The 278,944-nt window shown below is 40.2% G+C and overlaps 3 protein-coding genes and 2 long non-coding RNA genes across 13 annotated transcripts; 3 read left to right on the forward strand and 2 right to left on the reverse strand.

Annotated features, from left to right (window-relative positions):
* Positions 1-37,659: 37,659 nt before the first annotated feature.
* On the reverse strand, positions 37,660-42,610 carry LOC148901276 (uncharacterized). The gene is made up of 2 exons (XM_089021791.1): positions 41,102-42,610; positions 37,660-38,924 (listed from the first exon to the last, which is right to left on the reverse strand). The coding sequence occupies exons 1-2, from the start codon at positions 42,435-42,437 to the stop codon at positions 38,077-38,079; spliced, it is 2,184 nt and encodes a 727-aa protein (XP_088877917.1). The 5' UTR covers positions 42,438-42,610; the 3' UTR covers positions 37,660-38,076.
* Positions 39,400-49,717, forward strand: LOC148901277 (uncharacterized). 2 transcript variants are annotated; one of them, XR_016118435.1, is made up of 4 exons: positions 39,400-39,504; positions 42,606-42,755; positions 43,665-43,747; positions 49,569-49,717. It is a non-coding gene; the product is annotated as an uncharacterized LOC148901277 (long non-coding RNA). The 2 variants fall into 2 exon arrangements; XR_016118436.1 differs by lacking the exon at positions 49,569-49,717 and adding an exon at positions 45,924-47,241.
* A 963-nt stretch (positions 49,718-50,680) lies between these two features.
* Positions 50,681-225,182, forward strand: enox2 (ecto-NOX disulfide-thiol exchanger 2). 7 transcript variants are annotated; one of them, XM_089021814.1, is made up of 17 exons: positions 50,685-50,823; positions 61,648-61,772; positions 74,304-74,386; positions 121,015-121,161; positions 155,041-155,172; positions 172,609-172,764; positions 183,578-183,784; positions 187,457-187,690; positions 191,738-191,950; positions 195,829-195,935; positions 201,506-201,620; positions 208,307-208,494; positions 209,537-209,668; positions 216,872-216,928; positions 219,151-219,247; positions 219,718-219,803; positions 224,619-225,182. In XM_089021814.1, the coding sequence occupies exons 2-17, from the start codon at positions 61,726-61,728 to the stop codon at positions 224,748-224,750; spliced, it is 2,133 nt and encodes a 710-aa protein (XP_088877940.1). In that variant the 5' UTR covers positions 50,685-50,823; positions 61,648-61,725; the 3' UTR covers positions 224,751-225,182. The 7 variants fall into 7 exon arrangements, with proteins under 7 accessions (XP_088877950.1, XP_088877976.1, XP_088877940.1 ...); XM_089021824.1 differs by lacking the exon at positions 61,648-61,772 and having other exon boundaries at positions 50,681-50,823; XM_089021842.1 differs by lacking the exon at positions 61,648-61,772 and having other exon boundaries at positions 50,689-50,823; positions 74,304-74,399.
* Positions 219,709-224,612, reverse strand: LOC148901279 (uncharacterized). The gene is made up of 3 exons (XR_016118438.1): positions 220,959-224,612; positions 220,829-220,884; positions 219,709-219,841 (listed from the first exon to the last, which is right to left on the reverse strand). It is a non-coding gene; the product is annotated as an uncharacterized LOC148901279 (long non-coding RNA).
* A 7,501-nt stretch (positions 225,183-232,683) lies between the features above and the next one.
* On the forward strand, positions 232,684-278,181 carry LOC148901280 (ATP-binding cassette sub-family C member 5). 2 transcript variants are annotated; one of them, XM_089021890.1, is made up of 29 exons: positions 232,686-233,027; positions 236,504-236,687; positions 240,244-240,399; positions 246,887-247,034; positions 248,529-248,762; positions 251,095-251,268; positions 251,559-251,706; positions 254,569-254,717; positions 254,910-255,017; positions 257,701-258,054; positions 258,871-258,942; positions 259,026-259,150; positions 259,222-259,294; positions 259,366-259,569; positions 259,720-259,845; positions 260,113-260,218; positions 261,159-261,343; positions 263,913-264,059; positions 265,531-265,660; positions 267,581-267,734; positions 271,364-271,492; positions 271,721-271,904; positions 272,195-272,284; positions 273,222-273,411; positions 273,481-273,640; positions 274,112-274,190; positions 274,272-274,385; positions 275,196-275,360; positions 277,244-278,181. In XM_089021890.1, exons 2-29 carry the CDS (start codon positions 236,512-236,514, stop codon positions 277,334-277,336), a joined length of 4,173 nt encoding a protein of 1,390 aa, XP_088878016.1. In that variant the 5' UTR covers positions 232,686-233,027; positions 236,504-236,511; the 3' UTR covers positions 277,337-278,181. The 2 variants fall into 2 exon arrangements, with proteins under 2 accessions (XP_088878024.1, XP_088878016.1); XM_089021898.1 differs by lacking the exon at positions 254,910-255,017 and having other exon boundaries at positions 232,684-233,027.
* Positions 278,182-278,944: the final 763 nt, after the last annotated feature.

Raw genomic sequence — 278,944 nt, forward strand, 5'->3', positions numbered from 1 at the left:
CATTGTTTTTCCTATTCCATTCGCTGGGTAAAGAGGAAGTTTGAGCAGTCTGGGTTAACCAAGGTTGGGTTAATTGCAATATTTTCTGAATTGTAAGGTGCTATATATAGAAGGCTCGCCTTCAAAATTTTTTTTTCAAACGCTGTTCATATATTGGGCATTATAAAGCGCACAGAATAAAAGCTACAATACTGGCTGTGTTTGTATTGTGCGCGAAGCTTTTGAGGAAATCTTTGCTTTTAGGTGAGACTTATACCACTGAAATGATGGTATTTTGTCCCAGTTGATTGGATTGAGGAGCTAAAGCTAGTTGGATTTTTGCTCACAATGTTGACGTTAAAGTAAATTTAACATAATATTCTTAGCAGATAGAATGGGGTGTTCATGTAACAACTTTTATTCCGGTGTAGCACGTACGGTTATATCGGTGTAGCCCATGAAAACAGCTTAAACCGGAGCAAATTTAACCCTGCTCAGGAGGTGGTTTAAAAATATACTCCAGAATAAATACTTGCTTGCGGGGCAGCACCGATATAAAATGGGACATGTGAATACTACAGGGGGAGGCTTGGTATGTGTGAGAATAGTTGATTCCGGACGGTATTTTGTGCTCTGTTGTACTCACGCCACAACATTAATTTTATAAGGGGAAAATGAAGTACATTTTATGCATGATCATGTTTTATTTCCATATTATTTCTATCGTATTGCACGGCCGCAGAAACTGCATGCGAGTGCCTGCTTGCCTTTGCGAGTGAAGATGCCGACCTTCACTGCAGTATGACTTTTGTGGTTTGCGGCAATTGTTCAAATGTGTGCTTTTGGAGTGGCTATGCAAGGTGAATCTGAAGGGATATATGAGGCACGCAATGTTGGTTCACCCTGAGCCTCCTTTGATGGCTGCTGCTTCTTTGATATGGACGAAGCATCTTGCTTTCAGCAACTCCATCTCACTTGTCTTGCTTGGTGTAATATATATATATATATATATATATATATATATATATATATATATATATATATATATATATATATATATATATATATATATATATATATCAGAATCAGAATTATCTTTATTGCCAAGTATGTAGGACACACAAGGAATTTGTTTCCGGTAGAACACGCTGCACTAGTATCGTTGTCAAAAAAACTGCTAAGTGGCACTATACAGTTCCATTTTGGCTACTGTTGAAAGAGTTCAAAGAGTTAATGGCTTGGGGGAAGAAGCTGTTTAAATGTCTGCTGGATTTGGTGCGCATGGATCGGTAGCGCCTACCTGAGGGGAGTAGCTGGAAAAGGTGGTGGGCAGGGTGCGGAGGGTCCAGTAAGATTTTCCGCGCCCTAGTTTGGATTCTTGCAGTGTGCAAGTCCTCGAGAGTGGGTAGGGCGGTGCCAATGATTTTTTCCGCCGTCCTAACTGTCCGTTGAAGTCGGATTTTGTCCATTTTTGTGGCGGCCCCGAACCAAACGGTGATGGAAGAACACAGGATGGATTCGATGATATATATATATTAGCAATCCTTAAAGGGCAACCAACGTCACTTTTTTGTTTTTTAACTGACATCAGGAAAACGTTATATAGCATCTAAAATACCCAAAACACGCAGTATGATATTTTTATTCAAATGCAAAACACCACTAAAATGACTTAAAGTGTCCAAAATCTGCAAAAAATTTAGCTGCGAATTGGCCATTTTCAGAAAGTCCCACCCCCAGTTCGTGACGTTCGAGCCAAGACGTCTTGCATTGCTGGAGAATCCAAACAATGGCTTCAGATTCGGAGAATATGCTTTCTTGTTACACATCCAGTTATGAATATGATTCAAATAGTTCTGAAGACGAAAGCATATGTTTGCAATCGATTAAAGAATTATATGTGCCATTTTGAGGCAACATTGGGGGAAAATCTGTCATCCAAAAAAAAAAAAAGGCACAATATGGCGATCTCCAGTGGCCACCTCCGCTTCCACAGGCTGATAAATTCCTTATATGGAGCTTGGATGCCCTCTTCTGGCGGCTTTTGGGTGCTACACGGTTCTCAGACCAAACATGTTCAGCAAAATACATTGACGTGAGGAAGGACTGCTACAATGTGTCTTTTTTCGGTCAGGGGGCGGTCCTTTCATGACGTCACGTACGGACTTGTCACCAACTCAAAAACAAGACTTCCTGAATATTCAGAGCGAATTAAAATACGCCCAGTATAAATCATTTGAAGCCATTTTACAAATTATGGACACAACTTGTCCGGAGACGTCGGTTGTCCTTTAAGGGTTAATTGTTTTGATTTGGCCATCACTACCGGCTGAATAAATGCTACTAAGTCCACACTACTCCACACAACTCAAAACTACCCCATAGCTCTCCCCATATCCCCCCCCACCTCAATACTTTTTCTGCAGCTTGATCCTGGCTAATCAATTACACATTCTGCCCCCTCCTGGACAGATCTTCACTGATTTATAATGTAGAAAAGCCTGATCCGGAGTCAGAGGCTGCATCACACACTCCTCTGACAAATACAAATGTAAAAGACATACAAATACATCTTGGTTTTTCAAGACGTACAGTATGTATTCGTCATGGGGAAGAAAAGAGTTAATGAGTGGATCACACGGATTGGCAGCTGATCGAGTCCACTATGTTCACACCCAAAATTGTGCAAACTGACATCTGTGTAGGCTCTCAGTTGTACAGGAGTGGTCAATCGAGGAAAAGGTTTCTTCAGTAGTCATCTGTACTTCTTTCCGACACTTTCAAAGAAGTACAGATAATGGCTGAAGAAACCTTTTCCTCGATGGTCTGTGTAAGCTCTAAGTCGTACAGGAGACATTGAAAAATTTTCTTCAGCCGTCATCTGTACTTCTTCTAAGGTGTTGGATGTTTCACTCCTCATCTGAAAAGCTTAGTCAGCGAACTAGTTCATTGACAGAGCTTTTCGGATGAGGAGCGAAACGTCCAACACCTTCAAAGAACTACAGATAACGGCTGGAGAAACATTTTCAACGACCTTTTCCTTGATGTGCAAACTGACTCATCCCTATGTGAGAAAAAGCCGGTCTAACGACTCCACGCAGATATGTAGAAAGTCGAGCTCTTCGTTGTGAAGGAAAATACTGCTTTGGTATTTTAGGGAGGACCCAGACTGAATTATTGAAATTTTGGTTCATTTCCTTGTGCAAAATAAATGTGATATGATTAAATTTAGGTATGACCATAGTCAGCTTGTAATTCAAGGGACCAGTGCACAAGTAAATCCTGTGACTTATGATGAGCAGCCGTCGAGAAATTGCTCATAGACATTTTTTGACACAGTTGACGGAAGCTTTACCAAGGTGCCCGTCAGCCAGTTATTAAGTGATCCGCTGGAGCGCGATGCTTCAGTTTTTCACTTCAGCGATGCCTTGCCTGCCGTTGTTTTGAGACGTGTGACTAAGTTCATTTCTTGCAAGACAAGCCAGGACACGCTATATGCTGACACGCTCGACAAATAACAAACATAAATATTGAACATTTTCCGAGTCTATTGTTCAAGGAATCCAGATGAAGCACCGCTCTGAAGAGCTGTTTGTCTTGAGATGCACATTGCGTGCCTTATAAAGCATCTGAAGGCCTCATCCATCACTCTTGTAAAGCCTCATGATATTTTTTTTGATTACTGCTCCCGCTCAGCGGTAAATCAGATCGGATGACTCAGTGGCATCGTGACTTCATATCAAAGAGGAATGGAAAATATAACGTTGATCCCTCTTCAATACCTGCCTCCACCTGCTTCTTCCATTATTCATGGTCATATTTAAGACTGGTATATAAAGGTGGTATTTACATTCAAGGTGACAGGGAATGGTGGCCCTCTGTGATTTACGTGCCTGACATGGATGGCCAGACCAAAAAATGGCAGTTCTTTTTAAAGAACACACTTGAGTTTCCCCTGTAGACCTTGAGAACACATATATGCCAGGGAACTTGAATAGAACTTTGAAAGAGACAACATCTTCTTTTTCTAATGCAAGACCCATGATAAATCATGTTTTTTTGGGGGGGATGGGTCTCTGACTGTCAAGTGTAAAATGATTCCATTGACTTTCTTTTCCAAGCTGGCACACACATTTTTGTTGAAGTGCATTTTAAATGGATGCTTCTCGTAATTAACTCATTCACTGCCATTCATGAATTTATTCGGGAATTGAAATTATGACTTAGAGCGCCATTTCCGAATTTTTTCAGGTTGTGTTTTTTTCTTGATTGGGTGCCGGCCAGACCTCTGGCAATGTTTTTCCCTTTCACAAGGGGGCAGCATTTCCCTTTTTTCCATGTTAGCACTTTGTTCCTGCTTCAGCTGTTGTTAAAGCACAATATAAACCAGTACGTATTTATTGCACCGTATTTTGGACAGCCGTCCTCATTTCAAGCTCATATAACTCCAGACACATGAATTCAAGAATTAACTATTTTATTTCTGATCAAAGAAGAGAGTCTAAGGTTTCTTACGCTGCATTGAATATGTATTTAGCCGTAAGACTCTATGGGTCCTGGAATTCAAGTGACAAAAACCGTGGCACTGGACTGGACACATTTTTGCATGTCTGATAGTGAATAGGTTGTGTCTGATAGTGAATAAGTAAGTGTCTAAATGGGGAGCAATTTGACTTTATTTTGTGATTATGTCTTTTTTGAGTTGATTTCAGTCATGCCAAAACCATACTTGTCAACTTATATTTTCTTCCCTGTGTTTTATGTTTTTTTTCTTTCAAATAATGTACAGCGTACTACACCTTTTATACGGTAAAAAATAATTGTGAACCAATCTTACAGAGACCATTTTGGCTCAAATCCAATTTGTCTCAACTGCAGGTAGCCAACGACAATGCTGCTGCCGATTGCTACTATTGTCACAGCAAACCAACAAAAATGATCCTCAATCATATTTTTTTTATCGCTGCGTACATGCACATGCTATCTGCATTTCCGCTTGTCTTAGCTCGTGTTGCAATCGAAGAAACAGCTAGTAAAAATCGTGGAAGCAAGCATGGAGGAGCCGCCTCGTTAGAAACAAAGTATAGGTCGGCATCAGAAAATATGGGAGTCACTTCAAGGTGAATATTCAGGGTGGATTAAATCAGAAGTGAGACCCTCCTTAGAGCAGATAAAATCTGCCAAATCATGCACATCAGAATACAATAAGCAGCACTGATGGTACCGTGTGTGTGTTTGTGCATTGGAAGAAAGAACTCAAAGAACTACTGTATTTGTATTGATGTATTGCATTGTAAACTTTGTAATTTGAATAAAAGACAAATTATCCTTGTTATTTATGTTACAGTTCTGGTTTCCACGAGTAAATGTTGTGAAGGTTTTTGTTGCTTTTTAAGGGGAATTGTAATCATTTATAAGGGCAGCTGTTAGCCAAGGTTAAAAGGTGTGCAAAACCTTGTTCTAATTTTGATTCAATATGCAACAGTTCGTACTGGAGGTCATATTGGACTCTGATTTGTTGTTGTCACATTGGGAACTTTAAACGTCTATAAAATGTATATTGAGTAGACTAGGGATGGTCAAAGCCATGGCTATGGATAACATATGGTACAGCCCACTCACTCCGTTCTTTAATGCGGCCCACTGTTCATTTATAATATAGAGATTTCTGAAATAAGAATGTGTTTTTTGTTTATCTCATTATTTCCTGGTTTTGTACAACCACCGTGATTTGTTGTAGTTTGTCGATCTTGTGCTTTTTCGTATGAATTAAACCATTTTGTTTGAAGAATCTGATTCTGTGTGGAGAACCCAAGACTACTTTGACAGGCAGGGTTCACCCTCAACTGGTTTACAGCCAATCACAGGGCACACATAGACTAGCAACCGTTTAAACTCACAATCACACCTAAGGACAATTTATCAGAAATGGAGATTCATTGTGTGTCAGTCCTGACATTTTTTTAACTGTCTGGCAAACTCACATATAGTTTGGTTCCTCCCTTTTGCAGCCTAGAGTAAAATAGATTAGAATCGATTAGAGTATTAACAACAGACACATTCCCAGTGATACTGTACCGTGTGTAGTAGTACTAGCATTTGTTCTCAGTGAGTAAGTGGATGCAATAATTGTGCCTTCATTGCGTTTGACGTTTATTTTACTCTCAGGTAATCTAAATCAGAACTCGCTTGAAGCTTTGTAATTCGCCAAGCGCAGCAAGAGATATTCAGAAATGGGATCAATACCACTATGTTTCTCCATGTATAAGAACTCAATAACGCTAATGTACATTGTATGAAATAGCCTTGGCCTTTGGGGAAATTAAGATTGGATTATAGCAAGGGAGGGATAAAAGTGCAGCAGGTGTAAAGTTGGTGATCACATACAAACTCACGTGTCCCCTCCCACAACACAACACTCATTGTCAGGGTCTGTCCGGGGACCTTATCAGTCCACAGAGCGCATGGCTCACTGTCGTTGTCTCGACAGGCGTGTTGATTGAAGGAATGCCTGGATTCTCAGATAAGGCCTTCCGCTCACCTCCCTGCAGGCTGCCAAGCTCCCATTCTGCTTCAGGATGCGTTAAAAAAAAGATACCCAACTATTCAACATTCTTACATCTACGGGTAACAAGATGGCCTCCGTGCCTCAGGTAGATAAATGAATGAGAAAAAGGGAAAATGAAAGGTAGTAGGTAGACAGGCAGGAAAGGAGACAGGTGAGGACAATTGTCCTTAAGGGTAAGGGAAATCGATGGACGCACAATGGAGAACGTGTGCATTTTTCTCGGTATAGTCAAACCCCCAGACATCAGCGCCACTGGCATTTACCTTTGCTGCGTCATATTTGCTGTCGAAATATTTTTAGGAAATAAATAAGACGACAGGTATTTCTTCCATATCTGATCCTTTTTTCTTCATATTCATATATTTGTAATTGACACATTTATACTGTATTACTTCCATAAATTTTCATACTATACATCATAGAAGGCCCCTGTTTAATTGGGGAAAAAATGAAAAAAAATCACCCGAGCCTCTGTTATTTGTGAACCACACAAAACAACTTGGATAACTCCACCACAGTCTAACGTGCTGCTTGTCGTATAGGCTAGCTTTTCCTTAAAGAACAACCGACGTCACTTTTTTGTTTTTTAACTGACATCAGAAAAACGTTTTATAGCATCTAAAATACCCAAAACACGCAGTATGATATTTTTAGTCAAATGCAAAACACCAATAAAAATGACAAAGTGTCCAAAATCTGAAAAAAAATTGAGCTGCGAATTGGGCATTTTCAGAAAGTCCCGCCCCCAGTACGTAACGTCACGCCAAGACGTCTTGCATTGCTTGTGAATCAAAACAATGACTTCAGATTCGGAGAATAAGCTTTCTTGTTACACATCCAGTTATGAATATGATTCAAATAGTTCTGAAGAGGAAAGCATACATGTTTGCAATCGATTAAAGAATTATATGTGCCATTTTGAGGCAACACTGGGAGAAAATCTCTCACCCAAAAAAAAGAGGCACAAAATGGCGAAATCCAGTAGCCACCTCCGCTTCCACAGGCTGATAAATTCCTTATATAGAGCTTGGATGCCTTCTTCTGGCAGCTTTTGAGTGCAACACGGTTCTCAGACCAAACATGTACAGCAAAATACATTGACGTGATGGAAGGACTGCTACAATGTGTCTTTTTTCGGTCAGGGGGCGGTCCTTTAGTGACGTCACGTACGGACTCGTCACCTACTCAAAAACAAGACTTCCTGAATATTCAGAGCGAGTCTTAAAACGTAAAATATAGCTATATGCGGTGGAATCTTATTGAATACGCTCAGTAGAAGTCATTTAAAGCCATTTTACAAATTATGGACACAACTTGTCCGGAGACGTCGGTTGTCCTTTAAGTTTTTAGCAATAATGGGGTTAATTCATGAACATTGTGGCGGCTGAATTTTATTGCCTGCAGTACACTCGACCAGCATTCTTGTCGCCATGTTTTGTTTTTATTATTAAATTTCAAATTAATAGACGGACGAAAAACCTCGTAAATATGGGTAATTAATTAAAGGGCTGCTACACTTCGAATCTTTAGTTCATTTTGGAACCTTAGAGATATATAACACATAGAGTATACAATGCAGTTTTATAAAAATCTATATGGGAATTGGCAGGCTTACATCATGAAAACCAATGACGCTGTAAAGAGTTACAAAGAATGAGAATACAATTGGACAAAATATGAAAACATGAAAAGCAATTGATCCACATTGTTATGAGACGAAGTTAACATTCTAAAAAGCTGGACAATCAGGCTCCTTGACCAACTTAACCAACCGCTTTTAAACACAATATTAAGAACAAAGTTGGTTTTGTACACTGACCATTTTCATTAACTGATTGGACTCTAATTGGAATAGATGAACACTGAGGACTTTGTCCTGATTTGAACCTTGCAGTCAATACGGCCAGACCGACGACGGTCAGTGGCAGCAAAAAGTTGGAAGAAGAAAAATGGGGGGGGGGGGTGCGAGTACGGTTCATCTGGCTGTTGAAGTCTCCGACCCTCTTCTGAGGTGCAATGAAAGGAGCTTTGGGTGTGCTTGAGAGGTCGACTAGTTTGTCGGGCTTGGTAGCAGTGCACAGTGTTATTGTGTATGCCTGTCTTTATCCTTCCAATGTAAACACACAGGAACAGAAATGCTGGGTGATCGGAGGTCGCAGTGCAATCATGGCGTGCTATTGTCATGATGAGAAAGCCATTCTCCCATCAAAATGATAAAATGCCTCCTATATAATCCTTCTTCGGGGGAACGTCACTAGATTTCTACATTTCCAGCCTGTGTCAATAACATCCATGATTCTTTTAGAGTCATCCTCGCTTGTTCGAAGGCACAGCTGCAATGAAAATTCAGTTGCAATAACTCTAACTGCCCCAGGTGGAGAAATTTAACATGTCTTGGAACAAGAAAAGTGGCACTGCAGTAAAACTGAATTCTGTTTTGTATTGAATTAGCTTTCGCCTGCCCGTCTTGTGGAAATATTGGCCATGTAGTTGCATTGAAGACCGCATTGAGTTGGAAGCAGAAATGCTTATTTTCAGACTGGGTTCTGGTTCAGAGCAGGCGATAACTATCAAACATCTAAGTGATGTAATATGGAAAGACAGAGAGAAATTGGATGGAGAATAGAAACTGAACTGAACTGAAGGGGAATCCTAATTATTATCTTTCATGAGACTTTTCAAAAACTTTTTCCTCTTGGGGAGAAAAAAAATGCGACCAAATAAAAATCTTAACAGTCGTGTGAATGGCAGGACTTTCCTTGGCACATGACAAACTACCTTTTTCATTAACAAAGAACCCCATGAACAGCCTCAAAAAATTCCCCAGGGGTAAAATCAGCAAGAGTTGCAGATTTTACATTGTAATATATCAGTAGGTCCAGACTCTAGATATATGTCTGTGTAAATACTGTGCGAGTATTGATGTGCAGATGTGTCACCTCGCCAGAACCTCATCCTTTCACCACATCACCCCCGTCCTCCAAGAGCTCCACTGGATCCCGGTCAAATATAGAATCAACTTTAAAATTCTTCTTTATACATTTAAAGCTATCCATAACCTTGCCCCCCGTACCTATCTGACCTTCTTCAAATTTCTATTCCCTCTCATTCCCTCAGATCCTCTTCCTTCCTCCACCTGTGTGCCCCCCCCCCCCCCCCCGTCTTAGCACGATGGGTGACAGAGCCTTCAGCTGCTCTGCCCCCAAACTTTGGAACTCACTTCCTCGCAACATTCGTAATATCGATTCTCTTCCCACCTTCGAGTCCTATCCCAAAACCCACCTATTTAAAATTGCATTTCCTGTGTAGCTCGCACGTTTCTATTTATAATTGTATTTTATTTATTGCATTGTATTTGTTATTATATTTTATTTATTAGAGTACCTATGCTTGTCTGTGACAGTAAAGTGTCCTTGAGGGCTTTGAAAGGCACTTAAAATGTAATGTATATTATGATTATTATATTATGATAAAAGATTGCAATCTTAGTAGATCACACTGAACATGCACAAGAACAGTGCTAGAAGTCCATTAGAGTGACCATGCAATTTAGTTCTGAGTTGCTGTTGTATCTATTATGCCCCAAGCTACAATGCATGCATAATTAAGTCTCCTTCTTTTTTCTGAGTTGTGAACATTTCTAAACAATACAAAATGGTGACCTTTTTGGATTAAATAAATATGGCCCGGGCTGAATTCCAATCAGCCAGGTAATCAATTAAAAGGTCAGGCAAAGAACAATCATCGACGGGAAAGAGCACAATGAATGTGGCATTCATTTAGTTGAGTTGAATAATTAATACTCCGCAAAAATTGCATCATTTTCACTGGAAAAACAACAAAAAAACACACTGAAAATGTCAACCGAGCTGCTGATTTAATTCATGACGGGTTAAAGAAAATAAACACGGGCAGCTGTTACATTGCAGGAATGTGACACGTCATTTCAGCTCTCGGGAGATCACCCGAGCGGTCACTGTGAATGTGGCGGGAAAAACAGTCACAGTGGTAGATCGGACCACCTGGCCCTGCCACGCTGTCAGCACACTTAAACCTGGGAGTGTCATTTTCAACCACCAGACCTTGGTATCACTGACAAGGAGATTCAGAGGGGAGACAGTCTGTGTGAAGCTGAGGACAACAAATGAGCAGGGGTGGGGAAAATCAGATGGAGATGCATGCAGAGCGTGAGTTGCCAACTCGAAGTCTGATTGGTTAAAGCAACAGTCTCATCGACGTATATTTTTATGCTCCAGAGCCTGCAGAACTGAGAGTGAAGGTGTCCATGTAAATTTCTGACCCTGGTAACACATGATGGCTGAAATGTGATTGGTTTAATGCTTGATTCTTGCATCTGGCAGCAGCACAACAGTGGAAAAGTAATGAAAGGAAGCTGAAAAACAATTAGGATAAAAATTCATCGACAAAATCAGTCTGTGATTCAGATATTTTAGGCCATTAAAGAAAACATTGCAGGCCTTGACAGTCCACCACTGATGAATGGCAACTACTCTTGGCAGCAGTTTCGAAAATGCAGAAAGAGTTCCTCAAACAACAATCACTTTACTTAGTGTTAATCAAGACAATTGCACACCCCTTGGTCAAAGTATTGAACTTCCTTCTATTGTCACAAAAGAGAGTGAGTGGGAGATGGAGCCGTATTTCCTGCATTTTCTCTTTGCCAGTCTTTTTAATTAATAGACATCCTGTCCTTTGGCTCTCCTTTGAAAAGAGGAAAGCGTTGCTCTGGCAGGGAGCGGGTGGGGGTTGGTTTGCTAAGGACAATGTAATTAGTCATAAAGTGGGCAGGGTGCCCGCTGCAGAGGACGGTGTCAGCCAGAACTATTTGCTTCCTGTCACCTCTCCAGTTAGTGTCAGACGTTTCGCCTTTGTGTGCCCGTCAACAACGTTGACCTTACTGTCCCAATGGTGGAGGAGAAAAAAAAAACTCGGAATACACCTTAGCCCTTCGGTGGCTGACATTTCTATGTCATTTCCTCTTGTCACTCACTTGTGTCGTCTTCCCAGTGAGTCAACGAAAAATCAAAGTCAAAGACAAATGTGTCAGACAAACGTCATGGAAAGACTTGATGACAACGTAAGAGCAGGTGATGCGCACATGCATCAATGCAATATTAAACAATGTCCCCCTCCATGTGTGCAACCTATTGAATGTGATGGAGTTTGTCCTGTTAGCAAGTGAAATAATATGGATCAATGGAGCCTCATCGAAGGCTTTAAACTGGGAACGAAAGGATAACAGATTACGGTAGTCTGAAGAAGCAAGAAACCCAAGTAGACCACTTGTCCGAGAAAATGAGCAAATGCTGATTATTACGACAGTGCGTCAACTGTATTAATGACTATGTCTGGCTTCAAATTTTGTGAGATTGTATTCAATCTCGGTAGATGCAAAAACTGGTGATGTGTTTCGATCTGCTTGTTTTGTCATTGGTTCTTTTTTTCACCATTTCCTTTGGCAACACTGTTAGCTGGAGCTTATTGTCACTTGTTTTCTGATTCGAAACAAATTGGAATTTACCCATCCCCAACGGCTGACATCAATGCGTTCGATTAGGGCTTCTCTTCTAATGATATAATTCTGCATGCTCTGGTTGGTTGCTGATGATATTGGAACCAAAGCTCTTATTTTGCTTATGATGCTGTTGTGACAATATTTTCTGTCCATGTAATAAACACTGGGATAAAATAAATTACCCAGAAATTGATGCAGATGTAGATTGCAGATTGACAGGATGCGGTATACAATGTCCTCTAAGAAATGACATGGGAGGAATAATAAATGATAACCCTGCAAAAATCACAGCCCTTGAAAAATCTCAGTCTGAACCTAGGCTGTGACCCAAAAAAAACTATTGTCTTTAATTTAGAGCATCTTTTCCTTGGGGCCTGATTTACACATTTCTTTAACGTGGCAGCCGCTGTCACACTTTACTGTACATTGTACCTTCTTGGGATCACAAACATCCCATTCTTTTGCCACGTTTCGGTTTGCGACCAACAGATGGCACTGCAAGGCCTCGCCTGCAGCTGCACAACTCGCATTAATCAATGGCAGTTCAAGGACTCCCGGCACGACCATTCAGTGCCGGGTCATTGTTACTTTCACCCTGTCAAGTTTGTTTAGTCTTGTCATGTTTTACTCGTGGTTTTGTTTGCTACTTTGGACCTTTCTGTTATGACGAGTTTGTTGTTTGAAATTTGGTTTATTTATTTAATACGATTTGTCAAATACACCCTGCTCTTCCTTCCTGCATTTTTGGGGTCCACTACAACCACTACAACCTTACAAATCATGACATATTTTGAGTTACTGGGGACATGGTACACAGGAATAACATCTTCCCCCAGAAAAGACAGACATTATCTCATCCCTTATGCCTGAATGTTAAAGACACCATTTTTTTGTTTCCTAACTGACATCATAAAAAACGTTTTATAGCATCTAAAATACCCAAAACACGCAGGCTGATATTTTTAGTCAAATGCACAAAATGAACTCGTAACTGGCGAGATTCAGAAAGTCCTACCCCCTTATTCGTGACGTCACGCTAGGATACTCCTCCACAAACTGCCTTGCTCCAGAATCAAAACAATGGCTTCAGAGAGTTCAGATTCGGAGAAGATGCTTTCTTGTTACTCATCCAGTTATGAATATGATTCAAATAGTTCTGAAGAGCAAAGCATAAATGTTTGCAATCAATTAAAGAAGTCCTTCCGTATCAATTCGAGCCATCTGGACTCCAATGTAGCGCCCGGAAAATGCACAAGATGGTGCAAAGCTCCATTGGAAATGGGCTAATTTGTCTGCTGGGAATTTGTGTTAACTTACACCTTCTTTATGTGTGTTATCGCAATTGGCTGCGACACACAACGATTCACCATTATTTATGTAGGTTTCCTACTTATCTTGTGATCAACACAGTGTTTTCAGACAAAAAAGGCCCCAAAATACATTGTGTGTCGCTTTGTTGGTCAGGGGCCTTCCCTCCGTGACATCACTTAGGGCACAGGTGTCAAAGTCAAGGCCCGCGGGCCAAATCCGGCCCGCCACATCATTTTTTTCGGCCCGCGAAAGCAAATCAAACTTGTTAAATTCCATGATGATTGCTAAAATCTGAGCCAAAATTTCATATTTTTGGATGTCAACCACGATAAAAGTCATTATTCTTGACTTCAGATTTGAAAACGAGTTATTTATTAATTTGCGGTGTGCTCTATATGTAATATTTGAAGGGATTTAAACATTCTAATGGGTTCCCCAAATTCATAACGGCCCTCGAGAGGAAACCATAACTACAATGTGGCCCGCGGCAAAAAATGACTTTGACACCCCTGACTTAGGGCATCGTCATCAACTCGAAAACAAGACTTCCTGAATATTCAGCGAGTCTTAAAACGTAAAATATAGCTATATGGCGTGGAATCTTTGTAAAATGCGCTCAGTAGAAGTCATTTCAAGTCATTTTACAAATTATGGACGCAACTTGTCCGGAGGTGTCGATTGTCCTTTAAATGTACATGACAATCCATATGCATACATAAGTCTACTTTATTTCTGTCCAATCGTCGGTACGACAAGGCTGGAAATTAAATTACTTTCTAGCGGTAGGGAGAGCCTTCGGCACAAACAAAAGCTCCGGGTCCTGCTGTTTCGACAGTTTACCTTCAAGGCATGAGATTGTGCAAGTAGCTCAAAATCCGAATAAAGAAAGGCCTCTGAGAGAAGTATAACACTATATAAACATTGAACTAACTGCCCTGTTTGACTTTTATTTCGAGCTACAACAAAAATGCAATAACACAACCAGTCTCTGCTATAAAAGACATAGCTGCTTGGATTAGTGGAGAAACTGTTCTTTTTTTCTAAATCTGGGGGTCAAACCATGTGAGTCTAATTGAAATAGAGCGAAAGATCGGGCCGGGGGGAGGGGGGTGCCATGTTATTAACTGATCTGTAGATACACTTGTTGGTGTATGAATTGAGAAAGGAAAAGGAGCAGCCCGATCCCCAGATAATCCATCATTCCCCAAGGGACACAAGCTTCATCACCAGCCAGAATGCATCCAGAAAACCGGCTTTCTTTCACCCGAATGAGGCGGATAGCAGGTGGTAAATACAAGCGGAAAATGGACCTTGAGGCAGTCTTCTTTACTCCTAAAAGCCGGATGGCCTCACTGAAATGAAAACTGCCAAAGAAGCATGTGAGGTTGTGAGGCGTAAATGTTCAATTAAAACAGCCTGTATAAAATTGGCTCTTTTATAAATGCTGGGGACTTTTTGATACAGGACCCAAAGACATTAATGGCAAACTTTTCACCTTGAATCCCTTGCGGCAACAAAACAATATCATTCACAGTGTAATCACAGCCTTGTCGATATGATATTGAAAGATATCCAGGCCAAAATTGCAGTGGGGAATTAATCACTTATGAGGCCAATATGCTGGTCCCGCAATTCTATTTTCCGTACATACGGTAACATAAATCATGCTGAAGCTCATTAAATACCCAGCAAGCTCAAGATAATTACCCCAGCTTTTCCTGGCTCAAAGCGCTCCAAATCTTCATGAGTGTTTGCAACCCCGGCAGGGCTTTGTGGTGTAGCGAAGAGGAGGAATGGAGCAAAGCTAGAGAGAGGTTCCGATCTATGGAAGTTCTATTTGCCTTCAATCATTATTTGCAACAGCTCCTAGATTTTGTTTTTCTACTTCTTCCTTTCCTTTCATCTTCCTTCCGTAACTTTGCTGCTGTGAAATGTAAATTTCTCCACTGCGAGACTAATAAAGGCTAATCCAATCCAAAGGAGAAGAAATACACTGGGCTCATGTGAAGTCATTGTGTGTCATCAAAGATCTCGGTACACTAGAGCAGAGGTCCCCAACCCCGGGCCGCGGACCGGTGTGGGTCCGTGGGTCATTTGGTACCGGGCCGCACAGAAAGAATGAATGATTTACATTAAATGAAAAATGAAAAATGACCAGATTACATCCGTCTATGATTTACTCTTGACGCATGTCAAAACGCTCGTCTAGGTCACGTCATACGTACCGCTAAAATTAGCTCACTGTAACCTAGCAAAATGAGTAAAAAACAAACGTCTTATTTTGTTGGATTTATCCGCCGGACTGTGCAAATATTGTCTGACATTAAACCGGTCCGTGGCGCAAAAGGTTGGGGACCACTGCACTAGAGGCTAAAAGTGAGAATCATTGGTATGGTACTTTGTACAGTTGAATGCATGCCCATTTAAAACACTGCATTTTCAAGTCATTAAAATAATCAATTATACATTATACAACACCTCAAATGCTGCAAATTTGATAATCCAATGAGACAGCCTCCTTGTGAGAAATTCGATGTCAATCACAAAGTCAAGTGATCTCGGGTTACCTTTTGGATCATTTAATCGTTTTGCGAAATGCAGACTAGAGTGCTTGTGTTTTGCTGTAATCTTTCTTTGAAATCCATAATCCTGTTTTCATTACTGTGCAAATCTTGATTTGTGTTCCACAGCTTCTAATCTGAAAATACTTCTGCGGTCTAAATCCTATTTGTCTTGCCTTGCAGTTGGGATGCCAAAATGGTGGGTGCTGGACTGGCAGGTGTGCACGGCTAACAAGTACGCTGATTCATAAACAGGTTTCCCGGTTCATTTACTTTTTTACTTTTTTGGTTGAGGAGGGAGCACATGAATTTGTCCAGGAGTTTGTTTCTTGTCTGTGGTACAAGCGAGTAGCAATAGAGCCTCACAGACAACATCTGGGCACTTTCCAGTCAGAACAAATGTAATTTAAAAAGCACACAAAAATGGTTGATTACAGTTTGCCAGAGATTACACCCTAATATAAACCCTAACTGCTGTTAGGAATCATCTGCAATGGGGTTTTGCTGTATTCAATCAGTCAAGCGTGACCTACTTTTGAAGAAGTGGCCAAAAACAACATACCCCCACCCACCACGCACATACATGTAAACAGGTCCAAAGAGCCTCATACCAAAATCTTTCTGTACTCCCTGAGCAACAAGTACTTGCATAATACTCACCGAGCCACTTTCTCTCTCGCTACCTTGGGGTAATGGCGACTGTAGAGCAGCTCCATTTGACTCTGCAGGGACAATAAACACTGTCCAAACTGTGCAGTATCCACGTTTAAGGCAAAGCAAGCTTTGACACAATATGAGAAATGTGAGTACACAGACTGGGAGGTCATCACGGGTGCTATGCAAAACTTCAATATGGAGGGTGAAAATGGACAAATGCCCATGGCTCACTATATTTCGGGCAAACAGTGCTGCTGGGAATGGAGTGAGCACACAGCTCTCAGTAAACCTCTGTTTGTTAAACAGGCCAGCTATACAGTAGATCTAAAAGGAATGTTTCACAACATTCAAAAAGCTCACTTACTGTATTTGATGAACTAAAAGGGTAGCACCTAAAAGCATAACATTTTCTTTTGTAGTCTTGGAGGCTATCCCAGCTGTCTGTCTTTGGGCATATATATATATATATATATATATATATATATATATATATATATATATATATATATATATATTCTGCATAGGACTGAACCCCCTCAGCCAGATAATCGCCAAGACAGGCTATGGATACCGCCTCAGAAATGGAGCTACGATCAGTCACCTCCTCTACATGGATGACATAAAGCTGTATGCTAAGAGCGAAAGGGACATAGACTCCCTGATCCACACAACCAGGATCTACAGCAGTGATATCGGAATGTCATTCGGGCTGGAGAAATGTAGTCGGATGGTGACTAAGAGGGGCGAGGTAGTCCACACTGAAGGGGTCTCACTCCCTGAAGGAACAATAGCAGACATTGAAAACAGCTACAAGTACCTCGGTATCCCACAGGCCAATGGCAACCTCGAACTAGCAACAAGGAAAGCGGCTACGACCAAATACCTCCAGCGGGTGAGGCAAGTCCTCAGAAGCCAGCTCAATGGCAAGAACAAGACCCGGGCAATAAACAGCTATGCCCTGCCAGTGATCAGATACCCTGCAGCAATAATAAGGTGGCCAAAGGAAGAGATTCAGACCACGGATGTTAAGACCCGAAAACTCCTCACCGTGCACGGAGGGTTCCATCCCAAGTCCAGCACCCTGAGACTGTAAACAAGCCGTAAGGAAGGAGGCCGGGGACTAGTGAGTGTGAGAGCCACTGTCCAGGATGAAACATCCAAGCTCAACAACATCAGATATCTCGGTCCAGAAAAGCGCAGTGCTGGGAACAGCACGGATACTGCGCAGAACCCTAAAGCTTCCTGGCCTCTGGTAGAGGACCCGAGCTGAAATGGGGGACAGACACCACCCATGGTGGGTGAGATGAGGATTTTTTTTTTTTTTAATACAGTGCGCCATATACAGTAAAGTCTCGTTATATCGATATTCAAGGGAGTCCGAAAAAATATCGATATAACCGGGACTATCGATATATCCGACCCTGTTTGCATGTAATTTTCTCAGTGCGTGCATAGAAATAGTATCGATATAACCGGGACTATCGATATATCCGATATCGATATAACGAGACTTTACTGTATATAAAAACAAAATAAAAATAGGGTGTTCATTGAAGATGCGCCTAACATCCAGTGCCTTATCCTGTGGAAATGATAGTACTTAGTTCTTTTCAGCAATGGTACTTTAATAGGCCTGCCACAGGTCAGTCGGTGTCCTCGAGTCATCCTGCAATTATTATTGTCCTGCCATGTACTAAGTTCTGAGTTGCCTGTAACTTTTTACCACTCCCTCGTTCCAAATCTGTTAAACTACCAGTGAGCAGCGTGGTCCTGGCTCAATGGCTTGTTAATTGATTGCGTGAGATCAGTCACTTTGCAGGATTAGTTGTCACTCTCACTTGGCCAGTCATGGATACGTGCCACGAGCATTGGCTTGTCAACGCTAAAATCAGTTTGTTGTGACTGACGAGCCGCACTGATCAATCGTTTTGACGCCACTCAGGTTGCCGGCTACTCCTGTGGGACGGCTTTGCCGAATGACGGCGCCGCGGTGAATGACAATACTTCATTTCCGCACCCTGCTGAGTTTGCAGAAGGCCATCCACACATATTCTCATCGCTGAGGTACCATCTCCTCTCATAAGTGCCATCATCGGAGCGTCTAAAAAAGATCATGATTCATTTTTCTGTGCTTCCATGTGTGACAGCAAGCCGTCTTCAACCGCACACCGTGGTGTCATCATGAGATGTGCTTTTGAAGCCAAGGTCAGTCAGGTATGTTATTTTGATGGGATCTTGTGAAATAAAACAGGTTCATTCGAGATTTGAGAGGGAAAAATATTTGATGACAATAATTTTTAAATACCGTATTTCCCAGACTATAAGTCGCACCGGACTATAAGGGACCCCCCAATAAATGGTGTATTTTCAAACTTTTTCCATATATAAGGAGCACCAGACTATAAGGCACACCTTCAATTAATGAATAATGTTTTTCAAATATAATATATAAATACAGAAATGTTTTCCAAATATATGGCACATCACATTACAAGGAGCTATTATAATAGAGCTTATGGTTTCGCACAACTTCTTCTACAGGGGGAAATGGAGGCTGTGGCTGCTGACAGTAGTTGCGAGACCTGTTGTGGCTCAATATTACTTCGCGTATACTGTAAGGTGCACCTGCATGTAAGGCACAGGGTCATCTTTTGAAGAAAATCAAGGCTTTTGGGAAATATGGTACACTACTCAGAAAACTTTGGGGATATTCGACTCTGGGGTTAATTTTAGAGCTGAATGGAGGTTCAAATTTTGCCCATTAGGTCCCTGTTAGAAAACATTGAACAGTTTCATGGGCAATCAATGACACCTTTGTTCTTTGTTACAGCTTCAGCTGTTGTGAAAGCGCTATATAAATCAATGTATTGTATTGTATTGTATTGTATTGTATTGTATTGTGTTGTGTTGTGTTGTGTTGTGTTGCGTTGTGTTGTATTGTATCATTTAAAAAAAAATCTGTACTGATGAATGTGTAGACGGTGGTCAACATGCGCCGAAATTGGCTTGGTAATTGTCAGGTTGTTTGGGAATCATCCAAAATTCTTGATGGTGACCACACCTGTGGTGTGATTGTTGACAAGATCAGTGGCGCTGGGCGATGACGTCAGCAGGAGGCGCCAAGGACCAGCAGAGGGAGTGACTGGGAAGAAGCACGGGATTAGAGGCTAAATAAAGAGTTACCCACGTTAACGCACAGCTGGACTCACGTGTGCCTTATTTGACAACACGACATGGTGTCAGAAGTCCTGTAGTTGACGTGGTGTGCGCGAAGAGGATATTTTGGAAACGCGGCGGAGAGAAAAAGGCAACATGAGCGACGTAGAGGATGGAACATCGGCACGGGCTAATGGAGCCATGGCGCGAGGTGCACAGCAGGCTGCGGGACCAGTCGTCACCGCGGGGCCGTGCGCCACGTTCAACATCCAGCCGCCAGAACCCTTTGACTTCTCAAAACCGCAGGAGTGGGAAAAATGGATCAGGAGATTTGAAAGATTTCGCCTGGCAAGTAACCTTAAAGCGAGTTCTGAAGAAAATCAAGTAAACACACTTATTTACTGCATGGGTGACGAGGCTGATGATATTTTACGCGGGTTGAATCTGACGGAGGTTCAACGGTGCACGTATCAAGAAGTGCGGAGGGGACTCCAAGACTTCTTCGTTGTGAAGAAAAATGTCATCTTTGAGCGTGCAATATTCAACATGCGCTATCAAAAGGAAGGGGAGAGTGTGGATTCGTTTGTCACTGCACTGTATGCCCTGGCAGAGCATTGTAGCTATGGGACGCTACGCAATGAACTGATCAGAGACAGAATTGTAGTCGGACTACGGGACAAGGGATTGTCCGAACGATTGCAGTTGGATGCGGATCTGACCCTTGAAAAAGCCATAAGAATAGCACGGCAAAGTGAGGAGGTGAAGAGGCAACAGCCTTATCTGCGGGGGGACACCAACTCAGAGGCAAGTGGCGCCGAATCTGTTGACAGAGTGTTCAAAAGCAAATTAAAGACGGCTAAAAACTCACCCAACTATGCCAATAGCCAGACAAACAAGCCCCACAGTACTCACTTTAGAAAGGAAAGGGGGGCACAGTCAGTGTGCCAGAAATGCGGCAGCTCTCCTTCTCATCCAAAATTTGATTGTCCGGCCCATGAGGTGAAATGTCATGCTTGCGGGCGGAAGGGACATTTTCAGCGCGTATGTAAATTCAAATCGACGCATGAAATTACAGGAGATGAGGAAGACGAGGGGGAGGAAGCAGTTCTCCTTGGCAGTGTTGTGACAGACCGTGATCCGTGGATGGTCAAGATCGACATAAATCAGCGCAGTGTGATGTTTAAAATCGATACTGGCGCCGACGTCACTGTTCTGCCATACAAAGCATTCAAGGTCACGTATCAAAACAATCTCCCTAAACTGAAAAAGGCAACAAAACGACTCCTGGGACCAGGGAGCAGCCCTCTTGAGGTTGTGGGCGTCGCCAAGCTGCCGCTGAGAAGAGGTGAGAAGGAGGTGATGGAGGATGTTTACATCAGTCGTCATGTGCATACTGCCTTGCTGGGGAGATCTGTGAGCTGCAGGCTGGGGCTCGTCGCACGCCTAGGCAGCGTCACTATGCAGTCATTAAAAGACAACTACCCAAAAATATGCACTGGACTCGGAAAGATGCGGCAGCCGTACAACATCAAACTGAAACCAGGGTCTGAACCTTTCTCTTTAAAAACACCAAGGAGGATTCCATTGCCATTAATGGACAAAGTCAAGAAAGAGCTATCCCGCATGGAACGACTCGGAGTAATAAAAAGAATCGAGCAGCCAACAGACTGGTGCGCTGGCATCGTGGTAGTGCCCAAGAAATCAGGTGCTGTACGAATCTGTGTCGACCTCACCAAACTCAACGAGTCAGTCTGCAGAGAAAAGTATATCCTGCCATCAGTGGAGGAAACACTCGGCATGCTGGCTGGAGCCAGGGTTTTTAGTAAGCTGGATGCAAAAATGGGGTTCTGGCAAATACCCCTAACACCTAATTCCGCAAAGCTTACAACTTTCATCACGCCATTTGGACGCTATTATTTCAAGAGGCTACCTTTTGGGATAGCCTCCGCCCCTGAACACTTTCAAAACAGAATGGTAACAGAGGTTACAGAAGGGCTGGACGGTGTTGTTTGCCTCATGGATGATGTGCTCATATGGGGCCGAACGCAGGAGGAGCACGATGCCCGCCTGCATGCTACCTTGGAGAAAATCCAGGAGGCAGGCATCACTCTCAATGTGGAAAAATGTGAACTGTCAAAGTCAGAGGTGACATTTCTAGGCCATGTGATCTCAGACAGCGGCATCAGGCCAGACCCAGCTAAAACTGAGGCAGTAAGGATGATGCCGGAACCAACAAATCTAACAGAGTTGAGAAGTTTTCTCGGAATGATGAACCAACTGGGGAGGTTTGTGCCGGGGTTGGCAGATCGAGACAAGCCTCTCCGAGACCTCCTGTCCAAACGGAACTGCTGGGTGTGGGGCGTCGACCAGGCACGAGCCTTTCAAGATTTAAAAGACGCGCTGACGTCCACACCGGTGCTGGCCATGTTTGATCCCAACAGAGAAAGTAAAGTCTCTGCAGATGCGTCGTCGTACGGGTTGGGCGGAGTTCTTCTCCAAAAGTGGGAGGAAGAATGGAGACCAATAGCTTACGTGTCACGCTCGCTCACATCTACGGAGCAGAGATATGCTCAAGTGGAGAAGGAGGCTCTGGGGCTGACCTGGGCCTGCGAGAGGTTTCGTAACTTTCTCATCGGGAAGCATTTCTTGATGGAGACGGACCACAAACCTCTCCTGAGTCTCCTGGGGTCCCAAGCCCTGGATACATTACCTCCACGGATACAACGCTTCAGAATGCGACTCATGCGCTACTCTTACTCCATCTCTCACGTCCCAGGAAAAAGCCTGTTGACAGCTGACACACTGTCTCGAGCTCCAGTGGAGAAGGGGGCGACACCAGATGACAAAGAATTGCTTGAAGATACAAACATCTACGTCGACATGGTGATGGAGAACCTCCCGGCAACCACCAATTACCTCGAAAGGCTGAGAGAGCAGCTGCAGAGGGACAGCGTGTGTGCACGTGTGATGCAGTTGTGCAAAGAAGGCTGGCCTGAACAAGGCCCCAATGAACCGGCACTCAGGCTGTACAGAGCAGAGCAGGCATTCCTCACAGTCCACGACGGAATCCTACTGAAGGGACAGAGAATTGTCATACCTTCAACCATGAGAAATGATGTTCTCGTTAAACTGCATGAAGGTCACCAGGGCGTGGTAAAGTGTAGAGAACGAGCGCGGCGGGCGGTGTGGTGGCCTGGGCTAAGCCAACAGCTGAACGAGTTGGTTCTCAACTGCCGAACATGCTGCAAGGAGAGACTGAACCACAGAGAGCCAATGATTCCATCACCGTACCCAGGAAGACCATGGGAAAAGCTAGGAGCAGATTTGTTCATGCTCGGAAACAAGACCTACTTGCTGGTTGTAGACTACATGTCAAGGGATGTGGAAATAGCTCTGTTGGCCTCCACAAAATCGAACGAGGTAATCCGCCACCTCAAATCAATATATGCACGCCATGGGATCCCGGACCTTTTGGTTTCGGATGGAGGGCCTCAGTTCTCCGGAACAGTCTTCACAGAGTTTGCGGAGTCATATGGGTTCCGCCACATTACAAGTAGCCCACGATACCCTCAAGGCAATGCCGAGGCAGAACGTGCAGTTCAGACGATCAAAAGCCTCTTGAAAAAAGCAGATGACCCCTATCTGGCCTTGCTTGCGTACAGGGCTACCCCTCTTGAAAACGGGTACAGCCCCGCTCAGCTTCTAATGGGGAGGAGACTCCGCACGAGGGTTCCCATCCTTCCTGTCCTGCTTAACCCAGCCATCCCCGACCGAGAAGCCATCATCCAGAAGGAAGATGAGAAGAGGACAAAAGATGCACAACGCTACAACACGCGACATCGTGCACAGAACCTCGTCAGACTCAACCCGGGACAGTGTGTGTGGATTAAGGACCAAGGAGCGGAAGGAGCCATCATCGAAAGACATGCTTCCCCACGATCATATCTGGTAGAGGGACCTCACGGGACCATCAGACGAAACCGGCGTCATCTCATCCCAATGAGGTCCTCGCCTGAGCAGAGTGGCTGTGATGCAGCGGAGCAGTCTTCGGGAAGCGATCCAGAAAGTCCATCAGCGGGACCACTACAGCACAATCTTCCAGAACCACCCACTCCTACTACCAAGACCAGGTTTGGGAGAGTCGTGGTGAAACCAACCAGGTTGGACTTGTGATTTTCTTTTTTTTCACCCATTTTCCCCCTACTTTCAGGCCCTGCTTGCAGGGTTGTTCGTTTAAAAAAAAAAAAAAAAAAAAAACGGGGGTGGGTGTATTCCGAATATTGAGATGTACTTGTACATGCTGTTCTGTTTGTCCATACAATGTTCAGCCCATTACAGAGCATAGAGGAGGATCAGTTAAGATGGACCATCAAGTTATTGTTCTCAAATGGATTGTCTCAAATATGTTTGTTTTTCCTATGCGATCCCTTGTCACAGTCTGAGGGACGAGCAGACCTTTCAACCACGAGGCAGAATAATCCTCAAGGTCTGTTGAATCATTGGTAGTCTATCCAATGATTCTAGAAAGGGGAGATGTGGTGTGATTGTTGACAAGATCAGTGGCGCTGGGCGATGACGTCAGCAGGAGGCGCCAAGGACCAGCAGAGGGAGTGACTGGGAAGAAGCACGGGATTAGAGGCTAAATAAAGAGTTACCCACGTTAACGCACAGCTGGACTCACGTGTGCCTTATTTGACAACACGACAACACCCATGGGGAACAATCTCAGAAAACATCATACAGAATTTGCAAATTTCCACTGAAACAAAGCTTTGGATACAGCCACTCAGTTTAATCAAAGACGTCAGTTCACACTGACAAATTCCAAATACAAATTCCTTGTGTGTCCTACATACTTGGCAATAAAGATGATTCTGATTCTGATTCTGAATCCCACACATCAGATTATTCAGCGGTCAATGATAATTTGTCTAATTTCATTGAATGAACAATACTGTTATCCAAATGGTGTCATACTTATAAAATATGATGATGGTAGTAAAACTTACTAAATCACAAAATGTCTCGTGATGCACTCCAGGGTTGAAATATGAAATTATAATTAATTTTGCCAATTTCTAACATGAAAGAGAAGAAATACACATGCTCAAATGTGCTCTTTGAACGTGAACGATTACTGAATTATTAAAGGAAAATATTAACTCATGAAGAAAAAGTCATATGATGCTTTTAACAAAATCTAAAATATGATTTTATTTTATCTTGCTATTCCCAACTATATTCTTTCCTGTCTTGAATTTCTTGAGCTTCTGCGTTGGACAAAATCGACATGGTGTAACCATGCGATATTGATTGATCTATTTGTTCTTTTGTGTGCATTTACACGTCAACTTTGTGAGTCTTAGGGGTCATCAAATGAAAACGGTCACACATGTTGTGCCCTCATCACTTCTTACGGGTCTGAAAACCCACACTAATAAAGTGCAAAATGAGTGGACCGGCCCCACAGGCTCCTTTTCAAATGAGTTTTTTTTTAAAGAGACAAAATGAGGAGGCCTTACTCCACACTTCCCCTTATTAATCATTCAATAAAATGTGAGGTGATAATTGAGCATGTTCTATGGTCTGTCTCAGTATAATAAAGGTGATGAATACATTAGTGATTTGCAGACAGATGTGATGAGTACGTATATCAGCATCTGCTTGGTCAGTCACTGAATGATTGCCTTATTGATGAGCGAGCGGCAGTCATTGTGGAAGACAGAGTGGCCCGCCGTTTGCTGCTAATAAAAGCGGGCAAGGACATCAGGGCAATATGAAAGAGAAATTAGGAAAAATAGACTCAATTTGCAATGTGCTTGAATGCAAACGGAAATAGCAAGATGGCTCATGATATTATCGATCAACATATGGAAGACGCAAAAGATAAATAAATAAATGAAAAAGAAAAAAAAACACATTTGAAACAGGGATTTAACGGTGATGTGAACATAGAGGAGATTGTTTGCCATGGCTGGCATCAGTGAGGGCACAGGGGAAATTAATAGATGCAGAGTTGCATCGAAACGGGAGTGAAAACACATTACACAGTTACCTCATCGCTTCATGTGGGCTATTTGATCAGTCAGATTTACAAACACTCATCTCATTTCAGGGCAATAATGATACACTTTTTTCATTGAAACCCATGGTTTGGTTCAATTCTTCACAGGGTTTTTGTTTTGGTGTGGTATTCGTTGACTCTGAGAAAAATTATGTGTCTAGCAGTTGAATATAAAAGGGTAAATATACAGATTTCAAAAATATTTTCTATAGTTTAATTCCTTATTGTTGTATTATGATTGAAATGATGGATTTTCTATGCCAGTGTGACCCAATAAATACTCTTAACTTGCATGTGAAGGGAATGGCAAAAGGTACAACCAACCTGTTGCCATTCACACAACACAAGTCGAGTAAATACAACAGTATAAGTATATTATGTCGACAGCATAGATTATACATGATAAATAACTCTTTTTATTGATTGTCCTGTACAATGTGACATGCTTTTCAATGTAAATTCTTCTTCTTCTTCTTCTTCTTCTTCTTCTTCTTCTTCTTCTTCTTCTTCTTCTTCTTCTTCTTCTTCTTATTATTATTATTATTATTATTATTATTATTATTATTATTATCATTCTTATTCCTCTTATTATTCATATTATTATGATTATTCTTATTATTACGATTATTACAATTATTACTATATTTACTATTATTACTATATTTACGATTATTACTATTATTACTATTACAGTATTACTATTATTACTTTTATTATTATGATTATCAGAATCATCTTTATTGCCAAGTATGTAGAAGACACATGGAATTTGTCTCCGGTAGAACTAGTATCATCATAAGAAAAATGGAGGCACGATACAGTTCTATTTGGGTTACTGTTTAATATTAATCTTAACATTAATATTAATATTAATATTAATATTAATATTAATATTAATATTAATATATGATTATGCTTGAACTGTAAATATTTCCATTTTAGGGACCTTTCACTTAAGTAAAGTAATTTCCTCCCTTTACAAATCTCCATCCTGTAACGGAAAAGAACAACACAGTAAACAAGCATCCGTCAAGCCATTCCCCTACGTACATGGCCGTCATACACAGTACATCTGTGTTCTTATTGCACCTTTGCTTCTGCGTTAAAGATGATGTTGTAATCCTCCCCTGAATGTGAAGCAAAAGAATATCATAGCACGCCACTGTGATTTATCCTCCCTGGGATCGCTGTGTGCCCTCAAAGTGATTGTGTTGCTCTCAGTCACTCTTGCGCAACAAGTCAGAGACTGAAGCCAAAGGGTGGTATATGACACAAAGTGAAACATTCATTTCATTTTCTTTCCGAGTAAAAAGTTACCCATGGGAGGATAATACTTTGAATTAAAATCTGAAAAAAGAGTTGCTCCTCATTTTTATTCCACTCTTCTATTGCTGTTCAGATCGGTTGCGCGCAATGGGAATTGAATAAGCCGTCAAATGTGCAAATCAAGATGTATTTTCTTTGTTAGTCTGAACAGGACAATGGCTGGAATGGCTTCTGGTCATCGGTGGGTACAATCCAGCAGCGTTTTTATGGTATTATGTGTGACATAATAAAAGTTGGCTAAATGTCGCCTGCAGGTTAAACTGATGCCACGAGGGGAATTGTAAGGAACTATTAATAGTTTGAACCCCCCTATTTTTTTCAGTCTCCTGTCTGTCAGACCCAAATGGCGATGGATTGATTAGGTCGGACAGGGTTGAATTTCATTCCCTAATTCACTGAGCCTATCTGCATTTTCACTCCGGCGGCTGCCAATTAGGTTGCGGTTAAGTGAGGTCAGCGCCAATCATGGCGCTCCACCGCTTTGACAGGAAACGGAAAAAAGGAAAGTGACCGTGCACAGTGTTGATCATGCAAGATGGTCCATTATGGCCATATTTCTGCAAATAGTTGCCACGGCTATTTATTTACCCAACTGCAAAGGGAGGCAGGGATCTATTTGGTTGGGGCCTTCATACAAGCACACTTTCATATTGAATAACGTAATCAACAAACTACAATTGATTTCAGGTTATGCCTAGAATTAGACTAAGGCAAAGGCAAACTTTGCAGAAGAATGAAGTCTCACAGGTCAGGGAGTAACATTCTGAATTAACAGTATTTTATCAGAATCAGCAAGGAATTTTATTGATTGGGAAATTAAATAGGCATGTAACATACATTTTAGCACAATGTCAAAAACATATGGAAGTAAAATGGGTTGGGGTATATTCCTCTCTATAAATCTATCCATTTGTCAATCTATCAATATATAAATCTATCAATCCATCTATCCATGCATCCACCCACCCACCTACCTACCTCTATATCTCTACCTCTATCTAATAATTTTTGGCATGGTTCTCATGGGTTGCTATTATTTGGCAAAACCCCAGACCAGCATTCATATAGCTACAAATTGGTGAGGTATGTTTATATTTATTAGCTCAGTGTAACGAGAGAAAATGCTTTATTGTCTCAAAACCAATATTATTAATTTATGTGGCAAGATAATTGCTGTAGTTTGAGCTAAGGGAAGGCACGTTTATTTGTCTAGCTCCAATTATACACAACAAAAATCCATTGCGCTGTACAGAACCGAAGAAATAATGATTCAAAACGAAATGAAATGAAATGAGGAAAATCGAAATAAAAATCCCAATTTAAAAGCTGGATAAAAGAAAGTGAAAAAACACAGAAACGGCCAAGAAATCAAACGCAAGTTGGCGAAAACAATCAATACCATATATGTATGAAAATTCAGCCGTGAATAGTCTTTAGGCCGGATAGAAATACACTTCCACTGTGAGCAGTCTTTTCAGGCAGTTTTTTCCATTCTCAAGGATAATCCGAGCACCATTGCTGCTTGATTTTATTTGGTTCTGATTCTGGAAACCCTAAAAAACAATACTGACATTAACACCTGCGAACAAGGACTTGTAGGGTCTGCCAGATCCCACAGACCTGGTCAGGGGGTTTCCGTGTAGAACTAAAATGTCTTGAACGTGGAGTTTTAGGTCCAAGACCATTCAAAGTTTTGGAGACCGATGTAGAGATTTTAGGACCCAAGTGAACTACTTGCTAGAAGCAGCGGTATTCTGGTTGACTTGTAGCTGTTCATCATTCTATATGTTTTTAACCTTATGTGCTTTTGTCTCCCTCATTTCTTTTTGTGTCATCCGTGTCCCTTGTGTCAACCAATCAGCTCCCTGAACCCTTCGTTAAGGTATTTTGTCTAAGGGTTCCTTGTTGCCTCATCAATTTGCTTGTATTTAGTTTGGTAGGATTGTTGTGTTCCGGTCATGTTGTTTTTTAGTTAGTACGTTCGTTAGTTCTTCAGGTCGGTAGTCTGGTACTTTGTTTGTTGGTTCGTTCGTTAGTTACTTCCTGTATTTATTTACTCAATGAACTGACAATGACTGTTTCAACCATGCAGCTGTGTTTTCTTGTCTGAACATAAAATCTTTTATTCTGGAGATTCCTTTTGAGGCAATAAGGCATCTTTTGGGTGGGTTTTCAAAATTCAGGTAACATGAGTAGAAACGACAACTGCGTCATTATTGATCATTACGTTTTCACAGTTGTTTAGGTACTGTTTGTGCAGCCTCATCGAGAACAACCATGGAATTAAAGTGATACCATTTCATGAGATAAATGTTAGAATTTAAGTCTGTGCAGCTTATTGCATCGATGCCAGCAGAGACAACCTGTCAAAGTAACATTGGCATCTCATGCAAGCAAGCTTCACCTTCAAAATCCTGTGAATCCCCTGCTTTCCACCAGCCTTGTAATTATCCTGGGCAGGAGGTCTTCTTCCGTACCATGTGACGCAACCTGGAAGAACGTCCAGCTGGATCAAATCTGCTGCTGGTCAGTATTGATGTTTACTAAGAGGGGAATGGTACAAATGACCTGCCGGTCACGCTGGGGAGCTACTTTGCCCCTTTCACAAAGTCATATTGTGAGTCTTGAGACATGCTTGCACAAACGATGACCGCAGCAAAAGGCTTGTTGATCAGTTTAGTGAGAGAAGAGAGGGGCTCTGTGGGATACCCCATTTTTCCAACACCAACTAAACCTCCACATTGCTTGAACACTGATCTTTGAAGACCAAATCACTGATGCAAATGACGGCCATTTCAAATGGCTGTGCAACCCTTCTTCTTTTCCTTTTGGCTTTTCCCCTTAGGGGTCACCACAACAAATCAGTGCCCTCCATCTAACCCGGTTTTGTGCATGCTTTTCTCTCACATCTGCGACCTACATGTCCTCTTTGACAACATCCATAAACCTCCTCTTCAGTCTTCATCTCGGTCTCCTGCATGGCAGTTTTAGCTCAGCATCCTTCTCCCGATATAGTCACTCACTCTCCTTTGGACATGTCCAAACCATCTCAGTCTGGCCTCTCTGACTTTCTCTCCGAAGCCTCTAATATGAGTTGTCCCTGTAATATACTCATTCCTGATCCTATCCAACCTGGTCACTCCCAAAGAAAACCTCAACATCTTCAGCTCTGCTACCTCCAGCTCTGCTTCCTGTCTTTTCTTCAGTGGCACTGTCTCCAGTCCAAACATCATGGTCTCACCACCGTTTTATACATCTTTCCTTTCATCCTAGCTGAAACCCTTGTACCACACATTACACCTGACATTTTTCTACAGCCGTTCCACCCTGCCTGGCAGTGCAACCCGAATGTCAAATAAATAGCCAATTTAGAACACAGGCGCACTTTGTCTTTGTTCAGATTACTGAGCTCACCTACTGGAGAATATCTTCATTTTCAACACTATATCATATTCTCACTATAGCTAGAGCTGATTGCTAACTGACTTTGGGTCCATCGAATAGAGGAACTGGAGATGCTCTGAATGAGCTGAAAAATGGTATCTCATCTTACCGTATGTGACATTGTTGAACTTCTAGAGACAATGTTTAATGACCTTCTTGTTAAAATAGTCCAATAATTTTGCTGTAATTCTGCCCGCCATGGTGGCCGTCATCTTCTGACTTATTGCATAGGATAACCAATGACTTTCACAACATGAATGGAATATAGACACATCACAGACCTTGATTGGATATTGGTTCTACTCTTCTTTTTGATTTTATCGGAACTGTGGGAGCTCTCATTAGCGGTCCAATTTGTCAGCGCAGCTTCTCTGACATCTCTGCCTGGTTCAGCCTTCAACCTGATTAGACATCTAATTAGCCAGAATTTGAATGGGGGAACCTGAGAGTAATTACTGGTTAGATGTCATTTAGCACAAATCCAGCAAATGACTTAATTGGTTAATGTGCATATTCACAAACGTTGCGAGATATTTTGCCTCGTACCAAGTAACTCCAGTTAGACACCTGGCAGTGATATTGCTCATGTAAACTTCTGAGACAATGCAATGCTTTATTATATTTGGAAAGTCTGCATTTTTTGTTCACAAGATTATAATTTTCAGATGTTAAGCGGAATGCGTGCATCAGTTTTTTTTCTCTCTTTAAGTGAAGCAACACGCCCTACACACAATGAGGTCTGTTCGCGGTTGTGGTGAGTGTATGCATTCAAAATGACTAACACATCACAGCACACATACATCACGATTTACACTGACAATCATGAGTCTTCTGCACAAACTATGATTCTGTCTTAGTGGAATGACTGACCAACACAAGGCAGCAAGGACCCACAGCAGATCCAGACTATCGGGGAAATACACAGAAGTAACATCAGATGTTATGAGCTAAACGTGTGTGGGAACTACAATTCATTTTTTTGGGGTGGTTATAGAAATATTCAACACACCACCATTGTTCCCTCTGTGTGGTTCAGGTTATGTCTGAATTGGCTAACAATTGGTGTCATGTCACAGTCACGGAGTCCGTGGCTTGGACGACCTCAGTGTTGACCACACGCATATGGATCTCATTGCTGCTGACACACCCCATGTAATTGCTCAGACACATCTTTCACATACAACTAGGCTTTAGCTGACTTTGAGTGGAGAAAAAAAATATTACCCTTCATTACCCCGAGCTGAAAGGACACTCTTTTAGCTTATTTACGACCAGAAGATCGAGGAAGGCAAGAAACTGAAATGGTCATCATTTCAGTGTCTTGCCTGGTTGCCTCCATATTCTAGTTTGTAACATACAAATTATATAGCTTCACCTCTGCTTGATTTGGTTCATGTCCACCATCACAAACATTGAGCAGCGCCAGAGTCAAAGTGATTAGCCCTTATTTGAACGTACTATTCAGCCCAACTCATAATCTTTACGGAGTTTCGAATGCATGTCTTCATTCTAAAACATTTTTGTACAATGAGATCAGACTTATACACACATGGAGGTATAGAGGTTCATGCTGAGTTATGGGGTGTCCTCATGTGAAATTAATTTACTTCAAAACGTGGCCCACTTTGATGAAGGAGCTTGTGGAATGTGGCTGCCTGCAGCTAATTTGAAGAAGAGCTGTGTGAAGGAAATGTTCGGGATGGATTCTGTAGAATCAAAGCACGCCAAGCACCAGAACAGATGGTGGATGCCATACATGATTGCCTAAGAATGTGGTATTAATTTAAATAACATGAATGCATACGGCAACTCCAGCTGCAAGAGATTTGTACTAGTGGTCTATTGCTGAAATATATATGTGGGATATAGAGGCCATATCATTGTTTTAAACCGTTGTTAAAATGGATTTTTATTCAATCATTACATTTGCCCAAATCCTCAGATCATCAGAATTTCAGCCTCTCAACAGTAATTTGTTTTTAACTCGCACACTGATTTTATATTGTGTTGAATCAAAACAACGCGTGCAAACATCAGATTTTACTCTAAAACAATCATCAGCATTTTAACCTATGCTTTGATATTTTACGCACTCTTAGTTTCTGCACTGTCAATTAGCAATAATGCCGTGATTTTAAATAAATAGACATTGAAATATGATTATTTTTTTGTCCATTGATTAATAGCCAAAATGAAAAATAAATCAGCCAAAACCAATTGTAAACATAGTAAAACACTTTAATATTACAATAATTAGTTGTACAGAGCTTGGGTGTACTGTAGCTCTTGCTTGAGGTCCAAAAAACGTGCATGGCAGGGTGTTAGAACACTAAATTATGCCGAGGTGTCAGTGTGAACGTGGATGGTTGTTCGTCTCTGTGTGCCAGGTGATTGACTGGCAAACAGTTCAGGGTGTCCCTACGGCCCGAAGAGAGTGAATTATAAAATGGATGGCTAGATAAAAATATTGGTTTCGTCTTGAGAATGACATGATCTCAACCAGGTTTGATTTAATGACCTGATAAGCACCATTATTCTGCACATCTTATCTGTGATTCCAGCTTCTTCATAATATTGGACCAGATTGCTTGATGGTATCCATGATCGCTTAAGGAAGACAAAATAAAAATGTATTGTTTCTAATCTCACTGTGACTCTTTTATTCCCCCTTTATGCTTCTACCACATATGTATAGACGCGCCAATGCAATCATTTTTAGCCCTTGTTTGCCAAAGAACAGCTGATATGATTTAACTATGTTGACAAACTGCTTATACTTTTGTTACAACAGCAAATACTCGCTACCACGCAGACAGTGAGGAGATTACACATCTGTGTGAAATGACTTTTCTCAGCTTTATCTTGATTTGCCACTCTGTTGAAAACCACATTGTTTTGTGCGTATGACTCTGTGTGGTTGTATTAATGTGGGACAAATAAAATAAAACTACAGCCTGATGATTCGTTGCATATGAGGTGAATAATTTATTGCAAATGTTTAGCACATCAATATTTATCTGACCTGCGCTCCCTAACCCCTGCAAATGGTGGCAGTCAACAGTACTGCATTACAAATCATCTTTCCCCATTGAAATAAATACAAATTAACACATTCCACCCCCTACCCTAAATCCACGTTGTTCTCTTTCGTGTTTAGTTTGCCAGTAAAGGTCAGATAATGTGTCAATAAACAGCATGAATATTTTTGTATTTATTGGTAATTGCCACTACAGAGTGCAAAGTAAACATTATTTTCGCAACAGTCAAAGGAAAAACTGTCTGAATGAGGCACCACTGTTGAAATGAACTTTTCACCTCATCCTTAAGGTGTACATGCCAATTTTACCGTTGATTTGCACGTTCTGCTGTTTTGATGAGCAACTGGGTTCAAACCTTAATTGTTTAGATGGCCTGTCCATCCATTTGCTAATATTGTGAACTGACTTATAAAAATGCAAAAATTTGCTTTTGATAAAAACTGGGGGGGGGGGGGGGGGGGTTAACCTTCAATATGTTCTTTTTTCAACGCTAAATGTTTGTTTTATTAAGGCGGCCACAAGATACCAAACATTTGCCTAGTATCTCCCTTGAAGCAAAAAAAACACCTTAAATGTGACCACAAATGGAGAATATCTTTTACATTGCTTCTCTAAATCTATTGCCGTACATCAGACTTGTGCCCGCTGGTTGAGGTTCTAGTTTCCTGGATCCCAAAATATCTATCAGTCAAGAACTTAATTAACTGTGTCATTTTCATGCCATGCTGTCAACCAAGGAGGTTGACAAAACTACTAATTTGGACAAAGGCTTATACGTCTGTTTTACATGTAGAGAGTAAATAGAAAATAAAATAAATATGTTCTGACACATGAAAAATCCACTTAAGTACTAGCATGAAGTATTTGCTCTTTGTAGAAAAGAGTTAGGTTTGTGAATATTAAATGAGGTAATCAATTACAATCTGCTTTCTTCCCATTCAGTGTGTAGAACTTATCCATAGTGACAGGGCATGTCTGTCTGTCTGTCTGTCTATCTATCTATCTATCTATCTATCTATCTATCTGATACCGATGCTCCTACCATATATTCGCCATTGTTAATCAAGAGTAGGAAGCATTATGTAAAGGTATGTGAATTAAACCTTTAAGATTGATGGTGTACAAGCACACAAACTTTGATTAAAGTTAAAAGCCAGAGGATGATTTTGTGTTTGCTCCGGTTTACCTGTTTCCAGCATTACATTGCTTCATTTACATTCACCGCAATCAACAAAAATGTCATCTCCACCAAATCGTGTTTTCTGCTATCTTTCACCAAGCGACAGCAATTTTTTTAGCGTCGCTGGCAGGGGTGTTTGTTGCCATTGGATAAGAACATTACCTGCATAGCATGAAAGAGGCAGGTGTTATGGGCTGAATAGAACCACTGTGAGATGATAGAAAGTGTTTTCAGTAGCATGAATGTAAGTAAACACCAGGCGATAGGAATGCCTTCCTTCTTAACTGAGTGTGTCAAATCTTGGCACACTGAAAATTGCTGTGAAACATGCTGCTCATTGTGTATGCAATCTATCAAATTCCATGTGTTTCTCCCCAAGAAGGAATGCATTCAGATGAAAAAAAAGATTGCATCCATATTGTCTAAATGATCTTTTATTAGAATAAACAAGTCAATATGGTACATTTTAGTATGGCTACTAGACTCGTGCAGCAGTGGTACAAACCAGTTCATTTGTTTTTTTAAAACATCAATTGTACAGCACCAACAACACCCTGCTAACACATTTCCGTACATATCATACTATGTGAAATACACAAAATACAATTTTAAAAATATATAAATTACACAAAGCGCAGTAATAAAATAAAGATCTTGTCAAAAGGTGAATTCTTGAATTTCGCTGAGTGCAACCTTGTTAGAAGTCAAACCAGAGCACTGAACTGCACTTCGAAGAGGTAGCTTCACATTCACTCAAATTAGGGCAGAGGAAAAGCCAACTCGTATAGTATTGAAATGAACACGATGAATTTGGCTCCACGCAAAACAATATTTACAAATACAATTACAAGACATGGTTACATAATTTTTTACAAACTACAGGCATTATTGCTATAATGACCTGAAATTTGTCATCTGCTGCTAAACTGTCATTTACTCCAGCTGCTTCCTGTCCATGTAACACTAAGTATAGCGGTTGTTTTGACAGTCATTGGGTAATTTAGTCTGGTGTCGCTGAGAACCTAACCGACGCAAACATAGAATTAGAAAAACTCAAAATAACACACGGTCTCATTTTTATGGTTCATTCATGCCCTTCAGATAGGCTTATTAATAATACATTTCATTGATAAGCGCCTTTCAAAAATCTCACTTTATAGTCACTTTATAGTCACAGTGTAAGTTTTTCTGTGGGTGAGCAGCAACAGCCACACGCGCCATCGATCACGCAACTCTGCAGCAACTCAAATAGATAGAAAGCTAGCTAATAGATAGCCAATAGCTATCAAGCTAATAGATAGCTCATGGATAGCTAGCTAGATAGCTAATAGCCAATAGACAACAACAGACAGCAAACAGAGATTAAACAAGTTAAAGCTTGAATAAACCAACATTTTTGGTCAATCCCAGCTCTCATGTAAATATTTTTGTTTCTGTCCATTGTCTGCTTCATTTAACCACAACACGAAATCTTACATGATGCAATTTACAACTCAGTTGTTGTTTTTCCAAATATTTATATATATCCCGATAAATAAATTCTTTTTTGTCTCCATTTATCTACAAAAATTTTGAATAGAAAAAAATACACAATGAATAGAACAAATATTGAGTGGAAAAATAATAAAGGCTCTGGATGAGTGAGGTTAAATGAATGTGCTTTTGTACATTGCCTTTTTGACACATCATCGACCCTGCCTCACACTTCAGGTATGACTAATGGATTTACATTCAAATCAACTGTTACACAGATGCAGCTGTTGAATTTATCTTCTGGCAATTAGTGATGCCTGCTGAAGAATAATGACAAAATGGAAAAGTGACTGTTGTTCCTGAATTAGTGGAGCAACCAAACCCCAGATGTCAAAATAACAATAAAAAAAATTGCGAGATCATACAGCGTATGTTAAGATTACACTTCAATATATGTTCTATTGCATAGCTTCATTTGCTACCTTTATAAATTACGAAATCAGATATTGAAATTACTGTACGTACGTCATTGGGACAACGTTGTCAATGTAATTTTCACTGTGGCTCCAGTTATCCGCTGTGTAGAACTGGGTTGATTATAAAGACAAAATAGATTATACAAATCTTCTATTGGACGTGATCTTATGATGCGGAATGTACAGTAAAAAAGGTGAGCTCTACAGTTTTAAAATTTAAAGAAATAAATCATTTTCATTTGCCATTCGATGCTGCCGCAACCAGATGGGTTGGTGCATCTCAAGTGAGTAGCTAAAATGAATGATCCAGCTGCCGGGTCAAAAGTCACTCAATTCCAGTCAATGTTTAACTGAGCAGGAGGCTCTCAACCCCACTTTTTTTTAATCAAGCAACACCACTTTAAAAGCACCTGCGGGGCATTACAGTAAGTACACCTGGCAACATTTTCTGCCATAAAAAAATCTGTGTGAACATTGCAGAAAAAATTCTGTGTTAACATTGCAGGCGGTTTGTGTATTTGTCAGTCTTGAATAATTTCAAGGATACATGCAAAATCTTGATCTGAACATTTGATGCTTATGTATACAATTTAATTGGCACTGTCAGAAATGTTTGTGGGTGTATTCTTTGTCTATCTATCTATCTATCTATCTATCTATCTATCTATCTATCTATCTATCTATAGCACAGTAATTATGCTATCTATCTAGCGAGCTAGTTAGCTAGATAGATAGATAGCATAAATGCATTCATTTAATCATGTATTCATTTATTTATTTAACATTTAATATATATATATATATATATATATATATATATATATATATATATATATATATATATATATATATATATATATATATAAAACTATTGCATTGGAGTGCCAGAATGAGACTTGAGGGGGGATAATGAGGAGTAAGTGTATTCTTCTTTGAAGGACATAAATTGAAACTTTACTGCTCTGTAATGTGTGGTGAATAAGATGATACACCCACGTTCTTATGAGTCATATAATCTGAATATTGTTTAAAATATTTATGACTGCACTACACTGTGGTTTTGTCGAATATTTTCACCCTTAGGTTTTATCAATGATGCATTGAACCAACTCTCCATTATAGTAAATAGAAGTTTTCACCTCTGACAGTGTCAGTAAGAATTGCACATTTTCTTAAATCATAAGATAGTCCAGGTGTACCCAATGCCAATTACCTGTGAGGGTAGAGCGGAGGAGCGTAATGTCAGTTTTGAACCTGTCACGCTGGTGCAGCAAATACGCTAGGGACTTCCACATCTGGAAAAAACATCAAATGGAGCTACCCATGAAGCGGAGCATGGTCAAAGCTTTGACCACAATAGAGAAGATGTTAGCTCGCTTCGGTGGCTCTTTGAGGGCGCTGATATGATTCTTGAGGTGGCGGAAGACGGCGTCGTCAAACATGGGGTCATCCGAAAATACAGCCTCCACCAGTCTGTGCGGGGTCCCAAACTCCACCATGAGGTCCTTCACCACTGGCGTGACCACCTGGTCCATACTGGCCAAGGAACGGATGTCCTCGATGTGGCGGGGGCTGATCTCCTCCAGGGCCCGGTAGAGGAGCCGTTCGATGACCAGGACGAGGGCATCTATGCGCACTCCCGTCTTGCGCTTGCGCTGCAGCCTCTGGTCCAGCTGCGTGACCAGCGTGTAGACCAGGAGCCGCGTCAGCTTCTCCTGCAATGCCGGGATATTGTCGGATTCCGGCTCAGACAGCACCTCGTCGCTGGTGGCGCCGACGTCTGGCGTGGTGCCGGTGCGCATGTCCGGCGTGGTCCCGGTGCGCAAGTCAGGCGTGGTCGTGTGCACCTTCGGTGTGTGGGTACGGACCTCCGGCGTAGTAGTACGCAACGTCGACGCAGAGGCCTCCGAGGACTGTTCCAAGTCCAGCTTGGGGATCACGTGTTCTTCTGCAGTGGTTTGTGGCGTCATGGCTTTCTCCACCAGCTGGTTGATGTCCGTGAGAGCGCCAGACACCTCGTCCGCATACGTCTCCTCGTTGGCGGGTTCCATCTCCAGCCAGAGGAAGAGCTGCTGCAGGAACCTCCACACGGCATCCTCAGTCATGGCGTACAGCACCTCTGGAGAGAAGATTTGACCATCCCAGTGGATCTTCCCTAGGGTTGGACATGGATGGGAAAATAAATGGTCAATAAATGTCTAGGAATATTTAACATGGGGCATTTTTTAGTTGGAAACTTTCCATGGGAATAAACAGAAAATTGAGGGTTATCTAATGCTGTCATATGTAACACATTACCTTTTCTTGATACTTGCACTATGTAGTTTTTTTAATGAAACTGTTTTACACATTAACAGTATACATCTCAGTGTGCTGACATTTTTACTATGCTTAGAATATCTTTTTTTATCCCTTTGAAATTGCTGCTGTGGACTGCAAATTTCCCCATTGTGGGACAATTAAAGGTTTTCTGGTTCTGATTATAAAATGATGCAAAAAAGGGGACATCAACCTCAAAACATTATTTATGTTGTACGCAGCCCTACTAGTAAAAAAAAGAATTGTGATTAATATTGCTTTTGTGAAATATGAGTTAATTGTTAAAATCCACCATTTTTTGTTCATATCAGGGGGCAGCCATGTTGCCAGTTGCTGTAACATCACCGGTTGCTCAAGGCTCTCGTAACAACCAATCATCGCCTTACCAGTCATCATGACTTACCTTCAGAAAACAGGTGAGCCACCCATTCATAATCCACCAATGTAACTAAGAATGCCGTTTTTAGATTAGTGGCCACTACATATTACTGTCAAGAAAATTTGGGTTTATTTGCTCTTTAATCAGAAAGTCATTGAAGCACTATGTTGTAGAATATATCTGAATGTGTAAGGCGCACCCAAAAGATGTTCTTCAAAAAAATGATCCTGCACCTGATACACAGTTGCGCCTTATATGTGAAGTCATATTGAGCCACAACAGGTCTAGCAACTACTGTCAGCAGCCACCAACTCCATTTCCACCAGAAGAAGTCATGGGTTAACCCAGCCTCTACTGTATCACTGTATAATGTGGTGTGCCTAATATTTGGAAAACTTTTATATATTTCTATATTGTATTTGGAAAACTTGTGATTCATTAAAAGTGCACCTTATACTCCTTACATACGGAAAAAGTTTGAAAATACACCATTTATTGGGGGTGCGCCTTATACGTACTCCGGAAAATATGTTAATTGATGATTCTTTCAGATTTATTTAATTGCCCATATATACCCATCCCATAAATACCCAAAAACAAGTGAGTAGTTTAGTCTATTATGTTTACCGTCACGGTGACGTGTGAGTGATACTCATAACCAACTTTGATGGACAATAGAATGGCATGAAAGTGTACACAATCACATTCAAATATCAAATCAGTCATTTTACATATGCATAAGTCACATCAATGGCTCAAGTGGTTCCTGTGGCTTGAAAGTTGTTTTGGGGAAAATGAGAGAAAAACTCAAGCGACAACTAATTTGAAAAAAAAAAAAAAAAATAATAATATCATAGGTAAGAGCTTTGCTACTATGTGTTTGCCAACAAATCCCAAGAAATTTATTAAACCGCCGAATGAAATGTTTGTTTTTACCTCCGCCAAGACAAAAAAAACAGCAGGTATGCAACAGCGATCTCACAGAAAATGCCCACCACGCCATTTGTCACATGCCCACTTGTACACGTGAAATGAGCCAATTTCACTCCACTGGTTCGTACTGTTAACTGTTGATCTATCTATCTATATACTCTATTTCTATCTATTTGTGTATTAATTTATTTATGCATAGATTTATCAATCTATTTACTTAATTCATTATGTGTCTGTTATTTGTTTAGCTTATTTTTTGGTGGGGAGGCTTTGTGTGAACGAATTTTTAAACAGACCGTAAACTCAGGTGTTCAAACACCATTGTTATAATGATGGACAAAATTAAATATATTTGGGGGGCACTATACCTACAATCCTGCACTTTTAAAAGTAATCGTTTGATTAGAATATCTGAACATCTGCGCAGGAGGGTAAGGTTATAAAATATATTTTTGGGTGATAAAGTAACGAAATAAACATCGAAAAGGCATTTATTTCCCTGACAGTGAGTCAATTTGGGCTGCTTAAAAAACGAAAAGCATTATTATTATTATTATTATTATTATTATTATTAAATGGCAGGTGGCTAAACGCTCTATAAAGTTAAATTCCCTTCAACATAATTAGTCGTAGGTTCTCGCATTTTCCCATAGAAAATTTCCAACTTCGACAGCGCCCGGAATTTGCAACAATCAGCTTACCCCGCCGTCCCCAGAGGACCGTGTCCATTAAGGGTGTCCTCGGGCGGCTCGAAGGCACCTCGTACACGTCATTCTGGCAAGACATGACGTACTCATACAACTGGGACGTGAGGCCCTCGGAGAAGCTTCCGATCTTCTCGTCGATGTACCGCTTGACTTTCCCGGCCCGATCCGGAACATCCATCTGGCTGAACTCGTTGTATAATTTGTCGACGCTCTCCTGGATGGAGTCGAAGTCGAACACCGGGTGCTGAGATTGCCGGACAGCCAGCGTGCTGGTACGGTAGGCCGGCCGAAGCTCCGGACACTTGGGGCCGTCGCTGCCCACGACGCTCGGGCTGCTGCTGTCCTCGGTCCGGGACCGGCGGTCCGGCGTCAGCGACACCAGGCACGCGTCCCGGTTCTTGAATGAGCTCTTGAGTGACCCGAGCATGCGCGCGAATTGCATTCGAGCGAAACGGAAGAAACGCAGGCGCTGCATTCTCTTGCCGGCGACCCCTGATTGCCTCTCGGTGGTCTTGAAAAAGTTCTTGACTTTCTTTAAAATCAGCTTCCAGTTTAGGTTGAAACGTGTGATGCGGGCCTCGCCGCGCACGCACGCGTCTCCGGAACCGCCGTATGTGTCTTGCGTTATGGTTCTGGTGATATCGACCGCCGCTAATTGCGCGTCCTCCAACACGACCGGGTCCACCACGTCGGGCGCCTTTGCCTCCTTCGGGTTGGACCACTTGAGAAGGATCCGCCTCACGGAATCTGTCATCTCGTTGACCTTCATGTCGGAGCTCCCGCACAGCAACTGGCGTGGGGTTCGAGCCCTCGCGAACACGTGTCGGAAGTATTCCACGGCCTTGCGGAAAATGGAGGCCAGGTTGGCCACACTGGACATGGTGCCTCGGATGAGGAGTGTGGGCTCTGACGGCCATTCGCTTGTGCTTTTGGCCACCGATAACGCCGAGTTGACCCGGTGCTTTACTTCGGACTCCATAAGTGAGGTGAGCTCCATGACGCCCTCGCACTTTTGCGGCGGGCTGTCCAGTGCAGCCGAGAATGTCTCCGTGATGCATTCGCTGAGCCTCGGGCTGCACCTGTCGATCGCCATGTTGACCTGCGCCTGGGACGCGTGACCACGCAGGTGTTCGATGAAGACCGGCTGCAGGTGTTTTACCACGTCTGACGTAATCTTTTGGATCACTTCGGTGATGGTGTCGACCAGGATGGCCTTGGTTTCGGAATCGGGCGTGCCGGCTACGAGAAGGGCTCTCTGGGGGGCGGAGATCTGGCTGACGCGCGCCTTCACGGCTTCCACGATAGCTTCCGGTTTAATGAGCTCCTCCATTGTTGCCCACCCCTACATCGGCCCAACAAAAAGAAGTAAAAGCAGAAGAAGAAAAGGGTCCGATTCACGTTTAAGTGATCCGCAGAAACACCAGATGCATAGCGTACTTCTAACAGACACGTCCTCTCCACCTGACCATGCATGGTCTCTTATGTCCTTTTAACAAAGCTGCCGGGAGAGAAGCGACAAAAGGTGACGTCACAGGCGAGTGGGAAACGTGCCCCCGCGGACCTTTTCTCGTGTGGCGACCGATGACGTCACCTGGGGAAGCGTGAAATGCGGCTTCCCGAGTCTGCGCTTGCAACGCATGACGTCACGGTACCATTTTCAAAACCACTTGGTGCTTTAACCTCAATGATAAGCAATGCCGGCGTTTCTACATTTGTATCTCGATGAATCTGAATATTGTGGGAAACTTTATTTTTGTAGTTAAATTCCAATTAGCTAATCTTATCCATGTTAAGGTTCAGAAATCATAAATCGGGAGATTTCCGTACTCGCGAATCTGATGTGTGTTAAAATAATGTGAGCGTTACAAAACAGTAAATTAGAAGTAAATAAAACATAAAATGCTTTCATTGTTTATTTATACATTCTATTAGTATAAAAATGTAATTTTTTTACATTTTCTTTTGTTTCACCTTACAAATAACTGTATTGCATCAATAGTTGCTGTGTTAACTATTGTGAATATTGTGGTCAAAATAATAAGACTTAACGTGGATGGAATCTAAAAATGAACTTTATGATTCACAAAAAGTTAAAGACATTTTGTTTAATTTCTCTAACGATAAACCCTAACTGCACCACTTCGGGGATTCACAAGTTCCACGTGCCATCATCACGAGTAATATTGAGTATTTTCTGTAGTAGGCCTACATGATAATCACAAGCGAGACACATTCCATTTTAAAAAAGTGCATTTAATATTTTTGTAAGCCACTTGCACACTGTATATCACAAAAATTTTACCGTATTAAATATGGTAATTTCAAAATTGATCGCATCGTTAATATCACCAAATTTGTTTGACTCAATTGGTGGAAACAATCTTGAACAGCAAGTAGTAAGAGGAAATGTCTCAGTTATTTAGGACCTTAATCAATTAATTAGTAAATCATTGATTTAAATTAATACTGTTGTTAGTGTTTGTGTAAATTATATATATATATATATATATATATATATATATATAATTTATATAATCTCTACTCTCTCTCTTGGCAGTCCATCAAAGTCGAAGATGACGTCGCTTCCATTGCTTTGTGGGGTATTGGACAGTGGTTATCGGCGCTGGCGTCGATGCCACTGTAAGTGACTATGAAGCCCGATTCTGGAGCCACAAATCCACACACACACACACACACACACACACACACATATATATATATATATATATATATATATATATATATATATATATATATATATATATATATATATATATATATATATATATATATGTATACAGTAAAGTCTCGTTATATAGATACTCAAGGGAGTCCGAAAAATATCGATATAACCAGGACTATCGATATATCCCATCCTGCGCCGAACTGCATTAAACAAAAGCCGCCAAAAGAGGGCAGCCAAGCGCCATATAAGAAACGGAGCTGGCCATTAGCTCCCTTTTTTGTTCCCCCAATGTTGCCTCAAAATGGCACATATAATTCTTTAATGATTGTAAACATGTATGCTTTAATCTTCAGAACCACAGTGTATTTGAAACATATTCATAACTGGATGTGTAACAAGAAAGCATATTATCCGAATCTGAAGCCATTGTTTGGATTCACAAGCAATGCAAGACGTCTTGGCGTGAAGTCATTTTTATTTGCATTTGAATAAAAAGTGACATGGGCTGTCCTTTAATACACAGTATGGAATGTTAATAATTTTCAAAATCATCGCGCATCAATCTTCTTCTGCTTCCCATTTTTACCTTTTAACACAAACGCTTCAATCTCGTCTGCTACACACGAGCTAGCGTCTGAAAATGAAAATGGCTCTGCTACAGGAGTGCTGGGCACGTAACCAAGTCACCTGACCAAGTCGACCAATGGCGCGACTGATGGCGTGACACGTAACCAAGACACGTGACCAGGTTGACCAATGGCGCGACCGATGGCGTGTCACGTGACAAAGTCACACGGCCAAGTCGACCAATAGCGCGACCGATGGCGGCTCATGTGACCAAGTCGACCAATGGCGCGACCGGTGGCGGCTCACGTAACAAGACACGTGACCAAGTTGACCAATGGCGCGACGGATATATCGATATAAACAACAAAAATGGCCGGCGGGGGATGAAAAGGAGCACCGTAATAACCGGATTATCGTAACAACAGGGTATCGTACTAAACGGTACTAATTATACATAAAAAGACTAGAAATGTGCAAGGGAAACGAAAATAATATCGTAATAAGCGGTACTATCGATATAACCGATATCGATATAACGAGACTTTACTGTATATATATATATATATATATATATATATATATATATATATATATATATATATATATATATATAGTGTCAGGATTAAATATTTTTTTCTGAGGAAGTTGATTATTTGTGCATTTGCATGGCCTGGGGATTCTCTATATTTGTTTGCAGAGGACATAAATGTTCAGATAATATAGTCAACTGCCCTTGTGACATGGGTAAAGTGGACCCATCCCTAATCATCTCCCTGCCACACAAACGCACACGCACACACACACAGACACACGCACACACACACACACACACACACACACACACACACACACACACACACACACACACACACACACACACACACACACACAAATCAGCAATATGCGGTCACGGTCGTGCAGTTAATCTGATAATTATATTTTATTGCATGAATGGATTTCCATAATGATTATGGGAAATTCTTCCACGCAGGTATCATGTTTATGGATGAAATCAATGATATCCACCGCACACATCCGCAGAGCCTTGTGCCGCGATCAAATCGCGAAAAAATCTCCAGCATCAAGGATACCATATAGAACACAAACTAAAAAAAATAGTCTGAAAAATGAACTTTTTTTCAATAACCAAATTGTTAACTGAATTGGGCGGGGAATACGCTTAACCCCCACCACCAAATTCCTTTGTGGGTCGCAAAACCTATTTGTGTCTTTTAGCTCTTCCATTGGACACCCAATGCTTCCACAATAAACAAATCAACAAAACAAGCATTCACACAGGAATTAACATTAACTAATCACCCCCCCCCCATATCCTGATACCCTGCCCTGGAGTTCAAGTCCTCTCATGTTTTTCGTAGTGTCCAGTGTTGGGTATACCTGATGAGTTAGCACAAAGTTCTGTCTCGTCTACTCTGTGACCCATGTAGCCACAGTTGAGGCAAGCCCCAGTTTAGAAATTCTCATCTGCGTGTAACCAAATTTCACCAAGCAGCATAGGTTCTTCTTACAATTCATTGACTGGTACTGTGGTCTTGATTGCAGGATAAGTGGTTCTCCCTGTTATGTGATCGCCTCTTGCAGTCATTGAGTATCTCAGATGGCAGTCGCATGTCCTCCTGCTTGCGTTTCCAGATGAAGGGCCACACTCATGAGTTACCCTGTGGAGGGATGCTGGTCAAAAATCAAAGTACAATGATGAAATACAAGGCGAGAAGCTCTGAGGCAGAATGTCAAAAATGTCTTGGATAAACAGGCAACAAAGTTGAGAGCTAGAGTCAATAATCCCTCAGCAGGTTTTCAATGTAGATCAGATTTAAAAAGTAGCTCAATGATGTGTAGAGGCAGATGTGGTTCTGGAAGGAACACCCTCCAATTCCGCAAGAGACTGAATAAACAAACAGGACATGATGATGACAACACCATCTGCGCCATGCAATTGACCTCCTTTTGGTTGTCTAAAATGTTGTAATAGTTTTTGGCATGCTAGATTAGACTTGCCCTGGCACTATATAAAGTTGCACCTTTTGTGTCAGCACAGTGGCGCCAATCAACTAAACTACAGCTCCGGTACTGAAAACGAGTCCCACACTGGCCCTTAGCAGTGCTGTGGTTGTGCCAAGCCTACCTTTGGAAATTCTGTTTCAAAAGTTCATCCATCATTTAATCTATCCTTATATTTTTGGACGTTTTATATATGTGTACAACTTTGAAAGGTGCCAGCCCTCCCATGACCCCCATTAGGACAAACCTGACAGAAAGTGAATGGATGGATCTTTTTTCGTCAATTCATTATGGCTTGAAATGAATCCTGATAAGGAAAAATGTTCCCCACCCAAGATGTAAAGGCCACCAGCCGCTAATCAGACATTCTACCTTTAAAAGTTACCTTTTATTTGTGACAAGTGCAACCCAGGAAAACTTTCCCTCTGGCTTTCTATCAAACGAGCAATTATCGCCTTCTCAGCAGCCCAGTTTCTTCGTAACTTTGTCTTTCTGACAATTAGCCCGCTATCACATCAAAAGTTTCTATCCCGGGAGCACAAATGTGTTGATGGAATCATTAAGCAGCCTTTGCAGACGAACGATATTATGGTGCAAATGTATGATCCACTGGTGATCACTTTCATAATTCTACTGACATTTTTGTAGGAAGCAAGGATGTAAAAAGTGTATTTATTAAAACCACTGCATTCTTGGTGATCTTTGCAGATGCAGATTAAAGGACAACCGACACCATTTTTTGTTTCTTAACTGACATCAGAAAAATGTTTTATACAGCATCTGAAAATACCCAAAACATGCAGTATGATATTTGTAGTGAAATGCAAAACACCAATAAAAATGATTTCAAGTGTCCCAAAACTACTTCAAAATGACCTCAGAAAGTTTTCCCTGTATATATATATATATATATATATATATATATATATATATATATATATATATATATATATATATATATATATATATATATATATATATATATATATATAGCTGCGAGAGTGGTGTGATATTAATACACGTCCGCTAGAAGATGCCGTTGGCCAGGAAATAACTTAATTATATATACTTTTACTATTATGTCAACATAATTTCCAACAGCCAAAAACGTCTGTGTAAGCTCTCAGTCGTACAGGAGTGGTCCATCGATGAGAAGGTTTCTTCAGTCGTCATCTGTACAAATTTGAAGGTGTCGGACGTTTCGCCTCCTATCCAAGAGGCTTCGTCAGCGAACTAAAGTCTGACTGGTCGTGTCGGCCCTATTTATATATCCCTAATGTCCAGACATGGTGGCGCCGGACACAGCTATGATAGGTCCCTACTCTCAGGTTGAGGGGGGCAGAGGACCCCTCCCTGTGGCCCCACTGATTGTTCCTACATTCCTGACTAACGACTGGCCTATTTCCCCCACTCCCACCGGTATCACCTCATCAGCATTACGAATGTTGCCTCACCTGTGTTGCCTAAACAGGCTATTGTATGAACGATCCAAATTGAACTTCACCCCACCAGACCGGTTTAACGAAGGATTTAGTTGTTTAATGAGAATCGCTTCTTTTACTCCCCTTTCAAACCATCTGCGTTCTTTCGATTTTAACCTCATTGTCGTCAAATGAGTGGTTGCTAGCTTTTAGGTGCAAATGTACTGCTGATTGAGGCCCACTAGTATTATCCCTGCGATGTTGCTACTCCCCAATGTACTGCTCTTTACAATTTTCATTCTTACATTCTTACACTTAGGGATATATAAATAGGGCCGATACGACCAGTCAGACTTTAGTTTACTGACGAAGCCTCTTGGCCAAATAGTAATGCAGGGTTCACTGCTATGAAAAGATGGTCTTTGTTTCCTTCTTGAACATGTTCTCATTTCCACATGTAATCTTTGGAGTATGTGCAGTTACTCATTTACATATGACGAGTACGTATTTCACAACGAGATTCAACTAATCTCATTTTGTGAACAATTTAAAGATGAATAATGAATCACAAGTCAAATGAGCAAAAAACGTGCTCATCATCGTTTAACTTGGAAGATTTGCCAAAGATGAATTATGTTGTACCCACCCCCCAAAAAAAATGTACAAGTAAAGTGAAAGTTTATGAATGCAGAAAAAAAATCAAAAGTCCAATGAGAACCGAACAAACGCCAAAATGCACAGTAAAACAATCATTCCCTGCATGCTGCAGATAATCCCCTCCCTCCTTCATTTATATGAAATCCTACGATATGCTGCCACTGCACATCCAAGTGCAGTCGGTGGATGCAGCAATATGACAACTTTATATTTGTTTTTTTTATGCACACTTTCAGAGAGTGTAAATCGAATTTATAGTCTGAACCTGTTGTTGTGTCCACTTGTGTTTTCTTGTCAGACAGCAAACGTTGCATAGCACTGTGTTCCGTTACGCTGCAGGCTCATGACAAAGAATATAAGAAGACAACCTTTTGCCGGAATGCGTGTCGGCACAATCAGTATGCTGACCGCCCACACACTCGGTATAGAAATCTGCACTATACAGGATACTCACATCGCATAATGTTTGACGTTGGCGTCTTCAAAGGAAAACTTGACACATTTAATCTGATTTACAGTATATATATATATTGTGCTATTGTGTGTTTCTCCATGATGAAGTTGAACAAAGGACAAATCCGCACACATGCCGGCAAGAGGATATTGTAGAAGCCTCATTTGTTGGGAAAATATTCCAAATGTGCATACACACAAACAATAGTATGGCTAATCTACAGAATTTGCGATATTTCAATCCGAGCCATTATCTCTCACTGTCACACAGCATTGTCGTAACCCCACATAAATAACAAAAACTGTTTTGTGTTATGTGAAGCCACATTGCAAAAAAGTCTTTCATTTTGTCTCTCACGGCTGAGGTGTAGCTATGATTGAAACAGTGGCGGGCCGTTCATGTCACTCCTCGGCCTTCAGTAGTTTCCAGGTAGGCCTTCAATTTTTATAAAACAGAGAAAACATATTGTACTGTAGTTGTGTCAAATGAAAAATATAACTCTTATGGTTTTGCACCGAAAATGGGCAGGCTTTTTTTTGCAGCCGCGAGCCTGATTGTATTACAACTGTATCTTTGGCAAACAGTATCACACATTTCTCTGAAAGTGTTTGAATTCTCTCTTGTGTATTAAAGGTTCACATTTTCCTCTTACAGCCTCTAAAAGGAAATTGTCATCACATCAGAAACACAGTCCGGTCTAATCGTTTTTCCTCCCACCCGGTAACCACAAAATCCTTTCTCCAATGTCATCGGTTACATGCTGACATGCCTTGTGAAAATGCTGACAGCGCTTATACAAAATAAAGAACCATCAGCAATGTTTTGCGTGAACTGTCAAATAGAGTATTGTACGATTGTGTTTTTGTTGAAGTCTGGAAAAAGAAGCACGCAAAACATAAGCGCGTGATACAACTTGAGTCTCATGTTGCGTCAAGCATCCAATTTGGGGGAACCTGCTGTGAATCAGGTAATAGGACATTCCCCCACCAACAGACAGAGACGCACTAACTAGGATAACGGTGCATTGGAGGATATTCATTACTCATTATGTACTAGATCTGTTTATTTTTTTGTGTTTTCATTCCCATACTACATTCCATTATTCTATTATTTGATATAGCACCCCAATTACGAGCATAGGGTTTTGTGTTTGTCATAAATAGGGTGGCAGTTCAGCTGACTTTGGGTATGAGGGTACTCAATAAATTTGTCACCAGCCAATCACGCGGCACATGTGGACAACTATTTACAATTATGGACAGTTTACTGTGTACTTGATTAAATGTGAGTCAAATATAGTTAATTTAAATTTAACATATAATTAACACTTATAATAATAATAATAATAATAATAATAATAATAATAATAATAATAATAATAATAATAATAATACATTTCATTTATAAGCACCTTTAAAAACTCTCAAGGACACTTTACAGTCAGAGGATATTTTTTTTCTGCGGGTGAGCAGCGCCAGCCACACGCCTACATTAAATTGAACATATCGAAAAATAATTTATTATAATTCTAAATATATTTAAAATACCTTTAAAAATATTCGAATGCCTTGAACCACCTGTCCGTTTTAATAACCAAGTTGACTTAAAAGCCTAGGTTTGCCCAGCCGTGCAAAGAGCCGGTCAAAATTAACCAAACTCTTATTTTGACAATGGACTTATTTTGAAAGTAAACGGAAACGAAGAACATCAACAGATGCACGTGTTCACCTCTCGCTTGCCGTATTTCCTTCCGCGAATGTTGACACATGAATGATTGCTAACTGGACGCTTGCCTTACAAATAAATATTAATTAGAGACCAAGAAAAAAAAAGTTCAGCTATGGAATGGATACCTCCGAGGAGTCGTCACGGATGAGATAGCATCAAATCCGGCGCCGTTCGCCGCCAGGTAGTGAGAAACTTATTATCTTTACACATCAATCCAGTGCTACGTTATTAGCTTTTCTGACACTTGCAGTTGTCATGGAAGTTCACAAAATGTTTTAGAGTTTCATCTTTGTTTTAGGGTGCATTTATATTGCAAATAACAATGCTGGCGTCTTTGTGTTCACTTTTGTTCAAAAATAGTATTGCATTTTTTTCACTCAACAAATATTCAGGAATGACGTCTCTGAATTCAGTCAATATAAATAGATTAAAGCATCGCAATAGTTAACTTCTCCTTACCTGTAAAACTTAATTGCATTACAAAAAAAATCATTTTAAATCCTTCATAGCGTTGCGGAAGGACGTCAGATGACGTGACGGATCGCCTGCAAAATGCATGCATTGCATGAGTCGTTCAAAAATATATAAGCCGTCTTTGTTTATGATCTTTACGGTTCCCATCAATGCATCCATCCATATTGTATACGTCTTGTTCTCTTAAATCTATTACTGCTGACTTTGATTGAGAGGGAGAGTACACAGCGCAGTGGTCGCCAGTCAATAGCAACCAACATGAACAAACAACCAAACCACACGCACGTTCACTTCGATAGGTCGTTTAGAATATTGCGTGAACCGCGTTTAAAAAATGCGGGTTAAAGCCACTGTTTTATTTTCCAATCTGTACCGTACGATAGGCTTTGCTCTTTGTGTAAAATCGCCCTCAGTCATCTCGAAATCTTTAGCTTTTTGCATTATGCAAATTGCCATAGAAAATGGATGGCCTGTCATAAAAGAATGGATTTAACTGAATATTTTTGTTGTAGTTCTGTTTAACCTGACTGCACTATGAATGGTGGCAAATATTCTGGATTGTGCAAAATATAATAATTATATTATATAAAATATACAATACAGTAAAGTCTCGTTATATCGATATTCTCGGGAATCCGAAAAATATCGATATATCCAACCCTATGCGCATGTAATTTTCTCCTTGCGGTCATAGAAATAGTATTGATATAACCGGGACTATCGATATATCCGATATCGATATAACAAGACTTTACTGTAATTCATAGATAGCCATGAAACCTGATTTGTTTCTGTTTATTTTCTACTCCCCAGCATTAACCTGCATGAGATATTGTATAAATAAAAATAGCATAGAAATATTTATATATTATGTAATAATAAGTGCTTCCTATTTGAGTTAAAAATGCCTGATTAAAAAAAGAAACTACATCAACCTTTGATTAAACATTTAAAATATTCCATTCTTGACAAATATTTTCTTCGGAGCACAATGCAGGTGCCAAAAATTCCCAAAAAAATCAACTACTCAAAAATCACTACTAAAAAAAAAGTCACCGGAAATGCCCTTTAAGCTATGGAAGCCATCTATCCGACTGTCCTGAGCACACATTCAGAAGTTAATCAATAACAAATGGCCATTGTTGTCCATCCCCAGGAAATGTCTTCAATAGAGCACAGTGTCACTGATCAATATGGCCTCTTTATGTCAATTATTTTGTCAAGAGCGGGCCTGTCTTTTGCGAAATGTTAATCCTCTCATTGGCTGATTTCGCCAAAGCCCCCATTTGGCCTGCCTTTCACGTTTCATTCATTCAAACAGGCAGGTCCACTGCCACAATTACCACTGTGTAATCTGAATGTGACTCGTGCTGCTGTGGAGGTCATGGTAGATTGACACGTGTCCTTTTTGAATGGTTGCTCAAAAGCTAATTTATATGCATGCTTTCTCCAATGAGATGTTTTAGCACAAGGTTAGGACACTATTATCACATAATGTGGCACCTTCATGAGCAAACATAACCAAAATCAGTTTTGTTTGAATGTTTCTTTAGTTTTCACCCCCATATTGTACCAATGAGATAAACAGCGCAATTAATTGCATCGAATTACTTGCACATTCAGTTCCAAAGCAGATATTAATATGTAATTGTACTTAATTTAAAAGTACGCCTATCCAATATGTAGAAAATTAGATGAATGTATTGTGTTACCTCTCGTATACATGTCTGTGAGGTGGTTTGACTTTATTGTAGTTTCATTTTTTGAGTGGCTGGCAACCTATTCAGGGTGCACCCCACCTGCCGCCCAAGGATGTGGATTTGGGGTTTAAATAATATATGGTCAGTTTGCTTTCTCAGTGAACCCCACCATTTCAAGATTTACTATGATTTATTCTATTATTTTTCTTTCTGGGACACCTAATGCTACATTCATGCTGTATTAACTGCAGCCGTGGAAATTACGTTTCAGGTCCTCCGTGGATGAAACAGGATAGAACTGAGACAATGTGGGAGGATGAGAATGAGCAAACATAACAGTCTGCGAAAGCTGTGGAAGCCTGGACGAATGACATTGTCCTTTCTCGTTTTGTCACAGTTCTCTCAGCAAGTGAGGATATATGGCCTCTGTTGCAGCATGTTCAATGATGATAAATCCTGGCGTGCGATTCTATAGCCTGACATGGTGTGTGCAGTGTTTGAATAAAGTCTTGCCAGGCAGCCGAGCTTCTATCGAGAATGCCTTGAGAGAAAGTGAAACCCAGCGCATCAACCCTTGATTAGAATGTGAGAAACGTGATGTGCACCTTCAGAAATAACAGCCCACGAGAGAACGTATGGGCATATGCAGGCCGAACTTTAGTGCTGTTTGAAGGCTTCAGAGACTCAACAGACCTATGGACTGCTGCAAATACAGAAAGAACATAGTAAGAATACTGACAGAGACTTGAATGCGAATTAAAAACACCAAATCCGACAGTTCAAACTGTGTAGTTTTGCCTGCTGAGAACATCACGTCCAGCTACTACAAACCAACAAGTATTCACTGAGAAACTCAAGCTATCCACACTTCCTCAAGTTGCCGTCCAAAGTTCCGATTGCATTCGTCTGTCGGAGTTGTCTGCTGATCAGTTTTGTATGGAATACGTATTAAGTGACCATTTAAATATGTGTCTTTTGCGACATTGAGAGTCGGAAAAGAAAACAAATGTATAGCTAGATAGCTATTTAGCTCATAGAGAACTAGCTAGATTGCCAGCCAGATAGCTATATGGCTAATACATAGCCAGCAAATAGATGCTAGACGTCTTTACTGTTGCATTTTATTTTTCTTCCTTATAAATCATAGCCATTTCTTTTATAACATATAATACATGTCATTTATAAGCGCCTTTCAAAACTCTCAACACCACTTTACACTCACAGGATACGTTTCTTTATCTGGGTGAGCTGCGGCTGCCGCACGCACCAGCGTTCAGTCAACCCGAAAATTACTCAAATAGATAGAGAGCTAACAGATAGCCAGCTAGATAGCTATTTAGCTAATAGAGAACTAGCAAGATAGCCAGCCAGCTATCTATATGGCTAATACATTTGTCACATACACTTGCTAGCTAGCAAGACTAATAAATAAATAAATAAATATATTTTTCCGGCAAAATGTACAATGAGTACTAAAATAAACATAACAATAATAATGATGCGCTTTGGCGCTTGAGGCGTTTAGCTCATGTTTTTTGACACTTCAAATGTAGTTTTATTTCTGAATTATATTTATACCTGACTCTGTGTACTCACAGCAAACTAATCGAGGCAGACTGTGATGCAGAAACTCTGTTGGAGTCCATTTGGCCTCAATTGTATCAAGACATGAATCAACCATCAATTGTACACAATGATAAAATAATAAAAATCAGTAAAATACTCTTCACTGTTTTCTAAAATCCAGTAATGTAGCAAATTGCAACTACTATTAAAAAAGGCAATCTTGCCAAATCTTACCCTGTGGATAATATATATATATATATATATATATATATATATATATATATATATATATATATATATATATATATATATATATATATATATATATATATATATATACACTCTCTCACACACACACACACACACACACACACACACACACACACACACACACACACACACTTCAGTCGGCCTGAAACACTGGTGACACATCCATCCAATCCAATCCGTACACTGGGGTTGTCTTGTCTTGTCCAGTATGTGGAATTCAGTCGTAACCTTGCCACCGTATCTCAGCGGACTAATCATATGTGATAGCTCTGATAGGTGTTAACTAAATTAATTTCATAGCCTATTAATTTAGAGAACTGCAATCACAATGTGTGTGGGGGGGGGGGGGGCGACATCACTGTTAATCTCAGTTGTTTGTATGGTCTCGCATGTTAATGTTCTCGGGTAAAATAGCAATTTGAGTTACTGCTTCTACAATGATGTTGTAACAGGAACATGTGTGAGGCCTTGCTCAGTGTTGTGCGATTTGGCAAATGACTTCTCAAGGCTGTGGTTTAGTTGTTGTCGGATTTTCGCTTTTGTTTTTTCAACTGGATCATTGTCTCATTGTGTTGCAGCTATTTAACTGCCAGCCCGAACAATGTGTGGACGCCGTTTGAATGAGATCTCTGTTTAAGGAGGTTGTCCAATGTTTCCCTCGCACTCTGATCTGGTTAATATGATTCTTCTCAAAGCCGCAAAAACAATTGCACTTTACGAGCAACGACTCAAGTGAGACACATCCAGCACCCTAACCCCACCACCTCGACTGCCGAGATCCACCCTCGGTGCAGTGACTGTAACTTTTTGATGAAAGATATCTTCTGAGTTTCTGCCAAGGCATTTGAAAAGACTCCAAGCCCTAAAACCAGGATGGCTGCAGCGGGTGAGACATCTGGATAAATGTGTGAATGGATTTGACTGCTTTTCCTGCATCAGAGAAAACGCTGGAATCAGATGAAGCGCTGTTTAAACTTTAATCCATCTGCCAGGGCCCCCAAAAATGCTTCTTTTGAGTAGATTTAATATTTACTTAAGAATATTAGAATTATAAACTACATGAAATTGTAAAACGATCATGTATGATTGCTGGCTGATTAAGGTCAAAGTGTTGAGTTGAGTCTATTTTACATCACACTAACTGGCGCTAATGAGTTGGCTGTCATTGAAGGCTGTAAGTGTTTTTGATGATTATGTGCATTTTAATGAAAAACAATGTCTCTTTGACCGAGCCTTGTAAAGCGGGGCACATACATACTGATAATCTGGTTGACTTTTCCCTGTCCCTCAAAACTGTTTTGAAAACAGCCGGTGATCAACCAAGCCACTGACTCTGTGACAGTGACTTAAAATGAGACTAGATCACTGTGTTGCTGGACACGAATAGAGTAGCAACTCGCTACCATCGGGCTGAACCTCTGATAGAGAATAGACAGAATAGCAGTTATCATATTTAAAAGTCCCATGCTTAGTTGGCCGCCAAACACAAGGCCCACAATGGAAGCACAGAATACCTGGGGTCAATCTGAGGTGAACAGACACAGCCGGTTAAACTGTCATTTTTGTGCAGGAGATCTGGCCTTGGAATAATATAGGACTTGGTAATCTCCTTCACAGGACATAGTTTAGGACTCCTTGTAAAGCCCTTAACGGGAAGAGCTCATTTGCCAGGTTACAAATCTATCAGTTCATGGAAAGGACAACATATTAAAAAGTCTACGCCCTGTTGTTTTATGGATGTTGATGCTTGGGACGTCCAGGGGCATGGTTTTCAAACCAAGAAGACTATGTTTTACTAATGTAGCACTTAAATTTGCATATACTCTCAATACATAGTTTGGCAGAGCGCGGCAGAAGTTGGGCGTCTGTCATGAATGACTGCGCCCCTGGCCGACAGTAAAAGGCAATCTTTCTGTGTTAGTCTTTTTTCACAGTGTCCGACCGAACATCTCTGACAACCTCCAAACTCACCACTTTTTAAGAGCTTTCCAATATGGCATTTTTGTCAAATATCAATATTGCATCATCAAAGACAACCTACCATTTTCAACACTGATCTCTGTCATACACAGCAAACTGTGTTGCATGTTTCCTTCACGAGTCTCTATAGCTATTAACCCAAATAAAAATGACAAGGAGAAAAATGCAGTTGCTGTATAGTTAACAAATAAATGAACAGGTCAATCTTGTTATTGCGACATACATTTGGTTGATGGGCGACGATTCCAGTTTTTTGGGAGCGTTATTGTGGAATCTCCTTTTTTTTCTCCCTGACTTCGTGCATGGTCACTCACATTAAATAAATTGTGTGAGCACCTTGCAAGTGTCGAGTCCTTCACATCTAAATTAGTTCAGTGTTCAAAATGCAGTTAGACACACCCGACAAGGCAATCTTGTCAGACTCCCTTGTCACTGTCGAGTAGTGCATCCATCTATCTTTTGTCAAGAGCATTTATAATGTTCAGGGTCACTGAGAAATCTGTTGCCGATTCCAGCCGAGACAGGAAAAGTAAACCCTTGAGAGATGATCCGTCATCACTAGACAGACTCTAAAGCTGTTCCTATACCGTTTAATTTCGAAGTGTTGCAAACTGCATAACTTCTAGAGATTGAGGTACTCGCATTACATCCTAGAGGTGTCTGTAGTGTGTGTTTCATAATTTTCTGGACAATTTTGATTAGCTTTAACCTGTAATACCTCTCTTTCATGTAACTACCATTTAAATTTTGAATTGCAATAAAACCAGCAGGCAAGTCTGGACAACACATGTCAAGCAGTTGTTGCTGCCCTTTCCCCGTGCTCTAGTTTTATTACGTTCTATCACACCTGTCAATGCACAGCAACCCTTTGGAGAGGAAGGTGAAACCTTCATGTTAGTCATCAGATAACTGACCACGGCATGAGAAGAACAATTCTAATATGGCATTCTTAATTTAATACTTTCATTGAAATTATCATGTCAAATCACAATTACAATTCTTGTAAAAAATGACAAACATAAACAGCAATGTATGAAAAATTGTGTGTCCACAGGATCATTCAGTCTAAGGACTCATTCATAGCAATGCAAGGACAGACCGAATGAAATACAAAAAAATGAAATTATACGCACTTCTTGCATTGTATTACCATAATCAGCTACCAAACAACAGGAAAAAGCCAGAACTTTCTGGCTCATGCGCAGTTATATTGTCATACACATCTGAATAGTTTATATTCCCTCTCTCGAACCCTCCCCAACCTAACATTATAGTAATCATACATTTGATTTCTAAGTGCATTTCAAAACTCTCAAGGACACTTTACAAAAAATTTCCATGACTGTAAAGTCATGGAATTTTTTTTGTGCGGGTGAGCAGCGGAAGCCATTCGCGCCATCTTATAACACATTATAAGGATATAACAGATATATCAAATCGAAATGTTTTCATCCTTTGAATTCCGACGTAGCAACTGTTGTCAAGATAATGTAATTCATTGTCTTTCAAACTTAAGTGTTTGTGATGCTGGCCTTGGCCTCAGCAGAGAAAAGACGGAAAACTGTTAAGAGAATTTTGATTCACATACCGCATGAAAGGATCTGAATTGCATCTGTCCTGACCTTGTGATCAATTCATTTTCTGAATCTGCCGCCGATTTAGAGAAAGCCACACTCCTTTTCCAGGTTAATAAAAACGACACCAAACCAGCGACCGCGCTGGACCATTCATACCTTTTATGCCCTCATCAATTCTCATTTCAGTTAATAGTTTTTTTGCGGAAGAGGTTTGGGGAGGCAAATATGGTGGTTGTCGGTCTTCCAGAAATGTGGGCGGCTGGATGTTTGATCTATTGTGACACCTGATTTTTAGGGGAATCATGAGAGACAGCGGCGTTATGAAGTCCACTTATTGTATTCTTGCATAGATTTTGTCAACCTCATTCACATTAGAATGCAGCACTTGGTCTCTCTATCACGAACTGTGGACCCTGCAATTTCAAATAAAATCTTTTTTACGACACCGGTCGCAAAAATGAAATCAACCTAGTTGTAATGTAAAACCATAAAACACCACGCACAAATAACACACAGCAATTTACTAGCCAACCACTTGACAAATATATGCTCAGTACAAGTCTTGTCTACTAAATTCTTCAACTGGTCGAACATCAGATGGACTCAAACAACGTGACAGAAAATGGATGGATGATAGAATATATATTTTTTTCTATAGTATGCCTCATATATATATATATATATATATATATATATATATATATATATATATATATATATATATATATATATATATATATCCACAGTAACTGCGAGACGATACTGTATTTCAAATGATTTTTTCTGAAGTGTTGGCAGTTTATTATGGCCTGCCAAGCTTCTACTCTTGCCTACAACTGGAGGTTGCCTATAGAGCTTCATTTCTTCATTCTAATTAGTGATCGCCCCCGGGAGGCTTTTCTCTTTGGGGTTATCGGATTCTATGTGTACTCCTCTTAAGACTTGTCTCTACGGACTACTGCTTTCCTCCGCCTTTGCTGAGACATGCTCTGCAATTGCATCAACAGGATCTGCTCATCATTCCAGCAGATAGAAACAACATTTTAATGTCTTTCCTGACAAAAGTGAGATGGAAAAACAACGTCAAGGAATTCATGCGTTAGTGTGTGCTTTGTACCACGAGGTGAAACTCCAAAATGGGAAGATGACCTTGGAGATCTTTATGTGGCTCCCGGGACTTGATCATCACATTAATATTCACACTCTATCTCCATACTGGAAATATTCTGGGACTATTTCAATGCTACCGAGATAGTGGTGCAGTGTATTCATCCATCCATTCATCCATGTTCTAATCCGCTTACACTCACTTAGGTTGCGGGCCGTGCTGGACCCTATCCCATCTGTGTTCGGACAATAGGTGGGGTACACACTGACCTTGTGGCCAGTCAATCGCAGGGCACACAGAGACGAACAAGCATCCATGCTCATAATTTAGGACAATTTAAGTTAACAACAACCATCAGATGAATATCACAAAAAAATAGACGGAACAGAAAACTAAAAAGCATGTAGCAGCAGAGCACACAGGGTTATAAAAATTGGAGGATGTATGGTGTGTTTGACTAAAAGCCACAACCTAACCTGAATGGCGTAGATCATGAATATCATTTCAGTCGCCACCGTTGCCTCACACTAAGTGATTGAGCCCCACATGTCTATTGACAAAGTGAAAAATTGGGACCCTTTATGGTGTTGTGAGCCTCCACCTTCAGTATGTTGTACTGTATTTGTTTTTATTGAACCACAAAAAACAGACCTGATTGTCCAGGAATGAATGGACTGCCACAAGCAGACAATGCATGCGTGAATTGAAAGCTTTTTGGCAACGATTGAAGCTCTGTTCACCGACAGAAACCTCACACTTGACTTTTGTCGACATCGGGACAAATTATATTTTAAATATAGCACCATTGGCTACAGCAGCCCCTCAAGTTGAGTAAACATGGCTGCAAATTCTGAGATGACTTTGGGAACCCCAGGTTACCAGATTTTTGTGTGCATTGTGTGACTTCAGGGCTTGCTTCTCAGAAGTAGAGGATGAAGTATGTGATGTATGTATTCCCTACTATACCTATTCATTACCACATTTTTCAAGGTTGGATGGAGTAATGGCGACCATACATATTCAATATTCCCCCTCGGTTGCAAAGAAGAAAATTACTTAATGTCATTCTGATTGAAGGTCATTTTGTGAGGTTTGCAGTTCATTTAGTGGCTTTCTACATTCCTAATGACATCCGCCTGCCATCCAGTTAAGGCTGGATACCTTTGCGTAAAAAAAAAAAAAAAAAAAAACTTCGCAAAGCAGATCAAGTCAAAACTGTCCTTTGTTAAAGTGAAGGACAAGGGAAAAAACAACAGTTTTTAGTTGTGTGTGTATATATATTTATCTATATCCCACCTGTTCCCAGAAGCTTTGCCACTTCCCTTCCTTCCAGGTCGTTGTGGTATTCAACAGCCATGGTGTCATTTTGAATTGCCTGTTCCCTACAAACTAACCAAAGGGGGGAGGACGAAAATGTAAGCTGAATGTCAAATAGATCGCGCCAACTGGACTCAGTTCCTCCATCTGGGTGCAAGTGCAAATTGGTTGAACCCCACTCATTTGATTAGTCTGCAGGGCAAGGGGCCGATTCCATCTCTTAAAGACACAATCTTTATTAGAAAGGGGCGAAAAACAAGCAAAGTAAGCAAAATGTGTAAGTCTCTATGGAGTAGATTCTTTGGATGAAAGTCTTGAGGGTTTACTGCTTAATTGATGTTTTAATAAATTGGGGATATTGCAAGATCCTCCCAATTTCCATTTGGCAAGACATTTTGGACACATATAGCCTTTGAACTTTTGCATTATTTTGCCTATTATGGTTGTATCGGGACATCCCAATCACATTTTTTTGCCCCTAAGTCTAAGTCACTTGGTCTTCTTTTCCTTTCGGCTTTTCTAGATACTCAAAATCAATATTGTATGCGGCTGTGATTCCAAGCAAGTAAATAACACAAATTAGCTGAATTAGCTGAAAATCACACGATCTGGCCCAATTTCCAATCATGTCGATCGTTTCAGGACTACCATACACATAAGACTAGTAAGTTAGTGCCTGAATTGAGTTTTGAGAAATTGTTATTTTCCATGTTTCCGAACCTTCATAGAGGCTTCCAAAGCATTCCTTGAAGCACATCCTTAGACATACAGTATCTGTGAATGGACTCTTTATGCTTCTTCCCTTAGGCAGAAGCGAAGCTGCAGTTGGCCACCTTAGGCTATAAATGTTTTCAATGATGATTGAAAACATTTATAGCTGTTTTCACATTAGTGGTGCTAAGTTCATCTAATTTACAACAGATTCTTTTCTTACAGACGGTGTTTTTTAGGTGTTCAATTACCTGACATGAGTGTCAGAATGTTTTCACATTACTTTCTTTTTTTATTTTCAGTGGAAAAAACACAACAACACAAGCTGACAACATAAAATGGAATCAGCTGCGAGGGGCAACTAGATTCACCAGTCATGTATGTTTGGGGCCGGCCTGTCAAAACATGTGATTATAAGTTGTATGATGTGAGTACTTTGAAACTTCCATGCATCGACCCATCCATCCATTTTCTGATCTGCTTTATCTTCACAAGAGTAACGAAGCGCAATCTTCCATTGAATAGAAATTTGAGGCACAAATACAACCACTGGTACGTTTTAGATTTTATTCACACACACGGGTCATTTTATGCATAATTAACTCAATATAATTTGGCCATATGTGGATGCGCATTGTTAACTCATAAATAATTGAAAACACATTGTTTGATAAAACACCAAGTCATCTGACTTCTGAAACGCATGATAGAGCTTAAAGGACAACCAACGTCACTTTTTTGTTTCCTAACTGACATCATAACAACGTTTTATAGCATCTAAAATGCCTAAAACACGCAGTATGGTATTTTTAGTCAAATGCAAAACATCAATAAAAATGACTTATAAAGTGTCTAAGAATTACTTCAATTTGAAACCGGACGTGGCCAGTTTCAAAAGAACACAAAAAAAGGAAAATTGTCTCCTGGGAGGTTTTGTCAGCGAATGTCAAATACACTGTAGAAGTCTTGATGCAACACACAACGATTCACCATCACATTATTTACGTGTTTCCTTCTAATTTCGCCATCAACACGGATCAACACGAAGTTTTCAGACAAAACAAAGTCCCGCAAAATGCATTGAGGTGATGCAAGGTATGTCCTTTCTCAGTCAGGGGCGTTCCTTCAGTGACGTAGGGTGAGGACTCGTCACCAACTCAAAAACAAGACTTCCGGAATATTCAGCGCGAGTCTTAAAACGTAAAATATAGCTATATGCGGTGGAATCTTTGTAAAATACGCTCAGTAGAAGTCATTTGAAGCGATTTTACAAATTATGTACACAACTTGTCCGGAGACGACGGTTGTCCTTTAATTGAAGAGGATTGTGAAATATATCCATATGTTGAGCTACTTGAATGGAGCGAGGTGCGAGTTACATTCAGCTTCTCCTCAGTGGTGAATTTGGAAGCATGCGTGTCAGTTTATGGTTGAAGCGATGTAACAACTGAGTGTGCACCCTCAGTCAGAAACTGTAGGAAGTGAAACTGGTGTCTTATTTGTTGATTCAATCCAAGTGCAAATGAAGGAATGGGTTTAGAAATGTAATGTGTGCGCAAGCGTCATCGTGGCCTTGTGTTTCACAGACATGATTGATGGAGCCGCTTTGTCACACGACATTTGCTAAATACATTTTGAGATTACTTACATGAGAGGCATATGAAAATAGAAAATGTAAATAAAGCACAGGTTGAATGTTTATTTTTTATGGGTGCTGCATGCATGAGCTGTGTGCAGAAATGAAGATGGCATAGCGCAATTGCCTCCATGCATGCTTTTGAAGGGACATTGGTTTTAAATCCCATTTCATCCTTCCCAGTCGATTAATTTGCATTTTCATATGGAAGAAGGCAAACAATTCTGTCACCGCCTGGTAACTTGGTTGATGGGTGGGCAGCAGTTACTTGTGCACAAGCAATTAAAAAATCTATAACTCATATTATGTCCCCTTTGACTTGCTTAAATCCAGCATTTACCGTCGAGAACAGCTTTGACTCTCCACGACAACACACAGCAACAAAACACTTGAGATATGGAGAAGTGGAATGTTCATCAGGCTCCCAGGCTATTACTGGGAAAAGTGATCTGACAACTTGATATCGGGCCATTTATGCAATTTGTTGGGAGTGGAGAGGAGATGATCTGTTTTGTTTTTCCTCCTGTTACCATGAAGAGGTTTTGCAGTCCAAGATAAATTGACGTCCATTTCTAATTCGGCGTAATAATGGGACCATTTTCCTTCAAGTGTTCAGCGCATCATTCCGCTGCTTTTTCCACCTCCCTGTTGGTATGTACTTGCCCTTCCACTTGATTCCCATAGAAGAGGAATACAACTTCCTTGCTGTGTGCTGGGGTAATTGTATGTTTGAAATGTGTCAATCCTAGCAACTTCCTTTGAACCGTGTTTGCGTATGTGTCCACTCCTCTGAACATCGTTCAACAACTTGGAACTAAAAGCATGATCTTTTTTGACATGTCTTGAGAGCACACCACTTCAAAAGATTTTATTTGGGGGAGGGGGGGAGGAAATATCAGTTAAGGTTGACACATTCACGATAATTCAGTTAACTCATTCACTGCCAGACATGCAAAAATGTGTCCACTCCAGTGCCAGGGTTTTTGTCATTGTCACTCAAATTCTGGGACCCACAGAATATAGAGTTTTAGGACTACATAAACATTCAATACAGTGTTAGAAACTTTAGATAGTCTTCTTTCATCAGAAAAAAAGAGTTACATCCTAAATTATATGGGTCTGGGGTTATACAAGCTTGAAATGAGGGCAGCTGTCCAAAATACTATGCAATGGATACATATTGGTTTATATAGCGCTTCAACAACAGCTGAAGCTGGAACAAAGCGCTAACATGGGGAAAAAAAGGAAATACTTCCCCCTTGTGGAAAAGAAAAAAACATTGCCATAGGCCATGGCCAGCGCTTTATCGGCACCCAAGCATGAAAAAACAAAACCCGAGGGGATGGCCCTCTATATCATATTTTCAATTATCGAATACATTCATCAATGGTTGCGAATGGTGTTAATTTTACGATAAATATTACATATCACTCTTGCCCATTTTTTTCAAATAACTCCATCCATCCATCCATCTTCTGCCGCTTATCCGGGGTTGGGTCGCGGGGGCAGCAGCTTCAGTAGGGAAGCCCAGACTTCCCTCTCCCCAGCCACTTCTTCCAGCTCGTCCTGGCGGATCCCGAGGCGTTCCCATGCCAGCTGGGAGACATAGTCTCTCCAGCGTGTTCTGGGTCGTCCCCGGGGTCTCCTGCCAGTGGGGCATGCCCGGAACACCTCACGAGGGAGACGTCCCAGGGGCATCCTAATCAGATGCCCGAGCCACCTCATCTGGCTCCTCTCGATGTGGAGGAGAAGCGGCTCGACTTTGAGCCCCTCCCGGATGACCGAGCTTCTCACCTTATCTCTCAGGGAGAGCCCGGACACCTGACGGAGAAAGCTCATTTCGGCCGCTTGCATCCGGGATCTCGTTCTTTCGGACACAACCCATAGCTCGTGACCATAGATGAGGGTTGGGACGTAGATCGACCGGTAGATTGAGAGCTTTGCTTTTTGGCTCAGCTCCTTCTTCACCACGACAGATCGGTACAAAGTCCGCATCACGGCAGACGCCGCACCGATCCGCCTGTCGACCTCTCGATCCCTTTCACCCTCACTCGTGAACAAGACACCCAGATACTTAAACTCCTCCACTTGAGGCAAAATCTCCTCCCCGACCCGGAGAGGGCACTCCACCCTTTTCCGACTGAGAACCATTGTCTCAGATTTGGAGGTGCTGATTCTCATCGCAGCCGCTTCACATTCGGCTGCGAAACGCTCCAGCGAGAGTTGGAGAGCTCCACTTGAAGGCCCCAACAGTACAACATCATCTGCAAAAAGCAGAGATGCTATCAAGAGAGGCTACCAAAACGGGAACCTTCAACGCTTCGGCTGCGCCTAGAAATTCTGTCCATAAAGGTTATGAACAGAATCGGTGACAAAGGGCAGCCTTGGCGGAGCCCAACCCTCACACCAGCTCAGGCTCCTTCCCTGTAAGAGAGGTGACATTCCACGTCCCCAGAGCTAGCTTCTGCAGTCGAGGGTCGGACCGCCAGGGTCCCCGCCTTTGGCTGCTGCCCAGCTCACATTGCACCCGACCCCTCTGGCCCCTCCCATGGGTGGTGAGCCCTTGAGAAGGGGGACCCACGTTTCCTCTTCGGGCTGAGCCCGACCGGGCCCCATGTTTTCAAATAACTTTTTTTTAGAATACTGGCGGAATTAACATTGACACGATGACTGATAGGTGAGTTGAAGAACTTGTTTGGGTGCGACCTGAACGTGTTAAATCTAGTAGATAGTGAGCTTTCTTCTTCTTAAATTTGACATGTTGAAAGAAGGTAAAATTGGCAGTTTGGAAGCTAGAAGCTAAAATGGATGTAACAATAACAGCAATAGTGTGATGTTAAAACTGCCACCATTTCCTTGTCATGTTATTCTATTCAAAGTAAAACAGCGATGACATCCCTTTACAGCAGTGATACCTTGCCAATAGCAACAAATGGCAATTCAATGACTGGTCATTGCTTCTAAAAAAATATTGCAATATACTAAACGTTTTTAGATATTGTGAGATTTTTTAATTTTGCTGCCAGCCACACCACAGTATCTGTATTGTGAGAGTCATGTCATGAATGCTAATATTTTATTGTGACGATGGTAGGTGAGAGGTAAGTATGTAACAAAATATATCACAGATATATAAATAGTTACTCCAATCTTAAAACAGATTATTTCAGTCATCATTCTCTCTGGAAAAATAATTAAAACAAGATCACATCTGACCTTGGGATTTCTTCATTCTCTGCTTAACTCCGCAACATCATGCCCATTAAGACTGAGATTGACTGGAAAAAAAATGTTGGTTTAACTAGGACAGATTGCCAGGTCACTGCAGGGCTAACACGTTGGAAGCTTGAACAGAAGCTCCCATCTTCTGATGCGTGGGAAGCAAAAATTTCTCCTGACAGTATCTGAGTACCAGAACTTAAAATACAAGCGATGAAAATGTCACTTTTTTTCTTTCTGTGATGTTGGTAGATAATTACAACAGCTTTGGCTCTATCACTGCCTCCAGTCTATTGTACATTGAAAAGAAGTACTGATGATTCGATAGCGGCTTAGCTGAGAGCAGCTTCACAAACTCTCGCACTCACCGCAGCACCAACAAGTGGCGATCACATGTACAGTATTCAAGATTTTTTTTAACAGCGAGCTCATGATACATGCAAAACTATGAGAATGTTTCGTCCGTCATAAATCAAGGTCATGCCAGCAAACCCTAATTTCCTGATGTTGTTTGTGATAGCCAGTCGTCACTTCTTAAATACAACAACACATTTCCTCATTTTGATGGGAAAGTGAAGTCTCAGCCTCTTTAGACTGACTTCAACACTTGCACCATCTAACATAATAGCCCATACCAAAGTGTAGTATCTCTATTTTGAGTGGTTTTCCACTCATTCTATCTAAAACAGAAGAAAACAATCAACCTAACACTCATGTACGTGTAAATGCTCATGCGGTGAAGACTCCCTGTAACTACTCCTACCCAGACATATAAAGACTGCGGTCTCAGTCAAGATGTATCGGTTCAACAATATACCCTTGACTCCTAACTATTTTTCCTATTAGCCAATGCTTAGGCTGTTACATTGAGGAAATCAATGTAAAAGGTGAAGCCCCCCCCCCGCCAAAAAATATATATATTTTTTTTTCCTTTGGTGGAGTGGTTAATTGTCAAGCCACAGAAAATGCAAAACATACCGTCAATGCTTACCGAAATTCCCGATGGACATTCATGTTTCCAATGTACCTATACACGAAGAACGTTACACCTCATGCCCATGCTTATCCCCATTGTCTGATATTGTAAAACCACATAATGTTGACATATGACATTGAGTCATATGTCATTTACATTAGCATTTAAATATCAACTTCAAAACTCTGGCAAGCACAGGCTCAACAGCCAGTTCTGCATTGCAGTACCAAGGCCACCGTGTTATTATTGTTGGCACTCGCTTCACTAGCATTTAACAGTTCAACATTAATTTGATATGTTGCCCTTGCAAGCAGTAAATGTTCTGATGCAACGCCAGTGGAGCCTGTCATTAGTTCCTTCCAATGGGAGAGTCTGAAAAACACTTGCTGTTTACCATGGGAACGTCCCAGTCTTTTCCCAAACTCTCAGGGGCTCTGGTGCTTCTTGGTAGCCCCTGTATTATTTATTGTCCCCTGGCATTCTCGCAGAACTAGGTGGTCTAATGGGCCTGGCCTCTGTGTGGCGAGGTTCTGTGACGGCTGTTTGTCCCCACAATTAAAATTGGCCTCAGCAGATGCATGTAACCTGACAACAATGCTTGTTTATTGATGTGAAGTTTATTGATGTTTTCTTCACCCCCTCTTAACACCAATAAGAGCTCCTTCCAGCGGATGATGACAGTGCAACATATCTATCATTCCTTTTTACCTGACACCCTTTGTTCATGTGAAGTAGGAGGTCAAATTCTCATCATGTGACTTCTCAGCCTAACCAATGATGATTAATAGTATGAAGAGAGGTAGAAATGAAGGGTCAAATTTTGGTCAAAGGGGCCCCCCCTTGACCAAAATTTGACCCTTCATTTCTAACCAGACCAGCCTCATGCAGATCTGATGTTGCATTTAGAAAGAAAAAGCCTCTGAAAATGGGCATGTTGACCTGAGATCTTGACTTGCTACATGTTCATCTTTTTCGTACACTTTTAGAACCATAAAGGAAAGAATCCCAGCTATCCCTCAACCGGGGAAATTACAGCACCCCTGTTATCGAACCAGAACACCCTGAAATAGATTTGATGTAGCATTTTGGAATAAGAGGCCTCTGAAAACGGACACGATTACGTCATTTCTGACACGCTGACCTACATGATATTTTTTGTAAATTTTTAAAGCCCTTTAAAGGAATGAATGAACCCTCAACCATACATGGCCTGGGAGACACAACATCACCCCAGCTCACTTACCAGACCAGCTTCATACAGATCTGATGTTGCATTTTGCAAAAAGACGTTTGAAAAGTGACAGCACGACCTGAGATCTGAAACGTTAATCCAATCTTGTCCCCGACATGTCATGTTCACGCGACCATTTCTTGTACAAGAAAGAGAACCCACCAGAAAATCACTGGTGGAGCCCTTGGAGGTTTATCTGGGTTGGCACGCTGGGTCTCTCTCACCATGCTCATGCAGACTGCAGCTCACAGCAGATAAGACGCCCCGAGACAATGAAGCACCACACCTCGACCAACGCGCACAGCAATTGCAAAGGTCTAATAATATTTGACAGTTTGCCCAAGATTAATTTTACCTTTTGTTTCAGACTTAGGTATATTCTGTATGAGTATATCGTGGGAGAATCACACAACAATAAGGTTAGCAAACAACAGGTAAAATTTAGGTGGACAGTCCTTTTTTTGTCCTGTACAGTTCCAGTAAACCGTTTGATGCAAACTCAACTGAAAAATAATTATTATAATAATCACAAGATGTCCCCTATCCATGGTAGGCAAACTTGCATTGCACTGTTTAAAATGAGTCATCCAGGCTCCCGCCTCCAATATAAAGTTAAGATTTATTCATTTAATCTCAAGTAGGAACAGTAGTAATGTATATTTAACACAAGAAGGGACTGGAGATGCGTCCTTTTCGTAGCAAAAATGATTTACACGAGCTGGTCCCGGGCTAAATTCTTATCTGTCCAAATGGACTGGGCTCAAGTATCTTCAGTAGTTCTTACACTTTCCAATATCTGAATCGCTCAAAAGATCAGAGCATAAGCATTAAAAGAACAGGCTATTTGCAATTAGACATCATATGAAAAAAGGAGAAAAGAGAAGAGAGTCAATTGTACAATATTGTTTTTGTTTTTCTTTTATTATCATATTTTATGCTGTTGTTGTGCTTGTTTTGCAATAAATTAACTTTGTCACATTGGCCTGAGATAATAGCAAGAGGGAATTGCTGAGCATGGTGCTGTACACTGGGAGCAGTACAAGTCATTTCACTCCAGCAGACCGCTTAATAGCTTTGGCTGATGTAGACAGAGTTTGAAAATGCATGCTACAATTGTGCCAGAAGTAGGACAAGGACACTAATACAGTACAGTGCCAGTTCAATTGGCAATTCCTTTTAAAGTGAGTCAGATTTGGAGATTGACCAAAAATGTCTTCAACGATATGCTGGCAATGTCATACACATTTTGGACCTCCAACTGCCATAGTACTCAGCACCTCACTTGAACCGCATTGATGTCCGTAATGAGGGGTCGGCCAAATTGGCACTATGAGATGAATGTCAACTGCAAGATCCCATAAAGTAAATACTCCCTTTGACCCAATGAAGACTGGCAATGTCCAAGTACTTCGGCCTAAATTTTTTGAGTAAATATCCATTATGCTGAGATTTCCATGGTATTGACAATCTGTGTCATCTTGAGCAACTTTTTGAGGGCAAAAATACATTGTTTTGGAGACATGATTGGTGAGTATGACTAAGTAATGATTGTAGACAGTTAGATTTTTGATCACGCTAGCTCACAGCAAGCTTACTGCTGTACCGTAGAGCTGTTGTAAAAATATGATATACTATGTGTGGAGTTTGCATGTTCTCCCCGGGCCCGCGTGGGTTTTCTCTGGGTCCTCCGGTTTCCTCCCACACTCCAAAAACATGAATGGCAGGCAGATTGACCACTCCAAATTGTCCCTAGGTGTGAGTGTGAGAGTGACTGTTGTACGTCTTTGTGCACCCTGCGATTGGCTGGCAACCTCGTGCCCGAAGACAGCTGAGATAGGCTCCAGCAACCCCCGCAACCCTAATGAGGAATAAGCGGTATGGAAAATGGATGGATGGATGGACTGATGGAAATTGGATTAAAATAATGTCAACAGAAGTCATTCAAACAGAAAAAATACAAAGTATCAAATAAAGACCAAGAGTAAAAGTCTGCCAAGATTAAACAAACACATGCACAGCATACAACACATACAATTGCATACAACATCATACAATGCGTTCATCAATAACCCGACACCGAATGGTCGTGCCGGGGGTCTTTTGAGTGTCACTGATTGGAAACGACCAGCACCTGTGCAGGCGGGGCCGACAGCGCCACCCGTTGGTCGCCAACCAGATCATGACGGAACTATTTTTCAGGATACACACGGAGCTGCCACAATGAGTGTCGTTTGAGTATGAGCCCGTTCTCTTAACAATAAAATGGTGGGCACCGTGTTTGTCCTCTATTCCCCGCCCCCTCTACCTGACTTAAGTGCATTTGACAGCAAGAAATGAGCCAAATCTACAGCCATTTATTTTGATTTTTACGCTACAGTCAAATAGTTGCCACTAATTTCAAGGGCATTAATGGTAATTATTAGACATAATAGGTTTGACTTTTTGAGATGGAGGAGGTTGATTATAATCACCTTTCAGACTCAGACTTCTTTGTCCTACTTTGCTTAATGAACATTCTACACAATAATGGCATGAACTTGATATTAATCCAAACTATTATAACAATTAACAACTAGTCTGTACTAAAGTCATTTTTCAACATTACCCTTTCTCTCTGTCCACTTGGACTAAATATGAATTGATTCATCAATTACAGATTCAGTATGTTATCCACAATGCACTGCTGACGGCATGTGTTGGGTATCGCCATATTCCACCATGTTAAAAAGCATGTATGCAAAATAAATAAAATAAATAATACCGAATACAGTGGAAAGCACAAAACAGTTAAACTAAGATCAAGTCTCAGTCATATTGAGTTGGATAGTCGAGTTGTTAGCATGTCAACTTTACAGTTTACAGTCTCCGTGTGTTGTTCACAGCCATTAAGAAAAAGAAAATACAACTAAAAAATTCTGATAGGTGATCATCTCTAAAATCCTGTCAGTACAGGAGTTGATGGAATCCTTTTCAGTTGCATCAGCAATTCTGTGCTTTTTTTCATAGTTTTTTTTAACAAAATATTGTTATTTCAAGATAAGACATCGCATGGTATTCATCCTCTAGCTATGTAAAATTGTTTTTGTGTTCAGCATTTTTCAGCTGTGCTTACACGGTGGGGGATGCACTGTTTGCCCTCACTCTGCCCTTCTGGCCTCTGTGTCCTTAATACGATGTATTTTGAGTAGCATTGTTTGCGACATCTTGCTTTCCAGTTGCTTGATTTGTATTGTCCGCTACTCTTTTCAAGGGAGCAATGTGAGTTCTGGTCTCTCAATAAAAAAATATGCCTTTATCAGCTAATTATGTTGAATGCATGGAGGTGGGCATTTATGACAAACAATTCTTTGACCTAATCTTGAAGAAATGCATATAGCGGGCACATGACTGCGACCAATTTTAGCTAGAGTTTTCACTTAGCCCTTTTACATCAGTGCCTGGATTTCAAATAAAACTTTGGAGAGGATTTAAACAAAAATGTTGATGTTTGCTTGTCAATGAGTATTGCAACCATCTAGTTTTGGTTCTTGATCAATGTTACTTTACGGGACTTAATTGGCAGATTTCGGGAAAAAAAAAGTTGTTTTGGAAATTGTACTTGTGGGGTTAATGGTAGATTAAACACGTTTCTTCAAACTGAAACCTCCAAGCCTATTGCTTCATGAGTCCATGAATGTATGACATGTAAAAATGCATAACCACATGACAGTCAGTCTGCGTTCAACTGCATGAAAAGGAATCTGATACAGAGCAACTTAGTTGTCATACATCCATGGGAATATGACTGAGCAAGAACCACAAGCTTTCTTTTCTTTGCCTCCGTGTGGGAGATTAGACCCTTTATCACATAGATAAGTATGCAGGCTAAGGGAGCAAGCGCTTCTTTAAAGAAACAGGTAGACAAGTGCTGCCTCTTAACTCACAATGACTTCTTGTGATGTTGCTATAATTAATCCAAGGTCACAGTATTTCTGGGGTTTTGTGAATTTTGCTGAAGAGACAGAAAGATCAACACATCTACTGGGGCTACTATGCTTGGCTGTCAGAATTACTCCATTATTATAGGGGATCCTTGCCAATGATGACAAGTTTCTTTGAAACAGAGGAAGCATTTCTCTAAACACAACAAGATACGTAAAGTTGATGTGCTAACCACTCAATTACCGGACCGCCCTGTACGCAAACCATTTGTGACAAACATAGCGCAGCATCTTCGACGGCCCATCAAAGTAAGCTAAAGCAGTCTGGAGAGTAGAAGTAATCTGGCACCGAACTACTAAACGTCTAGAGGTCGGATGTGGTCTGATATTACTAGCCAAAGATGGGTAATTCATTTTTCAAATCTGCCATGTGGAAAAACTGTTGCAAAGGGCCACACCAGACTGCAAACAGAATTATATTAATTTAATGGCTTTCGTTTTTTTTCTATGTATCGAGCAGTAGATTTGGTTACCACTTTTCTAGCCCTGTTATAACTTGCAATTACAAAATTAAAATTGAAAGCTGGTGAAAAAAAAAAAACAACTTGACGTGTGACATCGTGGCCCGGCCGGATGTGAACCACAAGCCTTTGGCTTTGCAAGAAGTGCTGTAAATCTTTACTTTCGTCCATAAAAATGACCTCCATTGTACGAGAGAATGAGGTGCTCATCTCGGAACCTCACCAACATATTATGTGAACCCATTCATCACCCTTTATAATCTTTTTTTGGGAGATTTTGGTTGTTTAAAATGTCTTTTCCCTCACATTCAACGACTCTTGAATATAACTTTTGGAGTAATTATGCACTCTTCACCATACAATAAACGTAACACCCAAGTACAGGTTTTATATTTGTCCTTGGTACTGATTTCAGTGTATAACTGTATTAAGTCTAGCACACTCATGTCATATTTAGACTGTGTTAAGTTCCATTTCCAGGAGCTGTTACAATGAAACCAAAGATTGTGTTGTCGCTAGTTGAGGAGACTGATCACTGACTTTTGTCAAAAGCCAGTATGACTGTTGTTTTTGTGATATTTTAGGTGGGCAAAAAGTATAAAAACTATGGTCTTACAAATGTTTGAGTGCCTTGTAGCCCTGACCCGAAGGATTTGGAAGTCCATGAGTGATGTTGAAGGATAGTTTCCTCATTTCGCACATTTGCGAATACTGTCTCTGGGGGACTGGGGTTGACTGTCCCATTCCTTCATGAGTAGAAGCACACAGGGCTGTTAATTTGGTACCAAAGACTACAATATCAGATGAGAGAGATGAAACAGTGTACAATGTACATCCTTGCGGATGGTCTGAGATTATTTTGAAAGCAAAAGAACCTCCCAGTCAGTGTTACCAGCTGAAGGGACACTATGAACATTCTCGGGTGAGGTTTGGAGAGTGTGACCTTCTTAGTGGTCCGAGAGCTGTGTTGGCATGGTGTGACTGATGCAGATTATCATTGTTGGAGAAAGCCAATTACTGCGGTCATAATATCACCCTTCAGCGGCCCTCTCGGTGGAATCAGAATCAGAATCAGAAAACCTTTATTCGTCCCACAATGGGGAAATGGGCAGTCCACAGCAGCAATTGAAAAGGGATGGGGTTGGGGTGGGGGTGAAAGGATAGAAAAATAATGAAATTCATGACAGTATTCTTGTGCCAGCGTTTTTGTGTTTTCCCTGCTATGATCCCCTAGTTGGAGTGCTAATTGCGCCGTCACTGGAATCTCGAATGACTTACATTCTCTTTTTTTCTTCTGAAGTCAAGACAAAGCCCTTTTATTGTGACACTCGAACGTCCTTGAATGACTCCGGAGTGAGCGCACGGCATTGCGGAGTTGTGGTGTACGAGAATATATTTTCCGTCTTTTATGAAATGAATAAACGGCTGCTCATCAGAAGATTTGTTTTCTTTCAGAAACGGGGCAAAGAAGCTGGAATCACACAAAGACAACTGTGACCCAAACATGTACAAAGACTACAGAGTGAGCAGAGCCACAAGTAAGAGGCCACGGTGCGTGTTTGTTCTCAGGGTTAGTTCTGCATGAGAACTGCAGCTCTTTCATGGGCACAGGGGTTGTTGTGTTGACAGAGTGGGTATGCTCAGGTAAAACACGGTTGCGCTTTGGTTTAAAGGTTTTGTTTGCCAACTTTGCTGTTTTCCACATTGCTACAAACGTGTGCAATATCACCTCTGATATGAAAAGCATAAATTCTGGGTTCGATCGAACCCTAGGGGTTCGGTGAGTCGGTCGGTGCATCAGCCACCACAGAGGTCCACCCCTCAGTCTCGTCTGCAGTTAGTGGGTACAGTCATTGAAAGAAGGGTTCGATGAATGAGCATATGAAACTGGTGGGGTTTAGTGCCTCCAACAAGATTAAGAACCACTGCTATAAAAGGAATAAGGCATAAGACAAAGAAAGTGTCGCCTCTGTGCTTCCAATTTAAAATCATGTCATGAGATTTCATGACGTTTCCAATGTTTCTCAATTCAACAAACCCAAAATATCTTGATACATTTTTGGGGTGTTGTTGGATAGCCTGGGCTTCCTTCAGAGACGATGTTCTCATCTCCACATCCAGACACAAAAACGATGGGTCTTGTGAAAAGCCAATTTTATTAAAGGTCAGGTAGTCGAGTGTTCAATTTCATCATGTGTGGGTGGATAGGAACTCCAAAGACCTAATTAAGTATAATGTCCCTGCCAGATGCTTTTCATTGGATGCTTATTTTCTCACATCCTCTACAAAAGCAGTGTTTATAAAAGTCTTTGAAGTGATTACAAATTTACATATGAGAGTGGCTGCCTTTCCAGCAGCTCATGTATTTTGTCTTTCTACTTTCATTCCTTTCATCACTTTGCTGCTGTGAAATGTAAATTTCTCCATTGTGAGACTAATAAAGGCAAATCCAATCCAATATATATTAATTATATTTTATTACATTCCGTTGTTGTTAAATTGCATTGTTGTTCTTTGGCAAGTGTTGTAACTACTATATTTTGGTTGCTAATAACCAACGTCAAAATGTGTCGTGCCAAAGAGCTCATCATGTCTTCTTTTTATAAATATTTTTAGCTAATGTGAAAACAAATAGAGGCTACAACCAAAATGCTTGACAACACCATGTTCATCATAAGAACTGCATAATATTGGTGTGTCGTTGGGATTTATATATCGTGATTGTCCAATGGAAAGCCAGTCATAATAAATGTTTTTCAACTTAAGTTCCAAAATATTCCAATAGCCAGAGAGAAAAAAAAAACACATTTGGATATCAAGTAATCCGAAAGTGAATCGGCGACCACTGGAATGGTAAAGGGCTCTTCATGTACACTCTTTGTAATTGATGTTTTAGTGCCATAAAACTATGTTGAAGCACACTGAGGAGCTTCGTTTCACCATAAAGCATTTTGGTGCCAAAGACCTTTGTTGCAGAAGCTTTGTTCTTTGTTTGCAGGGCCCAGCGACTGTCCCTCTTGAATAGTTGGGGGGAACTGTGGGCGTTTTTTTTTGGGGGGGGGACATATTTTTTGGAGAGTTGCTAATTGGCCCAACATGGCTGTTCAAAACAAGCCGAGGACCAGATAAGATTTATTTTGGGATTGAATCACTGCTCTGCATTAAATACTAAACACTAAATACATTGAGTACAAACGGGATTTAGTGTTGTGTTAATGTGATCCTCTTCAGAGACAAAAACGCGACAATGCAGTTTTTGATGTTTTTCAAGGAAAGAGAAGAAGGTCTCAGACAGTGTGACACATTTAAAAACAATGATAAAGGTAGCTTTCAAGGCGGCCTTTTTTGTTGGTCATTGCAAGATGACTGTATCCTCTCCTATTTCTCTTACATAGTGAAATATGGTGGCGATAACGAACGCTCAGCTCAGTCTTGGCCTTTCTTCCTCTCTTCCTCCCTGCTAGCCAGCTCAGCCTGCTTTCGTGCAACATGCTGCTTTCTTCTCACTTTTATGCTGCACATTTTCTCCACTGTTTACCTTCACCGGGTCAGGTTTAATTAGCTGCCTGTCCGTTTGCTTTCCTCTGCTGCTGGAGGCTCATTTCAGGTCAGTCTGTGTAAAGCTATTGAGTATTTGTCTTTATTAATTCTTCCTTGATATTAGACATTTAATTTATTTATTTTTTTGCATTCCCCATTCCGTGATGCATTCGCCCATTCTGTGAGGATTAGGGTTTTCATTAGTGATGCTTACATTCAACATCTGACTACATGACACATGAAAATTTGAAGTGTAAGAATGTTTTAAAATGGGATAGTATCGCCATGTGAATGTTTTGAACTCTTGTTTGCATGCCAGAGTTTTACAGCATACGAGACGACAAGAACAATGAACAATCGGTACATTGATAACTGGGCATTTAAATTACTATATATTTCATGATATATTAAAATAAACAGTCCACATTTTCTTTGGTGCGAGCATGAGCATGGATGTTTCTTTGTCTCTATGTGCCCTACAATTGGCTGGCATCCAGTTCGGAGTGTCCTCTGGTAGATGCTGTTTTTTAGGCGAGTTTCAGGGACAGAGCTAATGGACACTTGGACACACACAGGAGTTATGGTACTTGTGCTGGGCGATGAAGAGCACACGGAGAGTAGGGGTGATTTGGTGCAGTGCTGGTGTGAAGACCGGCAGGTCATAGGGAGGTAGAGTCTCAGGGATAACCAGAGGAGGTAGCAGAGACGGCTTGGGGTTGCTGGTCTCATAGGGACTGGAGACGAAAGCGGAGAATGTGAGTCTACACACAGAAGAAAAAAAAAATCAGGCATTGCAAGGATACTTTTATTTGTTCTCCAGATGGATGCGACAATGAGAATGTGTCTGTCATAAGTAATTTCCAAGAGGCGACAAGAGATCAAGGTTTGTGGTAGGATGGAATGCAGCCGACAAATGTTTTTGGCCTGGCTTCAAGTCATGACCAGGAGTCTCTCATCTCATTTTCCATACCGCTTATTCCTCATTAGGGTCGCGGGGGTTGCTGGAGCCTATCTCAGCTGTCTTCGGGCACGAGGCGGGGGACACCCTGAATTGGTTGCCAGCCAATCGCAGGGCACACAAAGACGTACAACAGTCACTCTCACACTCACACCTAGGGACAATTTGGAGTGGTCAATCTGCCTGCCATGCATGTTTTTGGAGTGTGGGAGGAAACCGGAGGACCCGGAGAAAACCCATGTGGGTCCGGGGAGAACATGCAAACACCACACAGGGAGGCCGGACCGGGACGCGAACCGGCGACCTCTGCACTGTGAAGCCGGTGTGCTAACCACTCGACTACCGGGCCGCCCTGACCAGGAGTCATCCTTCACATTATTGGAGGTGCAAGAATAGCAGGCACCGGAAAAGCAGGAGCAGCAACAAGATGACAAAGTGAAGTGACAGTGGTGATTGGTGTTATTGGAATGAGCCTGGCCAAAGATGATGCTATCCATTTGTCTTCCATTTCTGGATTTCATAGTGATTCAATTTCTGTGTTTATATTTTTTCCTCCCAGTTGGGAGCATTTGATCCAGTCACATGCAGAGACAAATGGAGTCATGGTTCTATGATATGATATGATATGATATATGATATGATATGATATGATATGATATGATATGACAGCATTATTCTATGCTGTGCTACTTTATTGCTGTCATGTGCTATGCTAGAATATGGTAAAATGCTTTCTGACTGAGGGCAGTCAACTAATAATTATGCACTATGAATTAGTGGTTCATGCACTTGACTTGAGTGCAAGTTGGTGGTGTCAGTCCCAGGCCAGGATGTCATGGAAAAAACACCACTCCTTTCAATTATATGATTCAGTGTGATATCATTGTCATGCAGATGGAGATAACGAATCCAATTTTTTGACAGAAAATGCAACAGTAAAAGAAAAAAAAATGTTAATTTGCTTTGCAAGTCATGAAATAGCAGACTGACATTTGATCTTGGTTATTGTCACAAATATACTGTAATCTTCTGAATCACACATATATAAAAAGAGGCCACGTCGCGATTCAGAATGACAGAAATTAACATTCACCAGTCATTGTGATCCACTTACTGTGTCATATGTATGTATGGCCTCTTTGTAATAATAGTTGAAAGACTTTGCAAAACCCAAAAATTGCATTTAGTGATTAATCAATTGAATCATTGATTGAAATACAATATTATGGTTTTGTGTAATCTTTTGGAGAAAAAAAAATGAGTCAGAGTACCACATTTCCACACTAATTCATGCTAGAAACCCTCTTCTACATGATCGGAGTTCAAGTAATATCTGCAAAGAAGAAAGAGAACCTCTCCCAGAGTGATGTGAAAGCCTCATTTCCAATTAATGCAGAATTTCAGTTATTGCTGCAAAGAGTGGCACAACCCATAATTAGATTGTGCGGTAAAGGATAGTTAGGTTAGATATATTTTTTTTAATAATAAATTAAATGCTCATTTAGAAACTGTATTTTGTACTTTCTTGGGTTGTCTGTGTGTGATATTAAATTTGGTTGGATGAGCTGAAACATTTTTTGTGTGATAAATATACAAAGAACACAGTAATCCCAAAGAGGGAAAATACACGTAGCTATACTGTATGTGCAGGTCTGTGTGTTGAGATATGGTCATTATTGTTTTTTTTTCTCTTTTTCTCTTCCTTACATACCTCTTCTGCTGTGAATTAGGAATGTCTCCAATATGAGACAAATAAGAGACTCATCTCATTTAAGGAGAATGAAGAAATATAATGCCACACTGTAATGGTTCAGTAGAGTATTGTATTTTTTAATTGCATTTATTTTTAACTTTTCTTTTATTTAGTTGTTTTTTTCAGTTTGTTGTGCAGTTCTCCATTGTTGTCCATCTGTTGTATTTTCTCCTGTGGGACCCACAAGCAAATGAGGTGTTCCATTTGCGGGGGTTGTTCTCAGATGAATAAACAATGTCTATCAGTCAATAATTTCTTTGTTTTTAAAAACAAAAAATGTAGAGTCGACCTTGACAAAAGTCAGCGCATATTACATTGAAAAACTGTTGGGAAAGTAGTTTAAGTCATCTGACTTTTCAAACCAACTTTTTAATTTATAAAGAGCCCTGTAACTAACTGGTGACCAGTCTAGGCTATAGAATGTGTTTCACCTGCAATATGCCGTAACAGGCTTGACTCCCCTCAATCCTACATTGCATCAACAGAAAGGGATGTTCACGTGGCACACATTTGCATCGGTACTGCACCAATGTATTTTCTTGCAATATATCTTACACCAGTGAAAATTTTATGTATCTTATAAATCTGCTTCCTAAAGAGAAGCGTGTTAACCCCAGTGCAGCCTCACTTGCGTTCATACACAGTTTCTGCAGCCGTGCAATATGATAGTAATAATACGGAACACCCCTAGAGGAAAGAATTAGGTTTATAAAGGTTTTAATGCATCAATAGTTAGACTCTGTTTCCATTTTTTTCCAATCAGAAAATATGCAAAATACTTACTCCCCCCCCCTACTCATTGCCTGGATTGAACTGGGACAGCTGGTTTGTGGCATTGCCAAATCACACAGCTGCATGTGGCTTGTATGGCAAATTTTGAATGCAGCATAGTCACATGGTGTCAATAAAAGGTTTTCCACCAAGCAGCAATTGTGCGACACATTTCTATGGCTCTGACTGCTGAGATAGCATAGGTTACTGTTGTTTGGCATTCTTATCTGAGAGTCATGTGCCTCAATAGTCAGGCTGAGGGGCAGCCTTTCAAGGAAGGGAGGGCCTCCTTTTAGGATTTTGTGTAATCCTGTTTCTAGGACAGATATCCAGATGTCACCAAAGAGCCGGAGCAGCTCCCGCGTTCTTTCACATTGCAAAAAAGTGTGGCAAACACGGTTCCGCAGCTCAAAACACATTAGCTTCAGTTCTTTTTTCATGGGGCCTTGTGTTTGTGCCACAACTCATTAAAATTTACCCCGGTCGGGCTTGCGTGCCGGACACAGCAAAGCCTGTTTAATGATGTGTGACTTAAGCCAGAGAGTCACCTCAACCTTTTCCCAGTCTGGATGATCTTCTATCAATATGAGGGGGATACAACAAGGCAACGGTAGGTAATTACGTAAAGGAAAAAATTAGGATAATTGAGGTCAAACTGGGACCGTTGTCCATTTCACCATGACTCTGAGGGGAACAAATGTAATTTTTTTTACCTGAGCAACAAACACAGCAGTCATCAATCTGAAAACGGATTACAAAAACCACTGGAGTCATTTTAGAATGAGTAGAAGGTTTCCAAATTAGCCCATGCTTTCTTTCATTGGAAAGGTGATAGAGAATAGACAGAATGGAAGTTATTATATTTAAAAATTTCATGCTTAGTAGGCCCACAATGGAAGCACCGAAAATCTGGGGTCAATATGAGGTAAAGAGATTGTTAAACTGTCATCTTCATATAGGAGATCTGGCTTTGGAGTAATTTAGGACTTGGTAGCCATGTTACAAATCTATCAATTCATGGAAAGGACAACCAACTAAAATGTTTACATTCTGTTGTTTTATAGTTGTTGGTGCTTGGGACGTCCAGGGACGTGGTATTCAAATCAAGAAGACTATAGTTTACTAATTTATCACCTAAATTAGCCTATACACAGTAAATAGCTTGTCAGAGGTCTGCAGAGGTTGGGCGTCAGTAATGAATGGCTGCGTCCCCTGCCGGCTGTAAAAGACAATCTTCCTGTGTTCGAGCCTTTGTTCACAGTGTCCGACCGAACATTTCTGACAAAAGTGCATGTTGATACAGGGCTCCACACTTACCATGTTAAATGTGGACTCTGTGATTTGGCAAAGGGTTCTTCAAAATGCAGGGGAATTTCTCCACTGTGAGACTAATAAAGGCATATCCAATCCAATCCAAAATAGACATCTTGGAGGCAAGAAAATGATTAAAGTACATGCACATTAAGAAAGAGGCTTCCCTTTCACTCGTCAGCACGGCACTCACATGTAATATGCAGTAATTCTTTTTGAATTATTCATTCACTCAGCATTCCCCGTTAAGGCAACAAATGGGTAAAGCACCAGATGAGGTCCAAGTGGGCCAACTATATCTATGTTTCTGCTTTACAGTGTAAAGTACAGTGCGTCAGCCCTCTCATCTGTTCACATGCTGAAAATGGTTAAAAAAAAAGCTGTCCGCTTTATAAATCTCAAATACAATAAAACAACTTACCCTGTGATGACACATTGAAGAGGCGAGGTGAAAAAGGAGGTTGGAAAGGGTGGCTTGGTGAAAGCGATTCACCTCATGCGTCATGCTTTGTTAACTCATAAACGTGACATTGGAGTCATCATTTGAGTCCTCATCATTTTTTAAGGCATCCTCAGCAGGATTGAATGCAGAACGGCTCAAGGACGACCACATTTCGCCACAAACTTGCCCATATTTTGCAATGGTTGCTAAGCGACTAAACAAAGTCGCCAGGTGCCTTTTCCTACAAATTTGGCCAAGTACACTGGCATGTATCTGTCACTGCTAGAGCAGAAAGCCCTGACTGTGTTTATAATATGTGGATACCTGCTCAATCACCTGTGCAACTTTTCCATGGATGCTCTGTAAAAGATACTCTGCGTCTCGCTCAGTTTTACGGAGGAGCCACGACGGAGACTCATCTTCTTATCTCAGTCAAAACTTCATTTCTTCTTTTTGCGGTCACTTGTATTCTGTGCTGACATCACACAAACATGTTATATGAACAATTGTTAAAAACCACAAAGGATAAGATGGATGGTTGGGTGCATGGTTGGGTGATTGGATGGATCGGTGGGTGGTTGCATAGATAGATGATAGATAGACACTGTAGATACATGCAGATGAGATTGAAACAATAGATACTGTACATATTATAGATGAGAGAGACAGAGAGAGATTAGATGAAAAGAGAGAGGGGAGAGATGGAAAGATGCTGCTTTTCTTTTGTTGTTTATTGCTCAGCCATGATGATGTATCCCCCAACACTCAAAAAAAGTATTTTCCCAAATAAATAAATAAATGACAATAATAATAATAATCATGATAAAGGGGATACAGTGAGACCTCAACTTACGAACTTAATTGGTTCCCAGACAGAGTGTGTAAGGCGAAAAGTGTGTATCTCAAAAAAAAAATCCCATAGAAAACCATTAAAATGGGAATAATCCGTTCCCGGGTTTCCATAAAATATATTTTTCAACTAAATAAGCCTTAAAACTACACACAACATACCTTATTCTATGTATAATAAATGTGTTATTGTATTGTAATGAAAGAAATACACTGCATTGTATCATAAAGTCACTTTATTTACATTTGTGATGGACATTTATGGCTTGATGGAATGGCGTTGGAGGTCGAAGGTCAAAGGGAATTGCTGTTTGGAAAGAGAGGCGCATTACATGACGACTGTAATTAAAGAAATAAACTGTGCTGTAAAATAAAGTTTTATTTACCTTTTTGATGGTCGTTGATGGCTTATGGAAGGAGAGTCACCTTCCATAAGGACTGTTGGTAACTTAACCTCTGGTGCTGTTCGGTCGTGTGCTTCCGCCGAAGATCACTCCGCCAGCCGTGGTGGGTGTGTATTTTGAAAATAGTGCTTATTGTAAGGTTTAATTTTCATAAATTTGATGCTTGTAAGACAAAAAGTTTGTAAGTTGAGGTGTTTGTAAGTTGAGGTCTCACTGTATTACAGAGTGGGACCTGTAACCAGTTCAAGCACCCACAGACCAAGCTTTAATCTTCTGAGTCAAATTAGGGTTCTATTGGACTGCTTTTGCTCCACTTAACAGGCCGCACAGAAGCGACGTTGTCAAATGAAAATCCCCACGTCATTCCCGAGGGCCTCGGGAATTGAATGAGTGCATGCACAGGCTGTTATTCATTACTGTCGCCTGACAAGGCTAATTAAATTTTTGTTCCCCCCGCAAAAGAGTGTGTTTATTTATGACAAGTTTTTTTTCCCAGATTAAAACATGCACAGGCAATTGTCGGCTTTGTACTTTTTTTTTCACCACATCACTGTGCAGATTGGATTGGATTGGATTGGATTGGATATGCCTTTATTAGTCTCACAGTGGAGAAATTTACATTTCACAGCAGCAAAGTGATGAAAGGAATGAAAGTAGAAAAACGAAATACATGATACAGATACAGTGGAACCTCCAAAATCACCCACCCCCACGCCCTAAAACTGGTCTGAATTTGGGTAACAGCCAATATTAGAGACCAACAACACCACAACACCCTCTGTCCATTTTGGACAGCTCTTCTCAGTTAATTTCACTGCCTCGTTAACTCATTCACTGCCAGACAATGTGCAAAAATGTGTCCACTCCAGTGCCAGGGTTTTTGTCATTGTCACTCAAAATTCCAGGACCCACAGAATATTGAGTTTTAGGACTACTTAAACATTCACTGCAGCATAAGGAACCTTAGACGCTCCTCTTTCATCAGAAAAAATAGTTAATTCCTAAATTGTATGGGTCTGGAGTCTACGAGCTTGAAATGAGGGTGGCTGTCCAAAATATATTCAATAGTTATATATGTGTGGTTATTTAGTGTTTTAACAACAGCTGAAGCTGGAACAAAGCGCTAACATGGAAAAAAAGGAAATGCTTCCTCCTCATTGGAAGGGAAAAGCATTGCCAGAGGTCCGACCCTTGCGAGAAAAACCTAAACTCGAACAAATTCGGGAAAGGAGCTCTACGTCATATTTTAAATTCCCGAATAAAATCCACAATGGCAGTGAATGAGTTATGGTCACATGGAACTTTGAAATCTCGATAGCAATTGCTTCGCTCAGTTTCTTGAAGAGTAAATGTGCGAACAAATGGAAAAATCATCAACTTCCCCAATTTTTATTATGTTCAACTTGGTAGATACCACAACAATGCAGGCATGTGTGTTCCATGTTTCCTTTCCTTCCCCTCAGTTAATCCATTTAAGAGGGCACATTAAACAAAGAATGCACGCTTGCACGTCAAAAAAAACGCAAAAGCAAAACATGTCCAAATGTGTCAGATGGGGTTCCCGCGTTGTCGTAGTAGCTCAGAAGCGTTTCCAGGCATTCTCTGCATAACATTCTGCTCTCCTTTGATTCCGCCTATCTTGTAAGTGTGTCAATTTAAGAAATGTGTGGGGCTGATATGAAATATTTGTATTCAACAAGATGTCTGGCGGGCATGAGTTTAGGGATATTCTTTGCCGTCTCCGGCAATGGGGTTGGAACGCTGGTGCGTGTGGCTGCCGCTGCTCACCCGCAGAAAAAAATATCCTGTGACTGTAAAGTGTCCTTGAGAGTTTTGAAAGGCGCTCATAAATTAAATCTATTATTATTATTATTATTATTATTATTATTATTATTAATTCGGGTACAGTACATGCATTCACAACAGCATCACGTCACATTCTCTGAAGGTATGGTTGTTTCTATCTGTCTTTGTGCTATATAAGTGAACTCCCAAATATGAAACAGGCTCACATTTATCATTCAGTGCATGGTTTTCTGTTTGTCAAAACAAAGGGAAAACATTGATGCTATCATTTCTTGGAGACTTGAGGTCACTTTTTTTCCTCCTTTGTCTACATTGCAATCTTGAGCCCATATTTCTTGCCGTTTAACCGGCGATCCCTTTGGTGGAGAGAAACACATTTTTTGTTTGCCAAGCACATTTCATGATTTGTTTGTGAAACTGTACTTTTTTGTAGTGGGAGCTCTTTTCCACTTTGGAGCTAGGTGTGGAAACTGCAACAGTAGTCTGGCCTTCAGCAAGAGTGTATATTTACCTTGGAAATGAGTGCGCTATATGGCATATATGGTAGGAGACCTTTTGGTGTGGCAGAGAGCACAATAATTTGATTCTCAGTTTGTCCAAGGTTTTTGGACTTGAACCGTGGACCCCCCATTCGTACATTAATATTTATAGGGTTTGGTATTTTTCTCCTTTTGTGTGTGTGTGACTGTGTGCGTGTCTGTGGAGGCATTTTGAATAGTTCATTTGCGACTAGACGTTTTCATTCTAGTCATTATGCACAGTGCTTTCAGCGACATAGTATTTCTCTTAGCATCTACCCGCCAGACAGTAATCTAAAAAAAATGAATGCATGCACCACCGTTTCTTTGTACCTTTTGGTTGTGTTTATTTGAACTTGTGAGTATGAATACAGAGGCGGGTTAGAAGCTTGGAGCATTTTGCTAGCTTAACTCTTTGTTTGCTTGATGTCAACATTGGAGCGAAGTCTTTAAAATGAGAGCTCACTGGTCAAACATCAAATTGCAATGCTGCTTAGGCGGCACACATTGGAGCAATAGACTAGGGGGAAAATACTTTTGAAGTCAAAATGGTACTGCAACTGACTGGCGACACATTCATGGTGTTAATGTGATTGTGGATTGACCAATACATTTGAAAAATATGACATTTACCTAAATTGCGTCCGATGACATTTTGGCCCGATACCAGCGATATGTACTGTATGTGCATATTTATAATATTTGAAATTTATTATTTATTTTGTATATTAACTCATTCAATGCCAGACGTGCAAAAATCTGTCCACTTCAGTGCCAGGGTTTTTGTCATTTTCACTCAAATTGCAGGATCCACATAATATTGACATTTAGGTCTACATAAACATTTGATGCAGCGCAAGAAACGTTAGCCTCTCTTCTTTCATCAGAAAAAAAATGAGTTACCTTATTTATTCAAGTATAACGCGCAATGTTGTTCTATGTTCTATTGTCAGAACAATTAAAACCTCCCCAGTAAGATATCAGAATGTACATTGTTGAAATGTTGTTCTATTGTCAGAACAATTAAAACCTCCCCAGTAAGATATCAGAATGTACATTATTGACTCATGTATCCCCTTTTTTGATGTTTTGTTGGGTGGAGTGCAGTGAAATTGTTCTCATCACAAAATTCGCCTCGCACCATAAAGTTTGACAGCATTGAAGTGAGCATCCGCATGCTGCTGATCCCCCAGCTGGCAGCGGGAGGTACGACTGCTCCTTGAAAGCATTTTAAAAGTTTGAAAACAATGTCCTCTTTTGCTTTTTGTTTTCATTTTTTTCACCGTTTTACACATTGACGTTGTGCGAGGTTGTTATTTGTTGTTGTTTTTAGTCTTCTCAAGGCGTTGCGGGATTGATGTATGCTTATATATAGTATCTCTCTCCCTCTCTGCCTCTCTCTCTCTCTCTGTCCCACTCTCTGTCTCGACCTCTCTGTCTCTCTCGCTCTCTTTCTCTCTCGCTCTCTTTCTCTCTCTCCCCTCTTTTCCTGTCTGTCTGTCTCTCTCTCTCTTTCTCTCCTCTCTCTATTCTTGCTCTCTGTCTCTCTCCCTCTCTGCCTCTCTCTCTCTGTCCCACTCTCTCAGTCTCGACCTCTCTGTCTCTCTCGCTCTCTTTCTCTCTCTCCCCTGTCTTTTCCTCTGTCTGTCTGTCTGTCTCTTTCTCTCCTCTCTCTTTTCTTGCTCTCTGTCTCTCTCCTCTCTGCCTCTCGCTCTGTGATTTTCTCTATTTCTCTCTCTCTCTTTCTCTGTCTCTCCTTCTCTCTGTCTCTCTCGCTCTGTGATTTTCTCTCTTTCTCTCTCTCACTTTCTCTGACTGTCTCTCTCTCTGTCTCCATCCCCCACTCTCTCTCTGTCATACCCTCTGTCTCTCCCTCTTCCTCTCTGTCTCTCTCCCTTCTCTCTTATTCTCTCTCTCTCTCGCTCTCTCTTTCCCGCGCGCGTAGATAAGTAAGTACACGTCCAAGCAAACGCGCACACGCATCCTATCCAGCGAGTTCTGTCTTAGAGGAGGAATGTTTCCGTGCATCATTCTCTTCAGTCGCTCTAAGAGCCTCTGTCGCCGGCGTCTCGTCCTGCACCCGCGCACTCTTTCTCTCTCCACTCCATCCCCCCGCCCATGGATGTAGCCGAACTGGAACCGAAGCACGTCGTTGTCGTGAGGGCGGGACGTGCGTTTTAAAACGAGAGGAAGAGAAAGAGAGAGAGAGACGCGATCGAGGGATGAAAAAATAAAAAAGAAGTCTCTTTCTGTGAGCGTTGCTGCTGCTGTGCTGTCATTGCATCCCAGCCTGCCGAGCAGCGCGGACCGCAGCGAAGAGGGGACGACAGATCAATCGCGGCTCTATCCCGGGATTTATTGGCAGCAAAGAGGACAATCGCATACAAACATAGTGGTGGAAAACAAAATCGCAACTCGGAGCACTTTGGACAATGTTTCTGTTGCAGTACACAGGTACATGTTGACAACTTTTCAATGCTTTTTGTTGCGGTGTAGCCTCCGGGCGATTTACGCTGGGGTAGCCACTCCGACTGCATCGCTTTGGGGCACGTTTAGTTGCTCTGATCTGTGATCGCAATGTGGCTTCTCTTAACAGCTTTTCTTTTATTTCTTGTTTTTTTTTTTGTTGTGTTCTATGAGCTGTGTGGCAGATGCTTTATGTTACGTTCATGTTCCCCCTACTATAGTATTATCTTGATTGACATTGCAGTCTTGGCTAATGCATGAAGTGTTGATCCATGGTATGGGTTTGTTTTTCACACCCAATATTAGATGTTGCCTGGTTGCATTCTGATGCTCAAATATCTGACTCATATTTCCTATGCATGGATAGCCCCGATTTTTGTTTGTGGTGTGTGGCCTCACCGGATCTAATTAACAGCCTTACTGTTTTGAAGAGCTCCCATTAACCTGCTCAACTGTGTTCAGCTTCCTGTGTTGACACTTTAGTAGTATTCCCGCAGCGCTATCGGCCGATGAGCGTTTTTTTTTCGGGGGGGGGGGGGGGGTGTATCCAGTGGTATCTGTGCTTGGCTATGTCATTAATGAAAATGGTGGCAGTGCTTAGACCTTTTGGGGTTAATGTACATTGAACATCCAACAGCATGTTCTGATTAAATTGTCTTGCTGTCCCTCTGTAGACGTTTTTGACTTCTTACTTGGTCGAAATGCGGTTAAGTGGTTCCAGTTCTGACACTTTTTTACTTGATGCACTCAAGACTTCTCAGAAAAGTAATTGCCTTCTTGTTGTGGCACTGCAACACCACAATTAGTTGTCTTTTTTTATGAAATAATCACTGACATAACGGTTCATTTCTGTGACTCAGAAATTGCTTGATAAGTGGTTCACTGTTTATGCTTTTAGGGATGATGTATGTCAGACATTCGGTACATTAGGAGGACATTTCAGGACATTAGTGGTGTGATAAATTAAAATACAACATATCTTTTATGACTTTTTGAAGGTGTTTTCACCTTTGGCACCCATTTGCCTGAAATGTTTCACATTATTGTTGGTTGTTTGACTTATTTTTAGCAATTTTTTTCTGTCTTTTCATTGTAATCATAGTTCACTTTTAGGTTTATTATATTTTCCTGCAGTTGTAATAATCTGAAAACTGGTTCACGTGTTTAAAAATTATGGCGTTAATCTATCCCAGATCCTCCTGATTGCTGTTGGGTTGTGCCAGTGTGATGTACAACTCCTTTGTCTGTCTTTCCTTGAACTACAGCTTAAATTTCACTCAATTAGATTACAGTTTTGTTTCTCTTTTTCAGTGAACTCAAGGCGCACAATCGACTGTATTGCTGGTATTCGCAGAAATGATATAAAATGTGCTTTCCTGCAATCTTGTGCAAGTGATAAAACTCATAATCAGCCTCACATGACCCAGATCATTGTCGGCCCACAAATATGAAATGTCTTGTGGGTCTATTTGACCGTCCTTCAATGGCTATCCAGGCTCTAAGTACTGGTTTTGTTCATGTGGCAGTTTTGTGAATCAATAACTTCCTTTGCGGAGTAACTTTGCTATTTTTAGGATCAATTTATTATTAAAATCATTTTTAGGTTAATCCCAGGGACCTAAATAAATTGTTTTAGAAATAAAAATATCACAATATAACAATTAAAGAATTGCTTAGCTTTTTTATATCTTCGACTGTATCAGTAAACTGTATTTCATGTCTTAAAATGTTCATCGAGCCAATTTCAACCACTAAATTTCAGTTCATACTGTAGTGCTGTGAACCTATATTGTGCAGAAATCGAAAGTATGGGCTGTTGTGAAAAACGATATCCTTACTCATAAATATTTAATACTGTATTAATGTACATTTATTGATCACTTGTCCTGGCTGACAAACACCTTAATGGAACTTTTTTTCTGGTTCTGTTTAGCGCGTTGTGTTTTCTCTGCGGAGCCCAAATGCTTTTAAATAGTAATGCCACAAAGTGTTTAGCCATACTAGTTAACCAGCCGAGCCACTCATTGCTAATGCCGCCGAAATAGCACTGAGCTTTCCTCGAACTCCGACTGCTTACGTGTTTGTGACGTGAGCATGTCCACAGCAAAGCTTTTTGCATACCTGCCAACTACTCTGGGTTATGGTTAATAATGAAAATTCCGATTGGCACAGTGCTAGCTGTTAGCTTCCTTCAGATAAATTGTGCATGCGCGTGGTATGGGTCTTTCCTGAAATCCAGAGTGACAGCTCATTCCTGGAATCGAGACTCAAGAGTTAGCGTTGTTTTGCCGGAGAAAAATCAACAAAAAGTGTGAAAAGTAAAAGAAAACTACAGTCGTTTTGTGAGGAATCCTCCCAAGCATTTCCAGGAGTTAGACTTCGATCAAAAAAATGTGAAAATGTCGCAAGTTTGAGTTTCATACCTGTCAACCTTGGCTAATAGTTGTTCGTATCAATGATTACAATTTCCGTATAAAAGTTGTAGTACGTCGGACATTATTTGAAATGATAAAAAAACACTAACAAAGCGGAAATGCAGACAGCTGCACAGTAACCTCGACCAGGGTGTATTGATGGGGGAGAAAATGCACATTTTGACTTGCAAAAAGCAATGCAAAACTTACTTGGAGCTTTAAGATATAACCATTATTCATACCTTAAATTTGATGTGAGCATGGTTGACTGTTGTGCCTTTGGCAGCATCTGTCACTCCTTTCAAAGTAATCAAAGCTCCATGTTAAGTTTAATGCTATTTCTGCCGACAAGTCTCGCTTCTTCACAACCTCTCGAATAAGTGATTTCTCTGAGTGCCTTTGTGCGACCGACAGGAAGGGCAAAAGGCATACAACCTTGTATATGGTTAGATCGATCAGCATCTATTAGCTGGCCTTTAAAGGTACGAGGAAGCGAGTGAAATGGGGTTGTTGCTTTTTCAATGTGCTTGCTTGAGAGGCAGCACTTAAATATTTCATCTCTGGCAGAGGACGATAGCGCCACAGAACAAATGAGTGCTGAATGCAGAGCGGACGACTGGCTGTCGCCTGCAACATCGGGAGACTTGACACCTTTTGCAAAATGTACACATTTTAATAGGTTGATTCCTGACGACTTGTGTTTTCGAAAGTATAGTCTGTCAGTTGCGGCTGTCCAGAGGACTTATGAAAGCAACTGACATGGAGATATGGTTACCTCAATGAGTTGACATCGCTTGTTTTTTAGCTGTGGTGGGCAACCTAAAGCCAGTGGCTCAGCTGAATTTCTTTAAACACATCAATGGCATTTTAATTGCTTGGTAGACATCAGCAGATGATGTACCAAAATATGAAACGAATGCATGTGGTGTCCCTTCATGGACATAACAGACAGATGAAAAATGTTTCATGAATCACACGTAATTTGGCTTGACGGAGTCATTCACCATCATTAAAAGCTCTTCACGTTTTTTTCTCTTGGTGTTGAAACCAGTACTCCAAACATAAGCCTAAATGATAAATCGGCTTTTTGCTTTTACCCCAGGTTGTTGATGTTTGAGACAATTTGTGGTCAAAAAGGAGGAATGTGTTTTGAAGGACAGTACAGGTGTTGAATAGTAATCAAGCAGCTATTATTAATGTCAGCTTTCCACGAGTTTGAGGAGAACCCGGAGGATGTCTTTCTGGTGAAATAAAGCAAATATACCAGATTGGCATTTGGACAGCAACAATATGATAGTAAATAGTCTACTGTGTTGCTTTTTCTAATTAAAGCAGTTTACTTCAAGCTGAGTCATGGTCAACAGTTCACTGTTGACTCATGCAGGATCTGCAGTTTGTCTCGTTTCCTCAGGAGCATAAATAAGACGTTTGATGTGGATAAGATTCGCCAAATTGCTGGAAACATCATGACTCAGTTCAGTGTCTGTGACTTGAATTCATCAAAGGTAGACATTCATGACCTCGTGCACCTACGGAAGACTTTTTCTGTTTGCCGAAATGGCACCACCGATGCACAGACTCCCACTTTCTCATCAATCAGTTATACTTTAACAATCTATGAGAGGAAGGAAGTGGGCTAGGGATTCCACTTCCTGTCACACGCCAGCACTCAAAGGCTGTTTCGGTAATAATTTGACTGTTTTCTTTTTGCTTCATCACTCTTGAATCTCCTTAGCATCCTAATGAAAAATACTGATTGCTGTCTACTCCTGTACCTATTGCTTACTTGTATATGCCCGACAGCAAGTCTGCTGTGCAATTGTTCTCTAATGAATAACACAGGCCGTGCCCATGTCTCACAAACATCAAATGGGAAACAAAGTATACTAATAGCCAGAGTTGGCACATCCCTTTGAGGATCAGCGAGCTGGGTTGTGGCAGCTCTTTTCAACCTGCCGTATGGAATCTGAGTCGCTAAGAGAGCTTGGCAGCGCGCTGACAAGAACTGCGAAGTGTATCGGTGATACAGCTCAAGCTCTTCATGCCTTAATCGTTTTCCTGATAAGCAACCAGGCAGGGAACCTTGAAATTGGAGCTAAGGACCCCGCAAGTTGAGGAGCTCCGCAAGAAACATAGTCAGCCATCAGCCTGATTCTGTGAAGCGGTGAGGTGGGATGGCGGCCGCTTTGCTCGCCTGCTGAGTTAAACCCTTCTGACAGTCCCTTTGAGCCCAGCATAGTAAAGTGTTCTGAAGACACCGGATTATACTGTTCATTGGGTTACACGTGTCCAACATTTTATCACCAACTCCCCCGCAGAAGAGGAGTCCCAAACTCGAGGTCAAAGGGCCAGGCTAGGCCCCTCCACACCATTCATTTTTGTATGCCGCCAAAGCTCACCAGAATTTTTCAAATTCCATTAATTACATGCAGTGGTAATCATTTTGTAACATGATGTGGTTGATATTATTTTATTAATTCAGTGTGTCTTAGCTTCTCCCTTGCAGATATCCTGCCATTGCCACATAAACATAACAGCAATCAAAATCAATGTGAGATCCCTTGGGCTCTTAAAATGTCAACAAAGCCAAAATAAATGTCAATAAAACGGTCATGACAGAGCAATTCAGGCTGCTGAAATTGTTAATGTTGTAATTATCTGTTTCCAATATTTCTTAAAAAGAAGACCAGTCATGTTTTCCTTATCTGAAAAGAAAGCACTTGTTTAATATTGAATGACAGGAACATTGTGAATCTGCTTCACTTGTCCTTGAACACATTACAGGAACTATTAATTAACGTTTGGCGATGATGACATTTTTGACTATGCAGCAAGTTATTTCCAAATCAAGTTTTTCAGTGCGACAGATAAGATTTTGAGCTTTTTTTTGTTTGTGCTGTTTGAGTAAATGGCGCACTCTGGGAATATCTACATACACCATAGTGTCATCTTGTTGAAGTAGCTAAAAAGCAATCTGCGGTGGATTGTGAATGATTGTAAAGGTACCAACGTGGCTTGTTCTGAATGTGAAAATCCAGTTAAAGGCAATGCTGTTTGGGTGATGTGGCATTTATGAGGCATGGATTTACAGTAGCCACATTTTATGCAAAGCATTGTGATAATAGTCGCCACACTTAATGCAAACCACTACAATCTCGTTCGCAACAGATTGTTTTTCCAAAATCAATTCTTCCTATTTCGCTGTAAATGAATACTTTGCAGCTTGTAAATCACGACACCTCCTGCATGTTAATGGTGTGTGAATACATATGGTTTGGATTTTGCTGTATTACACTTGTCTGTAAGCAGTGTACAGTGTTGAGTGTGCGAGGGATAGAACACAGAGGATGACATTCCTCATGTTTGACTACTAATAAATCTTCCTTCTGCGCACTTGTGGGCGGCGATCAACTTTTATGGTCTGGAAACCAAAACATGAATGAATGTGGCAGGTATGTGGGAGAAGAATGGATGTACAATTATACATTTGTTTAAATTAATTAAATTAACATTTACTCTTTTTTGTAAATAGCACAGCCACCTTATGTTGACTCAGTACAGTTACATATATCAAATATGCTTTTTCATACTTGTACTATGTGCAGTTCTTTATGAAACATTTTTGCGGTTATATGTTTCATTCCTTTCTGTTTTGCTTAGAATCCTTTGTTTTTTGTCTTTTCACCCCGCCCCCCTTTCAAATTGCTGCTGTGGACTGCAAATTTCCCCATTGTGGAACTATTAAAGGCTTTCTGATTCTGATTGATTTACCTTTGTGGAATCAACTATGCCTCTCAGAAGTTGTCCTTGATGTAGAACTATGAATATTCACCTGTCAATCAATTTTCACCTTAACGTTCCCGTAAAAAAAAACAAAATCACAAGAGAACAGAGTCATAACATCTTATCAATCTTTTATCTTTTCTACTTTAATTCCTTTCATCACTTTGCTGCTGTGAAATGTAAATGTCTCCATTGTGAGACTAATAAAGCCAAATCCAATCCAATCAATGAGTCACTTTGTGCTTAAGATAGTGTTGTACTTGCTGTCCATTGTGCAGGGACGCATTTGTAGACATGCTTCCCAGTGTGTCCCGCTTTGATTGTTTTTTTTTGTCTACCCGGCAGGCTGCCATTCCCAAGAGATATTTTGTGCTGTTGCATGCTAGCAACTTTATCCAAAGCAGTTGGACAAGAAATATTAGGATGGATCCCTGCAGGAATTCAGGACTCCGCTGATGTTCAATGGGAACGTTAACGGTGCTTACTCCTGCTAGAAATTCCACCATGCACATTCCACCATGATGTCTCTGATCCACTGGTGAAAATGACGCTTTGATCCTCTCCTCTTTCTTATCGAACTGCTTCATGTAACAGAGGGTACAGAAAGTGATTAAGAAATAAAGGCTCTCTGTGTCGTTGTGTTCTCATATTTGTCATTTTTTTTTGTTCTTTTGACTTCAAGATGGTGCCGCGAGTGTGGCTGCCTTTCCAGCAGCCCCTGTATTTTGTTTTTCTACTTCTTTCTTTCCTTTTTCTCTTCCTTTCATAACTTTGCTGCTGTGAAATGTAAAATTCTCCACTGCAAGACAAATAGAGGTAAATCCAATCCAAATAATACTTGAATGCTTTCATCTTGGGTGATGAATGGACCCAATGAGTTTTTATTCACCGTTCGAGCCTGTTTTTTTTTTTTTTTCTTTACTTGAAATATCATCACTCGAGATTGCCTGCATTGTTGGCATTGTATGAATGGACATTTATTACTTTTGCTACACTCCTCATCAAGGGATATAATACCCAGATGTCTGGTGTTCACAGCACCCCACCTTTGAAATACACCAGGCTTGGCTCTGGCTTTTATACCGAGCTCACTTCTTGCGCTTTCTAATAAGGTGTTTAACAGTGGTCTCGCACCAGGCAATCTGAGCTGCGCTTCAACCCACTTGACACCTAAAGTCAGATATATTTGGCAAGTGTGAGTGTGCGGTTGAGTGATCAGGTTTGCGTTTCTTCTTCTCTGGCAGGCTTGGAAAAAGTGGGCTGTAGCCCAAATGAGATTGGTCAGCATTATTTGTATGCGACATTCCTGTGTCATCAAAATATTATGACGCGATGGTTTCTTGCAAGGTAATTGCTGTCTTCCATTTTAGCAATAAACTATTATTGGAAATACAGCAGTCATCCAATATAGGTCCATCATGCTATTACAGTATTGTAACATGCTCAATAAATAATCTGCTGAAGTTCATTATATGTTTAATCATGAACAAATTTGATGTCTCCTGTTTTCAGTCATTGTTGATATACGCCCCCCTGCACAATAGAAATAAGGAACAAACCAGGAACAAAAAAAGTCCACAGCATTGCTGCCTTGTGTGTTTGATTTGCCCTATAATTAATGTTGTTCCTCCACACATTTATTGATTTGGAGTTGTTTATTTTAGTTATGTATTTATTTGCACATACATCAGCAATATAATAACATAACCAGAAACATAGGAAGAATGTCTTCATATGAGATCATAAAATCCAAAATATAGTTTTTAAATATGAATCTGATCCATTTATTATACATCTTCATATTCACTATACAAACAATAATATATTAAAACAAATAAGTAAACTTATTTTACTACACTGAGAGCATTCAAGAAAAAGAAATGTCAACATACATTAATTAAAAGATGTGTGCGTGTGTGTATATGTTCCTTGTTCTTGATAATACTTCGTCTTTTCCTTTCGGCTTTTCCCTTCAAGGGGTCGCCACAGCAAATCAGTGTCCTCCATCTTTAGAGGTTTTATCCACATGTTTGTTTTGGCCAAGCTTTTACGTCGGATGCCCTTCCTGACACAACCCTCTGTATTTATCCGGGCTTGGGACCGGCACAAGAAGACATATGTCACTTTGTGGCTACAGAACAAGCAACTCGCTCAGTAAAAGGCTCCCAAACACAAAATGGTCATCGGCACAGCAACATTCATAAAAGCAAAAATAGCGTTAGCGTTAGAATGTTCCGAATTCGGGACACTCCTTATTTTTAATATTTCTCCTTAAATCAACAAGTTAACGTTAGTTTATGCATTTCAGTGTCAAGGTAAACCTCTTCTGAATAGCTCATAAAATAGTTACAACATATACTTACGCTGTATTGTCTTGATAATACAGTAACCACCAATTAACATAATAGAAATAAACCTGTGAAAACCACTGCCTTGAACAATAGAAATAAACAGAACAAGAATTGATCTTTTCAAATAGTCCACAACACGGTTGGCTGTGTGCTTTCATGTGCCTGCCTAAGTAATAATAATAGATGTGATAGTGCAATAATGCATCTTAATAGCTACAAGATGATAAACACCAACTTGTACAATAGAAATAAAAATAATCTGGGCTGGGTAAAGTGAAAAAAAATCCACCTTGTTTGATCACAATATATGCGGTTTGACGTTTAATGCAAATGTTCACAGAAATTTGTCGTGAAACTCTTCATTACAATTTGTAGTGGTTTAATTATGTTCTCGGAATGTAATTTCTTCTGTAAAACATACTGGATTCATTCAGGACATCCTATGGAACATGTTTGGGATACCTTGGGAAATCACTGTCATCATATCCAACTCGATCCTCCTGGCTTGAAAGACACTCCACCTCCTATCCCCCCAAAGAGTAATATACTCAACATTTCTTCCATGGACTGAATTGCGAAAGCAGGCATTGTGGTTTTGCGGGCTGGACCAGCGAACATGGGGATTCTGGAGATTTTGCTTGTTTGGAGAGCAGCCATCAGTCTGCTGCAAGTAAGACCGAGAGCAGTCAATTTTTTGTTGCTTTTACATTGGGCTACAGAAATGGATCAAGCGGAAAACAAGACATGGAAACAAAAATGGTAGAGGATTCAATGGCTGTGGCTGGAACAAAGACTGCATTCTAAACAGAGGAGAGCGGCTGTGTACTGTATGCTGTCTGATTTTTGGGTTACTTTCCGTCTAAAACAATGGCAGGAGACCATTTTCTTTTGTATCACAACCTTCGAGGCCGTCCTTGAAACACTCGGAAAGTTAATTTTCCCAAATGTCCTTCTTCCTTTTCCTTTATTGTCACTCGAACATCAAATATGTCGCTGAGATGTCTTAAAAAGGCTTCAGATGCATTAAACATTTTTTATTGAATTTTATTTTGAAAGCCTTTTGATGAAAGAGTCACAATTGTTTTGTATTTGTAACATAACCTTGATCAGAATGACTTGTATGTTTAGTGCAATGGTTCTTAATCTGGTTTCAATCTAACCCTGGAGGTTCAGTGAGTCGGGCTCAGGGGCTCGACGGAGCATATGCCATGGAGGGTACAACATGTTATGAAGCACCGACTTGTCCATCACTGGCTGGCATATGATATTACAAAAATGTTTGCCCATACCGTTGTTCATAACTCGAATTTTCATATGTCAGGGAGCGTCTGTACTTGTCTCTTACAAGTTTATTTATGTTTTTCCGTTTTTAATAAAATGTGTATGTGGCGGCGGGAAATACATATTTATTGTTCACTCATGAAGGGTTCGGTTAATGCGCATATCAACATCTGATTGGGTTCAGTACCTCTAAAAAGGTTAAGAACCACTTTAGTGTACATGTATTTTATTTCGGACACCAAAATGGGTGCTTTTGTTGTCCTTTTCAGACTGTATGGCATGCTATCACTTTTTTTTTACTTTGTGACAGAACGCTTCCTCAAATTCGACACCTATTTCAAATAGTTTGCTCCATGTTTTTGTTGTTCCACCTCAAGTTGTGTGGCATCATGGCAGCAGACGTAGAGACGTAGGGGAAATCCAATTTCAACTACAATCACGGTGATGGTAGTTGAAAGTGGCTTTACCTTACATGACCGACTTCCTTAAACCTCCCATTTCCGCAATATACTTTGGCCGTATAACATTTGGCTCGTTCAGTGTGTCCATTCAAACATATCCCTTTATATGTGAAACCATCTGTTTGACTTCGGTATGAAGGAACGTGGGCTGTAACCTTTCGCCTGACACATTCTGTGGAAACCTTTTTTTTCAGTAACTCCACAAACAAGATCAGAACACATACGGTTTGGCAATGTTCAGAAACCTTCAAAGATGTGGGCTCATATAAATAAGCTCTGTGGAAGTTTCAAGCTCAAAAGAAGCCCTGTGCCACTTGCAGGTTTATATCAATGGGGTTTTGCTCACGTAACGCTCAGCAAATCTTACAGTTAGCCAGTGTTAACCCCCCCTTACCCCCTGACCCCTCCTCACACTCCCATCCATGCGTCCTTCTTTAGAAAGTACTGAGGGAGATATGATCCATTGCCAGTTTGGAATGGGAGCGGGGGTGCAATTTAAGCGTTCTTTGAAATTTTTGCTGTACTTAGGAGCACTACAATGCCTTCTGAAGTCAACCTTTGGTTCAACTTACCAACCTGACGATGTTCTTTCTGCCTTATGGCTTTTGAAGGAACAATGTGCAATCATCTGTAATGCTCCTGCACTTTTAATTCAGATACATTTACTATACCTTTTATCATGTGTAAGATAATGCAGAGTTGTCGGAAAGCAAAGCATCCCCGGAACCGTTTACAAATTACACAACAAAAGGTACAGTTGCCCCAGATTCAGAGTTCCTTGTCTTCCTTCCTACCATTGTCTTGCCCTAGTTGAAATTGTAGAAAGTCTTTCTTTGGAGGATAGTATTGCTCATCTTGACACTGTTAGATCACTTCATTCTGTCCAGTTCCAGAACAACATGCATTTTTCTTCCTATTCAATGTTACGGACAGTATACAATTGTATACAAACTTTTATATGCTCTATGAACACATTCAAAATTCTTTCCCCACTGAAATGAATGCAAATGTCATTAATCCATTCTTGAATCCGCAAAAAAATGTTTATATTGCTTAATTAGAAAAATAGCACCATATAGTATTGTACTTTCTAAAATCATAATTACATATGAGATATTGTTCTGCTCCTGGTGTGTGGGCCTTGGCTATCTGGTCACAGAAAAGTCATCCTTAGATTTGACTTTACACAGACACGAACAGCTTGATTGGATCCCGAAAGGATTTGCACTTTATGCAAAATCCACGAACGACTTTATAATTTGCAGATGGATCAACGACATCATTGATCAAATCTGCTAACACCTCATTCATTCCAGGGATTCTCTGTGCTGCCATTCCTGGTAATACAATTTTTGTCGGAAAAAAAAATCAGCCAAATAGCTAATATGTTGAAAACCTTTTAAATTCGGGCACTCGCCTCTCAACAGACCACTGCACCTGGTTTCCTTTTCTCATCATAGTTCAAAGGAAGCATAGAGAACAAACTATGTACATACTAGATGAAAGGACATTTACTCAAGCCCAGTGCATTAGGAAGTCCATTATTGGATATGCCTTTATTAGTCTCACAGTGGAGACATTTACATTTCACAGCAGGAAAGTGATGAAAGGAATGAAAGTAGGAAAACAAAATACATGAGCTTCTGGAAAGGCAGCCACTCTTGCGGCGCCGTCTTGAAGTCAAAAGAACAACAAAAAAAAAAAAACTAAATAACAAATAATATGACAGCCCAAAGACAATGTGACAACACAAAGACTCAGAGAGTCATTCATTCTTAAGCACTTTCTGTACCCTCTATGTTACATGAAGCAGTTCTAGATGAAAGAGGAGAGAATCAAAGCATCTTTCCACCATTATTGACAACATTCATGTTATTTTTGCAACTAAATCTTTAATGTCATATGCTCTTGGCTTGCTCCTTTGAACTGGTCAGTTTAATTATAGTGCACGGGTTTAGTTCATGCTACATAATATAAGCAATAAGCAAATATTTTGCTGTAAGAGTTGAACCTCGAATATCGAAGCTAATCCAGGTTTGAATATTGTTGTGTGGAAATATTAGTAGAAGTAGTCTTTTAGCCACATTCAAACGGTCATAAACAGTTGGTGAGGTAAGGACAGTTTTGGTCGAAAAGTTTTGGTCTGTGTTGGGTTTTTTGACTTGAAGGTAACAATCTCTAAAAACATGCAATTAAAGTGAAATCATCAAAGTGATATTCCAAAAGTTTAATTGTCTGCTAAGTTTGGTTTAAAGATTCTGTTACATTCAGAACCTTTGAGTCTAAATCCGGACTACTTAATACATTTGACTGAGAAAATGCTAAATAAAAAACTAGATATAAAAATTTCATTTCACTTTCCAGGAGTCCATCAGTTTTTATTCATCCAGACCCCGACAGCACCTCTATTTCCCCTTGGCCGCCATTCACTTCAACGCAATTCTTTCAATAATCTGCCCTACAGGCTGAATGCCAGTCATCGGCGAGCTTGTGGCCTTAAGGACGCACGCTGGCAACAGCTGAATGAACATCATGGCACTGAACGCAGCCATTACAGAGAGCGAGGTAATTGGATTTACAAATCAGCTGTGGCTCCGGATTTGCAGTGGCACTGGGCTGGTTGGGTCATATTTCAGAGACTTTTGTGCATTTTGTCACCGGAGGGTTTTGTTACTAATGAGAAAGTGCCGCATGGAAGGGTCTCCCTTTGTACAGTGCCATCATCGTATGACGTGATATTTGTAAGGAATTGAGAACGTGGCAGTCCATCGTCATAACATATTACTCTTTATTGTCATTGGCAACAATGTGAGAATGACCACGTTCAGTACAACAAATAACAAAAATATAAGGATTTACAGGGCCCAAGCTCAGTCTGGCATTGCCAAGCCCATGAATAATTGATGCAAAAACGTTTTGCCGATAGATGCCCCAAGATATTGGCAAAGTATTATTTTTATCTAAATGAAGCCCTGGCGTAGTTCCTTGCTACTGATTTGACAAAGACCGACAAAGAAATAAAAGGATGATGTGTAAGTATCAAATGACTGCGTAATGTAAGGGTGCAATTGTGCAAACATACCACCCAATAACGGTCGTGTGGCTATGCTATGTGCAGACTCACCAAGCCGAGCTAAGACCTATCATAGCAGTGTCCGGCACCGCCATGTCTGGACAGTAGGAATATATATATATATATATATATATATATATATATATATATATATATATATATATATATATATATATATATATACAGTAAAGTCTCGTTATATCGATATCGGATATATCGATAGTCCCGGTTATATCGATACTATTTCTATGCACGCACGGAGAAAATTACATGCAAACAGGGTCGGATATATCGATAGTCCCGGTTATATCGATATTTTTTCGGACTCCCTTGAATATCGATATAATGAGACTTTACTGTATATATATATATATATATATATATATATATATATATATATATATATATATATATATATATATATATATATATAGGGCCTATACTACCAGCAAGACTTCAGTTTGCTGAAGAAGCATCTTGGATAAGAAGCGAAACGTTCGACACCTTCAAAGAAGTACAGATGGCGGCTGAAGAAACTTTTTAATCGAAGCTGAGATAAAGTGATCTATAGTGCAAAACAACACAATGACCATTCTGCAGTTGGTACAAATATCTGCTAACGTACAATAGAAAATACCTTGCAGCCTGCTGAAGGTTCACATGACATAAACCATACCGCATAGAAGTCTTTTGAGTATGTGTCACATGTGATTCATGTAAAAAAAAAAATACTCTGATAGTGACGGACTAGTTTATGATCGCGTGAACAAATCTTCAAGCACTAACTAAAAAACTCTAAATGAAGTTGCATACACCAAAGGTCAAAAGTGTCTACATAAATTGTAGGGTTCAATTATGCTGAAAATCATGCAAGCATATAGAGAACATCCCAATAAGAAGGTTGGAACCAAGACTCTGAATTGTGAGGGAGCTGTACTAACCAGAATGCAATCACCCTGCCTCGTATCACCAATTGGAAAAATGTGTGATGTGTCAAGCGCAGCGAGAACATTTGTTCTGGTTTTGATGTGGTGGATTGTGATTTGTTGTTGTTGGTCAAAAGACAGGAGTTAATCACTCCCAAGGCTTAGATTTAAGTGGTTTGTGTTATGTTGTGTTTGACTACATTTCCAATTCACAAGGGTGTGGTATTGACACGATAAAACAGTCATTTGATTGAGTTGAAGTTGCTCTTTTCCATGTACTGTAGTTTGTTTGTCATTGGAGTTAAAACAACAATAAATCAACATTTTGGTACATGGTATGTTGTGCATGCACAGATGTCGTCAAAACAACTTCATCCATTTACTCAACCTCATCTGTGAAATTTGAAGTCAAGCACAGGTTCTTAGTCATCCTCTGCAAGTTTATCCCAACAAGAGTCTGCCAGCTAGATCAATACAAAGATTAATTATTTGTCCAACTTAAAGGCTGCTCCACCTCACCTCCATTTTTACAAGTCTCCTGCGAATTCTTTCCCCTTTCCTGATGAGTCTTGAGCTCTGGCTTGTTAGTGCAGTCCTTGGACCGAAGCTGTGCTGTGAGAAAATTGGACGAGGGGCTCCAGAGGCTGAATGACGAGGCAGAGCAGTTTTGCAGCGCAACTCACAATCACACAAGAAATGGCCTCATTGCTCCCCAATTTAAGGTCTTTGGTTAAGTGTTCTCCAAAATATAGCAGTCCAATTTCTCTTAGCATAAACAATTGCTTTGTGTGGAGTGAACACACATGTCGCATTGGTTTTCAGTCTGTACTCGTAATTAGACACACTGCTGGTTGATTTGTTTAACTTGGCATTTTCACTGAATGATACTGCCATTTTTGTGTTGTCACTGTGACACCATGTCAAGGCCTGAGTGAGCGCATCCCCTAATAATAGCGTACCAATCAGAGCAAAAACTTGATCATGACAGTTACATTCCTCCCTCTTATTTTTGTTCAAGTGTTTCTTCTTGGCTTTAGATCTAATCCTTGTGGACATTGTCTATAGACCATTATTTCCTGCAATTTTGTGGAGTGCCACTATTGGCTGATTTCCAAGTTGCCCACATTTGAGTGTTTTTTTTCCATTCACAGAGATAATTGTACACAGTATAAACCACATTGCAAATGATGCTGCAAGTTCTGGTTTTCACTGATTTGTGGCATTTATGAACTGCCTCGCCTACTCTCATAATGATTTGCAAAGGGATGCATCAAAAGTTCTCAATTGAGTTAATCGTCCACAACATGTTGTTTTATCTTGAGGTTACTAGACTTCAGACTAAATGTGTCTTTCTGTTTGTGTTCAATGCATTTAGAATGTTATTCTCCCGTGACTGTAAAGTGTCATTTGGAGTTTTGAAAGCCGCCTAGAAATAAAGTGTATTTTTATTATTATTAATGTGATTACTTCAGTCTAAGGAACAAGGAACAAGGAACAATTGTAGTTTAGTTTAACTTTCGACCCAACTTATTTCCAACAAACCATTTTATTGGCATTTTGCTGTGAAGGTTCCAGTGAATAATCAATAAAAGAATGGAGTCTCGATCTAGAATTTGTATTAAAAGGTAACGGAATAAAAAGAACAGCACATGTCCCACTCTAATGAGCTAGGTTCATTTTAGCACTGTTGGTATTTAAGCGAGGCCCACTCTGTGGATCTCGTCTTCGGCATGGTTTCACTCCCTAATCCTCAAATAGACCACATAATTAATGGTGAAATGACTGCATAGGCCATGCTAAAGGAAAGGATGCATCTTATTTAGCCCCTGTTTTCCTATGCTGGCCTTGGTCAGAATGTCAATGTCACTCTGGGGCTTTTCGTTGTCGAGGATGTGTCAGATGTCTACCGACAGTCCAGCCAATGCAAGCATTCTCTTACGTGTGATTAATCCTTTGTCTTTACTTCTCGCTTAATCGTCGTTGAGCGATCAGACAGAAGTGCTGAAAGTTCTGGTATGAGTCACCCCCAACTTAACATATCTCGTCTGCTAAAGACAGAGTACTTCTCAAACTAAACAAATGCAGGGTTTTTTTCTGTTAATATGGTATGACCTGTCAATCACTTCCAGGTTGATAAATCCCATCCTCCATTTTTTTCCCCAAATTGCACTAATTTCTTCCAAAAAGAGCTGATTTTCCTCCTCATCGTTAGTAATGATGCATGGAAATACAAGCAACTGGAAATGCACATGTGGTGTACCGTTTGTGTTTGTCTGTGTAAGCTCTCAGTCATACAGGAGTGGTCCATCGATGAAAAGGTTTCTTCAGCTGTCATCTGTACTTCTTTGAAGGTGTCGGACGTTTCGCTTCTTATCCTAGTTCGCTGAAGAAGCATCTTGGATAAGAAGCGAAACGTCCGACACCTTCAAAGAAATACAGATGACGGCTGAATAAACCTTTTCATCCTTTTTTATTTAAATATTTGTTGATGAAAGTGTACTGTGGATGCTATTTGTTTGCCCATCTTTGAGGTCTTCCATAATGTCTTAGCATTAAGATGGCGAGACCTTCGGAAATTCACAATGTGTGTCATTCCCTTTTTTTACATTTTTATGTTGAACATTAACTGAGCAATTCAATTGAAGCTTTTATTTTTTTATATCATGGTTCCCGATTATCCAATGTTCTGCTTGTTACGAAGTGAGTTGAGTTTGCTGCCACCATACGGTTGTAGTAGCTCAATGTTTTGATCTGAAGCGGAAAAAAAGGATCCAATCGACGGCTCATGTCTCAAGGCAGTACAGATGAACCTCAATTTACGAATGATGCGATTGATGATTGATTTGGTTTTCAAGCTTCCAACTTTCAAATTCCACCCTATTTTAGGTTCATAAACACCTTAGGCCTGGCTGCGAAAGACTTGACTGTTTTTTCCTATCCTTTGAATACACCATCAGTTGTTGAAAGCTACGAAGGATAGTGTTCTTTCAAGACATTTGTTTGAACTGTCGTGCATGTTTCACGTCATTTAACACAAAAGCTACTATCTGTTGGATGGTTGGCAACAAGTGGATACATGGATTAATGTTTGCCTTCTACTTTTTGGGCAAAGCACAATTAATTGTTGCCTGTCACGCTACATCACTGGCATGGACTGAAAAAAAAATGAAACAAATTGTCCTAAAATAGCATGTTCATATTTCAAATCACTAGAAATGATTGTGACAGGTTGGACCTCAAATGAGACAAAATAACGTGTTCTTACAATGTGTTGGAGCATTGGACTGTTAAGTAAGACTTTTTATGGGCTATTCTCATCAAGGGAGTAATCCACAATTTACCTATTCTGCAAGTATTTACAACAGCAGAACATTTAATCATTACTGTGCAAGCGCATTTGCCTTTGACCATGTAAACAATACACTGTCTGTGCTATGCACACTGTACATTGCTTTGTACTGGCTGTCTGATTGTCACATACATTATTTAGATGTCCTGCGGTGCCTGCGGGTTAACAAAGCAGCGGGGAAATAACAGCCCCCCGCCCCATGGTAGAAGTACAGCCGGCTGGCCAAATCTCCCCTGGAGCAATATTTTGACAAAGGCTTTTTGAAGAGCTTTGCTGTCAGCCACCTGACCAGACACTCATTAGCCAGCCCTGCCGCACCAAAAATACGTTGGTTGCAGACACAATACACTTGTGACTTCATTCGGGGGAGGGAATGGGGGGGGGGTGTTTGTTCATTGAGAGAAAACAATGTGACACTCCTACTTAATGTAATTCCTCCATTGAGGCTGGTTACAATATACAGTGTACATTTCATACCAAATAAAAGACATGCATATTGTCCTTTTAATTGCTACATTATCTGGCTTCTGTTTATAACAGTGCCGACATACAATCTTTTTGAAATAAAAAATGCCATCTGTATTTTGTTCATGACTTTTACATCTGTGTAAGCTCTCGGTCGTACAGGAGTGGCCCATCGATGAAAAGGTTTCTTCAGCCGTCATCTGTACTTCTTTGAAGGTGTCGGACATTTAGTTCCTCATCAACAAAGCAGAAGTCTGGCACCACCAACTCTGCCCGTTAGGGGGATATATATATATATATATATATATATAGGGCCAGAGCTACCAGCACAACTTTAGTTAGCTGACGAAGCTTTTTGGATGAGGAGCGAAAAATCCGACACATTCAAAGAAGTACAGATGATGGCTGAAGAAAGTTTTTCATCGATGATTATAAGTGTTCTCATTTGAATTCTAGTGTGTGATAGTGATTGACCACGTTGCATCTTGAAATCCCAATCCAAATAAACTTGACTTTATTGTGGATCGAGGACCACCCAGTTCATTTTCCCTTGTGTAGACTAGATGTTATGACATATGTGCTCTCTTTTCACTGCAATTGTTTTTTTTATACATAAATGATGACAAAGTTTGAAGTTTTGCTGTCAAGTTTATTTAATTGGTTCATTTATAGTCCTCCGCAGTGACAGTAATGTGTTTCCATCCACTTGCAAGTGAGATAATTGGTTTAGAATGTCATGGTCTGTGTGTCTGTCCAGCACTTGCACTTGGAAGACTGCTGGTTTCATTCCCACTTCCCAAAACAAGGCTTGTGTCTCCTCGTTGCGGGGTCGTAATGCTAAAAGCAGCCACTGGTCTTGTAAGGCACTAAGACAAGCGGAGAAAAAAAAGCACAAGCGAGGTGGTTCATAAGTAGTTTATAAATAGAGACTCTTGGATGATTTATACTTGCTGGGAATTCACTGCATGTGACCCCATCAGTACATGTCTTAGAGATGAATCGAAGAAAAAGTTGCCTCAGCATGACTTCTCCAATTTTAGAAGCTATTGTTTATTTCCGTTTTTTTTTCTTTTTGGTTCCTCTCGTGTCAAAAAGCATCTATCCTAATAACCTTAAGGATTGTTGTGTTCAGCGTTCTTGTATTATTGGATTGGATTTACCTTTATTAGTCTTGCAATTGAGAAATTTAGATTTCACAGCAGCAAAGTTATGGAAGGATGCTGAAAGGATTCATATTTTTTTATGGAATTTGGAATTTTGGAATTATTATAATTCTGCAGGCTATGATAAACACAGGTTATATTTAGCTTTAAAGTGGCACCTTGAGATATGAATTTCTAAACTTATTTCTTTTTCATAACACAGGCTGTCATGTAGACAGTTGTTGCTTAAAAAATACTGATATGATTGTTTTCTGGTAGAAGTGAACTAAGACACGTAGAAAACATAAATTTGGCAGATGTTGACCAATTTGTCGGAAAAAAAGAGGCACAAAAAATGTATTGCCACTCACAGCTGGGCTTTAGTATCAAACTAAACTTCAAAAAAATAATTGCATGCTATGTGGTAAAGCTCACCGTGTAATCAGTTTAATTGAATGCTAATCGGCATTGCCAAACAAAATACACTGGCTAACAAAGACCTTCATGGCGTATTTGCCCTTGAAGCAGTAAATAGTTTGACAGATATGAGAGAGAGAGAGGGTCAGAAAGAGACAATGAGACAGAGAAGTGAATATGTAGTCTTATTTTATATTTTCAGTTGAAGCCCTAACATACACATGTATATACTAACAGTATATACATGTAACTCAAATTGTACTGTATCACAGATGAATTGTCGTGGAAAAGTCCAATAAAATAATTTGAAGAAGGGTGGGAATCCTGATATGATAATATTTAAAGCTGCACAGCTGCTCAGTTTACAAATGCTATAAGGTGCCACTTTTGTTGCCACTGTTTGTTCAATTTTCCGCAAAATTGCAAATACACCTTTTTTTCTTCAACAAGATAAACAAAGCATCTTTATTGTATTTTAGAAATTGTGCTGATATGTCATCAAATGGTGAGTATAGTTTTGCTTTTTTGATTGTTGCTGTGCTGATGACTATTTTGTGTTTGGGAGCCTTTTACTGAGCGAGTTGCTTGCTCTGTAGCCACAAAGGGACATAAGTCTTCTTGTGCCGGTCCCAAGCCCAGATAAATACAGAGGGTTGTGTCAGGAAGGGCATCCGACGTAAAAGCTTGGCCAAAACAAACATGTGTATCATACCTCTGAAGGTTACTGATTCGCTGTGGTGACCCCTTGAAGGGAAAAGCTGAAAGGAAAAGAAGAAGTGCTGATATAAAACTGCCCCCAAAGTTGAACAGTTTGGAGTTCAATGAAAAATTGCTAATAATTAAGACTCCAAATGTCATATTATAATGCCCTGGATCTAATGTTGCACTCTTCTGACAGTGAATCAATCTCAAGTGAGTCGATTGTGTCAAGTACTTCACCCAATTTTGCCAACCATCCAATGATTGAAAAAAAAATATACAAAACATATATTACATACTTGTTAGTTCAAGAAATCTTATTTTATGACAATATCTTTCTGTTTTCTTTCACGGTGACATACTCCTTTTTTTCTTTCCTACTTCTATTGATAAATGTCAAGACTTTTTTTCCATTTTGTTGCTTGAGTGAGCTTCCCTGAGCATGGGCGGCCTACACTATTGCTTTATAAGTATGATCTATGAACTGACTAATTGCCACGGTCCTCATGGCTTCAATGACCGGACCATTTACTCTGAAAGGTCATTCCCTCATCAACGTGGTCCCCAAGTACCAATAAGTGTGAGTTCCAGCTTTCGATAAGTTTCCATCCTGCACATGATGCTTTCCCCCCCCCAATATTTGCGTTACGTTTTGACTGTACATGGTAAATGGCGCTCGCTTGTCCCTTGGCATAGAGTCTGGAATGCGCAAACAGCTGGGAATGTACAATTGCTTGTAGGCGGTGGCCAGGTCAGACTGTTCACCCAAGTAGTTATAGGAAGTGACTTGAAGCGCGTTTGAGTTCTTATACTTAATTCAGATTCAAGTGGAGAAGAACTACTTGACACGTGAATACAATTGTTGGTAACCTTCTGTAAAAGATAGACCAAGCCCCCAATAGTCACTGAAATACGAAATAAGGGACATAAGTATTTAGGCCCACTTGTCATGAACAAGCTGCTTTGGCTATCTTGGGTGTGAAGCCTGCATTCACCACACTGTTTTTCTTGTTTTCGTCTATTCTACGGACGTCCACTCGGAAATAGATCTGATGTTTTCCGAATTGTCTGCTGTGTTTTATTCTGATCCATTCTTTGATGTGGTTAGCTTTGTGTTTTCTGGGTCTATATCCTGTTGGAGCACGAAATACATTGAGGTTACTGACATCGAGGAGCTCAATGCACTCAATAATAACTTGATAGACTTGAGAAGGCATTGTAGATTCAGGACACTCTGTACTGCGTGCAGTCAAGCAGCCCCTGAACATAATATCCATGTTTCATCCGAGCTATATTCAGTTTGTCAACATGTGGATGTCATTTAAACTCATGAGGGTCAAAAAAGCTGTACTCGTCACAGCATAATTTGGACCTTTTTGAATGCCACGCACATTTTCTTATAAAGACACAAGAGTATAATTTCCAGTCTTTCATAGTTCACCAAAGGGCAATGTGATCTGTCCTCGGTTGATTTATTTTTTATGACCTTCACTCCTTCACTGCCATTTCTGAATTTATTCTGGAATTGAAAATATCACATAGAGAGCCAATTTCGAATTTGTTCGGGTTTCGTTTTTTTCTTGCTTGGGTGCCGATAAAGCGTTGGCCATGGCCTCTGGCAATGTTTACCACAAGAGGGCTGCAGTTGGCGGAAAGCGCAATTTTGATTGGATGGCACTGACCTAGGTTGGCAGAAAGTGCAATTTTAATTGGATGATACTGGCCGCCAGTTGAAACAGGTATACGGCCCTTTAAATGAACCCGCCGAGTAAAAACAAAGTACACTTCAGCTTGAATGCACCGGAGATTCACCTTTGTGGAGAGAAAAGGTTCTGGTTTGAAACAATACCATCGATGAAACAGTCAAATGTCAGTGACATTTTAACGAGCCCCATGTTAACATTAGCATCAATATACTTCTGTGAGAAGTATGTTGCACAGCAAGTGTGGAAGCTAATGAGCCGTGTGCAGGCTAGCTAGCAGTAACTTCGCGTATGGACCCGGCAAGTTGACTTTCATTCCGATCGTTTTACCAATCATGAGGAACGGAAAACCATTCATGTTAGTTGTGAGTACTATCACAGTTGTTTTAAATAATACATTCTCACATTTGTTGAAAATTGGCCGTGCGTGCGTGTGTGTGTGTGTGTGTGTGTGTGTGTGTGTGTGTGTGTGTGTGTGTGTGTGTGTGCGTGTGTGCGTGTGTGCGTGTGTGCGTGTGTGTGTGTGTGTGTGTGTGTGTGTGTGTGTGTGTGTGTGTGTGTGCGCGCGCGTGTGTGTGTGTGTGTGTGTGTGTGTGTGTGTGTGTGTGTGTGTGTGTGTGTGTGTGTGTGTGTGTGTGTGTGTGTGTGTGTGTGTGTGTGTGTGTGTGTGTGTGTGTGCGCGCGCGCGCTCGCGTGTTGTGGCTCTCACTGAAAAACATTTCTAAATGTTTTTATGGGTCTCTTAGTCAAAAAGGTTCCCGACCCCTGTTATAGAGTATATATTTTATTAAATATTTATTTTTCAGTGCAAACCAATACAGGCTACATATTTATATAAACCTTAAACATACTTATATAAGCATTCAACATACATTCCATACAAAATATAGTACTGAAGCAATTTACGACTAATTTCACCTTACGAACTATCTCGTTCGTAAATTGGGGAGTATCTGTACACTTTGGACTGATCAATGACGCATAGAGACAAACAACTGTTCACATTCACATTTATTCATTCAATACGAAACCTGTTTTTGGAGTGTGGGGGAAATGAGGAATACCTGGTGAAAATCCACACAAGTGCGGGGATAACATGCACTCTCCAGACTCAAACACGAAACCTCCTATCTGTTCGTCTTATCTGCTGAGCACTTGACACAAATGCGCTCTCCAGTTATTATAATACTGTCGAAAATATTTCAAGACAACATATTCATAATTTGAACTTTTCATCACATCTTTTAACCTTTGCAAAGAACAGTAAGTAAGAAATCAGCCAAAGAAAACGGCACACGTTCAAGCGCATTCCATCAATATTTAAATATTTCCTGCCCCATTTCCACATCTAACATGTGGAGCTTTGCGTACAAAAGACAATCTTTAGTCATACATGAGTGAGCTAATTAAGCCAATGGCAAGAAAATGTCAAGCCTCATTGTTTGATGTCGCTTGTTGTTTTGTCACAGCAAAACATAGCGAAGGTGTTTGTGGCAAAGAGGCTTCTCGACTGCCAGCAGGCATTACACGCGATTCATCATGACGAGTGAGAAAGTCGGCGGAAATCTATTGCATGAACTGCCATTTCAGAATGTGCCACATATATGAGGTGAATCCCTACTGGGGCAGCGGCGTACAGCACAACATCTTTGTTTGACTTCAGGGAGGCCAGCGAGCGGTGGGGGTCACAATAGGTTATGCTCTGTCAAGTAAATACCCACTTAGGAAGAAACTAATGTGTGTGATTTATTCAAAAAAGCCCTGTTTTTTTCCACTGATGCATGCGAAGTGCAGCTCTGGCTCATCTAAGCAGTGAGAGAGTGGAGCCAAAAGGGTAACGTCAATTACAATTTTAATGTGACCTTTGATGTAAACTTTTTTCCTGTTAAAGACATTTGAAGATGTATAACCGTATGCTCAGATCTGCTTTAAATCTTTATGGAATACGCTTCCTCATTATGATTTGAGGCTAATATATGTTGCCATTTTTTTCAAATACATTCTGTTTCGCAAAGGTCAATAGAATGAGTGGATGTAAAAACTTTAAAGCAATGAGATTGGTTAAACTAAGTTGTACGTCAGCAAACTACTTTTTGGCCTTATGTTACATAATTATCAAGTTATGAATGTCTAACGTCTGTGTCAGCTCTCAGTCGTACAGGAGTGGTCCATCGATGAAAAGGTTTCTTCAGCTGTCATCTTTCATTTCAAAGAAGTACAGATGACGCTGAAGAAACCTTTTCATGAATGTCTAACGTAATTTGCCTGACAACAAAGTCTGAGAAGTAACTTTAGCCTGAATGAGAGCTTTATTTCTCTATGACACTTAAAACTTTCATTTTTGCTTTGATTTTGATTTGGAAGATTATCTGAAATTCTTCACATGGGGATTTGATGCAGGTAATGACAATGTTGTGGTTCGTTTACCTCGTTGCTGTGCCAGTTCTCTTCCCACTCATTGATGACACAAATGCAAATAATTCTGAAGAGGAAAGCAAACATGTTTGCAATCGATTAAAGAATTTATTCCGTGTCATTTTGAGGGGGGAAATGTAGCACCGAATGTGTGTCATCTGGGGCGGGAAAAATGTAGCACCGAAAAGAGGCAGAAGAGGGCGACAAAACTCAGTGGAAAGCTCCGTGGAAACGGGCTGATTAATTCCTTACAATTTTTGTCAGTGAATATCAAATAGATGCTCGGTGCCACACACAAGGATTCACCATCGCGTTATTTATGTGTTGTCCTTCTAATTTCGCCATCAACACGAAGTTTTCAGACCAAACAAAGTATAGCAAAATGTATTGAGGTGATGCAAGGTATGCCCTTTCTCGCTGAGGGGCGTTCCTTCAGTGACGTAGGGTGAGGACTCGTCACCAACTCAAAAACAAGACTTAGACGGAATATTCAGCGCGAGTCTTAAAATGTAAAATATAGCTATATGCGGTGGAATCTTTGTAAAAGTGTAGAAGTCATTTGAAGCCATTTTACAAATTATGGACACAACTTGTCCAGAGACGTCGGTTGTCCTTTAATGTATCATTGAATACAATAGCCCGTGGGTGTTGACAATATCAGATTTTTGTAAAATTGCTAGAAATGGGTTCACATTTGGGCCATATGAATCACAATCAGAAAGCCTTTAATAGTCTCACAATGGGGGCATTTGCAATCTACAGAAGTAATTTGAAAGGGGGTGGGGGCAAGGACTGAAAATATAAAAACAAAGTATTAGAAGCATGATAGCATAATAGAAATGTTAGAGGACTGAAATGTATAACTGTGCAAAAATGATATGAACATGTGTTATGTTATGAATATTTGTAAAGCAAAAACGGAATAAAACACTGCACAACCTAAGCATTAATGACATGTCTTATGACGCTGGACTCTTCCAGTAATTAAACAAATGTGTTTTTTTCCACCTAACTCCCAATATTTATTCTCCTGTTGTTGTGTTAGAGTGTGTGTGGAAGGAGGCGGGGATATCAGGTAAAATCGGTAAAAATCAAACAAGAAAATTGACGATGAACCATGAACTGAGATTTCCTATTCAAACTATTTTTAATTACGTTTTATAGTACCGGCACACGCCACCTTTTTTACAGACTGGCTCAGTTGTGATAATTTGATTGACTGATTCATGGAAAGACTCACCTTCAAAGCATTTAACATGTATTTGCATTGTTCAAACTGTTGGCAGCTCTCAGCTAATGACCTCTTCCTCTCCTCTGGCCTCCAGCAGCAACATCGCACTTTATGCTGCACACAGCCACTTCCACCCCCACACGCCGACAAATATTTGACAGGCACATTTGCATGCTAACAGTTGGCCGTTGGCGAAGTATTAAGTTCCTGCAGCGCCAAGGACTTAGGGGAAATTAAATAAAAATGCATGAATGACAAGCATGTGTTTTTACTTAAATCCCATATGGAACATGCCTTGAAAATTAAATTGTAATCTAATGATCTAATTATGTGTCAAAAGTTTGAGAAAGAAGAATAATGTCGTCGTCCAAACTAAATCTTCAGTTGCTGACATTTACATCAGTCAGGGACTCTGAGAAGTAGTCTTAAATAACCGCGTTAACAATGGAAAACGGGCAATCACATATTTGATAATGCATTGTGTGTGGCGTCAATCATCACACGTCATCGCACTTCAAAGCTTCCCGTAACACACTTCAAGTTGAAATATTGTGCTGAATGACAAATAGCCATCTGTTCATTATTTCCTCCTGATCCGTATGGGAAAACACATCCCCAAAATAGCATCAAACAAGCCGAGCCGGTGTTTTAAAGTGGGCGTCTGAAGCATTCACTTGTATTCTTACTCTGGGGGTCTGAGGCTTTTGGATACAGATCCAGACTGAATCTCATGGTGGGAAAGGAGAGAAGGCCGCAAGCATGCCACAAACAATACAGACACCAAATTACTTGTTATTTTTTATCGCATTAATTGACACACAAGGGAATACAAAATCTCATCTGCTCCCCTTGAAGCTTTCTAAGGTGTGGGTTTGCTTTTTGAAGTCGGACTACAGCTTTGCAGTTCATGGTCAGGAAAAGGCTGCCTGTAATAGATGCCCACTCAAATGGGCACCAATTAATAATAAAGACTAGAACTCCCCTTTACTTTGAAAATTTTGGATAATCAGATGGTTTTTGGACTCCCATCGCCCCTTGATTGTTCCCTGAGAAAAAAAAAAAACACGGAATGAATATAAAGCAACTGTTCCAAAATGTTTAGTGCGATACCGCAAAATGATACAGTGATATAACCATCGCCAACATAATCTTTCTGTATCCAATTGTTGGTTTTTGGATATGCCTGAATATCGTGCATGGATTGAAGCATCTTTCAAAGGCTTCTTAAGAAGAAGAGCACAGATGGTGAGGCCCGAGAACCACTCAGTTAATGACGCCTCACTTCTCTCCTGTGTGTTGTTTCGAAGAATTTATACACCCAAACTATGACAATGAGTGCGACTCTGTAAGCTGACATGACCTTATCAACCGTTGTGCCATCTCATTAACACATAGCCATTTATTCAGTCGCAGAAAGGGCACATGCCCCTGGCGGCTGAAAGCGGATTAAACTGCCACCGCAAAGATTTTGAGTAAATTTAGAGGGCTAGGGAGCATTGAAAATGAGATTTAAAAGAATTAACCTTCAGCGCATTGTCTGAGTTAATGACAGACAAGGTCTAAGGGGAAATTCTTTGTGTTTACATGTGGATATGACAGCGCTAGGAAACTAACAAACGAGTAAACATGGCAATTACTGCCACAGGTGTTGACACCGTGTTAACTGTTCGTCATTTCCTCAAATAGTTGCTGGGATGAGTCAATTTAATGCACAAATTAAAGTCCAGTGCAAGTTGAGCAAGCAGGAACGGAATGGGTTGATGAATTATGTCAACTCACCAACATTATTGTTCATATACGGATGTTATGTTTATATACAGCTGATCCACGAACAACGGTACATACAAACATTTTTGTAGTAACATATGAAGTATTCTACTCAGTTGTACATGTACATATCTTTATAGAGCATATATTTTATTCATGTTTATTTTTCAGTACAAACAAAGACAGGTTACATCCCTTAAACATACTTATACAAACCTTAAACATGCTTATACCTGTATGAGCCTTAAACATACATTCCATGCAAAATATAGCACTGAATCAACTTACAAATGAATTCAATACCCGAACGACCGTTTGGAACATACCATGTTCGGAAGTTGGGGAGCAACTTATAAATATAAATAAGATGCATGACTAAAATCAAAGCCTACACAAAGCCTGATATTTGCCTGATCGCATGTGTCGTCAGAATTGGATTGGGTGTACCTTTATTCGTCTCGCAGTGGAGAATTACAAATGTATTATTACTTATGTCAGTAGTTGTACATACTGTATATCTGGGGTTTGTGTACAGTGCAGAGAAGCATTTAAAATGACTAAACAAGATATTCGTGCTATCATGTTTTTCAAATGTCACAATATCTGGGAATGGATTAACCTTTAGACAAAAATATGACCAGCATATTTTTGACATACTTTGCCTACTATAATAATAATACGTACATTTCTCTCAAGGTCTCAAGGTCAAAACTCTCAAGGTCACTTTACAGTTACTTTTTTTTCTGTGGGTGAGCAACGGTAGCCACATGCTACAACATACAGTAAAGTCTCGTTATATCGATATTCTCGGGAGTCCGAAAAATATCGATATAACCGGGACTATCGATATATCCGACCCTGCGCGCATGTAATTTTCTCCTTGCGGTCATAGAAATAGTATCGTAATAAGCGGTACTATCGATATAACCGATATCGATATAACAAGACTTTACTGTATATTAGGTGTATAATTCCCTTACACCCAACAATTAGAATGTTCCTCTTGTGTGGTGTGGGACTATATATTTTTTTATTCCCTGATGAGAGTCAATCCACAGCATTGAGTGAGACATTCGCTTGTCTTTAGTGGTTGACCTGTCCGCTGACAAACTGGTCGCATAGCATCTTTATTTTAAGTAATATGATATGTTGTTGCATATTCGCTCTCGTAATGGTTAAAATATTTTCAGCCTCGCCATGATCTTTATTTCATCGGTAATCTTGCAGGTGACTGGAGGCTAATTTTAGAGCTGCCAGCTGTCATCCGACATGGCCTGTCACTGTCACTGACTGCACTGTGATTCGTGGCAGCCGGTCTTGTTATCAGAGGAAGTCTTGTGACCCGCATTACTAATGTATGTGAAATGGTTTGGCTTTTAAATCCCAGACCAAAAGACTCGGATTCTCTGCTGGACTACATGTAATGGATGCATGGCAGAACTTGGAACCTGGAGTGACAATTAATCACAATACATAATGTTGCCACAGTTTATTGTTCAATGCGTTTGCGTTGATACACAGTACAGGTCAATGAAGGTCAGCTGTAAGATCTTGTCAGATGAGCAAATGTACTTCAGATGGTGAATACGTTAATGGCTTTTGTTCAAACCAATGACCCCACGTGGCTTATGGTCTTTTTTATAGTTTTATGTTCATCCCCCACAGAACCACTTACACTGTTTCCATGTACGATCTGCATTATTCATGGCGTACAATTGAATTTATAGGCTCTCAAGACAAGTGTGGAAGGAAATGGGTAGGCTAAAGAATCTTAGCACCCGAAGTAAAGCTCTGAAAGGTTTCATCGACACTGTCGCCAGTGTGCCATGAAGTCATTATGATTAAAGTGTAACTTCACCCGCAGGTTGGAGCACTACATTGTTTTACAGAAAGGATGTGAGTGAGAAGGGACGGTTGTGCATGCGCTGTTAATGGATGGGGTTCCTAAGTCCTTGCCAGACACAAGAAACCTTAAAGGACAACCGACATCACTTTTTTGTTTCCTAACTGACATCAGAAAAACGTTTTATAGCATCTAAAATACCCAAAACACGCAGTGTTATATTTTTAGTCAAATGCAAAATACCAATAAAAATGACTTTGTGTCGAAAATCTGCAAAAAATTGAGCTGCGAATTGGGCATTTTAAGAAAGTCCGGCCCCCAGTTCGTGACGTCACGCCAAGACGTCTTGCATTGCTCGAGAATCAAAACAATGGCTTCAAATTTGGAGAATATGCTTTCTTGTTACACATCCAGTTGAATATGATTCAAATAGTTCTGAAGAGGAAAGCATACATGTTTGAAATCGATTAAAGAATTTATTCCGTGCCATTTTGAGGCAACATTTCTACAGGCTGATTAATTCCTTACACGGAGCTTTGTCGCCCTCTTCTGCCTCTTTTTTGGTGCTACACGGAGTTTTCAGACCAGCCAAGTACAGCCAAATGCATTGACGTGTGGAAGGACTGCTACAATGTGTCCTTTTTTCGGTCAGGAGCGTTCCTTCAGTGACGTAACGTACGGACTCGTCACCAACTCAAAAACAAGACTTCCGGAATATTCAGCGCGAGTCTTAAAACTTGAAATCCAGTTATATGCGGTGGAATCTTTGTAAAACATGCTCAGTAGAAGTCATTTGAAGCCATTTTACAAATTATGGACACAACTTGTCCGGAGACGTCGTTTGTCCTCTTACTATTTTTGTCGTATATCATTGTTGAAAGGCTACATGCTGACCTCTAATGAGTTGGACACACACACACACACACACGTACACACATTATTTTAAAAATAATTTTGTACTGTCTACAGTTCGTTTCCAACCCCCTTCCCCGCACCACTCATTTTTGCTGCTGTGGATCGCAAATTTCTCCATTGTGGGACGGTTTTATTATTCTGATTCTTAGTAAAGGTTTTCCTATCCCATCTTATTATTTGTTCTTCTATTTCTCCCTTTCATAATTTTGCTGCTGTATGTAAATTGGGATTTTCTCCATCGTGAGACAAGCAAATGTTTTCTCATCTCATTGTCCTAAATCTCTGGTGCCTGTAGCATTTTTAACATAAACCACATTAGCAAATATATTTCCAATCTTAAAATTGAAACTTATACCCACATTTTTTTCTCAAATGCCATTTTTTTAAACCCGTCTCCGGAACTTCTTACAGATTCACCCACTTGTGCATTCTGTATGTCTGTATTGACCCTAAAAGCAACCAAGAAAGTTGCAATATCTACGGTCAAACTGTGATGAGTCTTTCCAAAGTTGAGCAGGTTCTATTATACAGCTTTGTCAAACTAATCAGAGACTGTGTCAGCGCCAAGTTAACCAATAGTGGCTCTTTGGGTTGTTCCTGCCAGACCATCGAAGGTAGAACAACAAATGTGAGTGTGAAAGAAATGTCCATGAATTTTTCACCATTAATTTTTCTACTCTCTGCAGGACTTTTGTTTTTGTAAATTAAGAAGGCTTACATTGAGCTCAAACCTACTGATATATAGAACCATTCACAACGCAAAGATGCATTAGTGAAGTCGACCTCTTCATTCATTACAAAAGTCGGCCTTCTCATGTATTGCATTGCATGCATTTAGTTAGCGTAAAGGAAGGATTTAGTGAGCCAAAATGAAAAGCCTCAGAATAAATTGGGCTCATTATTTTTTCAAGGAGCACTGTCCTTTTCCATTGCACACACAATAATAAACATATAATGTATACAATTCATAACACATTCATGAGATGGCCTGGCGTTGAACACAAGACGAGGCCACCCAACGTCATGTACTTTCATGCTGATTCTTTGGATTTCACAGCTCAAGGCGGTGTGTCGTTTGTAACAGTAATGATTTTTTTTAATAAAACAAAAAATGTGTGAAAAATCATAGAACAATAATGACACTTTTTTTTTCACAATGAATCATTAAAATAGTTATTCAACAATCCAACCATGCTCCACCCACATAAATATCTCAAATAGTTCCTTTTGACTGCCCTTATTTGGATGAAGTTCCCAGTTGTGTAGTTCATCCAAGTGAGATTCATGGAATACACAATAAATGACTGGTACAAACCAAAATGGCTGCCATCCTGTTTAAATTTTGGCATACGTCCTTGAGACTTTTCTATGATCCCTGTTAAAATGGATGTCCTATAAATTTAATGCAACTTGGTTAAATTGATGCTGGGACAGACAGCTCAAACCGTCTCAGGGTAACCATTAACACAAGTTCAATATAATAAAGTGCCTATAGCTCAATTGTTGCTTGTGAAGAAATACCTGCTTACCATCATTAATACCCTCTGATAGTATTTGTAGTAAATGTAAAAACAGTCGAAGTTATTCTCAGATAACTGAGGTGTGATCATTACTAACCTGAAATTACTGCCTTCATTACGGTTTCAGAACAAGGTGCCCTGGAGTTTTGCTGTGGTGGACTTATCGTGAATCGAGGCCATGGATGGGCCATAGGTGGCCACTTGATTCATTATCATTGAATATACGTTTTCATCATATCTCATACATTTCATTTAAAAGTTGGTGTAAATATGGTGTGTGTGATGGGAGGTGGAAATCCAGGAAAAAGTCAAACTATGAGTATTGAAAAAAGAATAAATCTGCGAATATTCAGATCAATGGGTGCTGGAATGCTAAGCCAAACTGCGACAATGCAGAGGTTGACTGTTGTTTTAAAGGACAACCGACATCACTTTTTTGTTTCCTAACTGACATCAGAAAAACGTTGTATAGCGTCTAAAATACCCAAAACAAGCAGTATATTTTTAGTCAAATGCAAAACACCAATAAAAAAGACTTAGTGTCCAAAATCTGCAAAATAAAATTAACCCGGAAGTGGCCAGTTTCAGAAGGTCCCGCCCCCTTGTTCGTGGCGTCACCTCAAGAGGTCTTGCCTTGCTGGAGAATCAAAACAATGGCTTCAGATTCGGAGAATATGCTTTCTTGTTACTCATCCAGTTTTGAATATGATTCAAATAGTTCTGAAGAGGAAAGCATACATGTTTGCAATTGATTAAAGAATTTATTACGTGCCGTTTTGAGGCAATAGGGGCGGGGAAATGTAGCACTAAAAAGAGGCAGAAAATGGTGACAAAGCTCAGTGTAAGGAATTAATCAACCCGTTTCCACAAGCTGATTAATTTCTTACACGGAGCTTTGTCGCCCTCTTCTGCCTCTCTTTGGTGCAACATAAAGTTTTCAGACCAAACAAGTACAGCAAAATGCATTGACGTGATGGAAGGACTAATACAATGTGTCCTTTTTTCGGTCAGGGGCGTTCCTTCAGTGACGTAGGGTGAGGACTCGTCACCAACTCAAAAACAAGACTTCCGGAATATTCAGTGTGAGTCTTAAAACATCGTCTGAGTTAATGGCAGCTGCACTGAACAGCAAGACAGCATTAATTACATGACACATTGGTGAAAAATATCCTACAAACAGACAAAATACAATCAAAGTGGCATTGAGATATGTCAAGTTATACCTCCAGCACTTTGATTTCACCCATTTCCAATAAGTAATGCTATCTTCGAACGGTTGGAGATAGGCCAATATCAGTCTGGTGACAGAGCATAGCATTTACAGTGATAGAGAAGTACCAACACTGTACCATATTTGTATTGGTGGATCTCTAGGGAAGATTGTGTATTGTGTATTGAAAAAAAAAACATCTTGAGTGCATCTGAAATGTATTACCATCACCATTTTTGTCAATCCCGTGCTTAATCTCACCATAGCTTGTTTACTGTCGCCATCAGTATACGGAAATATCAATATTTGAGGGGTATTCCCACACTTATCCATGTCACCCTTTGTTTATTTATTAACATGGTACCTTTCTTTTGCTCTCGTAGGACTCAATGCTCTGCCCTTTGATCCGGCCGCCAACAACGACCCCCTGCACTTCAACAGCTCCAGCGGCTCACTGGTGACTGACAGTCCACCTTTAGAAAACACATCTGAAAACAGCAAGAAGAGGAAGCGAGCCAGCCTGCCCGCAGGTATTGACACTGACTCAACCACGGCGTGTTTTTACGTCAAATCTGGTGTGCTCGTTGTAATGCAAATGCAGCGTTGTTTCCTCCCCACCCCCTCAACCCTGCATATTTCGCAAATGTTAAATCACCGGAATGGGAATTGTTACCTAATCCTATTATTTGGTATCACGATGGTGGGGGAAAAAGCAGCTTCGTCTGCTCCTTGCTAGGTGTGTCTTCTGGCTCACCTTGTCTATTAATCTCTGAGCGCTCTGTGGATAATGTGCCTGACTGACTGACTTTCTGTTGCCATGCCAACCACACCTGCCAATCAGCACGGCGGTGACCGTTTTTGCTTTCCTCACACCAAGTGAACTTGTGTGTGTATATATATATATATATATATATATATATATATATATATATATATATATATATATATATATATATATATATATATATATATATATATATATATATATATATATATCTCACGAGAGCATTTTACACAAGGGAAGAAAAAAAAAACTTTTATACTTTTGTAATACATTGATACCTCCACATACGAATGCTTCAGTTCACGACCGTTTCACCTCACGAACATTACATTCGCGAGCATAGTTTTCGGCACCCCCTTTCTTTGAGTGGTTTGTTATCGAGTGTAGTACTTTTGCTATTATGAAACCGAAAAAGACCCCACCACAGGCTAGTGTTAAGCCGAAGAAGACACAGAATAAAATTATGGTCAAGCAGAAGAAGGAGATCATTGAAAAACACGAACGAGATGTGCGTTTGTGTTACTTAGCATCCCAGTACCAGTATGCTAAGTCGACAAATGTTACGTGTTGCTCAGGGGGTTTCTGTGTTGTCTAAGCAACGGTCTCAGGCAATAGAGGAGGTTGAAAAACTTCTGTTGATTTGGATTAACGAAAAGCAGCTAGCAGGGGACAGTGAGTGAGGGTATTATCACCGAGAAAGCACAGCAACTTCACTCGGATATCATCAAAAGGCAACTACATCAACGACCATCACAAAGTTAAATAAAACGACTTAATTATATAAGTACAGTTTATTTATTTGCAATCCAATAGCACATTTATTATACATAAAATAAGGTATATTTGGTGTAGTTTTAAGGCTTATTTAGTAGAAAATTATGTTTTATGGGGACCTCGAAACGGATTATTCTCATTTTAATGGTTTCTGATGGGAAATACATTTTCAGCAGACGAACTTTTCGCCTTACGCACACTTTCTGGGAACCAATTAAGTTCGTGAGCTGAGGTATCACTATACTACCAAAGAAGGATAAGTTGAATGATAACCATTGAAGAATTAAAATAGATTAGAATTAAATACAATTATTTTCCAACACATGGAAAAAGGTCTGAATGCTCAGTATAATCATTCAAAGACTCCATTTTCAGAATCACTTATCTTCATTAAATACCTCATGATATCTATCAATCTGAAACTTTTTTACAGTCATTAAACACACGCAATAATCTTACCAAGTAGATGTAAATTGCACCCGTCCATCCAGCACATCATCATTAGTAAAGCGGGTGAGCTCGAGTTTGTTCCCGCCAATTTAAAGCATAAAGCCAACCAGTCCAGACACTCTGGACTGCAGAGGCAGGCTCAAGGTATTCGAAAGAAACAGCTGTACTTCATATGGATCATTTTGAGTTTTAAACTAAATCTCACATGATTGTTTTGGGAATTTGGGAGAAAGCCAGACTCTCAAGGGAACATTTTGACACAGGAAGACCTGAGCTGAGATTTAAACCCACATTCCAACATGCTTCCCACCTGTTGATTTTTTTAAGGGGGGGGGGGGTGACCTTTTGAAGTACTCTCTACTGTACTTGGCCAACCCTGCCCTTTAAATAACAAGTTTAGTTTAAAAAATCGACCCAGCATAAAATGTAGCTGAGAACCTTTCTATGTCTCTCAGGCAGATGTCATTCTGAAGGTCTTCAACATGTTTGTTTTTGCTCTGCTGAGTGTCTGTTAAAGGTCAAGCAGTTAAGAATGTTATGAAGCATTCTTACGAAGGACACTTTCATTTTACATTCAAAGTGTTTTCACATTTGACACAATATGACATATTCAAAGCGTGGCTTGTCTACCTCGGCTGTGCTTTTCATACTTTGAATGCATATGGAAATGTCGGTGTTGTTAAACAAGCAGCGACTTCTTCAACCGTCGCTTCTCTTCTGCTCTCACACATGCCAATACAAACACTGTTGGCATAACCGCCCACATTTCTGTTACCTCTACAGCTTTTGTGAGCCGGCAAACGCTTGAATGTGTTTTATCAATCGATCTTTGATGCACTCCGTCAGTCAAGGCAGCAGTATTTGTATAGTGCGCGCCAAGCGCAAAGGCAATTCACAGCGCTCCACAGAGATAGTAAATACAAAGCATCAATATGTTGATTTACACTAAAACACTGTAGATTCAGGATATAAAAATATCAAGTTGAATAACAGATTTAATATTCCTTGAAATCTCATTACAGTACAAACATTTATTTCAAATCTCTTCTATTGTCCATCCGTCATAAAACATGAACTGTACACAGCGAGGCGCTCATTAGAAACTGTCAATCCCTTGTCCATGCACTAGCTGTCAGGTTTTACATTTCCTTTGTATTCCCCTCATTCCTTTTCTTTTGTTTCCATGGCATGTGCACACTCTGGGTCAAGTAAGGTGAACTAAAGCCTTATCACCAATATCAGTGTCTGAAATAATGTCTGCCCGGAGGCCCGGGGCATGCAACGTCTCAGCCCGGGTGGCCGACAACTTCTTCAAGAAAAAAAAAGTTTTTTTCACATGGATATGGATATGGATATGGATATGCCTTTATTAGTCTCACAGTGGAGAAATTTACATTTCACAGCAGCAAAGTGATGAAAGGAATGAAAGTAGAAAAACAAAATACATGAGCTGCTGGAAAGGCAGCCACTCTCGCGGCGCCATCTTGAAGTCAAAATAACAAAAAAAAAAAAAAAACACCAAACGTTCACATCAAACGTTTTGCTTTATTCAATAAAGCAAACGCTACAAGAAAACCGCTACTAGCCATGTGGACTCCTCTTTCAAAGTCAGTCAGCTTTATTGGCAAATATGCTAATATGCATGACACATGGCCATATACAGCACAGATGAAACAAATGTTCGTTTGGCAATTTGCATACTCAGCACAACAGCCAATCAGAAGCCTGTTTCGTGCTTTTCTGTGGGTGAGCAGCGGCAGCCACAAGCACCAGCGTCCACGCGCCCTAGAATAACCCAAATAGATAGAAAGACAGCTAGCTAATAGATAGCCAGCTAGCTAGCTAATAGATAGCCAGCTAGATAGCTAGCTAGCTATTAGATATACTGTTGGTACTTTTTTAATGTATTCATCCATTCCGAGGCATAACTGTGCTGTTAATGCACAAAACCGAATGAATATTAATTCAGGAATCAATAAAACATCGGTTTCATTTGGCCACACCTGACAATGTCATGGAACCACACAGATACATCTTTGCTCAAAAGAAAAAAACAACGGCAACAATTACCTATTACAATGTTCCTCACATTTTGTAAATCATCATCCAGGCCTTCTGTGGGACCCACGACACCTTTTGAAACTTAATTTATACAGTAGTGTACCTGTAAATATTATACTGTATGTTGATAGTGGACTGTTTACTTTATTGCATTTGTGTTATGTACTGTACTACAAACATTTTCATGTCCTGTACTGTGTTCCACTAAATTTGGCCTTATACATATTTTTGTACTCACACACATGTAAATTTACCAATCCATGTTGGGTTTGCTACATCGCGGTTTTTAGTCTGTCATGGGTGCGCATTAACTGTGATAAACGAGGGATTACTGTATATGTATATCTCGGACTGATTGTTCATGTCATGAAAACACGTGGCATACATACATGATAATAACTTGTCTGTGCTTTTACAGCAGTGTTAATCTGTTATTTGGTCACATGTGGATCGTGTTATATGTCATCCAACAAGTGTATTGCGATTGGCAGTGAAAGGATATGCCAAATTGACTTTTTGTCGACATTTGAAAGAGGCCTGCTGAGAATCTGTAGATGTCCCATTTCACGTGTTTTTTTTTCTTTCACGTTTTCACTGCCATGAAACATTTCACAATTGTGCCACTACAGAGCAGGAAAAAATAAACGTGGATGACATCACTTGAAGCACGCAGTGAAAATCCTGCCTAAGTGACTTGGACAACTTTCCTCCTCCGCTTAAATAATGCACGTTGGCCAATAGCTTTCAGGTATAATGCAATGAATCCCTCAGTCGTTTATACCTCATCCTGTCACATCATGTTCAAGTCATGGCCTTTGTATAGTCACTTTTTTACTGTCTGCTCTAGACTCTGATGAAGAGTGACATGTTGTTTCTTACGTAACAGCATTTGTCTCATGGGAGATTGTATATTCTCAGAGTCTCAGAGGAGGTTTTATACTAGTGTAGTTCCCCCTGTGGGGTATAAGGTCAGTCAGTTTTCTTTTTTTTTTACATGTCATTTCCATGATTTATCTCCATACATGAATTTTAGGTGTAGGATAACCAACCAAGGCTCACATTTGTCAATACTGCCTACTTAGTGGCTCTCCCGTGTGTCTGACACACACAAGCTGGGCCCGTCTCAGTTGCTGCTGCAGCTCATTAACATCCATGCTGATTTCGTCACCTTTAGGGACCACTAATGGATAGATTTTGCGCTTCATAATCCGTGTTGTCCGTGTGCTTATATTTGCATGCGTGCGCCCAAACATCCTTATCACCGCACACTTTTTGAAATAACATTGCTCAGCTGCAATTTCACTTCATTAAATTAGGGGTAAATTTAAGAGCGCAACAAAGCAAACGATTTGTCTGATGCAGCCCTTAAGGAATTTGCCTCATCTCAGATGTGATGTTTCCCTGCTGATAGATTATTTACAGTGTTTAGCTCGACAGCCAATACAACACAAACACAGATGTCCTCGCATCCTGCGAGCTATGACATCCAAAATTGAACGTCTTAATTTAAGCTCATAAAATTTGCCACATGCCACTAGACTAAATTTAAAACAGCATCAAAGTATGAAGACCACCCCACCCCCACGCCTAGAAAGAAGGACTGTGGTAACAAGAGAAGTAAGCCAAAGAGACTCTAGTGGTACTGCACCAGCATTTCTTTTAAATATAAGCAGGCTACTATGGTAACTCTTAAAATGTGATCGCCGACACATCGTGATGGGGGAAAAAATGGGACTATTCTTATATTATGGGCTGGACCACTTCAGATCATCAACGCGGCACACCAAAAGAATGACAATATCTCCTGTCTGCCCCGTACTGTCAATAAACATAGCCAGTGAGAGACTGTCGAGACACCTTCTGTCTCGACAGTCTCTCACTGGCTATGTTTAGTCATGCCGTGACAATTTACAAAGTAGGAATTCAAGATTTTCCAAAATATACTTTTAAGTATAGTTCTGCTGTCATGTCATACAGACACATTAACACAAATGACAAAAAAAATGTCAGCACTCCAAATTCAACCATCAAAAATTGGTTGTACGTATAAAAAGGAATTTATTGTTCTTAACTCATTCCCAGCCAGACATATCCAAAAATGTCTCCACTCCAGTGCCAGGGTTTTGTCATTAATAACAATCACGATACATTTCATTTATAAGTGCCTTTCAAAACTCCCAAAGACACTTTACAGTCAGAGGATATCTTTTCCGCGGGTGAGCAGCGGCAACAAAAAACAAAACAAAAACAAAAAACTAATTAACAATATGACAACACAAATACACAGAGAGTCATTCATTCTTCAGCACTTTCTGTACCTTCTTTGTTACATGAATGAAATGAATGAACATGAATGAAATGAATGAAAGAGGAGAGGATCAAAGCGTCCTTTTCACAGCAGTGGATCAGGGACGTCATTGTGGAATGTGCAAAATATATACTCTATAAAGATATGTACATGTACAACGTGATTCCTGGACCCACAGAATATTGGGTTTTAGGACTGCATAAACATTCAATGCAGCGAAAGAAACCTTAGACTCTCATCTTTCATCAAGAAAAAAGAGTGAATTCCTAAATTAAATGGGTCTGAAGTTGTATGAGCTTAAAATGAGGGTGGCTGTACAATATACAATGCAATACATACATACTGGTTTATATAGCGCTTTAACAACAGCTGAAGCTGGAACAAAGCACTAACATGGAAAAAGGGTTAATGCTGCCTCCTTGGGGAAGGGAAAAAAAAGAGGCCATGCCCAGCGCTTTATCGGCACCCATGAAAAAACAAAACCCAAACAAATTCGGGACTGGAACTCTTCGTCATATTTTCAATTCTCGAATAAATGTGTGAATGGCACTGAATGAGTTAATGAAAATATATTTTCTGTTCCATTTTGATTGTACATTTCCCCTAGTTAAAAATGCTCCAAGTAATTTTGGACATGGCGCATACAGTTAGCAAGCTTAAGTAAAAGGAAAATTCAAAAGCTCAAGCTCAGTTTATTTGGATATTTATCCACAGGGATTCAGTGTGTGCGTGCGTGCGCATGTTATAGTGCATACTCCCATTGCCCTTATTTACTAATACCATTAAACATACGTGAATCTTGCTGCTATTCTAAAAGTATTTTTTTTTGTTTTGTTTTTGGTTTGGAATACTGGCTCATTCTTTCTGAATGTCCACAAAGCAAGGTTCATCTTGGGGGCTCGCGGATATACAAAGAGGACCCTCCGAGTCAGATTTGATCACGCTCACGACGCAGCCAGAGATGCTCATTTTCCCTTCAGACCTGCTGAGCACTCACTGCAGGTGGTGAGCCAAGGCTGAATTTCAAACCCGCAGTAGACAGATACATACAACTGAATACAAATCAGTCAATTTTCAAGTGTTCTTATATATGTTCATGATTTGCGCTACTATCATGATCATGTGTAAGGTTAAGCAATTTCAGTCAATTCAGATATAATAGCAAAAATGTCTGTATTTATTTCTCGTACAGTCTGTTTCAAGGAATGTCCACAAATGACAAATGACCAATGTATCAAATAAATTGTGGGTATTTTTTCATTCTGAGTACTGACGTGGCTGGAAATGGTAGATCTTTGCATTCTACACAGCAAGCTTTCTTTCTTTCTCTTACTAAGGTAAAACAAGATTAATTGGATCTGAATCTGAAATATTCACAAAATCCACTGGAAACACACTATAGACCAAATTTTAAACGAATCATTGTTAAGTATTACTATAGAATATCTATAGTCTTCTTTAGCGCAAACATTGATTCATAGTATGCTACCGTTATTGAGTTTTTAGGGGGAAAAATCATACCCTCCACCCCAACAACAGCACACAATCATACAGTATTTAATATATCATGTAGAAATACAAATACATAAATCATCTACAATATGGGTGATGCATATCAAGAAAGAATTCTATTCTGACTCAGATGGCTGAGTTCTCAGCAGGTAAAAATGGAATAGTAGGCGGTCCGGTAGTCGAGTGGTTAGCACGCCGGCTTCACAGTGCAGATGTCGCCGGTTCGAGTCCCGCTCCGATCTCCCTGTGTGGAGTTTGCATGTACTCCCCACGTGGGTTTTCTCCGGGTCCTCCGGTTTCCTCCCACCTTCCAAAAAACATGCATAGCAGGCAGATTGAACACTTAGGTGTAAATGTTAGAGTGACTGTTGTTTGTCTCTGTGTGCCTTGCGATTGGCTGGCAACCAATTCAGGGTGTCCCCCGCGTCGTGCCCGCAGACAGCTGGGATAGGCTCCAGCACCTCCCGCGACCAGAATGAGGAATAAGCTGTACGGAAAATGGATGGATGGATGTCATGGACATCCATCATGTCATGGACGCCAGTTGACAGCTCAGTGTCCATTGACACTGAGATTGAGATGTTATGTGCTTATGTGTGTCCTTGTTTGTCTTTAAATTAGGGAAAAATGACTTGTACAAAAGGACTTGTGCAGTGGCATAGTGGAACACATACAAGAAAATACCCAGCAGACTGATGTTGAGAGATTAATAATGAATGTAAATCTAAATCACTGATGTTGTATTTCACTACTATTTACTGCAGTCCCTTTGTGTGACAAAATGAATACAGATTTTCACAAATAAGCCAATGTGGTCAAATACTGCACACATAAAATGTCCGCAAGGATTGGCTTATATCTCCTTATCTTGTTGCAGCATATCATATCTCCCTGGTAGTATTGTTTTTCTTTGACAGTCATCTTTAGCACACATCTTAAAGTCAAATTTCTTAAATTTCCAGCAGCATGTCATGAAATGTATTCATATGACTGACACCACTTATCTTGTCATTTGTGCTTAGCCTGGGTCAAATGTATTGGTTGTTTGACAGCAAACAGTCACTGTCCTGAATTAAGAAGTTCAAGCCCGTGGTGCTGACATCAAAGTATGACTGACTGTGCTGCTATGGAGCTTCTCATTGTTGTACATTTTGGGGCAAATGTCTTCATATTTCAGTAGGATTTTCTCATGAGCAGTCTTGATTAGAGACACATTTATTTTCATTGAGTGACAGAGGATTGTTGACTGATCTGCGATTTAACTAACACATTTCAAGTAAAAATGAATCCCAGTTTAGCAAAATCGACCATCGCTCCCTGTCCCGAACACAATCAGTCTTTTGAGCCATATACCACAACGCTAGGCATCTGCAATGGAGAGAGCCGGTGTGTTTCACGTCAAACTGTCCACTCGTTGAGGTTAATTAGGATGTCTGTCTGACTCACGCATTTTTTTTGCACTGAATCAAACAGAATCAACCATCACCATTGAATATTTTCAGAATAAACAACCACATGATTTTGTGCTTCCCTGAACCCTGACTAAAAAGAGCCCTTTAAAAAAATATACATTATAAAAGAAATCGGCCAATAAATGAATGACCTGCTTTGCTGACATCTGAGACCAGGATATCCAATATTATTGGTTGCACCTTCACAGCAACAGCATCAAGTGTTGCACCGATGATATACACGCCCAGGGACCATGAGACAACTTTGGCTGCCGGGTTCAACAGTTCATATACAGAAGAAAAACAAAGCATGAAAAGCTATCCAAAGGCTGCTTTTTTTGCCTGGTGCAAAAGGCCACAATAAAATGAAGTCGCCTCTTCGGATTTGATATATTGTATCTATAAAATGGAAGTCGGTGCTTAGTTCGCTTCTGCCGAACAAAATATATCTTCAAATTGAAATGTTTTCTTTTGGCCTCAGTGTGAAAAAGTGGTTTGTACATTTGTCTCACAGTTCTGAAGTGGAGGGTTGGAATCTGGATACTTTGATGTCTTCTTATATTATAATAGCATGCATAGAAATTGAGGCTAAGGAAAAAAAGTCGACCAGTTTAACCAAATCGTTAACAAGACCTTTTCACAGTCTATCCGTACCCTCTCTTGACACTGCAGTGAGATCTTAACTGTTGGCCACATGAGAAAAATGAATGACAGCACCATTCACCCACCATTGACACTGAAATGTCATATTTTGACCCATCTCCTCTTTCTGTCCAAAGTCATAAAACATGCCGTCGAAACTCAAATTAAAACCTACCAAGTCAATAACCAAATCTTTGAACAATTTCAATCTGCATTCCGCACACAACACAGCACTAAAACAGCCCTCCTCAAAATCACTGATGACATCTTCCTCTTCTCCGACTCCGGCCGACTCTCTATCCTCATCCTTCTTGACCGGCCGCCTTCGACACCATCAACCACTGCATCCCACTCTCTCTCCTGCAATCCCAAAATATCACAGACAAAGTCATCAGCTGGCTTCGCTCATATTTTACAGACAGGAAACAATTCATACACATTAACAACTGCTCTTCCTACACTGCCCCAAGGTGTCCTCCAATGTTCTGTGCTTGGTCCTGGGTGCAAACAAACTTCCTCACTCTTAACTGCACTAAATCTCACCCAAACTGTCTCTCACTTTAACCTCAGTATTGACAACTGCACCCTGTATAGCCTCTCTTTCGACCAACACATCATCCAAATCACCAAAACCGCATCCTTCCACCTCAAAACTATTTCTCGTCTCTGCCCTTCACTTTCTTTCAACTCCACTCAAACCCTCTTCCACACCTTCATTGCCTTCCGTCTTGACTACTGCAATAACATAATCTACGGTACTACCCCCAAACTTCTCAGTAAACTACAGTACATCCAGAATGCTGCCGCCCGTCTACTCACCCACAGCCACACCAGTGATTACATCACCCCCATCCTTAAAAACTCTACTCATTAAACTATTCAGTTTAAACTACTCCTACACACCAAAAAAGCCCTTCGCAATCAGCCCTTTGCAACCTTTCTAACCTTCTTCACCAAGGCACCCCGTACCAAAACCTCCGTTCCTCACACACAAACCTCCTTACCATCCACGTGGCCAACTCCAAACCTGGGAGGACCGATCCTTCTCTATCGCGAGCCTCATCCACTGGAACACTCTACCTCTACCACAACACGTCCGCAACTTTACTGACCTCCAATCCTTCAAACCATCGCTTAAAACCTGTTCTGCAATGCTGTTAACACATTTCAGTCTTGTTTACCCATTTTTTCCTTTTGTTCATACAGATGTGTTTTGAATTATGTATGCTTGTCTTCAAATGGACATTTTATTCTGTTTTAAGATCTTGTAAATTGTAAATTGGATTTATCAGCACTGATTGTTCTTTGTGAACATGCTATTGTTGCAAGGCAACGTCAGAAATGAACAAAATGAAATGCCAATTTAATAACACAATTTGCAACATCAACCAAGTATTATTTATAATGATAATATATAATTATGCAAATACAATTGCACACGGAAAACTAATTGCAGGCCTCATCTCTGATATCATAAATATATTTTTAGTTTTCCATTCTGACTCCCTTAAATCAAATATGAAGTATGCAAGAAACAGCCGGCGGCATTCTGAGTGCTGTCTATGTGGTGATGGAGGAGTGGAGGAATGATTTAAAATGCATAGCAGACTGCATATGGGGCTCTGCTTTTTGCCTCATTATTCATTCGGGCATTTGTGTGTTCATATTTGTGTGTGTGTGTCATGACCTAACAGTTAACTTGTCTGCACTCTTGCACTTAGAGCGATCAATTAAGACTGTACGTTGACTGACTTGCCGGTGCATGTAGTCAATCTCTTCACAGCATTCAAGCACTTGCCTTTCTTTGGATGTGTTGTCCACCCAAAAAAAGTGATAAAGTGCACTACTTATTTGGCAATCAGTATTTGATGTCTGAAGAACATTACATCAGATAGAGAAGCATACTCACCAGAGTTCTGAATGAACACATACCAAACTGCCAAAGGTGCCTTAAAATTGATTTTGGCAGATGTTGATATAAAATTACTAGCCAGTTTGGCTGGTGGTGCTTTAGGCTACCATGTCTGTTTTTTGCCTTCATTTTGTGTAGGCACTTGTCTTGGTGTTTTAGTGTTTTTTTAAACAGTTCATTTTTTATGGGTTCCAGGTTTCACAAGACTTCCAGGTGAAACCCAGCGAACCATACGGGGGAATAAACACTTATTTTGAAGCCTGACCCAAGAACTACATAAAAAACAATGAGCTCATTACTTTTTGCAGCAATGAACTTTGAAGTCGGGTACATTGAAAATGAACTTTCCCTAACCACATGAATTCACGGGTTTCACACCACAGTGTAGAGCAATGGTGGGGAGTTAATTTTGCAAGACTGTTGGGAGGTACTCGGTTCCTACTTTGCCCAGGTCTGGTCTCGAGGGCAACCAGTGAGAGAAACAGAGATGACGGGAGGGAGGGAAAAAACAGTGGAATGTTAAAGTTAAGTCAAAAAATGGCTTGTGGAAATTTTGATGGTTGGTTGCTTTAGAAAGTCATGAGCTACAGAACAGAATTGGCTGGAGAGCCGGAAAGTTAACTTAAAACTTTGGGACGCCTACATATTATTCTAGCGCAGAATGGGATATATACAGGCTAACAAATAACAGTTACATGTCTGTGTTAGAACATTTTAACATCAATTCAACTCCAATTTATTTGCAGAGCGCCGAGTCAAAATCCCCCAAAATAAAAATGTGGTTAAGATGAGTTTTAAAGATGGACAGAGTGGGGACTTGCTTGAAATTTATCAAGGTCATTCCAAACAGCGAACGGCAGCGGAAAACATTCAATCCCCTCTGAGCTTCTGATTCATCATCGGTTCCTGCGGTCGTGTCTGGTACCTTGACCTGGAGGAACCAAGCATGTGTGTTGGGGCGGAGGAAGTCACAGAGGTGAACCATGGCTGTTTGAAACCAAACAGTTCGCAAACATGTCAACCATCAATGTAAAAGGACTAACGAGTATGTATTCTTTGTCATTTGTGAAAGACGTTTCATATGACTGCAGGCTTGCTCAGGCCTACAGTAGTTTAGAAACTTGTATTTATTCCACTTAGCCCATTCGGTAGTTGAGTAACTAAACATCCCCAGACACTTGTCGCTGCAATATCTCATAAGAAACATTTGTGTTCAAATAATGTGAGCAATAGGCAAAAGCATCCCATTGTCTCATACAAGAAGCAAAAGCAAAGCAACAAAACATCAACAGTGACAATGTAGTAAATGTTGGACTTTTCTTCTTCCTTTGTCGCTTCTGTCTTTGCCGCGGTCAAAGATTTATTGTCACTTCACCCCATCTTGCAGCGCCTACAAACATGTGAGAGCTAAATAATAAATGGTGCCAGAAGGCACTGGGTGGACTCGCGCTGAAGCTAATGGCGAAGCCTGCAGACAGACTTCCGCTCTCCACGCTGTCACATTAACAAAAGTTGCATTTCACCCCAGGTTGTTTGATCACAGCAGAACATGAGGATGTTGTTGTGCTTGAATCTTATTACCTTGAAGCAGGTGCTGCTACAATGTTGAGGAGATTAGCAGAATAGAATTAAAGGACTCTGAATTTCTACATTCTGCCTTATAGACCTCCCAAAATCAACAGAAAGGAAGTTTAATCTTCACTTCCGGTCTTCATCAATGCTACTTCAAATTAACCTCATAATGGCTTTTGAAACATCAAAATGTCATCTCTCATTTTCAAACATCTCATAAGAGGAGTTGCGATGGTGGAAGTGTCAGATGTCAAAGTTCACCTGTAACCAAGTCATTATGCAAAAAAACAACAAAGCCATATTGGTGCAATTGTTATCCGAAAGCCCTCGCCGAACACTTTGCCACTATCATGCATTTGGCACAAGTTAACGTGATTGCTGTCCACTTCAGTGTTTTTAATTTAAATCACAAACAAAACGGCTTGATTAGGCTCCAGATCACCTAATAACCTAATCAGAATAAGTGGCATAAAAATACATAAAAAATCGTACTTTGTTTTTGTCAAGTCTTGCATTTTTTATGGCCTTACTGGGATTGGGAAATTGAAGTTTTACTGGAATGTATGTCAATATTCGGGTTAAGGTCAAAATGACTTTTTTTTTCTCAAACATTCAAGATAACCGAATATCAGATAGTCGGACACTGTAAACAAAGGCTCAAACACAGGAAGATTGTCTTTTACTGCTGGCAGGGGACGTAGCCATTCATGACCGACGCCCAACTTCTGCAGCCCTCTGCCAAGCAACTTATTGAGAGTATATGCAAATTTAAGTGACACATTGGTAAAACATAGTCTTCTTGATTTGAATACCACGCCCCTGGACATCCCAAGCACCAACAACTACAAACAACAGAACATAGATATTTTAATTATTTGTCTTTCCCTGAACCGATAGATTTGTTACCCGGCTAATGACCTCTTGATGTTTCCCAAGTCCTAACTTATGTCCTGGGAAGGAGTTGACCAAGTACTAAATCTGTCCAAGGCCAGATCTCTTACATGAAGATGACAGGTTAACAGGCTGTGTCTGTTTACCTCAGATTGAGCGCAGGTTTCTCTGTGCTTCCATTGTGGGCTTTGTGTTCGGCGGCTAACTAACCTTGAAACTTTTAAATATGATAACTTCTCTTCTGTCTATTTCTGTCATCCGTTTACAAGAGTTTCTCCCTTTAACATGGCAATTGGTATCAGCCAATTCACAGTGACACATCAACGATACCATGACAGAAATCCATTACATTTCATTTCTGCTTCTTTCTTTCAACCATCAACAAAAGAAATTGTATTCATGTCATTCACCATAGGAATAAAGAAGTTGCTTTCTTCCTCCCTCCAAAAGTGTGGTCCTGTGCCGCAGTTGGTTTGAAGAAAACAAACTCCCAAAAGGTGTCATGCCTACAACCCAAAATCTAAATTTCATGTTATTTAATTGATAGACTGGTGTGTGTCCCAATTGGGTTGTATTTGTCAGAGGCTCATGACAACAAAATAAAGCACTAATTGTATCACTCTCCAAAACTACTGACAGTGATTATTTTCGTACAACTGATGCCACTAAGTTCATACCCCCAAACAAGGAAATGTTGTTCAATTTAGAATTGCAGATATCTTTTGTTCACCGTATAATCATTTCAACATCAATAGGTTGCCTTTGATTGGTTGTTTGTCGCTAGCACATCCCCAGGCATGATTCAAAAGCTGGCATTTTGTCTCATCAATGGCAGATAGGAACAGAAAAAACAAAATTATAGTGACCCAGGCACAGCAGGTTCGACTGATGTGAAAGAGAAAAAGATAAAAGCCTTGAAGCGGTCTCATCTAATGCTTGTGTTTGTCAAACAGCAAGGGAAACCCTGGATTCAATAGTTTTTTTATTTATTTTTCAAAATAGTTAGTCTTAATTAAATTTTTGTCATGGTTTATTCTCAAAATAAATAAAATAAAACCTCCGTCCTTCAATTTTGGACATTAAGTGTGTTTTCTGACGAAATGATGTTTGAGAACTGCAAAAATTGCAAAATCTTTTCCCATCAAAGCCTTCCACAAAGCTACATGAGTGTAATATTATTTCCCTGAAGACAACTCACTGTCCCCCAGCGAATATTCTTGTAGGAGGAAAGTTGACTCAAATTGGACTAATTATCCACTGAAATACATAACAACTGTGTCTGATTTATTTGTAAAGAGACAGTGGCTTTTTTAGAGTTCAATGTGAAGTGATTTAGTTAAATTAATTGCTCTTATGTGTAAAGAACGTCCGCCAAGGTTGCCCCACTGACATTTTAACACACCAAATCTGGCACTCTTTGCAAAAAGTGTGGACAGTACAGAAACTGCACCCAAACCGTGCGTCGGAAAGCATGAGCAATATTCAATCAGGTCTCCCACGAAGTACATTGTGGTGATACATTAAAACTAAGAGTAGCTTGTTTAAACATAAATATGAACAAATAATGTTCTAACAGTACTTGTTTTAAAATGTGATGCCATGATCCAACTATTACATATTATCATCTAAATGCCTAATGCCTTGTGTGAGAGAACTGAGTTAAAAATAGTTACCCCATGCTTGTCTGTGCTTCGGGAATGCTATCACTTCGGTTGTATCCTCAATAATTGCAGGATGCCAAAAAGAATATGCATCCTTCACTTCATTTGACCCTGGAGAATTGAAAGCACTATGTCAAACTATCCTGCTTGGTGTGAACCTCTCTGGGGTATTTGATTGCATTTTCTGGCTTGTGTTGTTGGGCTTTTTTAAATGGTACATCGAACAATTAATTCCGTTCTGAATATGCTGTGTGATGCTGTAGTAGTAATTGTCAGAGTAGTAGTCATAATAGGTATGCTAAAGTCCCTTAGGGATGGGCCAATTTGCTATGTAGTGCCATTTCAGGATAAGCGTTAAAAATCCATACTACACACTTGTGACATGTTTCTTTCGTCAGCCCAAAAAATCGTTATACTTAGTGTGTTCTTGTCACAACATTGCTCTGCAGCAGCCTTTCGTGTGACAGCCGAAAGCGGCAGCTCCAGATCAAGTCTGTTTGGAAACTCACTGAGCTGTTGACATTTCCTCACAGCAACTGCTCCACTTCTAATTGGTTTGTGAAGATAAGATTCCGTTATTGTAATTGGCGGCTGCTGATAAGATGCTGTCAGTGGCGTGGCGAGGTGACGACAGCTCAGGCGTCATTGGGCCGACGTGTGCTAAATCCATGGACTCAACCTTGTTTGACATTGACATTGTGGCAAGGTTTTGGTGCAGCAATCTTCCCACAATCAAACCACATCTTTTTTTTCTGGCAGAGGAGGTTGAGGACCAAAAAATAGATCTGTCATCGGTACAAATCAAATGTCAGTTGTTAAAACAAATATGATGGCATTTTTATCATTTTTGAAGTACAGTGATACCTCGGCTTAGGCACGCTTTAGCTAAGGAACTTTTCGCTTTACAAACGTTAAATTCACGAGAATATAATCTTGGCATACAAACTATTTTTCGTGAAACATACAGAGCGCCACAATGAGTGATGTGTCGTTCGCGAACGAGAAGGTTCTTGAAGCTCCTGAAATGGCAGCTGGCTTTTTTCCCCTCTATTCCCCGCCCCCAGTCATCGGTTAAAGCCACACGTGATTGGTCAATAGGACACACGCAGCAGTGAGCGGGGGGAGGGGTTACAGAAACACACACACACAGCTTGAAACAAACAAAAAACAAAAGTGAAAAAAAAAACAAAAAACAAAAGTGAAATGGTGAGAAAATGGATAGAAAACACCGTGAAGTTTTGACTCGTTTCAACTTTATTGATAGTTCAAAGGCATAGTGGAGACTGCAAGGTTAAAATACCCCATCAATCAGGCTCCACAAATAACCCGCACAAGCCATCTGTACAATTTGAAGAGAACATACAAGCAAGGGAACCAGCTATTAATGAAGTTTCTAGTGTGTCTGCCTGCATCTGTTGCTGTTGCAATATCACAACAACCCAGAGCTCCTTGAGACACTATGCAAAAAGCTCTCCATTCCATCAAGCCATCAACGACCATCACAAAGGTAAATATGTGACTTTATTATACAGTACAGTTGCTATTTCTGTCATTACAATACCATAGCATATTCATTATACATAAAATAAGGTATATTGTGTGTAGTTTTAAGGATTATTTAGTTGAAAATTATGTTTTATGGGGACCTGAGAACAGATTATTCTCATTTTAATGGCTTCGTATGGGACATTAATGTTTGGAATACACACTTCTCGCCTTACACACACATTCTGGGAACCAATTAAGTTTGTAAGCCAAGGTATCACGGTACAAAGGATGGCTGTTTTTACTGTATAATACAGACCATTGTACAGTATAGACCAGTGGTTCAAACCCAACCAGTTTATATGCACATTGATTGACCAAACCCTTCTTTCGTGAACATTAAAATATATATATATATATATATATATATATATATATATATATATATATATATATATATATATATATATATATATATATATATATATATTTTACCAATTCAATACTTTTCTGAAAAACAGAAAAAGTGCCAACAGAATTAGTATAAGGAACAAATGTACATTTTTTTGTACCAGCCAGTGATGGTCAAGTAGGCATCATAACTAATTGACAGGCTTAGTCGGGGGTGTCTGAACCATAGCAGAAGCTCTGTCAAACCAAAGACAGATTCATAGACTCCAAGGGTTTGATTGAACCCAGGTTAATAACCGCCGTTATAGACTGTTCTAAGAATTTATACAGTTAAACTCCAGGCAAACCTTTTTCCCCATAGGAAATAGTCCAAATCGTCAAACCTTTAACAGTTTCAACTGTTTGAAACTGCTGTTTGAAACGATTGTAAAAAAAAAAAAAACAGTCGACCTCTGTTAAGACAATAAAACAGACTTGACCTTCATGACTAAGATTTAATGCAGACATGGCTTGTGCCTTCGCACTTGGAGCTGTACAAAATAATCCAACGTTTTTTAATGCAACTTGTAATCATCAGGAAGATTGTGGGTGAATGGGAGAGAAGCCCAACACAAAACTGAGGCAGTTCAAATAACTCGTTCACCATAGTGCTGAGATGACTTGATTCGATTTCCTCCACTTGTCTGAACTCAGTTCATGAGACCATACAGAAGGATAGAAGGCCAAGATTCACTCACTCGACAGAGTTCATCAAACACTTCAGAGGAACCCCTGAGGCATTTCTTGGCCGACAAAGGCGTTGTCTCTTCTGCATGTCTTGTAGTTGTCCTCAGTGCCTCGTCCCAGTGGGAGGTGTGCGAACTCCTCACCAGGGAGTGGTCTTGGAGTCATCCTAAATAGATGCCTGTGCCGATACCTAATTTGGCTCATTCACACGCAAAGGGGCTCTACGCTCAGCCATTGCCAGACGAACAACCTTTTCACCCTGTTTTTGAAAGAGGAAACTGAATTGAGCTGCTTTGCTTGATAATCGTGTTCTTTCAGTCACACCACTGAACAGAGATAAAACATTTTGGGGGATTTAGGAGTGTGAATGTGTGATTGGATGTGGATCAGTTCCCTGCCTGCTGTATGAAGACAGCTGGGATAGCCTTCAGCATGGCACACGTTTGTGAGAATAAGGAGATCAGACAAAGGATTGATGTTGATCGCGGAAACATTTAATGACTCTTCTTCTTCATTAAGGTTTTAAATTAATTAAGGCTGTCCACTTCCATTGTGTTTAAGTGACTGAGCCATGATGTAATGTGTTGTTTGTGCTGCAGACTAACAATTTGCCTTTAGACATTTCTTGCCTCGACCATCAAGGACACGGTATGGTATTAGTTTGCCGCCATGACAGCTATGCAAACAAGACGGATAATCCAGACTTTTTCCCCGTGTTAATATTTGGGACAGCACAAGAGATCAAATGCAGCTTTTCCTCTTTGAAAATGTCAAGCTATCCTTGAGGCATTGATCGACGCGTTGCATTGGTGTGACTTGCATAGAGTGGTAGGTTGGGCTGTGTCGTGACATCTTGTTCAACAACAACTCCTACAAAAATGAATAGGGACACAAGATGCCAACGTTCCTGAAAATAGTGACACTTTTCAATAGCTGAAGGCTTCAGGCGTTCTCTTTACTTAGTGTTTTTTTAGTCATTATTCAGACTTTTCTTACTCTTGTCATAACTTTCCATCTATGGATTTTAAAGCAGTAATATGGATGTTTTCCCTTTCATATCCTCTAGCGGGGAAGGACAATGAAGGACATTATTACTGACAGCAGCCAGGAAGAAATTAATCAGGCGCTTAGAATACTTCATACTTGGCCCCTCCAGAAAAAGAGAGCGGCAGGGATGTTTTTTTTTCCCGATGGATGACATTTCATTCCAGACTTTATTACCCAACGTTATGAACAAAAACACTTTTTTTAAAACAGTGGTTCCTTGGGTTTGATCGAACCATGGAGGTCGGTTGACACAGTCGATTTCACGGGTTTCGATGGAGCCTCTCCCACGAAGGCTCAGACATACCTGACTCAATTCATTGTGACACACCCACCTACCATCACTTGCTGCTGATGATCACATGCGGTTGCTTATCCAGTCAATACTATGGCAAATTTGGTTCGCTCAGTCGTCAACCTCTGACTGTCGTGACAGTACATTTGTTTTTTTGTGGTCGGACAAATATGTATGACATATATTCACATACATCACAGAACGGGATGAGACTCTGCATATTTTCAACTCAAGTCTCGCACCGACAGAACTGAAGGAACACATCTTGAATCGGATTTTAATTTTCAGTGATCAAGGGTTTGGTGAATTTCAATATGAACTGGTTGGGTTCTGTAACTCAAACAAGGTTAAGAACCACTGTTTTAAAATGAAACCAGCATCTGGTGGCATGTATAAAATACCACGAAACCATGAAGGCTTTCCATTCGCTCTACTTTCAATTGTTGGTTTGACAGGTTTTAAGTCCCACGACTTGTTGGATCTTTTTGGCTACACCAAGGCAAGACAACATCGTCGAATGAATATGTATTACATGGATTCACATGCATCACAAGGTAATAATGTGCTCATTTTCACTTTGATCGTATTTCACAAATGGAAAACAGCATAAAAGTAGCCACACAATTTTCATGTTTTTTTAATGTATCAAAAATATTATCTCCTGATTTAAATTAGAATAGATTGCATGAATTGGAAAACAATACATTCATTTTAAAACGGGTTGTCATAAATCACAAATAAAGACCTATCTCTGTTTGCAACACCAAAAAGAAAAGGCAGACAAAGTGCTCAGCATAATTATGATACAAATTTATTCATGTGACCTTTATTTGTCCATTAGGTCTTTTGAGAGCCATTTCTCGTTTACCATGACCAGGCTAAGAAAGAGTTACATACGAGCGATAAGAGCAAAGCAATAAAACCAACATGAACACAATACACAACACAATCTACACTTAGGGTGTTGCTTTCTGCTATTCACATTCTGATCCAGCATATCTCCAAAGCCAGGAAATTGCCAGGTCCATATCAGTATCTTTTCTACAGAACAACCCCATAAAAAGACAGACAGAAGAATTGATTGCAGTGTTGAAGCTTCACACCTCCGGTTCTGGCTTTCTGCTATTCTCTTTGACAAAAAACACCGTCTTGCCTCTGATATCACTAGGGAAGGCGGGATTTGCCTGATCACAGTCTTCCCATTGGGTGTCACACCTTTCACAGAAAATAGCGAAACGAAAAGCCTGGGAGAAATTTCTGCAGTTACACTTTAGACCACTGTGACAACCTTCCACTATTACGTTTCACGCTGGCAAATGTGCCACCTTGCCATGACTGGCTTGTTGCCGTCGCCATTTAAAAGGTAAAAATGGTGCTTTATAAACTCTTTTTTTTTTACGTTTGCAATACGAGTCTTGCTCCATCTTGACTGCATCACACATGGGATCAATTAAATCTTACATCTTTTCTGATTGTCACTCACTGTCGACATCGCTGCACTGTTTGGGATTAGCTGCATTATCCGGGCGGCAAATGTGAAATTCTTATCGTATTCTCTATCTGACACGCTGCTGGCAAGAGATTCTTGCTACGCTTATCCTTTGTGTCGAATTCCTTTATGTGGAAGAAAATATTCATGGCAATTTGGGTGTGGATAGCTCAGGAGACACCAGGATGACCTCCTGGAGTAGTTTTGCTACTATCATGCATAACAGGCTTTTATGTAGAAACTTGTTCCTGTGAAGTAGAAATCACCATGCAAAAGTATGTCTGTGTAAGCTCTCAGTCATACAGGAGTGGTCCATCAATGAAAAGGTTTCTTCGGAGATTTCTAAAGTCTAACTGGTAGTTCGCTGAAGGAGCATCTTGGATAAGAAGCGAAACGTCCAACACCTTCAAACAAGTACAGATGACGGCTGAAAAAAACTTTTCATCCATGCCAAAGTATCTTATAATTTCCCCAAAAACACACACAAAATGTGTTCTCGTGTTTTAGAATAAAGTTTGTCATTCGGCCAGTAATTGAATGAACAATCAAAGGAAGTTTCATCAATTGCGTTTTTAACAGCAGTGAAACGTTTTTTTTGTGCTTAATTTTGGATATTTTTTTGTGTAATTTTTATTGATATTTTGGGACTAAACAGTGATGGAATAATAACATTCTTGATATGCTTACTTACCTTTAACGCTTTATACTTTTTCATTTACTCAGGCAGTTACCACAGATCTTAGATCTTCTTTTCCTTTCTGCTTTTCCCTTCAAGGGGTCACCACAGCGAATCATTGTCCTTCATCTTCAGAGGTTTGATTGACATGTTTGTTTTGGCTAAGCTTTCACGTCGGATGCCCTTCCTGACACAATCCTCTGTATTTATCCGTGCTTGGGACTGGCACAGGAAGACACTGGCTTGTGTCCCCTTGTGGCTACAGAACAAGCAACCCTATGAACTTAATAAAGATGAAGATTCTCAGTAAAAGGCTCCCACACACAAAATGGTCATCAGCACTTGTGAATGAGAGACCGTAAAATGATCCACAGATGTCCTGTTTTTGTCCATCATTTTAGCCCATTGCTGTCCTCTGAAAATTACATCACAGTTGCTCAGCTCCTCTCTCACAACCAATCAACTCTCTCCTTCCGACAACAGATGCCATAAGAATAGTGTTTGCATACCTTTATCAAAAACAAGGTTTAAGTGCAACCTCAAGTGCGCTTTCACAGCATGACGTGCCTTTTATGTACAAGTGCATTTTGCTTTTATTTAAATGATGTAGAAACTTGTCAGATATTGACCAAAAGCCATCATCTTAGCCGGTTTACTTGGACGACTGCGGCGGCGTACTGGTACAAATTGCTCATGATAAGTCAAGTTGCGGTCTAATGCATAATAGATGAGTGAGAGTTGATTAATATAGTATGCGCGCACACATCTCATTTCGTTAAGATTCATGTTTATCTAAATTTGCTTCCGTGTCAGGCACGCTCTACATTGAGGTTTTAAGTCTCTATAGATATGAAAGTTTAACACTCCCAATGATTTTCCTTTTTCCATTAGTACAAATGCAGTATGTCGTGTTTCAAATTCCCACTACTGCGGGATCATTCAGCACTCCGAGGAAACTTAGCAATTACTTTTTAGAAGTCACTTCCATTCTCGTTCTTATTAGACACGGTAATGGCTTTGCAGTCGGCAGTAGGGTGGTGGTAAATTTATATTCAATACGTAAAATGCATTTATTAAGAACAAAACAAACTAAAATAAATACAGTTCTAGACATACATGTGCGTTTTTTGTGCTCAAAATGAACCGTGTGTGGCATACTACTACCTCCTTTCACCACATCACTCCTATCCTCCAGCAGCTCCATTGGCTCCCTGTTAAACTTCGTATTGATTTCAAGATACTTCTGTTTACATTTAAAGCCATCCATAACCGTGCCCATGTTTTAATCATGATTTTACTGTTTTGTGTATTGTTTTTGTTGTAAAGTGTCCTTGGGTCCTTGTTGTAAAGGCGCTTGTAAATTAAATGTATATTATTATTAATAGTCATGCATTCACTCATGAGGCAACTAAATTTCCCGCAGTACCGACTGGTCAAGCAATGTAATGTGATCATTTGCAGCCAGTAATAGCCAGGCTGGTGTGTCTTAACTAATTGATATGTTCAGTTGGGCGTGTGTTAATCTCTATGGCACAGGCCTCGTCGACCCCCTTAGGCTGATTCACCGATCACCGAAGGTTCGGTCACACCCATGTTAAGAACAATTGCCATAGAGAGAGGTTGCAAAATCATGTTTCACCGTCCGCTGGCCTCACCCCCAGTTGCTCTCATCCAATCACAAACAAAAGACACCTTCGTCATCCCAGATAGTCGAATCGGGGAATGAATGAATGAATACAATACTTGATTGATTCTTGTTGGGCTGGACAGTAAATTAAGCCAGAGTGAAAAGTGTACTGTTGTATGATGATTGATTGTATGATTGCACATGATTGTATATGATTGTATGATTCTGCAAGTGATTGCGTTTAAAACATAAATTGTTTTTGCTCCAATCAATTTGCACCATTTACTTGTAACATGTAATTGTCTTATTAGAACATCTCTCTTGTGTGGGCTGCCCTCCTCTGCTAGGAGTCACTTCATTTTCATCTGGCTGCTGTCTATGTGTATGTGCACTGCCACACCTCTTGCACAGTTACCCGCTCTACCAGCATGGAATAAATGTATTATTTAGACATGTTGGGACAAAGAAAACAAAATACGAGGATGCATTTCTCCCGCACGCCAAATGAAATTCGTAGAATCAGTCGTTTCCCCAATTGTTGAATTGTTCACCCTATAGCGCAGTTAACAGCGTTGAAGTGGAGTATTTCACTACCGCGTAGTCGGTTCTGGAAGATTGACTTTTGAACGGAGGCACTGAGAAGTCTATAAGACTCAGTGTCTCTTTGAGGTGTCATATTTAGATGCCACGTGTCATGTTTGACAGCAGGCAAATCCCAAATGTTGGTGGCATTTCCTGCTATGATGCCTGCTGAATCCTAATCCTTAAAAAAGAATGTTCTGGAGGTTTTTGTATTAATCTGATCCACTGAAGGAAATTGTCAGTTTACCATTTTAACACAAGTACATTGTACAGAACATGGATGGATCGAAGAAGGAATGAAAGGATGGACAGGTGGATGGATCTCAAGATAGATCGGCAGCGTTATCAGAATCAGAATGAGAAAGCTAAAGGCTTTCTCATGCCTCAAATGGATACATTACAAGAAAAAAACCAATGAACATACCAAATGCCCAATTTAATGGGAATTTGAACTATACCAGTGCTAATTGGAAGTAAATTATTGAACCAGTCATTTTGCGGATAAGCAAAGTTGCCCGCCTGCTCTTGTGCTAGTGTATGCTGCTCAAAATGCCGATTGCGCTGACCTTCACCACCTCCCAACAAGATAAAATGAGACGCAGAGGGTGGGGGCGGCTGGGCTCCCTTGACAGATCTGTGAACTGTGTCCCTCCATGTTTTTGTTTTTCTTTCCTAAATGAATCTCACCATTTTTTTCGTTGTCTTGGTTTCCATGGACAAGACACCAACTCAAAGTATATTTGACTTGTCTAATCAAGCAAATTTGTCAGCTTGTTTTTTTTAATCACATCATTAGAGTTCACTTAATAGTCTTTTTTTATTTAGTTTAATTATTCCATTAAAAACAATCACATAATGCACATGCATTGTTATTTTTCACACCTTTCTTTCACACATTGCAGCAACCTCATCAAGCAGCTTCATTGCATTTGATAGGCACGTTGACAAAGTTTTATTTTCCTTGCAGACACAGTCCACTTGTTATTTATCACAACTGCATCACATTGTTTGCAGGGCTCTCTTTGTAGCGATGCAGCCGGTGTCACGGCTCAGTTTTTTCCTTATTTTCACACTTCTCCTCATTTCTGGTTTTTTTTTCCCCCTTCGTCTGCGTCTCTCTCTCACAATATCACTTCCTGTCTGGCTCCTCTCTCTAGCCTGATTAGAAGCCAAAGAGTCACGCTCTTGTCCTGCAATGGACGTTCCTCCTTGACAACACTGGCATCTAAACTAGTGCCTCTGTTCCGAGGCCATGATAATAAACCATGATAAGGCAATCATGATTTGTCCTTTTTAAAACTCATCCCCTTGTATGAACTGGACAGCATATCATTTTAATCGTAAGGTTGAGACAATCAACTCCCAAGTCCTGAAATATAACTCTGATCACCCCTTGTCTTTGAATTGCCATCAACTCTTTTAATAGGAACATATTCATTTATCGATAAAAACGTTTCTTTAGCTGTCATCTGTACTTCTTTCAAAGGTGTTGTGATGTCATGAGAGGCTAGCTCTCAGCGGGGCAGGACAAGGAGTGCAATGGGTGACAGGTTTGAATGCAAACAAAGATTTTAATAAAGTGTTTCAGGGGGAATTCACAAGCAAAAAAGGCAAGAATAGCATCCCTTCCAATTGTTAAATCATAATAAAGTCTCTTCTGAGGTGAAACTGAAGTTCTTTTCCATGTGTTTCTCGGCCTCACCCTTATTGATGTCCTTCCTAGGTAGTCTAGCCACCATTAGCAAGGTTCAAAATCCAGTGTTCCATGCTATGGTCCCAACTGGTGACATGCAGCAATCAGTTTCTCTGTGTTTCTCCACAGAGGACAACAATGGAGCTTGTCTCCCCGGCCGCACACTCGGAGGCTCTCTGGCCTGAAGAGCCATGCATGCCAATCAAGCCACGATCAACCACAGGTGTGGGGTTTGGATTGCTGCCTTCCACCAGATGAGGCCAAAACTCTCTGGTGAAGCCATCTTAGTGGAATGTATTTCCCCTCCAGGACCCAGCCTCTCGTGACATCACAGTGTCTAACATTTCGCTCCTCACCCGAGAAGCTTCGTCAGTGAACTAATGTCCACAGGTGGTGGTGCCAGACCTCTGCTTTGATAGCTCCCTGCTTTAAGGTTTAGGTGGAGAATATGACTATACCCTGAGGCTAAACTGATTACTTCTATTGTCCTGACGGATTACGTCTACAACTGGCCCTGATTGCCCCATTCGCCCTCGTATCACCTCGTCAGCATGAGTAAGCCTACGTGGTAACGATCTAAGAATTCTGTTGTAAGCACGATCCAAATTGAACCTCACACACCATGGCGATTTAGTGAAGGGTTTTGCTGTTTTATAAACATAACTTCTTTTACTCCCCTTTCAAACCATATATCTTATTTTGCTAAGATTTTAACCTCACTGTCAAATAGACATACATTTACATTTGTTCGATCAGAAAAAAAAACAGATTTCAGATATGCGTGTTTTCGGTTATGAGCTACAGAGCAAATTAAACTTTCGTCTCAATGTCCCGCAGTGCATGCTTGTTATTGGACAGTGTCTGTCTACTAAATTTATCTAAGGAATGGGGAGCATAGTCCTTTTTCCCTCCAATTGGTGGCTTTTCAGCGTACAAAAGAACACAGAAAATTGAACAGTCCTAATTGTATGACAGAACAATGACTCAGAATTCACCCAGCTACAATTAAAGTTGTTTTCCAGTTTTCCCTTATACACTCCATCTATCTTCTCATCCGCTTTGTGTTCATCAGCGGCGCTATGTTACGCACTAATTACAGATGTTTCTAGCAGCTACTTAGCGGTAATGACTGTCATCAAGTTCCTCTACTCAAACAGTGCTTTGAAATCCCAATGCAAAGAGCTCTGATCCACTCGTTCTGACTATGTTTTGCGTCTTATCTATTAACATCGTCAATATGCTTTCCACACTGTCCCTCATCATCCATTTGACCTCCTCAGGTGTGTGAGTAAAGCGGTAGTTAGCTGTTGAAACCGCATTAATTGTGCAATAATGGCCTACGGCAGCCATCTGCCTACTGTTGGCGCTTATGGCCAATGGGCCTGAAAATGACTTCATTTCTCCAACTGCCCGCCGCGGGATCTTCCGGGCCATCACCCCGAAAACCAGAAACAAACGGCATTAATTGTTGCGGTGAGAATGTCCTCTACGCGGTATCATAACGATGCCAATGAAGTAGATCACAGTGTAGGGATTCTCTCACATCTGGTTCCTTTACACGTTTTCTGATCAAGGTAATGTGCTATGAATTTTGATCTGCCATACAGGCAGGCATCCTGATTCAGTTGCATGTATTGACAACACTCTTATTGGTTAGTTCCTTTGCAGTGGAGCAAACCCTGAAAGCCCCGGTGGTTAATTCCTAGCTCCCAGTGACTGCTCACTCCAAGCAGTCCATATGGGTTTGTATATATGTTTGCACTTGAGTTCGTTCAACAGATATGTGAGAGAGAGAACTGACCCTCCAATCACTTTATATGGCAGTGAGCATGTGTGCACGCGGTCATATTCTTGGTAGATGGTCACATTGTGAACACGCGGAATATAATGAACACCGTCCCATTCCATTTATTTGGTGTCTCTGAGCATCTTCTATGTCATTGCGACATCTGATTATTGCCATTCTGGTTTGCGTAAGTCATGGTGTTGACTTGACTTCGGTCAAAGTCATCATTGAAGATCTAGTTGAACGCTGCTTGGTTTCCCCTGCAAAGATTTTGTTCCTTGATGGACTTTTGGAATGGATTTGAGGTCACTTGTTTAACTTTTATTTTTCTTGGGTCATGAAACAATGACTATGACTGCATCCAGCATCTATTTAAGTTGTTTTTCGTTTTATATTGTACTCTCCATCTTTCATCTCAACTAATTAATTGGCCTGCCGGCCTGCCCTTAAGGTGGAACATTTATGTAAAAATCAATGGGGATTTTTTATTTTCTTTAGGCAACAGCGGGTTTTGCAAAAATAATGAATCATTGAATGACTGAACATTCCAAAGTATGAGGCAGATCATATTAAGTTCACAGTTAATGGGGGCAATGATTTTCAGCTCATCCTGAAATTATGTTCAAAATGCAATTACAGTAAAGTCTCGTTATATCGATATTCAAGGGAGTCCGAAAAAATATCGATATAACCGGGACTATCGATATATCCGACTCTGTTTGCATGTAATTTTCTCCGTGCGTGCATAGAAATAGTATCGATATAACCGGGACTATCGATATATCCGATATCGATATAACGAGACTTTACTGTATCTTATAACCTTTTATGAGTAAGGTGTAGGTGAGCTGTCAGTTGGCTTCACGGGCAGTCTAGGTTCTGCCCAGTTAAGTCTTGCCTTAAAGGACAACCAACGTCACTTTTTTGTTTCCTAACTGACATCAGAAAAACGTTTTATAGCATCTAAAATGCCCAAAACACACAGTATGATATTTTTATTCAAATTCAAAACACCAATAAAAATCACTTAGTGTCTAAAATCAGCAAAAAAATTGAGCTGCGAATTGGGCATTTTCAGAAAGTCCCGCCCCCAGTTTGTGACGTCACGCCAAGACGTCTTGCATTGCTGGAGAATCCAAACAACGGCTTCAGATTCGGAGAATATGCTTTCTTGTTACACATCCAGTTATGGATATGATTCAAATAGTTCTGAAGAGGAAAGCATACATGTTTGTAATCAATTAAATAATTTATTCCATGCCTTTTTGAGGCATCATTGGGGGGGTGGGAATCGATCACCAGAAAAGAGGCACAAAATGGCGACCTCCTGTGGTCACCTCTGTTTCCACAGCCTGATAAATTCCTTATATGGAGCTTTTTGGCGGCTTTTGGGTGCAACACGGTTTTCAGACCAAACATGTACAGCAAAATACATTGACGTGATTGAAGGACTGCTACAATGTGTCTTTTTTTCGGTTAGGGGTGTTCTTTTCATTACGTCACGTACGGACTCGTCACCAACTCAAAAACAACACTTCCGGAATATTCAGCACGAGTCTTAAAACGTAAAATATAGCTATATGCGGTGGAATCTTATTAAAATACGCTCAGTAGAAGTCATTTGAAGCCATTTTACAAATTATGGACAAAACGTGTCCGGAGACGTCGGTTGTCCTTTAAGTTTTTAGCAATAATGGGGTTAATTTATGAAGTTACAACCCCGATAGAAAATAGATAAGAGGACTTGAGTCCCAGTGGTCCAGAAGCCATCAGCATTCCATGTGTAATCAGCCTCGCTGATGTGCAGCCAATTGATTGTGTGATTGTGAAGTGTGGAAGTCTTGCAGCAACACCCTCTTCCTCTTGAAGTCCCTGCCACTACCAAATTGTCGTCTTCGTCATCCTCCTCCTCAAGGTGGAGAGAGTATCGTTGTCCACAAACGTTTTTTTTGCACAGCATCCTGCCTCTGTTGAACACACGCAGCTTTGGATGTCGGTGTGTGTTTGGACGCGGCTTTGAATCTTGAGGCGAGTCGCGGCTCCATCAGTTGGACTGAGGGCGAGCAGAGGAGAAAGTGAAAGGTGCTTTCGAGTGATGAAATGGACCGCAATCACCGGCTGAGCACACGTTTATTCATTCAGTGTGATGTGATTGCAAGTTTGCTGTTTCAGGGGGCGTTACTGAGACAAACCTTTGTGATTTCCTTCTGTTTGCGCTTCCGAGCATCCGTTGTGCCCAGCGTCTCAATAACCGCACTTTGACACCAGGTGAAATTTGACTGCCAAGATTATCACAGCATGCAAGACCAGTCCATGTACATTTGCGGTACCGGAGAATTATAAAAGGTGTGTTGACCGCTGTGAATGAAATAAAAAGTGTTCTGAGTGATGCGGTGGGAACTTGGCAGTCTGCACATAGCTTCTGCTCTCCTAACAGAAGAGAATGTGATTTGAAATGCCGTGACAACAAATTCAGTACAACTTTGGTAAGAGAGCTTGATTGATGGATTGGTTGCGTTTATTGATTGATCGATTGATTACTTGTTTGATCGGCCATTCAATTTATTGGTTGATTGGTGTTATATTTATTTATTTGATTGATTGGTTGATTGATCAATTGATTGTTTTTTTGATTGATCGATCAAATGATTGGCGGCTTGATTGTTTGAATGATTCACCATTTGGTTCATTGATTGATTGATTGATTGGTTGATCAAACGATTGGCTCGATCAAACGATTAGTCGATGAAATGATTGGTCGATCAAATGATTGGTCGATTTATTGTTTGAATGATCGACGATTCAGTTTATTGGTTGATTTGATTGATCGAGTAATCATTTGGTTGGTTGATCGATCAAATGATTGTTTGATTAATTGTATGAATGATCGACCATTCGATTGATTGATTGATTGATTGATTGATTGATTGATTGATTGATTGATTGATTGATTGATTGATTGATTGATTGATCAAATGATTGGTCAATCAATTATTTGAATGATCGACTATTCGGCTTATTGGTTGGTTGGTTGATTGATTGCTTTGATTGTTTGATTGATTGATCGATTGATTGTTAGATTGATCGACCAAATTATTGGTCGATTGACTAATTGAATGATCGACCATTCCGTTTATTGGTTGGTTGATTGATTTACTCGGTTGATTTGTTGGTTGGTCGATTTATTGTTTGAATGATCGACGATTCAGTTTATTGGTTGATTGATTGATTTGATTGATCGAGTAATCATTTGTTTGGTTGATCGATCAAATGATTGGTTGATTAATTTTATGAATGATCGACCATTCGATTGATTGATTGATTGATTGATTGATTGATTGATTGATTGATCAAATGATTGGTCAATCAATTATTTGAATGATCGACCATTCGGCTTATTGGTTGGTTGGTTGATTGATTGCTTTGATTGTTTGATTGATTGATCGATTGATTGTTAGATTGATCGACCAAATTATTGGTCGATTGACTAATTGAATGATCGACCATTCCGTTTATTGGTTGGTTGATTGATTTACTCGGTTGATTTGTTGGTTGGTCGATTTATTGTTTGAATGATCGACGATTCAGTTTATTGGTTGATTGATTGATTTGATTGATCGAGTAATCATTTGTTTGGTTGATCGATCAAATGATTGGTTGATTAATTGTATGAATGATCAACCATTCGATTGATTGATTGATTGATTGATCAAATGATTGATTGATTGATTGATCAAATGATTGATCAAATGATTGGTCAATCAATTATTTGAATGATCGATCATTCGGCTTATTGGTTGGTTGGTTGGTTGATTGATTGCTTTGATTGTTTGATTGATTGATCGATTGATTGTTAAATTGATCGACCAAATTATTGGTTGATTGACTAATTGAATGATCGACCATTCCGTTTATTGGTTGGTTGATTGATTTACTCGGTTGATTTGTTGGTTGGTTGGTTGATTGATTGATTGTTTGTTTGATTGATCAATCAAATGATTGGTCAATTGATTGTTTGAATGATCGACCATTTGGTTTATTGGTTGGTCGATGGATTGTTTGAATGATCGCACATTTGGTTAATTGATTGATTATTTTTTTAATTGACCGATCAAATGATTGGTCGAATGATTGTTTGAATGATCCATTCAGCTTATTGGTTGGTTGGTTGGTTGATTGATTGCTTTGATTGATTGATCCATTGATTGTTTGATTGCTCGGTTGATTTGTTGGTTCGTTGATTGATTCGATTGTTTGATTGATTGTTCGATTGATTGTTTCTTTGATTGATAAATCAAATGATTGGTCAATTGATTGTTTGAATGATCGACCATTTGGTTTATTGGTTGGTCGATGGATTGTTTGAATGATCGACCATTTGGATAATTGATTGATTGATTGATTAATTGCTCGGTTGATTTGTTGGTTGGTTGGTTGGTGTGTCGGTTGATGGACAAAACTGGACTTTCTGAACATGTGCAACTGTAGTCACAGGAATGTCGAGCTGCAATGTGACGATCTTAAAGCCCAGACATTTAAGGTTTTTGTTCGTAATTTTCATTTTGAATCTAAAAAGATAAGTCTCCATTGCTTCCTCTGGTCCACGTTTTGTGTATTCCCGCCATTTCACCAAACTTCACCATCATTTCTTCTTACCATTAAAATAGGCCAATAAAGTGATTCGATTTTGAAGAAGCAGCTGTTATTAATTAGAGGGTATGTCCCTTTTCTAGAACCATCATCAGTTTTGACTAGGTTTGTTTCATGAGTTTGTTTTAAAAAATATATATTTCTGTTGAACCACCATTAAAAGGCAATAACTATTTTGTTGATTTTCAAAACATTTTCATTTATTACCATTTTTATTTATTATCTGTGCTGTATGTAATGCATATTAGCATATTTGACAATAAAGCTGACTTTGACTTTGACTTTTGACTTTTATCTGAGGTGTACCAACAATTTTGATGACATAAGGAAATTCAAATCGAGTCTACAATTTTGTTGAATTGATGTGTAACGACTAATGTCCTGAGGCAAAATGAAGTGCACTACACTACTAGCTTTTTGAGTGGGTCTCAAAATATTTACTCGTGTCCAACAGCCTGTCAGACATTGGAAGTTGAGCTACGTCCTCAGGGCAGACTTATTCTGGTCCTTATGATATTGACATGGAGACCGCAGTTTAGAACAAGTCAGAGCTTTTCCCATTTCTCAACACTTATCAACACAAAAATAAGTGTCGGTTGTCACCACAGTTAAATATGTTTTTGGCCAATATAGCCTTTTCAACGTGAAATAGTCTCATGGCCCAATGCAGATTTGGGATTACACATTCACATTTTGAAGAAAAAAAAATATTTTTTCCCAGTTAAAAATAGAATTATACATAATATTATATAGAAATATACATAATATTGACTTCATGGCAAAATAATTCTGTTGCCCAATTAAAAATGTGCACTCACAATGTGTTTTTTTCTTAATTAGAAAGGTTTTTTCTTTGCCATTTTTCAGATAATACGTAATACAGTGAGACCTCAATTTACGAACTTAATTGGTTCCCAGACAGAGTGTGTAAGGCGAAAAGTGTGTATCTCAAAAAAGAAATTTCCCATAGGAAACCATTAAAATGGGAATAATCCGTTCCCGGGTTTCCATAAAATATACTTTTCAACTAAATAAGCCTTAAAACTACACACAACATACCTTATTCTATGTATAATAAATGTAGTATTGTGTTGTAATGAAAGAAATACACTGCATTGTATCATAAAGTCACTTTATTTACATTTGTGATGGTCATTTATGGCTTGATGGAATGGCGTTGGAGGTCGAAGGTCAAAGGGAATTGCTGTTTGGAAAGAGAGGCGCATTACATGAGGACTGTAATTAATGAAATAAACTGTGCTGTAAAAGTTTTATTTACCTTTTTGATGGTCGTTGATGGCTTATGGAAGGAGAGTCACCTTCCATAAGGACTGTTGGTAACTTAACCTCTGGTGCTGTTTGGTCGCGTGCTTCCGCCGAAGATCACTTCGCCAGCCGTGGTGGGTGTGTATTATGAAAATAGTGCTTATTATAAGGTTTAATTTTCATAAATTTGACGTTTGTAAGACAAAAAGTTTGTAAGTTGAGGTCTCACTGTATATTGTAAAAACTAGACATTTCTGATTTTACTTTTAAATACACAAAGAGTATCACCATTGTAAATCCAAGTTTTATTCTGTTTAAATGTGTCATTCATGCATGTTTTTCACAGCCTATACCTTATGTGGTGGGTTTCTTTACTATCCACTGAAAAGCACAGGCATGGCTTGAGCGCATTTTTCTTGTGTTATATACAGTATTCGCTGTATACCCTTAGGTTTGCAGAAATGGTTGTGGCAGGAATTATTATTTCTCTCTCATTATCAAGTTACACTAAATATATTTGAAACTCAAGATGGTCACTACACACTACAGCCGTGCTTCGATTTTTTATCTGATTTCCAATTCAATTCTATTTGCGTCATCTGGTAGGGTTGTGACGTGTTCTCCTCTCACACTGACCTGTTGTGTTTGTGTCTCTGCTCAGAGGGGATTCATAACATGACCATGGAATCCAACTCCATATCGATGCCCATGTCAGACCCCAATGCGTGGGCCACCGCCATGAACAACCTGGGAATGCCTCCAATAGGGATCACCGGACAGCCCATCCTGCCAGGTACCACAACACAACTGCATAAATACAATAGAAACGCCTTAGGTGGAACGCACACCTTTACCCAACACGTTTTTGTATTTTGAAATAGGGCTTCATTTTTAATTTTTTTTTAAGGATTCCTGAATTGTGCTATTTGTTGGCATTTGTCAGTTAAATAAGCTTATGTCTTTCTTTTAATGGAGAGCTTTGCCTGAGCTGCTCCGTTGCCCGTCATCGAAGTTGCAATTATTTTTAATTGACTTGTCCCCATGGCTATTTTCCATTGAAGATAAAGCACCAAAGAGTATTTAAAAATGGATTAGGAGACTCCAAAGAAGAAAATCCAGCCTTAAAAATGAGTCCAGTCGGTTGTCTTGTTTGTTGTGCGTTTGTGAACATCTACCTTTTTTTAACAGTCTTGTGTAAAAGGCTCTTCCTTGAGTTGCTCTTGAGGTCAGAGCACTTTCATATTTTATCTTTGGGAGTGGATTGATTTCATTTCCTGTGTGGTTCCATCGGTCATGGTGAGAATGTTAAATAAACTGCATAACCTATTACGAAATCACCCATGGCAGCCAGTTTTGCTTTTACCGTTTAGGGCAATCGCGTTTTAGATAAGTATGCCTTTAATTCTTTAAGCACACCATGCCTCTAAACGTTACCGTTTGATCAAGCATATGGCTGCTAGCTCCAGAAGCTAACAACAGTGAGCAACAACAGATATTGACAGGTTTAACGGAGAGTTTTACATGTCCCAAGGAAATTTTGAACATGCTCAAAATTTCTTTTTGCAACAAGATGAAAAAAATGTTATTAAGCGTTAACTATTTGCGGACATATGTGATCTTGAACCTAGGCTAATGGAATAACAACATTAATTTCAACCTAGGCTAATGGAATAACAACATTAATTTTAACCTATTCAATGCCAATGTATTCTGGAATTGAAAAGCATGACGTGGAGCGCCATTCCTGAATTTGTTCGGGTTTTGGTTTTTCTTGCAGGGGGTGCGTTTGAAGCTTCGGTCAGACTTCTGACAATGTTTTTCGCACCCACGAGGGGGCAGCATTTCGCTTTTGGACAGCCGCCCCCTTTTCAAGCTCAAATAACTCCAGGTCCATATGACTTAGGACTTAACTATTTTTTCTGATGAAAGAAGGAAGTCTAAGGTTTCTTACGCTGCATTGAGTGTTTATGTAGTCCTAAGAATCAATATTCTGTGGGTCCTGCAATTTGAGTGAAAATGACACATTTTTTTGCACATCGTCTCGCAGTGACTGATTGAATTCAAGGCTAAGCCACCCAGCTCTAAAGTGCATGTCAACTCCCACTTACAGATGTAGATGTCTCAATTTCAAGGCATTTTGTGTGTGTGTGGATAAGATGGAACCTGTTTCGAATGACATTTGCGGTCACTCAAAATGACATAATGATGTGAATAAGCCTGCAAAACTGAATGAAGTGGACCAATTAGTAGAGTAATGACCAGCACTATTTTTTTGGGACACCAGGCACGGTTATGGGTTTCCTGTCGTGTTTAACTTTGTCTTTTGAAGAATGGATTCAACGGTGCGTTTCTTGTAAATCCAACTTGTCGCATCCACACGTCACAATTCAGAAAGGCATAATTATGCTTGAGTGCGAGCACATTATGTTCACACCCACACAATCCAGACAAGAGCGCTAATCAGGCAAAATTAGCTGTCCTATTCTGGGAACCATTCACACGGCTTTGTACGGTGAGTCAAGAAGACACAAATTGGATGAAACAGGAGCAGTGATGGATGTTTTACCCGCTGAACATTCTGCGCACATACGAAAACAAATCAATGTTTTACTGTGGCGTCTCAGAAAGATCTCCATTCATGTCAACCGATTCTGGGCCAATTGTGGCTATTCAGAACATACAACGACATGTATTTCAACCTTTTTATCATGATGTAGATTAAAATATACCAGAGCAAGATTTGTATTTGGTGAGGCAAAATGTGGCTCATTAGTTTCAGTATTATTCTTCTTTTCCTTTCGGCTTTTCCCATCAAGGGGTCACCACAGCAAATCAGTGTCCTCCATCTATAGAGGTTTGATCCGCATGTTTGTTTTGGCCAAGCTTGTACGTATTATTGGCTGCAATTAAATATTTGTATGGTAAGCTGCTGCAGCTGTCAAATATTTTAAAATTTGAGTATTGTACCAAAATAGGCACATAGCAATAGAGTTCACATTATTAAACACATGCTAATTCTATCCACGTAGGATGACAATTCTCACGTTGTACCATAGTGTTTGTAAAATTGAGTGTGCATGGCTTTAAACGGTTGAGCACCTCCATTTTGTATCATATTGACTTTCCTCAACATTGCTTTGTGTCATCGTACTTGACGTCATATTTTGTGTACATACGTATCACATCACTGATACCTTCAGTTAAAATTTTAGAACAAAGTTGATTTGTAATTAATGGATTTAACAAAAAATGTGAATTGGGCATCATGTCCAGCAGCGTGTATGCAAACTGTCGGACCGCCATGGTGGATGTGCACATCAAGCTCTAATCGAATATTCTGCACCTTGCCTGTATTTGAATTGGATTGGATTGAATTGGGTTAGCCTTTATTATTCACGCAGTGGATTAATTTACATTTCACAGCAGCAAAGTGATAACAGTAACAGCAAAGGAAAGGAAGAAGTAGAAAAAACAAATACAGGATCTGCTCTTTCTGCAGCCACTCTCGCAGCGCCATGTTGAAATCCAAACAAAACAAAAAACAAATAATGTGACACAACACAAAGGACACGGACAGTAATTCAATTGTGAGCACTTTCTGCACCCTCTTTGTTGCATGAAGAAGTTCTAGATGAAAGAGGAGAAGATCAAAGATGTCATGGTGAAATGTGCATGTCTGCTATGAGTTAAATTTTGAAAGCAAACACAAAGCTGTCACATCCATTGACAAAAATAAATTGTCCGCTTCAATTCCAAGCTGCGACAGTTCCACAGTAGATCTCTTTCTTGCAAGACAAATAATAAAGACCACTTGATGTTTCCCTGTGTTTCACACAGTAATATAATATTTTGCAACTATATATGGGGTCCATTTTAATTAAATTGTAATCTTGAACAACGATTCTGCACTCTAAACACAAAATGCTACTTCCTCATTATTGAAGCAAAAGACAAATTTACACACAAATCACAGCTTGTAATCAATCATTTACTGTATATTACAAGCAATAATGTTTTTTTTCTAGTATTGATCCCCAGGATGAAAATATAATTGAGAAAAGATTGATGATACTACTTAATGTTCTGTATATTGGATCCCATACTTGCTGTCGGCACGCTTCTGTGTGCATACATTGACAATAGACATTTTCTCAACCACATTTCAAACCACACACACACACACACACACACACACACACACACGCACACACACACACACGCAATCCCGAGCCATTGTTGTGACTTTGAACTAATCCAGGTGGATTGCCTATCGATTCTCCATGACTGAACATCATCTTTTCCTTTCACCTCAAAACACCCGCGAGACAATTCACTATTCTTTTCCATTTTCTCTCTTTAAAGTATATCTTTTGTTTGCTTCTTTCATGTCTACACGCCTTTCAAGTTGCTTTTCTCATTCATTACAGGACGCCCGACTGCTTTCAATTCCATCTGCTGTGAGCCTTGGATTTATTTTATTTTATTTTATTTTCTCTAGTTCTTCTTAACGTTGCCTCTAGCCAAAGCGCTTGTGTCCGGTTCAGACAGCTGAATAAACAGACCACCTTGGGCAAAGCCTCCAATACACTTCAGCTTTTACAAAGCAAGCAATGATGACAGTTTTATTCCTGCGGATGGGGCTGCCAGCATTTGTGTCTGTGAGGAGGTTTAGAGCACATGTTTTCATGACTGAAGTGTTTGGGTAGAGGAGGAGACTGGAGTCAGGCCAGCGGCAGCAATGGATGAGATACAGCTCAGTAAATGTTGTTCTTCCATGTCACGATTATGACGGTGATATAAATGTGTGTAAAAGTTGTTTTGCTGTTTTTTTCTTAATTAACATTGTTAGGAATGATTAAGTTGTGCATTTTTTTTCCCAAACGTTGATCCATGTGTAGCAAAAGGGTCCTCAATCGATAAATGTACACAAACCAATTTCCAGCTTTGTAATAACCTCCAACGTGACACAACAATCACATCAAAAGCAGCACTGTGTGTCTGAAGCAGGCAAGAAACAAGTGTAGAAAAAAATAGAGGTGGATACTATTTTTTTAATTATATGGAATGCTAGTGCCTTATGGTAGCAGTGATTACCTCGCCTCTGCAAAACGCACACATACATTTAAAACAATGCCATACTTTAGCTTTACATCAGAACATTCATTTCAGCCGGACCCTTACAAACAAAATCAAAATGCCATGCATAGGCTAACAAATTGTATTAATGGCACAATTTTATCACAGTGTAAGCCACGGTGAGCAATGGGAAGCAACATGTTGCTGCTATTGACTGAACCGTTAGTCAAACTCTTCTTAATATGTGTCTATACCATACACCCACAGTGTGGCTAAATTGCATCCTTAAAGGACAACCGACATCACTTTTTTTGATTTTTAACTGACACCAGAAAAACTTTTATAGCATCTAAAATACCCAAAACACGCAGTATGATATTTTTAGTCAAATGCAAAACACCAATAAAAATGACTAAAAGTGTCCAAAATCTGCAAAAAAATTGAGCTGCGAATTGGGCATTTTACTGCAATACTGAAGAATCCGCCCATTCTCCTGTATGACGAGGCCACATCATCTCTGGACTCCATCACCGAGGAGGTGCAGGCATTCATATTTAACAAAACAAACACCCACTCAGTCACCTGCCAAAGGTGCACAGGATAATTCTGCATTACAGTGACACTAACCGCCCCCCCCTGCCCCCACACATTCACACATCCATGCATATATTCCCCCTTGCCACCTGCCACTGTTTCTTACTCCTTAAGCTCCAACTCAGCTAAAAAGCCTTCCAGTCTTTGGAAATGTTACATTTCATGAGAAATTTCAGCACGTCATTTCTGATTTCAGATTGTCGCCCATGTTGATTGTTATTTCCTGTTGAAGTGAATGTGTTTCTGAATTATTATATACAGACGCTCCCCAACTTACCAACGAGATATGTTCCGAACGATCGTTCATAAAGTGAATTTGTTCGTAAGTAGATTCAGTACTATATTTTGTATGGAATGTACGTTTAAAGGACAACCGACGTCACTTTTTTGTTTTTTAACTGACATCAGAAAAACGTTTTATAGCATCTAAAATACCCTAAACACGCAGTATGATATTTTTATTCAAATGCAAAACACCAATAAAAATGACTAAAAGTGTCCAAAATCTGCAAAAAATTGAGCTGCGAATTGGGCATTTTCAGAAAGTCCCGCCCCCAGTTCGTGACGTCACGCCAAGACGTCTTTCATTGCTCGAGAATCTAAACAATGGCTTCAGATTCAGAGAATATGCTGTCTTGTTACACATCCAGTTATGAATATGATTCAAATAGTTCTGAAGAGGAAAGCATTCATGTTTGCAATCGATTAAAGAAGGTTTTCTGGGTCGTCACAGAAAATGCAGAAGATGGCGGCAGAGCTCCGTGTAAGGAATTAATCAGCCCGTTTCCACAGGCTCATTAATTCCTTACACGGAGCTTTGTCGCCCTCTTCTGACTTTTTTGGTGCAACACGAAGTTTTCAGACCAAACAAATACAGCAAAATGCATTGACGTGATGGAAGGACTGCTACAATGTGTCTTTTTTTTTTCGCTCAGGGGCGTTCCTTTAGAGACTTCACGTACGGACTCGTCACCAACTCAAAAACAAGACTTCCGGAATATTCAGCGCAAGTCTTAAAACGTAAAGTATAGCTATATGCTGTGGAATCTTTGTAAAATACGCTCAGTAGAAGTCATTTGAAGCCATTTTACAAATTATGGACACAACTTGTCCGGAGACGTCGGTTGTCCTTTAAAGGCACATTAATACAGCAACACAGACTTAATTACATAATTATAATGCCTTTTTCACATTCTCATTAAATTGTTTGTATTTCGACATTCTTACTTATTAAAACACATTAAACATTAATTTTTAGTGGCAGGAATAGATTTGACATTTCCCTTCGTTTCAGTAGAAAATTGTATTTGATATACAATTACATAGAAATATATAATCATTGTAATGATGGTAATCTATACTTGTGCCAAAAACAATGTTGAAACAGTGACTCCGCAGTTGCCTTTCCCTTCTTCTCCATTGTGTAGTGAATAGAAGAAATGTGCTTTAAATGCATGTTTTGTACACGTCGAAAGTACTGTTATGGCGGTGAATGGAAATACTCGAATGTTATGCTCAAACGTCAAAACCTCACAAAGAAGTAGAATTGTCATCATAAAGATATGTAATGTTGCTCCCGGTTGTGTTCAAAATGTAATGACAGTCGATCCTTTTTTTAAAACCCTACATGTTAAGCTGCCTGTCAGCATATCTAGTGAGGAAAACTTTGCAAAATGGAAAAAGAGAGTTGGTTGACAATTTTTAAAGAGAAGCTGACAATCTACTAACAAAAGTGGCAGCAGAAGTCTTCTTGAAAGGGAACAGCATAATATAACACTCAAGATCAAAATGGAAAATGCATGTTGTGTTTACGTCGTATTGTGTCCAGGAAAATGGAATTGTTGAGGAGCCATATTGATGTTTGCCTTGTCGTCATTGTTGTTGTAACTGCAATCTTCTGACTGTAGAACTTTTTTATTCTTGTCAGAAAATTTCATTTGAGAAAATTGATTTTATTTGACACACTTGTGCAGGTTGAATACAAATTGTGCTTGAGAGAAAGTCTAAAGAATAACCTCGAGTGGCTCCTCATAGATCGGGTTTCTGCGTTTATGCATTTTTTTTTAGAAAATATAAACTGGTATGCTTGTTGTAGATCGTTTTAGATGTGGAATACCTTGTTGTTTTTGTTTGTATTACTTGGTAACTTCTTTGCAATTTCACTTTGTCATTGTCAAGCCTATACCAAGACCTGTTCAAGATACATGTTTGAAGTCAAGTTTTATCTAAGTATGGCATGCAAACCTTTTTATGACCAAACTCACACTAGTGCTCATGTCGTGAAAGCAATCACTTTGAATTTTATTGTTGGCATAGTAATCAGAAACCTTGGAGAATGGCTTTATCATTTCTCAACACTGGAAGATAGCACTCTGGCAAACAGGTGACCTTGTCATAAATTGAAAATCAACGTTTAAAATAGAATTGAATAATAATGGAATCAATCGAATCATGAATATAGTAATGCCATACACAATATTGTAATTTACTTGATAATGACACAAGTAGTTCACCGATAGAGAAAATTCCATGAGAAAGGCAAGCTTCCAAACTGTTTGTATGCATCACCGGTTATAGGTTCAGCGAGAGCCAACATCTGGTTCCAACATCGATGACATCTTACATGACAAAGAGGACATATCCTCTTTCAGCAGCAGTCCTCATTATTCACCCTTCTTTCACCTTGTGTCCACTGAAGCAGATCCAAACTTCAAGTAGAACCAGATGGCCATCTATTTTGTCGTTTGGTACGCAAGAGTCATTTAAGGATTGCTTTGCTTGTTAGCCAGAGGTCTGCTACCAGTGACTGAATCAGCTTCAAAGCATACCGCAGACTACCAACCAGCAAATCTTTTTCACACAGCCTGGGTTCTGAAACACCTTTCATCTTGATGGTCTTTTATTATATCTTAGTTTATTGATACATGTACTTTGGTGACAGGTCATGGAGAGACTCATACACAAGCTAAGCTCTTTTACAGTGTATTCTCTGAATGACAGAAAACCAGTGTAGGACTAATATGGTCGTACAGTATATCTTCCGTCTTTTAGGACCCAAGCAGTCCCATTTTGGATGTACTTCAGCCGTCTTCTAGCTCTTTTACGTCCTCTGAGATTGTAGTGTTACCCTTTATAGATAAATGTGTGGATAGGTCTCGCCAAATCAGTTGGATGGAATAAGACGGTAAAATCACCTGTGATTCTTAGTTTTTAGGCTGTAAAAGGCTGATGACATTCTGAATTATATATGAGGGTTTAGTATTATAAGTCCAGTAATGAAAGTCCTCTGGATTTTCTTGAAATTCCAGATTTTCATCAGAATTCCTCCGGGAAATTGAGGGAAAAAATTCCCTAAAATTAATCGCGATATTGACATGATGACAACATTGAGAGTTCCGGATTGGACCCCTGTGGAACACCTGTGGGATCCCATAAATCATTGTCATCAGGCATAGTATTGGGAAGTCTGCATTTAAATATCCAAACCATCATTTAAACAGCTTCTTCCCCCAAGCCATTAACTCTTTGAACTCTTCAACAGTAGCCAAAATGGAACTGTATAGTGCCACTTAGCAGTTTTTTTGACGACGATACTAGTGCAGCGTGTTCTACCGGAAACAAATTCCTTGTGTGTTCTACGTAATTGGCAATAAAGATGATTCTGATTCTGATTCTGATCTGGCACTAAATGCAATACGACAACATTAACCTATCTGAAGTGTTCACGTTTCCAGAAACTATTTGATGTTTTCGAGATGTGGGTTTTTTACAAAATTACTGCACACACACACTCCCATTGCCCTTGGGTGAACTATTTTCATTTTTAGACAAATATATATTTGCAAGTTTATCAGGCTTCATTTAGATGCGGATGCTTATGCTCAAATGCACTGCGGAGACGAGATAAGCAGGCTCCAGGGATAAACGATTGTTCCTTGAATAAACAACTACTCCTTTGTCTTCTGCAACCTACTTGTCCTCATCCCTTCCCCGCCATGTGCGATACACATAAAAACACACTCGCTCTTGCTGTAGTATAAATATATGTCAAGCCTCATAACACATCAGCCAACTGCCATTCCGAACAATGAATGTGTGGAGCACAATGGTTGTTTTTTTTTTGTTTTTTGTTATTCACCTGGATTATCTGGGAGGTCATTGCTTTGCCGTAAGCACATTTCCCATCCTTGGATGGACTGCAGTGTCCCTTTCTGCTGACTGCCTAGGAGCAGCGTTGGGATGGTGCCAAGAGGTTTAGGCAGATTGCGGAGGCGGACAGAGTGGAGAGGAAAAGACTTTGCGTATCAGTCGTGTGGATGCTGGAAAATAGAAATGTGGGGCTGGGCGTAGAGATGCGAAAATGAGATTCATGACAGCCCTTCCCTTTCATGGAGTGTGTTTTTGGGTTATTTCCATCAATCAGTTCATTTCAATCCACTTCAGTCAAATGATTTGTGCATCTATTGTCAAAAATGATGAGGACTCCAAAGTACGATAACAGTTTTTTTTCTCACCTCTACGACCAGTATCAGCTGGGGAAGGACAGTGATCGACAGTTGTTCGGTAAATTAATTATTTCCTCGACACAAATTATCATCATCGCGGAATGATATATTACGTAAAGTCCAATGTGAATCTTTTGGGGACAATGCTGGCCTCACAGATCTGGACAATGCTGGCCTCACAGATCTGGAGTCCCTACCTTGAGGGCTTTTATAATATTTTTTTTTATATTTCCTCCCTCCGATTTACCTGATAATGACCTTCATCATTTGAATTGGGTATGTGGAAGGATGAACACAAAATGCCCTAGTCCGGTCCTCGAGAGCCTTAATCCGGTTTGGTTTTGATGTCTCCCTCGTCCAACACACTTGAGTCTAATGATCAGGATCATTATCAGGCTGCGGCATGACTTGCTGATGAGGCCTCTGCGGCACTGACTGGTAGCCTGTTCACAAAAAGGGCTCCAGACTTTGAACGGCGCCTTTCCATGGGTCTTAGATCTGAGTCACCATTTTACTAACAGGCCTGTATCATTTATTCTCTCTGAGTTTCAGTCCCATTCACGAAAACATCTGTGTTGTCCTGTTTGAGCAGTAGGAAATTGTCTGCTATCCAGGACTTCAAATACCCATGAAATGAGTATTAATTGGGTTGTGGTCATCTGGGGAAATGGACCTAGAGATGAGTGGCATCATAATTTTCTGTATTGAAAACACCAAGTGCTTTGAGAGTCCAGCACTGCACATACAAGATAACAAAGAAAAAGTAAGACACATGCACAGAGTAAATGCCTGTGATGCCAGCTGAGCGGAAGTCCTAAAAGGTTACATTTTTTGGGGGGTAACAACACAGTTTCGGTGAGGGCCTACTATGGAATCATATAGTGAGTTAAATCAGATCAGTCACCAAAAATAGCACTTTGTAGAAATATAGTATTTTTAGTATAGTAGAGTATAGTATTTTTTATCACTCTTTTATTTTGAAGTAAAAGCTATGCGATCAAAAAAGTAAGAAAACGGTCAACTAGTTTCCTTTTGGAAAAGATCAACATGCTGGAAAAACTTTCTTTGAGTGACTCGGCTGCCGCTTGCGAGCAGGAACACGGAAAAAAAACTAAGGCTGGCGCATTGGTACATAAATGCAGGGATGATGTCAGTGATTGAGAGATGCATATTACAAAGCCTACTGGTGGTCCAGGTGGCAGAGCCATCTCGCCTCATTACAGATTATTGTACGGAAAGCGCCCGCGCCGTTCCCGACTGCCACCTGTTCATTTACGTCAGGGACAGACGAGAAAAAAAACGAGTGAAAGGTGCGAGAAACACTTCTGGCCAGAAGCCTCACACAAATCATTTCATATTTCACAAGTGATTGATGGTCTTCTCCCAATGTACTTATGTTAAACAAACCTCCAGTCAGTGGAGGAATGAATGGTCGAAAGATGCGCATCGTCAGACTCTTGATGAAAGACAGTCGATCGTTCGTAAGGAAGATGATGTTGGCAGGGAACGCGAGAAAGCACAGTCTGAAGCGCAAAGATAAGACAAGTTAAAAGGATGAGCAGACTCATGTGTATTTTGTTGTGGGTGGACCCCTGGCATCTTCTTTCTTCTTCTTTTTGTTCTTGTGGTTCCATAGGAAGACCTCCTTAGAATGTCCCTGTGGTCTGTCCACCAACGTAAAGATGACAAGCTTCTTTAATGAGTTCTGAAAATGCGTAACGGAAATAGCAATATTAAAGGACAACCGACATCACTTTTTTGTTTCCTAACTGACATCAGAAAAACATTTTATAGCATCTAAAATACCCAAAACACGCAGTATGATATTTTTAGTCAAATGCAAAACACCAATAAAAATGACTTAAAGTGTCCAAAATCTGCAAAAAAAATGAACCCGGAAGTGGCCAGTTTCAGAAGGTCCTGCCCCCTTGTTCATGGTGTCACCCCAAGACGTCTTGCCTTCCTGGAAAATCAAAACAATGGCTTCAGATTCAGAGAATATGCATTCTTTGTTACTCATCCAGTTATGAATATGATTCATATAGTTCTGAAGAGGAAAGCATACATGTTTGCAATCGATTAAAGATGTCCTTCCGTGTCATTTTGAGGCATCTGGACTGCAATGTAGCGTCCCAGAAAAGAGGCAGAAAATGGCAACAAAGCTCCGTGGAGCTTTCCACAGGCTGATTAATTCCTTACACGGAGCTTTGTCACCCTCTTCTGTCTCTTTTTGGTGCAACATGAAGTTTTCATACCAAACAAGTCCAGCAAAATCCATTAACGTGATGGAAGGACTGCTACAATGTGTCCTTTTTTCGGTTAGGGGCGTTCCTTCAGTGACGTAACATGAGGACTCGTCACCAACTCAAAAACAAGACTTCTGGAATATTCCGCGCGAGTCTTAAAACGTAAAATATAGCTATATGCGGTGGCATCTTTGTAAAATACATTCAGTATAAGTCATTTGAAGCCATTTTACAAATTATGGACACAACCTGTCCGGAGACGTCGGTTGTCCTTTAAGGGAAGTGTTCTGTTCGGTGTATTTTGGAGTACTTTTCAGTCAGCCAACATAATTTTAACTCATTGACTGCCATTCACGAATTTATTCGGGAATTGAAAATATGACGTAAAGCGCCATTCCCAATTATTTTTGGGGTTTTGTTGTTTCATGCTTGGGTACCGATAAAGCAATGTGCATGGCCTCTGGCCATGTTTATTGTTTTCCACAAGTGGGTAGCATTTCTCTTTTTTCCATGTTAGTGCTATGTTCCGGCTTCAGCTGTTGTTAGCACTAACTATATAAACCAATATGTACATATTGCATTGTATTTTGGACAGCCGCCCTCATTTCAAGCTCATATAACTCCCGACCCATATAAATTAACTCTTTTTTTCTGATGAAAGAAGAGAGTCTAAGGTTTATAACACTGTATTGGATGTTTATATAGTCCTAAAACTCAATATTCCGTGGGTCTTGGAATTCAAGTGTCAATGACAAAAACCCTGGCACTGGAGTGGACACATTTTTGCACTTTTCCAGAGGAATGGCCAGCACTTTATTGGCATCCTATCAAGAAAAACTATACCCCGAACAAATTTGGGATTGGGGCTCTCTGTCATATTTTCAATTCCCGAATAAATTCTTATTACGATATTATTTTCATTTCCCTTGCACATTTCTAGTCTTTTTATGTATAATTAGTACCGTTTAGTACGATACCCGGTTGTTACGATAATCTGGTTATTACGGTGCTCCTTTTCATCCCCCGCCGGCCATTTTTGTTGTTTACATCGATATATCCGTCGCGCCATTGGTCAACTTGGTCACGTGTCTTGTTACGTGAGCCGCCATCGGTCGCGCCATTGGTCGACTTGGTCACATGAGCCGCCACCGGTCGCGCTATTGGTCGACTTGGTCACATGAGCCGCCATCGGTCGCGCTATTGGTCGACTTGGCCATGTGACTTTGTCACGTGACACGCCATCGGTCGCGCCATTGGTCAACTTGGTCACGGGTCTTGGTTACGTGTCACGCCATCAGTCGCGCCATTGGTCGACTTGGTCAGATGACTTGGTTACGTGCCCAGCACCCGTGTAGCTGAGCCATTTTCATTTTCAGACGCTAGCTCGTGTGTAGCAGACGAGATTGAAGTGTTTGTGTTTAAAGGTAAAAATGGGAAGCAGAAGAAGATTGATGACTTTTTTAAATTGTATACATAATACAGTAAGATGTAAGCGTTGCAGTTGCCCTGTTGTGTTATGTACATGCCCACTGTACTGTATATGAATGCAATCGTTTTTTGCAACAATGTTTCTTGTTTTGTCTGCTGAAGCGCGATGATTTAGAAAATTATTAACATTCCATACTGTGTATTAAAGGACAGCCGATGTCACTTTTTATTCAAATGCAAATAAAAATGACTTAACGCCAAGACGTCTTGCATTGCTTGTGAATCCAAACAATGGCTTCAGATTCGGATAATATGCTTTCTTGTTACACATCCAGTTATGAATATGTTTCAAATACACTGTAGTTCTGAAGATTAAAGCATACATGTTTACAATCATTAAAGAATTATATGTGCCATTTTGAGGCAACATTGGGGGAACAAAAAAGGGAGCTAATGGCCAGCTCCGTTTCTTATATGGCGCTTGGCTGCCCTCTTTTGGCGGCTTTTGTTTAATGCAGTTCGGCGCAGGATCGGATATATCGATATCCCGGTTATATCGATATTTTTTCGGACTCCCTTGAATATCGATATAACAAGACTTTACTGTATCTTCAAAAACAAAATCTTAACCAAAACACAGTGTTTATTATGAACCAATGAACACTAACAAACAAACTTAAGAATAATCATTGCTATTTTGGTGTTCTCCGCAGACGTCTTAGTATAGTTATGACATGCTGCCATGTACATACTCATTTGTCACATTTCTAAGCAGTTCAGCTAAGTCACATTTTGGTTTCAGAAGGAAGCGCAAAAGGTTTTGCTCTACATCCCATATTAGCGTGAAAACTGACTAGTTCGAAATGATTATTCTGTAACGTTCAGTAAATGACAACCCACTTCGTGTGGTGGGAGGCTGTATAAACTCAACTCTGATAAAGAGTAAGTATGCAGTGTGCATGTTTTGTCATTCAGCAAGGCACAATAAATATGGAGAGAATAATAATAATAATAGTGATAATAGTATGCTGGTGATGAAACATAACCTGGAGCTGCACCATACAAATGGAAACGAGAGACTACATTCGGAGACAAATCAACATTACCTGCTGCGGCGCACCGCACGCTCCTTGATTGACACCAGGCACCTTCCTCAAGGTGGCATCTTCCCGGTGCACTCTGGTTTTCTGTTTGATAATGTGTATAAATATCATTTGGAGTCTTCTCTCATGTTACTTGGGTCTCTCTTTTCAATTCAATTCAAAGAGATTTATTGGCAAAGCGCTGTTCCCTAGTGCAATTTGCGCACTGCTCTATTTCTCTCCACTCATTATTGTAACTTGTTTTATAACTTGCGTATTTATTACATCCTCGCTGGCTCCAGGGATCTATTCCAAGTCTGCACCTTTAATGTGCTAATGCCTCCATTCTCCTGACTCCTTTCATTTATAAGGAATTATAGGATCTATTTCCATTTAGTGCTGTATATGTAACTTGGCCTGCATGGGATTTACTGGACGTCCAAATGAGTGCTAGGAAATGGAAGCGATATATTTACCTTTGTTATGGTACAAATAGTAAAAAAATGTTATCATTGAGTCCTTCAATCTATTTGTCACAGTCCTGCTAAATGTAAGCCATGAAAAACACAGCACGCTCTGAAATGGCATGAATACAATTATAAGACTTTGAGAAATGTGATGGGTTTTCACAATGTACAGTGATACCTCAGTTTACAAACTTAATTGGTTCCCATAAAGCAGTGGTCTCAAACTCGCGGCCCGCGGGCCAACTGCGGCCCCCGAAAGAATATTTTGCGGCCCTTCTTGACATGAAAGATTAATGTTAGTGCGGCCCGCATGATTGATATGAATGAAACTTGTGTGTGGAGCTGAACAAGTAGGCGAGAGAAGCCATGTTTAGGACAGTTCATGTTCAATATTAGTTCATGTTCAATATTTTCTTTATGTTAAGAAAGTTAAAGGTTAAAGAACTGTGAATACAGACATTTGAAACTTTATTAAAATAATTAGTTTTCCTGTGTTTTTTTCTGTTGTCTGTGATCATTAAAATTATTTTATGTATTTATTACTGGTTAATTTATTTTTATTCATTTTCCATGTATTCATTTAATTCATTTGTTGTGTGTTAAAAATAAAGATTTTGACAACGTTGGAATGTTTTATCTGTGATTTTCTTGTGGAAATCCTGATGCGGCCCAGCCTCACCCAGACTCTGCCTCCAGCGGCCCCCCGGGTCAATTTGAGTTTGAGATCCCTGCCATAAAGTGTGTGCAAGGCGAAAAAGAAAAAAAAAAAATCTGTCAAACATGTATTTCCCATAAGAAACCATTAAAAATTAGAATAATCCGTTCCCAGGTCCGCATAAAACATAATTTTCTACTAAATAAGGCCTACACAAAATATACCTTATTTTATGTATAATACAGGTGCTATTGTTTTGTAATTAAAGAAATAAATTGTATTGTATAATAAAATCGTTTTATTTACCTTTGTGATGGTAGTTGTCAATGGATGATGAACTTCCAGGTTGCCTCTTGATGATATCCGAGTGAAGTTGCCGTTCTTTCTCGGCGATAATACCGTCACTCACATGGTCCTCTGCTCACTGCTTTTCGTTAATCCAAACCAACGGAAGTTTTTCAACCTCTTCTCTTGCTTGAGACCGTTGCTTAGACAACACAGAAATACCCTTAGCCACATGTAGCAATGGTCGACTTAGCATACTGGTAGTGGGACGCTAAGTCACACAAATGCACACCTCGTTCGTGTTTTTCGATGATCTTTTGCTCGACCATAATTTTGTTTTGTGTCCTCTTCGGCTGAACATTAGCCTGTGGTGGGATCCATTTTGGTCCCATAATAGCAAAAGTACTCCACTCGATAATAAACCACGTATGCATTCAAGAAAAGGGGTGATGAAAACTAGTCCACCAGCCACCGTGGCATGTTCAAGCGTTTGGTTTGGTGTTCTTCCGCCAAAAACTAGTTCTTATGCCAAGATTATATTCTCACGAATTTAATGTTCGTAAGGTGAAAAGTTCGTAAACTAAAGCATTCGTAAGATGAGGTATCACTGTATTTACGTTATTTTTTATAGTACTGTACTGTGTTAAATGCATACATTTATAAAATATATATTTTTCTAAATTACATTTTATGCCTGTTTGTTTTTCAAATGATTAACCCAATTAATTTTAAATACATTTATAATTATGCTTTATGTGAATAAATGTAATTTTTAATATTATTCTTTTTTTTTCAAATGTGTTGAATAATGTTCCATAGTTTCCGGTGTATAAGGTGAACCAGAGTATAAGGCGCACCCCGCAATGAATGGTGTATTTTAAAACTTTTTCCATATACTAAAAGTCACACCGGACTAAAAGGCGCACCTTCAATGAATGAAAAAAAAAGTTTTCCAAATATCATACTGTATATACATAGTTCACAAGCATTCAAATATAAGGTACACCACATTATAAGGCACTACAGTAGAGGCTGGGGTTATGCACTACTTCTACTACAAGGGGGAAATGGAGTTGGTGACAGTTGTGACCTGTTGTGACTCAATATTACTTCACATATAAGGTTCACGTGTGTGCAAGACGCAGGGTAATCTTTTTGAAGAAAATCAAGGCTTTTGGGTACGCCTTATACAATGGAAAATACGGTTCTTCATGAGGCAGTTCTTGCACTGGTGTTATCAAATATTCATGATTCGATCAAATATCACATCAAATGTCTAAAAATTTACATCTTCAGTTGAAGTACATTATTGGATATAAAACTTGAAAGAAGGAAAATAAGTTTTATTCACATTTTGTTCCCCTTCTTTTAAATCTCTTCTTGAAAGTCACTGGTTTAATCTAAAATAAAATACACAGTAACATTTGCATTGACAATGAAGCGTCAAATTATAAATGCATACTGTGTGACTTTTGAATGTAGATTTATTGCACCTGCGCAATCAACTAAACCGCAGGAAAAAAATATTGCCCGTTGACACAATTCCCTCCGTACTGACAAGAATGAACAGTCATTGTGGCTTTAATTGGTACCGCAGGAACTCAAAACTCCCAACAGCAGCAACATCAGTGGAAGGTGTCATACAGAGGACTCACCCAGCGAACGTTTTAATAATGTATATAGTTTATGGCATTATCGATGAAAAGGTTTCTTCAGCCGTCATCTGTACTTCTTTGAATTGATGGCATTATTTAGTCACAGGTGGGACAAACCACACAAATTTCCAATGAATTTATTAAACTGGATGGAAAAATATGATCAACACATGACGAAGTGTGAGTGTGTGATGAATTTGTACGAGAGCTGATCCCAGCGTCTTCCTTCCATCCAGACTTCGACCCGAGCCTCGGGATGATGGCCGGAATCACCCCCATTAATCCTTTGATGCCAGCACTGGGCATGGTGCCCGCTCCCCTCTCGCACGACTTGCCTGTCATCAAGGAGATCATCCACTGCAAGAGCTGCACCCTCTTCCCACCCAACCCCAGTAAGTTCCGATTTTTGATTAATTCGTTGAACCAACAATGTTCCAAAACACAAACTTTACATTGAAGGTGCCATATATACAGTATACATATAGTATAATAGGACTACAAGAGTACAATGACTATTACCTGTGATGATTATTTCTGAAGCCTATCGACGGCTTTTCGCATGCTGTGTCAGCTTTATGCTAGCAGACTTTTGCAAGATGAACATGCTACCTGTTTAATATCACTGGCATCGGGTGAAAATCCTGAACCTCTAAAATGGTCATTTTTCAGGACAACCCAAAAATGGCATGTCAACAGTTTAGAGTGCACAATAATTTGTAAAAATAAATAAATAAATAAATAAATAAATAAGACCCAAATGTGTTTCCAACGAGATGTCAGTGACTTACAACATGTAATTCTCAGTATCAGAATCAGAAAGCCTTTAATAGTCCCACAATGGGGAAATTTGTAGTCCACAGCAGCACTTTGAATTTGCATTTGAATGAAGCAATTTGTATCGTTGTTAGTTTTACGGTTTTATAGTGAACCTTAACTGGGCGTACCACAAAGTAGTCTATGCTCGGCTTGGAAGATGGTACCAGTGCCAGTACATCATAGGAGTCCTTGTTTGCAATGCAGTACACATTTTTACCTTCCAAGGAAAAGACCGATTTAAAATAAAATGAAATAAAACTACACACACTTGAAGAATACAGAATAGACATGAAATAGTTTGTCAAGCTACCTGAGGTCATTTTCATTCCAGTCAGTATGTGAGTTACATATGCTATGTACAAAGTACATTCAACTGAAAATAATTTCTGAGAGTACATTGAAAATGTTTTTCATCAAGCCTGTTGGTGATGTTATATTCAGTACATGAGTCATTTCCTTTATTGAAGTTTGTTTAATTTTTGCTTCTGTGGTTATTATCGCACTTTTGACATTTACCATTGCTGCTATTCTTTACATAGACATATTTTTAAGCCCCAATTTTTAAGGGAAGACATGCTTCAACCAAAAACTGCCTGGATTGAAGATACATGCTTATTTTTTTAGTTTATGTAAATGTGGTTTTATAAAGTAGAAACTATTTAGTGTGGATGTCAAAGAATATTTAGTCATCAAATACATGGGAAAAAAAGAAATTGGGTTGAGTTCCAACTTGAGCGGTTATTCTCAGAGATAAAATGTGTGCTGCTGCTCTTTCAGCATCAAGTCAGCCCATAATGATGGTTCATAGTCACACACAAAAGCAAGCTTGTGATACTTTTAGGTCATATTTGTTTATTCATACTACAATGGTGAAGCGCTATTTATCAATTATTTGGAGTCACAACGGCGGCGCTGTCACTATTTAGCACCTTGGCTCAATTTTCAAAAGAAAATTCCCCACTTCTGTCTGTCATGATCTGGTTGGCGACCAACGGGGGGCGCTGTCGGCCCCGCCTGCACCTGCACAGGTGCTGGTCGTCCCGATCAGATTGGCGACCAGCGGGTAGCGACGTCAGCCCTGCCGGCAGCCTCGCAGGTGCTGGTCGTTATAATCAATGACACTTAAAAGGACACCCAGCACGACCATCCGGGGCAGGTCCATTGTTTGTTTGCTGCTTGGTTGCAGCATGCATTGTGTACGTGTTTGTTTAACCTTGGCGGGCTTTTACTTTTGGTCTTCTTTTGCTACTTTGTATTTTTTCCATTCAGATCATTTTGATGTTTTACATTTTGTTCCTGCTGACTTTATTTTAATACAATTTGTCAAACAACCTCCTGCTCCCTCCTGCCTGCTTTTTGGGATCCGAACCCGCCATCACCACCTCGCAAAACGTGACACTGTCTGTAATTTTGAAGGAGATAAAAGCTATTGATAGTGTCACATTTGAGGGTGAAGCTAAGTTAACACACATTGCGGCATGATGGTGAACTGCTTTTGCGAGGTTGTTGTAGTGTTGTGGGGTGGAAAAGGTGACTTATGAAAGTCTACCTTTACAATACCGATTATGCTTGGGCCAATTTCAAAACTCACCAAATCGGCTTGTGTTTCAAGCCAGAGTCTATGATGACCTATATGTATGTGGTTTTATTTCTGCCTCTGATTGTTTTGGGATTCCTATTTTCTATTTTCTTTCTACCTCCCCCGCCCCTCCGCCCTCCGAGTTTCCTCACATTTTGCACAATGTCACATAAAGCACTTAATCTCCCAGCGAGCCGATAAAAAAGCTGACATCCGTTGAAACAGATGATAGGGTTGGTTTTCAACAAGAAAGCCAAGTTTCTGTCCTCAATTGGACTTTTAAGGCAACTCGGATATTTATACTTCAAATGATATATGGCTCATCTTGTACTATTCATTGTACCAATATTCTGGTTAAAAAATGCATAGTGTGTTTAGAAATGTGCCTCCCTCCAATAAAAAGAGAACAATATCATTATTTGTTGTTGTTTTTAAAAACAACAACACAATTTGATACTAAAAAGGTGATTGTGACATGGCATTTCGAGCCACTAATCATTCTGTAAATAAATCTATACAGGTTAAAGTTAACACCAAAATAATGTTGTATCATGAGATTTTATTTTACAACCAACTCAGCCTTACTGATTCCAAAGCATAGAAATCAAGTGGGAAACGTGTCGGTTTTCACATTAGATTTACCTCTGCTGTGATTGTTTCGTGTCAAGAACAATTGTATGCCCAACCGAAATCTTTTGTCAAAGGCTACATATTCTTTTTCAAAAATACCAGCTGGTGTGCTTGTTGTCTGGCAGCACGACATTTCTCTGCATGGTCTCAGTAATATAGGAAATAGAATAGCAGGGGTTGCACCTTTTGAATAGACTGATTTGATACATAGCTTGAAAAATGGGCTGTGATCTGATTCAAAGACGCTACATTTTAAAATCATTTTGATGTAATCAAAATCAACTTTCCCTCCTTTGCTACAAGCAGCTGCAGAGGGTGCTCCTAAAATGAGAGGCTACCAATATCAGAAATTGTTAAAGTTGGTTGATCCGGGATCACCTTGGCAAACTGCGCAGAACAGCCTTTGTTCTAAGCATCTGTGTCAAGGTGGGACACAGCCTTTCTTTTCCCCCTTGAATATCAATGAGTCCTACTTGCAAATAAGAATCCTGGAGAAAATGCAAACACCCAACACAAATCAGCAGGATCAGTAAATTGACGATAATAAACCGTTACGCTCTTGATGGAAACATTCGTGACTGGATTGCTGCAGTTGCACAGAGGCATGCCGCAGCGTCCAGGGGTTCAATTGGATTCTCAGACCTTTGTTGTAAACCATTCCCGTTTTCTCATCACTGCTCTCTCAGTGGTCATGATACAGGGTCGCACCAGAGTCTGAGTTCATCTGGGGATATGCTGCAAGCCAGTGGCAGCTCTTTAACATTTAAACAAGGTGGTTGGAATGTGTCCGAGATTACTCCTAAAAATCCTGGATGGATTGAATTTGCGACCTTAGATTAAAAATTTGGAATTCTTAGGGATTGTCTTGGAAATGTGACCTTTAAGACTTGGCAATGGATAGATGACATTATGTTGATATGCAGTACACTATCTGTCAAATATTTGTATGGGAAATAATGCCAAATGTTCTGCTTTTATTTTTGGAAGAAAATGGATTGAATTGCAAAAACTAAAATCCAACTGAGATTAGATGTGTCCATTAAAGAACAACCAGCACCATTTTTTTGTTTCTTAACTGACATCATAAAAATGTTTTATCGCATCTGAAATACCCAAAACACACAGGCTGATAATTTTAGTCAAATGTAAAACACCAATAAAAATGACTTAAAGTGTCCCAAAACTACTTCAAAATGACCTCGGAAATGGCGAGTTTCAGAAGGTCCCGCCCCCTTGTTCGTGACGTCCTTCCTTGTCTTGACTTGCTCGAGAATCAAAACAATGTCTTCACATTCGGAGAATGTGCTTTCTTGTTACTCATCCAGTTATGAATATGATTCAAATAGTTTTTAAGAGGAATTCATAAATGGTTGCAATCAATTAAAGAAGTCCTCCCATATCAATTCGAGCTGTCAGGACTCTAATGTAGCGTCCCAGAAAATGCACAAGATGGCGCCCAAGCTCCATTGGAAATGGGCTGATTTGTCCGCTGGGAATTTGTGTTCACCATTCACGTTCACCATTCACCATTTGTTATTTATTCACCATTGCGTTATTTATGTTTCCTTCTAACTTCGCCATCAACACGGATCAACACGAAGTTTTCAGAGGAAAAAAAATTACCCAAAAGGCATTGTGTGTCGCTTTCTGGGTCAGGGGCGTTCCAGACGTGATGTCACGGTAGGTATCGTCACCAACTCAAAAACAAGACTTCATGAATATTCAGCGCGAGTCTTAAAACGTAAAATATAGCTATATGTGGTGGATTTTTTTGTAAAATACGCTCAGTATAAGTCATTTAAACTGATTTTACAAATTATAAACAGAACTTGTCCGGAGGCGTAGGTTGTCCTTTAAGGGAAAATATGCTTGTCGTTTCACTGAATTTGCCTATTTTGTTGCCCGCAACAACCGTTTTCACAACCACACTATTGCAGCGTCTTCTACTGGAGACAAATTCCTTGTGTGTTCTACATACTTGGCCAATAAAGATAATTCTGATTCTGATTCTAATTCTGACAATATCCAAGGAAATAACTATGGCTGCACCGATACCAGCCACTGTTTTGGAGCTGATGCACATCTGCATTCACACTCTTTGTCGTACAATGCCTTGCACCGTTTACAAGTCTGAAACAGCAGCCCTGTTGAGGTACTTTCAATGAAAACGCGAAAGACACCACTGAAACCTCCAAATGCAAATGATGCTCAACAAAATGGATGATTATTTGAACTATTGTGGCATGTGGTCGCTCCCATCGTACGAGTGTTTAAGATTGCATTTTGTCCTCAACAGAATCATTCTGCAGTGGTGTACAAGTGTCTTTACACATTTTTATATCGGTGTTGCTGCAGAGTTACTGTTGCACTCCTGAAACGCAGGGAAGGCCCATCACGCAAAGGAGTTTGACAGCAGTGCTGTAAATGTTAGATTTGGGGTTCAATAAGTAACGCAACAAGAAGCCATGTAATTACATCCCATGTAAGACAATTGTATGTGATCACAAAATTAACTAAGGAAAATAAAATGTGAGCATAAAATAAGGTTCGCAGTTTCTTTTGACTGCAATAGCGGTCCCTTAGTTGTAACATGAAGAGTTTTCCACCGTGTTTTGATCTCCATTTAAAAACAGCTGTGTTAGCACAAGATGGCTCTGTTTGCCCAAGCTGTCGTGGTGTTCAGGTGTTTCGTTTCCATGTAACAATATTGTGTATGACTTCCACCAGAGGCCCCCCTTAGTCTGAACACTCACGCAGCGTCACTTCTGACTGACCTTTAGCTGAGCGTTAAAACCTTCATCCCATACCCCACCACCTCCCACCAAATCCCTTCGTTTCTCTCCTCCATATCCTCGCTGTGAATGACCTCACCATCAGTTTGCATCACCTCCTTTCGCTTGACATTTCACTGTCCATCTCACCTTTGCCCCATCGAGCCCAACACATGCAGACCTCTTCAACTCCTCCATATTGACCTGATGTGTGCGGTATAAAACTGCATCAGTAGATTATAGTGGGGCAAAAAAGTACTTTGTCAGTCACCAGCTGTGCAAGTTCACTCAATGAAATCCTGAGAGATGTCTGTAATTTTTGTCTTTGTTATACATCAACAATGAGTGATAAAATAAGGGGTAAAAAAATCCAGAAAATCTCATTGTCTGACTTTAAATAATGTATCGTGGAAAATAAGCATTTGGTCACCTACAAAGAAGAAAGACTGTTAGCACTATGGCACATTTTTGAATTTATTTTAAAAAAGGCCTGAAAAACTTCACGACTGCCAAAACCAGAAAACCACCAAAAATCAAAATTATAAAACTGCATCAAGTTGCAAAGACTGAATCTGCAATACGTAAACAGGTTGGTCAGAATAAATGAACTATGGGAGCAATTATTCAAAAACGGAATGAAGACAGTGGAAGACCACCGATTAATCTGGGGTTCCATGCAAGATTGCACCCCGTGGGGTCAAAATGAGCAAACATCCTAGAACCTTACAAGTGAATGGCCTACAGAGAGCTGCGAACAAAGTTAAAAATGGCCACTGTCAAGTCACTCGCTACACCGCGATGGACTTAAATTCTGCAGTGCCAGTCACGCTATCCGTTTACGCCAGTACATCCCCTAACCTCTCAGTTGCACTTGTTGTAACATGAGGTCAATTTGGATGACAAGGTTAATCAGGTAGCAATGCAGCATTTGGAAAACCATTTGTTATGTGATTGAGAGACGCAGCGGTCGCCCTGTGGCCATCCGTGTCGTCTTGTCTCGCCATTAGCTTTAGTGCGTCTCGGCGATGGTGGGAGCCAGTCGGCAAGCATAGAACAGAAGAGACGATGGGTTGCACTGCAGAGATGGATGTTTTCACGCCACTCGCTCCTGTTTTCATTAAACTCAAGATATTTTTTTTATCACTGCATCGTATCCTCTGGATTTGCTCCCACATAGCCACATTCGCTATACAAACAGACTTCCGTGTTCCAGCCAGCCCGTGTGCAAACTCCAAGGCATGGCTAACGAATATTCCGAATTAGGGCAGACTTAGGGCGGATTCATTGGTCTCCTGTGACGTGTTTGCTATAATCATCGGATGAGACAAGAGTATGAGTCAATGTTTGATAAGCTTGAAGCTTTTTGTCAATTTAAAACCAGCACACAGATCTGCCCTAGGACCATTCTTAGCTTAATGCTAACAAAAGTTGCAATGTGTCATAGAAGGGATAGTTTGAATTGGTATTTTCTCAGTGTTTGTCTGTTGGCATGTGCCTTTCGTGTGTGTGGCCTCATGAGTGACATCAACAGCTGTAACTCAATGTTACCGTTGATTTGGGTTCCGTGTGGGCATCCCCTCGGTGGTCCTTGCATATATTTCCACTTGCCGTTTCACTGTTTATCCGCATCATTGGCGAGATGTGAGCGTCTTGACGATTGTCGCAGTGCACCACAATATTTGTTATTGAAGGTCTGATACACCTGCTTTTGACAATGGAAAAGAAATGAGTAGAAATGTGTCAAGCTGAGTAGGCACCATACGGTGGAGAAAGTGGCTTGCGACATTTTCCATCCATCCATTTTCTTCACCACATTAGTGTTGCGGGAAACTGGAGCCGATCCCAGATGACATCAGCCGACAAGAGGGTTACACCCTGACTGATGGCTGTTCACCTCCCGGGGCGGCACGTATTCTCGCTCTTGAACGCTTACACACCAACTCGGTGATTGCAAATGCATTGAAATAGGGGACAGGCTCCACCATTTGTCATTTTCACAGACAGATTCAACAGCTGTTTTGTTGTTGGTTTGTTTGTATCCGTGCCCTTAAGGGCTGAGCATATGTTTGGATGCATTTCTCTAAAATGTCAAACGTTTTCAGAAAATGGACCACTTAACAAAACAAAAACAAAGCCTATTCACAACAAAATACAATACCTCCTAGGGGTATTTCGTGGACTATTGGAAACCTGATTGTCAAACTATATACTTGTGCAAAAAATAGATTGATTCTTAACTCATTCACTGCCATTCCCAACTTTATTCGGGAATTGAAAATATGATGTGGAGTGCCATTCCTGAAAATGTACGGATTTTGTTTTTTTCTTGCAAAACCCATGGGGGGGGGGGGGTGCCGATAAAGCGCTGGTCACACCTCTGGCAATATTTTTCCCGTCCACGAGGGGACAGCATTTCCCTTTTTCTTTATTAGCGCTGAATTCCAGCTTCGGCTGTTGTTAAACCGCTATATAAACCAATAGGTATGTATTGCATTGTATTTTGGCCCCATGTAACTTGGGAATTAACTTTTTGTTTCTGATGAAAGAAGAGAGTCTGAGGTTTCTTATGCTGCATTGAATGTTTATATACTGTAGTCCTAAAATTCCATATTCTTTTGGGTCTTGGAATTTTTGTGAAAATAACAAAAACCCTGGCACTGGAGTGGACACATTTTTGCACGTCTGTCAGTGAATGAGTTAATAAGGTGCAAAAATACCCCCAAAAAAATCACCATCAACTGTCATTTTCATTGATCCACTTAAAAACAGGAATGATATGTACGGTAAAACAAGGTAATTAATTAGCAACTAGATTCACTTTTTTATCTTTGTGTCCAGTATTTCTAACTTAAAACAGATTATTTTCTTACAGACAGTGTATTTTAGGTGTTCAATTACCTGACATGTTTTGGCGTCAGAGTGTCCAGTATTTCTATTTAGTTTTACCAACCAGAACCACGCGTTGTGAATAAATCCAATCTCATCAAACCCATTTTAGCGACACATGCCAGATTGATTTATTGGGTTTTCCAGTACACTGAGTTAAAAGCATTTTCTTGTTTAACTGTGATGGAGAGGATGTAATGAAAGGTCTGTATGTACCCGCTGTGTTAAAGGTTTCACGTCATGTTAATCTACATGAAGTTAAAAGCACTTCCTGTTGAAAGTTTAACTCATTACAAAAATACTTGAATTCCAGCCTACATTGTGGTTAAAAGTCCAATAAATATTACCATATTTTCCGGATTGTACTTTTCCTGAGTATAGGTCGCATCCACCACAAAAGACAAAATATATGTCACACTGGGGTATAAGTTGCATTTTTGAGTGAAACACAATTGACAAAATCCAATACCAATAGCATACGTGTCATCTTGAAACAAAATGTAAAATAAAACAAAAGGTTGAATATATGTACGATATGCTAACATTTGTTTTTTTTTTTACTTCAAGAGGGCGCCGCGAGAGTGGCCACCTTTCCAGTAGCTTCTGTATTTTGTTTTTCTACTTCTTTATTTCTTTTCCTCTTCCTTTCATAACTTTGCTGCTGTGAAATGTAAATTTTTCCACGGCAAGACGAATAAAGGTACATCCAATCCAGTTCAATCCATTACATGACACTTAAACAACAAACTGAGAACATGCCTAATATATTCACATAACATATTAAGTTATTCCGATAACTACTGCAGATAGAGAAGCATATGAGTTTACCAAACCATCAGTGTCGCTCCAAATCACGAAATCCAGTGCAATCGCCATCCTCTGTGCCAGTTTTAAACATCTCCAGATGTAGAAGATTCACCACCGCTTACTCTTCAAGGTCATTTATATCACTCATCGTTGACTTATCAACCCGGACCTAGAGTGTCCTCTTGTGATATAATGTGAAAATAACGTGAAGTGATTTACGAATGTGATTAGTATTTAACTCATAAATGGCTCCGGGGTATATATGTTGCACTGCATGCCTAATAATAAAAAGAACTCCAGAAAATACAGTAAGTTCAATAAAGTAGCTGCTGTCTATGCTGTTCGACATTTTCAAAACCCTATCGAAAATCCGAAGTATTTTACATATTTGCAGTTTTTTCAAAGACCTAATGTGGGTAATCGATGACAAATTATTTGCTTTTCAACTAAATCACACACTTCGTTGGTCCGCAAGCTTCCAGGAAATTGACTCAATGTGGATCTTGATGTCGATAAATCAGAACCTCTCAATATTTGAAGCGACAGTGTAACAGCTCCTCAAAGGTGTGCTAACATATATCAATATGCCTTTCTGGATACTTGCACTATGTACAGTTTTTTTATGAAACGGTTTTGCACATTTACAGTATATAGTTGACATTTTTTATTTTGCTATGCTTAGAATATCTTGTTTTCTATCCTTTCACCCCCACCACCCCATCCCCTTTCAAATTGCTGCTGTGAACTGCAAATTTCCCCATTGTGGGACGAATAAAGGTTTTCTGATTCTGATTCTGATTCTAAGATGACACCAACTAGCATGGCACCTTCTTCCTCGTTGGTTTGGTGCCTTCAAATTAAAGACGTCACACATTTAAAGTATTTTTAACACGTTTTGTATTTATCTAAAATGATGCAAATGAAGGCATTGTTGACTATGACTCAAAAATGACTGCTCGTATATTGTATGGAAGCCCACGGAGCTTATTCGACAGCATCTGATTTTTCTGTCGTCAACTCCTCCAATCATATCAACCGTGGCCGATCCATGGAGATGAGATCAATCAACACTCATCGACTTTTTAAAAGTGATTGCGGCCAACCAGAGGGGCCTGAACTTCGGTTCCTTTTCATACATGGGATGCTTAACTAGCATTATTCTTACAAATGCAATGAAAAAGCCATTGTTCAAGGCATCCCTATTCATGTGTTCAGCTTTTGATGATGTCTTTCTTGGGGCATCCTGTGAGAAATGGATTATTTAGACTTATTTAGGTTGCTGCTGCGAGGTTCCCTCTTCGGAAATTTTACTTAACATCTTAATGGATTTTTGCTATTTTTCAGGATAACAATGTGTGCTCTGAACCCCCTTCACTTTGATGTATTCTAGCACTTAGACGTCTATTATTTGAGAACAGGCATCATTCAGATGTTGGTGTTTCAAGCACGTGTTTAAATTATTTAGTATTTTTCAATTGTCGCGAATGCTCCCTTCTATGCTCGTAATTGTCAAATACTGTTGTGACTCGTATTTTATTGTCATTCAAAATGTTGTATTTCAACAGTTTAATCTTCACACAATGTTTTTTCTACCAATTAATGATTCATTGGTTGGTACTCCAATGAATGAGTCAAAAAAAAAAATCAAAAAATAACATGTTTGTTTACTATCCCCATCTCCGGTTTTCAGTCCAGCCATTTTTTTTCAACCAACAGATCTCCCGCCTCCAGCAACGAGAGAGCGCCCTCCAGGTTGTAAGACAGTGTTTGTCGGCGGCTTGCCGGAGAATGCCAACGAACAGCTCATAATGGAGGTGTTCGGACAGTGCGGCGATATCACGGCCATTCGTAAAAGCAAGAAGAACTTCTGCCATATTCGATTCGCTGAGGAGTTCACAGTGGACAAGGCCCTCTTCCTGTCCGGTAAGGAACATTTCTCATTCGTTACGCTATTCCTGGTGGCGATTATTTCCGCCATCGATACATAGAAAGGTTGCATTTCCTGACCTTTTGAAAATCCATAATGATGCCTTCAACTGTGAACATCATCATTTCCCCCGAAGTGATCTATTTTTGTAGCATTGTTGTATGCATTATTGTAATTGATAGATACATAACGCATCCATTCATTTCGCTGTGCTGTATCGGTATTGGTGCCATAACATAACAATCAGTAACAATGTGTCACTAATGAATATATCATTAATCACGAAGGTTGTTCATGTCTTAACCCAAAATGTGGTTGACTACTTACGATATATACAATATAGACATCCACAAAGTCACACATGGATTCTGTTTAAGTTTGGCTGAGTGTGCATTACATGCTGATCTTCTCCGTTAACTCATTCACTGCCATTCACGAATGTATTCGGGAATTTAAAATATGACGTTGAACGCCATTCCCAAATTTGTTCGGGTTTTGTTTTTTCTTGTTTGGGTGTCGATAAATCGTTGGCCATTGGCTCTGGCAATGTTTTTCCCTTCCACAAGGGGGCAGCATTTCCCTTTTTTCCATGTTAGCGCTTTGTTCCAGCTTCATCTGTTGTTAAAGCGCTATATAAACCAATATGTATGTATTACATTGTATTTTGTACAGCTGTCCTCATTTCAAGCTCATATAACTCTAGACCCATATATTAACTCTTTTTGTCTGATGAGAGAAGAGAGTCTAAGGTTTCTTACGCTGCATATAATGTTTATGCAGTCCTAAAATTCAATATTCTGTGGATCTTGGAAATCGAGTGACAATGACAAAAACCCTGGCACTGGAGTGGACACATTTTTGCATGTCTGGCAGTGAATTAGTTAATTGACAAATGTAATTCAGAGGTTTTCCGATGAATGCTACTTTGTGCCAAATCCAGGTTTTACCCACGTTCATCACTGGTCATACTGGTTTTGCGCTGGTCACTCAATAAAAATTACTTAATGTGTTGTAGAGAGACAATAGAAGGATATACTATACATTTATAGTATACATGGCTGCTTTTACATCAGGTCCTGTATTTTGTTTTTCCTTTACTCTTCCTTACATAACTGCTGCTGAGAAATATAAATGTCTCCACTGTGAGACTAATAAAGGCGAATCCAATCCAATGTATAATGGATAAAGATATAGTCGACTCAGTATACAAAGTGTGTGTATGCAATGCGTGCAGAGGGGTTATTGAAGATGAACAGAGGATGTATGGCTGGTGTACAGTGGGTAAGGTTTTCAACAGTCGATTATTAGCAAGTGAACAGAGGTTTACAAAAGGCATATGGCAGATTTACGCTGTCATATATTTGGTGTCAAGAAGGTGTTTTCAGGGTGTATTCAGTTGTGAATTGAATGTACAGAGAGTCTATATAGGGGTCATAAAACCTGTTCGAACTGTTTAGGTAACAGGGGGGAATAGAGCTATGTATCGTGTAATGCTATTCAAAAGGGTGTGTACAAGGTATATGCAGGATGTTCAGCGGCAGTATAAGGTATACCCTGCTGTTTTAACAACACCATGATGTTTGTTCATATTAACTACATGTATTCATTTACATTACATTTTTACTCAGGATGACTCATGGACTTATAAAATCCATTTTATGAACATTTTTTTTGTCCTGATGCCCTTCAGTGTGACACTGCATCAGTGTCCAGTATGTATGAGTCTCGCTCAATTGTCACCACTGGAGACAGTGACGTCGGCAGAGGCTTTTGATGGGGCAGAGATTGTGCAAACAGGAAAAGGAATGAACTGGAGGTCGGGGGCTTGAGGTTAGCGCTGCTTCGCAATATAGTAGCACTTCAATATTTCATGGCAGGAGATCTCAAGAGTGTTCAGGTTGCGGTGCATATGCAGCGGCTGTGTTTGTCCAAACTACTGGCTAATAGATGAAGTGGAGCTTCGCTTCACACACACATACACACCCCTCAGTCAGTCATATAACCACTCCCACAAAGAGGTTTTGTACTGCTTATTACCATTCAGTGTGCCAAAGAAAGTTACATCTTGAGTATTTAACATAACTACATAATGTCACTTTAGACGGAAGCATATTTAAGTACTACATCTTGATTGTTCTTCTAATATACGGTCTTTGGATGCTTGGGAGGAGCTAAGTCTGTGTTGTGAAGACACAAGAGATAAAAAGCCATGTATGCTTTAGTTATGCTGAGTGGATTTTTCAAAAATCACTTCATGTTTTCTTTTTTTCCTCTTAATTTAATCAAATCAACTGGAAGTAATTTATTTTTCGGGCTAATGGTGAAGTATGAAATTGAAATGACACCATTTGCGGTTTATTTACAGCTTGCTTTAAACTATTAATCCAGTTGAATTATAACATTTCTGGGGGACATGAATTACTCACTTTCTTTGCAATTTTCTGGAGAGCATTCCTCTGTGAATACCACAAGTAATATTGCTACGATTTATCAACAATTCTCACAAATACAGACAACACCTCTGCAGTAATTACACCAGACAGAATGTTCTTTTTTCTAATCTAAAGCAAGCTAAAATGCTAAAAAGCGACGATCCCTTGGGTGACACATTTTTAATCATTTCAAGTTTCTTGAGTTAACGCTCGATGAATCACACCTCAATAGTTTTGGAAGACAGATGGCGTGGGATACTACAATACCCATGAGCCTCGGTTAGTATTGCTGTGCAGAGTCAGGTGTGAATCAGCATTGCGGCAAATGAGCTGTTGATGTCTCACCTGGTAATTCGGGATCTGTAGTCACACCAAGTAATGTGTGGTAACATCCCTGCTGAATGCATACGATGTTGACCCGCAATCTGAAGCATTTCTAATGAATTTTTTTCTTGCAACAAATGACCTTGACATCAGGAGGGGGCATCAGCTGCCTATTAGAAGGAATGCGTCAATTTGACGGAAGACCTTTATTTGTCCAAACTCGCGCTATGTGTGTGTATGTGTTTGTGCGCATGCATGGCAAAGTCTGTCGAACTTCTGAAACAAAGGTCAGCAAGCAATGAAAATGGTGGCTGGCGGTAAGACTATTGATTCTTACCGTCAAATATCCCAAAGACAATCAGTGGAAGATGAACCGAGCCTTATTAGGGGAGGAGCAAGGCGTACAAAATATGGAGTCTCCTTAGTCCTCGCTTCCATGTCTCCTGTGTCATCCTATATAACTCTGCGGATTGATATAGTATCTGCAATGAGCTGCTAAGCGGCTCCCCAAAATTCATTAATTAGTTGTGCAAGCATGAAGGTATCAATTTTGCTGCTGTAGATTGCAAATTTCCCCATTGTGGGACTATTACAGCTTTCTGATTCTGATTTTGAGAAAACTGTGAGTCTCTCTCTTGTGAATGGGCTATAAAAAGTCAATAGCTGACATAAAGGAGGCTACAGTAGCCATCCACATATTCATTTCAATCAGTCTCGCTTTTGGAAATCCTGGCTCAGCACTGTCTTTATTGTCAAATGTCTGCTGAAAAACTTTATGTGCATTTTTGTCACTATTTGAATATCTGACAACCATTGGCGCCACTGCGCTAACTAAACCTATCAAGTTGTCGGACCTTAAGATTCACATCTTCCTGTTTTCAATTGTGCTGGTCTCATCTGTGTTCTCTCAAGGTTATCGTATCCGTCTGGGCTCCAGTACAGACAAAAAAGACACAGGTCGTCTTCATGTTGACTTCGCCCAGGCCCGGGACGACCTCTATGAGTGGGAATGTCGCCAGCGCATGATGGCCAGAGAAGAGCGGCACCGCCGCAAGATGGAAGAAGACCGATTAAGGCCGCCCTCGCCGCCTCCCATCGTGCACTTCTCAGAGCACGAGTGCAGCCAGCTGGGCGACAAGATTAAAGGTGAAGTATTTAAATTGTAGTTTTGTGTAATGTCAAATACAAATGGAGTCTCTAATGTAGAACACAATCAGTTTCAGGACGCTGATTGATTTCACAGTTCTTATCATTTTAAAGCAATCTTTCCCATTGATAATAATGTTAAAAGGACTAATCCGTTCCACGATCAACATTCAATTTATAAAGCTCCCCTGACTCTATAGTCACATTACCTTCTTAACCATCATACAATTATAAATGTACCGTTAGTCTGTTATCATCAGTGTAAATAGACTTCATTCTTGTGTGACCACAATTGATTGAATTATCGGCCGGTTCTAGTGAACGCTGGTGCGTGTGTCTGCCGCTGCTCACCCGCAGAAAAAAATATCCTGTGACTGTAAAGTGTCCTTGAGAGTTTTGAAAGGCGTTTATAAATGAAATGTATTATTGTTATTATTATTCAAAGAAATCCACAAACAAACAAAAAAGTATTTACTTATTCACTCATTCACTGCTATTCAGAAATTTATTTGGGAATTAAAAATGTAATGTAGAGTGCCATTTGGGTTGTTTTTTTCATGCTTGGTTGCCGATAAAGCACTTGCCATGGCTTCTGGCAATGTTTTATCTTTTCCACAAGGGGGCAGCATTTCCATTTTTTCCATATGAGCGCTTTGTTCCAGCTTCAGCTGTTGTAAAAGCGCTACATAAACCGATATGTACAGTATGTATTACATTGTATTTTGGACAGCCACCCTCATTTCAAGCTCATATAACTCCAGACGCATATAATTAAGGAATTAACTCTTTTTTTATTCTGATGAAAGAAGAGAGTAAGGTTTCTTACGCCGTATTGAATGTTTATGTCGTCATAAAACTGAATATTCTGTGTAGCCTGGAATCCAAGTGACAACGACAAAAACCCTGGCACTGGAGTGGACCCATTTTTGCACGTTTGGCAGTGAATGAGTTCAAAATAAATACATTAATTATAATGAGGAAAGTGGGAGGCTCGATAATCGAGTGGTTAACACAGAGGTTGTGAGTTCTCGACTCGTTTTTTGGGAGAAATGATCAAGTTAAAGCTTAAAGACGCGCTGTTGACAGCAATGCTCGGTTACACACCTGTGGCCCACATCATTGTCAAAATGGACACAAAATAACAGCATCCAATGAAAAGATCATATCAGTAAAACAACTGTTTGGGGCAGTTCTGGTGCAGTTTTTTTTTTTTACTTGAAGACCTGGACGACTTAGTGATTGATTAATGGAGCAATAAATTCCCCTGTCCTGTCGAACATTCTTTGGGTGAATATTCACTTATGTGTTTGTGCTTTGAGTAAGTCAATTTCTGAATAGCTCAAAAAAGAAGACACCATATCAAAGTATTGATTTAAATCCAGTTTCCACTGCTCGAGAACCCTCCAATGACTCTTCCAAACGATTCTGCAGAGACTCACCACTAACAATCACAAATGCCTGAGTTAAATCGATTATAGTTTCACCCTCCAAAATAAAATATTTCAAAAACTCAGCTCATTTACACTAATGTTTTTTACAATCGGTTTGATGTTTCTAAAGTATTAGATGGGGTCCAAGGCACTCAATCTATTTTTGCCATCTGAAATCAAAATAGATCAAGTATTTTGGGAATCAACAAGGGTCCAGGTGTCAATGCTGAGCTTTAAAAGCAATAGTGTTCTTATTTTTATACAAAAAAAAAAACTTCCCTGAGGGTGTGAAGAGCACTGACAGGAAATATTAAAAAAATGAACAGCAACCTGATCTCCCTCAACATTTTTGCGAGTAAAAAATAAATCAATAAGGTTTTTGGCTCTGATATAGGCCTGCGACTTTGATCGAACTTGCAGTGTCAACGAGAAGCGTAAGGGGAGGGCTTGCGGAAAAGATGAAAAGTGAAACAAAAAGCACAGGTGAGTGAGTGGAAGGTTGCCCTACAGGATGAAAGGGAAAACACAAGCGTACATATGACAAATGGCCTTACACGCACATACACAGAGAAAGGGAGGTCATTTAGAGACCGCCAGCTTGTAAAGTGCATTTGTGAGCTTGTTGCCATCAATAAATAGCAAGGATTGTTCTTTGGGCGAACAGGGAAGAGGGATTCTCTGCTGCCTCATTCCCCTTCAGATTCAGGGAAAGCGTCATTTCACAAGAGCCAATGCCAAGCGATTAAAATAAATCTTTGGCCAGGGCCAAGAGAGGAGAGCCAAGAAAGACACAATGATGGAGAGTTGCTTTCAAATGAAGGGGCATGGTGTTATCAGGTTCCCCGAGACTGAAAGAGACCTGGATTTGTCTGCCCTCATTAGAGAAACAAGTTTGTTCAGCCAGAAACACAAAGACGACACTTCAGGAGTGTGGAGAGGGGGAGACAGGCTTGGAAAAGGCTCACTTCAGTCAAGTGATCAAACGTGATGCATTTAACTTGGGGGGATTGGAAGCTCCAAAGGGAAACAACTGACAAAAGTGCGACGGTGTGGAGTTCATTGAGCTGACTGTGATTGGTTGACCCTGAAAAACTATAATAGCTATAATCCACTTTAAGAATGTGTCAAGGTGGGTGGGAATTGTTAACGGTTCCAAAGACCAATCACAAAAAGAACCCCTCAATGAAAAAAAAAACAGATAATCTTTTGTTTATAATATATCTAAAAAAATATTGATTCATAGAAGAAGTAGTGCGTACCACAATTTTCTACTGTAGCGCCTTATAGTGTGGTGTGCCTTATATTTGGAAAATGTTTACATATTTATATATTAAAATAAAAATATTATTTCATTTATAAGCGCATTTCAAATCTCTCAAGGTCACTTTACAGTCACAGGATACGTTTTTCTGTGGGTGAGCAGCGGCAGCCACATGCGGCAACGTTCACTCAACCCAGAAGTAACTTCAATAGATAGAAAGCTTGCTGTCATATGATTTCACTTGTAGTGTTTTTTTTCTTGTCTTAAACTGCCGTTGTTATCAATTTTTCACATATGCTAGCTAGCTAGCTAGCTAGCTATCTATTTGCTATCTATTAGCTATCAGGCTATCTAGCTAGATATCTATTAGCTGGATGGCTATCTTGCTAGCTATCTGGCTAGCTCTTTATTACCTGTGTAAGTGTTAAGAAGGTAATGTGACTATAAAGCTGTGTGCTATCTAGCTAATACACAGCTAGCTTTCTATTTGGTAATAATAATAATAATAATAATAATAATAATAATAATAATACATTTAATTTCCAAGGGCCTTTCAGAACACTCAAGGACATTTTGCAATCAAAAGAACAATTATTCCGGGTTGAGTGGCGCGTGTGGCTGCCGCTGCTCACCCACAGAAAAACTTATCCTGTGACTGTAAAGTGACCTTGAGAGTTTTGAAAGGTGCTTATAAATAAAATGTTATATTATTATTATTATTATTATTATTATTATTATTATTATTATTATTATTATTACTATTATTACTATTACTATTATTACTATTATTATTAAACAAATCATTAACTCACTGCAATTGAAAAGCATGACGTGGAGCGCCATTCCTGAAATTGTTCGGGTTTTGGTGGTTTTCTTGCAGGGGTGCCGATAAAGCGCTGGTCAGACCTCTGGCAATATTGTTTCTACTCCACAAATGGGCAGAAGTTCCCTTTTTTCATGTTGAAGCGCTATGTAAATCCATATATTTTGTATTGTATTGTATTTTGAACACCGCCATTTCAAGCTCGGATAACTCCAGACCCATATCACTTAAGAATTAACTATTTTTTTGATGAAATAAGACAGTCTTTGGTTTCTTACGGTGAATTTAATCTTTATGTAGTCCTAAAACTCAATATTTTGTGGCTCCTGCAATTTGAGTAAAAATGACAAAAACCCTGGCACTGGAGTGAACACATTTTTGCACATCATCAGGCCGTGAATGAGTTAATTGATGCCATTTCTTCATGAAGATATATTCCATGGAAATCCCCCATCCCGCAACCCTTCTTGTGAACAATGAGAGTCTCTCACCATCTAATAATACCCGACTACCTTGTCGTTTGCCATAACCAGACGACAACAAGTTTGCAGAGGCCGTGCGTGTACTTCTGACGTGGTTGGAGCGCGGCGAAGTCAACCGCCGCAATGCCAACAACTTCTACTCCATGATCCAGTCATCCAACAGCCACATTCGCCGCCTGATGACTGAAAAGAGTCAGCACGAGAAAGAGATGGAGGAGGCCAAAGACAAGTTCAAGACGGCGCTATCGGGCATTGTCGCTCAGTGTGAGTTTCAAACCTTTTTTTTTTCAAAATCTCTAAAGGGAGGTTATTGGTATTTATGTTATTCATGTCATACATGATATGCAACGATTGGAAAAGAAATCTAAAAAAGTCCAGGATGTTTCTTCATTTCATGGTGATAGAAGCATTTCACGGTCATACTGGTTCAAATGACTTGACAAACAAGCTGTACAAGACAGATCACAGAAGCTCTGAATGCTGCACCAGAAGTAAGTACTTTTATTTGTGTCTTATTGCTTGTTGATGGGAGATCGTGACTCGCAGGGAAATTGCCCAGCAGCAGGTATTAATAAGAGATTGTTATTCCTTCAAAATAAGAGGTTTAGGTTCAATTTTTGCTACGTCGTTCTAAGTAGAAACCAGCCAGATAGGGAATATCAACATACAAACCACTTTTATGAAAATAGAGTGATTTTTTTATATATTTTTTTTTAACTATAACAATTGAAAATCTGTCTTTAAGAAACACTTTTGGAGTCGATGTATATGAAAACAGGTTCTCAGAGTGGGCACTATTGATAACCATTTCTTATTGTTGTTTCCAAATACAGAACGTTTTGCCTACATACAACTGAGTATGGTACACTCAAAACAAAACCGTGCTCTTTATGCAACGGAAATGCACCAGAGCAGGCCGCTGTGTACACTACATGTCACCAGATGATGTTTGTGTGCATACTTGCTGAAGCACTTACTGTAAATTGTCATGGTACCAGTTCTCCGTGCTATTTTAAAGACGATCGTACTTTTCTGTGCACATAGTTCAAGTAGACTCTGACATGAGCGTAATCAATGATGTAATTCTGCCATTTTTTTTAACTAATTCACTGCCAGACGATGTGCGAAAATATATCCACTTCAGTTTTTTGTCATTTTCACTCCAATTGCAGGACCCACAGAATATTGAGTTTTAACACCACATAAACATTCAATAGAGCGTTAGAAACCTTAGACTCACTTCTTTCTAAAAGTATTAATTCCTAAGTTGTCTGGAGTTATGTGAAATTGAAAATGGGGCGGCTGTACAAAATACAGTACAATACATACATATTGATTTTTATAGCGCTTTAACAACAACTGAAGCTGGGACAAAGCACTAACATGGACAAAAGGCAAATGCTGCCCCTTGTGGAAGGGGGAAAAATATGCCAGTGGTCTTACCAGCGCTTTATGAGCACCCCCTGCAAGAAAAAGCAAAACCTGAAAAAAATCGGGAATGGCGCTCCATGTCATACTTATCAATTCCCGAATAAATTCGGGAATTGCATCGACTGAGTTAAAAATAGTCATTTTGATCTGTTTTAGATTCAAGTTCCACTTGAGAGAACTTGAAATATGTTGGTAATATTATTGAATTATATGTCCAACTACGGGTGCCCCGTAGTCGAGTGGTTAGCACGCTGGCTTCACAGGGCAGAGGTCGCCGGTTCGTGTCCCGGTCCGGCCTCCCTGTGTGCATGTTCTCCCCGGCCGGACCCGCGTGGGTTTTCTCCGGGTCCTCCGGTTTCCTCCCACACTCCAAAAACATGCATGGCAGGCCGATTGACCACTCCAAATTGTCCCTGGGTGTGAGTGTGAGAGTGACTGTTGTACGTCTTTGTGTGCCCTGTGATTGGCTGGCAACCAATTCAGGGTGTCCCCCGCCTCGTGCCCGAAGACAGCTAGGATAGGCTCCAGCACCCCCCGCGACCCTAATGAGGAATAAGCGGTACAGAAAATGGATGGATGTCCAACTACACGTCGTCACGTATACAAACGCCATTATGCTAAGCTCGTACTTATCGTGCAGCACTCTTGCACATTGTTATTGGAGATAATATAATTTGTTGTGCGGAACATGCTGTGGAATAACAATTAAAAAAGATTTCCAAAGCAACCGGTATTTCCGAACACATAAATAGTCCCAATCAACACATGCGAAATAAGCGTGCTGGCCTCTCACTTGTCTCGCATGAAAGTCACTCTACTCTGCCTTCTGTATTGATCAGGACCATCAAATTACAGAGCGCGCCGGATGACGTTATTGATCTCTCGCTCACCACTCTCTGCGCATACACGCTTTTGATGCGGTGGTCATATTGACTTCCCTCCTATATGCATTAGGACTTGTGGGATATCCAGACCGCCCACACTGTCCCTCTTGACCACCCGATATGAGAGCAAATTGTGCCCTCGCTATATCACTGGAGCCTTTGCAATTTAAACATTCTATTTTGAGCTCCTTCCAGGGTGAAGTTCATGTTCTCAAATTCTTTCATTGTTTTTTTGTTTTTTTGTCTGGGTGATTCCGGAGCAAGTTATCGCGCAAATTATTTTATATTGATAATGAAATCACGTTGTGTCACATTATTTGTTTTTGTTTTTGAGTTCAAGATGGCGCCGCAAGAGTTGCTGCCTATACAGCAGCTCCCGTATTTTTTATTTTTTATTTTTCGCTGATGTGTGCTCATCTAACGTAATCTAATCATAAAGATAATGTAAAAGGAAAGCAACATAATAAATTGAACATATTTAGCAAAATAATAGCCAGAAATAAAATTAAATGCCCATTGTGTGCACGTTGGCCTCTTATGGTCTGCTTCAATTGCAGATACACGCTTACACTATCATCAACACAGCTGAAAAAAAGTCACAATTGTACTTCAATCATTTTACTATTTCTTCTTAGATTACGATTTTATGACTGTGAATAGTGTTTTACTTACTGTATGACCTGTCCGTTATGTTACAGCAGAATTTCTGTGTGACTATTGCTTATTTTTACCCACCCATCAATTGTTTTCCATTGACTGTTGTTAGCAATAAGCTGCTGGTGTTTCGAAAGAGAATTAAGTTTTGTATTTCAATGGACAAGTTGTGTAATTATTTTTGTCGGGTGTTTTGTTTTACGGTAAGCTCCAACAGGTGCATCAAGAAACATCTCAAAGCACACTTCGTGTAGTTAGAATATCAAGTACACAAACGTGCTTGTTTTATGATTGAGAGAAACTAAAAAATAATTTTGATTCAGTCCTTTGTTGTGAAAGTGGTTCTGACTGTTGTGTGACTGTTGTGTTGTGAATGTGGTTCTGACTGTGTGTCCCATGTTGGTGAGTAATCCAAGTAGCCATCATTTTGAAGCTTTGTCACAATTTTTGGCAGTTTAACATTTTAACTCTTAAATGTCATCATAAAAAATAAAATAAATCATAATAAATACATTAAATGAACTGCAGTGTAAGAAATCAAAAGTAGGCAAAAGTCAGAATTTTGTGATGATGATGATCATGATGAAAAAACAGATGTTTTCCATCAAGATGTCAAAAAAACGGAATCAATCCATTTCAAAACATGCAGCAAGTACATTCTTGGACGAAAGTATTGGATTAATCACACCTATCAGGGAACGAAAACTGTCTTTTTTCCAACATATTGGAATTTTCATCCAAGCAGACTCCCTCCCGCTTTGGATATCTTGGAGAGCTCGGCTCAAAATTCTGTCAAACCATAGTCATCCAAACAAGCATTTATACATCGGCTAACAATCAAGCTGAAACAGCCAAACTGTTCTTCTTGAAACCAGATGTATGAAGAAATCAAGCAGAGCTCATCATGATGATAAATATTGGTTAAGATGGTCTTTCGATACTTTTGTTCATGTATCTCGAAATGTGATCATCAAACCGCAAGATGCTTTGGCATCCACAGGTAAAATGACACCTCTCACACCTACACGCAAACAGTCACTTCTTTGAGACCCCAATAGTTTGACTCCACTTTCTCGCTCCTCTGCTCCCTCCCACCATGCCCTCTGTCTCTCTCTGATCTCTGGGTGGTCTACGCTATGCTCCCTCCGACCTCCTCTCTTCACCCAACCGCAGTTGAGCAGATTGTGTCTGTATTCCAAGCCGCTTCCAAACAAAAGGCATGGGACCATTTCTCCAAAGCGCAGCGGAAGAACCTGGATGTGTGGCGCAAACAAGCCGAGGTTGGTACTGCCTTTTTGTCTTTGTTTTTTGGTGGACATTTTACTAGATTGTTGCGATTGTTGTTTTTTACATAGAGTATGAGAAAGCTTATTTATTCAGTTATTTATTTAAACTAAGTATATTTTGAAGCACAGCTCAAATCAGATCATTTAGAGACTCCGTATTTGAACAGTAAGTACCATATTTTCTGGTGTATAAGGTGCACCGGACTATAATGAATACATTACATGTTTAAAAAAGTTTTCCAGATATAAGGCACACCTCCTTATAAGGCACTACAGTAGAGACTGGAGTTATACTGTATCACAGCATGGACCGTGCACTACTACGTCTACATTGGGGAGAAGGAGTCAGCGGCTGCTGACAGTCATTGGGAGACCTGTTGTGGCTCAATGTTACCTCACATATAAGGCGCACCAGCATATAAGGAACAGGGTCAACTTTTGAAGAAAATCAAGGCTTTTGGGTGTGCCTTATACACCGGAAAATACGGTAGTTGAAGGACATCCTTGAACATAGTGGTACTTTCCCTCCCATATGAAGGGAACAAGCAACGTGGTAATCCAGATATGAGGTAACTTTGGACATTTTTTTTCAAATCACCTTTTTTTTGTAACCAATTGAGGGAGTATCAATAAATATGTTTTTGTTCCTCCTCAGGAAATAGATTGATTAGCATGATGCTAGCTACTTTTTCAATGAGAATCAGAATCAGAATCGTCTTTTTCCGCCCTTATTTGAATTGTGGTGCAGCCTGGACCGTATAAAATTAAATGTATTTGGTAAGTTTCTTGGGATAATACAGTGATACTTTGACTCACAGGTGCTGTAAATTACAGAGTTTGCAGTGGAACAACGAAGGTCGGGTATTTATGGACAAGGCGAGACTCAGCTACAGATGCAATCTTTATTGAAAGGGACAGGAAATGACACAAACTCAAAATACGAGCACTTACAAGAAGTTGCTATAGGCCGCAACTCTTGGCCAGATGCTCTCTCACGGCCTTCCTCCATCTCCCGATGCCGCACACTAAGGCGCTCCCAATGTCATACCTGTATATACAAAATAAAGCACATAGGTTATGTGCTTTGTTTCGATGCACAAGGGTGCTTTTCTCTTTCGCACGCTTAAGCAGCTATACCATAATAAGCCAAAACAAAAATTGCCACGCTCGCACATAGACAAACCAGCCTTGTTCCTGACATCACCAATGAGGCCATGCTACTAATGGGCACACATACAACACTAACTGTTGATGAAAAGGTTTCTTCAGCCGTCATCTGTACTTCTTTGACGGTGTCGGACGTTTCGCCTCTTATCCAAGAAGCTTTGTCAGCAAACTAAAGTTTCAGCCCTATATATATCCCTACTGTCCTAACAGTTGTTGTTAGGGCTCAAATATGGAGTATGTATGGTATACCAAATTTGTAATAGAGTTTGTTTCATTTCCTTGCAATCCCTAAAAAGATGTGTAATGCGATATAGTGGGGGTTTTGTTTTATAACAAGTAAAAATGGGTTACTTGAAGCCACATGCGGTTCTCACAGAGCTGTTTGTCACTTTTGTGGCTAACATTGCATCACAGATAAAATAAAAGGCGAGAAAGTGACTGGCTCCTTCGTGCTAAGTAATGCATCGTTGGTGGTTTACAAGCATTTAGCGCTGCCCGATAGCCGAATAACTGATAAAGGAGCGAGGATAGGGATGGGGGAGATGACTGGGTGGATACGTTCTGTCAGGAAGACAGTGACCAGACAAGGTGAGTCGACCGATCGTCACGCAGGAGGCCATCTTGTGTATGTTCTGTGTGATTGACTGGCCTGGAGGTGAAGCATGAAAGGCTGCTCTTCATTCTCCCAGGCACAGTCAAGACTGCAGCTGCCTCCCCACCACAAGCCTTTTTGTTTGCGTGTGCGTGTGTGTGTGATTGTGTGGTATGTGTGTATACGTGCATGTGCGTAGGTGTATGTACAGCAGATGGTCGTGTATGTCTGCAGGTGTTTGTCTGTGACCTCAGCCATCAACTTCCGTCTGAAAAATGTCAGTTGACAGATGGCTCAAAGTTTATTTACTCTCATGCTCTTTGTTTTAAGGTCCCTTCGGCACTTTGGAGAGAAATATTTGATTCAGCCTCTTAGTTTCATGATGATGGTTGCGTTTGAGTTCTATTATTATACTGGAAGATTGCGTGTGACAAAATGGGTGAAGGGAAGTGATGTTTTTTTTTCTTGATGGAAAGGTGTCAGAGTTAGACCAAGACAACAATCAAACGTGTCAGGCAGTCATTACTGTCAGTGCTGCTCTCACGGTATTGCGGAAAAAATAAAGAATCCAAAATGAGCACGGGATCTGCTATTGGTTATAGGACATAGCCAGAAACTGAAACAAAAATGTGTTTAAAAAATTTTACATCAGTTTAAACTGTATTCATTCATCTTCTGGACTGCTTAATCCTCATAAGGATGACAGGGGGTGCTGGAGCCTATGCCAGCCGTCTTCGGGCATCAGGCACGGGGGACACCCTGAATTGAAGCGTGTCTACTCCAGTGCCAGGGTTTTTGTCATTTTCACTCAAATTCCAGAACCCACAAAATATTGAGTTTTAGGACTACATAAACAATCAATGCAGCGAAAGAAACCTTAGACTAGCTTATTTTATCAGAAAAAAAAAGTTAATTCAGCGCTTTATCGACACCCTCGCAAGAAAAACCCAGAAAAACGTGAACACTTTCGAGAATTGCGCTCCACGTCATTTTTTCAATTCCTGAATTAATTCGGGGATGGCAGTGAATGAGTTAACATATACATATATGCCACTTGTTTAAAATTGCTTTCAATGTATAGTTCTATCTGCTATTTTATTATGTATCATTTTACTTATGGGTTTATTGTCATGTGCTTTGTTTTATTGTTTTTATTGTAAAGTGTCCTTGGGTGTTTTGAAAGGCGCTTGAAATAAAATGTATTATTATGTATTATTATATATGTCACGTAACCAAGACACGTGACCAAGTCGACCAATGGTGCGACCGATGTATCGATATAAACAGCAAAATGGCCGGCGGGGGATGAAAAGGAGCACCGTAATAACCGGATTATCGTAATAACCGAGTATCGTACTAAACGGTACTAATTATACATAAAAAGACTAGAAATGTGCAAGGGAAATGAAAATAGTATCGTAATAAGCTGTACTATCGATATAACCAATATCGATATAACGAGACTTTAATGTACTTTAAACTTTGTTTGAGATCTATGACTGTAAAACTAACATTATTATGTATTATGTTCACAATGCAAAATAATTAGAGAGATGAACAAAACTAAGTCAAAGTCAGCTTTATTGTCAAATATGCTACTATGCATGACATTCAGCACAGATGAAATTAGTGTCCTCTCGGACCCAGCATGCAAGGCACTTATAATGACTATAATAAACATGAAAACGCCGGGAGAGGGGAGCCGCTGCGTGTTCACGCACCGCCATCTTGGGTAAAACAAAAATAACAAATAATATGACAACACAAAGACACAGAGTCATTCGTTCTTCAGGACTTGCTTTACCCTCTTTGTGATGACATGAAGCAGTTCTAGATGAAAGAGGAGAGGATCAAATCATCCATTTCAGCAGTGGATCAGGGACGCCATGGTGAAATTTGCATGTCTACTACAAGCTAAATGTTGAAAGCAAACACGAAGCTGTAGCATCCATTGACGAAAATACATTGTCTCACATCTCCTGTCCCACATAAATCCGCTTCAATTCCAAGCCGCGACAGTTCTACATACACATCGGCGCTCTGCGCTGATGCTCCTTTCTTCTTACCGCGGGCTTCTCAAGCCATGCATCCATCCAACCGCAGACTGTCCAACAGCACCGACCTTTCCGCTGAACAAAGCGGGGCTGTGAAGATGCTGCCCATTACAGGCGCAAAGAACTAAAAAAAAAACTAATTGATCATCAAATTCATTGAAAGTCATTTTGATAATTGATTCCTTGCGTAGAGCTTCTGTTTGACTATGAATTGAGTAAATTATCTGATTTCAACCTCTCAAAAGTAAATGTGTATGATTTCTAGAAATGTTCAGAAATGTTACATGAAAATAAACCATTTCCTCACATCTGCTTTGAATTTGGAAAACAACAGTCAGCACGTTTGCCTATTTTTTGAAATGTTGACGCTAAAACATAAGAAAAACTTTGTTGAGACTCTGGAAAAAGTTGCATCGATTAATGATGGTTTTGGCCAGTGATTAGTCTATGAAGTGATGAAGTATTATGTCGATTTGGTGAAATGAAACCGACTTTCAGTTGGATGTTTATATGTGTAAGACTTTTCTAATGTGTCTTATTTTTGTCTTTATGAATTTTGCCATACAGTACTTTTTGTTGCAGTCTTAAAACAGCTGAACAAAAACACATTTTTATTGAGTTGATTGATGGACTTTATATGTGCAAATTTACCGTATTTTCCAGTGTATTAGGCGCACTGGAGTTTAAGGCACACCCCCAATGAATGGTGTATCTACAAACTTTTTCCATATTTAAGACACACCATAGTATAAGGCACACCTTCAGTGAATGAAAAAACTTTTCCAAATATAATATATAAATAGATCAAAGTTTTCCAAATATAAGGCACACCACATTATAAGGCACTACAGTAGAGGCTTGGGTGATGCACAACTTCTTCCACGGGGGAAATTGAGTCGCAGGGTCATCTTTTGAAGACAATGAAGGCTTTTGAGTGTGCCTTAGACTCCAGAAAATACGGTAGTTCATGGGGAAGTCAAGTCTCAACAACTCCCCTTTCAGAACTTAGTCACAGAGCAAATTGAACCCAAAACTTAGGTTAGCACTCTGCTCGCGTTAAGATTATTTGCATTCATTTTTGTCTTGTGTTTGATTGCGCTTTGGAAGCAAAACAGTCTGTGTGGAGACTCTTTGTGGAGAACTGTGAAAAGACAAACAGCACCAATACTCATGATCCTTTCTTGTTGTGCAGCCAGGCATTTCTGTAAAACCGTTTAAAGCTTCCCCTGCTGGTCACTGGACAACAGGAAACACACCTAGAGGATGGAGAGCATGGATCCTTCTTCTCTTACTTCCGATTGACTGCCGCTTTTTGCCTCAGTCCACCGCTTTCGCTCGCTACGTCCATCTTGCTCGGGAGGTGCACAGGGATCGTGTGATTATGTTTTTTTTATTCCTTCTGATTGGTGCACGTGTTCCCCACAGAGCAGCCTGAACAGTTAACGTGCTTTATAATAATAGCTGTTTGTGAGTTGGCAACTTTTTCTTCAACTGAATTTTAGGTTTTTCTATATATAAAATCAGTCCGAAAGGAGCTCAAGCAAGCTGATTATATCATTGCCCTTCCCTGTGTTAAAAATAAAACTTGAGTCGCCATGGATGAAGGGATTTCTTTCTGCCACAGTGAATCTGCAAACAGTGATAAAAAAATACAGCTGAAAAAGTAGACTCTTTCACTTTTTTTCCCCTATTAAGGGCCAGCACTGTGAAATCAAATCTTGACCTTGTCTTGCCTTTGTTCTGTCTCCCAGGAGATTCGAAACATGCACAACGAACAGCTGATGGGCATCCGGCGCGAGGAAGAGATGGAGATGTCCGACGACGACATGGAGGAATCAGCAGACAGCAAAGACTCTGAAGACTCTGGTATGCTTTTCGGGAATATTTTTCTGGATAAATGTGACATACAAAGCTGGAATGTGCCAATATTTTTTTCCATACTATGGAGTAGACTAAGGCATGCCGGCCTCACTTTGCAGAGGTCGTCAACACTAAATATAACATTACGAGAATATTTTATTTTCATATTTATACATATATTAGTATTATTTCTCAGTAAAATGAGGCTTCCTCTCTACATATGCCATCAAGTTAAGAAAAATCTCTCTTTTCACGTTGTGGAAATATAAAGCACATTTCCAATGCAGATTTTTAGACCAACAATGACTTGTTGTCTTTCGAAAATGGCATCAGTGACAGAATCAGAATCATCTTTATTGCCAAGTATGTAGAACACCCAAGGAATTTGTTTCCGGTAGAACACGCTGCACTAGTATCGTTGTCAAAAAACTGCTAAGTGGCACTATACAGTTCCATTTTGGCTACTGTTGAAAGAGTTCAAAGAGTTAATGGCTTGGGGGAAGAAGCTGTTTAAATGTCTGCTGGATTTGGTGCGCATGGATCGGTAGCGCCTGCCTGAGGGGAGTAGCTGGAAAAGGTGGTGGGCAGGGTGCGGAGGGTCCAGTAGGATTTTCCGCGCCCTAGTTTGGATTCTTGCAGTGTGCAAGTCCTCGAGAGTGGGTAGGGCGGTGCCAATGATTTTTTCCGCCGTCCTAACTGTCCGTTGAAGTCGGATTTTGTCCATTTTTGTGGCGGCCCCGAACCAAACGGTGATGGAAGAACACAGGATGGATTCGATGACAGCCGTGTAGAAATGTTGCAGCACCTCCTGTGGCAGGCCATGCTTCTTTAGCAGCCTCAGGAAGTACATTCTCTGTTGGGCCTTTTTCAGGATAGAGTTGGTGTTGACCTCCCACTTCATGTCCTGGGAGACTGTGATTCCCAGGAACTTGAAGGTCTAAACGGTTGACACCAGGCAGTTGGATAGTGTGAGGGGTAGCTGTGGTGATGGATGTTTCCTGAAGTCCACCATCATCTCAACTGTCTTGAGCGTGTTCAGCTCCAGGTTGTGACGGCTGCACCAGAGCTCCAGCTGCTCCACTTGTTGTCGGTACGCAGACTCGTCGCCGTCTTTGATGAGACCGATGACCGTGGTGTCGTCTGCGAACTTTATGAATTTGACAGCTGGGTGCGTTGAGGTGCAGTCGTTCGTGTAGAGAGAGAAGAGCAATGGAGAGAGGACGCATCCCTGCGGGGCTCCAGTGCTCGTGGTTCGTGTTGTGGATGATATATTTCCCAGTCTGACCTGTTGTGTCCGTCCTGTCAGGAAGCTGAGGGTCCACTGGCAGATCGTGGGGGACACACCAAGCTGGAGAAGTTTGGGGATGAGGAGTTCTGGGATGATGGTATTGAACGCAGAGCTGTAGTCCACAAACAGGATCCTTGCGTAGGTTCCTGTGTTGTCAAGGTGGTCGAGGATGTGATGCAGTCCAATGTTGACTGCATCCTCTACAGACCTGTTTGCCCGGTAGGCAAACTGAAGAGGATCTAGCAGAGGTCCGGTGATGTTCTTTAGGTGGTTCAGCACGAGGCGTTCAAAGGACTTCATGACCACAGACGTCAGAGCAACAGGTCTATAGTCGTTCAATCCCGAGGGTGCTGGTTTCTTTGGAACTGGGACGATAGTAGACTGTTTGAAGCAGGATGGGACTTCACACTGCTCCAGGGATCTGTTGAAGATTTGTGTGAAGACCGGAGCCAGCTGGTCAGCGCAGACTCTCAGGCAGGAGGGGTACACACTGTCAGGTCCTGCAGCTTTCTTGATCTTTTGCTGCTTGAAGAGCCGTCTAACGTCCAGTTCGTGGATCTGTAGGGCAGAGGGCGGAGATACGGTAGTTTCTGGTAATGGTGGGCAGACCGGGGAAATGGTGGTGTCCTTTTCAAATCGGCAAAAGTATGTATTTAACTCATCAGCCATACCATTGTTGTACACTGCTTGGGGGGAAGGTAAACGATAATTTGTTATTGCTTTCAGGCCATTCCACACCAATGCAGAGTCATTAGCGGAGAACTGTTTGTTAAGCCTCTCCGCATAACTTAACATAACAGGAACCCTTTCTGTCTGCCATTACCTTTCAGTCTTACAGATGCACATTCACACATGCACAGTGTGTGTAAATAGTGTGTGTGGAAGCAGGTGTTCAAAGCTGCCAGCAGCTGTCAGCCCAGGATAGAACAAGGCGGCTCTTTGCTGAAGTAACAAAAATGGAACATGGCGCTAAATCTGCCTTTCTAACTTTAACTTTCTCTTGGCCTCGTAATGGTGTTGATTTTCACCGTTTGCAAACAGGAAATCTTGGCCAATCAAGATGTTTGTTGCCATATTTTTGCGTCTATTTTTTTCAATTCTTTCACAAACATCCTGAATTAGTTGGGCCTTTTACTTACTTGCACATACTGTAGTTGAATCGCAGTTGTGTGATGTTATTACAGTGAGACCTCAACTTACGAACATAATTGGTTCCCAGACAGAGTGTGTAAGGCGAAAAGTGTGTATCTCAAAAAAAAAATTCCATAGGAAACCATTAAATTGGGAATAATCCGTTCCCGGGTTTCCATAAAATATACTTTTCAACTAAATAAGCCTTAAAACTACACACAACACACCTTATTCTATGTATAATAAATGTGCTATTGTATTGTAATGAAAGACATACACTGTATTGTATCATAAAGTCACTTTATTTACATTTGTGATGGTCATTGATGGCTTGATGGAATGGCGTTGGAGGTCGAAGGTCAAAGGGAATTGCTGTTTGGAAAGAGAGGCCTATTACATGAGGACTGTAATTAAAGAAATAAACTGTGCTGTGAAATAAAGTTTTATTTACCTTTTTGATGGTCGTAGATGGCTTAGGGAAGGAGAGTCACCTTCCATAAGGACTGTTGGTAACTTAACCTCTGGTGCTGTTCGGTCGTGTGCTTCCGCCGAAGATCACTCCGCCAGCCGTGGTGGGTGTGTATTATGAAAATAGTGCTTATTATAAGACGAAAAGTTTGTAAGTTAAGGTGTTTGTAAGTTGAGGTCTCACTGTATTTGAATCTTCCCGAAATATTTTTCCTGTTAACTCACATTGTCTTCAATGGCAGCCCGTCTCAACAAGTAACAATCGGTTGGTTTTGGCCACATGGAAAAAGAAAAAAAACGACAATACACAAGTTTTTTCCCCTCTTCATTCTGTCAAAACAGAAGACCACTTGAGCCTAAGTTAAATGCTTAAGTATATCCTCTGCTGTTTGTTGGTTCAATTTCTAATCAATGCAGATTTTGTTCACACCCACATACATGTAACTTGTAAAATTTCTGTGGCGGCTTGAAAATATTGCATGTTCCGAGACACTTGATTTATTTTCTACTCAGTAAAACTCCTTACTATTTACTCTCAATTCATTTTTAATGGCAGCCCCTCGAGGCATCAGACACTGTGCCCTCTGCTGGTTGCTGCCGTACTGTTAACTTATTCATTGCCATTCCCGAATTTATTCAGGAATCGAAAAGCATGACGTGGAGCGTCATTCCCGCATTTGTTCAGGTTTTCGAATTTCTTGTGGGGGTGCCGATAAAGCGCAAGTCAGACCTCTGGCAATGAGTTTCCCTTCCACGAGGGGGCAGCATTTGCCTTTTGTTAAAGCACTATATAAATCGATATGTATGTATTGCATTGTATTTTGTACAACCACCCCTATTTCAAGCTCATATAACTCCCGACCCATATAGCTTAGGAATTAACTATTTTTTTTCTGATGAAAGAAGAGAGTCTAAAGTTTCTTATGCTGAATTGAATGTTTTTGTAGTCCTAAAACTCAATATTCTGTGAGTCCTGCAACTTGAGTAAAAATGACAAAAACCCACTCGAGTAGACACATTTTTGCACATCGTTTGGCTGTGAATGATTTAACTTATGCCAGCCTTATGATGGTATTAATTTCAGCTGTTGGCTCATTCGACATCTGGGCTAATTGCGGTGGAAACTATTGTCTTCACTTATTACGACCCTTCTAGTCGGTTATCGTGGTAATGAGCACCTGTTCTCAAATATCTGCTGGTTGAGGCGGAGGTAAAATTTGCCCCGTTTATGTTGTCCTTTATACACATCACCCAGCTTTATAACGACCCCACCACTGCCTGAGGCGCCGATCGATAAACTACGTCAGATAACGGAGTAGAAAAGGCAGGATCCGGCCATGTGTGCATGTAGCGTGAACCCAATCATGGAAGCCTGCGGGTCTCCACCTGTTAAATTACAAATGTGCTGAATCTGGTCAAGTGTTTGACAGGTTTCAAATTAATACTTCTCAACTCCAACTCTGCCAGAATATGACCATTATGCTCAGAGAGTGTTTATTAACGGCCCTTGATGTAACACTCATAAATACACTCAACAACCGTAGCACTCTCACTCACGGAATAGCTCTTATCTCCTGTCAGTATGTTGCACTTTCCCGTAGAGCTTTTCCCTCCCCGATTTCCTCGTATGCAGATGTACAATAATCCATCCTTTGGCTCTCTTCAATAGGTCGGGTCATATGTCCGGTGGAGATCTGGCAGACAAAACGCTGTGGGATTATGCCATCTTTTCAGCAGTCGCTTATCTGTTGATCTCAGGTTGTGAAGAATATTGAACTGAAAATGTCTGGGATAGGCTCCAGCTCGCTATGAGCGCTTGTGCAAAGGAATGAATAGATGGATGAATTTTTCATCATTGTTGTCTGAAGCGTCTCGCAGGTGTTCTCTGCAGGCCTGGTCACTCCATCAGAAAAAAAATAACAAAACAATCTTTGTACACACATCATTTAGTCATGCAGTTTTTCCAAAACATCAGAAAAATTCAATAGCGGCTCTTTTGTACAAACCAAAATGTGGAATCGCCAAATTGAAATGTTTTGGTATCAGCTGACTGCCGGCCTGTTGCAGTATTGCTATTAATATTTATAACATCTCTTATAAGTGTCTTTCCTGTCCGATTTCTTCTCGCTTTTCTTTTCTTTGGCAGCAGGTACCAAACCATTTGGTATTGAATCTGTTGGCCACGTTGTGAGGTCAATACAAATGTTGTTCCTTGACTCTCTTAATACTTCTCTGGCACCCTTTCTTAGGCACAAATCAGTGCAGCTTGAATTAATTGCACTCTGATGATTGTTGCAACTTTGCTCCCTTTCTGCTCATTCTTGGTTTTAATTTCGATGGTAACCCGTCTAGGGGAGCAAACTATTTGGGCCTTGCGCCTTCTGGGAGTGACAGCCTCATTGTGAAATCAATGAAAATGTTCCTCTTTTCCTTTTTAACCCCCTGAACATTTCTGTGGCAGCCTGTCTAAGCGCCAAACAAACTGACCCTGAAAACGCTTGGATTGGATTGGATTGGATTTGCCTTTATTAGTCTCGCAGTGGAGAAATTTACATTTCACTCCCTTCTTTTTGTTGTTATATCTTGCGCTTAAAATATAATGTATTATTATTATTATTATTTTATGCCAGTCATTCCCCTACTTTTGCTCACTCTTGTGGTACTTGAAATTGGAAGTTGAAAAACGCACGTATCTACAGTTTAGGACATCTAACTTTTGTGTACCAATTTTCCCCTTTTCAGGCAATTAGTGATGTTTAATGTATTCACTACCAGACGATGTGCAAAAATGTATCCACTCCAGTGCCAGGGTTTTTGTCATTTTCATTCATTGTCAATTTGCATGACCCACAAAATATTGACTTTTAGGACTACCGATCAAATGCAGCGTAAGAAACCTCTCTTCTTTCATCCGAAAAAAGAGTTAATTCCGAAATTATATCCGTCTGGAGTTATCTGAGCTTGAAATGGGTGCGGCTGTTCAAAAGACAAAGGCATTGGCAGAAGTCTGGCCAGCGTTTTATCAGCACACAAGCAAGAAAAACTAAAACCCGAATACGTTCAGGAATGAGTTAACGTTCCAGTTCCTATATCGCCTTGCAATTAAATTCTTCCACCTCCATATTTTTTTTTTAGCTGGTACTTGGTTTAATATGTACTGTATATATTTTCTGCCGTTGCTTGTCCTAGTCTCTGGAATGACCTGCTACTGAACATTCGGCAAGCCCAAAGCTCACTTGTACTCTTTGGCATTCGACACAGCATGATTCCGACGTAATCGTGGTTTCACTCCCTGGTGCGTTCTACTATCTTTGTGACTGCTTTATTTCCTGTAAATAATAGCTGTCAATGTGAAGAGCTTTGTTACAACTTCTTCATCTGTTGTTAAAGCGCTATATAAATTAATATGTTATGTATGTACCAGTATTTGCATAGCACAACAATAACTGGAGTGCAATGATGCCGAGCTGATGAAAAATCAGTTCCTCACATTTGAGGACAATGTTGGTGAGCCATGTCCGCCCAGCCGTCACCCGAAAGCCCTTTGATGGAAATGTTTTTCCCCCTTGCCTGTGGTTTAATTTTGAACACTTTAATTACACCCCAGGAAGCGATGAAACCTCCCCAGTTATTTTTTTAAACACCAGACAGTGTTCAGGCAGTCTTCCTAGATAATAGCATGGTTCCCGCAGGTGCTTGACATTCTTGAAAATCTTGGAATTTTAGCATTTTCCTCGCAGCATTTCAAAATCACTTAAATGCGGCCACTTGTCATCGTAACGGCTGACTGTTGACATATGTTCAGGGGTGTTGCAAGCCGAGGCCTTGAAGGAAGAGAACGACTCGCTGCGCTGTCAGCTCGATGCCTACCGAAACGAGGTGGAGCTGCTCAAGCAGGAGCAGGGAAAGAACCAACCAATCAGGAGCGAGGAAGACAGAATGCACACTCAACAGCTCAGCTTTCTGCAGCAGGCGCTGCAAGGCATGCAGAAGGTAACATCCCGAATTCAAACCCAGAAACTGTTGATCGTAAAGCAAATATGTGAACCACTAGTCCACATTTTTGAAGGAATTAACTGCTGTGAACATGGAACGACTGTCATAAATTGTACACACTGTCACCTTTTAACATCTCAAACCATTTTTCCTCATTAGTTTGTACTCTGAAAAAGTGTTGCCATGTGTTTTTAAAAAAGAGAAAACAATGCAACTGAGTTGTGCTTTGCAGATGATAAATAATAGATGCCTGTGAGTATTGTTGTATAGTCTGTCTGCGCATAGTAGTTTTTTCAATGTTACTATCGGTGTGATTCATTGGTCAGTCTGTGTAAATGTGTTTCGATTTAAAAGACTCCCCCCAAATCCCAGACTTTGAATATAAATATAAAAGATATGTCATACAAAATAATAGATAATAATTACAGTTTTAAAAAACACATTATTTTTGATGGTATTAATATTTACAGAACATTTCCACAAATATTGTAAAAGCCGAAACTTAATTTTGAAAGTGTTTTTCATCTTTGGACTTGTATTGCGTGTCTCTTTTCTCGTTCATGGTATTTTTTTTCAAGAGCAGACACTCCATTCATATCCTGGTGTTCATGTCTACTCGCAGAGTCATTTCCTTTTCTATTGAGCAGGTGAATGGATTAAATGAATTGGAAGAATGTAAATTGGTCTCCCTCGCCAGGGCGTCCACGCGCCTTCTATTTATAACTCACAAATGTTCCGTTCTTCGAATTAGTGACAATGCAAAAAGCGCTCGCCGAGACCACCCACCAACTTTCTTATGTCGAGAGAAACCTCTCCTCGCCACTGGAGGCCCTCCTTTCTACTACGATCAGAATATTTGTTCGTGAAGTGGGCGAAATTATGTCGTTTTTATATTTGTTTTCAATTTGCTATTCTGCAATATAGACTCCTGTTGCTTTTCCATCCTCACAGTTTGCCTCAGTTGTGTTGGAAACCCTAAATATTGATCAAGGAAATGACCTGCCACAATAAGCCTCTTTTTTTCTTCTTGCCATCACAGCAATTACTGAAGATGCGCGAGGATCTCAAGCAGCGGGAGTGCGAGCTGGAGAAGACTCTGGAGGACAAACAGCAGCTCAAGCACCAAGTCCACACGTTGAAGGAAGGACTGCAAACCTTGCAGAAGTCTCAGGTATCAAACAACCCTGACACACACACACAAACAGTCCACTTTCAAAGTATTAAAAAAGGCCCTTTGTAGCTGTCACCTTTAATCTTTTATCAGTTCTATGCACAATGATTGACTCATTCACTGCTAGTGCCAGGGTTTTTGTCATTTTCACACAAATTGCAGGACCCACAAAATATTGAGTTTTAAGACTACATAAACATTCGATACAGACTTAGAAAACTTAGACTATCTTCTTTTAAAAGAGTTAATTCCAAAGTCTTATGGGTCTGGAGTTATCTGATCTTGAAATGAGGGCAGATGTACAAAATACAATACATACATACTGATCTATACAGAGCACTAACATGGACAAAAGGCAAATGATTCATCCTTGTGGAATGAAAAAAACATTGCCAGATGTCTGAAGAGCGCTTGAAAAAGAAAAACCGGACAGATTCGGGAATGGCGCTCCATGTCACACATTTCAAATTCCTTAATAAATTCGGGAATGGCAGCGAATGAGTTGAGAAATATTTTGACAAACACCAATTGGCCATTGGACATCATCAAATTCACGAAGCAACAAACAGGGACACCGACTTGCATGCCCCGACAAATGTTTGTATATCTCAGATCAATACTTGAAACCGTCAATGTTCCCCACACAAATATACCAAAACGCTCGAATCGCATTTTAAAATCATCAAAAGATGTCACCCTTAAATAAAATCCATCAACAGATACAGACGCTCCCCAATTTACGAACATTCGAGTTACGAAAAAACGATACAGATGAACATTTTGCGGGTACTGTGTGTCGAAAATGTTTGGACAGAGATACTGTAAATTAGATTTTGTATATCGCGTGCCTTTTTCTGGCCGAGCTCGTTTGTGATTGTTGGCGTTCGGTGCTTCACTCACATGCACGCACACAAACTATTGGAGGTTTCAAGGGCTGCAAATGTACGCGATGGACACCAAGGCTGACCAATCAGCGCCCGGCTATGTTGAAGTGTTCCCAACGCGTTTAAGCCCCGATCCGCTGAGCTCGTTTACGATTGGCTGCGGAGAGTATGTGGACGGGAAAGAAAATCCTTCTCACCAGTTGACGCTCTGAGGAGGAGGCATCGAGCTCGTTTACGATTGGCTGTGTAGAGTATGTGAGCGGGAAGCATATCCCCCTTCCCAGTTGACGCTCCAGGAGCATGCGATACTGAAACAAAAAGTAAAGGTGGCACGTAATTACTGAATTACGTGCAAGCAGCTTCAGTAATGGTTTACTGAAGACCCAAGGATATATGTCGACGTACTACAGTAGGTGTGAATTTGTTTTACAGCTGTTAGAGCTTCTGTATTTTATATTTCCCAGTTAAGTGTTTGACTTTTACATTCCATACAAAATATAGCACTTAAGTAATTTACGACAATATTCACCTGACGAACGCTCGCTCGGAACGTTAGGTGTAATTAGATTTAGAAACTAATATTGGAAGTGCAAGTGTCCATAAAACTACTGTGGAAAATATTGCTGGTCAGTAGTTTGATATTTAAATCTGATCTATTTGTCTTACTATTACTTCCGGGTTGAGTGAATGCTGGCGAGTGTGGCTGCCTCTGCTCACCCATAGAAAAACTTATTCTGTGACTGTAAAGTGACCTTGAGAGTTCTGAAAGGCGCTTAAAATATAACTGTATTATTATTATTACTTCTTGTCAACCAACATTCACACATTCTAACCCTGTTAGACCTGGTGGGTCATGTTATCACGTCACATGATGCATGAAAGTGTTAACTTCTGCTAACAACCGCATGCTAAATTTATCTCCTCTTCGGCATAGATAACGTTTAGTCTTTCAGTCGATAGCATTTCACCATAATGCTTTGACACCATTTACAATGTTCCCAGAAGACGGTGCTCTGGTAGTATTTTAGGGCGTTTGAGAAGGAGCATGTCACTATTTGTGTATCACAGATACGGATTAAAACTTGAATCTGTGAATTTGTGAATGGAAAACGGTAAATAAGCAGATATGCTGCTTATCTGAAGCTAACACTGTTAGCTCACACTAATCTATGCATCCAACAAAACTCAAAGCTTATCTTTTGGCTTTGGTGTGATGGCAACTTGAAATCACGCGCGGGGGCGATGTGTCGGTTTCTGTCGATAGGCTTCTCTCCTATTATACCGTTCCAGACACTGTAGCGCTCAAAATTCCCTTTAGATCAGGGGTCTCAAACTCAATTTACCCGGGGGCCGCTGGAGGCAGAGTCTGGGTGAGGCTGGGCCGCATCGGTTTTTCCACAAGAAAATCACAGATAAAACCAATGTTCTCAAAATCTTTATTTTTAACACACAAAAAAATGAATTAAACGAATACATGGAAAATGAATAAAAAAATAAATGAACCAGTAATAAATAAATAAAATAATTTAATGATCATAAGGCAGTTAAACGACTGAAAAAAACACAGGAAAACTAATTATTTTAATAAAGTTTCAAATGTCTGTATTCACAGTTCTTTAACCATTAACTTTCTTAACATAAAGAAAATATTGAACATTAACTGTCCTAAACATTGCTTATCTTGCCTACTTGTTCAGCTCCACACACAAGTTTCATTCATATCAATCATGCGGGCCGCACTAACATTAATCTTTCATATCAAGGTGGGCCGCAAAATATTCTTTCGGGGTCCGCATTTGGCCCGCAGGCCGCGAGTTTGAGACTCCTGCTTTAGATCTTTGTTAGGTCATCTGAGGTGGTTATTATATAAATTAGCCGCGCCGTTTTGTAACATTAAGCCACTTTGTGAAACATTGTCAAAAATAGACAGAGAACAAAACAGTGATCCCCTGACTTATCAGTGCCCCATTTTGTGTTCTGTATAAATGTCATTCTGGCACGATCAAACATCCCCAAAAATGCCTTTTTCTTTAGCTTCATTTCCAGTGCTGCGCAACTGAAGCCAGCGTAGCGAGCGTGCCGATTTGCCGGTTGTGTCTTCTAATGTTCTTGTTTCGCTCCCGACAAGCTCCACTTGTGCTTTTTTTTTTCAAGACGCTCCAAAATGGGGTGTCATTTTCCTGCACTTTGCTACCAAATGAGCCGATTCACTTGCCCACATCACTTCTTCTCACACGTATCTTTCGTAATCAAGTGAATAAAGGATTATGTGGGAGTATAGGAGTTTTTTGGGGGGGTACGAATTGCAAATGAATGAGATCATTATTTTGTTGTCGTTAATTCATTTACTGCCATTCCCAAATTTATTCGGGAATTGAAAATATGACGTGTAGCGCCATTCACAAATGTGTTTGGGTTTTGTTTTTTTTCTTGCGGATGTGCCAATAAAGCACTGGTCAGACCTCTGGCAATGTTTTTCCCTTCCACGAGGGGGCAGCATTTGCCTTTTGTACAGCTGTCCACATTTCAACATCAGATAACTCCCGAACCATCTAACTTAGGAATTAACTCTTTTTTCCTGATTAAATAATAGAATCTAAGGTTTCTTATGCCACAGTGAATCCTAAAGCTCAATATTCTATGGTTCCTGAAATTTAGTGAAAATCACAAAAACCCTGGCACTGGATTGAACACATTTTTGCACGTCTGGCAGTGAATGCGTTAAATACCAAATAAGAAACAAACTGCAATAAATATATCTATCCTAGTAAACGGTGCGTTGTTAGTTGGTTTATGGAAAAGGAAAACAGATGATTTGTTCATTTATTAAACACACGGCGGATTGTAAAACTCCATGAGCATTCTGTTACCGGTAATTCAAGAGCAGTTGTTAGCCCACAGCAAAGCACTCAACACGCAACCTGACTAAGACCAACCCATTAAAGGCACATGCAGAATGTGTTCAAAGACATTGGCAATGTGTTTAAAAAGTGTGGTTGATAGGTGTAAGAATAACAATTTACGTAACTGTGTTTACTCTGATTTATTACTGTATTGTTTAATCATACATTTGCTCATAGTTAATCATACATTTGATTGGATTGGATTTATCTTTATTCGTCTCACAGTGGAGAAATTTACATTTCACAGCAGCAAAGTGATGAAAGGAAGAGGAAAGCAAAGAAAGAAGTAGAAAAACAAACTACAGGAGCTGATGGAAAGGCAGCGACTCGCGCGGCGCCATCTTGAAGTCAAAAGAACAAAAATAAAACTAAATAACAATGAATATGACAACACAGACACATAGTCATTCATTCTTAAGCACTTTCTGCACCCTCTTTGTTACATGATGCAGTTCTTGATGAAAAAGGAGACAATCAAAGCATCCTTTTCACCAGTGGATCAGGGACGTCATGGTGGAATGTGCACATCTACTACAAGCAGAATGTTGAAAGCAAACACAAAGCTGTTAGCATCCATTGACGAAAAGATATTGTCTCACATCTTCTGTCCCACGTACATCCACTTCAATTCCAAGCCGCAACAGTTCCACATACTGATCGGCGCTCTGCGCTGATGCTCCTTTTTCTCATTGTGGGGTCCTCAATCCATGCATCAGCTGCAGACTGTCAGTAATCAGTGTTTTAAAGATAATGGTAACATGTATATTCCAAGCATGGGATAACATTTTTTTTAAATATGATCTCGACCGCATCTATCTATTTATTTATTTATTTATTTATTTGTTTGTTTGTTTGTTTGTTTATTTATGTATTTATTTGTGGGTGGTTGTATCCCCCCGCAAGAAATGAGAGTTCACTGGATGGGGTCAAAGGTCAGAGCTGTAAATCAGCTTTTAATTGTTGCACAAAGAAGATCATTATTTACCGTGTCAAGAGACTCGTGATGCTTCTTCATTGTCATCATTATTCCTCCATTCAACCCAGGATCACCTTTGTAACTCGAGCGTTTGCCTTTGGGACATGTTTCCCATCTAAAGGGCTTGATATCGATCAGCAACCGCCTGCATTGTTGCGTGAGGATGACACTCAATAGTTTGTCCATCGAGTTGAGTTTCAGGGTTTGCCAGCTCATATTCACATTGTGGCCCTGGCTAATGCACGTGACAGGAATGGCCGTGATTAAAAGCGAGCTGACATTGTCGCAGTCCATATTTGGAACCATACATCCACTTAAAGGACAACCGCCGCCTCCTGACAAGTTGTGTCCATAATTTGTAAAATCACTTCAAATGATTTCTACTGAGCGTATTTTACAACAATTCCACGGCATATAGCTATATTTTACGTTTTAAGAATCGCACTGAATATTCAGGAAGTCTTGTTTTTGAGTTGGTGACGATACCTACCATGTCGTCACGTCTGGAACGCCCCTGACCCAGAAAGCGCGTGACACCACGAACACGGCGGCGGGACCTTCTGAAACTGCGAAATTGGTGATTCGCATTTGACTAAAAATATCATCCTGCGTGTTTTGGGTATTTTAGATGCTATAAAAAATTTTCTGATGTCAGTTGGGAAACACAAAAGTGATGTCGGTTGTCCTTTAAAGGTAGATTTGAGTCTCCTCCTTCGGATCAAGCCCAGGGACAAATTTGTCAATACTGCATTAACGCCATTGGCATTCATAATAAATGCATACCTCCGTACTCGCAATACGCTGGGAAATATGCTAATTGATTCCTGCGTTGAGGCAAACATGAATTGCAAGAGGCACCCTCATTACTGGGAGACAGAAAAATCCATTTCTGGATGTGAATTTCCCTCAAGATCAGCCACACTTGTTGGGTGATTCGTCATGTGGATGACATTTTTTCCAAACCCATCCCAACTCCCTCACTATTCCCGCCAATAACCTTGGAGTTTATGTACATTAACCTTTCGGCAGCAGACCGCTAGCTCTCAGCTTACTTGTCCAACCAAATATACATATATTCATATCCATTAGTAAAAGGGTCGGGAACCTTTTTGACTCAGAGAGCCATAAAAGTAAAATATTTAGAAATGTTTTTCAGTGAGAGCCACACACGCAGCACGCACACACGTGATTTCAACAAAAATAACTTTGTGGTAATACCCACAATTAATATGAATAGTTTTCATATGCGAAGTTACTGCCAACTAGCCTGCACACTGCTCTTTAGCTTGCATGCTTGCTTTCTGCTGTCTCTCACAGAAGTACATAGATCAGGGGTGTCAAAATCCGGCCGCCATCCTACATTTTTTCCAAGTCTCCCTGTTGCATTGCACCTGATTCAAGGGAACAGGCTCAATGGGCACACCTGATTCTAATGATCAGATCATCAGCAAGCGCTATGGAAGTCTGACATGAGTCTGACATGTAGGACGGCGTCCCTTGAGGACCAGAGTTTGACACCCCTGATATTGATGCTAACGTTAGCATGGAGCTTGTCAAAGTTCTTCTGATATTAAACTGTTTCATTCATGGTTTATTGCAAGTTAGAATCACGGCAGAACCTTTTCTCTCGACAAAAGCGAATACTTCAGTTCATTCAACCTGAAGTGTACGATACTCTTCTTTATTTTATTTTATTTCTTTTTACTCATCAGGCTTATTTAAAAGGGGGCATTTACCTGTTTTGACATCAACGGCCACCTAGGTCAGTATCATCCAATCAAAATTGCTCTTTGAACATAAACAGCCACCTTCGGTCAGTATCATCCAATCAAAATTGCGCTTTCCGCCAACTGCCGCCCAAATAGGAAATGAACAGCGAAAAAGTGAGAATATGTATTTAGTTTTATCGGCGAGCCAGATGCCATCATCAAAACAGGCATATACGGCTCGCGAGCCATAGGAAATATTACACAGCAACTACCTGGCTGAAATATAATTTTTTTAGCATTGGAATCGTCAAGTTTGTCAATTAGTTAGCTATCTTGCTCGCTCACTTCCCTGTTCATTCACAATTTCATTTGTCAGCTAACAAGTTGGTGACTTTGATAGCCAATGTACTCATTTTGTCCCGCGTTCCCGCGAGATCGATGACGCAAGAGATTCTGACTCATTACAATGATGTCAATGCAGCAGTCTGTCCCAGCATTGAACAGAAGGATTAAAAAATGCACAAATTATTTGTTTAATTCCCCATCCAGCTATAATTAAAAACAATACATAAATAAAAAAACAACAACAAAGGAGCAACTTCATCTATTATTAGGACATCTGGGCAAAAGCTGAGTTTACGACTCTTCCCTCCAATAAAATGGAAATCTTCAGGGCTGTATTCAAAGTTGCATTAGTCAGATCATCACGTGTGTTTCTTATTGCGTTACAGCTGGAACGATCCAAACAAGACGACAGAGACGGCGACGAGGCTGCTAATCAACAAAATGTAAGTAGCTGCTGTCGTCTTCCTTTTGCTTCACTTGCGTGACACATCATTCCCATCCTCTCTGCGTTCGTCAGTCACACACGTATGTGTGAGCCGTTGTGTGAAGGATTATGGTTTGGGGGCTAAGCACATCAATCTGTAGTGTTTGTAAGGCACGGAAAATTAAGTAGGACACCAATCACAAACATTATTCCTTGTTTTTTGTTTTTTTATGCCTGTCACAGCTCCCATCCACACAGTTTGATCATGTTTCTACCGAGTTGACTTTCTGTATGTGTGTGTGTGTGTCACTCCAGTCAAAGCGCCTTGTTCGCCTCATTCCTCGCCATTCTTCCCTCCGCGTATGATGTGTTTACTCCACTTATACGCATGCTGATTTTCGCTGTCGTCTCCCACAATTTGTTTTGCAACATGCCTACTGGTTGTTTATTCACCTACCAAGCTAATATGATGTTGGTGAAGACAAACAATGTGTTTTTTTTCACAATTTAAAATGGTTGCTGGGAATCTCAATAAGACCTGTGACATGTTCAGGTCAAAGTTAGAGTCCTGCAAGAGTCCTGCATTCATTTTAAAATTATTTTTTCCCCCCTAAATTGTTACTTAAAATGTTAATTTTTTGCATTCCAAAATGGTTAATTATAATTGCGTCAGTTAGAAACATATTTTTTTAAATGAGTGTCTACCATTTTAATGAAATTAATTCGTTTTATTTTGGTTTTTTAATTCATTATTTTCCATTTGCAAATTTCCGCATTATGGGACGATTAAAGGCTTTCTGATTCTAATTTACATTTTTTATTCAATAAAATTATTTGTGAATTATAATTATACAAATTAACATTTGTACCGTAACTGTTAGAACTCTGCAGAGAAGATACCATTAATTCTTAAATAATGTATTTTCCGGTGTATTCAAACGATGACGCTGCGCCTTATACGCAGGTGCACCTTATATGTGAAGTAATCTTGAGCCACAACAGGTCCCGCAACTACTGTCAGCAGCCACCAACTTATTTTTTCTTAATAGAAGAAGTACTGTAGTTCGTAACCCCAGCCTTGACTGTAGCACCTTATAATGTGGTGTGCCTTATATTTGGAAACTTTTATCTATTTATATATTGTATTTGGAAAACATTTTTCATTCATTGAAGTTGCGCCTTATAGTCCAATGCGCATTATATATGGAAAGAGTTTGAAAATACACTATTCATTGGGGGTACACCTTATACACCGGTGCATCTTATGTAATGGAAAATACAGTAATTGAATATTATAATCACGCAAATAATTCCGAATTATCAAATATGTTACTTTTATTGCATTATAATCATGTATTTCAGTTTATAATAGGTTAATAGAAGTCCTGCAAATATGTAAATAAAACAATCAAATTAAAAATTTTGCAATTTTGTATTTATATTAAATAATTGGTTACCGAATTACAGACGCTCCCCAAACATTTGAGTTACGAACAACGGTACATACGAACATTTTTGTAGTAACTTGTGTAGTATTCTCCTCAGTTGTACATGTACATATCTTTATAGAACATATATTATATTAAATGTTTATTTTTCTGTACAAACCAATACAGGTTACTTATACAAGCCTTAAACATAGTTATATAAACTGTAAACATACTTATATAAACCTTAAACATACATTCCATACAAAATATAGCACTGACGACACTGACAATTCACCTTCCGAACAAATTCACCATTCGCAACGTTGCTCTTTCGTAAGTTGGGGAGCATCTGTATATCCACCCATCCATTTTTTAATTGTCTTAATGTGCTGCAGCCTTCCGACAGTAGGCGGGGTACACTCTGAACTAGATGGCCACCAATTGCAGGGCACACAGGGACTATTCTCGCTCACACATAGATACAGAATCACACCGGAACACGTCTTTTGGATAAAGTGAAAATTGACTAAATGCATCATTTGTGTTTTCATTCATGGATGCAGCACTTCGTGTATCCTTTTGAACAAAGAGCATGCACCCCCTGCACATGTAGCAGTGTGCAGGTAGTATTAATGTTGTCAATTAGTACCCCTGTCACATTGAGAATAAAAATCATAATTGCTCACTCCTTGGCACATTTCTTTTTAAATCGAGTTGGTTGTTGAATTTTAGTTAGTTAATAGTAAGTAAATTATGTAACTAATCCCTGTTAACGTGTGGATTTTTCTATGCTGTCTGTTTGTGTGGAAAGGAAAGTGCACCGTTATCTTGCAGTCAAGAAAGGGAAGGTCCTACAGAGAGGAGATCCCCAAGTCCCGTCCACTCAGAGAGAGAAGCCCTGCTCGTCGGTAAGACCCAAGAGAAATTTGTTTAACAAGTTCGTGACAAATCTACTTTAGAATTTGGCAACTCATCAACGAGCCGTCATGAAAACACTTTTTCAGTGGCAGTGTACAATGAAAAGTTAGTTCCATGTAGTCTAATATCTACTATCTATTTATTGTATTTAGTGATTTCATGCATTCATTTATAGTTCTGATTGCTTCATCCTCGTGAGGCTCGCACGAGGTACTGGAACCTATCCCAGCTGTATTCGGACACACCATGAACTATTCGCTCTCACACTTCGGGATAATTTTGAGTGCTCAATGGGCCTGCCATGCGTGTTTTGGCAATGTGGAAGGAAACCGGAGGACCCGAAGAACATTCACGTGGGCCCGGGGAGAACATGCTCGACTACCAGGCCGCCCTATTTATTGATTGATGTATTTATTTTAAAAAAATTACGAACACAAAACCTGTTTACGACCTCTTTCAGGGATCATCTCCACATTCCTGCACGTACATCCATTTGGAGCCAGCATCGAGTACATCTGCTCCTACCTGCAGCGCCTTGACACCAAGGTAACTCCACATCATCCAGATGCAATCCAGTTGGGATGCTGACATGTACAAAGGCAGCATAACATGAGTACAGAAAGTGCTGATGTTTTCCCACTCATTTGAAAATCAGTCAGATCTTCACATGTAGCTAATTAAAAAAGGTATGAAATGAATTGTAACAAAAAAATGTGTATCCAAGGCGTTATCAAATTGGTAATACAGGGTGATTTGTAATCAGTGTGGTAAATATGACAAATGGAAGAGAGAAAGCGAACGAGGGAGTCGTATCAAGTGATAAGAAAGAAGTTTTTCAACAAGCATGTTTAATATAAAGGCCATAAGACCATCTTCAAGCAGCATGTTGTTCCTGTGACTACAATTGCATATATTACCGTATTTCCCTATATACAAGGTGCACCCCAAAGCCTTGATTTTCTTCAAAAGATGACCCTGCACCTTATACTCAGGTGCGCCTTATATGTGAGTAATATTGAGCCACAAAAGGTCTCGCAACTACTGTCAGCAGCCACTGACTCAATTTCCTCAGTGTGTAGAAGAAATCATGCGTAATCCCAGCCTTTCCTGTAGCGCCTTATAATGTGGTGTGCCTTTTATTTGGAAAACTTTTATCTATTTATATATTATATTTGGAAAAGATCTTTCATTCCTTGAAGATGAGCCTTATATATGGAAAAAGTTTGAAAATACACCATTCATTGGGGATGCACCTTATACTCCGGTGCACCTTATACACCGGAAAATAAAAAAAAATTGAAAATTAAATACACTTGTACCTTAGCTTACTTACTTAATTGGTTCCCAGACAGAGTGTGTAAGGCGAAAAGTGTATATCCCAAAAAATAATTTACCATAGGAAACCATTAAAATGAGAATAATCCGTTCCCAGGTCTCCATAAAATATAATTTCCAACTAAATAAGCCTTAAAACTACAAACAATATATGTTATTCTATGTATAATAAATGTGCTATTGTATTGTAATGAAAGAAATACACTGCAGTATATAATAAATATACTTTTTTTTACCTTTGTGATGGTCGGTGATGGCTTGATGGAACGGGGTGGCAAGGCGGAGAGCAATGCTGTTTGAGTCACATTCCCTAAGTACTGTAATTAAAGAAATTAACTGTACTGTATAATAAATTATTTTATTTACCTTTGTGATGGTCATTGATGGCTTGATGGAATGGGGTTCAGACTTCTCTTCCTGTGTTATGAAAGTCCGGTTAGGCATCTTTTTCCAAAAAAGGCCGGTCTCATCTGCATTAAATACTTGCTGAGGAACGTAGCCTTCTTCTTTCGCCCCATTTCGAGGAATGATCCCTTGTATCAATAAGCGACGAACTTCCAGGTTGCCGCATGACGATATCAGAGTGAATTTGCCGTGCTTTCTCACATATAATTGCTTTATTCACGCTGTTGCCGGCTAGCTGCTTTTCGTTAATCCAAATTAACTGAAGTTTTTCAACCTCTTCTATTGCCCGAGACCGTTGCTTTGACAGCACGGAAACACCTTTAGCAACACTAGCATCCTTAATGGGTTCTTTGTTGCGAAGGATGGTAGCAATGGTGGACTTAGCATATCGGTACTGGGCTGTTAAATCAGACAAACGCATACCTCGTTCGTGTTTTTCCATGATCTCCTTCTTCTCTTCGACTGTAATTTTGTTTTGTGTCTTCTTCGGCTGAACACGAGCCTGTGGTGGGGTCTTTTTCGGTCCCATAACAGCAAAAGTATCTGTAAAAAAATCTGTGAAAACGATCGACGTGTGCACTCAGAGAAAGGGGGTGTGGAAAGGTAGGCCGGCTGGGGCGCTGTTCGGTCGTGTGTTTTGGTGTTCTTCCGCCAAAGATTACTCCGACAGCCGTGGTGGGGCGGCGCTCCATGTGTATCCCGAAAAGTAGTGCGTATGCCAAGGCTTAATTTTCATAAATTTAACGTTCGTAAACCGAAAAATGTGTAAGGCAAGGTGTTCGTAAACCAAAGCTCTACTGTATTATTATGACTCAATAATCTGATATATTTTACTTTTATTGCTTTGTAATAATGTATTTTGTTTTATAATAAATTAATGGAAGTCCTGCAAATATCGAAATAATACAATCAAATAAAAAAGTGTGCAATTTTGTATTTGTATTAAATAATTGGTTACCGAATTGTGTCCAAACATCCATTTCCTAATTCTCTTATTGTGCTGCAAATATATTGTCATATATTTGGCAAACATTGTTCATTTAGTGAAGGTGCACCTTATAGTCCGGTGCGCCTTATATATGGAAAAACCTTGAAAATACACCATTCATTGGCGGTGCGCCTTATACTCCGGTGTGCCTTATACTCCGGAATATACGGTAGTCAGAAATTAACAATCCACAATAGCCAATGAAACAATGATAAATTGCATGTTAATGAGTTTTACCGCCACCTACAGGACTGGATGAAACCATTCTTGTCATGTTTTGGCTACAATGATATTGTCTCAAGGTGAAAATGACTTGCTCACAAAGCCAAAGGGATATTGATCCCTTTAAGAAAGCAAATGCCCAACACGGTTTCCCTATTCAGTGAGACGGTCATTAGGAAATGTCTTATAATTGTATCCAGGTTGTTTGTGTAAAATAGTCGATGGTTCAGCCCCCATTCGCCATCTGTGAATAGAGGTTGACAAAGCAAAACTTCAAGAGAAACTTCTTCAGACAGTTTGTCTCCACTTCCCAAACTGAAATGTCATTGGGACGTGCGTCTTGCTTGATCTAGGCGGCTGGCCCATTTCCCCTGATGCCGGAACACATTAAAAGCACGTCCATCGCTGGCCCAGGGGCCGCTAGCCAAATAGCAGCATCAATCCTACAGACGCTCCCCGTTCTTTTCATTCACGTTGCATCTGCCCGAGTGCTCTACTTGTGGCGTTTAAGACATGCTATTACTGCACGCTGCAGAATGGCCCATTCTTGATTTTCATTGTTTTACGGCCAGTTTCGTTCTACATTGATACCTCAGATCACAAACGGAATTGGTTCCCAGAAAGTGTGTGTAAGGCGAAAGGTTCGTCTGCCTAACATTTATTTCCCATAAGAAACCATTAAAATGAGAATAATACATTACCATGTCCCCATAAAACATAATTTTCTCCTAAATAAGCCTTAAAACTACACAAAATGTACCTTATTTTATGTATAATAAATGTGCAATTGTATTGTAATTAAAGAAAGAAACTGTATGGTATAATAAATTCATTTTATTTACCTTTGTGATGGTCGTTGATGTACTTGCCTTTTGATGATATCAGAGTAAAGTTGCCGTGCTTTCTCGGCGATAATAACCTCATTCATACTGTCCCGTGCTAGCGGCCTTACACAACACAGAAACACCCTTAGCCACACACACACGCACCCTTAATAGCTTCCTTGTTCTTACGGATGTTAGCAATGGTCGACTTAGCATACTGGTACTGAGACGCTAAGTCACACAAACGCACACCTTGCTTGTCTTTTTCGATGATCTCCTTCTTCTGCTCGATCGTAATTTTATTTTGTGTCTACTTCGGCTTAACACTAGCCTGTGGTGGGGTCTTTTTCGGTCCCATAATAGCAAAAGTACTCTACTTGATAACAAACCATGACTGCACTCAAAGAAAGGGGGTGGCGAAAACTAGTTCGCTAGCCACCGTGGCGCTGTGTGGTTTGGTTCATCCCCCGAAAACTAGTTCGTCAGCCAAGACTATATGCTCGCGAATTTAATGTTTGTGAGGCGAAACGTTTGTGAGCTGAAGCATTTGGATGCGGAAGTATCACTGTACTTTGACCCTCTGAAAACAAGACGCACGGTGGTGCTTTGACTTGCGAATTTGATTCATTCTTGGACGCTGCTAGTAATTTAAAGGGCAACCGACGTCACTTTTTTGTTTTTTAACTGACATCAGAAAAACGTTTTATAGCATCTAAAATACCCAAAACACACAGTACGATATTTTTATTCAAATGCAAAACACCAATAGAAATGACTTAAAGTGTCCAAAATCTGCAAAAAAATTGAGCTGCGAATTGCGCATTTTCAGAAAGTCCCGCCCCCAGTTCGTGACGTCACGCCAAGACGTCTTGCATTGCTGGAAAATCAAAACAATGGCTTCAGATTCAGAGAATATGCTTTCTTGTTACACATCCAGTTATGAATATGATTCAAATCGTTCTGAACAGGAAAGCATACATGTTTGCATTCGATTAAAGAATTTATTCCGTGCCATTTTGAGGCAACATTGGGGGGAAATGTCTCACCCAAAAAGAGGCAGAAAATGGCCACTGAGCTGTTGTGAGGAATGAATCAGCCCGTTTCCACAGGCTGATGAATTCCTTACATGGAGCTTGGACGCCCTCTTCTGGCTCTTTCTGGTGCAACACGAGGTTTTCAGACCAAACAAGCATTGACGTGATGGAAGGACTGCTTGCTACAATGTGTCCTTTTTTTTTTCGTTCAGGGGCGTTCCTTCAGTGACGTCACATCCGGACTCGTCACCAACTCAAAAACAAGATTTCCGGAATATTCAGCATGAGTCTTAAAACGTAAAATATAGCTACATGCGGTGGAATTTTTGTAAAATACGCTCAGTAGAAGTCATTTGAAGCCATTTTACAAATTATGGACACAACTTGTCCGGAGACGTCGGTTGTCCTTTAAAGGAAGTGTTCTGTTCGGTGTATTTTGGAGTGGGTTTGCAAAACAACATAGCATTGCTTAGCATGTATTCTGAAATGAAACCAAAAAAACACATTTTTTTTACTCACTTCTGATTTTGATTGCCTTCTTTTGACTTTGTAGATCAACCCAACCGAGGTGGAAGCACTCCTCTCCCGACTACCCTGCACCTTCAAGCAGGAGCTGACGGGCGTAGGCGCCAGTCTAGAGAAACGTTGGAACTTCTGCGGATTCCAAGGCATCAAGAGCACGTAAGGGTGCGCTCGTGGGGGGGAGTGCCGAAACCCTCCACAGCCGTTGATACGCCAGGAATGTTTACTTGACATTGGGAGTCACAACTGAGGAGTCACTGGATTCACACACAAGGGCGGCCCAAGTTGGTTGGGCGACAAAGCTTTCTGAGCCTTTTTGGCGGGTGCGAGCAAGACTACACAGGTATTACCTGCCATATCATCAGGGTCAAACTCTGCAAAACCTCCAAAACCCTCACGGCATCCACCCTGCCTTTTTTTATATTGTCCCTCATGGTTTGTAATATAGATTATGAAAAAAAAAAGAAGAACAACAAAAGCAATCATATATGTCTTCATCTTCTGTAAAGGCTGTGAAGAGTTGTGTTGAACTGTTGTTATATGCTGTACAGGCTTGGATTGTATTTTTGATGATAAAAAGGGAATTTTAATATGATCCTGTTTTGGTGTGTTTTTTGTTTCAATTTTCATGGTTTCGACTTTGTTTTTTGGGTTTTTTATTTTTTTAGGTTTTTGTTTTTCATTTTAATGGCAGATTTATGGCATGCAGTGGTCAGAATTAAAGGGGACGAATTTCACTTCAACACTCACATTAAAGGACAACCGACACCGTTTTTTTGTTTCCTAACTGAAATCAGAAAAACGTTTTATAGCATCTAAAATACCCAAAACCCGCTGGCTGATATTTTAGTTAAATGCAAAACAACAATAAAATGACTCAGTGTCCCAAAACTGCTTCAAAATGACCTCGGAAATGGCGAGTTTCAGAAGGTCCCGCCCCCTTGTTCGTGACGTCACGCCAGGATACTCCAGACACAAAACAATGGCTTCAGAGAGTTCACATTCAGACAAGACGCTTCCTTGTCACTCATCCAGTTATGAATATGATTCAAATAGTTCTGAAGAGGAAAGCATAAATGTTTGCAATCGATTAAAGAAGTCCTTGCGTATCAATTCGAGCTGTCTGCACTCCAATGTAGCGCCCAGAAAATGCAGAAGATGGCGCACAAGCTCCATGGGAAATGGGCTGATTTGTCTGCTGAGAATTCTGTCCACTTTTATGGTGTTACCGCAATGGGTAGTGTTGGTGCGATACAGCGATTCACCATTGCGTTATGTGTTTTTCCTTCTAATTTCGCCATCAACCCGATGTTTTCAGATCAAACAAAGTACCCAAAATGCATTGTGTCGCTTTCTCGGTCAGGGGCGTTCCTGATGTGACGTCACGTCAGGCATCGTCATCAACTCGAAAACAAGACTTGAATATTCATCGCCAGTCTTAAAGCGTAAAATATAGCTATATGCGGTGGAATCTTTGTAAAATGCACTCAGTAAAAGCCATTTGAAGTGATTTTACAAATTATGGACACAACTTTTCTGGAGGTGTCGGTTGTCCTTTAAATGCTAATAGCAATACCCTATTATGAGCACAATGCAGCAGAAAATCTAAATATGTGAAAAAAAATATGTTTAAAAAATATATATATATATTTTAATGCTAATAATTTTACACAAGAATAATATCTATTTTACATTAAATATCTTTTTTTTTTAGATGGTTACTGTGAATGAATGGGCGGCCCGGTAGTTGAATGCTGAGCACGCTGGCTTCACAGTGTAGAGATGGTGAGTTCAAGACCAGGTCCGGCCTCTCTGTGTGGGATTTGCATGTTCTCCCTGGGCCCACGTGGGTTTTCTGCGGGTCCTCCGGTTTCATCCCACATTCCAAAAACATGCATGGCAGGCTGATTGAACTCTCTAAATTATCCCTAGGCGTGATTGTGAGCACGGATGGTTGTTCGTTCGTCTCTGTATACCCACGATTGGCTGTTTCAGTGTTCCCCGCCTACTGCCCGAAGACGGCTGGGATGGGCCTCAGAACTCCCCACTGAAGATAAAACGGTCTGGAAGATGGAGGGATGAATGGATATTGTGAATGACTAAATGTCGTTTCTATCAGTTTATTAGCATTACATTATGATTTCACATGCAGTGTGGCAACGTCTAGACGAGAGACTCCACGCCTTTTTGTTACAGCTGCCGCCTCCTTATGATAAAAGCAGAACACTAATGATGTCTTCTGAATTGCAATGAAAGTCCACAAAGTTTTTTTTTTGTCAGGCTGTTGGTATGCACAAAAGCAATGCATCTGCCATCGCAGCAAATGGACTAATTAAAATTCCCCGGAACACCGCTCTCTCCGGCCATTGATGTTTATTCATTTAGAGGCATTTAAAGGCGTGAAGCTGTAAACAGTGCTCTCCAATGTCACAACGAAGGGCGCCCATGTGCTGTTTCTCCCATTTACAAACACCCCTATCTCCATGTTGAAGAAGACTAATTGGCTGCGTGGGGTTCCTTTGAGTGATTTTGTGATACGGGAGATAGCCTTAATTACCTTCTTGTCTCGTGCTGCTTCCTGACGGCCTCCTCATCTACTTCATTATGACCGTCTCCCTTCGGTGAGCACATAATAGGACGCCACCTATGCCTGGTGACATGACGCCAAAAATACCAACAATAAACACGACGGCGTGCAAATGACACTTGGGTTAGGTCGAGATCCTGTAAAGCTGCCTAAAAATGAATCCAACTGTGTCTCCAGTACAGAATCCAATGAATTGGACTGCAATTGTGTGCGCTTGGGCTCAGTGGCACAGCATCCTGCAACATCCAGTGTAACAAAAAAAAATCGATTTTCACCACGGCGAGGCAAGAAAATGATGGAACTGTGTTAGGGTTTTTAGTTTGTTGTAATTTTAATCTAAATTTATCCAGAAAAAAAATCTGAAAAATATGTTTAACTTGTATCGATGAAAAGGTCGCTGACGACGTCAGAGACCTTCAAAGAACCTTCACAGATGACGGCTGAAGAAACCTTTTGGACCACTCCTGTACGACTGAGAGCTTACATAGATGTTTAACTTGTATCTATTTTATCAACATTTCAAATGGAAATGTGTGAAAATGATACACGCTATCGACAGAAAAAGAAACTGGGGAGCTCCTCTATTTTGGATTTCAATCGTGAAGATGCAGCCCAGTGGAAACTATCGTATCAAGAGCAAAGGTGCACCAAACAGGTCAGCTAAAGCATGTGTGTTTATTTTTGTCATCATTTCCAAGTATCGATTCCGAGTAGTGTTTGTTTTGATCATTTCCAAGTAGAGATGTGTTGAGTGGGAGCTATAACACAATGTGAGAGGGTTGTATTCATCATTGTGGATTCGGTCCACAGAAAAAAAGCAAATGGTTCGTTGGTGGCTCGAGATCTCCTCCTATAGAATATAGTTTGAACTACACCGTTACAGCGTTTTCCGTTTTTCTTCCACCTCGCGCTGCACCCCGGGGTGTTGTACGCTGACTGGACAGTAAGGCCACATCTTTATCCAATCATCTTTGGTGGGGAAATATTTTAGAATAATCTCTTTTACACAACACAAAATAAATTCTTATGTAGTTCTTTGCCCATTTACTGACATGCACATTTCCATGCAAAATGGAAAATAGCACAATGTATTGTTTTCTCCTTTATGCAAAAGCATTCGGCAACCCGGTTTTCATATATTTGAGTGGTTTCAATTCACAGTTAGCACGAGAGTTAGCATGTGGAGGTTTAACAAAGTCTCCCTGCCTGTGCGTCATGTTAGATGACAACAAATGATTGGACAATCTATATTTTTATTTCAAGCTATTCTTATTATAGCTTATAGCTTATTTCCTAGCTATCTAGCTAGCTTGCTATCTATTAGCTATATAGCTAGGTACCTAATTATTTGTCAGGAAACACATTAGCTCACTAGCTAGCTATCTATTAGCTGTCTAGCTATCTATTGGCTAGCTAGCTAGCTAGCTAGCTTTCTACCTGTTTGAGTTATTCCGGGTTGAGTGAACGGCGGGTGTGGCTGCTGCTGCTCACCCACAGAAAAACTTATCCTGTGACTGTAAAATGACCTTGAGGGTTTTAAAAGGTGATTATAAATAACATGTATTATTATTATTATTATTATTGTTATTATTATTATTAATAATATTATTATCATAATTAGTTGTATCTTGTGCATTTTCTGGGACATTGCTAACAATGCAAATAAAATAGCTAGGATATCATTCTTGTAGCTGGATAGGCTACCTAGCTGACATCAGTGCAAATGTTAATGAATATCATACATATATTACATATTTTGTGTATTATTTACTTCAAATTTACACTTTTGTAACGCTCACATTATTTTACACGGACCACAGAGTCGCAAGAACAAAAATTTCCCGATTTAACATGAATACCAGGTTGAATGTGTCCAAACACCTGGATAATCTTGATTCAAGAGAGCTATTACTATTCCACATAGTGCCAAGGTTAACATGGATGCTCATACTGTCACGGTTTTGCGAGGTGGTGATGGCGGGTTCGGATCCCAAAAAAGCAGGCAGGAGGGAGCAGGAGGTTGTTTGACAAATTGTATTAAAATAAAGTCAGCAGGAACAAAATGTAAAACATCAAAATGATCTGAATGGAAAAAATACAAAGTAGCAAAAGAAAACCAAGTGTAAAAGTCCGCCAAGGTTAAACAAACACGTACACAATGCATGCAGCAACCAAGCAGCAAACAAACAATGAATCGGCACCGGATGATCGTGCCCGTTGTCCTTTTAAGTGTCATTGATTACAACGACCAGCAGCTGCGAGGCTGCCGGCAGGGCTGACGTCGCTACCCGCTGGTCGCCAATCTGATCGGGACGACCAGCATCTGTGCAGGTGCAGGCGGGGCCGACAGCGCCCCCCGTTGGTCGCCAACCAGATCATGACACATACATTCTTGGACTATACTGTGTATGTACTCGGCATGTTATGACTGAGTCGTTACTACCCTTTTTTATGCCATTTTTAAAGGACAACCGACGCCTCCGGACAAGTTGTGTCCATAATTTGTAAAATGACTTCTACTGAGCGTAGTTTACAAAGATTCCACGGCATATAGCTATATTTTACGTTTTAAGACTCGCGCTGATTATTCAGGAAGTCTTTTTTTCAAGTTGTTGACGATGCCTGACGTGATGTCACGTCTGGAACGCCCCTGACTGAAAAAGTGACACATAAAGCATTTTGCGGTACTTTGTTTGGTCTGAAAACTTCGTGTTGATCCGTGCTGATGGCGAAATTAGAAGGAAAACATAAATAACGCGATGGTGAATCGTTGTGTGTTGCACCAAGACTACTATTTGATACTAGTTGACACACATTCCCAGCAGACAAATCAGCCCATTTCCAACGGAGCTTGGGCGCCATCTTGTGCATTTTCTGGGACGGCTCGAATTGATTCAGAAGGACTTCTTTAATCGATTGCAAACATTTATGCTTTCCTCTTCAGAAATATTTGATTCATATTCATAACTGGATGAGTAACAAGAAAGCATATTCTCCGAATCTGAAGCCATTGTTTTAATTCTAGAGCAAGGCAAGATGTCCTGGTGTGACGTCACGAACAAGGGGGCGGTACCTTCTGAAACTCGACCTCTCTGAGGGCTGTTTAAAGTAGTTTTGGGACACTTTAACTCATTTTTATTGGTGTTTTGCATTTCACTAAAAATATCAGCCTGTGTGTTTTGGGTATTTTAGATGCTATAAAATGTTTTTCTGATGTCAGTTAGGAAACCAAAAAATGGTGTCGGTTTTTCATTTAAAGGACAACCGACGTCTCCGTACAAGTTTTGTCCATAATTTGTAAAATGGCTTCAAATGACTTCTACTGAGCGTATTTTAATAAGATTCCACCGCATAGAGCTATATTTTACGTTTTAAGACTCACGCTGAATATTCAGGAAGTCTTGTTTTTGAGTTGGTGACGACTCCGTACGTGACGTCACAAAAGGAACGCCCCTGACCGAAAAAGAAAGACGCATTGTAGCGGTCCTTCCATCACGTCAATGTATTTTGCTATACTTGTTTGGTCTGGGGACCTGGTGTTGCACCCAAAAGCCGCCAGAATAGGGCGTCCAAGCTCCATATAGGGAATTTATCAGCCTATGGAAACAGAGGTGGCCACAGGTCGCCATTTTGTGCCTCTTTTTCGTTAAGACATTTCCCCTCAATGTTGCCTCATAATGGCACGGAATAAATTCTTCAATCGATTGCAAACATGTATGCTTTCCTCTTCGGAACTATTTCAATCATATTCATAACTGGATGTGGAACAAGATTCTCCAGCAATGCAAGACGTCTTGGTGTGACGTCACAAACTGGAGGCGAGACTTTCTGAAAATGCCCAATTCTCAGCTCAATTTGTTGCAGATTTTGGACACTTTAAGTCATGTTTATTGTTTTGTTATGTTGTATAGTGTTTTGCATTTGAATAAATTATCATACTGCGTGTTTTGGGTATTTTAGATGCTGTAAAACGTTTTTCTGATGTCAGTTAAGAAACAAAAAAAGTGACGTTGGTTGTCCTCTAAGTGATCAGGTCTGTTTTGCACTCCACAGAAAAAAGATAGCATTACCTTGTTTTAAATGTATTCTTCATGTCTATTTACAGTGGAATTTCCTTTACCTGTCTCGTTTCCAATGTGATTTTCATGCAATCTTTCCATGCTTATTGCACGGCTGCTATGGTAATGTATCTATCTGGTATCTGATGTATCTGACTGGCTATCTAGCTATTTGCTCTCTATTTGCGAAGTGTTAGCTGTCTGGCTGGCTGGCTATCTAGCGAGCTATCCATTAGCTGTCTATTAGCGACATCACAAACATGTTAGCCAAGATGCTAATGGACTTGGCTAATGCGTTTTTTTGGGGGAGGGGGGTCGTCAACAGAAAATGAATGCCAAGGAGGTTGTCTAAAGGCAAAAATGAAGGCAGCCACAGCCAAATAGAGTTTATGGAGCTGTTATGCTGAGACAGGCTAGCTATTGGCTATCTATTCGCTAGCTAGCCAATAGCTAGCCTATATTGCTAGCTATTATCTATCTAATAGCTAGCCATTAGCTACCTATTAGCTACCTATTAGCTCGCTATTAGCTATCTTTTAGCTATCTATTCCCGAGCTATTAGCTATCTATTCGCTACTGTTAGCTATCTGTTCACAAGCTACCTAGCTTGCTATCTGTTTGGGTTATTCAGGGTTGGGTGGGCGCTGGCGCGTGTGGCTGCCTCTGCCCACAGAGGAACCTATCCTGTACTGTAAATTGACCTTGAGAGTTTTGAAAGGCACTTATAAATGAAATGTATTATTATTATTATTATTATTATTATTATTATTATTATTATTACTATTATTATTACTATTATTATTATTATTATTCAATATTGGATTGGATATGCCTTTATTAGTCTCACAGTGGAGAAATTTACATTTCACAGCAGCAAAGTGATGAAAGGAATGAAAGTAGAAAAACAAAATACATGAGCTGCTGGAAAGGCAGCCTCTCTCGCGGCGCCGTCTCGAAGTCAAAATAACAAAAAAAAACTAAATAACAAATAATATGACAGCATAGAGACAATATGACAAAACAAAGACACAGAGAGACATTCATTCTTCAGGACTTGCTGTACCCTCTTTGTGATGACATGAAGCAGTTCTAGATGAGGGAGGAGAGGATCAAAGCATCTTTCCACCAGTGGATCAGGGACATCATGGTGGAATGTGCACGTCGACTACAAGCTAAATGTATATATTTCTATATTGATTTATATAGCGCTTTAACAACCCTAAAGCTGTAACAAAATAATAGATTTAAAGATGAGGTTGCTGATTCCCCAATTGTGTAGAGGGCGAGACGGTGGCAAACCAATCAGATCTAGAGGAGGTGTCCTTCGTTACGATCCCCAAAATCATCCAAGCACTCGTGATTACGTAGCCCCCTTGGCGCGACTCCGCCCCCTTTGTCTCTCGCATACACTTCCTCATTGCTGTGACGTTAAAAGCCGTCACCAATTGGTTGACGCTCTGTGACGTTTCTGTGACGTTGGGAATTCCTCTCCCCACGGAGCTCGTGAGTCGATGAAGCGCAGCTTTGGAAGGAAGCGGCACGTACTGTATCCACGTGAGACGGGAGTACAAGTTGATCATGTTTTCCCGGCCGCACTTGCATCCTTCCGCATCCGACGCCGCAGTCTCACTCTCTACCAGCACCGACACCGAGCCGGAAGATGAGCTTCCGTGTGCTCCCTGCAAGTCTCTGAGCTAAAAGCGTGTAAACAAGCAAACATGGTCATCTTCATCTGCATTGGCTGCCCGTAAACAATCTGAGAAGTGTGATCCGAGCCAGCACAACATTCATCCACGTAAGTGTGTTGCCATGTTGACATGTTCACTCCATTTTACAGACTAATCGTAACAAAACAGTATTAGTGCGAACCTATTCGTAGTTGGGCAAGGTCAATGTGCTCTTGGGACAACACATTTGGGATAGTATTTCTACTCATTCGAAAATGACTTAGTCCGAACCAATGCCTCAAAAACAAACTACCTCAAACCCCATCTGTTTAAAATTGCATTCACAGTTTAGTTTAATCAGCTCTTTTATTATTTATCATTTTATTTATGGTTCTATTGTTCTGGTGTTTATTGGTCTTAATTGTAAAGTGTCCTTGGGTTCTTTGGAATGCACTTGTAAATTAAATGTATTAATGTTATTATAAATGCTCGCATCGTGTGTGTTTAAAACCCTTGTCTGCCTTTACCCAACTCTCTTCATGCATTTAATAATACTAATACATTTTATTGTCAAGCACCTTTCAAAGCTCACAAGGACACTTTACAGTCACAGACAAGCATAGAAAAAAAACCCAGATACAATAATAAATAAAATACAATTATTAATAGAAACAAGAGATAAATCTACACCGAAAAGGCAATTTTAAATAGGTGGGTTTTGAGATGGGATTTGAAAGTGGGAAAACAATCAATGCACTTCTAAATGACAATAATAATAATAATAATAATAATAACAATAATAATAATAATAATAATAATAATAATAATAATAATAATGCTCATTATTATTATATTTACTGACTTTGACAAAGACTCAATCAATTAATTGCAAGGTACATATTGGGGACATCCATTCACACTCACGTTTAGAATTTACAACATTCAATTCCTTTCATCACTTTGCTGCTGTGAAATGTAAATTTCTCCACTGTGAGACTAATAAAGGCATATCCAATCCAATCCAATCCAATATGTCATGGCACATATCGTGTATCGGAAAAATATCACTCCCCTCCAAAATGCCATTGAAATTAGATACACAGGTCAATTTTATGCTCTGTTCTATGCAATAAATCCGAGTATGTTAATTATTGTGCTTGGCAATTACGCCTCTGGCCTAAATAGATGAAAATGGACTTGTTGGTAAATACTCAAGGATCTCTCACTGCCACAGGAGCACAGTGGTTGGAAATCGCTGACTCTCACGAGAGACTAAGATTGGGGGGGTAGGAAAAAAAGATATTTGAGATTACCGTCGTACTCGAAGTCCTTTTTGTTTGGATATATTGTACTTTTTGTACAGTGTCAATGAATTGTTATTTTTCCTTGAACATTTCATTTACTGAGGTGAACATTTCTTGTTATCAGCGTGCAACATGAATGTATCTTTCTAAGACGGTCTTGACGTAGGCAAAATCCATCAGGCGAACAAGTTTTGCACTTTTGATCTTTCGGCTCCCTCCACTGCAGTGACTGGTTCTGAAATTTAAAATATAGAGAAAATTTACTATGTTTCTGGGTCACAAGGTATAACGAAACACAAGGCTTCAGTCACACATGATCTTAAGTGCGTGTTGTTTTATGAAGAAAACTTTCAGATTGCGGTGTGGCTGTCGTAGCCTTAAATTCAAAGGTGTTGATTTTTTTTTCCTCATAAAAATCTAATTGCTGGGTTTAATCAACTTTTGTCTTCATTTGTTAACTAACTAAAATATTGTTAAACGTTTTTTTTTCCCGTTCATGGATTTACTTTTTTTCCCAATTCCAAACAATATTTGCACATTGCTCAATTCTCAAATCGGTCATGATTTTCGTCATCATACCGAACTGTAGAATTTCATAGGTGAAGCAAGTTGACCGGAATGTTACATTTGCAGCTGATAAGCAGTGAAAAGTTTCCAATTTCTTACAACGCAGCTGCTTCTGTAACATGCGAATTGGAACCATGTTTTTTTTTGCAATGGTTTAAGCTTGGTGCAACCATCTTTTTCAGTTGAATGCTTTCAATAATTAAAAAACAGCTTTTTTAAACACTTTAGAGCACTGGTGTCAAGGTCAAGGCCTGGCCCGCCACATCATTTTATTCGTCCCGTGAAAGCAAAGCAAAGTTGTGAAATTCCATGAGGCTTGCTAAAGTCCGAACCAAAATGTCAAATTGTCCCATGTAAACCAAAATACAGTAAAGTCTCGTTATATCGATATTCAAGGGAGTCCGAAAAAATATCGATATAACGGGACTATCGATATATCCGACCCTGTTTGCATGTAATTTTCTCCGTGCGTGCATAGAAATAGTATCGATATAACCGGGACTATCGATATATCCGATATCGATATAACGAGACTTTACTGTAAATGTCTTTTTTTACTTTAAAATTGAAAAAGAAAGAAAGAAATTAAACAGATGAGAGTAAAAGAAAGAAAATAGGTGGTTTTAAAGGGGAGTAAAAGAAGCTATTTTCATAAAACAGCAAAATCCTTCACTAAACCACCATGGTGGGGTGCGGTTCAATTTGGATCGTTCGTGCAATAGACTGATTAGGCAACATAGTATTAGTTATGCTGATGAGGTGATACCAGAGCAAATGGGTCTATCAGGCCAGTCGTAGACCTTATACTCGGGCAGGACAATAGAAGTAATCAGTCAGGACAATAGACGTAATCAGTGGAGCCGCAGGCAGTAGTCCCCTGAGAGTCTTCCTGGAACCAAAGTGTTTTTATTACTTAAACCCAAAAATGAAAGATGAAATCTGAGTGGTTTGTAAGGTAGTGTGATATAGGTGAAAACATGGAATCGTGATTATAATTCAGTAAAATAGCAAAATAATCTCACACCGATCATACTTCTTGATGTCTGCTTTTCTAAATTGATAGAAAGTCTGAGAGTGACACAGAGTTAGAGCTCCTTCATTGTATTTATTGTCTCAGCCAGTCAACATTCACTTGAAATCCATGTGAATATCTGTTAAAAACTATATTGAATTGCCAAATAACCAGAAATGAATGAATCTGTAGCCCCACCCAATATAGCATAATGTTGTAAATATCTATTCAACTGTACTTTTTAAATGTGACCAAGAAGACCTCATCGTTTAAGGTAAAACGTTCCCCAACCCTTACGCAAGAAGCTCAGCTGTCCATTGCAGAACTCGAGACTTCCTGAAATAGCTAAGTGCTTAAGTTGTGCGCCAGTGAGCTGTTGTGACCCTCCAGGAAGGTGATTCCTCAATCCTGACTGCAGCACACCTCATGAGGCTACAAAAGAAAAAAAGCAGAACCAGTGAAAGACGTGTTTTCATTTCCTCCTGCAAACATGTCAATGTGAGCAAAAAAAAAAAAAGACTCCAGTCAACTGAAATAAACTATACTGCTGTTCTCAGTAGTGTTCAAAACACAAATACTAGCATTTGTAGCAAATTGTAGCACAAATACTAGCAATTGTAGCATTGCATATTTTGAGTAAACAATATAAACAGCAAATTACCCAAAGAAAGTAAATGCAATTATTTTCACTGTCTTCATAACGTTTCCCACCTTTCCACAGTGTCCGCCATGTTTCCCGACGCCTTGGAAGCAGCTGGGCGGCTAGAGGGCCTCCCCATGTCCTCCCTCCAGCCCGAGGAAGAAGAAGAAGAAGAAGCCGAGGTGTTTGTGGAGCGAGGGCCCAAGAAACGAGGGCGCTACCGGCAAAGCATACAACTGCTGAAGCCCTTCAGGATAACGCACAAGTAAGTGATGGCTTTCGCATCTGCGTCCAGTCATTTTCTTAAAAGAAACTTGTCTCATTCACTCCCATTCACAAATTTATTCAGGAATTGAACACATGACATCGAGCGCCATTCCCGAATTTGTTCGGGTTTTGCTTTTTCTTGTTTGGGTACCGATAAAGCCCTGGCCATGACATCTACCAATGGTTTTCCCTTCCACAAGGGGGCATCATTTCCCTTTTTTGCATGTGAGCGCTTTGTTCCAGCTTCAGCTGTTGTTGAAGCACTATATTATAAACCAATATGTAAATATAGCATTGTATTTTGGACAGCCGCTCTCATTTCGAGCTTATATAACTCCAGACCCATATAATTTAGGAATTAACTTTTTTTATGATGAAAAAATAGAATCAAAGGTTTCTTATGCTGCATTGAATGTTTATATACAGTAAAGTCTCGTTATATCGATATCGGATATATCGATAGTCCCGGTTATATCGATACTATTTCTATGCACGCACGGAGAAAATTACATGCAAACAGGGTCGGATATATCGATAGTCCCGGTTATATCGATATTTTTTCGGACTCCCTTGAATATCGATATAACGAGACTTTACTGTAGTCCTAAAACTCAATATTCTGTGGGTCCTGGAATTCAAGTGACAATGACACTGGAGTGGACACATTTTTGCACGTCTGGCAGTGAATGAGTTAAACATGAAAACACAATGGTGAATAGCATGTTGGTGTCTGCTTTAATTAAAATCAACGCTTTTTTTAGATCATTTTGGGAAAATGAGTGTAACACATCCACAAAAGGCCTCAACAAAACAACACGGCAAGAGTTAATATTATCATGCAAACTGTCATACAATGTCACGTAACATGGTCTTTCATGCATGACGGCAGCCCACCGTCTAGAAAACGTTCCCTGAGAAAACGAGCTGAAGATTGCTGTAAAAAAATGCTTGATGTCATACATTTTCTATCGTGAATCATTTTTAAATGCCCCAATTTTGGGTAATATTAAGTGCCATGTTAATGTCAAAAGAAAAGTTACATGTGTGGAATAATGAAACTTGGGTTAGAAGATTTCACAAAATAACAAAAACGCACATTGAAAAAACAATTTCAATGACATCAAAAGAAAATAAGAACACTTTCACAGAATTGCTAAGTAAATGAGACTCAGTTTTGTGTTAAAGAAAGTAATTAAAGTGAACAACTGCTTTTTGATTTTGTCATTTCATTCATGAGCTTTGTCTTTATTCTAAATCCTTTATTTCATTTTACACGGCCATGCTGAAAAAAGGTTGAGAGTCATTCGGGGAATTGTAGCCCTGTTTACTTTCTAATCAAGGCTTTTGGGTGCACCTATAGACCGGACACTTCTTTTTTGTTAATTAGTTTCATGAACGAGCTTTCCCTTTATTTTAAATGCTTTAATGTATTTTTCACAGCCATGCTGAATGAGTTTGAGAGTTGTTTGGGGAATTTTCGCCCCATTTACTTTATTTAACAATACAGTAGTTGATAAATTTGTTTTAATGTTAATTACCGTATTTTCCAGTGTATAAGGCGCACCAGAGTACAAGGTGCACTGGAGTATAAGGCGCACCCCCAATTAATGGTGTATGTTCAAACTTTTTCCATATATATATATATATATATATATATATATATATATATATATATATATATATATATATATATATATATATATATATAGTCTCGTTATATCGATATTCAAGGGAGTCCGAAAAACATCGATATAAACTATCGTTATATCGATATTCAAGGGAGTCCGAAAAACTATCGATATAACCGGGACTATCGATATATCCGATATCGATATAACGAGACTTTACTGTATATATATATATATATATATATATATATATATATATATATATATATATATATATATATATATATATATATATACAGTGAGACCTCAACTTACGAACCTAATTGGTTCCCAGACAGTGTGTAGGGCGAAAAGTGTGTATCTAAAAAAAAAATTCCCATAGAAAACCATTAAAAACGGAATAATCCGTTCCCGGGTTTCCATAAAATATACTTTTCAACTAAATAAGCCTTAAAAAAAAAGCCTTAAAACTACACCCACCATACCTTATTCTATGTATAATAAATGTGCTATTGTATAGTAATGAAATAAATACACTGAATTGTATCAAAGTCACTTTATTTACATTTGTGATGGTCATTTATGGCTTGATGGAATGGCGTTGGAGGTCGAAGGTCAAAGGGAATTGCTGCTTGGAAAGAGAGGCGCCTTACATGAGGACTGTAATTAAAGAAATAAACTGCTGTAAAATAAAGTTTTATTTACCTTTTTGATGGTCGTTGATGGCTTATGGAAGGAGAGTCACCTTCCATAAGGACTGTTGGTCACTTAACCTCTGGTGCTGTTCGGTCGTGTGCACACTCAAAGAATGAAAAAGTTTTTCCAAATATATAAATACATGTACAGTAAATTCTCATTATATCGATATTCTCGGGAGTCGGAAAAAATATCGATATAACCGGACTATCGATATATCCGATCCTGCGGCATGTAAATTTTCTCCTTGCGTTCATAGAAATAGTATCGTAATAAGCAGTACTATTGATATAACCAATATCGATATAATGAGACTTTACTGTATATGTAAAGGTTTTCCAAATTATAAGGTGCTACAGTAGAAGCTGGGGTTACATTTTATCTATCCCAACATGGACCACACACTACCTCTACTAGGGGGAAATGGAGTTGGTGGCCGCTGACAGTAGTTGCGAAACCTGTTGTGGCTCAATATTACTTCACATATGAGATAACCGGCATAAGGCACATGGTCATCTTTTGAAGAAAATCAAGGCTTTTGGGTGCGCCGGTAAATACCGGAAAATATGGTATCTATAAAATATAAAAATGTTTTTTTTTTGTAAGCCTGAATAAACATGACAGCGTCACAAACATGTCATGGAGCGCCTCCGTGTTGTTTTTCACCACAGAAAAAGCCAAATACACACATGGAGCCTTTTGAATCTTGAAATGTGTTGACGTCACACATTTGACTTTGGACATTTGGCTCTACACTCAATGTCGGTCAAATGCAAACAAACAGATGCTGCATTAATTGGTAAATATGTTAAAAACCATGTAACTTGATGGCACTGAGAACATCCAGATTCCCATTTAAGCACAGCAACTAGACACAAGCTCGCATTGAGTCCCCTTCTGGCTGTTGGCCTATCGCATGAAGCTGCGATAACAAGTGGAATCTTATCCCCGAGTAGCAGACAGCTGCGCGTTTGAACATAATGTATGCTCAGTGATAAACAAGCCCTGAGCTGCTCTTCTCAGAAGAGCGTGCAAATTACTGCTCAAACATTGCAAGCAGCATTCACCTCAACTCCCAAGACTCTCTTCAAATGCCAACGTAGGTCAAGCCCACCTCCCCCCAAACACACACACGAATGCAACCTCTTTTTCCAACATGGTGATTTTGTGTGATCCACATACCCCCTGTGGATATCTCACCCCCATCCCTTGCTTGGTTCTCTCTTCTAGACATCAGCACCCAGTCGACAACGCCGGCCTCTTTTCTTTCTTGACACTGCATTGGCTCTCGCCATTGGCCGTGAAAGCCTACAAGACGTCCAGCTTGTCCATAAATGACGTATGGGGGCTGTCCTGCCACGAAGCCTCCGAAGTCAACTGCCAAAGGTGAGAGCAGTTGTGTGAGGATGAAATTGGCGCCAAACAATATGCTGACACAAAAGTGTGATGGGAGAAATGGTCCGCAGGTAAACTCAAAGAGGACTAGGTGAAGTAAAGTCGCATGATTATATAATTCAACCATTACATAAGAAATTATATTCCAATGCAGCTGAGCACTTTTGCATCAAAAGTCGAGAGGTTCTGGGTTTGGATAACTGCCCATCCCTCATGACTCAAGTTCGGGTTAGTTCTGCTTGGTTAGTTTGTAGTTGTGAGCATGGGGAATTGTGTAATCTACATATGACGGTCAATGGCTTTAATTGCGTGTGGGGCTGGTGGGGGGGGGGGGGGGGGGTGAGATCGCCCTCACCTCATACTTTTGCAGCCAACTAAAGACAAACCAGCCTGTGTTCAGTGCAGGGTTTGCATATCTGCATGTACTGTACTGTATTGTCAATTTGAAGTAATGTCCTGTTTTTATAAAACAAATGTTTGGAAATGTATATAATTAAAAAATAATCAGATTCATCTCTTCACCCAAAATACTTCACAGATGGATCAATTATTCAAACAACCCTGCTAAACAGAATATGTTAATTCACCATGGTTTTATGCATCCTTAAACATATTTTTGACAATGATTTGAACATGTCTTTAGATTCACTTATTTAATTATTTTATTGTCCCTTTCACTTTTTGATTTAAAGTGATTCATAAAAGCTTGCATAATGGACACATTTCAGTACATTGTAATTTAAGATAATGGAATATAAGGTAAGAACACCTTTAATTGTCTTGGAATTGTCTCATTTTTTTTATAGCTGCTAGATTTAAGAAAAACATGTATACCCGATTTTAAATTTCACCCTTAATATTACTGCATTTATTACAATGGCAAATAGTATTGTTGTTATTATAAAGAAATACGACAAATTCAGAAATAGAGTTAAAAAATAAAGTTCATTTTGCATTTCTGATTTAAAAAAAAAAATGTCATCATTTCAGTAACTATTACAGAGGAACGTTAAAATTCGGTAGTTGATGCTTGTGATTGGTATCGGCCATGTCATTCTTGAATGATCCATAACTTAATGGGCAGCACATATCGGACCATTCTGAAGCCCTCAAAAACTGACCTGACAACTCGATTTGGCCATCTTTGTTGAGCTTCTACTTAAGTTATGGGACTTGCAATATTGCCGGTTCTGAAGTTATTGTTAATTTAGTTTAGCACGAAACATACTCAGACGGTCACTTTTGTAAGCCTGTAGATTTCAATCCATTCATTCCACAGCGGTGTTGGAGTTCAAAATGGAGTCTTCTATAAAGCTTTTTCTTGTCGCGTTTCTGCTCTGGTTTTCACGGTGAGCCCCTTTAGCAGGAGACTTGCTGGATATGAATAACTCTCATTGTTGTAGTAAGTTGTTGCTAAGTAGCTAAGTAGTAAGTTACAGTGCAATATGCTGTTTTTCCTTTTACATGTGGTTTCTCTTATTAATTGAAACAACAACAGTAGACATTTTGTCTTGACAGACTGCAGTGGCCACTTCTTTGGAATAGAAAGTTTTGTATGAGGAAGTCAAAAGTTGTTAGTCGGTATCTTGAGTCCACTGGTGCTGTTTTCAACTGCTGTGTCATCCTGACGTAGACCATGACCTCAGTCGGAATTGAAACTATTAGCCAATCCACAGGTTTCATTCTAAAACATGGAACTTCGAATCATTTCATTAAACTAGTGCTCACTCACGTACCGGCTTTTTTGAGAATCACTTCCCAACCCCAAAATTGTTATGGTGTAATCATTCGGCAAACAAAGGTTCTCCAAATCACAAGATTGCATTCCGCTGTAAAGGCAATTAGGATGACTGTTAAGCAAAGCTGCTTTAACAGAACCCAGAATAAAACCTAGATTGGCCTAGCGAGTTGTTATTTGCAAGGGGAATTTAAAGCTTTCAGGGACAAAGCTTACTGAAGTAGACTTATCATGTCATCAGGTGACAGATGGCATGAAAGGGTTGATTCTAAAGTGATACCGGAGCACTGAGGCGAAGATTTTGTTTTCTTTCCCAGTGTATAACTGCTGAGATGAAGCGTCCATCCATGCAACTCTTCTCGCGCTCTTAGCTCGGCGGGGTTGTTTGAATGTATTTATTTTAGCTTGTTTTTCCATTTTTGAAAAATATTGGAAGAAGCCTGACTGTGCTGTCCCTGCTTCACCTTGAAGGAGGCGATGCTTCCGCTGATCAAATATTGACAGTTATGAGAGAGGGACTGAGCTAGAACGAGGTCCAAGGCCACTGTGTGGAAATTTGCAGTAAACTGATTCCCACTGTCTGTGCACATGCCTCTGTTTGCACTCTGCGTGCTCCGTTTCACACCGGACCGTTTAATCGATGGATGTTCAGTCCTGTCATATTTTCAGCGCAGAGTTGTTGGCGGGCGACTAAGAATAACTACGATTACAGATTAGAGCCGGAGTTAGTGGGAAGACTTTGGCGGTTATGTCATTAACTGCTCAGCCTGTCATGCGGTTTCACCAACAGTCATTGTCATTAGCTGTCTTTGACTGCAGACTCCCACCACTACAGACCTGCAGATAAGATGCGTGATGAACCCGCTGACCCGCAGCCTAAATGAAACAAAAGATGAACAGTATATATCCCGATTGGATGGCTCAGTGGGGAAAACCACAGATAGTATATGCAAGACTGCTGTTTCATTGAAACACACACACACACACACACACACACACACACACACACACACACACACACACACACGAGTATTTTTCGGAACAACGAAAACAGGATCATTGTACCATCTGTTGTTTGAGGGAAGACGGTTGTACTGTCTGTCCCTTCGGTAGGTGAAAGTGCACAAGAAGTCTACCATTTTAAACTGTTCCTAACCAAATCTTCGGACACTTTGAAACTTAGCACTGAGACATATGGTATGCAGTACCGATCCCAAGATGATTAGCCTTTGGATGTTGTAAGAGCTATCGGGGCTCCAAGAAACAATAAAAAGTAAGGGTGTAATCAGACGAAGAGGAGAGATATTATATCATGTAGAGATGGCCTGCTATGCAATGCAATACAATACAATACAATACAATATATAGCGCTTTAACAACAGCTACAAGGCGCTTAACATAGACAGCTATCATATACAGGAAATCAGAATCAGAATCATCTTTATTGCCAAGTATGTAGAACACACAAGGAATTTGTTTCCGGTAGAACACGCTGCACTAGTATCGTCGTAAAAAAAAACTGCTAAGTGGCACTATACAGTTCCATTTTGGCTACTGTTGAAAGAGTTCAGAGTTAATGGCTTGGGGGAAGAAGCTGTTTAAATGTCTGCTCGATTTGGTGCGCATGGATCGGTGGCGCCTGCCTGAGGGGAGTAGCTGGAAAAGGTGGTGGGCAGGGTGCGGAGGGTCCAGTATGATTTTCCGCGCCCTAGTTTGGATTCTCACAAAGATAGTCGAAAGCACCAGGGAGAGAAACCGTGATCAAGTCGGAATCATGTGTCATGAGTCAAATGCCAAAAAACAAGTGAGGTTTGAGACGGGTTTTAAACATGGGCAGCTAGGGGGCTTGCTGAATGTTCAATGGCAGGTCATTCCAGAGAGTGGGGCCAGCAACGGAAAAGGTTCCATCCCCTGTGAGCCTCTGTTTAGTTTTTGGCACATCTAATAATGTCTGGTCAGCAGACCTGAGGGTTCGGGAAGGTGTGTAGAGGTGGATGAGCTCAGAGAGGTAAGGAGGAGCGAGGCCATTTAAAGATTTGAAGACAATAATAAGATTTTGAAAATACTCTAAAATGTATGAGGAGCCAGTGAAGGGATGCCAGAGTAGGAGTTATCTGCTCCCTCTTACGAGTACCAGTCAAGAGGCTTAGAGTTATATCAGACTCCTGCTACAAGTTAGTGACAACTATTCCAAAGTAAACATTGCCTGGAAGAGGTTCCAAAGCATCCACAACTTTCGTGAGGATGAGAGGGACGGAACTAGATTGATGGGTTTTTATTCCATGGAAGCTGAACTTTCACTTGACGTGAATTATAATACACTGGCAATGTGTTTTTTTATTATTCTCCAAACAAATTTCTACAGAAACATGGTCATAGTTTTAGATGTCAGCATTTTGTTAAATAAGATTACAGAGTAATAAAAATAGATTATTCCAAAGCCAAGTATGATAATCTCTGCAAAGGCAGAATGTGCGTACCTAATGTGGTGTCCAGTGAATTTAACACTATAAAGAGGCACAAAACTCTCGCATTGTCAGGGTTGGGTGATGATGGTATGCAGGAGCTAAGTAGCATGCAGGGATTTAGCGTGTGTTGCCATAGCAGGAACCGTTACACAACCCAGATGCACAGTAGAGACGATAGCGAAATGGGGGAGAAGAGAAGAAAAACACCCTGGGAGAGTTCACACTTGCTGGTGCTCAGCGAGGTGTGAATCTTCAATGCCAAAGCGCCTCTCAAAACATCAGCTCGGGTGCCGAGAACATTTCTGTCCAATTATCCCTGTGTGGTTACCAGCATGTTGTTGCCATGGTTCACTCTTCTGGATTTGGAGTGTTAGAATCTGGAGAGTTAATGTTTTAAATCGAAAGGGAAATAAGAGTTGAGTTGAGACAAATAACTGCAGTTGGGAAGTTGGGTTGAAATAGATGCCACCTACCTGAACTGAGGTTCTAGAACTTTTAGCGCTATAAATTCTACTGTCTGGGCAGTGTTTTATGACACCCTATGACATTTCTAACAGTTAAATGAACTATAAAATCCTGTTTCTGTTCTACGTTTATACCAATTGTTCCTCTTTGACATGACTCCCAAAATGCTGCATGAACTCGCTCACACGCTAATTCCATTGGGGTAAAATCATTTTTCAGGATGAGCTATGAAGTTTGTCAATATGCATTTTGAAGGTTGTAAATCTACATGTTAGTCCAATAAGTGGTTTCTGTTTCTCTGTTATTTATTTATTTATTTATGTTAAACTGCTTCCTCTTGCTGAAATCAATACATTGGGTAACACACAGCTTCCGAGACTACGTCTTTCGGTCATTTCAAGTCATTTGACGTCAGGTAGTAATTATCAAGCTGCGCAAGTTCAATGTTCTCTGCCTATGTTTTTTTTTTTTTTTTTTTTAATATAAAGTCATTCGGACATAAATGACCCAGCTGCCGCCTCTTGAGAGATCCATTAGTAACCTGGGCAACATGATAGTCCACAGTTTTCCAGTGCATTACACAGCAGTAAAAATACATTCGACACGTTTTAAATACGTCAATGTGTAAACGTTCAACGTTTGATTACATGTTACATCATGCATGGTATGTGATTTAAAAGTGATGTTAATTTCAGCCTTATTGCTGGCTTTTTTCTCCTCTGACTTTTAGTCTTTGTGACTGCCACTCAATCAAAGTATGGTTCAAATTGTACTAGCTGGAAAGAAAGCTGACATTTTTAAAGCACAGCTCTACTTTCTGAACATTAGAAAGGGAAAACAGAAACATCAGGACTGAGTGAATATATTTAATCTGCCCCTGCCCTGCCACAATGTTTGTAAAAATAACAAAATAAATGAATGAATCAGTTTTAGACAAAATTATGCTTCTGCCTGTGCCATTTCTGTCACCACTAAACATTCATTCATTCATTTTGCGATCCGCTTAATCCTCACATGGATCCAGGTGATGCTGGTGCCTATGCCAGATGTCTTTGGGCAGTAGGTGGCGTACACCCTGAACCAGTTGCCAGCCAGTCGCAGACCACTCAATATATCACCGTTAACCCATTCACTGCCATTCCTGAATTTATTCGGGAATTGAAAAGCACAACATTGAGCGCCATCCCAGAATTTGTTCGGATTTTGTTTTTTCTTGCGGTGGGGTGGGGCTGCCAATAAAGCGCTGATCAGACCTCCGGCAATGTTTTTCTTTCCCATGAGGAGGCAGCATTTGCCCTTGTACAGCCGCCCCCGTTTCAAGCGCAGATAACTCCAGACCCATGTAACTTAGGAATTAACTTTTTTTCTGAATAAATAAAGTTTCTTACGCTGCATTGCATGTTTATGTAGTCCTAAAACTCTATATTTAGACTTTTAAATTTGACTTGAAAGACAAGTATATCTTTGAAGGACTACCACAATAAAGCCTAAAAGGGGTGCTTAACACTCATTAGTCTGTGGGTCCTGCAATTTGAGTAAAAATGACAAAAGCCTCGGCAATGTAGTGGACACGTATTTGCACATCGTCTGGCAGTGAATGAGTTAATTGTTTTGTTATGTGTGAATATATTCCTGTATGGTGACAGATAATTGACAGAAATTTACAAATACGGTCAATTCTCATCATTCAAGTAAGTTCGAAACAACAACCTTATGACTTCACTCTGAACATGGAATAGATGTGTCTTTGATCATTTATTAGTTGAAATACAGTAGATGTCATGAATGCTTGTGGTGTGTGTTCCAGGCTGGAATCTCTGTGGCACGACGAGCTAAAAAGACAAGGGCGTGAGGGGGCGTCCCTGACAAGAGTCTTTATGAGATTCTGCCAAACCCGAATGTTGGTGGCCATCTTTGCCCTCCTCCTCACAATGGTGGCAGGCTTTGTTGGGCCCGTGAGTACCTCACAAATCCTCCTCTTCCTCGATCTGACGAGGCTGCCTCCCAGCTTTTATATGCTTCTTGTGGTGTTCCAAGTCAGTGTTTTTTATTATTTCCCTTCCAGAATTAGCCTATTTTAGGCAATTCCGCAATTTGAAGTGACAACATATTGACTGACTACCAGGCCTTTAGAAATCAAGACCTGTATTAACACCAAAGATTCCCAAAGTCAAGCTAGCCATTCGTTTGCCTTGCACATGCATGATGATATGCTATGTCCCAAGCATCTCATTAAATCACACAAGTATACAATAAAAAAATGACCATATGTGTATATTGCATGTTTAAGGCAGCCGAGTGGTTCAGTGATTAGCATATCAGCCTCACAGTATAGAGGTACCCATTTCAATTCCCCCCCCCCCCGTATGGCGTTTCCCTGTTCTCCCCTGCTCTGTGTGGGTTTTCTCCGGGTATTTCAATTTCCTCCTACATTCCCCAAACACGCGTAGAAGGCTAATTGGATATTCCAAATTGTCCCAATGTATGGATGGTCGTTTGTCTCTGTGTGCCCTGCGATTGGCTGCCAACCTGTTCAGGGTGTCCCCCGCCTAATGCCTGAAGACGGCTGGGATAGGTTCCAGCACCCGCCGTGACTCTTGTGATGATAAGCAATTCAGAAAATGAATGGATGTGTTTGTTGAAATTCTCTGAAGTCTTCTCATGTTCTTTCACCACACCTCCGCACCGCCCCCACTCCCCAAACAACACAAACAAACCCACAAAAAGCCAAAGAAAGGCAGAATATACCTGTGAAAGTATTCCTCTTTTTATAATCATATAAGCATATATTATAAAGGAGGGGCTTTTTTTTTTTTGCAATGTTCCACCGGTATCACCTCATCAGTATTCCTAATCCTATTTTGCCTAAGTAAACTGGTTTAGGTTTAGGTTCAATTTGGATCGTTCGTACAACAGTTTACTTAGGCAAAATAGGATTAGGAATACTGATGAGGTGATACCGGTGAAAGGTGGAGTAGTCCTCTGCTCCCCCCACCCTGAGAGCAGGGACCTATCATAGCAGAGTCCGGCACCGCCATACCTGGACAGTAGGGATATATATAGGGCCTAAACTACCAGTAAGACTTTAGTTTGCTGACGAAGTTTCTTGGATAAGAAGCGAAACGTCCGACACCTTCAAAGAAGTCCAGATGATGGCTGAAGAAACCTTTTCATCGATGGACCACTTCTGTACGACTTAGAGCTTACACAGACTTACAATGAAAAGTTTTTAGCTCCAAGACAATGACTCATTTGTCTAACTGGCAGCACACAAGCTGGCACAAAATTGCTCTGAGTGGATTCACTGTCGTTTATCACTTAATACATTTTGCTGACACGATAATTGAACAATAGCACTGTCATAAAAGTTGGTAATACTCTCTACCATATGTCATCCCTATTATTTGCTCAGGGACTATTATTTTGCCTGATCCCTTCTTGTTTCCCAGGCACTCCTGATCCGAGCCCTGCTGGAATATACTCAGACTTCTGAACGCTGCGTGAAATACGGACTCTGCTTGGTTGCCGGGATCTTCGCCATGGAACTGATGCGCTCTTGGTCTCTTGCGCTCATGTGGGCCGTCAACTATCGCACAGCGACTCGTCTCCGCGGTGCGGCTCTCACGTTTGCCTTCAACAGGATCCTCCGCCTGCGCAGCACCAAAGACATCAGTCCTGGCGAGGTAGGTTGTCGTCACTGAATTATACTTCTCAGCAGAAACACCACAGGAAGATGAGTGAGGCAGATTTGATTTCTTGTCTTATTTGGTTTCATAGCAAACAGGCTGTCTTGAGGAATATGGTGTAAAACAATATGACTTTGCACTTTTGCGAGGATTGTGCGGGTCTTCTCCATATACGTGACGGATACACGGAGGCCCAGCTAAAAACTATTAATCCATTCACTGCCAGATGTGCAAAAATGTGTCCACTCCTGTGCTAAGGTTTTTGTCATTGTCACTTACATTACAGCACCCATCAAATATTGAGTTTTGGGACTACATAAACATCGAATACAGCGTTAGAAACTTTTTTTTTTCATCAGAAAAAAAGCAAATTCCTAAATTATATGGGCCTGGAGTTATATGAGCTTGAAATGAGGGTGGCTGTCCAAATTACAATGCAATACATACATCTTGATTCATAAAGTGGTTTAACAACAGCTGAAACTGGAACAAAGCGCTAACATGGAAAAAAGGGAAATGTAATTGTAGAGGCCATGGCCAGCGCTTTATCGGCACCCAAGCATGAAGAAACAAAATCCAAACAAATGAGTTAATGAAACGGCCAATATTTGAAGTTGCAACATGTCTTATTTCTGTGTAAGCTCTCAGTCGTACAGGAGTGGTCCATCGATGAGAAGGTTTCTTCAGCCGTCATCTGTACAAAAGTGAAGGTTTCGGACGTTTCGCCTCCTATCCAAGAGGCTTCGTCAGCGAACTAAAGTCTGACTGGTCGTATCGGCCCCATTTAAAAGAGGCGATTCTTATAAAACAACAAAATCCTTCATTAAACCGGTCTGGTGGTGTGAGGTTCAATTTGGATCGTTCATACAATAGCTTGCTCAGGCAAAACAGGTTAGGCAACTTTCGCAATGCTGATGAGGGTCGTTATGCTGATGAGGTGATACCGGGGGGAGTGGGGGTAATAGGCCAATCGTTAGTCAGGAATGTAGGAACAATCAATGGGGCCACAGGGGGGTCCCCCCCCCCCCCCCCCCCCAACCTGAGAGTAGGGACCTATCATAGCTGTGTCCGGCGCCACCAGGTCTGGACATTAGGGATATATAAATGGGGCCGATACGACCAGTCAGACTTTAGTTCGCTGTCGAAGCCTCTTGGATAGGAGGCGAAACGTCCGAAACCTTCACTTTTGTACAGATGACGGCTGAAGAAACCTTCTCATCAACATGTCTTATTGTCACAGAAGAATTGATAATACGTGTGTTACCTCATAAAAGTGTTTAACACAACATTTTTGGGGGTTTTTGATTCTTTAGTTTTTTAAGAAATACATCAGGGGAAAAAAGATTTCAATTCACTATGTAAATCAATATGTATTGTATTGTATTTACAACTCTGGTGAGCAATTGGGAAGAAAAAACAAACAAACGATCTGTATCTGAAATAAAATGACAAAAAATAATTAAGGTCAGAAATAATATGCCAATCATTGGTATTACATTATATGTAGCTAATGTAACTCATGAATCAAATGCTGAGTATAGTTTTTGCTTTAAGGAATGTTGCTGTGCCAATGACCATTTTGTGTTTCGGAGCCTTTTACTGAGCGAGTTGCTTGTTCTGTAGCCACAAAGGGACATAAAGTCTTCCTTGTGCCGGTCCCAAGCCCGGATCAATAGAGAGGGTTGTGTCAGGAAGGGCATCCGACATAAAAGCTTGGCCAAAACAAACATGCGGATCAAACCTCTAAAGATAGAGGACACTGATTTGCTGTGGCAACCCCTTGAAGGGAAAAGCCGAAAGGAAAAGAAGAAGAAGAATCAAAATTGTCATACAAATATCATGTACAATCAGGCACTATTGTAAGATAAAACCTTGAAACAAAGCCTTTATATTTGACACTGGACTATTTGATGACAAACTAGCTTGTTTGGCAGGACATTGACCCTTGAAGACCAATCAATGAAATCCTGTGCATAACAAGTTGGCTAATACTAGTTAAGACTGAAAGACCTCTCAATCTAATGGGAATGGGAACAAAAACGATTGTTCTGTTTGTCATTTACAAAGCGACTCAACATATTCACAGACAATCACGACCCTGACACTATCTGGATAAAAATAATTTGACAGGAACAGTGTACATTTCCAGTACGTATTGCGTTGGTCCTGTGTCTTGGATTATGATTGATTTTTTTTAACCACCTTCCTTTGGTGTTGGTTCAAAACAGTGATTATAGGTGCATTGACGACTCAACCATGTCACGCATTGACAGTTCACTGTCCAAAATGTGACATTTGAAGTGCTTGTTCTATTATGTTCCTTCCCCAGCTGATCAACATCTGCTCCTCTGATGGTCAGCGTCTCTATGATGCCGTATCTGTGGGTTGTCTGCTGGCTGGGGGGCCCCTGGTGGGCATCCTTGGTCTGACCTACACTACTTACTTCCTTGGTTCCACTGCTTTAATTGGATCAGCCATTTTCATCATCTTCTATCCTGCCATGGTTAGTTCAAGTTCAATCATGTCATTTTAAATAAACGGTTTGTAAATACATCCAACTGAAAAAAATAGGGTTTTGATATTTTGCCATCAATCTTCTAACTGCTCTGTCGCTACTTTCCTTATTGCACTCAGACTAACCTACCACTGGTATTGATGTGAAAGCCATTTATCCATTGGCCTTGTAGCCGGCCTGCAATACGGCTTAATGTGATTTGGTCTACTTTCATTTCCTCTCTCGTACTTATTTTTCGCATCATCATCCCCCAACCTTCTCCCTTCCTGTCTGGACAGATGCTCGCGTCGAGGCTGACTGCATACTTCCGCAAGAAGTGCGTGGTGGTGACTGACCAGCGCGTGAGGCTAATGAATGAGATCCTTGGTTGCATAAAGTTCATCAAGATGTATTGCTGGGAAGAAGCCTTTGCACAGAACATTCACAGTGAGTTCCCTGTCATCTTATGCCAATGATTTCCTGCTTGTGGCCGGGAATGTAAAGTCATGAGGTCGCATGCTTATTCACTGCCAGATGATGTGTAAATATCCGTCCACTCCAGTGCCAGGGTTTTTGTCATTATCACTCAAATTCCAGGAGCCACAAAATATTGAGTTTTAGGATTATATACATTTTCAATGCAGCGTAAGAAACCTTTGACTTTCTTCTTTTATCAGAAAATAAGAAATCAGAATCAGAATACCTTTATTCGTCCCACAATGGGGAAATTTGCAGTCCACAGCAGCAATTGAAAAGGGATGGGGTATGGGTGGGGGTGAAAGGATAGAAAACAAGATATTTTAAGCATAACAAAATAAAGTGTCAACTGTATACTGTGCAGATGTAAATATGCAAAACCGTTCCATAAGAAAAACTGTACATAGTGCAGAATCAAGATATGCATTAATTCATAAATTATATGGGTCTGGAGTTATATGAGCTTGAAATGAGGGCGGCTGTCCAAAATTATAATGCAATAGATGCATATTGGTTTATATAGGACTTTAACATCAACTGAAGCTGGAACAAAGCGCTAACATAGAAAAAAGGGAAATGCCATGGGAGAGGCCATGGTAGAGGCCATGACCAGCGCTTTATCCCACCCCAAGCATGAAAAAACAAAACCTGAACAAATCTGGGAATGGCGCTCTACGTCATAATTTCAATTCCCGAATAAATTTGTGAATGTGCTTGGAATGCACACCCCCGCAAGAAAAAACAAAACCCAAACAAAGTTGGGAATAGTGCTCCATGTCATGCTTTTCAATTCCAGAATAAATTCGGGAAACACGGTGAAAGAGTTAAGTTTTCCATCTATTTATTTCAGCAGCTGTCCCTGAAGGTCCCCCGTTATGTAAATTTATCGCCAGGAAAAAGTGGACCGGCAAGACAATCATAACCATAAATCCATTTTCATTGGCTCATTTAAGTCATCTTGTGACACCCGCTATCGGAAAGGCCATTTTGGATCCCTTGGCCCCAAAGTTATTTGGAGCCTTACAATATACCCAATGAGTGTTGCCGCCGCTCTACTTGCGTAATAATTAGTGACGGCCTTTTCTCACAAGGGCCTATGCTGTAGGTCATTGATAAGAATCATTTTCCTCCTGCTATTCTTTTCTATTTGAGAATAAATGCTATTCTCAATTAGTCTGTTGGGGCTTGTTTTAGCGTTGTCCTTCGATTACTAGTTAGAATGATAATTTATCGCTAGTGAGGCAAATAGCCACCTGAGTTCACGGGGTAACAATGTCGTGAAGAGAAAATGATCGCTTTGTGCTTTCTGATGCAAGAAAGGAAAAGTTAAAGACATCGGCAAGTGTGATGTTGAGAGATACATACAGTACCTGGAAAAAAATAGGACAGGGATAAATCTGGTTTTGACTTGACTGTGTTTTCTAATGGCCTTTTAAAAGCATGTGAGTGTCGATTTTGGTTCAATATGGTGTTCTAGCGGGGTGTCAACAAATACATAAAAAGTCAACTCTCATTTCTTGCTAAATAAAATAGGTTATAGAGTGATACCTCAGTTTACAACCTTAATTGGTTCCCAGAAAGTGTAAGGCGAAAAGTGTGTCTTCCAAACATTAATTTCCCATAGGAAATGTTTTAAAATGAGAATAATCCGTTCCCAGGTCCCAATAAAACATAATTTTCTACTAAATAAGATTTAAAACTACACAAAATATACATTACTTTACATATAATAAATGTGCTATTGTATTGTAATTAAAGAAATAAACTACTGTATAACAAAATCGCTTTATTTACCATTGATGTAGTCGCCTCTTGGTGATATCCAAGTGAATTTGCCGTGCTTTCTCGGAGATAATACCCTCACACATTGTCCCCTACTAGCTGCTTTTCATTAATCCAAATCAACAGAAGTTTTCCAACCTCTTCTATTGCCTGAGACCGTTGATTAGACAACACAGAAACACCCTTAGCTACACGTAGCAATGGTCGACATACATAAAAAGTCTAATCTCATTTTTTGCTCCATAAAATAGGTTATACTCAAGCCAAAAAACTGGTGTTTGAATGGGTACTGTGTCAAAGGAAAAAGAAGAGGAACTAGTTTGTTGCAGATTTGCAATACCTAACAGTGTTGGCTTTTGGTAAACAGCATACTTAGCTCAGTGAAATTGTCAACACAAGGGTGGCTGAGGGGGGTATTTGTCTTTGGAAAAGAAAGTGTCCATTGCATCAGCCACATACTGTACAAATATAAAATATAATCGATGCTGTCTTTGTGAGTGATCACATGGCACCCCCTAGTCATCCTGGTAACTTGTACTCATTGGTATTGTCAACAGCAGTGAATTATGAGTCTGAGCCCTGAGACCGTGCTTTGTGACCGACCAGCTGCATGTGCGTAAGAGGCAACCTGCGCAGGAATGATAGCAGACGGCCTTGATCATCAATTCAATATTAAATTTACATTTTAAACTAGAGGTCAATTGTGTGAGGTGGCTCGTCTACAAAAATAAATACATAAAGATGTGTGAAAAAGGTGATAATTAACTTTTGGGATATTGCTGAATGTTAAGAAAGCTGTGAAACTGGGGGGAAAATGTGTAGATTTTCAATTTTAAGCTGCCTTCGGACAGTGGTTCATTCATGTGACTTGTGTGCTGGAAGCTTCAATTTTCAGTTATTCATGAGTCTTTCTATCAAGCCTGCGTCGCCAGCCTTGAGCTTAAAGCCAGCTGAAACAGCCTCCAGTTCCCCATGATCCTGAATAGAATGAAAAGTATAGGCAATAGATGCATTGATAACCTAAATGTTCCCTTTCTGTCTCGTCAATAGAGGTAAGGTTAGAGGAGAGGGGACTTCTAGAACGAGCTGGTCTCATCCAGAGCCTCACAGTTGGCGTGGCGCCTATCGTTGTGGTGATGGCAAGCGTGTGCACATTCACCCTGCACATGGCCCTGGGCTATGACCTTACTGCAGCAGAGGTATTTGCACAAAAAGACCTTTCATTTTCCTTTTCAACTACATTTTAATGATGCCCATACATACAATCACGAGTGGGGACTCTCATTAGCCATATGCACAATAGAACGAGAGCAAATGCCAAACCCATAGTTGACTTGCCCTTGGATCAGCACAGGATTAATAGAATAAATGATTATTTTCCCCACACATAGGCATTCACAGTGGTTGCCGTTTTCAACTCCATGACCTTCGCCCTGAAAGTTACACCTCTGGCTGTCAGGTCTCTCTCAGAGGGTGCTGTGGCAGTGAAGAGATTCCAGGTGAAATAATTCAGCAGTGCTTCTCAGTTTGTGTTCAAACCATGCCCATGATATCCCCTGTTGATGCCAATAGCACTTAAAATCAATCCACACCCGCGCCAGTGTTACAAATATTTCGGGAAAGTGACATGTTAGTGACGCATATTTTCACACGGCCAGCAAGAGCAAAGTAAGCAAAAGTCCCAAAAGGGTATTTCTGTTTGTGCAGTTGCATGTGAAAGGACAACCGACGTCTCCGGACGAGTTGTGTCCATAATTTGTAAAATGGCTTCAAATGACTTCTACTGAGCGTATTTTACAAAGATTCCACCGCATATAGCTATGTTTTATGTTGAGTAGGTGACAAGTCCGTACGTGACGTCACTAAAGGACTGCCCCTGACCGTAAAAAAGACGCATTTTAGTGGTCCTTCCATCACGTCAATGTATTTTGCTGTACTTGTTTGGTCTGGGGACCTCGTGTTGCACCCAAAAGCCGCCAGAAGGCCATAAGAGGGCGTCCAAGTGCCATATAAGGAATTTATCAGCCTGTGGAAACGGAGGTGGCCACAGGAGGTCGCCATGTTGTGCCTCTTTTCTGGTGATCCATTGTTGCCCCAATGTTGCCTCAAAATGGCATGGAATAAATTCTTTAATCGATTGCAAACATGTATGCTTTTCTCTTCAGAACTATTTGAATCATATTCATAACTGGATGTGTAACAAGAAAGCATATTCTCCGAATCTGAATCTACAAGACGTTTTGGGGTGACGTCACAAACTGGGGGCGGGACTTTCTGAAAATGGCCAATTCGCAGCTCATTTTTTTGCAGATTTTGGACACTTTAAGTCATTTTTATTGGTGTTTTGCATTTGAATAAAAATATTATACTGCGTGTTTTGGGTATTTTAGATGCTATAAAACGTTTTTCTGATGTCAGTTAATCAGAATCAGAATCAGAATCAGAATACCTTTAGCAATGAAATTTGCAGTCCACAGCAGCGGTTGATAGAAAACAAGATATTCTAAGCATAACAAAATAGAAATGTCAACTGTATACTGTGCAAATGTAGATGTGCAAAAACCGTTCTATAAACAAGACTGTACATAGTGCAGAATCAAGAAATGCATTTAGATAGAAGAAACAAAAAAGTGACGTCGGTTGTCCTTTAAAGTTACAGTGTGCCTGTTCCGTTGAAAATACAGTGGAAAGTAAGTAGGGGGACTGCAGATGATGAAATGTAATCCTTCAATCCACGATAGTGATTAGCACATCAGCCTCACAGCTTTGGGATTCAAGGTTTGATTCTCCTCTTCCTTTGTAGCGTCTCTCTCAATTTTTCCTCTCACATTCCCAAATTCTGCAAGTTAGGTTTAATGTTCCATTTTTTTTAACCTATCGGTTCTTCTGTTCGGCTGCCAACCAGTTCTTAGTGTACTTCTCACCCCAAAGGATAGGTTCCAGTTCACTGTTGACTTTAGTGTAGGCGAACAAAAATGGGTCTAATTCATAAGGACTCACAGTAAAATGTTGTATAGAGTAGTTTCATAAGTAGCTGGTGAACTGCGTTGCTCACCAAAACCTTACCTTATGAGGCAATGTGAGAAAACATCCCGAGAAATGATTGAAAGCCTGGGGACCTATCTTATGTAATCGTATGTAGGCATGTTTTAAAGTGATGAACGCACGTAACACACTTGATATGCAAAGCTGTCCTTTGTGGTACAGAAAATAATCTCAAATTATTCAAACTGGATAATGCATGTTTGTGAAGCACAATTCAGTTGTATTGAATTAACATTTAAGTATAAAATATATTCAATTAAGCATTTAGAATTGTTTATTATTTAGTTCACATCTTTACGAAACTAATGTGCAGTCTTTTGATTGAATCATGACGGAAATTGCTTTCCCCCTATATTTCAGTAGTGTTAATTTATTCAACGCCAGACGTGCAAAAACATGTCCACTCTAGTGCCAGGGTTTTTGTCATTTTCATTCAAATTGCAGGACCCACAGAATAGTGAGTTTTAGGACTACATAAAAAGTCCATGCAGCGTAATAAACCTTTGACTCTGTTTTGTCAGAAAAAATAGTTAATTCCTCAATGATATGGGTCTGGATTTTTATGAGCTTGAAATGAGGGTGGCTGTCCAAAATACAATGCAATACATACATATTGGTTTATATAGTGCTTTAACAACAGCTGAAACTGCAAAAAAGCGCTAACATGGAAAAAAGGAAATGCTGCCCCCTTGTGGAAGGGAAAAACATTGCCAGAGGCCATGGCCAGCACTTTATCGGCACCCAAACAAGAAAAAACAAAACACGAACTAATTCGGCAATGACGCTCCACGTCATATTTTCAATACCCGAATAAATTCGGGAATGGCAGTGAATGAGTTAAAGTGCAAACTGTACAATCTTAGAGTGATGAACAAAAATATTTAAAATACATTTTTGGGAATAAAACATGAAAAAGCTTTTTTTAGATGGCACTTGCTTGAAAAAAAAACTATTAAGGGGTTGTGTTCAAGTGAATGCACTATTTAAGTCATGCAACTTTGGATCTTAGTAAATCAGTCCCCTGGTGATTATGCCACAACATATTCCGAATCATTTTTAATTGTCAGACAAGGGATTAATGAGGGAAATTTCCCTACATGTGGATCTTTAGTCAACTAAACTCTGTCATCTCCACAGAGGCTTTTCACGATGGACTCCCGACAAGCCGTGTTGATCAAATTGCAAGACCCTTGCAACGCTGTGGAATTCCAAGACGCCACACTGGCCTGGGAGAAGGCTCGAACCCCGGCCACCAAGCCTAACCCGCCCCCCAAGAAGCAGCATGGGGGAATGAAACTTTTGCTGCGCCGGGAGAGGCTTAGCCTGTATATCTCCACTGAGGACAGCAAAGACCACAAGGAGAACCCCAACGCCCAGAGTCTCCTCACCAACATGGAGCAGGAGAGTCCACAGAGTACAATCTCCTCCACAAAAAGTATCCGGCCACCACTGCACAAGACACTGCACCGTATTGACCTACGTGTTAAGAGGGTATGAGAACCACACCCCACGAGATGCCTTAATTAAGTCTCAAACCTGTTTTTACCATGGGCCAATTATAATGTTGAAAGCACACTATCTCGAGGTGTGTAGCAGATTGCTGAATGTCACTTTATTTATTTTTATTTCACATTTTGTAGGGGAAGGGAAAGCTTTTCTTCAATTATTTTCTTCTCAAGAAAGCGCAACATCAATAGTCGTTCTCTTTATAGTAAACTGCATAGACCAGGTGTGTGGCAGTTGCACTTCTTCTCCCTTACCGTATAAATTTCCGTGGATACCCCCCAATAACCACCGTATCATATTACTGTAGTTTTCACACTATAATGTCCACCAAAAAGCATAAAATGTTCTCAAAAGCCGACAATGGGTTATAATACGTTGTGCCTTACATATGGATCAATATTTTGATTTGTTGGCAGTAATATTTTAAATGTTCTGCTAAGCACTTTGTTACAGCAGATATATGGAGCTGTATTCCCTTATACTGTATATTGTTTTCCTGTTAGCATAGCTCCGCCACTAATGTTACTTGGGGTCTTATCCGCCTTGCAACGTGCTTATCCTATCAATAAAAACTGTTTTAAAATGGGCCATTCATTGAACCTTATACTATCAAATATCTTATATACGGAAAATGCGGTACATAATCACCTCTATGTTAGACAAATATCATTTTTATAATAAATCGCGTATTCTTGGGCCACGTAAAATGACATGGAGAGCTTGATTTGGCCCATGGCCGTATGTTTGAGCTGTGATATAAAAGGTTTTAGTCACCAATGTTATTCTTTGTTGGATGTCTAGGGTTCACTGGTTGGGATCTGCGGTGGTGTTGGAAGCGGGAAGAGTTCTCTTCTCACAGCCCTACTTGGACAAGTAAGAGCCCGAATGCAGGAGTTGTTTCGGTTGTATCAAGTGGTCCTTCAACCTTTTCACGTAATGACCTGCATGCATCACAGATGACCCTTTTGGAAGGCAACGTCGCAGCCAGTGGAGGCTTTGCTTTTGTGTCCCAGCAAGCTTGGATCTTTAATGACTCCTTGAAAGAGAATGTCCTTTTTGGGAAGGAGTTTGAGGAAAACAAGTAAGTTATTGTGATGTAAGTATCAGTGGCAGTCAGTCATAACAAATTGAACACTGTTGATTCTTCTTTAGATATAATGCTGTTCTAGAGGCCTGCTGTCTTCTCCCAGATATCGCAGAGCTGCCTTATGGAGACATGACAGAGGTATTAAGGTGTTAGTTTTTTTCTGTTTGAAAGTGAGTTAACTGCATCAAAGGACTGCCTTTTCTTTGCAGATTGGAGAGAGAGGAGCGAACCTGAGCGGGGGCCAGCGTCAGAGAGTAAGCTTGGCCCGGGCGCTTTACAGTGAGCGTCCTATACTCCTCCTAGATGACCCTCTCAGTGCAGTAGACGCGTGCGTGGGCTCTCACATCTTCAAAAAGGCAATACAGGCAGCGGCTAAAGGAAGGACGGTGCTCTTTGTGACCCACCAGCTGCAGGTGAACAAGAGGCAACCGCCATTGGAATGATTCCAAACCAAATTTAATTAACAGAGAGTGGTGGCATATGGTACTTTGTTACAGTATTACCTCAGGGATGACTTTAATCATCCAAATCAATGCAACATTTCCAATTTGCCCTTTTTTCAGTACCTGCCAGAATGTGATGATATTATCCTCATGAAAGATGGGCAGATAGCTGAGCACGGCACTCACACTCAGCTAATGGCAAAAGAGCGTGACTATGCTGCTCTGTTCAGCAGTATGCAACAGGAGGTAAGGCCAGGAGCATCAAAAAGATCCGGTTCAAACAGACACCTTCACTCCTGCTACAAAATCACACAACGAGCTGGATAATTCACCATCCCCAAAAGCTTGGAAATTTATACAAACAATGTCTTCCCTTCTATGCGGTTCCATTGATTTACTGGTGGGCTCGGAAAGGTCCTGTCACTGATTAAACCAGCCCACTGGTGTTTTTGTCACGCCTGCCATGTACAGTTGTCGCTTGCCTGATGTCTTTCTCTGTTCTTATTTACATAGACTCTGGTCAGAGAGAATTTCAAAAACAAGCAAATTGCAACTACCGTAAACGTTTGCCACGATGACGAAATAACAACCGTCTGCCAAAAGCCACCAAGCAAAAAAGGTGAAAGACTTGGGATACAGTGATACCTCAGCTTACAAACGTAATTGGTTCCCAGAAAGTGTGTGTGTAAGGCGAAAAGTGTGTCGTCCAAACATTCATTTCCCAGAGAAAATCATTAAAAATTAGAATAATCTGTTTCCAGGGCCCCACAAAACATAATTTTCTACTAAATACGCCTTAAACCTACACACAATATACATTATTTAATGTATAATAAATGTGCTATTGTATTGTAATTAAAGAAATAAACTACTGTAGAATAAAGTTGTTTTATTTACCTTTGTGATGGTCATTGATTTAGTTGCCTCTTGATGATATCCGAGTGAAGTTGCCGTGCTTTCTCGGCGATAATACCCTCACACGCTGTGTCCAGCTAGCTGCTTTTTGTTAATCCAAATCAACAGAAGTTTTTCAACCTCTTCTATTGCCTGAGACCGTTGCTTAGACAACACAGAAACACCCTTAGCCACACAGCAATGGTCGACTTAGCATATTCGTACTGGGACGCTAAGTCACACAAACTGCACACGTCGTTCGTGTTTTTCAATGATCTTCTTCTGCTCGACCGTAATTTTCTTTTGTGTCCTCTTCGACTTAACACTAGCCTGTGGTGGGGTCTTTTTCGGTCCCAAAAAAAGCAAAAGTATCCACTCGCCAACAAACCACGTATGCACTCGGAGAAAGGGGGTGTGGAATAGTCCGGCACCCACAGTGGCGCTGTTAGGCCGTGTGGTTTGTTGTTCTTCCGCCGAAACACACGGAGCGTCTTTCCCGGAAAAACTAGTTCGTATGCCAAGATTGCTCGCGAGTTTAATGTTCGTAATGCGAAAGGTCCGTTAGCTAAAGCGTTCGTAAGCCGAGCTATCACTGTATTTGAATGTTCACAATCTTCTCTGTGATGAGTCAGTTATCAGCTTTTAAAAAAATAAATACTTTTCAGAACAAATGATGAAAGCCGAAGAGAAGGGTGCCGGCGCTGTTGCTTGGGCTGTGTACGGCGCCTACATCAGAGCAGCAGGAGGTTCATTGATTTTCATTCTCAACATCCTCTTCTTCCTGAGCACCACGGGCAGCATTGCCTTCAGCAACTGGTGGCTGAGTCACTGGATTAGGCAGGGCAGCGGGGTGAGCTTCAATCTTTGATCTTGTGTCTTTTTTTTTTAATTTATTGCACCATAAGTAACAGCACAACTGTCAAGCGTCGCTACTGTGACTAATTTATTGCAATGCAAAGAAAGGAAAGGCTAAAAAAATAAGTGTGAAGTAAGCTTTGCCAAAATTATTTTGAGTAATACTAACCCCAAAAACTTTTATTTATTATATTTATTATTTACTCGAGTAGGATGAGTGTGGTGATCAACTGGTTAGCGCGGCGACCTCCCAATGGAGAGGTACCAGGTTCGATTCTAGCTCTGGCCTTCCTGTGTCAAGTTTGCATGGTCTCCCCGTTCTACTGGTACCTATCACATTCCAAAAACAGGCAGTCTGATTGAACCTTCCAAATTGTCTCGAGGTGTAAAGTGAGCGGATGATTATTCGTCTGTGTGTAAGGGTGTTCACCCGAAGGTGGCTGAAATAGGCTGAGATAGGCTCCAGTAGCCCCCATGACCCTTGTGAGGATAATGGCTGGATAGACTTTTGTTCGTTTTTTAATGCAACACATAATTAGACCCTTAGGAACATGCTGAAAAAAAAAACCTTTGTTCAGCAATCCCCGGCGTGTGACGTCACTTAAACAATGTAGACTCCCCAGTTAGCCATTGTAATGCATTGTTACTTGTTCCGTTAACTGCTCTTTGCCGTAGCTAAGTTTTTCTGCAAAATGTTCTGCCGCTGTATGGCAATGCACGGTTCCCTTTGAGTAGCTCAAAGAAAATAGGGCATGTAAATAGAACAGTTTCATTTTCGCAAAGCGTTCTTTGTTACAATAAGCCCTTCACAGACCTCTGTTTTCTCAACACACAAACACACACGCGCACACAGAAACGTACACCAGAATGAGAAGGAAAATATGCAATTTTTCCGATTAAAACTACATTACAAAATGTTTGTCATAATTTTGACTGGTATTTAAATTGTTAAACACAATGTTACAAGGATAAGAACTAATAAAAATGAGTATCTCAAAGCACTGCTGTATATTATCAGTGTCTGAAACTCATGACAAGAAGTTAGTGGACACCCGGGCAGACAACTCTGAAAAGTTTCCGGCCCGGCCGTAAAGTTGCCTGCCCGATTTTTCACAACTTAAAACACTAAGACGTCTAATCGCCCAAAAAATAATAATAAAAAAATAAATAAAATAAATAAATAATAGTAAAACAAACGTTTGATTTGAAAAAAATATCGCTTTTTTTCTCGAAGTTGTCGGCCATCCGGGCCGAGACGTTATGAAAGTTGCACGCACGACGTAAAGGTTGTACGCCCCGGGCCACCGGGCAGACGCTATTTCAAACACTGATATTATGGACATAATAGTATGGCGATAATCAGTGTTTGAAATAGCGTCTGCCCGGTGGCCTGGGGGTGTATAACCCTCATAACGTCTCGGCCCGGATGGCTGACAACTTCGTCAAAAAAAAGTGATATTTTTTCAAATCAAACGTTTGTTTTATTCAATAAACCAAAAGCCGCAAACAGAATGCTACGAGCCATGTGGACTTCAGCAAAGTATATTTACCATAAATTAGGCAAGGGAGCATTTGTGGTTGGTACTTCGTTAATTTTAAAAAACTCTTTGAACTTTGCAACATTTTTATTAATTTTTTGTCGATTAGACGTCTCTGTGTTTTAAATTGTGAAAAATCGGGCAGGCAACTTTATGGCGGGCCGGAAACTTTTCAGAGTTGTCTGCCCGGGTGTCCACTAACTTTTTGTCATGAGTTTCAGACACTGCGATAATTGATCTGACATCTCTGGAGCGAGCTGGATGTTCTGGAATTTTGTTTTTTCCTGTAATAAGTGTTACGATGAGTCATTTTTTGATTGCTCGTTTCATCACAAACAGTGCAATGGCAATCACCTGCCATTCAAATTGGAAATTGTCACAACACTTGCAGCAGATGGTCAGCCACTCATGAAAACTAGCTGCAGAACCGGTTAACTCCTCCAGGTTCTCGTCCCCCCTCAAGCAACTGCCTTCTGAACCAGTTGGAGAGGCCTCAAACTTAAATTTGTTTCAGCAGTCTGATTATCGGAAGTGATAATTCATCCTTGAAGTCACAAATGTGTGTTAAAAGTTTGTAATAAGCAGGAAATTTTCCATTTTTTTGATAGTGAAAAGGGTGTCCTTTAGTCCTTCAAAATGCAATATCCGTTTGCAAACAAGATTAAAAACATGGGTCACTAAGACGAGATATAGCCCCCTTGAGTGCTATTATTCTGAACGTGGGTGATTTTGAAAACTAAAATGACTCCATAACACTAAGCATAATTAAAACTAAGCGCAAGCAGCAAACAAGCAGATGTGCTGCGAAGCAGATGGCGGCTTTTGAAGAATGTGCCCACAATGAAAGCAATGCAGCAAAGAGTGATTGTGGTGATTTCTTTTGTCTTGTTTTTTTGGATGTTTTTCCCCAATGTGTTTTTCTTCAGTAGGGTGGGGGCACAACAAGAGACCCTAAAAATTGTTTTTTCCTTTCTTTTTTAATATATTAAACCATATTAATTTCTTACTCCATATGCTTCCCCCCAGAACACTTCATTAATCTCAGCAAATGAGACTGTGGTGAAGGATAGCATGAGGTTGAACCCTCACATTCAGTTCTATTCCACCATTTACATCATCTCCATGGGCGCCGCTTTATTCCTCAAGACAATACGAGGCCTGGTGTTTGTAAAGGTAAGAGAGCTCACAGGATTCACACTCTGATCCCAAACTACGGCCAACAAGCCATAGCCCGTTAAAGAGGCAAGAAGCCAAATTGGGTGTTCCCATTAGAGCTCGAGTGCCTTGGTTGATATCAGACCACAGCACGACTTCACCAGGCAGTCAAATAAAGACAAATGATAACACTGATAAATGTATACCACGAATGGGGAAGCTAAAAAAAATCCCAATAAAAAATGACACCCAGGGTGACTTAATTTGTTCTGTGATCCCAGGCACCGTGTCAATGTATGCCACTTCAAATTTCTCATTTGTCTAAGTGTTCAGTTTTGATTTTTTGTACTTTCATCACCGAGCTGCGATCACAACCTTGCTTATTTTGAGTATGCTATTCATATAATTAATCTGTTCTTCACTGCCACGTGTAATTTCTACTCAAATGGCGAAATACTACTGATTAAAGAGTCAAACCCTTTATGTAAACGTCATAGTAAGTCACTGCAGATGATTTGACAGACCCCACTTTACGAACGAGATACGGTCCGAGCTGTCGTTCGTAAGGTGAATTTGTAAGTTGATTCAGTGCTAAATTTTGTATGGAATGTATGTTTAAGTCAAACACTGAACGGGGAAGTATAAAACACAGACGCTCTATCAGTCGTAGAATAAATTCACAGCTACAGTAGTACGACGAAGTATAAAACACAGACGCTCTAACAGTCGTAAAATAAATTCACAGCTACAGTAGTACGACGACACATATCCTTGGGTCTTCAGTAAACCGTTACTGCATAAAATTACTTTTTGTTTTGAATCGCATGCTCCTGGTGCGTCAACTGAGAAGAGGGATTTCCTCCCCGCCTACATACTCTGCCCAGCCAATCGTAAGCGAGCTCGTCGCCTCCTCTTCAGACCGTCAACCCGGAGGAGGGATTTCCTCCCCGCCCACATACTCTAACCAGCCAATAGTAAGCGAGCTAGGCGGGTCGGGACCTGAAGTCGTTGGCAAACTTCTGCATAGCCGGGCGCTGATTGGTCAGCCTGGGTGTCCGTCGCGTAAACATCCAGCCCTTGAAACCACCAAAGTGTCTGTACATGCGTCTGCGGATAGCACAGTACGCAGCCAGTCGCCACCCAGCTCGGCCAGTAAACGGCGCGCAATACAAAATTAACTTACAGCATCTCTGTCCAAAAATGTTTCGACATACAGTACCCGTAGCAAAAAAAAAAACAAAAAAAAAAATCGTATGTACCGTAACGTCGTAACTCGAATGTACACACACACAGTTGCGACCACTAGAAGCAGAAATCTTGATGTAGCCATGGCGTGTGTGTCAAATCTGACAAACCGAGTGTGAACCCAAGCCGCGACTATATCCATATGTTTCTTTAAGGTGTCTGCTTCCACGTATCGCCTCTCATGGCTGTCTGCTTCCACGTATCGCCTCTCATGGTTTTCTAACGCCTGTGTTAATATTGACAGTGCACTGTGAAGGCGGCCTCCGTGCTCCACGACAAGCTGTTCCACCGACTCCTCCGTAGCCCAATGCGATTTTTTGACACGACACCTCTCGGCCGGATCTTGACCAGATTCTCCAGGGACATGGATGAGGGTGAGTTTGGATATGTCTTATCGTGTTCCATAAATCAAACCTCTGAAGATGGAGGATACTGATTCGCTGTGGCGACCCCCTGAAGGGAAATGCAGAAAGGAAAAGAATACAATACAATACATATTGATTTACATAGCGCTTTGAAAACAGCTAAAGCTGTTACAAAGAGCTTAACATGGACAACCATCATATACAAGAAAAACATGCTAACTACAGTATACAGTGATACCTCAGCTTACAAACTTAATTGGTTGCCAGAAAGTGGGTGTACGGCGAAAAGTTTGTCTGCCGAACATTTATTTCCCATTAGAACTACTGTAATTAAAAATAATACTCTGTTTCCAGGTCCCCATAAAACGTAATTTTCTACTAAATAAGCCTTAAAACTACACAAAATATACCTTATTTTATGTATAATAAAGTCGTTTTATTTACCTTTGTGATGGTCCTTGACATAGTTGCCTCTTGATATCAGAGTGAAGTTGCCCTGCTTTCTCTGTGATAATACCCTCACACACTGTCCCCTGCCAGCTGATTTTTTTTTTTTTTTTTTTTTGCCTGAGACCGTTGCTTAGACAACACAGAAACACACTTAGCCACAAGTAGGAATGGTCGACTTAGCATACTGGTACTGGGATGCTAAGTAACAAACGCACACCCCGTTCGTGTTTTTCGATGATCTTCTTCTGCTCGACTGTAATTTTTATGTGTCTTCTTTGGCTTAACACTAGCCTATGGTGGGGGCTTTTTTGGTCCCATACTAGCAAAAGTACCCTCGATAACAAACCACGTCTGCACTCAAAGAGGGTGACGAAAACTTGTCCGCCAGCCACAGTGTCGTTGTTCAACCGTGTGGTTTGGTGTTCTTCCGCCGAAAACAAGTTCGCCAGCCAACGTGGCGCTGTGTGGTTTGGTTTGTCTACTAGTTTGTCTGCCGAGATTATATGCTCACGAATTTAATGTTCGTAAGGTGAAAAGTTCGTGAGCTAAAGCGTTCGTAAGCTGAGGTATCACTGTATATCTTTGCATACCCAAATGGGAAGAGCAAATAGTCATCCATATATTTGCAAATGGCTTGTCACAAATGTTTGTTTGTGTTTTTTTTTTATCAACTACTGTATGTCTTTTTTTCTTGAGCTGTGTTTAAATACTCTGGTTTCATCTTGTGGTATTTGGAGAAAAGTGCCCATGAAGTCATGAAAGGAGCTTTATTTTTGCATGGCTTTGCCTTATTAAAGAAAGTCACGTTTTGACGGCATCTTATCAAATCTATAGGTAATTGTCAATATTTTATAAGGCAGGTATCAATTGAGGCCTTTGGCAGTTTGGATGACCTAAATTTGGTTTGATGAAGCAAAGGACTCATCTTTTCTCTGTCCATGCAATATGTAATGGATTACAATTTGTTCTAATGAGCAGTAAGTTATATTCAAATAACTGACAATGTTCACATTTACAGTGACAGGCAGTTAGTTAATTTACTACTACAATTTAAAAACAACCAACAATAAAATAGATGAAGTCGCAATATGTCAGTTGTGATCCTGTGAACAATGATTTTACATTATGTGATATGCCCCTATCACAAAAAGTCAAGGACAGTGGTTTTTATACTGGGTTCGATTTTTGCTTTTGTTTTTTTTTGACATGTTGAATTTATTTTAGAAAAAAAATCATATTTTTATTTTTCACAAATGAAGAGTTTGCTGAATGTGCAGATGAACTGGTTAGGTTCAGTACCTCTAATAAGGTTAAGAACCACTGCTCAAGGACCAAATCTGTTTAATTAATTAAAAAAATAAGCAAACTGTTCAATTAAGGCTTTTTCCCCTTAAAAATATTATGCATTTTATGAGCTTCAAGGCAATCGGATTTGTAACTTTGGCTGTTTGTCTTAAGCTCTTTGTTTTCTCTTCAAAGTGGATGTGCGTCTGACCATGCAAGCTGAAATGCTGCTACAGAACCTCACTCTGGTGCTCCTTTGCCTGGCAATGGTTGGCATTGTCTTTCCCTGGTTTCTCATCTCCATCCTTCCCCTGGGAGTGTTCCTCTGTCTGGTCAACCGGGTCTCCAGGTCAGTTATACTCTCATTCTCATTTCTCTTGCACCAATGTTTTAGTTTGACACTGTTAAGGGCTTGTAACATTGGCCAGTCTCGAGTTTTATCTCATAATTATGGATTAGATAGTGCAACTAGCTTCCATGCACGAGTTTACTCAGAGTGAGTAAATGCGCAGTAAGTCCATTATCTGCCAACTGCGATCAGTAACTGTTTTCCTTTTACACTGCGTCATGTCTGTTGTAATTTATTTAAGCAGGACAGGCAGTTCTCTTTTTCTGCAGCTGTGTATAAATTGTGCAGTAGAGGTTGATCAAAAGCTCACCGATATCTTGCGAAAGATTCAAGTTTTTTTTGTTATTATCAAACAGATTCCTCCCACGTTCCAAAGACATGCATGGCAGGCTGAGTAAACACTCTAAATTGTCCCTCAGTGCATGTGAATGCAAATAGTTGTTAGTTTCTATGTGCCCTGCGAGTGGTAGGCAACAGGGTGTCTATACTGCCCAAAGACAGGCGTGCTCGGCTTTAGCACACCCGTTGTGAGGACAAAGCGGTTAAGAAAATGGATGCATGGATGGATGGATTAATTCCCAGTCCTTGTTTCAGCGCAAAGAAAGAAAAAACACTAAAATGGAGTTGTTGGAGTCATCAATGTCCCGTAATAGAAAGTGGTTAATCATGAATTACTGCTGTCACTAACCGTAAGCACTGCTAACAGTTAGCACATAACAAATTAATAACATTTATGGCTGAAGGGAAATAAAAACAAAAGTTAATAATGCTGCTAACATTACAGTTGGGTCAACTTTACAACCTCACACATTTATTTTGTCCCCTAAAGGCCACAATAAGCCAAGGTTTCACTTGAAAGTGAGACTGACTAGTTTATCAATAATGTAGGTGTGTGTGTGTGTGTGTGTGTGTGTGTGTGTGTGTGTGTGTGTGTGTGTGTGTGTGTGTGTGTGTGTGTGTGTGTGTGTGTGTGTGTGTGTGTGTGTGTGTGTGTGTGTGTGTGTGTGTGTGTGTGTGTGTGTGTGTGTGTGTTTAAAACTCAAATAATGATACCTGGTAAAATGATCCACTCCTCTGAAAATAGCCTTAGTAATTTATATTGACTAATCATGACTATCCTTTGCCATGTATGAATCATAACATACTACCATCTCAGCCCATTCTTGGTCTTTTCCATATTGAATGCTTGACATTCAGTCATATGATCAATTTTGCATATTTCTTCAGGCAATGGCAGAACCTGGTAGATGCATATTGCCTAAAATGCCCATTCATAGATTATACCCAGCACACACTGTGATTGTAAAAATGCCTCTGAGTCTACAAATGAGCATGCATACAGCCGTGAAAATTTCTGAGAATCTCTTTTATGGCACTTTGTTTTGCGTCAGCAGATAAGCATCAGGCGCCGTCAACTATAAATGATATTATACGTGTGTGTGTGTGTGTGTGTGTGTGTGTGTGTGTGTGTGTGTGTGTGTGTGTGTGCGCGCGCGCGCATTCGTGTGCGTCCATGTGTTTTCCTAACGTCAATTTTTAAGAAAATGACACAATAGCATGGATTTTATTTCAAGTACGGTGCACTCCAGAGGGATCTTATTGTGCGAATAAGTAATAATCCCCCTTAGCAATTTTAAAAACGAGATGTGTGGCTATGTTACAGCAAACTCCTCTCGAAATTACCCACTTCCAAAGCAGCATTCCTTTATTATTATTACATTTTGAAGTGAGTGCCCAGAGCATCAACATGTTTCTCAGGATCAACGCTTCTGAGTGGAAAAGTGTCAAATTGGTTGCCTCTCCTTTCTCAGCTTTTATGAGAGAAGCAATCGTTTCGTATGAGACCTTCTAGTTTTGCCTCAAAAAGAAGACAAGTGACAATAAACTTCACTCACACTGCATTGTGGTGTCTGGTGTCCCTCTGGAAGTCCATTGCTCATCTCGAGTTAATGATAGTACTTTGAATATTACATAGGTTAAAGGTCAAAGTCAGCTTTATTGTCAAATATGCTAATATGCATGACATACAGCACAGATAAAATTACTGTCCTCTCAGACCCAGCGTGCAAGTCACTTATAATGACTTTGACAAACATAATAAACACGTAAACGCCAATTTGCCGGGAGAGAAAGGAGCCGCTGCGTGTTCACGCGCCACCATCCTGGGAAAAAAACAAAATAACAGGATAGTGGAAAAGATCCAGCACTGCTCCAGGGAAAGGATAGAAAATCTCCACTCTCACGTCTCATCACTGCTAATTTTGTCTTTTCTCAAGATCGTTTTTAGCACTGATGATGTGTCAGCAAGATTAGATTTTACTCGGATCTTATGAGGCAAATCAGATATTGTGTGTAAAAGTTGACACTTTTCCACAACATGGACATGTGAAGTCAGTTTTGCTCTGCGTTTCGTTTTATTTGGTGCCACAAGCCAAATTTTTTGTTCAGCCGCCCCCATTTCAAGCTCAGGTAACTCCAGACCGATATAACTTAGGAATTAACTCTTTTTTTTCTGATGAAAGAAGAGTATGTTTTTTTTTTATTTTAATTGAATGTTTATGTCGTCCTAAAACTCAATATTCTATGGGTCTTTCAATTTGAGTAAAAATGACAAAAACCCTGGTACTTGGAGTGCACACATTTTTGCACATCGTCTGGCAGTGAATGAGTTAAACAAAACAATATCGACATTTCAGCACCCCATAAAAAGAACAGGACACCAATTTAAAAAAGATGTGTATTTTGTGTGGTTGAATTGATGAATAGTGAATACTTGATCTTTGCCATCTTTCTGGCAGCCTCTAAAATGGATCTACAAAAAGGCACATATTTTGCATGAGAAAAGAGAGTAAATCGGCAAAACAAAAAGTGACAACATGGATAGATACCAAACATGATGAGCTTATGACAATTTTCTGACAAATAACACTTCGTCAATGTGAAATCAGGGCCAGTTTAGTTGAAATCTGTACTGTAATTTGTTGGATGGAATTCAACAGGTGGTTACACAATTGGAATTGGAATTTCAGCCATCTAATAGAACAGCATTTACTTGTGTTTGCGTGTCACTGACATGGCTGTATGAACAAAGGTATAGTGTACAATTAATCATTTTTGAAGTCGTTCAAAATATTTTCCTGGTGTATGCATGGTGGACAACTACTCCGGTTTTGCGTATTCTTGTGTAATGGCAGCTGACGGACAAAACTCAACAAAAAGTGTGAATTTTTGTGATTTGTGAGGAATACTCCCAAGCATTTTCCAGGAGTTAGACTTTGTTCAAAAAAAGGTGAAAATGATGCGAGTTTGAGTTTCATACCTGTCAACCTTGGCTCATATATGCTCGTATAAACGATTAAAATTCCCAAATAAAAGTTGTAGTACGGCGTACATTATTTGAAATCAACGCTAACAAGCGGCATGCGCAGTAACCTGGACCCCTGCGTGTTACTGTACTCGGCTTTTCTGGTTTCAGAAGTTGGCAGGTATGCATTAGTGTGGATCTAACCAATGAATGAATTGTCCTCTATGTGCATCGAGACACTAATCTGGCTTCTGCCAAACAATTCTAGGTAAATGAGATTTACAGTACATATATTTTTTATTTATTTTTTCATTTCATTTGTCAGGGTTTTGATTCGTGAGCTGAAACGGCTGGAGAACATCAGCCAGTCGCCATTCACCTCTCACATCACCTGCAGCCTCCAGGGCCTCTCCACCATCCACGCCTATGGAAGAAAGCGTGACTTCCTCCAAAGGTGAACTTCTTAAATTGTGTCTGCTAGGCAGGCTCTCTTACTTCTTTTATCCCCTCCTTCCCCCAGCAAAGATCCTAAAAGTTCCTTTTATCTCTGCTGCCTGTCTTCCTCCAATGTTTGTGTCGAGGCCAAATGAAAGGAGGAAGCAGACAGAATGTCTTGACCAAAGAAGATTTGCCCATGGCGAGCAAGTTTTTAAAAGACGTTCTTGCTTCTTCTGTTTGGTAGATATCAAGAGTTGCTGGACAATAACCAGGCCTCCAACTACCTCTTCAGCTGTGCTATGCGTTGGCTGGCCGTGCGCCTGGACCTCATCAGCATCTCGCTCATCACCGCTGTCGCTCTCCTTGTTGTCTTCATGCACCAGATACCTCCTGCCTATGCGGGCTTGGCCTTATCCTACGCGGTCCAGGTTCGTCAGCCCTTACCTCACACTGCAATCAAACAATACTCTGCAGTCTGTCCAGGGTTGTTTTCCTCCTCACCGTGTTACAACTTTCTGAAAACCACCCCGCTACCCTTGCCTTATATTGTACATTCACATACGACTCAGCTACTGTATTGTAGATCTTGATTAATTGATGTGTAGCTGGAGTGTGTTTAATTACAATTAAAGCAGCAGTGTGTCAGTCATTAACCTCTCTCTCTCCCTCTCTTTCTCCCTCTCCTTTCATTCTACTCACTGCTTCATCTCGCTGACAGTTAACAGGCTTGTTTCAGTTCACTGTGAGGCTCCTCACTGAGACAGAAGCTCGCTTCACATCAGTAGAACGGATTAATCATTATATAAAGGTAAGTGGCAAGTATGCTGATGTACCCTCGGAGATGTCAAATTCCTGGCATATCTTGACATATCCGGAACAATGTTTTCAAGGTCATGTTTATTTATTTTGTGTTGGCAGAAGTACACATTCAACACTCAGTACCTTATCTGTTATTGAACATGTCTATTTGGCGTGACTCAATTAGCCCCGTTCACTGTCAGACATGTGCAAAAAATGTGTCCACTCCGGTGCCAGGGTTTTTGTCATTGTCACTCAAATTCCAGGACCCACAGAATTGGGTTTTAGGACAACGTAAACATTCAATTCAGCGTAAGAAACCTTAGACTCTCTCTGTTTTCATCAGGAAAAAAGTTAATTCCTAAATTATATGGGTCTGGAGTTATATGAGCTTGAAATGAGGGCGGCTGTCCAACATACAATGCTATACATACATATTGGTTTATATCGTGCTTTAACAACAGCTGAAGCTTGAACAAAGCACTAACATGGAAAAAGGGGAAATGTTACCCCCTTGTGGAGGGGAAAAAATATTGCAGGGGTCTGGCTAGCGCTTTATCGGCAACCCAGCAAGAAAAACCAAAACCCGAACAAATTCAGGAATGCCGTTCTATGTCATATTCCCAAATAAATTTGGGAATGGCAGTGAATGAGTGAGTAAAAATTGTCAAAGTTAATTAATAAGTGGCCATATGCATCAACTATTGTAAAACAAGGGTCACCAGTGCGTTGCCCGTGGGGACCTGGTGTGCCTCCAGGACTGCATGAGTAGCATGTGGGCCAATTCCAAAAATAGCTCAACAGTGATGAGATACTGTGACACGACGAAAACAGTGAAATTATACAAATTGCCTTAAATTATTTTGTTAATTTATCTTATTCATCATAATTGAACATGGTTGGAATAAAAAACAGCATGACTTCTTTTTTTTTTTCATTTCTCTCAGTCTCTAAAAAGTGAAGCACCATGCAAAAGCCTGCCAAACGCTCTCACCCTATCCTGGCCTGAGCAAGGGAAGATCACCTTTCACAACGTGGACATGCGCTATTGTGATGGCTTGCCGTTAATCCTGAAGGATCTTTCATTCACCATCCAACCACAAGAGACCATCGGCATCGTGGGCCGAACCGGATCAGGTTGTTACCCCGCAGCCTTCATTTTTAAAAGAAATCTCTGCCATCTCATTGACACCACCGCCTCCACAGGGAAGTCCTCTCTGGGTCTGGCTTTATTTAGACTAGTGGAGCTGGCGAGAGGCTCCATCACCATTGACGGAGTCAATATTGCTCGAATCGGCTTGGATGACCTGCGGAGCAAACTAGCCATCATCCCTCAAGAGCCTGTGCTCTTTATTGGCACTGTCAGGTGATTCACTCTGAAATATTTGCTCGAGCAAAGTTCAAGCTTTGCTATCTGATAAAAATTGATTTTCGTCCTTGGTTAACAATTGTCCTTTTCATTTCAACATTTCAAACGGCATACAGTACAAAGAACTACTTTGTGCAGCAGTCAGTGTAAGAACATGTGCCATTTGCCATTTTTGTTCTCCCAAAACCAATAAAAGTAGTGCTTTATCGCCATCTGGTGGGCACTATCAGGTATTGTAAACTTATTTGGGCTTGTCAATTCATGGAATCTCACTGTACAGGGCATGTCTCGCTCCGATCTATATTCTATACAGCCAATTGCAGACCAGTTGCCAAACAGTCATTTATAAGCCTATTTTTGGAACACTTCAGAATTCTCATAACATTGTACCATCTTGTATTCATGATGTGACTGGAAAGGCTTTTCAACCCTGAGTGAGTTTTAAATGGCCGTTTATTTGTGCGACAGGACCAACTTAGACCCATGGGATCAGTACTCTGACTCGCAGATATGGGAAGCCCTGGAGAAGAGCCATATCAAAGAGATGGTAGGTGATGACACACCATGCAACATGTGGAAATCAAGCAAATAAGCCCCCGTTTACACTCGTGATTATGACCCTCCTCAGGTGAGTCAGTTGCCTCACTCCCTCCACTCCGAGGTGATGGAGAATGGCGAGAACTTCTCGGTGGGCGAGCGCCAACTCCTCTGTGTGGCCAGAGCGTTGCTGCGCAACAGCAAGGTGCCGATTGTGATCTTCACATTTACCACTGGACCATTGCTTGGAACAGATACCTCAAGGGGCCAGTTTATATTAGAAATTCATAATTTAAAACAACACATTTTTATTTGCTGCGGATCGTTGTGAGGGATCAGCTGGCATGGGACAACATTGTCCCCTAGTGGCGTGCATTATAACTGCAGTTATAGTGAGAGAAGTGCAACATTTTTCCCGTATTGAAAACAGTTCACAGGTGTCCCCATAAAAAAAGCTCATTGGTCAAAAAATAAAAAGGACAAAAAGATATAGCATATCAGTCACACTAGTTTAAACAATGCCCTTTTCAGGGGGTGTTTTTTTTTTAATGCAAATGTGAGGTATTGATTGCGCGTGATAAGCTAGTCACAGCTATTGCACCAACAATACTAGACAGGGTCTAGTATGTATACACTTCAGATATCATTACTTTATGACTTATATTTATTTATTTATTTGTTTATTTATTTATTTTGACATCGTGCTTTCCTTTCTCCCTTCAATTTGTACCCGCACCCCTCCCAGGCTGCTTTTTGTTAATGCTTAGACCTTTCCTTTGCTTAAACCTACCCACCGGTACTGTTGTGCTTACCTGCATTTTTTTTTACCCATTTCAACCCCTTCTAAGCACCCTTACATCTTCCTTTTTATCATGCATCCTTCAAATCTACTTTTGTTTTATATACAATATATAACCAAGCAAATAAAATATTTGAACATTTCTTTACAACCAATAAAAATATCCCCTTTATCCACAACCACTATAGACCACTAACATGTACCTCATTGTCTCAGATCCTCGTGCTCGATGAGGCAACAGCGGCCATCGACACCGAGACCGACAGCCTCATCCAGGAGACCATTCGCTGTGAATTTGCCAGCTGCACGCGCCTCATCATCGCCCATCGTCTCAACACCGTGATGAACTGTAACAAGGTCATGGTCATGGATAACGGCCAGGTGCGACTCCATTTACATAGTCATTAGCAGGTTGAAATTGACCTGATGCCATTGCTTCCATCCATGATCATGTTTTCAAGCAGACTGTATGCTACTCATGGCGCGAATTAGACTTTTCAAGGAGATGAAAAGATCATTATTGGACAGTGGAACGGACGAAAAATGCTGCAATTGGAAATGCAACCAAAAGGTTCCCACCAAAATATTCTTCAAGAGTCAAACAAATTTTTTGTATGATTTGTAATGGATGAGATTTAGCTCAGTTGGTATCTACAACATATTTTTTTTTCCACTAAGGCTGAGAAGAAAAAGTGTTGCAATAACTGCCGAACTGAAATCTTATCCGTTCCTTTTGCCCACATGTACTATCAATGAAAAAAATATATATTCCCATTTGGACAGTACAATGTTTCTGCCCAAAATGAAATGGTATCTCACACCTTACCACAACAGCTAATAAAGTAGAGGGTTTTGTGTTAGCTAAATCTGAACTTCGAACATCTCAGAAGTCGAACAGCTTCAGGAAACCAATTTGGACGATTTTGCTTTGCAATTAATTATTGATAAGGAAACCAAAACTCCAAATTAAGGGCCATGACCTGACGAATGGAGTTCCAAATCTGCTCCCAGTGTTGCTTTTTGTCTCAGCTCTTGCTGAATCCCAACAGATGTTATTTGGTTTTGTTGTTGCTTTAGTTGCCTTTCCTGGACAAAGCCGCCTCCGGCTTTGCATGACCGATGAGTAAGAGCGTATCGAATAAAAAAAAAAAAAGTTGCAGGTCATAAAACAAAACAGCAATCTTTGTGGACCCTGTGAAGAGTTACATGCAGGCATTAAAGGACAACCGACGTCTCCGGACAAGTTCTGTCCATAATTTGTAAAATGGCTACAAATGACTTCTACTGAGCGTATTTTAATAAAATTCCACCACATATAGCTATATTTTACGTTTTAAGACTTGCGCTGAATATTCAGGAAGTCTTGTTTTTGAGTTGGTGACGAGTCCGTACGTGACGTCACGAAAGGAACGCCCCTGACCGAAAAAAAAAGACACATTGTAGCAGTCATTCCATCACGTCAATGTATTTTGCTGTACTTGTTTGGTCTGAAAACCTCGTGTTGCACCCAAAAGCCGCCAGAAGAGGGCGTCCAAGCTCCATGGAAGGAATTTATCAGCCTGTGGAAACGGGCTGATTCATTCCTCACAGGAGCTAGTCGCCATTTTTTCTGCCTCTTTTCTGGGACGCTACATTGCAGTCCAGATGCCTCAAAATGACACGGAATAAATTCTTTGATCGATTGCAAACATGTATGCTTTCCTCTTCAGAACTATTTGAATCATATTCATAAGTGGATGTGTAACAAGAAAGCATATCATCCGAATCTGAAGCCATTGTTTTGATTCTCCAGCAATGCAAGACGTCTTGGCGTGACGTCACGAACTAGGGAGCGGGACTTTCTGAAAATGCGCAATTCGCAGCACAATTTTTTGCAGATTTTGGACACTTTAAGTCATTTGTATTGGTGTTTTTAATTTGAATAAAAATATCATACTGTGTGTTTTGGGTATTTTAGATGCTATAAAACGTTTTTCTGATGTCAGTTAAGAAACAAAAAAGTGACCTCGGTTGTCCTTTAAGTGGATTTGTGATAATAACTCATGTATGTTAGCATCTGCTTGGTCCAATTAATATATCACTGAGAGATGCTAACATACATGAGTTATGCTTTTACAGCCCTATTTTCCTACCCAATGCACGGCTATGATAAAGTACGATCTTGCTTGTTTTCGACGACTGATTTAAAATTGCTTTATATACATTGTTTGTCTTTACATTTTGCTTCTAATTTAATTTTTATTTTTATCTTGTTTTTTTTTTAGGTTTTGGAGTTTGACCATCCCCTTGCCTTGCTTTCAAATGAAAACTCCAGATTCAGAGCCATGATCGAGGTGTCCAAAAACCAAAGCAAATGAACGCTTGGAAAATATGCATGCTATGCACAAAAGAACTGCAACAAATTAACCCTCATGCGGGGTTTAAAATCAATGCAGACAGTAGGTTGTAGTAGCAAAGACAATTGGACTAATGGTAAAAACCAAAGATCCTGGGACCAAGGTTCTTTGAACACCACCACACTATACAAAGGACTGCTTTACTTCCACAATACCTGCCAGCCAAATGATACGCTGCAAATGAAACAGGGAGAACTCTGTTAACGGCACTTTATTGAATTTATGTTGACATGCTTGTTTTTGGACCGGCACCGAGTTCTTTTCGCAGTGTAAGAACTTACCTTCAGAGTTAATGATGTCAGTAATTATTTTTTTCCCAGTTTTGCGAGTGAAATTCTATATTCAGGAACCGTGTTTATGATGCACTTAAGTCACGTACAAGGTTTTACTTAGTTGTTTTAATATGTGCCTAGAGCTGTGCAAATGTATATGTTGCAATTAGCCATGTTGAACACTGCATATCAGTACTGTTATGCTGAAACTTCCTTTTATGTAATCTAAATGCTGGAATTTGAATTATGCACCTCTTGTTTGTGAAGCGACGATTGGTACAGTGTGTTCATCTGGAGCTATGTCAATGTCTTCACACAAGGTGAGGATTATTGTTGTCTGCCTTATACTGTCGAATCACATGAAACAATCACAATAAGTGCAATATGTTTTTGATTATATTGCTGCATTTTCCAGATTGCCTTTTGTACAGTTTAATTTACAATGTGTACTTTTTTAATGATCAAGTCTATTTAGAGGAATTGTTTTGTTTTTCAATAAAAGTTTTATTGTATTGTCACAATTTTTTGTGTGTATTACTTTAATTGCTTCTTGCGTACAGAGACCTGAGATGTATTTTTGCAAAAGTCTCTAAAATACCCAAAATATGTCTTGTTAATTGGGTATACCGAGTAAAATAGTGTTTCTATATAATATGGCTGAATTTTCATGATTTAAAAAAACAAAACCATTGTCTCGCCTGGATCGTTGTGAAACACAATTTGCCCCACTTCTACTATCACCTGGAAAATGCTATTCTACTTTGACTTGCGTTTTTTGTACCCACATAAACCTTAACTATATTTTTGAACATTTTAATTGTATTCTCTTATCGCTTCTGGTGGCTGGAAAATAACGCAGCCCAATGCACTCATCATGCTAACTGTCAACTGTATTGTATTCGCTATTCCTCCTTTCCCTGTGTAAAATGTGCAGGCTCACAGCGGGCAACGAGGCACTCAAATGTCGAAGCCACAATCCATGTATTGTACAGTAACTCACGTTAGACACACACACACACACACACACGCACACACACACACTTTTCTGCCTTTGCTGTGTGCACATTCACTTTCTGCCCAACATCCGTAATTCTCTTCCCACCTTCAAATCCCATCTCAAAATCCACCTATATAAAATCACAATCTCCGTGTAGTTTTATATTTTCTTTGTATTTCTAATTGTATTTGTGGTTTTATTCATGTGCTTGTTTTGTGTTTGTTAAGTGTCCTTGAGAGCTTTGAAAGGCGCTTATAAATAAAATAATATTGTAGCAGTAGTGGAAGGAGCACACATGAC

The sequence above is a fragment of the Hippocampus bargibanti genome, linkage group LG02, assembly GCF_051943395.1.
Source record: "Hippocampus bargibanti isolate YZ-2025 linkage group LG02, ASM5194339v1, whole genome shotgun sequence".
NCBI lineage: Eukaryota > Metazoa > Chordata > Actinopteri > Syngnathiformes > Syngnathidae > Hippocampus > Hippocampus bargibanti.

Bases quoted from the DNA above. Each gene is read 5' to 3' on its own strand.
- LOC148901280 (XM_089021890.1), top strand. From the start codon at position 236,512: ATGTTTCCCGACGCCTTGGAAGCAGCTGGGCGGCTAGAGGGCCTCCCC. The intron at 251,707-254,568 runs GTGAGTTCCCTG...TCTCGTCAATAG, and splicing joins CTTTGCACAGAACATTCACA to AGGTAAGGTTAGAGGAGAGG. The intron at 254,718-254,909 runs GTATTTGCACAA...CCCCACACATAG, and splicing joins ATGACCTTACTGCAGCAGAG to GCATTCACAGTGGTTGCCGT.
- enox2 (XM_089021814.1), top strand. From the start codon at position 61,726: ATGTTTGGGGCCGGCCTGTCAAAACATGTGATTATAAGTTGTATGAT. The intron at 191,951-195,828 runs GTGAGTTTCAAA...ACCCAACCGCAG, and splicing joins ATCGGGCATTGTCGCTCAGT to TTGAGCAGATTGTGTCTGTA. The intron at 216,929-219,150 runs GTAAGTAGCTGC...TTGTGTGGAAAG, and splicing joins AGGCTGCTAATCAACAAAAT to GAAAGTGCACCGTTATCTTG.
- LOC148901276 (XM_089021791.1), bottom strand. From the start codon at position 42,437: ATGGAGGAGCTCATTAAACCGGAAGCTATCGTGGAAGCCGTGAAGGCG. The intron at 38,925-41,101 runs GTAAGCTGATTG...GTCCAACCCTAG, and splicing joins GGTCCTCTGGGGACGGCGGG to GGAAGATCCACTGGGATGGT.